The 219,220-nt window shown below is 43.8% G+C and overlaps 1 protein-coding gene across 10 annotated transcripts; it reads left to right on the top strand.

Annotated features, from left to right (window-relative positions):
• The first annotated feature begins 2,006 nt into the window (after positions 1 to 2,006).
• Positions 2,007 to 160,558, top strand: YTHDF3 (YTH N6-methyladenosine RNA binding protein 3). Of its 10 annotated transcripts, none has more exons than XM_033933430.1 (6): positions 29,052 to 29,186; positions 29,797 to 29,821; positions 35,427 to 35,537; positions 60,301 to 60,386; positions 78,976 to 80,556; positions 89,117 to 89,246. In XM_033933430.1, exons 4-6 carry the CDS (start codon positions 60,321 to 60,323, stop codon positions 89,174 to 89,176), a joined length of 1,707 nt encoding a protein of 568 aa, XP_033789321.1. In that variant the 5' UTR covers positions 29,052 to 29,186; positions 29,797 to 29,821; positions 35,427 to 35,537; positions 60,301 to 60,320; the 3' UTR covers positions 89,177 to 89,246. The 10 variants fall into 10 exon arrangements, with proteins under 10 accessions (XP_033789312.1, XP_033789313.1, XP_033789314.1 ...); XM_033933431.1 differs by lacking the exon at positions 29,052 to 29,186 and adding an exon at positions 29,251 to 29,352; XM_033933422.1 differs by lacking the exons at positions 29,052 to 29,186; positions 29,797 to 29,821; positions 35,427 to 35,537; positions 89,117 to 89,246 and adding exons at positions 2,009 to 2,310; positions 102,143 to 102,240; positions 157,325 to 160,558.
• The last annotated feature ends 58,662 nt before the right edge of the window (positions 160,559 to 219,220 follow it).

The raw sequence follows: 219,220 nt of genomic DNA, 5'->3' as shown, positions 1-219,220 counted from the left end.
GTCATTGTTTTTGAAGTTTGCTTTTCCTCCTTTGCACTGCAATCTTCATACTGTATAGATACTGTATAATTCTGGTGGCATACCTACAATAGCGTATGTGACATTTTTTAAACACCCTCCTTCTTTATATTAAAAGTAATTGTAAAAGGAGCCCTTAACTTTTTTGAAGATATGTGTTAGTAATTGTACAATGCATGTCCCCTTTTTAATTTAATTTTATGTAATTATTAGATATCTCTCTCTTCAGGCTGCTAAATTGAATGGTTGGTTTGGAAAAACTATGCTAGGAGCTTCCTCATATCTTGATTTTAGAAAATTATTGAAGACCCAATTATTTGATAAATTTGTATCCTAATTGTATCCTGTCATCTTTTTAAAATTTTATGCATTTCTTATGTTATTATTATCTGATGTATTTTCCATTTTAAATTGTATTCTTTGCTGTATGATCGGTTTTTATTTGTTGTGAACCGCCTAGAACCATTCCTGGTTAGGCGGTATATAAAAAATAAAATTATTATTATTATTGTATAATAGTCTAGCTTCTTTTAATTGTTAAACATTTAGATGTGTGAGGTGGAAGCTGTTATATTACTTTATAAGCCCTCCAGGAGACAGCAAAATACCATACCAGAATGTAACTTGCATTGAGTTATTACCTAGAAAGGTATTAATTCAGTACCAGGCATACTGTTAATAAATACAAACCTTCACTCATGGCCAACAGAGCAATTTTACCACCATATGCAGTAACTTCTGCCCCCTCTCTCCTTTCCATGCAGCATCTGCCCTTTTTCTCTCTACCCCTTTCATCTAGTGTTTGCCCTCATTATCTGCCCTTCCATTCCATCAAGCATCTTCCCCCTCTCCTTTTTATGCAGCATCTGCTCTTTCTCTCTATTCCTTCCATCCAGTGTCTGCCCTTGGTATGCCACTGCCCCATCTCTTGGTCTGGCATCTCTTTCCTTCCTTTCCATCTCTCCTTCCCTTCTTCCTCCCCTCATGTTCTGGCATCTTTCTCATCTGCTTTCCTTCTTTCCCTCCTAACCCCATCCCATGGTCCTGCATCTGTCTCCTCCCTCCCTTTGTGGTTTGGCATCTCTCTCCTCTGCCTCCATTCCCTCCCTTACCTGTGCTCTGGCATCCCTCTCCTCTCCCTTCCTTGCTCTTCCTTCATTCCTTTGTCCCTCCCAATTTGTCAGCTTTCTCCTTTAACCCTCCCTCCCCCCAGTGGGATGGGTACCTCTCTCTATTTTCTCTTCCAGGCTTGCACTTGCAATCTTTGGGCCACCAACAGAGCTAGTTAACTGAACATGCTGCCTTTGGTGGCCCCAGAAGCTTTCTGCTTCAATTTCCAGTCCCCACAGAGGCAGAACGCTGCAGAGGGAAAGCTTCTTTGCTGTATGATCGGGCATTATCAAAAAAGGTATCACTACCAGAATGAAGGAAGTTATCCTGCCACTGTATCGAGCAATGGTGTGCTCACATCTGGAATACTGCGTCCAATACTGGTCGCCATACCTCAAGAAGGACATGGCAATACTCGAGAGGGTCCAGAGGAGGGCAACGAGGATGATAAAGGGTATGGAGAACCTTTCATATGCCGAACGGTTAGACAGGCTGGGGCTCTTTACCCTGGAGAAGCGGAGACTGAGAGGGGACATGATAGAGACTTATAAAATCATGAAAGGCATAGAGAAGGTGGAGAGGGACAGATTCTTTAGACTAGCAGGGACAACTAAAACAAGAGGTCATTCAGAAAAACAGAGGAGACAGATTCATAACGAATACAAGGAAGTTCTTCACTCAGAGGGTGGTGGACACCTGGAACACGCTTCTCAGAGAGGTGATAAGACAGAGTACAATTCTGGGGTTCAAAAAGGGACTGGATGACTTCCTGGAAGCGAAGGGGATAACAGGGTACAGATAGAGGTTTACCTTACAGGACATTGAGCGAATAGGGTATGGATATTTTAGGTTAGGTAGGGAACACTTTCAGGTCATGGACCTGGGGAGCCGCCGCGGGAGCGGACTGCCGGGCACGATGGACCCCTGGTCTGACCCGGCAGAGGCAATGCTTATGTTCTTATGTTCTGGGCCGCCAAAGGACGTTTGTTCAGCTGACTGATGCTGCCGGCAGCCTGAAAATTGCAGGCTGCAGCATGGGGAAGGGACCAGAGCACCCCCCTATGAACTACACCCGGGATGGACTGCCCCTTGCCACTGGGCCCAGCCAGCTTGTTTCCAAAGTCTTGGCCAATTTGAATGCAAAAATCATGTGCAAAAGAATAGGATATCTGCAGCACAGTGGTAAGTTATCTTAAACTCTTTCCTCAGTCTTTGGTGGTTATGGTCCACCATGTGACTCTGATGTTTATGAAAATATATTTTATTTGGTAGCAGCTCAAGATTAGGTACAGTAAGTATTCTCTGCCTCCAGAGGGCTTACAATCCAAGGGGTCCTTTTACTAAACTGCATTAAGGTGTCAACATGTACCTAACATAGCAAAAAACGCTGAAAGACATGGCAGCCATTTTGACTACAGAGATAGTATGTGAAGTTCTGATTGGGGATGTTTGCTCCTGTCCTTACGAGCCACTAGACCACCATCATGATACTTTAGGCTGGAAAAGACTTACTAGTGATCCCAGGATTGGGGAGTTCTGTGGAGGGAGAAAGTTAAGCTCTTTCAGATCAGGCGTGGGAGAGGGGGAGGGTGGGGTGTTGTTTTTGTTTGAGGTCTGGGGCCGGTTTTACCAAAACCATAAAACAAATTTCTGCTGCCGATTCAGTTTCAGCAACCATCTGTTATACACACATGTGCCAGTATTCAAATTTTGGTATATGCATATTTAGGGTACAAATTACCATGTGCCCTTATGTGCTTACTACCTGTGTTATGTGGTTCTAGTTATTATATATTGACATTCTGTCCTTAGTTTTAGCACTGAGTATCTGTGAACAGCTTCATAAGATATACAAAACAACACTGCTACATCCATGCCTGTCTAAGGTCTACTGTGCTATGGTACCTTTCTTGGAGTGCCACCTAGTGGGGTTCAGATGAAATGCATAATCATTAAACAGAGAAACATAGAGTATGACAGCAGAAAAGGGCCGGCGGCCCAACAAGTCTGTTCACTCAAGAACCCTCTCTCAGCAAATTTGCCTCTCCCATGAGTCCGTTTTTTAAGCATGACTGTAGCAATCCCACTTGTTTGTCCCAGCATCTCTTGAAGTTGAGCACGTTACTAGCCTCGACCACCTGGCGTGGAAGGCCATTCCATCGATCAATCACCCTTTCGGTGAAAAAGTATTTCCTGGTATCCCCATGAAATCTTCCCCCTTTAAGTTTTAGCGGATGCCCTCTTGTCGCCATGGGACACTTAAGAAAAAATATTTCCTCCTCCACTTCAATGCGGCCCGTGATGTATTTAAATGTTTCTATCATATCCCCCCTTTCTCTGCGCTCCTCGAAAGAATATAGGCGCAGTCTGGTTAGACGTTCCTCATAAGGTAGATCCCTAAGTCCCGAGACCATCCTAGTGGCCATTCTCTGGATCGACTCCAGTCTCTTCACATCTTTCCGATAATGCGGCCTCCAAAACTGGACACAATTCTCCAGGTGAGGTCTTACCATGGATCTGTACAATGGCAGTAAGACTTCAGGCTTTCGGCTGATAAAGCTCCTTCTGATGCAACCCAGCATTTGTCTAGCTTTTGCTGAAGCTTTCTCCACTTGATTTGCAGCTTTCATATCGTCCCGGATGAGTACTCCTAAGTCCCTTTCTGTAGTAGTTCTTGTCAAGTTTTCACCGTTCAAGGTGTATGTTCTGCATGGATTACTGCTTCCAAGATGCATTGCTTTACATTTTTTGGCATTAAAGTTTAGTTGCCAAGTACTGGACCATTGTTCCAGCTGAAGTAGGTCCTGCTCCATAGTGTTGGGACTGGTCGCGCTGCCAGGTTCCATTGCCCTGCCCACAACGTTGCAAAGTTTGGCGTCATCGGCAAATAATGTAATTTTGCCACGAAGTCCCTGAGTCAGATCTCTTACGAAGATATTAAACAGCATCGGGCCCAACACCGAGCCCTGTGGCACTCCACTGATCACTCTCGATGTTTTCGAGGGAATACCGTTTACCATTACCCTTTGAAGTCTGCCGCTAAGCCAGTCTTTCACCTATGCTGTCAGTGTTTCTCCTAGACCTAGCGTGTTCATCTTGCTAAATAACCTACGGTGTGGAACACTATCAAAAGCCTTGTCGAATGTTGGTCCTCGAGGGCCGCAGTCCAGTCGGGTTTTCAGGATTTCCCCAATGAATATGCATGAGATCTATGTGCATGCACTGCTTTCAATGCATATTCATTAGGGAAATCCTGAAAACCCGACTGGACTGCGGCCCTCGAGGACCGACATTGGACACCCCTGTCTTAAGGCCTCTGCCTGATCTTATGTCAGCTCACAACCCAGGTTTTCTCACTGGTCCGGTACAACATAACTTTAAGTACACCTTGCTTGCAAATAGGCAATCAAAATCAACTTTTCTTCATAGTATTTATAACAAAAATTAAATCACATTCTTTTCAGCAGTTGAAGTAGCTATGGGGTATTGTTTGCAAACTGACTCTCCCGCCCCCATCCCCCACTGTGCTACCCTATAAGCAAGGGTATAAACATAATTTATTTTCACCCTTAAAATTAGCTATAGCGCAAGTAAGGGTTCCGAGAGGAAAATAGTGTTAAGTTTGCAGCAAATGTTATGGATGTATTTTTGATGACTTAGATAATGTATCCATTATCATTGCATATATGGAGGTTGATATTAATAAAGATATTTTCAAATAAATTAGCTACAGGGATTTAACTTTTCCACTAGCCCTATCCCATTGTGCTACCATAACTGGGGTATTCTCTGTGCCTTTGTTCCTACAAACTATGATACCACATTAGCAGACCTGCCAAGCCTCCCACTTTCAAAAATTGAAATTCAGTGATATGTGTAATGCCAATGATGCCAACAAAATACTGGAACTGGAAACTGAAATGGCAATATCAGAAACATGGTTCTGAGTCTCACGGATTGAATATGGTCATACCTGGTTATAACTTACTCTGCCGTGACAGAGAGGGCAAATCAGGAGGAGGGGTAGCTCTGTACATTAGAGATGACATCAAGGTTACTAAAATCACAGACATCAAGTATACGAGAAAATCCCTCTGGGTGAATCTTGCCAGGGGCAATAACAAATGCCTGTATCTTGGTGTTGTATACAGACCACCAAGACAAAAGGAGGATGCAGACGACAAACTAATGGAAGACATTGAGACCATCACACTGCGAGGAGATACAGTGATGGTGGGAGACTTTAATATGCCCGATGTGGACTGGAATAAACCTTCCGCTACAAACAGCGGCAGCAAAAGGCTACTAGCCTCCATGCAAGGAGCATGCCTCAAGCAGATGGTATTGGAACCCACCAGGGACCAGGCAATCCTGGACCTGTTGCTCACCAGTGGAGACAGTGTCATAGAGGTATCGGTAGGAGAAACCTTGGCATCCAGCAACCACAACATGGTTTGGTTCCATCTCAAGAAAGGATCTACTAGGTCAAACACATCGACTAAGGGCCTAAATTTTAAGGGAACTAACTTTCAGGACATGGGGGACTATGTCTATCAAGTTATGCTAAACCAAAGCACGACGGACAATGTAGAGCAGGGATCTCAAAGTCCCCTCCTTGAGGGCCGCAATCCAGTCGGGTTTTCAGGATTTCCCCAATGAATATGCATTGAAAGCAGTGCATGCACACAGATCTCTTGCATATTCACTGGGGAAATCCTGAAAACCCAACTGGATTGCGGCCCTCAAGGAGGGACTTTGAGACCCCTGATGTAGAGGAACTATGGACGATGCTGAAATCTACCCTACAAGAAGCAACCAACATATACATAAAAACCAAGAGCAAACGACGTAGAAAAAACAGACCGCAGTGGTTCTCCGCGGAGATCTCGGAACTAGTAAAACAAAAACATAAAGCTTTCATTAACTACAAACAATCACAACGACTGGAAACTAAAGAAACCTATCTGGCCAAATCCAGAAAAGTTTAAACTACAGTCAGAGAGGCCAAACTCAGGATGGAGGAAAACATAGCTAGGCAGGTGAAGAAAGGGGAGAAATCCTTTTTCAAATACGTTAGCGACAGAAAGAAGAACACAAGCGGTATTGTACAACTAAAGAAACCTGACGGCAACTTTACTGATTCGGATGCAGACAAAGCAGAACTACTCAATAACTACTTCTGCTCAGTCTTCACCTGCGAAGCACCAGGATCTGGTCCTCAGCCACAGACAAAGGAGACTTCGGAGGACCCCTTCAGGGACATGGTATTTACTGTGAACGAAGTCTACCTTGAATTATCAAAATTAAAAGTAAACAAAGCTATAGGCCCGAACAATCTACACCCCAGAGTACTTCGAGAATTGAGTGATGTCCTGGCAGAGCCGTTAACTGTGCTCTTCAATCTTTCCTTAAGCAAAGGAAAAGTTCCCCTGGACTGGAAAACTTCCAATATTATCCCGCTCCACAAAAGGGGCTGAAAATTATAGACCGGTGAGTCTCACATTAATAGCGAGTAAACTCATGGAAAAGTTGATCAAGAACAGATTGGACACATTTCTGGATGATGAAAGATTAAGGGATCCCCACCAGCAAGGCTTTACAAAGGGAAGGTCTTGTCAATCTAATCTGATAAGCTTCTTTTACTGGGCAACGAAACAACTGGATGGGGGTGAGTCCCTGGACATCGTGTATTTGTCTAAAAAGGCAGTTCTAAAAAGGTGTTGGAGAATTCCCAGAGCAGAGGAGGAAAGCCCTGTACGTAGGGCCAGAGAGGGGCACTCCAGTGGGAGTTAATCATTTACATATGAATATTGTAATATCATATTTATTGTGATAACACACCCCAAATGGGTTAAGCTCTGCTGAAAGAGGCCTGCATCTTGTGTACACGTCACCTCATAGAATTATTCCTTAATATTGTAGCAGATCCCCTCATTCACTAGAGGTCTCTTGCTGATGTTCTAGTCAGACGAGAGAAGTTTTTGAGCAGACTACAAGGTGGAATCTTCACAAAGGTAGATTATCTCTGAAAATTAAAAAAAATTCCTAAAGGGATTTTACTTCTTTGTATTATACCATTTATAATAAACTATATGCTCCTTTTCTCTAGCACAGTGTACCGAAACCTGTGTGCCGTGGCACACTACTGTGCCTTCTGAGATTTTAAGTGTGCCATAGAACGCTGGGCAGGAAGAGAGGCGCCAGCGTCAGCTAACTTGCAACTTCCTACCTTCTGCTGTTGATATGAAGAGGCAAGCAAGAGTATCGGCAGCAGAAGGCAGGAAGTTGCATATTAGCTGACGCCGGCGCCTCTTTTCCTGCCCCTGTACATTCAAAATCAGAGATGAAGAGGAAACAGGAGTCCCAGCAGAAGCAACTTAGTGTGATTTTAACTTAGTCACATAGCTGCTACTAGCATTAGTTTAGACTCAGTTTCTTCAGGTAGCCACGGGGCCTTTGCTAGGCCGGCCGGCCCACTTCGATGTTGCGAGGCCAGCCAGCCTAGCAAAAACCCCGAGGCTGCCTGAAGAAACCACAGCTAAACTAATCCTAGAGGCAGCTGTGTGGCTAAGTTAAAACCACACAATGAGCTGCCGCTAGACTAGAGAGAGGAGAGGTATGCTGGACAGGGATGGAGGGGAGAAAGGGTAATACTGAACATGGGGAACAGGGAAGGGAGAAGTGGTACTGCTGGACAGGGGAGGAGAGAAGGGAGAAGGAGTACTGCTGGACAGGGGAGCAGGGAAGGGAGAAGTAGTACTGCTGGACAGGGCAGAGTGAGATGGTGCATGGGGAGAGAGCATGTTGGGTTGTGGATGGGAAGGAGGGATGCCACTTGAGGGAAGAGGCAAGGAAAGAGAGAGAAAGTGTGCAGGAGGCAGAAAATGTTGGACTCATGGAGAGGGCGAGATGGATGTGGAAGACAGAAAGGAGGGAAGGAGAAATGTTACACTCTGGGGAAGGGGGAGAGGGCAGAGTGAAAAGTTGGACTTATGCAGGGGAGAGAGAGAGATGTTGGTTGGGGAGGAAAGGAGAACCAGAGGAGAAGCATACAGGAGGAAGAGAGAAAAAAATGTTGGACTGGTGGAAAGGAGAGAGAAATGTTGGACTGAGATGGGGGGCAGAAAGGAGGAGGGGAAGGGATATGGACTGCAGGGGGCAGAAAGGAGGAAGGGAAGGAGAAATGTTATACTGGGTGGGGTGGGGGGAGAGATATCTAAAGGAAGGGAGAGATATCAGACCAGGGAATGGAAGGGAAGGAGGGGAGTCCAGTAGCGCTATAGAAAAAATAATAGCAGAGAGAGATGCCAGATTATGGGAAGGAGAGGGGAGATATGCCAGACTGGGAAGGGAGGAAAGGAAGGAGAGAGATGTCAGACCATGGAAATAGGGAGGGAAGGAGAGAGAGATAGGAAGGGAAGGTAAGACATGGAAAAGTAGATTTTGAGAAAAAAGCAGAAAAATGGAAATATTGAATGTTAATACCAAAGATGGATGCAAGGCAGAAAGTGAAGACGGAAAGAAAAACGATCAATGGATAATAAGGCCCTGTAAACATAGTTAAAAGCACAGAAAAATAAAGTCACCAGACAACAAAGGTAGGGAAAATGATTTTATTTTCAATATAATGATTGAAATGTGTCAGTTTTGAGAATTTATATCTGCTGTGTATATTGTGTGTATATAAAAAATGAATGGAAAAAATTGCATTACAATTAGTAAAGGGGGTGGGACCTGGAGAAGAGCTTGGGTGGGTCTAGGGTGGAGCTTGGGAGGTCTGTGGTTTGGGGTAGAGAATGACACGGTGGTTGTTACCCATGGCTAGCTGTGGGTAACCCGCCGAAGCGGTGATAAAAAAAAAAGGTCACCGCGGGGACAGGGCCACTCACTGCCCCGTGGAGCGGTGAATGGTCTTAGTCTCCGCAGTTAAAGGAATGAGCATGCGCGGTGAACGAGCGTGCGGTCCGGCAACCCCTCTCTCCCACCGGCCATCCAACCGTGCATCTCCCTCCCTCCCTTCTCTTTGTGGCGATTTCTATAAATCTGTGAGTTGTATTGCAGCCAGAGCCTTGAAGTCGCGTTGCGTGTGACTGCTGGAAAAGTCTCCTCTGATGCAACTTCCTGTTTCTGGCTGCATTGGAGGAGACATTTCCATCAGCCAACGTGACGCTACTTCAAAGCTCCAGCTGCAATACAAGGCATAGCCTTATAGAAATCACCACGAAGAGAAGGTAAGGGGAAGAGAGGGAGGGAGATGCACGGCTGACCGACGGAAAGGAGCTGCTGGACCACGTGAAGGGTGTTGGGGGGTAGGGGGATAGAGAGGAGAAGACGCTGAAGCCTGAAGGAAACTGGGGAAGAAAGAGAGGGGAGAAGATGCTGGGAACTGGGGAAGAGAGAGTGGGGAGAAGACGCTGGGAAATGGGGAAGAGAGAGTAGGGAGAAGATGCTGGGAAATGGGGAAGAAAGATTGGGGAGAAGACACTGGGAAATGGGGAGCAGAGAGTGGGGAGAAGACATTGGGAAATGGGGAAGAGAGAGTGGGGAGAAGATGCTGGGAAATGGGGAAGAGAGAGTGGGGAGATGCTGAAGGGGAGTGAGGAGACGATGCTGAAGGGGAGTGAGGATGGCAGAGTGGGGAGAAAACGCTTAAGGGAAAGGAGAAGAGAAAGTGGGGAGAAGACACTGGAAGGGAAGAAGACAGAGATGCCAGACTATGGGGGAGCGGAGGGAAGAAGATGGGTGCCATACCAATTGGGGAGGGGGTGGTGGTGAAGGGAGAGGCACAGTAACGGAGCAAATGGAAGGCGCAGAGCGAAGACAGACAGTGGATGGAAGGAATTGAATGAGAAGATGAGGGAAGCAGAAACCAGACAACAAAGGTAGAAAAAAAAATTTATATTTATTTATTTTGCTTTAGGATAAAGTAGTATATTAATTGTGTTTATAAAAATTTATAAATAAAGCCCTGCCAGCTGAACATCTCTTTCTCTAGTTCAGCAGCCAGAACTTTGATTTATAAGGAAGGAATAAGCTAAATAATGCAGTACTGAGGCTTGTATGGATGCTGTGGGGGTGTGGACAAATTTTTTCCCTGTCATTCTCTAGTTGGAGGTACTCAGTTGATATTTGTTAGACTTACCTGCTGGCATGCCCTACTGGCATTTCAGGGCCTGTCTGGGGGGCCTCTATGCATGTGTGGATGTCAGCGTGATGGCATCACGGCGACGTCTGTGCACTTCTGGGTGCCTCGAACTGTGGCCACTACCTTTAGTGTGCTCCGGCTTGAGAAAGTTTGAGACACACTGCTCTAGAATCAATGAGTGAGATAAAGATATTTTCCCTCATTTTATCTGTTTTAAAATTCCAGCCCTTTGTGGGCTAAACTCTGCAATTGCAGCCTTATTGCAAACCCTTTATCCCTATCCAATCCAATTACCACTTTCCTTGTTTTTCATCTCCCACACCCCATCATAGAACCTCACATAGCTCTCCTAGGGCCACTTCATTTGTCCTCCCTAAGCATCAGAATGAGGCATTTATTAGGGTTCACCCAAACAGGAGATTCTACCTCTTCAAGGTAAAACAAAGGAAAACAAAAGAGGAGACCTGTGGTGCTCAATCTTGAGTGAATAAAAAGACTGAACACCACAGGTCTCCGCATTTAATTTACCACATCACTCAAGAAATACTGTGTTTCCCCGAAAATAAGACCTACCCCAAAAATAAGCCCTAGCATAATTATCAGGATACATCTTATTATAAGCCCTAGTTGCCGGCAGCGGCAGCACTTCCCCCACAACCCTTCCATCTCTCCCACCCATCCGAACCCTGACCGCGAGACTGAAATACGGTAGCTTATAACAAACCACATCATCGGCAGCACAGGCCCCATCGCAGCTTTCTCACTCTTGGGCGTTCCTCTGCCGTGTTGCTGCTGATATCATAAACAACGCGGCAGAGGAATGCCCAGGTGTAAGAAAGCCGCGATAGGGCCTGTGCTGCTGACATGCTGTTTGTTATAAGGTACTGTATTTCGGTCTCGTGGTCAGGGTTCGGATGGTTGGGAGAGATGAAAGGATAAGGAGGGAGGGGCACTGTGGCGGTGGGGGGTATGGGAGGGATTAAAAAATACTCCACGGGTGGATGGGAGGGATATAAGCTGCAAGGGTTCTGCTGCACAAGGGATGGGAAGGAGGGAGGGATATAAGCTGCAAGGGTTCTGCTGCACAGGAGGATGGGAGCGAGGGGGGAAGGGATAGAATGATACTTCACAAGGGGATGGGTTAGAGGGGGAGGAAAGATGCTGCACATGTGGGGGAGAGAAAGAAAATAGGAAGAATTGGGGTGGAGGAGAGGGAGAGATAATCATTGTCCATGAAAAAAAAAATAATAAGACCTCCCCGAAAATAAGACCTAGTGCCTTTTTTGGGCCCAAAATTAATGACAGTGTCTTATTTTTGGGAAAACAAGCTAGGAGGACGGATTCAGATATCCGGGTTTTACTTCTATTGAACACAATGGAAGTGAAACACGGATGTCTCAATCTGTCCTCCTTTATCTGGAGCCATACGGTAACCCTAGCATTTATCTGACCATCAAACACTTCTGTTACATCTATACAGTTTATGTATTTCTTTAAACATGCCCTAATCATTTACTGTATTTGTAGTAGTTATACTCATTTTATATGTAGAATTTGATAACTACTAATCCCTTTTCATATAGTAAGTTCTGTAATTTGCATATGGCTGTGACCTTCTGTAGCACACAGAGTTCAGACTTCAGAGTGATGTTTCTAGGGAGAACCAGCAGATACATTTAAACTGTCAGTCTGTCCCAGCACACAAACATCTTACTAAAACTGCTTCACAGAGGGGTCTCATAAATCAAGTGCCAGTATGTAGTTTTAGCACACAACCATGTCCTATTGAAAACTCCTTTATAGAGGGGGTTTCATTGTAGGAAGCAATACTGGGCTTGATGGATCTTTGGATTTGCCCACTATGGCAATTCTTATTATGTACAAAAGTGCACTATTGCTCAATGAGACTGGAAAGCAAATCAGGAAATGAAAGTTAAAAGCCCCTCTCTCCATCAGCAGATGCCTTTAGTCAACACTCCCTCCAATCTCAGTTCAAGAGCATTGGTGTTTTCTGTATGCTGGTCAAGACCCCAATGATATCACTAATAGTCCTTTTCAGTGCCCGTTGAAATTGCAGCACTTTTAAAACAGAAGCGCTTGCAATGAGACTGGGAAGCAAATCTGAAAATGAAAGGTAAAAGCCCCTCTCTCCATCAGTAGATGCCTTCAGTCAACACTCATAGAAACATAGAGTATGACGGCAGAAAAGGTCCGTCGGCCCAACAAGTCTGCCCACTCGAAGAACCCTCCCTCAACAAGAACCCTATTTTTAAGCACTCCCTCCACTATTCTTATGTTTCTTTCACATTTTTGAGGGGCAGGAGTGGGTAAGTTACCACTGGAGTAGTAAAGGGAATCATGCCTTAATTCCTGCAATGATTATTATTTATTCAATATTAAAACAGGTCTAGTCTCAAATGCCCAATTATTGCCCTTGACCTTTTCTACAATGTTCCTTATTGCTGAAGAATGCCCAAATGATAGGCCTGCCCAAAACACCTACATCAAGCCCCCTTGAGATTTAGACACACTGAATACAAACTGCATAGAAAACCATTTTAAAAAATGGGTTTTGAAAATAGTGATTTGATTTAATTTAATTGAACAGATTTACATTCTGCTCTAACCAACAGTTCTGAAAAAAATATTCATCTGCCACTTTTTGGATGTTTTTCTGTTTTGAAAATAAGCTTGATAACCATCCCATCCTACAACAAACTAGGATACTGATAACTTTCCAAGTTTATTTGTTATTTGATATAACACTACTATTAATTATTTCTTTGACGCTACCAGACATATGCAGCGCTGCACAGTCACAAAGAATAAGAAAACAGTCCCTGCTCAAAAGAGCTTACAATCTAAGCAGGCAAAACAGTATTATCTAAATGGTTTACAAAAAGTTTTTTTTTAAAATTTATTTATTTATCAATTTTTAATTACAATCAAGTTAACACTTGTACAGAAAGATAAAGTTAAGCAACAAATAAAGTACAATATAAATTATATCCTACTAACCCAATAGTCCGAGATAACTTAATATAGCTTAACTTTAACTCAAGTCCTCTATAATAGAACCAAAATGTAGAAATCAGCGAGATGATAACAAAGAATTAGAAATGAAGATAAAATAAAGGTTGTTGGCTGAGACAGGAAATCAAAATCTATGAGTGTTTCAAATATCCACTCCTTTTTTCAGGAGAGCGGCTGACAGGAAAGTTGTCAGTTGACTAGGATCAAAAAAACCATATTTTTGCGATGATACAATATCATACATTTACATGGGTGACGAAGAAAATAGGTCGCCCCAAGAGCAATAACCTGGCTTTAACAACAAAAATTCACGTCGATGTTTTTGTGTTATCTCGTGACAGATCTGGATACATTTGTATTTTATACCCTAGAAAGTCTTTCTGTTTATTCTTGAAGAAAAGTCTTAATAGCCAATTCTTGTCTGGTGTTAAAGCAACTGTAAGAAGAAGTGTTCCGGCTTTGCAAGTTCGCTATCTGAAAGTTCCAAAATTGTAGAAATATTAAGTACTCGTTGACCATCTTCTTCCTTTAACTTTTCTTCCCTTTTTATTGGTAAATAATACACTTGGGTAATTGGCAGTAGCAATTCCTCAGAAATTTCCAATATCACCTTCATATAGCGTTTCAACATATCTCTAGGAGTTACTGCCGCTATTCTAGGGAAATTAATTACCGTATTTGCCGGCGTATAAGACGACTTTTCAGTACCTTAAAATCCTCCCCAAAGTCGGGGGTCGTCTTATACGCCGGGTACTGTTTACATGCCCTTACTTTACATTAGAGAGCTGCACGGGGACGCCCCTAGGGTCGCGGGGATCCCGTGGGGACGCCTCCGAGGGTCACGGGGCTCCTGCGGGGCTGGATGTACTCAGTCTTCTGGATGTACGCGGCTCTTCTTCTCCCTACCTTCTCTGCTTGCAGCACAGAGCCGAACGGAAGTCTTCCCGACGTCAGCGCTGACGTCGGAGGGGAGGGAGGGCTTAAACAAAGCTTAAACAAAGCCCTCCCTCCCTCCGACGTCAGCGCTGACGTCGGGAAGACTTCCGTTCGGCTCTGTGCTGCAGGCAGGGCAGATAAGGAGAAGGAGAGTAGCCTCGCGGTTCGAGTGGCTACCAAGGGAGAGGGGCGGCCCGCCCCGCCCCGGTTGCAGCACAGCCGGCCAGGTTCCCTTACTTTTGTGGCACTTCCCCGACCGACCGATAACAGCCCGGGTCCGACAATCCTCCCTGCCCTGTAGCCGCGAATCTAAATTACCTTCTTACAACAGCTGTAAGAAGGTAATTTAGATTCGCGGTTAAGGGCAGGGAGGTTTGTCGGACCGGGGCTGTTGTCGGTCGGTCGGGGAAGTGCCACAAAAGTAAGGGGACCTGGCCGGCTGTGCTGCACCTGGGGCGGTAGAGAAGGAGGGGGGGAGAAGGACGCTGAAAGGCCATGGTGAAGACAGGAGGGGGGGGAAGGACTGAAAGCACTTGAAGACAGAGGAGGGAGAAGGAGGCTGAAAGCACATGGGGGAATACAAAGGGGTGGAGAAGGACGCTGAAAGGCCATGGGAAGGGCGGGGGGGGGGGAAGGACTCTGAAAGCACATGGGGAAGACAAAGAGGTGGAGAAGGACGCTGAAAGGACATGGGGAAGATGGGGGGGAGAAGGACACAAAGGAAATGAGGAAGAGAGAGTAGGGAGAAGACGCTGGCACGGAAGAAGACAGATGCCAGACTATGGGGGGAGCAGAGAGAAGAAGATGGGTGCCAGACCAATTTGGAAGGGGGAAGAAAGGGAGAGGCACAGTAACGGAGCAAATGGAAGATGCAGAAGGAAGAGAGATAGTGGATGGAAGGAATTGAATGAGAACATGAGGAAAGCAGAAACCAGGCAACAAAGGTAGGAAAATAATTCTATTTCTTTTTTTTTTTTTTTTTTGCTTCAGGATAAAGTAGTATATTAGTTGTGTTGATAAAAATTTATAAACATTAGAGGCTCTGGTAGAAACCCGTTTACAAAGTATGTATTCTTCCCAATTAATATTTTCAAATTAATAAAGTCTTTTTGCTTATTTGTAAATGGGTTTCTACCAGAGCCTTTAATTCAGTAGCATAATTAAATGAAATAACTATTTCTGAAGTTTATAGGGACGGGCGGGGATGGAGGGGATTCCTCGCGGGGACGGATGGGGACGGAGGGATTCCTCGCGGGGACGGGTGGGACTTTGGTGGGGACGGGTGGGATTTCTGTCCCCGCGCAACTCTCTACTTTACATGCCCTAACATCTCCTTCCTTACCTCCTTACGGTGCTTACGGTACTAGTAAACCTGCCGGGACATCAGCGGGGCCATGGCGGGACATCAGTGTGACAAGGGTGCCAGCTCCTTCATCCTGCGCAGCGGGAAGCAGCGGCGCTCTGGCCCCACCCCTTTTCTCTTTACTACGTCTCTCGCACATGCGGCCGTGTGTGGAGTCTAGCCCTTAAGGAAGTTGCGGGGGCGAACAGGAGGCTTTTGAAGGCTTTTAAAGGGAAACTGTCATGCCAGCAAACTTGCTAGGGACTTGCCCGGCACTTGCTCTCTCCCTCTATGTGTTATCTTCCTTCTATCATTGACAGTTTCAGTTTGGTTAACAGTTTAGAAAACAAATAGCATGGCAGCTCCCATGGGTTTATTGTTCTATTCAGCTTTAGTGAATTAATTAAAATTGTTGAAATAAATTCTGATGTTCTTTTAAGTTTTATTTGTTGTGCAGAAGGTGTGCGGAAGAAGGGGTAGTCTTATATGGCGAGTATATAACAAACTCTATATTTTAACTGTAAAAGTTGGGGGGTCGTCTTATACGCCCAGTCGTCTTATACGCCGGCAAATACGATAAATGTAACCCCCGCCTTCTCTGACTGAGGTAAAAGGTATCCTTCTTGAAATAAGATTTATTTTGTAGTTGTGAACACCGAGGAATAAAGTGATACCTTTCCCCAGGAGGAGTGAATTACATAAAAAAAATAATATATGTAATAACAAAATGTAATGTAATGGAAATAAAAATGTTAATTAAACCATTAACAAAATAGATATAAAGAAGCACTAAGGACTCTAAATTGAAAATAGAAATAAAATTTAATAAACAAATGCTGTATAACAAGTCTAGACAATGAAATTCTGCTTCCCCTCTACTCAGTTCTTTAAATGTCCAAGTAAAAGCTTTGATTCCATTAATTGTGTTTTACCATCAGCAATTACTATGCAGGATTTTTATAAGTATTATTTATTCTTTAAAAATCCTATATCCAGGGAAAACTACCTGATGGGTCTAAGAACGCTTTATTTAAATAATTTATCTTACAGCCTCCAGCTTCTCCGAATTCTCCTTTTTCCTCAGGTTAGTGTATTGGAAGCTTTCTGTCCTTTCTGTGTAGGGGTATCACGTTGGCACGCTTTTGCTAGTTGATCTCTCTCTCTCCCTAGAACCAACATACTACTCTAACTAAAACCAAATCAATAAGAAAAACCCTATCCTAAATCTAATAACCCCTAAAATACTTTCTAAGCTAGGAAAAAAACAGATAATTGATGTTCCCTATACTATTTCCCTCCCCCAAATTTCCTATATATAATCACAAAACTCATCCTTCCTCTAAACCAGGGGTGTCCAATGTCGGTCCTCGAGGGCCGCAGTCCAGTCGGATTTTCAGGATTTCCCCAATGAATATACATAAGGTCTATTTGCATGCACTGCTTTCATTGAATGCTAATAGATCTCATGCATATTCATTGGGGAAATCCTGAAAACCCGACTGGATGGCGGCCCTCGAGGTCCGACATTGGACACCCCTGCTCTAAACATTTCATGCATATAAATCTTTTCCCAGAATCCCAAAAATCCTTACAGAAATTATTCCCAGAAAAAGATGTCCAAGGCAATTTCACAACTTTGCTTCACTAATAGTCTCTCACAACATTCCACAGAAATCTGTCACAGGACATCTATTAAATTCTCCAGAAATCAGCACCACAGACTTATTACACAGAGGCTGAAAATTTCTTCAGAAATCAGGTTTCAAAAGCAGTTTCACAACTTTGCTTCACCAATATTTCTCTCACAACATTACACAGGAATCTCACACAGGACCTCTCATAAAATCTTCTCCAAAAATCAGCACCACAGATTTGTCACTGAGAGAATCTCTCAAAACACTTCCCAGAAGATTCTCAGACTATTTTTCTAGTATCAAATAGTTTCACAGATAAAACAATTCTTCACATCAGCCAGAAAGAAATGTTTTCGCCCTTGGATAAATACCAGAATCTACATATCTAACCTCAACTTCAACCAAAACCTCCAATTCCTTTTCAAAATTCAATAAAACCAGCTATAATTATCTTCTCACAAGGCACAGAAACCAAATTACCTGCACACAGATCCAAGTCACCCTCCCTCCCAAATCTGACAGAATGTTCAAGCAGATGATGCTGATCTCTGCACTAGGACAGCAAATCTGTGCAGGAAATCAGCAACAGAATGCCAAAATTGCACCAATACAAAAAATACACAAACCATACTTCTGAAAATAGGGAAAAAAAACCCCACAGGTCTTACAGTCCAGATTTTCTTTGTTTTAAAACCCTTTAAAATCTTATTTAAACCCTGGTTTTCTCACTCAGGTAACTTTTAACCCTGGTTACATAAAGACTTCTTTTTTTCCTCAGGAATTTACCAACTTAATTTTTTTTGTTTGTTTTTCAGAAGCATTCATCATTTTGAATACAAATTAGTTTTAATGTTTATGTTTGTTTTATCAGTCCGTTCCAGCAAGATGTTATCTCACTGGTTTACCAAACTTCATTCGATACCATTTAATTATTTTTGGGTCCTCAGAGGGCCACCACGCACTCAATACATCTCATTGTGCGGGGCTTTATGCACCCTTTCGTCACTGGACCATAAGTTTTATATTACGTTTTTCATAAATATTAATTTAAGTATAAATATGCTAAAAGTACTTATTAATATTTATGAAAAACGTAATATAAAACTATGAGTGGTGGCCCTCTGAGGACCCAAAAATAATTAAATGGTATCGAATGAAGTTTGGTAAACCAGTGAGATAACATCTTGCTGGAACGGACTGATATATGATAGTATTCTTCATTCAAATTACCGTATTTGCCGGCGTATAAGACGACTTTTCAGTACCTTAAAATCCTCCCCAAAGTCGGGGGTCGTCTTATACGCCGGGTACTGTTTACATGCCCTTACTTTACATGACCTAACATCTCCTTCCTTACCTCCTTACGGTGCTTACGGTACTAGTAAACCTGCCGGGACATCAGTGGGGCCATGGCGGGACATCAGTGTGACAAGGGTGCCAGCTCCTTCATCCTGCGCAGCGGGAAGCAGCGGCGCTCTGGCCCCACCCCTTTTCTCTTTACTACGTCTCTCGCACATGCGGCCGTGTGTGGAGTCTAGCCCTTAAGGAAGTTGCGGGGGCGAACAGGAGGCTTTTGAAGGCTTTTAAAGGGAAACTGTCATGCCAGCAAACTTGCTAGGGACTTGCCCGGCACTTGCTCTCTCCCTCTATGTGTTATCTTCCTTCTATCATTGACAGTTTCAGTTTGGTTAACAGTTTAGAAAACAAATAGCATGGCAGCTCCCATGGGTTTATTGTTCTATTCAGCTTTAGTGAATTAATTAAAATTGTTGAAATAAATTCTGATGTTCTTTTATTTGTTGTGCAGAAGGTGTGCGGAAGAAGGGGTAGTCTTATATGGCGAGTATATAACAAACTCTATATTTTAACTGTAAAAGTTGGGGGGTCGTCTTATACGCCCAGTCGTCTTATACGCCGGCAAATACGGTAGTCTTAGATTATTATTACGAGAGAAATTTTCTAAAGACTCCAATTTTCTCCTTAAATTAATGTTATCTCTCACAAGTGTTTCTATAATTTGTTTAGAAACTTTCACTTCTTGGGAAGAATTCAAAATTGAATTTTTTAAATCTTGTAAGTCAACTTTAATATTCTTAATTTCCTTTTCTTGAGTATTAACTTTATGTTCTAACAGAGAGCTGAGGACTAACAGATTTAGCCAAATTCACCACTAGATCCCAAATGGCCTCAAGAGTTACCTCTTGGGGTTTTTTTAATGTAGAGAAGAATTTTTTATAAGAAACAATATCCTCACCAACTGAGGTTCCTTCATGGCTGCTGGTCTCATGCTCACAAATCAAATGTGGCGCTGGTAAGTTCCCAGGTAAGTCCCAGGTTCCAAAGGGACATTCTGAAAATGCGGAGAGTCCCACTCCAAGGTCCCCTGCATGTTGCCACCAGCCTCTGCGAAGAGTCCCACATCGACTCCTGATGGTTCCTTGACCTGCGGGGAACTTGCACCCTGTGAAGGAGGGGGAGGCACTCCAGCGTTGGGACTCAGGGTGGTTTCTGGGCCCAAGGAGATCCCTTCTGCCTCGCCCCGGTGCATCTCCAGCAGACGCTCCAGCGATGTCCTGCATTCAACGCAGAAGCCGATCCATACTGCTGAAAGCGGTCGGGTCTGGGCACTGCGAGGCTCCAGCGGCACTATGCTCTCTCCGCTTCTGCATGTAGAGGTAATTTTAATATGGTAATAAAAAATATTGGTATTTTAATATGGTAATAAAAAATATTCTGAACCGAAGTGCTCAGCCAAGCCTTCAATCCGCCATCTTGGTTCCTCCCTGTTTTCAAAAAAAGTTTTATAGAAAAATATAATTTAAAAAGAAATAAGAACAATATAAGATACAATTAAATAAAAAGCTGGGGTTTAAGGACTAACATGAACTAACATGACCAGTAGGAAAAGGACACTGGGGAATGAAATTACATTGAGATAAACGGTCTCGTATAAAGATTAAAAAGCAATGGTGACAAATAATATTCCAGATAGCAAAGGCCTTGGATTTGAAATGTTGGTTCCCACTTTGGTATCATAAGAACATAAGCGTTGCCTCTGCCGGGTCAGACCAGGGGTCCATCGTGCCCGGCAGTCCGCTCCCGCGGCGGCCCCCCAGGTCCATGACCTGAAAGTGTTCCCTACCTAACCTAAAATATCCATACCCTATTCGCTCAATGTCCTGTAAGGTAAACCTCTATCTGTACCCTGTTATTCCCTTTGCTTCCAGGAAATCATCCAGTCCCTTTTTGAACCCCAGAATTGTACTCTGTCCTATCACCTCTCCGGGAAGCGCGTTCCAGGTGTCCACCACCCTCTGAGTGAAGAAGAACCTCCTTGCATTCGTTATGAATCTGTCTCCTTTCAGTTTTTCTGAATGACCTCTTGTTTTAGTTGTCCCTGCTAGTCTAAAGAATCTGTCCCTCTCCACCTTCTCTATGCCTTTCATGATTTTATAAGTTTCTATCATGTCCCCTCTCAGTCTCCGCTTCTCCAGGGTAAAGAGCCCCAGCCTGTCCAACCGTTCGGCATATGAAAGGTTCTCCATACCCTTTATCATCCTCGTTGCCCTCCTCTGGACCCTCTCGAGTATTGCCATGTTCTTCTTGAGGTATGGCGACCAGTATTGGACGCAGTATTCCAGATGTGGACGCACCATTGCTCGATACAGTGGCAGGATAACTTCTTTTGTTCTGGTAGTGATACCTTTTTTGATAATGCCCAACATTCTGTTCGCTTTTTTTGAGGCCGCTGCACATTGTGCCGCCTGCTTCATTGTGTTATCCACCAATACCCCCAGATCTTTTTCTTGGCTGCTTCCCCCGAGTACCCTCCCTCCCATCGTATAGCTGTACATGGAGTTCCCCTTCCCTATGTGCAATACCTTACATTTCTCCACATTGAAGCTCATCTGCCATTTTTTTGCCCACTCACTCAGTTTGTTCAGGTCGCTCTGCAGTTCTTTGCATTCCTCAACAGTTCTGGCCCTGCTGGAGAGTTTTGTGTCATCCGCGAACTTGATAACTTCGCACTTTGTCCCCGTTTCTAGATCATTAATAAATATATTATCTATCTTCTCAAAATGATCTAAACCAGGACATGACAACATAAATTACTCCATTATTAGATAATTATACAAAATTGAATGGTCTATAGTGTTGAAAGCTGCACTCAATGCAATGACACCAAAAGAACATCAGAGCCTTTATCCAGAAACTTACAACAATAATTACATTACAGTACATTTATAGACTGCAAAACCTTCCAGATCGATGCGGTTTACATAAGCAAGAGACTGTACAAAACAGAGAATTATAGAATTTGGACTTAATCATTAATTTCCCCAAAATCTTACAAACAAAGATGTTTTCAATAGTTTTCGTAAGTGCAGAAAGGAGCCTGAGGAAGCAAACAAGGTACGTAACTCGGACTCCTGCTTGGCTGCCTGGAATGCAATCGTTCAATGTAAACATTTCTTGTATAGGCAGCCACGCACTGAAGGAAGTACAAACATTGAAGTAATCTGCAGCAGACATTCTACTTTAAAGAGCATAAATTGATCCAGCAAATAACTGGGAGCTTGACTGTGTAAGGCTTTATAACATAAAATCCCAAATTTAAATAATACCCTGGCCTCAAAAGGCAACTAATGCAGCTCTCTATAAAAGGGAGTAACATGCTCCAATTTTCTCAAATTAAAGATCAGACATACAGCTATGTTTTGAATCTTGTGTAATCTATCTAGATTTGAACGTAGACCTCCAAGATGAACTAAGTTACAATAATCCAATGTATTGAGAACCAGAGACTGAACCAACATTCTAAATGCAAAGGGACTGAAATAAGATCTAATCATACGCAGCCTCCATAAAAGAATGAAGCAGTTATTAACCAAGACATTAGTAAATATTTTCATAGATAAATTCTTATGCAGATGCACACCCAGGATTTTAATTTATGAGTCGATCCTATAAGTCAGGGGTGCCCAAAAGGTTGATCGCAGAGCCCATCCCGTGTTGCCTTTGCGTTCTACCTGCTTCCCCGATGCTGTAAGAGGCCAACAGCGACTGCAGAAGCGCCGTGCACACCAGCCTTCCCAGGAAGTTCCAGGCCAGCCAATCGCTCGTCTGGAACTTCATCTCCCGCGTCACATTGACGTTGGGGGGGGGGGGGGGAGGCTGGTGGGTCCGGCGCTTCTGCAGTCACTGTTGCGGTGTTGGGGAACAGGGAGAACTCGGCAGCGGCTTGGGAGCCTGTTCCCAAACAAAGGCCCTGGCGGTGGCTTGTGGATAAAGAAAGGACAGACAGAGAGAAAGAAAGACAGGGAGACAGAAAGAAAGACACTTAATGCAGTGTCTCACTTCCGGCTCACCACACAATTGCTTCCCACGTACTCACCTTTATAGGACCCCCAGGGACCCCTGAAGAAGACTTTTTGTCAAAACGCGGACCGTGTTGGGTCCTGTATCCCTAGCGGACTAAGTCCTTTAAGGCTCTTATGTGGATGGAATTATTTTATGTGGATGATTTTAGTGTACCTTTGGAACTAGGACTATGGACATCCTTAACTATAGGTCTATTCAGCATATGGTCTATTAATAGCCCAAGTATAATTATAATAGATAGTGGTCAGACCAAGGCACTGGAAGGAGGGCTAATCAAAATGATTTATCTATGTTCATCAACCCACCAAAACAAAAAACTATGTCTGAAATGATGCAAATCGGAACATGCAAGTAGGCCTCTGTCAGATAGAGAGAGGTCCGGCTGAACCGCCAGAATGACAGATCTCGATCCAAGATGGCTGCTGCTAAGACGTGTTGAGAAGCATGCACCTTACTGCTCAGATCTTCTTCTTCTTTTTTTCCTGTTACGGAGACTTTTGCGTTCCGATTCCTTTACCATGCCGAAGAGGAGAGGCAAGAGCGCTTCAGGTGCCTCACAGCACTCTGTTGTGCCGACTCTCGGCAATATTGCAGACCTGTTGCGGCAGATGCAGGGAGCTACTAATCCGACGTCTGAAGCTAGCCCGCTGAGGGCACCGGGGTGAGCGAGACCGAGCTTGCACCTCCTGGGCCGGATACCACCTTGAGTCCAGACGTACGAGCGCTACTCCCACAGCCTCGGATCACCAGTTCTCCAAAGGGCGAGATAACCCCAGAGCTGGGGGCGGACCTTACTCCTGAGGCAGTTTACAGCTTTGTGGAGAGCATGGAGGTAGAACTCCCTGTACAGGAAAAGTCTGCAGAAGATTCGGAGGCTTTGTTAACAACCGGAGGTGGAATAAACCAGATGGAACAAAGCCAGGGAACTTTCCTTCCGGGTGAGCATTTCTACACTCAACAAAAAATTCCTATATGGGAGAAGCCCACTTAGGTAACTCTGGAGTCTTTAAGTGGCTAATTTTGCTAAAACTATTAGCCCCAATTTCCACTATATAGAGAACAAATTGATTCAACATAATAAGGAGCTTAAAGATATATAAGATCAGGCTACTTCAAAAATTTTAGTACAAAAACTTGACCAAGATGTTCTAGCTTCTAAACAATTGCAAGAGGCCCTAATCAAGGATAATGTTAATCTTAGAAAGAAACTGGAAATGCTTGAGAATGCCTCAAGAAATAATAATTTGAGACTTATTAATTTTCCAAGATTGACAACGGTAACTCCTAGGGAGATGCTTAGGAGATATTACAAGTTTCTGAAGAAACACTACCTCCATTTTCTCAAGTTTACTAACTTCCAAATAAAATTAGGCCTCAATTACAGAAAAAACCTGATCAAGCAATTCTAAATGTATCGGAAATCTTGGAGACGTCTGATAAGGACATGGTAACACCTTCCACACTAATATTAACTGTAGCTCTCTCGATTGATAAAGGATGGTTATTGAGGCTTTTCTTTAAAAATAAACAGAAAGAGTTCTTAAGAATTAAAAATTCAAATGTACCCTGATCTTTCAAGAGACTCAAAAACGCCATCGAAAATTTCTTCTTTTGAGACCAGGGGTCACTCTGTTAGGGGCAACTTTTTACCTGAGATATCCTTGTAAGTGTATTATATTCCACCGTTCAGTTAAATATGTTTTTTTTAACCTTATCAGTTAACTGCTTTCTTGGCTATGTCCCGAATAGATGGCGGAACAACAAGTTTAATAAGTATCTCCTACCTCAGCGCTATGTTTAGCATATTTCCTAAGTGATTATTATTTATCTTTTCTCGCTTATATGAATTCTTGGATCTTAAGTTGAGGACTTAAGTTGTGCTAGATGAAATTATTAATGTCTTTTTATTTACTTTTAAGGATAATCAAGGTATAAAGGTTTTTTATACTTTGAGAGAATTGTTCCATCTAACCAGCTTTCAGTACAAGTGTTTGCTTGATATGTAAATGTGGAAACTTATAAATAAATAAAAAAAGAATGACAGATCTCAGGGTCTCCATGCGAAAAGACAGAACTCACAGAGCCCTGTTGACTCCCTTCAGATCCAAGATGGGCCAAAAAGTCCCCTCTTTCTTAGGCACCACAAAGTAAATCAAATACTAGCCGGTGCCACACTCCTGCGGAGGCACGGGCACTACCACTGAGATCTAGCAATCTTTGAAGCGTCTGGCAAAAGGCCCGCTTCTTCCATGCCGCCTGACAAGGAGAAGTGAGAAAGTGATCTGGCAAGGAACAGGAAAACACCAGAGCATAACCATCCCGAATCACCTCCGGGACTGATCCGTTGTGATCTCGGCCCACCCCTGGTAAAAGTCTAGCAACCTTAGAGTCAGTCAAGGGCTGTACCAACTGTCTAGTTCCTCGCCAAACAAGAAAGACCCCTGAAAGGGAAATTTCATAAGTTTTGCCTTCAACGCCACATCCACTGACCAAGCCCGGAGCCACAGGGTATGACGCGCAGCCACACCAAGAGCCATGGACTTGGCCGAAGCCCGCAACAGATCATACATGGCATCCGAGAGATAAGAAGCACCCATCTCAATCTTAGCTAACTCCTGATCCACCAAGGACCAGTCATCAGACTCCTGGTCAAGGACCCACTCGGACCAAGAAAACAAGCCCATGCCATCAAACCGCCACACATCACCGCCTGGACCGCCAGGGCAGTCATATCAAAACTCTGCTTAAGAAGGGACTCCAACCTATGCTCCTCAGAGTCCTGCAGAGCTGAGACACCCTCTACCGGCACCATATGTCATTTTGCGATGGCCGAATCCACCGCATCTACCACGGGCGACTTCAAGCTATCTCTATCTCCCTCCGGAATGGGATACAGACGGGCCATAGACCATGCAAAACGAAAAGACGTTTTCAGCGCCTTCCATTGCACCAGCACAATATCCCGAATATCCTGATGCATAGGAAAAGAGCAGGAGGCTGAGCGGATCCCTTGAAGCAAGGGGTCCATCACACGCGGGTGCTCCTCAAAATGTAAAACTGAGGAAACCTGAAGAATAAGCTCCTAGAGCTTGTCCCACTGAAAAATGCACACCACAGACGACAGCTGGCAGTTCTGAAAAACCCCGCCAGTGGCATCCGTCCCCCCGAGAAGATCCTTGAGATCCATCAAGGGGTTCAAATCCTCCTCCAGCACAAAAGGCTCCCCATATAAAAATCCTTGTCTTAAAGAGACCCTCAGCTGCTTGGATGAAACTGGGGAGATGGGGTCAAAACCGGTGCAGGGGGGGGGCGAACAGGGGTAGACATGTAGGGAGAACCCCCCCAAAAAAACCCCGAGACCCCTGAAGTGGAAGCAGGACCCCCAGCTGCCTGAAGATAAGCCTTACACAAGGCTAAAACAAAATCAGGGGAAAAAAATCCCGGTGGCCCAATGGGGCTTACTGTCAAAGCAGGAGACTCAGCAGAAACTTGCCGCTGTCTCTCCAATACAGGGGGATGGTCACATAAGGCTGCAGACAAGATGGAGGAGCTTCCCATCAAAACTGGCCAAAAATCTCCCCTGAGGCCTGCAGTGGCTGAGAGGCCTGAACCGCCCCAGACGCTAAAGCAGGCAAGCCGGCAGCAGCGGTAAGGGAGTCCCCAGCACTATCAGCGGCAAGGAAACCTTATTTCCCTGACTGTTGGGGGAATCCTTGTGTGGGCAGCGAAGGAAGCCCAGGCTTCCCCACTGCCGGCACGTGAGGCACTCGCAAAGGGGATCCAAAGCAGACGAGGATTCCCCTTCGTGGCGGCCAGCACACCGTGAGCACAGGCCTGCTGCATCGACCTCGCGTCTGGAGCACAATGAGCATTTTTCCCTTTAAAAGTGCTCATTGTGCAGTACGAGAATCAGCTAAAAGAAAAGTGCCGGTTAGCAATAAAAATAAAAATCAATAACAGACAATTGAAGGCTTCTCTTCAGACTGGCACTGCCTCTGAATTTTTTTTTTCTTGAACAGACTCCACTGGCTGTCTAAGCAATATGCCTTGGTATTGGTCTTTCTTTCAGAAATCTCAGGGGTATTATTAATTAGAATACAGTGGAAGCCAGAAAAATGCTTAGATCCAAAAATATATAGACTGACCTCACATTCAGACAGGTAACCCAAACATGGATTGTGGCTTACAATTTGTTGGCCACAATCCATGTTTGGGTTACCTGTCTGAATGTGAGGTCAGTCTATATGTTTGCTGGTATTGGTGGCAAGGTTTACAGCTGATATATCTCTAGAAAAATTGTGGGGAGGTGGAGGAAATGGGGGGAAGGACTCGACTTGTTGAGTGTGACATCCCTGAGGTCGGATGGTCCCCCGAGAGGGTCCCCCCAAGCTCAGTCCGTCACCAGATGGGGACAAGAAGGCCACTACACAACTTCCAACAGCTCTACACTAAACCAGGAAGACTGCAACATCTTACCACACCTGCTGGAGACTGAGAACAGACTGAAGTATTAGGGACTGCACAGCCAATTGTACTACAGCCAAAAGTTTGTCTCAGTCTCCACCTGTTGATTATGGTGAGCGATTACCCATCAGTGAACTGTGCCGGTCTGGAGAGACGCTGAAGAATTGGCATCTGTCTCGCTGCAGGTGGGGGTGTTTGCTGGCGGCATGGGTTTCTTCGCAGCAGGAGAAAATCGGCATTTTGTGGAGTTGTCGCTGTCATTCCGGGGGAGGGGGGAGATGTTCACCAGCAGCATGGTTTCTTTGTAGTGGGAAAGAATCGGCATCTCTTCTGCTGCAGGTGGGGTGTTGCTGTTCCGAGGAGGGGGAGTGTTCATCTCCGTTGCAGGGAAGGGGTGTTGTGATGCAGCAGGAGAAAATGGGCATCTCTCCCGCCACATCACAACACAGGCTTTCTAGCAGTCTCTGATCCTGACCGTCACCCTAACCTGAATGTCGCTTATTTTTTGGCGCCAAAAAGCCAACACCACTTTTAGAAAATGGCTCGGTATTTTTTAAGAAATCCACTGGAGGGCTCATTTGAATGTTGAAGAGCCCATTTGCATGTCATTGTTGGAGACTGCTAGAAAGCTCACTATTGATAGAGATAATCCATTTTGATAAACCGCCGCTAAAATGCGTACAGGCTAAACTGTCGGTAAACAGTTTAGTGACTGTGTTAAAGTTTTGAGAATTTGGACCCGAGTTCTGTGTGATGATTGCTACTGCCCGGGTGGGCACCCACACAGATAGATGTTAGACACACTTTCTCCATTTATGAGCAATAGATCCAGTGTCATTCCTTCCCTCATGGGGTCTGACACATTTGTCTGAGTAGAGCTCTTTGAAGAGCATCCATGATCTCTTTACTTCTTTCTAACTCTGCAGTAGAAACATTCCAATCTGCATAATGAATGGTGAAATATCGTAGTAACACCACCTCCTTTTTCAAATCCATTTTATGGATATCTGCAACCAGAGCTCTGGCCAGCTTCTCTGTTTGCAAAGGAGGCCTGTGTATAAATGGAGGTTCCATCTTCTTTCTTCAAGCTGATTCATAATGCTTCCTCCCAGAGGAAAAAGTGGATCATTAGGGAAGATCCTGTCCCAAGAGAGAAGTGAACCCCCCCCAAAAAGCTGCAATTGGTGCCACCTCTAATAAAGTGTCCTTTTCAGCCCCAACTAATCAGGGGACTCATCTCCAAAAGTCAATCAGTGCCTGAGTCCCTTAAAGTACCTATCTGTATTTTCAGTTTTAAACAGTCTGGGTTGGTAGTGTACATCATTACATAGCTTTTTTCTTTTCTTTTGAATTGTCACTTAATACTTTTCTCAGATATTTTTGCCTTAAGTCATTTATGGAATCAAACATACCATAGCAGGGCTGAGCATAGGTGCTCACAGCCACCAACAGACTTAATGGTAGCCCACGTTAATACCTTTCCCTAAAGATGGGTTATTTTACCATAAGTCATGCAATTTATCACAGGGTCTTCTGCATAAAATGAGATCCTGTGTTAAAATAGTAAGACTTCATGTTTCCTTATTTTAGTAAAAAAATAACCTGTCTTAACAGTAGTCAACTTCTATATTGACATGACAGTTTTAAATGTTACATTAAAGTAATCTTTAAGAGGTAAAATTACCAATAAAAAGTTCTACAAAATAGTAATGTTAAGAGAGCACAATAACAACGCTAATTCAAAGGAGGTAGATTTACGTAAGAGTTCCAACTTCAAAACTGAAACTCGTGCAAAGCCTTTCTAGAATATCACTAGCACGATATGGCAAAACACGCACACCACAGCTCGGTCACTTTCACTCCCTATTCCTTACTTGCTCGATACCCATCCCACAGACATTCCCAAACAGACACGCCGCCTCGCGCGAACCCACTATCACGTGACACGAGGACCAGGACCTGCTATTGACGTCAGGAACGGAAGTAAGGTTACTAGTCTGACAGCTGTAGCAGGAGCGAAAGAAAAGGGTGCGTGTGGGGTGGCAGAGGGAAGGTGGCCCTTGTCTCACGCTGTGCCCTGTTTCCCTGCTGTGGAGGAGCTCGCGCGCGTGCCAGGAAGGGAGTAAGTAGAAGGCCTCCAGCAGCGGATCCCGTGCCGGACAACCGATAGCGCGCGGGCGCGCCCCCGCCCCTTCTCCCCCTCCTCCCCCTGCGCAGGCGCAGACCCGGCCCGAGTCCGAGCTGCGGCGGCGGCTCCGGGAAGAATGTCAGCCACAAGCGTCGACCAGGTAACCGGGAGCAGAGAGCGGGACTGAGAACCAGTCCCCGCCCCTCTCCCCCTCGGGGGACCAGTGCAGCGGAGGAGGCCCCGAGAGCTGCCGCTTGTATGTACAGGCGCGGGGCCTGGGGCCTCTGGCGGCTGCAGCCGCTAGTTATAGGGGAAAGGAGTTGGGAGCCAATCTCTGGGGCCTGATCCCGGAATTAGGGAGCCTGGGATTGACTACGGAGCCTAATGTTTTCGGGATCTTTGGGTGTGTGACCCTCGATGTATGGAAATCTCCCATTTCCCCTGCATACTTATTTCTGTTTCTCTTAGTAAGGAGAAGTGTTGACATCAGATCTCGGGTCTCACACTGGTCTCTTCTCCTCCCTCCCCCCGTGTTCGTAGAATAGAAACAAATGTAATGCATTAGTCTTCCATAGCTTACCTTCTCTCTTTCACGTTCTTGCAGAGACCTAAAGGACAAGGAAATAAAGGTGAGTTTTGTTTGTGCTGTTCGTGAGGTGTGGGTCCTGTGGCAAACAAGACTTGTCACCATACACTTGAGATGTTGCTAAAGTATTTGCTTTGGATCTTTACGAATAGAATTAGGTGGATTCTGGGATAAGGGGGCTTCTTTGGGAGTAAATTTAGTACAGGGATAGAGGATTTCAGCTTCTTAGGCTTGTAAATGTTATAAGTGCATCGGAGTGGAAAGGAAGGTCTAGAATACTTTGAGGGTATTATTGTGTGCAGTTCTGGTTCTCCCATTTCACAAAGCTTGTTGCAGAACTGGACGAGGTTCAGAAAAGGACACCAAAAATGATAAAAGGGAGATTGAACAGGTTAGGGCTCTTGAGCTTGGGAAGAAGGTTGCTGAAATGGGATCTGATAGAATTTATTTATTTTGTTTATGTAGGCTTGATATATTGCTATTTGTGTCCTGGCACAGCAATTTACAGTTTAAAAAGAGAAGAGGGACTGGAGAGTAGTGGGATTTATATTGAAGTTAGAGAGAGGGAGGGGAAAACAGTAGATGAAGCTACTCAAGAGAGGAGCAATGAGCTGAGAGGGGGAAGGAAAGGTAGAAAATATGGTACAATTCAAAGGGAATGGAGGAAGAGAAAAAAGGCAGGAATAAAGTGAGGATAAAGGGGGGGCTAGGGAATCAGGGTGGGGGAAATGATGAGAAGGTCCCTTAGAAGTTTTTGAAATCCTAAATGGTGGTAAGAATGGCACAGGGACAAATTTGTCTCCATCCCCATGGGACGGATCTCAATATCCCTGTCCCTGTGAGTTATGTTCCTGTCCCAATACTGCAAGCTCTGCCTTAACTGCACAAGCTCGAACATTTATGATTTTAAAGTGTTTGAGGCTTGTGCAGATGGGGACAGAGCTCCCATGTCATTCTCTATTATTGAACCTTTTCAAACAAAATCAAGAGCATAATCCATTAAATTTATAACCATCATATTGAAAACAAATGGTAGAAAGAGTATTTTTTTTTTTTTTTAAACATAGAATGTAATTAAGCTGTGAAATCTGTTGCTGGAGGATGTGGTTAAGATGACTAACCTAGTAGGATTCAAAGGAAGTTGGGCAAGTTTCTATTGGAAAAGTCTATGAAAAAAATTAACCAGGTAGACATGTGAAAGCCATTGCTTATCCTTGGAAATGAGCTGTGAGAAGCAGATATGCTGGGTCCTTGTGACTTGAACTGGGTAGAGATAGAGCCTGAGCTTGATGAACCTTGTGAGGGGTAGAGTAGCTTAATGGCTAGTGCAACGGCCTGAGAACCAGGGGAGTTGTGTTCAGTCCCCACTACAGCTTCTTGTGACTCTGGGCAAGCCTTAACCCTCCATTGCCACAGATATAAAATAAGTGCCAATATATAATATATAAACTACTTTGATTGTAGCCTCAGAAAGGCAGTATATCAAGTCACATCCCCTTTCCCCCTTGACTCAGTATGCCTTATACTACGAGGTTATAGTCTGATGTGATAATGATAGTCTAAGAAGTATATCTTCAAATGACTTGTTTATATTCCACCTAAATCTGAGGTGGATTACAATTTAGCATACTTAATCCAAGAATATCAAAAGATAAAAATTATAGCCAAACAAAATTAATACAGATAATGCAAAAAAGACTAGAACCTAGTTGAAGTAAGGTGCTGCTAAGAAATACAATTGACAGCATCCTGCACTTATTACTGTTAACTTGTATAAATCTTATCTCTGCATATCAGATTTAATTTGGTCCATAAACTAATGAAATAAATGACTTTTTAGCTGTCTTTTTAAAGCATTAGTGTCTGCCAGAGTATTGATAGGAGATGGTAAATGATTCTACTGTATATATTCAAATGTAAACAGAGATTTTTGAACCAACAATATGGCACCAAAATGAGGATCTCTGTTTATATTCGAGCCACCACCTGACCACTGGTTCTGCTGTCCTCTCTTCAATCCCCAAAGACCACCACTAGTACTGTAGTCACATACTTACCCCCCACCAAAGAAAACCACCTCCAAAATGACTCTTGCTGTTGCTCTCCATGTTCGCCCCCACCAGTGCTGTAGTTACATGCCGTCCCTCCATGAACAACACTGGCACCGCTATTCTGCAACCCCTAAGATTTGATCCATGCCGTTGCCCTCCATGTTATCCCCCCCTCCAGCTGACATTGCGCTTACCCATCAGCTGTTGAAGAAAAAAGCTGCTGCCACCAATGCTAGGTATTATCTGATGCAGGGCCTTGAGCATCTGCGCATGCTCAAGGCTTGTCAGCTCCCGCCCCCTCTGAGCATCTCAGAGAGGTTGGGAAACAGCAGGCTTTGAGTATGCGGAGATGCTCAAGGCCTTTCTTTGGATCAACACAGAACAATAGCAATGGCAGCTTTTTTCTTCAAGAGCTGATGGGTAAGTGCGATGTCAGCTGGGGGGGGTGCACATGGAGGGCAACTGCATGGGTCATCTTAGGGGCATCAGGATAGCGGTGCTGGTGTTCTTCAGGGAGGGAGTGTGTGTGTGGGGGTGTGCATGGAGGACAACAGTGCTTTTCATTTTGGGGGTGGTAGGATACTGGTACTGGTGCTCTTTGGGGTAGGCATGTTATTACAGCATTGGCGGAGATGTGCATGGAGGGGAACAGAGTGGCTCATTTGTTTTAGATATTGTTTCACAGGAAAGTAAATTAGTAGGTCTTGAATGATTCTGGGACACCTACTCGTTCCTTAGAAAATAGTGAAATAATAAGATCAAGTAATAATGACTGAAAGAAGATGAAAAGTACATGTATAAAAGCATGACAACTTTCTTGGACAAAAAAAGTATATTCAAATCTATATTTTAAATTGGACCAACATTCAGACCCTTCCTCCCATTCTTTACCCTTGTCAATGCAATACATGTTGCTGTATCTGTGGCTCCTCCTGCCATATATACCGTATTTTCACGCATATAACGCGCGTGTTATACACGATTTTTACAAACCGTGCATAACCTTGCGCGTTATACGCGTGAGCGCGTTGTACAAAATTTTTTTTACATAGTTCCCCCCCGACGTCCGATTCACCCCCCCGCAGGACCGCTCGCACCCCCACCCCGAAGGACCGCTCGCACGCACCCGCACCCCGAAGGACCGCTCGCACGCACTCCCACCCGCACCCCCACCCTGAAGGACTGCTCGCACCCCTACAGCCTCCCAACCTCCCCCCATCATGTAGAAGCTCCTACCGGTGTCCTGCTGCTTCCTCTTGGCGGTCCCGGCCCTTCTGTGAGCCCTGCGCTGCTTCCCCTTTCTCTGACGTCAAGCCCTCTTGCCCCGCCGACTCCCCGACACGATCGGGGCAAGAGGGAGCTCAAGCCCTCTTGCCCCAGCCAACCGCGGCACCCCCGACACGATCGGGGCTAGAGGGAGCTCAAGCCCTCTTGCCCCCCCGACTCCCCGACACGATCGGGGCAAAAGGGAGCCCAAGCCCTCTTGCCCCGCCGACTCCCCAACTCCCCGACAATATCGGGCTAGGAGGGAGCCCAAGTCCTCCTGGCCCTGACGACCCCCCCGGCTAGTTGTTCGGGCCAGGAGGGAGCCCAAACCCTCCTGGCCACGGTGACCCCCCTACCCCCACCCCGCACTACATTATGGGCAGGAGGGATCCCAGGCCCTCCTGCCCTCGACGCAAACCCCCCTCCCCCCAACCACCGCCCCCCCCCCCCCAAGATCCTCCGACCGCCCCCCCAGCCGACCCGTGACCCCCCTGGCCGACCCCAACGACACCCCCACCCCCACCCCCCTTCCCCGTACCTTTGTGTAGTTGGCCGGACAGACGGGAGCCAAACCCGCCTGTCCGGCAGGCAGCCAACGACGGAATGAGGCCGGATTGGCCCATCCGTCCCAAAGCTTCGCCTACTGGTGGGGCCTAAGGCGCAGGGCCAATCAGAATAGGCCCTGGAGCCATAGGCCCCTCCTGGGGGCGGGGCCTGAGGCACATGGGCCCAACCCCGACCTAATCTGATTGGCCCAGGTGCCTTAGGCCACATCAGTAGGCGGAGCTTTGGGACGGATGGGCCAATCCGGCCTCATTCCATCGTTGGCTGCCTGCCGAACAGGCGGGTTTGGCTCCTGTCTGTCCGGCCAACTACACAAAGGTACGGGGAAGGGGGTGGGGGTGTCGTGGGCGTCGGCCAGGGGGGTCGCGGGTCGGCTGGGGGGGGGCGGTCGGAGGTTCTTGGGGGGTGCTGTTGTTGGGGGGAGGGGGGTTTGCGTCGAGGGCAGGAGGGCCTGGGATCCCTCCTGCCCGTAATGTGGGGTGGGGGTAGGGGGTCGCCGTGGCCAGGAGGGTTTGGGCTCCCTCCTGGCCCGATATTGTCGGGGAGTTGGGGAGTCGGCGGGGCAAGAGGGCTTGGGCTCCCTTTTGCCCCGATCATGTCGGGGAGTCGGGGGGGCAAGAGGGCTTGAGCTCCCTCTTGCCCCGATCGTGTCGTGGAGTCGGCGGGGCAAGAGGGCTTGACGTCAAAGAAAGGGGAAGCAGCGCAGGGCTCACAGAAGGGCCGGGACCGCCAAGAGGAAGCAGCAGGACACCGGTAGGAGCTTCTACATGATTGGGGGGGGGGGGGTCGGGAGGCTGTGGGGTGCGAGCGGTTCTTCAGGGTGGGGGTGCGGGTGGGAGTGCGTGTGAGCGGTCCTTCAGGGTGGGGGTGCGAGCTGTCCTGCGGGGGGGGGGGGGGGAATCGGACGTCAGGGGGGGCATCAGGCTTTCAGGGTGGGGACAGGACTTCAAGGGGGAGAGGAGAGTCGGGGCGGGCGAAAGGAGAGTCGGGGTGGCCAGACGAGAGTCGGGGCGGGCGAAAGGAGAGTCGGGCGACGACGGGAGTGTCGGGCAGCATGCACGGTATACGGGTGTGCACGGTATACAAAATTTTTTTTACATATATGTCGGTTTCCCGCGCGCTATACCCGTGTGCGCGTTTTACAGGGGTGCGCGTTATCTACGTGAAAATACGGTGCTCAAATATAAACTGAGATTTTGGGGGTCTCGGTTTATATTTGATTATATATGGTATTTTCTAGGTTCATCAGTAGAAAAATGACTTCAGTGGAACTCCATTTACCTATGATTGTTGAGGTCCAAAGTATTAGAATTGTGTATTAAAGAAACCTTAGTGGGAAGCAGAAAGATATTCAGAAATAAACAGCATATGAATTAATTTAAAAAATAAAAATTTTATTTGTAAAATATAAATTCAAGATATTATCTAAAGTTACATTAAAGATCTTCCAAAAATGAACTGTACTAACTGTTATTGAAACAGTGGAGAAAAAGATACAATATATCATCTACCAAACACTATGAATAAAGATGAGTTAAGCATTGATAACCATTTTAAGCAAAATATGAAGTCAGTTTCTGCTGTTTCATTCTAGAAACTTTAGTTTTTTTCTTATGAAGGCAGCTGTGTCAGATGTACAAATAATCTGTATGGATTCAGCTTCATGTTGTTCCATCCATTTGATCACTTCTTCCGTATAGTGTAGACCTGTGACATCAATTATTCTTGGCTCTTCTGCCTTACCATTATTCTCATCATCATCTTTAGCACTTTCCACACCAGAAACTGACTGAGCTTGCTGCAATAACTCCTCTTCAGAGAGATGCTCTGCAGATGGGCATGACTCTTCAAATTCAAGCCATTCTGACAAAAGATCAGGTGAAGTTTCTAGTCTAGCTTCTTTCATTAATTCTTGTAGACTCATCATATTCTCTTAGGCCTATATTATATAAACGGCACCTTAACTTAGGTGCCAGTAGGCGCCTTACCGGTGTCTAAGTCTAAAATGCCGTTTAAAAGTGGACTTTAAAAAAATTCAAGGTGCCTATCAGCTCCTCCGGAGGTGCTTTTCAGTGCCTAATGCCACTGTAGGCATGGCTAATGCCAGAAGTGGCGTTAGGTGTTGTAAAGCGCCTACGTATGCACGATTCATGTCAAAGATAGGCACTGAAAATGTAGGCCTTGAAAACCCTGGCCTACATTTCTGGCTTCTACCTTTGTTGGAGGTGCGATTCTCTAAACTGCGCCATCTCGTGATTAACATGCAATCGGTGACCGTTTTTAAGGCAGCCACTAATAACAGTGCCATTCAGAGCAGTGTTTCTCAACTTCTTCAAGCCAAGTACCCCCTAAGCCTAACAAATAACAACTGAGTACCCCTGCCCCAGACCCTCCCAAGCTCTGCCTAAAACCCACCCCAGACCCACCCAAGCTCCACCCCAGACCCCTATAATAATAGTACTTATTGTAATGCAATTTCTTCCATCCATTTTTCATATACACATAATATAATCTTGTTAATACATAATGGTAACCACAAAATTTTTTAAAAAACAGTGTACACAGAGAAAATGTTAATTATCATTTATATTTGGGGTTTTTTTTCAAAGAGGTCAAGGCAGATGACTTTAAAATATGCAGTGTTACCTCAGTAACAACTATAGAAAAATAGACAAATATAGTGCAAAATATAGACAGCAGATATAAATTCTCAGAACTGACATATTTCGATCACTAAATTGAAAATAAAATCATTTTTCCTATCTTTGTTGTCTGGTGATTTCATGAGTCTCTGGTTGCATTTCCAATATTTATTTATTTCTGCTTCCTGCCCGCTTCCTCTCCACCGGACCCCATTCCCTTCCCCAACCAACATCTCTCTCTCTCTCTGTCCCTCCATGAGTCCAACTTTTCTTCCTCTCTCCTTCGCCCCTGTTGGCAATATGTCTCCCTCTCTCTCTCACTGTCCATCTGTCTTGAGAGATCCAGCTATCTCTCCCACCCATTCTACTGCCACATCCAACATTTCTCCCTCTCTCACCCCCTGGATCATGTGCAGCATTTTTCACCACTGCCCACCAGCCCCATGCCCATTTCTCCTTCTTTCACCCCTCTCCAGCACAATGCTTCATTTCTCCGTCCAACATTCCTCCCCCTTTCAGCTGCCCTCTTCACCACCATATCCAACATTTATCCCTTTCATCCTTCTATTCCCCATGCATCTCTACCTCATTCCTCTCTATGGTCAATTTTGCTTTCTTCCTTTCACCATGTGCACCATCTTTCACTCACACACTCATGCCTATCAATTCTCCCTTTCTATTCCCTCCTTATGTCCCAAGTTAGTGCCCCCATATATCGAGTTTGTGCTTCTCCTTCTCCCCCAAAGCCGACCCGTCCACAGAAGCCACAGGTGCTGCCAGGGATTCCTGCCTGCCCCCCGCTGAAGCAGAAGCCGCTGCTGGTGGGAATGCTTCCCTGTCTGTCCGCCTGCTGCACCACCCCCCATTCTGACGCTGCCACCAAGCCGGAGACGACACGCTCCACACCCCCAGTAGCAACTCCGTGCAGGGACGGGCCACGACAGTGCGTGCAGCTACTCATACTGCACACGGCTGGCTCACAAGCCTTCCCCCTGATGTCAATTCTGGCGTTGGAGAGAAGGTTCCGGGCCAGCCAGGCAGCAATTGGCTGGCCCGGAACCTTCTTTCCGACATTAGAATTGACATCTGGGGGAAGGCTTGTGGGCCGGCAGCGTGTGAGTTGTTGCACGCACTGTGGCCCATGTCTGTGTGGAGTTGCTGCTGAGGGGGATGGAGCATGTCAGCTCCAGTTTGGTGGCAGGTTTGGCTTCGGGGGTAGGGGTGGTGCAGTGGATGTGCAGACAGGGAGGCAGGGAATGATCCCCAACAGCAACGGCGGCTTCACCGGGGGGGAGGGGGGTCAGGCAGGGATCCTTGGTTGGAGGCAGGGGAGGTGGATGTGAGAATATCTTGGGTGTGAGAATATCTGCCTGCTGTCCCTGGATAACACCTGTTATGGTAAGTAACTGCTTTATCCCAGGAGAAGTAGGCAGCATATTCTCGCATGCAGGTGACCTTCAAGCTAACCAGAATGGGATAGTGGGAAATATTTTTTGTAATACTGATTGGCCAAAGTGTCCATCCCGTCTGGAAACAGATTCCAGACAATAATGTGAGGTGACTGTATGAACCGAGGACCAAGTAGCAGCTTTGCAGATTTCATCAATAGGGGTAGAGCTACTGATGCTGCCATAGCTCGAACTTTATGGGCTGTGACCAGACTCTCCAGTTGCAGCCCAGTCTGAGCATAACAGAACGATATGCAGGAAGCCAACCAGTTGGAAATAGTTCTCTTGGAAAGAGGATGCCCCAACTTGTTAGGATCAAAAGAGACAAAAAGTTGAGGAGCTGTTCTAAATGGCTTTGTTCTGTCGAGATAATAGGCCAAAGCCTGCTTGCAATCCAGAGTGTGAAGAGCCGTTTCTCCTGGATGAGAATGAGGCTTGGGAAAAAATACTGGAAGCACAATCAATTGATTGAGATGAAATTCAGTGATGACTTTTGGTAAAAATTTTGGATGGGTGCGAAGCACAACTTTGTCATGGTGGAACACTGTAAAAGGGGAGTCCACCACTAGCACTTCAAGTTCACTCTTCTAGCAGAAGTGAGAGAAATGAGAAAAATCACTTTCTAAGTAAGGTATTTGAGATGAGCCGTAGACATTGGTTCAAATGGAGGCTTCATCAACTTATCAAGAACCACATTGAGATCCCAAACCACTGGAGGTGGTTTCACATTAAACAGTCCTTTCATGAATCTGGAGATCAGAGGATGAGCAGTAAGAGGTTTACCATCCACTGATTGATGAAAGGCAGTGATAGCACTGAGATGGACTCTAATGGATGTAGACTTGAGACCAGAGTCTGATAAATGAAGAACATAATCCAAAACTAATGAAACAGAGATGGATTTCTGGTCCTGGTGATGAAGGAGACCCCAGGAAGAAAAATATGTCCACTTTTGCTGGTAACACTGCTGAGTGACTGGTTTTTTAGAAGTTTTCAAAATGAGTCTGACAGGCTGAGTAAGATGATCATGTGGATTCAGCCCGAGAGATACCAAGCTGTTAGGTGTAAAGACTGAAGGTTGGATGTAGAAGAGAACCTTGACTCTGCGTAAGAAGAGATAGAAAAATCGATAGAGGTATTGGTTCCTTCGGATATTGAGTTGAAGTAGAAGGGAGAACCAAGGCCTGGGCCACCGAGGAGCTATGAGTATCATAGTGGCTGACTCCTGCTTGGCTTTGACATGTGTCTTGAGAATGAGAAGAATGGGTGGAAATGCATAGAGGAACTTGGACATCCAATTCAGTAGAAAACATCCGCCTCCAGACAATGAGAAGAGTAGTCTGGAGCAGAATTGGGGCAACTTGTGGGGAGATGCAAACGGATCCAATTGAGGCATCCCTCGTTGAGAAAAAACGAGATGGAGAGCTATAGAATTGAGCATCTACTCGTGAGGTTGAAGAATTCTTCTGAGTTTGTCTGCCAAGAAATTCTGTTCCCCTTGAATCTAGACTGCTTTGAGAAATATGTTGCGAGCAATCGCCCAAAGCCAGATCTTCTGAGCCTCCCGACAGAGAGAACCTGTGCCTCCTTGTTTGTTTATATAGTACATGGCTACTTGATTGTCTGTGCAAACCAGGAGGACATGGTTGACTATTAAATACTGGAAAGCTTTGAGTGCATAGTAAATCGCCTTGAGTTCCAGGAGATTGATGTGACACTGTTGTTTTCTGGATGACCAATGACCTTGAGTTTGAAGACCATCCAGGTGAGCCCCCCCAAGCATAAGTTGATGCATCTGTGGTTAGAACATTTTGATGATGAGGTGTGTGAAAAAGAAGACCTCTGGACAGATTGGAAGAATTTATCCACCACTGAAGCGATTGTCAGAGAGACAATGTGATAAAAATGTGTTGCGAGAGTGGGTTGATTGCCTGAGACCACTGTGAAGCCAGAGACCATTGAGGCATCCTGAGGTGTGAAGCCTTGCAAAAGGAGTCATGTGGACTGTGGAGTGCATGTGGCCTAAAAGATCCATCATGCTCCTGGCCGAGGTTGACTGGAGCCAGGCCATCTAATGACAAAGCTGAAGTAAAATGTCCTGATGCTCTTGAGGAAGAAATGTCCTCAGCTGAGTGGTATCGAGAAGAGCTCCAAAGAACTGGAGCCTCTGAGATGGATGAAGCTGTGACTTGGGAAAGTTGATTTTGAACCTTAAGTTCTGGAGAAACAGTATGATGCGATTCGTTGCTAGAAGTTCACCTTAAGATGGTCTTTGATGAGCCAGTCATCTAGATAGGGGAAGACTTGAAGACCCTGGGATCTCAAAGCTACTGCCACCATCACCAGGCACTTGGTGAAGACTCTGGGAGAGGATGCCAGGCCGAATAGGAGAATCTTGTATTGATAGTGGTGATGAGCCACTTGAAATCTGAGGTATTTCCTGGAAGCCGGGTGAATTGGGATATGAGTGTAGGCTTCCTTGAAATCCAGAGAGCAAAGCCAATTGTTGTGAAGGGTTGTCGGGTAAGATTTGTGGATGATACCAAAATCTGCAATAGAGTAGACTCGCCAGATGGTGCGAGTAACATGAAGAAAAACCTTGCGAAGCTTGAACAATGGTCTGAAATTTGACAGCTAAAATTTAATGCTAAGAAATGCAAGGTCATGCATTTGGGCTGCAAAAACCAGAGGGAACAGTACAGTTTAGGGGGTGAAGAACTTCTGTGCACGACAGAAGAGCGGGACTTGGGTGTGATTGTATGTGATGATCTTAAGGTGGCCAAACGGGTTGAAAAAGTGACGGCCAATGCTAGAAGGATGCTAGGTTGCATAGGGAGAGGTATGGCTAGTAGGAAAAAGGAGGTATTGATGCCCCTGTATAAAACTTTGGTGGAAGATATAAAAACCATGGAGTCGGTCCAGAGGAAGGCTAATAAAATAGTGTGTGGTCTTTATGATAAGGCGTATGGGGACAGACTTAAAGATCTCAATCTGTATACTTTGGAGGAAAGGCGGGAGAGGGGAGATATGATAAGAGACATTTAAATACCTATGTAATGTAAATGCGCATGAGTCTAGCCTCTTTCATTTGAAAGGAAACTCTGCAATGAGAGGGCATAGGATGAAGTTAAGAGGTGATGGGCTCCGGAGTAATCTAAAGAAATACTTTTTTACAAAAAGGGTGGTAGGTGCATGAAACAGTCTCCAGGAAGAGGTGGTGGAGACAGAGACTGTGTCTGAATTGAAGAGGGCCTGGGATAGGTACGTAGGATCTCTTAGAGAGAGAAAGAGATAATGGTTACTGTGGATGGGCAGACTAGATGGGCCTTTATCTGCCATCATGTTCTGTTTCTAAGAGGGGATATAGAGTGTCTAGAGCAGACTTGGGCAACTCCGGTCCTCGAGGGCCAGAATCCAATCGGGTTTTCAGGATTTCCCAATGAATATGCATGAGATCTATTTGCATGCACTGCTTTCAATGCATATTCATTGGGGAAATCCTGAAAACCCGATTGGATTCTGGCCCTCGAGGACCGGAGTTGCCCATGTCTAGAGACACCATGTGAAACTTCTTATTGACGAGAAACTTGTTAAGGGCTCTGAGATCTAAAAAAAGGTCGGAGACCTCCAGTCTTCTTGGGAATTAGAAAATAGCGGAAGTAAACCCCCGGTTTTGCTGATCCACAGAAACCTTCTCAATGGCATTGAGGAGGAGAAGGGAATTGATTTCCTGAAGAAGAAGGGAGGATTGGTGAGGGTTTAAAGCAGACTCTCTTGGAGGATGATCTGGAGGGACAGTGAGAAAATGAAGAGAGTAACCCTCTCAAATGATCTGTAGAACCCAGAGGTGTGAGGTGATCAATTCCCAACGATGAAAATAGAGTTGGAGATGACCTCCGATTGACTGAGGGAGAGTTCTGCACTGGGATTGCAACTATGCTCTCGAGTAGTCGGTTAAAAAGACTGAGAAGATTTAGCAGGAGCAGATGTCTGAGATTTTTGGAGACACTGCTGTTTGTTTCTTCTGCTGAAAACTTTGTTGAAAAATGCCTCTGATACAAAGAGGATGGCCTGAATGGTTTGATGTGGAAGGCTTGGGCTTAGGTTTAACCAAGGTATCCTATTGGATTTCATGAGCAGTGAGCTTTTGAGTCGCAGTATCTGTGGAATCCCCAAAAAACTCATCCTCCAAACAAGGGACATTTGCCAATCTGTCCTGAAAGTTAACGTCCATATCTGAAGTCCTGAGCCATGCCAATCTTCTCATGGCCACAGACATAGAAGAGGCTCTATAAGTCAGCTCGAAGATATCGTAAGCTGAGCGAACTAAGTATTCAACAAGATGTTGAAAATCTTTCCGTTTATTAAAAGGAAGATATTTTTGAAACCTAGGAAATTGCTTAGCAAGATGTTTCAAATAGCAAGAAAAATATAAGTTGTAATTGATGGCTCGATTTGCTAACAGAGTTTGATAGAGATGTCGACCAAACCTTTCCATAGTCCTTCCCTCTCTACATGGTGGAACTGAAGCATAGACTTTGGATGGAGTAGATTTCTCTTAGATGAACTCCACCACCAAAGATTGATGAGACAGTTGAGGTTTGTCAAAACCTGAGGTGGAAATAATTTGATAGAGTCCAATTTCTTGGGAGCAACAGAGAGAGGAGACTCATAGTTTTTAAAGACGATTTCTCTCAAGATTCTATGCAAAGGAAGTTTAAGAAGCTCCTTAGGAGGCTGATCATAGTCCAGACTTTCCAAAAATTCAGCACTCTAATTGGAATCTGCCTCCAGCTTCACAAAGAAATCCTTTCCCTGCTGTCTAATAAAGCATGTAAAGAAAAGTTTCTCAATAGGAGAAGACGCTCTAGTTGGAAGAGTGCCTAGGAGACTTTGATGCAGGAAAATCTTCTGCTTCGGTAGTTGAAGGAGAAGGGTCCGGATTTGAGTCATCCTGTAGGTAACAGTCAACAAGGACAGAAGGAGAACAATGCTTCCAACAGGTGCTGAACCGGTGTCAAAGGTTCCTTAGAATGTTTACGCTTGTGTGAAATATGCTTGAACTTGGAGGACCTCCTACTAGACTGTCTCGAAGAAGAAGAATGATGCTTTGAGGATGTGGAACGGTGTCTTGAGGAACGCTGATTTGATTTAGGACTAGATGGATGAGATTAGCAGTGTCGAGATCTATGGTGTTGCATTGATGGAACATCGGCGATACCATAGATGTTGGGGTAAAAGACTGAAACTTATCCCCACATTTCTCACAAAACAGAGCATCGAGCTTCTGTTGAAAAGTAAGCACCGGTACCTTTGGCTTTGTTGCTGGTACCAATGGGGCTGCGACTCGTTCCGAAGAGGATGACGATGCACCCCTCGATGTTGGAACAAGTCAAGGGGTTTTTGCTTGGTTGGCATGAATGAACTCGATGCCTTAGTGACCTGCGACCCCGTCTGTGAAGCTGTTGGCTTTTTAGCTGGCTTACCAGATGGAGCGATGACCTGCGACACAGAGTTGATGGTGGTGCATCGGGTGGTGTCAGTGTCTTCATCATTGTGGCCTTCGATGTAGATCAGGAGTCTCAAAGTTCCTTGAGGGCCACAATCCAGTCAGGTTTTCAAGATTTCCCCAATGAATATGCATTGAAAGCAGTGCATGAACATAGATCTCATGCATATGCATTTGGGAAATCCCTAAAACCCGACTGGATTGTGGCCCTCAAGGAGGGACTTTGAGATCCCTGATGTAGATGGTGTCGAAGACAAATCTCCCTCCATGTCAACACCGAACAACTTTTCTTGTAGTAAAATGCAGCTCCTAATGGTTCGCTTTTGAAGAGTTGAACAGCGCACGTAGGATTGAACCCGATGTTCTGGACACAGACATTGTAAACACCAACTCACCAACTGTGAGGGTGTGTGATGGAAATAGTATGAGAACATCGGCCGCACTTTTTAAAACCCGTTGCCCGGCAGGACATCGATGGGAACACTGACTCAGTCAAATTAAACTCGATGGCTGAAGCACGAAAAAGGCCCTGCCGGTCAACCTGCCTGACTGCTGACGAAGGGAAGAAAATGAAACTCCCGAAAAGGTTTATAATTTCTTTAAAAACCAAGGGAGAAATAAACTAAAATAAAAAAGAATAAAAAGGAAACGCGTAAGTGGGAAGGCAAGGCACAAAATGAAGAATGTTAAGAAAAAGCGACTTAGCTCCGCGGAAAACTAAGAACTGTGGAGCCATGCGCCTAAATTGGGCAGGAAGGCAATTGCGCATGCGTGGTGCGGGCTGTCACAAACTTTCTAAATTTCTTAAAGTGGACATGCACTTTTAAAGTGTCCTTACATCACCCACATGTGAGAATATGTTGCCTGCTTGTCCTGGGCTAAAACAATTCTGTCCTGTGTATTCATGTTATACACTGCTAAAATGTAGGTATTTTATACATTAGAGAAACTAAAATGATAGTGGGGCAAATGCTTAACATCTTTGAGTAGCTTTTTACTAAGGCAACCTTGCTCAGTGCAGTTTCTTACATAGAAGCAGAAATTTAAAAAAAATAAATTGTTGATTATTTTGCATTCTACAGTAATGGTGATATGTTAATTGGACAGTGACCTTTAAGTTTCAGGGAGAAGAGCTGAGCTAAAGTTCATTGTCCTGTAGTACAGTGTGTGTTTATATAATGTTTGATGTGTTGAGGAAGTGAGAGACGATATGGGAATGCCTTTTTAAAACTTCACACTAAAAAGAATGTATTTCAGAAAGCTCTGAATTAAACCTAGGAATGTGCACCTTGCATCACTTTTCCCAGTCACCAGCTTTTCTATCTCTCTTTCTTTCTCCCTCTCCCCCCCCCCCCTTTTCTACCATTGCCTCTTTTCACTTTCCCCTTTTCGGTCATGTTGTTCATGTGTGCACTCAGAGGCTGATTTATCTTGCTGTTACTACTGCCTCCTTGCTGCCCTCTTCAGAGCAGTCATTTTTTGATGCTGGCTTTTGCAGGCTGGACTTCAGCCAATAAATTCTATGCTGGCTGCCCTGCTTGCATGCCAGCCCTCATTCTTCTGGAGTTAATGTTCCTGCATGCACAGCACCCCATCTCTTCTCTCGCACCAGCCTCTTTTTTTTTTTTTTTTTCTTCTCATTATCCATCCATCCTTCCTTCTGCTCCCCACCAGCTTGCCTCATTTCTCCCCTGACATCCTCCTTACCTGTTTTCTATTGAACTTCATGCTGGTCTTCACTGGCTGAGCAGATACTTGTTTGCACTGCTGCTGATATGCAAGCACCCATAGGACAATGTTCTTGCCTCTTATTCCTTCCACGTCAGCCCCTGCATGTAAAACCTGTCTTCTGTGCTTGCTACTATCCCTGTTCTTGTTCATGTTGCAGACCTTTTCTGGCTCTTCAGTTCAAAGGTTGGAGTGCCATGCCAGTTTAATGAGAATGCAGCAAACAAACAAAGGCTTTTTTTGTTATAGAAAATTATCTGACAGCCAGGGGTGGCCCTATAGACTCAGGCAGCACTCTTCTGGGATTGGCATCCTGCCACCCGCCAGCCTTCATGCTCATGTTACCTCTACCACAATGCTTCCCCAATATCTCTCCTTACATTCCCTCCTCCTCAGCAGGGATCTCCCCTCTTCATTCCTCAACCCTCCCCCCTCTCCCCCTGATTCTAACTTTAATTGTTCCAAAGGTTGGCGATTCACACACACCTTATCTGTGGTCTCCCGAAACAACAGCCAGTCAGCAGAGACAGCGCTATAAACAGGCTGCTTGTGGCTAGCCCCAGCATGGGCCTTTCCTCTGCCGCATCGGAAGTCCCTATAATTATTTCCTTCTTGGTCTTGTTAGGTTGTCCTTTTTATTTGTTTCAATTTATTTCTTATTAATAAACCAGTTCATTTGTTTGATTATGACACAATTGGCTTTTTTTAAATGTCTTTTCTTAGGTGACAAGTTGCTCATGGAGTGTGATGCTTTCTCATGATTTTTAGGGTATTGGCACAGCAATTCCTAGAATACCTAGATTTATGATACTGATAGTGGGTAAAAAAGAGGAATATGAGAAGAAATTAAGAGTTCCTCAGAGTAAAGAGGAGGATAGTGGTTTTTACCAATAGTTAAACATAGAAATACAGACACATGATGTCAGATAAAGACTAAATAGCCCATCCAGTCTGCCCATCCACAGCATCCACTATTTCCTCCTCTCCCTAAGAGATCCCATGTGCCTGTCCCACGCTTTCTTGAATTCAGACATTCTTTTGTCTCCACCACCTCTACCGGGAGATTATTCCACCCATCTACCACCCTTTCTGTAAAAAAGTATTGTCTTAGATTACTTTCTAGAGCAGTGTTCTTCAACCTTTTGACACCTATGGACCGGTGGAAATAAAATAATTATTTTGTGGACCGGCAGTTGAAGAACACTGGGCTAAGTCGTGGGCCAGACCCCGTCCATCTCCACCCAATCTCCACCCCAGACCCCACTCCCATAATAGTACTAATTGTAACACCATTATTTCCATTCATTTTTCATATACACACACACACAATATAATCGTATTAACAACACATAATGGTTAACCACAAAATTAAACTACACAAAGCACACTGTATGCTTCTCAATGTTCATTCCTACCAGAACAGATAATCCCATGCAAATACGGGAACCAAAAACTAAAAGTACTAATATATACAAACAAACCCTAAGGTGCAAGACTGCATGCAGTACAACCCCAGAGGAAAAGAAACAAATGCATTTCTTCCTGAACAGACAGCAGATGTAAATCAATCACTAAATTAAAAAATAAAATCATTCCCCCTATCGTTGTTATCTCCCTCCCTCCATGCTGTGCCTTGCCTTCTGGCCTGCCCCCCCCCCCCCCCAGGTGTTATCTTCGGGCCATCTCCCTCTTCCTCAGTGCTGCAGTGCATAAAGCTGTGGGCAGCAGCTTTTGGTGCGTCCCATGCCTCATTTGGAAGCCTTCCCTCTGATGTTGAGACGTCAGAGAGAAGGCTTCCGGTTCAGGCACAGGACGTGTATAGGAGCCTCTGTCCGTGGCTTTGTGCACTGCAGCACTGAGGAAGAGGGAGCTGGCCCGAAGACAACGCCACATCAATCGCACTGTGGACCGGCGGCTGAAAAGCACTCTGGGGCGTGATGCACGTGCTACCCTGTGGACCGGCAGGAAATTTCTGCAGACCGGCACCAGTCCACGGACCGGCAGTTGAAGAACACTGCTGTAGAGCCTATCATCTCTTAACTTCATCCTATACCCTCTCATACCAGAGCTTCCTTTCAAATGAAAGAGATTTGCTTCATGTACATTTATGCCACATAGGCATTTAAATGTCTACCATATCTCCCCTCTCCCACCTTTCCTTCAAAGTATACATATTGAAATCTTTGTTTGTTCCCATACACCTAATGACAAAAACCACCAACCATTTTAGTGTCCCTCCTCTGGACTGATTCCATCCTGTTTATATCTTTTAGAAGGTGAGGTTTCCAAAATTGTACACAATATTCTAAATGAGGTCTCGCCAGAGTCTTATACAGGGGCATTTATACCTTCTTTTTCCTACTGGCCATTGCTCTCACTATGCATGCTAGCATCCTAGCTTTTGCCATTGCCTTTTCAGCCTGTTTGGCCACCTTTAGGTCATCACACACCTAAGTCCCGCTCCTCTTTCATGCACAAAAGTTCTTCATCCCTTATACTGTACTGTTTCCTTGGGGTTTTGTAGCCCAAATGCATGACTTGCATTTCTTAGCATTAAATAGAAATAGAATCAAATAGAAATTAATGTCACTCGTGGAGAGCAATTTTCGATAGTGTGTCTAAGTCTGATTTGGACTTCTTGAGAAGCACATCCAAAAATCGGAAGGTAAAAACATCCATTTTTGAAACTACTAGAAGTCTATCTTTAAAAAAAAAAAATTTGACTTATTTAGATATTTTGGCCCTTAGGACATCTAACTTTTAAGGCCACTTCCAAACACAAAAACATCCAAGTTAAAACCATCCAAAACCAAACTACAGTGGTACCTTGGATTATAAGCATAATCCGTTCCAGGAGCATGCTCGTAATCCAAAATGCTCGTTTATCAAAGTGAGTTTCCCCATAGGAAATAATGAAAACTCGCTTTGATACGTTCCCACCCCCCGAAGACCAGCGGCGCTGCTCTATACCCCTCCCCACGAGAACCGGCATTGCTCCCCTCGAAGGCCCCCTCTGCGATCCGGCACCCTCCCCCCCCCCCCCCCGCGATCCCCTCCCCCGCGATTCGGCATCCCCCGCCGCTTCTTACTGTCATCTGGACCTGGGCACCGGCATGCTCGGAGAGAACGTGAACTCGCAGGCCTTGAGCATGCGCAGATGCTCAAGGCCCAGCAAGAATAGGAGGCCAATCTTCGGGCACCGGCACCAACGCACAGGAGGTGCTGGTGCCGGTGCCCAGATGACAGTAAGAAGCGAGGGGGGGGGGAGGTGCGCCCAATCGTGGCAGGAGGGTGCCGGATCGCGGGGGGGGCGCCGCTCGCAAATCGAGGCACGCTCGGTTTCCGAGGCATCAATTTTGCAAATGTTTTGCTCGTCTTGCAAAACACTCGCAAACCGGTGCACTCTTAAACCGAGGTACCACTGTATTTGGATGTAGGAGGGGCCACCATTTATATTAGACTGTCCACACACAGACATGCCAGCAGAGCAGTAGGGCACCTTACAGGACACTACTGTGAATTTCACATAAAGGGTATCGGGTACACAACTCACCAGAATCCCCATACATTATATGGTGAGCTCTCCAAAACTCCCCCCGAACCTACTTGTACCCATCTGTCTACCATCCCAATAGCCCTTATACTCGCAGGTATCACCTATATGACAGTACAATAGGGTTTTGGTGGGCTCACGCTTTCTACCATAAATATAGTGTTTAGAATGGAATATGGGCCTTGGTCCCCATTTCTGTGGTTCACTACACTCACCACCAGGCTATTATCCCAGGACAAGCAGGCAGCATATTCTTGACTGATGGGTGACGGCACCGACAATTTTAGAGTGATTGCACTCTAAGAACCTAGAAAGTTCTAGGTAGGCCGCACCGTGCGTGCGCGAGTGCCTTCCCGCCCGACGGAGGCACACGGTCCCCAGTTTCTTAGTTTCCGCGGAGCTAAGAAGACGCGTGTTTTCCAATGGCTGTTGGATAATCTCTTTTCGCCTTCCCGCTCGCGTTTTTTTCTTCGTGAAACTCTTCACATTTTCTTTTTATTCAAATTTTTAAAAAAAAAGAGTCCAATTTTTTTTGACTTTTTTCGGTCGGCCCCGGCAGGGCCTGTTGGCACCATCTTGCTACTGCCGTTTTTCCCTTCATGCCCCCTTCACCGGGTTTTAAAAAGTGTCAGCGGTGTGCATACCCTATTTCTTTATCCGACCTGCACAAGTGGTGCCTTCAGTGTTTGGGTCCGGACCATAGGGCTGAGACGTGCACCCGCTGTAGTTCTCTTCAAAAGAGAACTCTGAAGAATCGCCAAATTCAACAGCAGATTCTTTTCGGTGCCGCTATGGAAGTTCCACCGGCATCGACCCCGGCATCGGCAACTTCCTCCAAGTCGGCACCAGTGGTTTCAACACCGCCAGATGCATCGTCGGTGTCGCACCCCACAGGTAAGCAGGCTAAGAAGCCATCCCCTACAGTTCTTGGCCCGCCAGTCGAACATGCAGTAAGCCAAGTCCTGCAGACTGCGCGCCGGCCCCGCAAACGCTCCGCTCCCATAGAAGTGACTGCCTCTTCATCGGCATCGACTTCACCTGAGCGTCGAGCTGCACCGCAGGTACCGAGCTAGAAAAAAGCGGTACCGGTGCCATCGGGACCGTCTCTGGATGAGCGCATAGCATCCATCCTCCAGGTCCAGCTTAAGAGCAATTACAACACCTGCTCCTGGCTCTGCTAACTCCGAACCTTCCAGTGTCGGTACCTACTGAGCCTACGGTACCGATCGTCGACCAGCCCATTTTGTCGGCGTCGACCTTATCGGCACCGCTTAAATCTGCCTCTTCTATATCTATGCCTATTTTATCGGCAGAGCCAAAGTCTCTTTGTCGAGCTGCTCATGCTGTCTCTGATCCGGTACCGCTCTCCGACACCCTTACCGCTTTACAGTCGCCAGGTACGGTGTCGATGTGTTCCGGCAAATAGGTACGCAAGACCAGGCATACCTCTACTCTACTCCTCTATCTCAGGGCCGTCTTCCATCGGTGCGTGACCCTGATTTATGGGATGACTCTGATGATCTCCTCGGTACCGAGGAGGATTTTTCATCGGACGAGGCTGACCCATCAGTGCAGGATCCTGCTACTAAGCCAGAGCACTCTTCCTTCACTAAATTTCTTAGGGAGATGTCAGACACCCTTTCTCTCCCCTTGGAGTCTGATTCTAAGAAGTCTAAAGCATTCCTGGATGCTTTGGACTTTGACCAACCTCCCAAGGAATTTTTAAAATTACCCCTTCACGATATTTTAAGGGAAACTTTTTACAAAAATCTGGAAACTCCTCTCACCATCCCAGGAGCTCCGAGGAAATTGGAATAACTTTATAAAGTGATCCCTATTCCAGGGTTTGACAAACCTCAGCTTCCACACGAATCTTTGCTAGTGGAATCAACCCTGAAAAAATCTGCAGGCTCAAGTGCATATGCTTCTGTCCCTCCTGGCAGAGAGGGCAAGGCTATGGACAAATTTGGTAAACGACTTTACCAGAATGCTATGTTGGCCAACCGTTCAGGTAACTATGCATTCCACTTCTCCTTTTACCTGAAACATCTTATCCAGCAGATGGCCACTTTTCAGAAATATATTCCTGACCGCAAGCTTTCTGCTTTTCAGCAATGCACTGCCAGTCTCTTGCAGCTCAGGAAGTTTATGGTCCGTTCCATCTATGACACTTTTGAACTGACATCCCGAGCTACTGCTATGTCTGTAGCGATGAGACGATTGGCATGGCTTCGCGTCTCAGAACTTGATGTGAACCACCAGGACCGCCTTGCCAATGCTCCCTGCCTGGGTGATGATCTGTTTGGAGAATCTCTGGATACCACCACCCAGAAACTTTCGGCTCATGAGACGAGGTGGGATACCTTATTGAAAAATAAAAAGAAACCTCCTCCTCCTCGTCCTTTTAGGCAGCAGACGTCCTACAAGCGCCGTTTTTCTGCTGGCCAGTTCAGCCTCATCCTCCTCAGCCTCGGAGACAGCGGCAGCAACAGCACCAACAGGCTCGCCAACAACAGATGCCTGCAATAAAGCATGTTGTTCAGCCTAAACCAACTCAGCCCTTTTGATTCTCTTCTCCAGGGCATACCCAGTCTTCCTCCCTCATGTCCTCTTCCACAACCTATCGGAAGTCGACTCAAGACTTTTCTGGCCTGGTGGGAGGTAATTACCACCGATCAGTGGGTGCTCTCTATCATCGCCCACGGCTACTCCCTCAATTTTCAGACTCCTCCACCGTTAAGCCTGCCAAAAGAGTCTGCTTCCAACAGGTCTCAGTCCCTCCTTCTCACTCAAGAGGTTCAGTCCCTCCTTCTTCTCAATGCCATCGAAGAAGTTTCTCCAGATCAATGAGGTCAGGGATTTTACTCCCGGTACTTTCTAGTTCCCAAAAAGACCGGAGACCTCAGACCTATATTAGATCTCAGAGATCTCAACAAGTGCTTGGTCAAGGAGAAGTTCAAAATGCTCTCTCTTGCCACGCTCTACCCTCTTCTGATTCAGAACGACTGGCTATGCTCCCTCGATCTCAAGGAGGCCTACATACATATTCCTATCCATCTAGCATCCAGGCAATACCTACGATTTCTCATCAATCACACTCACTACCAGTACAAGGTGCTACCCTTTGGTCTGGCCTCCTCTCCCAGGGTGTTCACCAAATGTCTGATTGTGGTAGCAGCCTATCCCCGCTCTCACAATTTTCAAGTCTTCCCTTATCTGGACGACTGGTTGATCAAGGCTCATTCCCCTCAGGCGGTGCTTCTGGCCACCAACCAGACCATTCGATTTCTTCAACTGTTAGGGTTCAAAATCAATCTCCCCAAGTCGCATCTCATTCCAACCCAGCGACTTCAATTCATTGGCGCCATTCTGGACACGGTTCTTATGAGGGCGTTTCTTCCACCCAACCGCCTTCAGACCATCCTTCAACTTTGTCTACAGGTGTCTCAACAGGTAACCATCTCGGCAAATCACATGATGGTGCTCCTGGGGCATATGGCATCGACGGTGCATGTCACCCCCTTTGCACGTCTTCACCTGCGCACTCCGCAATGGACCCTAGCGACTCAATGGTCACAAGCGACATATCCTTGCTCACAACACATATCTGTGACATCGTCTCTTCGACAGTCGCTACGCTGGTGGTTGACATCTGCAAATCTATCCAGAGGTCTACTGTTCAATCTACCTCCTCATCAACTAGTCATCACCACAGATTCCTCCCCCTATGCCTGGGGAGCTCACTTGAACGAATTCCAAACTCAGGGGTTTTGGACTGCCCAGGAAAAGAAACATCACATCAATTTCCTGGAGCTCCGAGCGATGTTTTACGCCCTCAAGGCATTCCAACATCTCCTCTTTCCTCAAGTACTACTCATTTGCACAGACAATCAAGTGGCCATGTACTACATCAACAAACAGGGTGGAATGGGCTCTCGCCTGTTATGTCAGGAAGCCCAACGGATTTGGTCTTGGGCGACAGCTCGTCATCTATTCCTGAAAGCTGTCTACATTCAAGGGGAGCAGAATTCCTTAGCAGACAATCTCAGCAGAATTCTCCAACCTCATGAATGGACTCTCGATCCCATGACTCTCCAGTCCATTTTCAATCAATGGGGCACTCCTCAGGTGGACCTTTTTGCAGCTCCTCACAATCATCATTTGCCCCTGTTTTGCTCCAGACTTTACTCCCCTCACCATCTGGCACCCGATTATGCATTTCCTCCTCTCCCTCTCATGCTGCGGACACTGTTCAAGCTCAAGAAAGAACAGACCACAATGATTCTCATCGCTCCACGGTGGCCAAGGCAACATTGGTTTTCCCTTCTACTTCATCTCAGTACCAGGGAGCCCATACTTCTTCCACTGTTTCCTACTCTGCTTACTCAGCATCAGCAGTCCCTACTACATCCCAACTTGCAGTCTCTACACCTGACAGCTTGGTATCTCTCGGGCTAACTGCGGCTCATTCTCTTCTTTCTCAGCCTGTCCGTTCGATCATTGATGCTTCCAGGAAACCGACCACCCTTCAATGTTATCAGCAGAAGTGGACTCGGTTTTCTTCCTGGTGCCTCTTACATCAACATCATCCCACGTCTCTAGCAGTGGAGCTGGTGTTGGACTATCTTCTTTCCTTGTCTGATTCTGGTCTTAAATCTACCTCGATCAGAGTTCATCTCAGTGCCATTGCTGCTTTTCATGAGCCAATTCATGGAAAACCTCTTTCGGCCCATCCTTTGGTTTCAAGATTCATGCGGGGCCTGTTCAACATAAAACCACCTCTCAAGCCCCCTCCTGTGGTCTGGGATCTCAATGTAGTTCTTTCTGCCTTAATGAAGCCTCCTTTTGAACCTTTGGCCACAGTACAGTTCAAATTTCTCACTTGGAAAGTGCTCTTCCTTATTGCTCTCACCTCTGCCAGGAGGGTCAGTGAGTTACATGCATTGGTGGCAGATCCACCTTTCACTGTTTTTCACCATGCTAAGGTGGTTCTGCGTATCCATCCAAAGTTTCTCCCTAAGGTTGTGTCTGAATTTCACCTTAACCAGTCCATTGTCTTACCTGTTTTTTTCCCAAAGCCTCATTCTCATCCAGGTGAACAGGCTTTGCATACTTTGGACTGTAAACGTGCTTTGGCTTACTATCTCGAACGCACTAAGCCCCACAGATCCTCTCCTCAACTTTTTTTGTCTTTTGACCCTAACAAGATGGGTCATCCTGTTTCTAAACGCACTTTATCCAATTGGCTTGCTGCGTGCGTTTCATTCTGTTATGCACAGTCGGGCCTGACACTGGAAGGTTCTGTCACGGGCCACAAAGTTAGAGCTATGGCAGCGTCTGTAGCTTTCCTCCGCTCCACTTCCATTGAGGAAATCTGCAAGGCTGCTACTTGGTCCTCAGTTCATACTTTTACATCTCACTATTGTCTGGATTCATTCTCCAGACGGGATGGACACTTCGGCCAATCTGTTTTACAAAATCTATTTTCCTAATGGCCAACCTTCCCTCCATCCCTCTTTTTGTTAACTTGGAGGTCACCCATTAGTCAAGAATATGCTGCCTGCTTGTCCTGGGATAAAGCACAGTTACTTACCGTATCAGGTGTTATCCAGGGACAGCAGGCAGATATTCTTGCGTCCCACCCACCTCCCCGGGTTGGCTTCTTAGTGGCTTATCTTAACTGGGGACCGCGCGCCTCCGTCGGGCGGGAAGGCATTCGCGCACGCGCGGTGCGGCCTAGCTAGAACTTTCTAGGTTCTTAGAGTGCAATCACTCTAAAATTGTCCGTACCGGGGCTCCGTCGGTGCCATCACCCATCAGTCAAGAATATCTGCCTGCTGTCCCTGGATAACACCTGTTACGGTAAGTAACTGTGCTTTCCGGACATCTGCTTGCTGCTCTGCTATGATTTCCTCTACCTCTATTATTTCTTGTCCTTCAGCTGCAGGAAAAAGTGTTTCTTGTGAGTTTTTCTCACATTATGGCATTATACCAAATGAGTTCTTGTTTTCTGCAACATTTATGGATATGAAAATAATTAACAGCTGACCCTTGCTTCTCAACATGGGAAAGGCATGCCAACATTTTAAGAGTGGTTGTAAACAATGTGAACCTTATAATGGGTAGTAAAGGTTGACCATCCTTTTCTAAGTACCCTTCTGCTTTGAAGCTTGTAACTCACTAGAACACAAATTTAAAATGAAGTTCATGAATCATAAGTTCCTCAATCTACATTCTCATGGAACTTATCCCATATTCCTCCTGAGCAGTTCTCAGAATAAACTGTTAACCTTGTTTTGTTTATTGGTTATCTGTTGGTGGATGTTAAACACTTTCTTTTACAGTTAGTTTATTTGATATACTGCATTTTTAAAGAAATGTAGTCAAATCAAAGCGGTTAACAAAGTTAAAAACAATGGGTTAAAAAATAAAAACAAGAACAGACACTTAAAGCATTTAAGAATACATCCAGGTACCTGGGTTAATCTGACATAGTCTATGCATTGGATCCAGTGACAATTCTAATTGATTATGCATTGGGAGAATAGAAATTGTAGAAGAGAGGAATGCTCTTAGTATCATTTGTTATCCAGGTACATGCATTTATTTATTTATTTCTCTATTGCTGGTGATTAGGGCCATCTCTTGTTTATTGAAATTATATGGAAATCACTGGATCATTCTTAGAGTTTTCTCTTGTAGCAGGATATGGTTTAAGAAACTGAAGCCCTGCCAGTCAGGCTGGTTCTTTGGCTAGATTTTTTGCTGTTTTTATTATTCAATTGCAATCTACTTTAACAAATCTTTTTTAGTTAGCTGCCTGTTTGCTGAGGGATTATCATATAACAGTGTTTCTCAACTTCTTCAAGCCAAGTACAGTATAATCTCGTTATAATGGATATCAAGGGACCTGCATTTTTAAAAAACTTTATTTAGCTCAATTTGAAACAACGTACAATCAATGAACAGTCACTGCACAACCATATCAGCAACATCAATAACAAAACGACAGCAAAACATTGGTATGGCACGAAATGATTGCAAAACCAGACCGCTAAAAGATGTTCTAAAGCAGGGGTGTCTAACCTTTTGGCTTCCCTGGGTCGCATTGGCGGGAAAAAAAAAATTTCTGGGGCCGCACAAACACTAACACTAGCTGTTGAGCAAAAAAAAAGTTGAGCAGGTCCCAAATTTGCAATCACTAATATAGAACATGTACGTATCTAATAATAAACCTTCATTAAAGGGACACTGTGGAGAGGAACCCAAAAAAGCAGTAATACTTACCCTGACTGAGTGATCCTCCACGTACACCGCTGACAGTGGGAGCAGCCACAGGCTTCCGCATCCCCATTCTGATGAGCAGGGATGCGTGCTCCTGGTTCTCCCATTCACTTCTATTACAGCTACAGTGAGCCTCATCAGAGCGGGGATGCTGAATCAGCTGTCAGCAGCGCATGTGGAGGATTGTTTAATCAGGATAAATATTACTGCTTTTTTGGGCCTCCCACTTTGAGCTTAGACTCTCTCAAAATGAATATCTCCCCTGCTGTAGCTAGTAGAGATGCCCAAGCCTCACCAGCTGACAGCCACCTCCTCCCCCTCCAACTTCCCAAGTTCTGCAGCTGGCAGCAATATTGCAGAACTGTTGCCTTCCCTCCTCCCTGCCCCCTCCCACCTTGGCTTTCATGCATGCATGAAAGCAGGGGCAGCTTGAGGATATTGCCATTGGTTGCAAAGCTTGGAGATTTTGAGTTGCCAAACTAGAGGAAGATGTCTTCAGTTGGCAGGGCTTGGGAATCCCCACTAGCTCAAGTATTTATAAATTGCACTCAGGCAGGGAGAAACTTTGGTGCCCATCCACTAATTTTGGGCTCCAGTCCCTCCCACAAATCAGCTGTATATGACTACGCTACTGAATACAAAAATAATTGTGATGCACATATCCCAAAGCTAACATATTCCAGTTAATAAATTCAAAATAAAACAATTTTTTCTACCTTGTTGTCTGGATGTTTTGTTTTTCCATCTTCTTGCTCCCAGTTTCTCTATCTTCAACTAATTCTCTTTCCAGTGTCTGCTGTCCATTTTTTTCTCCTTTTCTCTCATTCCATTTCCTTCTTATGCCTGTCTCCAATGTATTGATTTTTCCCTTTCAGCTTTCTTAACTTTTTCTTTTCTGCCTCTGTCCACTCAAATCTTGCTTTCTTTCTCACCCTTCGTCTTTTAAAATGTTCAGCTACCTCTCAATTCTCCATCTTCTCTCAATCCCTAGCTCTCCCATTTCCCATCTCACTCCTTTCCCAGCCTCATATTCCCTTCTATCTACTCCCCATTACCACATTTATACCACTGTACTCACTGCTCTCTCACTCATCTTGTCATCTTCCTTTTGACCTCATCCATATGGCTCACTACTTTCAGAATTCCCCCTCCCTCTCTCCACTGGTCAGGCTATAACTTTCCATCCCCTAGCATCATCTTATCCCAGCTCTTTTCCCTCCTGCCCTTCCATGGTTCCATCTCTCCTCCTCTATCTCCATGGTCCAACATTTTGCTCCCTCTGTTTTCTGGTTTTCTTCTTCTTCCCTCCCCCCTTGATGCTGAACAATGAAATGGAGGGAAAAAAAAGAGAGATGCTGCATCTCTCTGCCTTCCGTCCACAGGCCTAACATTGCTCCCTCCCTCCCATCCCCAGATCCAACTTCTCTCCCTTTCTCTTCCCAACTGCCCTCCATCCCATCTCTCCTCCTGCCTGCCTCCCTTCCTAAGGTCCACCTTCTTTCTCCCTTCAAATAACTCTTCTTCCTCCACACCACCCCAAGTCCAACTTCTCTCCCTTCAGACCACTGTCCACCATCTCTCTCTCTCTGTCCTCTGTTTCTGGTCCCATAAGCTGTCCCCCAACACCCAATCTGGCACTTCTTTTAATACCCTCCCCCTCAAAAAAAAGTCCAGGAGGCTTCCTCGGCCCAGCATGTTCTCCCCCTTCTCTCTGCGCCCATGCATCTCTATCTCACTCCTCTCCCACCACCGTGTCCAATATTTCTCTCTCTGTCCCTCCTCTCTGCCCAACAGTTCTCTTCTTTCTTTATCTCCCCAATTGCACCATCTCTTTCCCTCTCTCAAACACCCAATTCTCCCTTTCTATTATCTCCCTCACCTCTGCATCTCTTTCCCTCACTCCCTCCATTCTTCCATCTTATGGCTCATGCTCCCCTCTATCTTTCCCTTCATTCTGTGTCCTAAGTTCATGCCCCTCCCTCCTTCCTTCCATCATTTTTCCTAAGTTTGTGCTCCCTCGCTCTCAAGTCCTCAAGTCTCACACCCTTCTCCCTCCCTCCCTTCTGTGCCCCGGGTGTTCACCTTCAGGCTGGCTCCCTCCTCACTGCTAGTCATTTTTTTTGCTGAAATCCGTGACGTCAGAGGGAACACTTCCAGGTCAGCCATAAGAGGCACATAGGATCCACTGCCCATGGCTTTGAGCAAACGCTGCAGCAAGACGGAGGAGGGAGCCGGCAAGATGGTAAACACCCGGGGGTGACAGAGGAAAACACTACATCGTCTTCAACCCTTGAGCGGGGCCGCACAAAATACTTCACAGGGCTGCGGATTGGACACCCCTGTTCTAAAGCATTATGTCGTACTGTACTAGAAAGAAAAATACTCTTGTCATTTTCTTCTGGGCTGCATTTTGATACTGTATCACTGGCACGTCACGCGCTTTGTAGGCGAAGCCTGCATGTCCATTATAGCCAAACAAAACTACAGCTAAAAGCGGCTCTGGGAACCAAACTGGTTGTCCATTATATCCGAAAGTCCGTTATATGCGAGTCTGCTATATGCGATGATTTTCTGTATGTTTATAAAGGTGCAAAGCCGGGACCAGCAGACCTTGTCCGCTATAGGTGAGGTTCCGTTATAAGCAAATCCGTCATAACGAGATTATACTGTACTTCCTAAGTCTAACAAATATCAACTGAGTACCCCAGCCCAAGCTCCACCCCAAACCCAGCTAAGCTCCGCCCCGGGCCTGCCCAAGCTCTTACTCTGACTCCATCCCTATAAAAATAGTACTAATTATAATGCAATTTCTGCTATTCATTTTCATATACACACAATATAATCTTATTAATACATAATGGTAACCACAAAATTTAAAAAACAAAGTATACACAGATAAAATGTTAATTATCATTTATATTTGGGTTTTTTTTTTCAAAGAGGTCAAGGCAGATGACTTTAAATATGCAATGTTTCCTCAGTAACAACTACTGTATAGAAAAATAGACAAATATAGTGCAAAATATAGACAGCAGATATAAATTCTCAGAACTGACACATTTCGATCACTAAATTGAAAATAAAATCATTTTTCATACCTTTGTTGTCTGATGATTTCATGAGTCTCTGGTTGCACTTCCTTCTGACTGCATCCAATATTTATTTATTTCTGCTTCCTGCATGCTTCCTTTCCTCTGGACCTCATTACCTTCCCCAACCAACATCTCTCTCTTTTCCTCTGAGTCCAACTTTTTTTCCTCTCTCCTCTACCCCCGTTGGGAACATGTCTCTCTCTCACTGTTCATCTGTCTTTCTCTCATTCCCTTTCTTGCTGCATTAGGAGTGGGGAAAGAAAGAGAGATTTATGGTGCATCTCTCCCACCCCATCTACTGCCACATCCAACATGTCTCCCTCTCTCATGCTCCGGATCATGTGCAGCATTTTTCATCATTGCCCACCAGCGCCATGCCCATTTCTCCTTATTTCACCCCTCACCAGCACCATGCCACCTCTCTCCCTCCATCACTATGTCCAACATTCCTCCCCCTTGCATCCCTTTCAATCTGTCCCTCTGTTCCCTCTCCACCACCATAGCCAACATTTCTCCCTTCCATCCTTCTCTTCCCCATTCATCTCTACCTCAGTCCTCTATGCTCAACAATTTTCCTCTTCTTCCTTTCCCAATGTGCACCATCTCTTTCCCTCTCACTCACACACTCATGCCCAACAATTCTCCCAAGTTAATGCTTCCTTCCTCCCTCCCTTCTGTGTCACATGTTCATGCCCCATCCCTTACTTCTGTGTCCTGAGATCGTGCCCCTTTCCCACCTTCCAACCTTTGTCCCAAATTCCCCCCTTTCTTCCTTTGTCCCACAAATTTCCCCCCCCCTTTCTTCCTTTGTCTCACTGTCTCACTGCCTTACTTGCTACAAGTGCTCGCTCCCTTCATAGCTGTCCAGTTGGGCTACTCCTTCCTGCCTTCAGCAACACAGGGACGCGTCGCAGGCAGCGGCTCTTATATGCTGTACATGGTTGACCCAGAAACCTTCCCTCTGATGTCAGCTCTGACATCGAAGAGAAGGTTTCCAGGTCAGCCATGTGCAGTGTGCAAAAGCCGCTGCCCGCAACATGTCCCTATGTGGCTGAAGGTTGGAAGGAGCAGCCCTGAAGGAAGTAACTGGAATCTCCCACTGACCCGGAAGACTTCCCTCTTACATCAACGGGAAGCCTTTTCGGGATTCAGCAGAGGGGGAATGCAGAAAGGAGGGCATGGAAATCCCACCGGTGGCAGTGCTTCGGCAGAAGGAGTGGGTAGGAATCTCTGGCAGCAGCAATTAAGGAAGGAGGGGGGTGGGAGACCCGCGCAGTGACGCAGACACCCAACAAGCGGCTCGTGTAACGTGTGTTGAGAAACTCTGTAATATAGTAATATGCTGATTAGTTTTTATGTATGTAATATTCTGTTTTGTTCTTCAGTTTCAGTTCAGAACGGTTCAATGCATCAGAAGGATGCAGTGAATGACGATGATTTTGAGCCATATTTGAGTAGCCAGACAAATCAGGTAAGTTGAAACAGTTCAGGGATTGATTTTTAATTGTGTTATTAAAAGAGATCAATATTCAGCCATCATGGTCACCACATTAAAATTTAAAACACTGGACTTTAATACATGTGTTTTCCTTCTCTTTAGGAAGTGACACAAAATATGTGTAGCATAGTGTGTGCACCAGCATTATTTGCCTACTGTAGGCCTGCTGATTTGTCCTTTGTCAGTAGCCATGGTTTGCTATATCAGGTGTAGAGTGGCCAAGGGGAATTATGCCATTATAGATCTACAGTGGTGCCTCGCACAACGAACTTAATTGGTTTCAGGAGCAAGTTTGTTATGCGAAAAGTTCGTTATGTGAAACGCGTTTTCCCATAACAATACATGTTAAAAAAAATAATTCGTTCTGTAGCATAAAATATGCTAAGATGACATAAAAAAAGATAAATTTATCTTGTTAGAGCTGGTGTTAGACACAACTGGGGACTGCAAAGTCCAGGCAGAGGCTTACGGCTCTCTTTGACCAGGGGGGACAGTTGCCCTAGTTGCACTACCCTAACCCTATTCCTGCTATGTGTGACTGTGGTATTCTGTTAGCATGATATTTCTGTGTAGCATTCTATAATAATTTGGCTTATTCAATTTTCTTGATAGTAGAGGGGATATATGTGAAGGGGAGGGGAGACAGGGGTTTTGTTGATCCTTGCTGTGTATTATAATCACCCCCCACATACTCCCCAGTACCTTTTTAATCATCCCCCCTCGGTACCTTTTTTAATTCCTCCCATCTTTCCCAGCCAGTGGCGTACAGGTTGCACTTCCTTCTTCTGACTGTAAATCCAATATTTATTTATTTCTGCCACTTCCCTTTTCTTTCTGTCTCTCTTTCTCTCTCTCTCCCCCCTGACTGCCTGTTTCTCTCTCCCCCTGCCCCCTCTTTATTTCTGCCTTTCTTTCTCTCTCCCCCTGTCCCCCCCAAGCCATCATGCCGATTTATCCACTTCCCCCATTCTTTCTCTACCCCCTTAGCCACCACGCCGATTTCTCCCTGCTGCTTCCCTGAGCTAGACCAGGCATGTACAAGTGCCGGACTCACAAGACTTTACCTCTGACGTCAATTCTAAAATCGGAGAGGAAATTCCAGGCCAGCCAGGCAGCGATTGGCTGGCCCAGAACTACCTCAATGACGTCAGAATTGACGTCAGAGGTGAAGTCTTGTGAGTCTGGCGCCTGGCTGGCTCGGGGAGGCAGGAAGAAAAAGATTGCAAAGGCAAAGCAATCGACTCACATTGCCTTTGTGATCTACTGGTTGATCGCGATCGACCATTTGGGCACCCCTGCTGTTATGGTATCCTGTCCTGACCTGAGGAAAGGGGTTTAGTCCCAAAAAAACTGCCTTTTTTCAATTTCCTATTTATAAACTTTAATTAATACAGTTACAATACTACTTGATTCTACGTAAAGCAACAACAAAAAAAATTTTTTCTACCTTTTGTCGTTTCTGCTTTAATTATCTTTTCTTCAGCGTTTATCCTCGCTCCCTTCCATGCAACATCTGTCCTCTCTTTGCCCCTTCCACCCAGCCTCTGCCCTCTCTCTCTCTACCCCTTCCATCTACTGTCCACCCTCTCTCTGCACCTTGCATTCTCTGTCCACCCTCTCTGCCCTTTCCATCCAGTGTCCGCCCTTTTTCTGTTCTATATGGCATCTTCCCTCTTTCTATGTCCCTTCAATAAACTGTATATCCTGTGCCCTTTCTCTCCTTTGTACACGATTCATTTCAGTTTCACTCCTCCCCTATGCTCTGGCATCTCTCTCTTCTCTTTTCCTTCCTTCCTTCCCACTCCACCCCATGGTCTGGCATCTCTATCTCCTTCCCTTCTCTTCCCCATGCCATAGCATCTCCCTCCTCCCCCATATGCGCTGACATCTCTCCCCCCCCATGGTCTGGTAGCTCCTTTCCTTTCCCTCCCTCCCTCCCATGGTCTTGGCATCTCTTGCCTCTCCTCTCCCTTCCCTAGTCTTCCTTCTCCCCTCTCTCTCCCCAATTAGGTGCTGCTGCAGCAGCACTTCTCATCCCCCTCCCCCTCCCCAATTGGGTGCTGCTGCAGCACTTCTCTTCCCCTCCCCCTCCCCAATTGAGTGCTGCTGCTGCACTTTTCTTCCCCTCCCCAATTGGGTGCAGCACCAGCTTTTCTCTTCCCCCTCCCCCCCAAAAAAAATTGGGTGCAGCAGCAACATTTATCTACCCTTCCCCCCAAAATGGGTGCAGCAGCAGAATATTTTTCTTCCCCCTCCCCTCCCCTATTCGGTGCAGCAACAGCATTTCTCTTCCCATCCTTCCCAGCTCACAAACCCAGTAGTCGCTAGGCAAGTTGTAAGCTTCCCTCCATCGCTGACCTATCTTTCATAGATCAGCGATGGAGGGAAGCTTACAACTTGCTGCTTTTACTTGCTTCGGGCCTTCCTCTTTGCCGGGTCCTGCCTACTTTCTGTTTCCGGGGCTCTGTGTGCGTGCTGGCTTCCCTTCTCTCCGAAACCGGAAGTTGCATCCCGTGGGGGGGAGGGAAGAGAAGGGAAGCCGGCATGCACACAGAGCCCCGGAGGGAAGCTTACAACTTACTGCTTTTACTTGCTTCGGGCCTTCCTCGCTGCCAGGTCCTGCCTTCACAGAAACAGAAATTAGGCAGGACCCGGCAACAGGAAGGCCCGAAGCAAGTAAAAGCATGCTGGCAAAAAAAAAACCAAAACAACAAACGGCAGGTGTCAAACAAAATTTTTGGCAGCGAGTCAGCCCGGGAAGGAGCATCGGCGGCAGCAGCAGCAGGATTAGCTGGGCGGTCATCTAAATCAGCCGGGCGCAGCGCCCGGCTGTAAGGCCCTGGGGAGAACACTGCTCTCACCATCTTGTCGATATCAACCCCTTTTTCCACCTCAATCTCACTGCTTTCCCTCCTTTGAAGTCCATTCCATCCATCTGTTCACTCCTCTGTCTCTCCGAGTAGCAGTCATTTCCCAACCCTGTGACAAGTCCTTCTCCTTTCCTCACTGACTGACTCCTGGCTCTCCTGTCTTCAGCATCTATGCTGATGACCGATTCCTCTGACTCCTATACTTCCAGGTTTCTCGTGTTAACATCTTTTTACAGTCTCCAGCTGTGCTCCACCACCCTTATGCACCAAAATGGCACTGCCTTGACCTTGTCTTCTCCAACTGCTCTACCACAAAAATTCTGCACCTCAACTCTTCCCTTCTCTGACCTTTATCTGTTAACCTTCACAACTCCTCCTCCTCCCCCCTCTAGACAATCACTACTTATACATTTAGTACCCTTCAGGCAATTGACCCCGACACCCTCTCAACCACTGTCTCATCCCTCCCTTCAACTAAAATGTCACACAGGTCTGTCAATGAAGCAGTCTCCTTTAACACCATTCTCTCCTCTGCTCTAGATACTCTCGCTCCTCCTATTTCATGTCCTGCAAGGCACACCAAACCCCAGCCCTGGCTGACCCCCAACTTCTGCTACCTGTGTTTCTGTGCCTGATCTGCTGAATGTCTCTGGCTTAAATCCCACACATGTGCTGACTTCATACACTTCAAATTCCTGCTGACATCCTTTCAGTCTGCTTTCTTGCTTGCCAAATAAGAATAGTACGCCCATTTAACTAACTCTTTTAGCTCTAACTCTCGCTGTCTCTTTTCACACTCAACTCTCTACTGAAAGTGCCCCCACCTCCATTTCCCTCTTCACTTCCCCCCCAAACGATGGCAGAGTTCTTCCATGGTAAGATTCACAAAATTCATCTTGAGTTCTCAACCAGGTCAGCTCCCCTTCCATCTGTCCGCTCTGCCAATATCCCCTCACCCCTGTCTCCTTTTCCTTCTTTTCTAAAATCACTAAAGAGGAAACTGCACATCTTCTCTCCTCCTCCAAACCCACTACCTGCTCCTCTGATCTGATTCCCACCTACCTACTCGATGCTTTCTCTCTCACTGTCATCCCTCATATTTGTCACATCCTCAACCTATGCAACTGTTCCTGATGTTTCAAGTTTAAGTTTCAAGTTTAATAATTTTCTTTGATTAATCGCTTAATCATACTTCTAAGCGATGTACAGTTTAAAATTACATTTGTTGGGTGACAATATAATAAATAGGAATACTTTAAACATGCCGTAGTCACAACTTTCCTCAAAAAAACCCTCACTAGACTCCACATCCCCCTTCAACTATTGCCCCATCTACCTTCTCCAAACTACTTGAACGTGTTTTTACCACTGTTGCTTGGACTTCCTTTCATCTCAAGCTATTCTTCATCCACTTCAATTGGGCTTTTGCCACTCCATGCCATGGAAAGTGCCCCTGCTAAAGTCTCTAATGACCTGTTCCTAGCCAGTTCCTTGATCTATCTACTCCTTTGATACTGTTGATTGCCACCTATTCCTCAATATACTCTCCTTGCTGGGATTCCAGGGTTCTGTTCTCTCCTGGTTTTCTTCCTATCTCTCCATTCGCACTGTCAATGGTGCGATGGTGGATCCTCCTCCACTGCTATCCCACTGTCAATTGATATATCTCAAGGCTCTGTCTTGAGCCCTTTCCTTTTCTCCATATACTGTGTACCTGCTCCCTCGGTGCACTGATCTCGAGACTACGGCGGGAGCTCACGGCAGCCATTTCCTATTGGCAATCTACAAGGGGCAGGAGCGTAGGAAGATCTTTCCTGCCCCGAAAGCCCGCTAGACCACCAGGTAAGGCCGGGATGCCAGGGGGAAGGCAAAAAATCTGGGGTGTTTTTTCCCCCTCCCCCCAAAATCATGATAGTGTGAAATCGTGAGTGCGGAAACCGCGAATGGGGAGGGGGAAGTGTACTCACAAGGTTCTTTATAGTGGAGAGCCTTTTTACTTCTCCTCTATTATTATTCCTTATAACCCTACACAAAATTTGTATTCCTCTAACAGCATCCTACTGTCAGTTCTTTCTCTTAGAAAAGTATCCATTAGTTTGTTCCATGATGCAGCCTTCTGCTGCTTGGTGCCATCTCTTTGGGATCAGTTTCCCTTAGATCTCCATGCTAAACTGTTTCCAAAGAAATTCAGGACTGCCTTTAAAACTTGGTTCTACAATTTAGCCTTTCTGCACATTTTCTCATAGATGGCTCTTTTCCAAACCTAAATATGACTTTTGACCAGATACCGCTTGTACCCTTTCATATGTGTTGTGTTAACATTTTCTATGGGAAATATTATTGTTCTACATCAGTGCCCTATCCTCTGTATTGACTGGCCGTATGCCTTTTAAATAATATGAATGTTATGAATATGTGTAACCAAAATGCCTGCCTCTCTCTGTACACCGAGTCTAAAATCAGATGAACTAAAGCTTCACAAAAAACAGCAACAGAAAAAAGTAACAGTAGAGATGACTCAAAAAAGGGGTGCATAAAACAATTTATTAATACTTTTAGCTTCTTGTTGACTTAACACTGGCCTGTGTTTCGGCTCTAAAGTCTACATCAGAAGTTAAGAGAGTACATCAAACATCCACAAGGTGAACATAAACCACAATGTCAACAGGTTGTAAATCTTTAATTCACATAGTGTCTTCTCAACTCATACATCATAAGTACATAAACCAGACAACTCAGAAGCAAATCCAAAGAAAACTCTGTGAATTGAAGATTTGCGACCTGTGGACATTGTGGTATATGTTCACCACATGGATGTTTGATATACTCTCATAAAGTTTCTAAAGACTTTCAGTGCGGGCTTTTGAGCCAAAACACAGGCCCGTGTCAAGTTAGTAAGAAACTACAAGCATTAATTGTTTTTTGCGTTCCTTTTTTGAGTTATCTCCACTGGGGTTTTTTTCTGTTTCTCTTTCAGTACACCTCCTTGATAGTATCCTAATGAGTGGTATATTAAATGACTTAAATAAATTCTTGGTGTCTTGTCACCAGTGGCTAAGGACTGATCCTGGAGACAGTAATGTCAGTTAGGCAGAGACTTGGACATCTGTAGAGCATTTTTGAATGATTCTGAGGAAGCACCAAAAGTCTCAGATGGGGTTCCCAGTCTGCCTTTCAGTCTCCTCTCCACCTTTATAAGATAAAGATTGCTCATGATGTTCTATTTAAGTGCTTGTTCATAGAATCCTGAAGTATGTATACCACCTTTTTGTAGTTACACAAACACACTCAAAGCAGTTTACATATACAGTATACAGGTACTGTATTTATTTTGTATCTGGAGCAATGGAGGATTAGGTGACTTGCTCAGTCACAAAGAACAGCCCTGGGATTCAGTCCCACAACCTCTGGATGCAGAGGTAGCAGTTCTACCACTAGGCCACTCCTCACCTTCATGTTCTGTCTCTCGTGTTTTGTTTATTTTTATCGATTTTGGCACAAATTTGTGACTGCGGCCATCTTGGATTTTAAAAACAAACTTTTTTTTCTAACTTTTATTTCTGCCTCAAAAACCCCTCGATTTGATTCAAAATCATTTTGGATGGACTCCCCCGCTCCTAATCTGTTGAATGTGGACATTGATTGCGTCGGATTGGCACCAGATCAGCGCTTGTGTACCGCATGCAGTACCGCGCTAAGGGAGGAGGGTGGGAGTTTTGGACTTCACCTTCTCCTAGTAATCTTGGGCTGGGGAACTGGCCTGGATCCATGCCTTCCGAAGAAAATCTTGCCCAGAGGCTGTCCTGTAGTCTGGCGCAAAACTCCTGCGTTCCAAGTCTGGACTCTTTTGGCATGGCACATGTACCTCAACAGAGCCCTGCCATGGTTGCAGGGTGGACCTTTTCACCAGATTTTATTTGGCTCCTCTGAAAGGCGTATTCTTCAGACCCCGTTTGTTTGTCACAGCCAGCGGGTGCGTAGAATCTTTTTTGTTCTGTTGCGCCTGTGGCAAATATTCCTGTTCAGGAGCCCTCTCATCTGCTTGTGGCAGAACTTGATTGCAATAGTTGCCATGCAGATATTATGACTCTTCTGTCTCCTGCCACTGTTTTTATTTTGGATCCAGCTGATGCCTTTGCTGGGCCCGGTCACCTCGGCTGCCCTGAGTGTCTGGATTTGTGCGCAGACCCTTCTTCGCAGATTTTTAAGCAGAATTATGTCCGCCTCTTTACTCCATTTAGAGTCTTCACCTTTCACTTCTCAAGTTTTGGTCCTGGACTGTTCTCCTGTAGCAGGGTATCCAAGTCACCCCTTTTTTCCATTCATTCCACAGGTCCTTGGTCTGGTTTCAGAACAATGTGATACCCCCAGAAAGCTCTTTCTGACCTTTTAAAGCTATGTCTAAGCTTTACCACCTGGATCCTGATTACGGCAGGTGTGAACAGCCTGAGGTGGGTTCTGCCGTGGCACAGGTTATCAAGCGTGAATCCCTCCCTAGTGAAGGGGAAATGAGGTTTAAGGACTCTCAGGATCACAGAGTGGATATTATGTTACAAAATATTCTTTTTTTAGCGGAACCTTTAGTATCCAAGTGGCAGTGGCTGCTTCCTACATGGCACATGCATGTCATTCTGGCCTGCGCAATGCGTTTTCTGTGCAGTTGCATGCTTGTCCTCCGCAGGTGTGGATTAGGTGTTGGATAACCTTTATAATCTCATTCGAGTTCTTAGTACATTCTCTGCTGGTACAGAGTCTGCACGCCGGACTGTTTGGACGGATCCACGTTTTGAGCTGGGAACGCTTCTTCAAGGGTCTCTTTAAGCAGATGTTCTTTTAAGGGCCAGCTTCTTGTTGGTACAGGTCTGGATGACCTCTACACAGGTGTTGCCGAATGCCTCCGTAAGTTTTTCCCTATGATCCAGTTTTGTCAGATGTCGGAAGTGGGTCATAGTGCTCTTCGTTCCTCCCACAGGTGTCATCTGGGATCTACAGGTTTTCCTCCCAAGAGACATTCCCTGCGTTACAACAGTTCCAAGTCCAGACGCCAAACTGTGCAATATAGTAGGTGAAAGCGATCTCACGGATGGTATGGCGCAGGATCTGATCAAGTTGGAAAACTGGTCCTCGACATGGCAGCTGGGCTTCAACACAAAGAAGTGTAAGGTGATGCATCTCGGCAGCAGAAATCCATGCAGAACATACACCTTGAATGGAGAAACACTAGCTACAACCTCAGAAGAACGGGACTTGGGAGTAATCATCAGTGCAGATATGAAGGCTGCCAAACAAGTAGAGAAGGCCTCATCCAAGGCAAGGCGGATGATGGGATGTATCAATAGAAGCTTCGTCAGCCGTAAACCTGAAGTCATAATGCCACTGTACAGAACCATGGTGAGACCTCATCTGGAGTACTGTGAGCAATTCTGGAGGCCACATTACCGTAAAGATGTACTTCGAGCTGAGTCGGTCCAGCGAATGGCCACTAGGATGGTCTCCGGACTCAAGGGTCTCTCATACGAGGAAAGACTGGGCAAGTTGCAGCTCTACTCTCTAGAGGAGCGCTTGGAGAGGGGTGACATGATTGAGACATTTAAGTACGTCACAGGTCGTGTCGAGGTGGAAAACGACATATTCTTTCCTAAGGGACCTTCAGTCACAAGGGGGCACCCGCTCAAACTCAGAGGAGGGAGATTTGGTGGTGACACCAGGAAGTATTTCTTTACAGAAAGGGTGGTGGATCACTGGAACAAACTACCGGTGCAGGTGATCAAGGCCACTAGCGTGCTTGACTTTAAGAATAAATGGGACATCCACGTGGGATCTCTACGTGGGTCGAGCAGCACTCTGACTTAATGGGGTGGGACAGTGGAGTGGGCAGACTTGATGGGCTATAGCCCTTTTCTGCCGTCATCTTTCTATGTTTCTATGTCCTCAGGCCTCAGGTTCCTATGAAGTGGCTGTGCCTAAAAAGCCCCGATGATATCAGGGGTACAAGTGAATCAACTAGGGGACACTCAATGAAGTTACAGGGAAATACTTTTAAAACCAATAGGAGAAAATATTTTTTACTTAGAGAATAGTTAAGCTCTGGAATGCATTGCCAGAAGATGTGGTACCAGCGGTTAATGTAGATGGGTTAAAAAAAAAAAGTTTGGACAAGTTCCTGGAAGAAAAGTTCATAGATTGCTATTTTTTGTTTTGTATTCTTTATTCAATTTTTAAACTACAGAAGTGCACAATAATTAACACTTACATATAATATTAAAATTAAAGCACATAAAACTTACATTAATTTATAAAAAGGAAAATTATTTCCCCCCCACCCTTCTACCTATTAAACAATAAATAAAAACCTTCAAGAACAATCAATACATACCCTTTAAAACAAATCCAAAACATACCCCCCTCCCCCACCCTCCCACCCTGGTTATGTATGTTTAAAGGTACATCTAAAGAGATCAATCCTTACAGTATTTAATTAACGGTTCCCAAACATCTATAAATATCTTGTAATTTCCCTGCTAAATGGCCATAAATTGCTCCATTTTAAAAATCTAACAAAGGGATTACCACTAGAATGTGTAATTTAGTCTATCCCAATTTTTCCAATTTTTTAAAATAAGCTGCATGGCAACCCCTGTCATAATAAAGAGAAGTTTGTTACTTCTCACAGATAGTTGACTCTTCACTCTCATAAATGTACCAAATAAAATGATGATATATGATAGTGCCACTGGATTCTCCAATAAATTATTAACTTGAACCCAAATAGATCTCCAAAATTTCAGTATCAAGGGACAATAGTAAACAAATGATCCAACGTCCCAGGTTCGAGATGACAGTGCCAGCATCTATTAGATTTGGAACTATCCACTTTATGTAAACGAACTGGGGGTCCAAAAATCTCTATGTAATAAGAAAAACCATGATTGTCTCATAGATGCAGATAGCGTACATTTCATCCTCCAAGTCCAAATTTGTGGCCGTTGAGATGCAGTAATCTGTTGCTTTATCTCAATGCTCCAAATGTCGTGAAGACCAGTCTTTGGTTTCTTATTCAAAAATCCTGATATTAATTTTTATCCCAGGACAAGCAGGCAGCATATTCCCACATATGGGTGACGTCACCGACGGAGCCCCGCAGCGGACAGCCTCGAAAGCAAACTTGCTTGAAGATCTCGAACTTTCGAGTGCTGCACCGCGCCTGCGCGCGTGCCTTCCCGCCCGAACTAGGGGGCGCATCTCCTGAGAGGATCCTCAGTTCGTTTATTTCCGCGGAGACAAGAAGACACGTTTTCTTTCTCTGCAGCATTGCCTTCTCATCACCGCGGCTGTTTCTTTTAATTTAAAGTCGGTCGCTGTGTTAATTTTATCTTTCTTCTTTTCTTTCTCGTGTTAAAAAAAAAAAAAAAAAAAAGTATATTCTTTTTTCCTTTTCAGTTCGGCCGTCGAGCTTTGGGCCTAGGCCTAGGCTCCTTCGTTCGACACGGACTTTGTTTTTTCCATGTCCCGGCCTCTTACCGGGTTTAAACGTTGTCGACAGTGTAATCGGGTGATTTCGGTCACCGATCCCCACTGCCGCTGTTTACAGTGCCTGGGTTCCTCTCATTCCCCAGAAGATTGTCATCGCTGCTTTACCCTCACTCCACGAGCTTTTCGGCGGCGTTGTGCTCAATTTTTTCAACTTTTCGGTATGGAGCAATCTTCGGAGCCGGCCTCGACCGTGGCGGCTGCACCGGTCTCGAAGGCCTCGACTCCGACGACCTCGACACCTGTGGTCTCGAAGGCCTCGACCCAGACTCCGGCTGGAGTTTCGGTCTCGAAGGCCTCGACCTCTTCTACTTCGGTTGCCTCGAAGACGACGTCTTCCACGAAGCCTTCTACGGGGGGTAAGTCTCCGAGTTCCCTTTCAGGTGCCGTATCCAAGAAGCCACCAGAGTCCTCGGCGCGACCACTTTCAAAGCGTACCTCCAAGATAAGGGAATACTCACCTTCAAGGTCGCCCTCTTCGGAGCGTACTGCTGCACATACGAGGTCAGAATCTTCTGTCTCGGTGCCGATGCTGGAGGACATGTTAAAATCTATCCTCACCACTCAGATTAATTCTTTAGTGGCTCAACTGGTCCCGTCCTCGACCTTGCCTCGGGCTGACCAGCCTGTTACTCAACCGGAGCTTCCAGTCTCCCGAAGCCGATCCCGGACACCGAAAAACATTTCTTCATCGGAGTCGTCTCCGGGCTCACCTCCTCCGAAGCATCGGTCGAAGCATTCGAGACATGTTGCCTCCAAGCTTCGGAGGGAGTCTTCGACGTTGGATACCGAGGCTTCTTTGTCTCGTTCTTCGAAGACGAAGCAGGGATCTCGACATCGAGCCTCCACTCGAAGCCCTTCTCGATCCAGAACCCCATCGAAGCCAGTTCGTCGAGACAGTTCTCCACACACCTCGACTCATTCTGTACCACGTACACCGGGTACTTCTCCATCCAGGAGTCTGAAGAGGAAACATTCTCTTACTCCACTTCACAGTACAGCTTCTTCTCCTACTATGCGTATGGAATCGGACATTTCCACATACTCTAGAGAAAATTCTCCATCCTACTCAGTACAACATAAATCTCGCAGTGGCTCTCCTGAAGAATCATCTGACCCAAAATCAGTTTCTTTTGCCAAATTTATTTTTGATATGGGCCAAGCTCTCAAGCTAGACCTTCATTCAGACTCTAAATATACTCCTGAGTACTTGGCGGATATGGAGCTTCCCCATCCTCCTAAAGAGTCACTCAGATTGCCTATGACTCCTGTTCTCCAGCAGACCTTCACTCGCAATATGGAGACTCCTTATTCTATCACTGCCATCCCATCTAAATTGGAGTCTCGTTACAGAACGGTTCCATCTAAAGGATATGAAAAGTCTCAACTTTCTCATCAATCTCTAGTGGTAGAGTCATCATTAAAGAAAGCACATCCCTCCAAAATTTATGCTTCAGTTCCTCCTGGTAGGGAAGGCCGTACCATGGATAAATTTGGTCGACGTTTATACCAGAATTCTATGATGGCAAATAGAGTTCTGAATTATAATTACATTTTTACGTCCTATTTCAATCATTTTTTAAAGATTTTGTCTTCCTTTTACCCGGATATCTCTACCAATCGTCTATCAGAATTTAAAAATATCCTTAAGACTCTTTCTCAATTGAGACTATTCATGCTACAAGCTTCCTATGATGCCTTTGAACTCTCGTCTAGAGTCTCGGCATTTGCAGTAGCCATGCGTAGATTAGCATGGTTACGGATAGTGGACATGGATCCTAACCTTCAGGATAGATTGGCTAATCTTCCTTGTCAAGGAAATGAATTATTTGATGACTCTATTGAGGCAGCTACAAAGCGTCTTTCAGAACATGAGCGCTCTTTTGCTTCCCTCATCCGTCCAAAACCTAAACCTGTACCAACTAGAGGTTTCAAACAAACTCCACGTCGCTATCCACAGAAAACAACTCCTGCTTTTTCTAGACCTCCTGCTCGTCGGCCTCCTCCACAACAACGACAACAGAAGTCACAGACCCCTGCTAACACTAAGCCTGCTCAGTCTTTTTGACAATCTCAACTTGAGCATTCAAATTTCTCTGTTTCCAAATTCTCCCCTCCCCATAGGGGGTCGCCTGTCCAATTTTTATCATCAATGGGAGCTCATAACATCAGATCTCTGGGTACTTACCATTATCAGAGAGGGATACTCTCTTCGACTCCTTCAGGTGCCTCCAGATCGCCATCCAAGAGAGTGTCTTTCAAATCAGTCGCATCTTCCTCTTCTTCTTCAAGAAGCTCGGGCTCTTCTTCTCCTGCGAGCAGTGGAGGAAGTTCCTCTCTCCCAAAGGAATTCGGGATTCTACTCCCGTTATTTTCTAGTTCCCAAAAAGACGGGGGATTTGCGACCGATTTTGGATCTCAGAGCTCTCAACAAATTTCTAGTCAAAGAGAAATTTCGAATGCTCACTCTGCCAACTCTATATTCCTTGATGGATCAAGGGGATTGGATGTGCTCCCTCGATCTCAAAGAGGCCTATACTCATATCCCCATTCATCCAGCTTTTCGCAAGTACCTCAGATTCCAAGTAGGAAATCTTCATCTTCAGTACAGAGTTCTCCCCTTCGGACTGGCTTCTTCCCCCAGAGTTTTCACAAAATGCCTTGTGGTTGTAGCTGCAGCTCTTCGCAACCAGGGTCTCCAAGTATTTCCATACCTAGACGACTGGCTCATCAAGGCTCCATCTCTTTCAGGGGTTATTGTAGCGACCCAACAGACTATTCTCTTTCTTCAAAGTCTGGGATTTCACATCAATTTTCCCAAATCTCAACTGACTCCTTCTCAGTCTCTCCAGTTCATAGGAGCGACTCTGGACACTATCAATCTGAGAGCATACCTTCCTCAACCACGTCAGGATGCACTCCTTCAGATTTCTCAACAATTCTTCCAACTTTCCACTATTCCAGCAAGGAAAATGATGGTTCTGCTCGGTCACATGGCCTCTACAGTTCATGTGGTTCCTTTTGCCAGGCTTCATCTTCGCATTCCTCAATGGACACTGGCATCTCAATGGCAACAATCAGTGGATCCACCAACTCGACTAATTTCCATCACTCCTTCATTAAAAAAGTCTCTCCGTTGGTGGATGCTCTCTTTGAATCTTTCAAGAGGTTTAATGTTTTACCCTCTTCCTCATCAGAAGGTCCTCACAACCGACTCGTCAATGTATGCATGGGGAGCCCATGTGGACGGTCTTTGCACTCAAGGGCTCTGGACCCAAGCAGACCGGAGGTGTCCTATAAATCTGTTGGAACTCAGAGCGATATTTTATGCTCTCAAAGCTTTTCAGCATCTTCTTCACGACATGGTGATTCTTGTACGTACCGACAACCAAGTAGCCATGTATTATGTCAACAAACAGGGAGGGACGGGATCTCACTCCCTCTGTCAAGAGGCTCTGAAATTGTGGCAGTGGGCGATTCTCCACAACATCTTCCTCAGAGCAGTTTACATTTAGGGTCAACACAACTGTTTGGCGGACAAATTGAGTCGTCTTCTACAACCTCACGAATGGACACTCAATTCTCCTACTCTTCGCCAAATTTTTGCTCGTTGGGGGACTCCGCAGATAGATCTGTTTGCGTCACCTCTCAACTTCAAACTGCCTCAATTTTGCTCCCGCATCTTTACTCCTCAACGTCTCGAAGCGGATGCGTTTCTACTGGACTGGAGGAATCAGTTCCTTTATGCTTTTCCTCCGTTTCCTCTGATTCTCAAGACTCTAGTCAAGTTGAAGTCAGACCATGCCACCATGATTCTGATAGCTCCTCGGTGGCCCAGGCAACCTTGGGTCTCCCTTCTACTTCAACTCAGCACCAAGGAGCCTCTACTTCTACCAATATTTCCTTCTCTACTCACGCAGAATCAAGGATCTTTGCTTCATCCCAATCTACAGTCTCTACATTTGACAGCTTGGTACCTTTCTCTTTAACAGACTTTTCTCAATTCTCTCCGTCTGTACAAGATATTTTACTTGCTTCCAGAAAACCATCCACTAGACAATGTTATGGTCAAAAGTGGACAAGATTCTCTGCTTGGTGTTCTACACATAATTTACCACCCAGATCTGCTTCATTGACATCAGTTCTGGACTATTTACTTCATTTATCACAATCTGGACTTCAGACTACATCTATCCGAGTCCATCTTAGTGCTATAGCTGCTTTTCATCAGCCTTTGGATGGAAAATCCCTTTCTGCACATCCTATGATTTCTCGTTTTATGAAAGGACTTCTCAATCTCCATCCTCCTCTTAAACCACCTCCTGTGGTTTGGGATCTCAATGTTGTTTTAGCTCAACTTATGAAATCTCCTTTTGAACCACTTGACAAAGCTCATCTCAAGTATCTCACTTGGAAAGCTGTGTTCCTGATTGCCCTCACTTCTGCTCGTCGTGTCAGTGAGTTACAAGCGCTAGTGGCTGATCCACCTTTTACAGTTTTTCACCATGACAAGGTTGTTCTCCGTACTCATCCTAAATTCTTGCCTAAAGTCGTTTCAGAATTTCACATCAATCAGTCTATTGTTCTGCCTGTATTTTTTCCAAAGCCTCACTCTCACCCAGGAGAGGCGGCTCTTCATACCTTGGACTGTAAACGTGCTTTGGCTTTCTATCTGCAACGCACTCAGATTCACAGAACGTCTCCTCAACTTTTCATATCCTTTGATCTAAACAGGTTGGGTCGTCCTATATCGAAGCGTACCATCTCCAACTGGATGGCTGCTTGCATTTCTTTTTGTTATGCTCAGGCTGGTCTTCCTCTACAAGGTCGAGTGACGGGCCATAAAGTTAGAGCTATGGCGGCATCTGTAGCTTTCCTCCGATCAACTCCTATTGAGGAAATCTGCAAGGCTGCCACTTGGTCCTCGGTTCATACTTTCACCTCTCATTATTGTCTGGATACTTTATCCAGGAGGGATGGCCATTTTGGCCAATCTGTTTTGCAAAATCTTTTTTCGCAAATTGCCAACTTCCCTCCATCCCTTTTTTACTTAGCTTGGAGGTCACCCATATGTGGGAATATGCTGCCTGCTTGTCCTGGGATAAAGCACAGTTACTTACCGTAACAGTTGTTATCCAGGGACAGCAGGCAGATATTCCCACAACCCTCCCACCTCCCCTGGTTGGCTTCTTGGCTAGGTATCTGAACTGAGGATCCTCTCAGGAGATGCGCCCCCTAGTTCGGGCGGGAAGGCACGCGCGCAGGCGCGGTGCAGCACTCGAAAGTTCGAGATCTTCAAGCAAGTTTGCTTTCGAGGCTGTCCGCTGCGGGGCTCCGTCGGTGACGTCACCCATATGTGGGAATATCTGCCTGCTGTCCCTGGATAACAACTGTTACGGTAAGTAACTGTGCTATACCACTGAGCAGCCTGGTGACCCAGAAAATCTGCCTGGAAGCACAGGAAAGGCAAACTATACTGATTTTTAAAATTTTTCCAATCAGGGAACTCCTCCTGAATGGCCTGCTTCAACTGCAATCATCTATAACTTTGAGTTTTAGCTGTGGAGCTATGACATCAGCTGTCACTTCAATTTTGGCACAAAGTCAGCCACTATAGAAAGCACTGTGGCTTTTAGTTTCAGCTTCCATTAGTCGCATGTGTATGGAAACTATTTGCTTACAGGTAAAATACGGCCCTTCATTATTTAAATTATATTCTGGCTTGAATACTGTGGGTACAGCAGAGGGATGCAGACTGCAAACTCTGACAATCCCCAGTTTGATATAATAACTGAAACCGAAATTCGTTCAGCCTCCAATTTTTATAAAGGTTTTTAATTGACAGTGATCATAAGACACTGGTTTTCCTATTGCTGCAGAAAGCTTTGCCTGCAGTAGTGCACATGAGATAATTTGTTAAATAATCTTTGTAGTTCTTTTTGTTATACAAACTGGGCTTCAAAGTTGTTTTATTTTCACAGTAATGGTTTTCTAAAGGGTACTTTTGTACCTGGATCTTAGGTCCTCTTTTGTTCTTTCACATTCTCTGTCACATGTAGGCTAATTGTTGCAGTGATTTCCTTTAGGATACAGAGAAGATCACAGATCTCTTAGATGATGCTTTCTGTGCTGCTCTTTGGCCTTTTACCCAGTTTCACTTAGATATGAAATTTGGTATAATAGACTCTCAATTTTTGTTATTACCCACTTTTCTCTGTTGTAAGGAAAAAGTTGAGTGAAGGAGTTATGGCCAACTTTCCTTTTCCTGTAAGTTAAGAATTAACTTGAGCAACATTGTAGAATTTGAGAGCTACAGAGGGAAATGGAACCTGACCTTGGGTATAAATGGAGCTGGTTTTGAGACTAGATTTTCCTAATGTAACATAAGAATAGCCATATTGGGTCGACCATTGGTCCATCTAGCCCAGTATCCTGTTTCTTACAGTAACTGATGCCTGGTCACAAATACCTGGCAGAAACCCAAATAGTAGCAAAACTCTATGCTACCAATCCCAGGGTAAGCAGTAGCTTCCCCCATATCTGTCTCAATAGCAGAATATGGACTTTTCCTCCAGGATCTTGTCCAAACCTTTTTAAACCCAGCTATGATAACTGCTGTTGCCACATCTTCCAGCAATGAGTTCCAAAGCTTACCATATATATTTGAACATAAACTGACCCAAATATAAACCGAGACAACCTTTTTTTTTCTCTTTTTTGACTTGACTATAAACCTGGGTGGGGGAGGGGTTTTTTTAAGTACCTTGCCCAACCTTCCTTTCCTCCCTCCCTCCTTCCTTTCCTTCCTACCCAGCCCCCAATGTTCACTTCAGGTCTGCCTGAAGCCATGGTGGTCTAGCGGTGAGTTGGGATAGGAACGATCCTTTCTGCATCCGATCCTGGTTGACTCTAAACCACCCTCCTCCAGCCCTTATCTTTAAAGCCCTGGAGGTCTAGCAGTGAAGTGGGGCAAGAGTGATCTTCCTATGCTCCTGTCACATGAGAGCTGTGATCAAAAATGCCTTTCATAATAATTCCCAGCATCCTGTATGTGTTTTTGGCTGCCGCATATTGAGTGCATAGTTTCAGCATATTGCCTACAATGACACCTAGATCTTTGTTGGGTGCTGACCCCTAAGGTGGACTTTAGCATCCAGTAACTGATTTGGATCATTCTTTTCAATGTGCATCACTTTGCATTTGGCCCTATTAAATTTCATCTGCCACTTGGATGTCCAGTTTTCCAATTTCCTAATGTCTTCCTGCAGTTTTTCACAGTTTGCATGTGTTTTAATAACTATGAAGTGTTTAGTATCATCTGCAATTAATCGCCTTGCTTATCATTCCAACTGCCAGATCATTTATAAATGTAAAATAGCACTGGTCCTAGTACCCATTATTCACCCTCCTCCATTGAGAAAAATGACAGTTTAGCTCTACCCTCTGTTTTCTGTCCAATAACCAATTCCTAGTCCACAATAGAACATTGCCTTCTATCCCATGACTCTTTAATTTTCTCAGAAATTTCTCATCAGGAGCTTTCTAGAAAGCTTTCTGAAAATCTAGATACACTACATCAACCAGCTCACCTTTATTCACATGTTTATTCTCACCTTCAGAGAAATGAACAAGTTGGTAAGGCAAGACTTCCCTTAGTTGAACACATGCTGACTCTGACCCATTAAGACAATGTTTGTCTATGTTTTCCTTAATTTTATTCTTTATAATAGTTTCCACTATCTTGCCTGGAACTCTGGGCTTACTAGTCTGTAAATTCCCAGATCACCCCAGAACCCTTTTAAAAAGTCAGTGTTATGTTGGCCACCCTCCAATCTTGAAGTACTATGGATGATTTTAATAGGCTACAGATCTATTTTTATTTCTTGTTAACCATAATATCTGAAATATTTATCTCATAAGACACGGCAATATTAAAGGTGTGTTTTTATTTCCTTGTTTTTGAAGAAAGGAATTGTAGTGTTGGTCTCCTTATATAACTTGAGTTTTCATACAGGATGTAATTTGACTATTGGTGAAAAGAAGCAAAACATAGTATGTGTGAATATTGTGAGCAGATACCAAGAATATCTTGTGATCTACTTGTTTGAATATATTTCTGTATGTAGAAAATTAGCATTATTGACTTTTATATTGTCTTGCAGAGTAACAGCTATCCACCAATGTCAGACCCATACATGCCTAGTTATTATGCTCCATCTCTTGGATTTCCATACTCCCTTGGGGAAGCAGCATGGTCCACAGCAGGAGACCCACCAATGCCATACTTGACACCCTATGGACAGATGAGCAATGGTGAGCACCACTACATACCAGATGGTGTGTTCAGTCAACCTGGAGCTCTTGGAAACACTCCACCGTTCCTCAATCAACATGGATTTAATTTTTTTCATGGGAATGCAGATTTCTCCACATGGAGTACCAGTGGATCTCAGGGACAGTCAACACAGAGCTCCGCTTATAGCAGCAGCTATGGCTATCCACCTAGTTCTCTAGGTAGAGCCATAGCTGATGGACAGGCTGGATTTGGTAGTGATAATTTGAGCAAGGTGCCTGGCATTAGCAGCATTGAGCAAGGCATGACTGGATTAAAACTTGGTGGGGATATGACAGCTGCTGTGACAAAAACTGTAGGTTCTGTTTTGAACAGTGCAGGTATGACCAGCATTGCAACTAATGTGCCGCCAATTAATAACTCAGCACCTAAGCCAACTTCATGGGCTGCCATTGCTCGGAAACCTGCTAAACCTCAGCCAAAACTTAAACCTAAAGGTAACATAGGACTTGGAGGTTCTACTGTACCACCACCTCCTATAAAACATAATATGAATATTGGAACTTGGGATGAAAAGGGGGCAGTGGTAAAAACCTCTCCTACCCAACCAGTTTTGTCTCCTCACCCTGTAATCCAGCAGCCTCAGCCATTAATACAGCCACCACCAATAGTGCAAAGCCAACTTTCTCAACAGCCACCTCAGCTACTACAACAACAAGGACCTCAGCATCAAGCTCTGCCTCACCAGGTGCAACAGCAACAATTGCAAAGTCGCTGGGTGGCTCCTCGGAACAGAGGAGTGGGTTTCAGTCAGAACAATGGAGCTGGCAATGAGAACTTTAGTTTAGGTGTTGTCCCTGTGAACTCATCACCTTCTAGTACCGAAGTGCATCCAGTCCTAGAAAAACTAAAGGCCATAAACAACTATAATCCCAAAGACTTTGATTGGAATGTGAAGAATGGACGTGTGTTTATAATTAAAAGCTACTCTGAGGACGATATACACCGCTCTATTAAGTACTCCATCTGGTGTAGTACTGAACATGGTAACAAACGCTTGGATGCTGCTTACCGTTCTCTGAACGCTAAAGGCCCTCTCTATTTACTCTTCAGTGTGAACGGAAGTGGACATTTTTGTGGTGTGGCTGAGATGAAGTCTGTGGTGGACTATAATGCATATGCTGGTGTCTGGTCTCAGGATAAGTGGAAGGGCAAATTTGACATTAAGTGGATTTTTGTCAAAGATGTTCCTAATAACCAACTGCGGCACATTCGTTTGGAAAACAATGACAACAAGCCTGTTACCAATTCACGAGACACTCAAGAAGTCCCTCTAGAAAAAGCCAAGCAAGTGCTTAAAATAATTGCTACTTTCAAGCATACCACCTCAATCTTTGATGACTTTGCACATTATGAAAAACGTCAGGAGGAGGAGGAAGCCATGCGTAGGGTAAGTATATCATTTTTTAAGTGATAACATTAGTTTGTCTTGTAATAAATATACATTGTTCACATTGTGTTTTTGGATCTCCTTGTAATGCAAAATATTGCTTCAGTAAGTTCTGTGTTGACTATTAATTTGTTTTTATTTCACTTTCTGAAATGCCTCACCAAATTAGTGTGTCAGCTAATGTACAATACATATAAAGAGATGCATATAACGCCAATACAAACAATCACATCATAACGTAAAAATATTAGGACCAGCCGATTAACAATATGAACATAATTGATTTTTTAAAAAATTATATTTAAAGGCCTCACTAAAGAGCTAGGTCTTATAAGTTATGCAGACAGCAGGTAATCTATATGCAACCTCCGTTTCTGGAGGAGTTTTAAGTCCATAAACAAAGGACATAATATGAATAGACTCTTTGATGTCTCCATATGCTTAATTATTTGATGCAGCTGGTAGGGATAGGCCAGTGGTCTCCATCCTTTTTCATGTAAAGGGCTGGAGTGTGAATATGAGAAAGCTCTTGAGTGTCACCAAAAGGTTTTGTAAATTGCCTTGATCTGCTTGTTCATACTGGGTATTAAACATTAAAAATTCTACAGCACTTCAAGGATATATTTTCAAAACTCACTTTATTTTGAATTGTCGCAGCAAATTCCATAAATGAACACTTGAGTAACACACTTGAGATTGCTTGCAGTTACTGTATCAAATGGGCAAGATTGAAATTAACGCATTTACAGGATTTGAAGAGCATTTCAGCCAACTGATTGAGGGCCGCAACAGAGGACTTCAGGGGCCACATGCAGCCCTGGGGGTCATGCATTGGAGACCACTGGGCTATGATGACTTCAAGGTCCACTGAGGCTCATAATGAAGCAGTCTCTCCTTTTACATAGAGGGGAGCCACCTTAAAAATACTAGGATCGATATTCAAAGTGATTTAAATGGCTGGGGAGCCTTCTGCCCAATTAAATTGCTTTGCTTGCGTATTGTCAGTGCTTAACTAGACATTGGTGCTGAATATCAGCAGTAACCGACCCTGCACTGTCTTTAGTATTGGGGGGGGGTGTCTTTGGGCGGAGCATGGGCAGAGCTGGTGCTTACCAGTTAGTAGTGATATTTAGTCAGTTTACCAACTAAATAATCTGATAGTACAGCAAAAAGTCTATGCTAACTTTATTCGCTGAGCTAACCAGGCACTGGTCAGAAGTATCGACTGGTGCCTGGCTAACTTCCTGGTGACTGCACATACCTAGTTATTCAGTCCTGGAGCCCCATAGTTGTGACCTGGATTGTCCACTGTGGAAACAGAATATTGGGCTAGATGAACCATTGGTCTGATCCAGGATGGCTATTCTCATGTTCTTATGGCCTGACATCGAATATCCAGGCTCAGTTCTGCCTGCAGTGGTCAGTAGCTTTAAAACTGCTGACTGCCACAGGCTGAATATTACTCCCACTGCGAACAAAACCAGAGCTATTAACCATTTCAAAATACAGTAAAACCTTGGTTTGCAAGAATAATTTGTTCCGAAAACATGCTTGTTGTAATCCAAACACTTGTATATCAGAGAATTTCGCCATAAGAATTAATGGAAACTCCACAACCCAAAAACTTTAATACAAAATATTGTATGTGCTTGTATTGCAAGACCTTGCTTGTTTAGAACAGTCACTACACTCCTGCAGTGTCAGAGAGAGAGAGAGATGTGATGTGATGTGTGCATACTGTATATACTTGTATTGCAAGTCCTTGCTTGTATATCAAGTTAAAATTTAATAAAATGTTTTCTTGTCTTGCAAAACACTTGCATACCAAGTTACTTGCAATCCAAGGTTTTACTGTATCTGGGTTTGGTTCAGCAGCAGAGACAACCTCTTCCCCCCCCCCCCAATTCCAATCATCTCCATCACACACAAACTTTCACATATTTGGAGCACAGAATAAATTAGCATTTTTCACAGGGTACATAAAGTTCAAATCATAATGGTGTCAAATACATGTTTGTTTAGTTCAAACAACTTACTGAAACTGCTATGGGAGACTTGCGTGCTTTTTAAAATTCAAATGGAGCATTTACACTATCAAATTCTGGGTCAGATTTACCCATTAGAATTTCTGTTCTGGCAAAGTACTAGAATATCTTTCTAGGGCCATGCTACATATTTTAATTCAGGGTATGAAATTTCAAATGGCTTCAGATGCCCACTGATGGCACATAGCTGTAAATTTTTACCTGTCAAGCAGAAGAGCACGTGGCCACGTTTCTTCAGTGATGATCCTGCCTTAATAATGAGGCTACATTATGTATTTTTAACTTTTCTGAAATGGTATTGTATGGAAGTCGATATGGTACCTAGCTCCCTCTTATTTCCTGGGTGAAAAGCAAGCATACTAAAGCAGCATTAATGCTCAAGTAATTACCCATACTTTCAAGTTGATCCTGTTTCTAGGTGTGTGGGTTTGTGGGATTTTTTTTTCTTTTTTGTAGTTTGGCAAAACTAAGCTAAACTAATCTAATTGTTGCCCTTGGATCTGCAGCAACAGACGTGTCTCTCTTGGTTTGGGAGGAAGCTTTCTTACCACTGTGAAGTCTCAGCTTTCATGTTGTTCTATTTTTAAATTGATGTATTAGCCCTCACTGTAGTTTAGCTGTAGCGTACATCCACTGTATAAGGTTCCATCTAGTTAAGGAAACACCAGTGGAAGAAAAATTAAAGTCGTCCTTCCTGGTGATCCTTAAAGGTTTACCTTTCTGCCTATGTACAAATGAGCCGATGAAAAGGCACACACAGCAACTACACTAACACTGGGGGGAAACCCCCCCCAGGTGTGTAGCACCATTTCAAACAGAATTGTTTCAGGTTCCTTAGAACAAAGCAACAAACCTATTTAAGTTTATATAGTTTATTGATTTTTAACAGGAACATAAATACTGTACTCAGAAAAGGAACGTCTGTTATAGTTATAAGAAGAATCAGGGCATCAATTAAAGTGCTCTGGTGCTATAGTGAATACTGTAGAATCTCAGTTAACTGGCTCTTGGTTAACTGGCACTCTCACCCAACTGGCAAAAAAATCACTGGTGAAAAAGAAAAGTCCCCCATAGCGGCAGCGGTTTTGAGCTGCAAAATCCCCTCCCTCCCTCAAGCCCTGAAGAACTTGAAGCGGCGGGACTCATGCTTCCTCCATCCTTCCTCTGAAGCGCAGCCAGTCATCAGGAGGTAGCCTCAAAACAGGCTGCTCGTGGCCAGGCCCAGCAGGGTGTCAACATGTTGGAGGAAAGGCCCTATCGGAGCTGGCCATAAGCAGCCTGTTTTGAGGCTGCCTCCTGCTGACCGACTGCACTTCTGGTAAGGATGAGAGAGAGGGAAGGGGGAGGGAGTGAGGGGGTTCGCGGCTCAGGACTGCCGCCTGCTTCTTCTACTTTGTGGCTTGAGGGAGGGAGGAGGGCTTTGCGGCTAGGGACCACTAACGTGCTGGTGCTTTGGGGTGGGTGGGGATTGAGATCTGCGTTTAACACAGCACTCTCAATCAACCGGGAAAACAGTTATCCGGCATCTACCAATCTCTGTGGGTGCCGGATAGCTGAGATTCTGCTTTATATGTACGCTTGCAACATCTTTAGAAGTAGATCTCTTGCTGTTTGCATGTGGAAAATGTAGATCGCAGCAAACTTATTTCTTATCTAATTGTATTGTAATTGCTTAGGATTGCTTACACTGGTGCAGTGTTGTCTGTAATAAAAGGGCACATGTCTACAAATGTCACTAGTATGCATTTTGGTCAATATAGTGTATTAAATATGCTGTCTGTCAGCATGTACAATGAGAGCAATGTTTCATAAATACTAGTGAAATTTATAATAGTTTAGGTCTTATTCAGAAACTTTTGGGCAGCTCCTTCTTTTTTCTCCCCTTTTGGCTTTTATTTTTCTTTATGCCATTGCAGTCTGCTGTCTTAGAGAGGGCTTAAAACTTTGGCACATAATTTTAATTCTGATTTTATTTACCAGCCTCTTTTACAAAACCGTGCTAGCGGCTGCGCTGTGCTAATGGCCCTGAAACCCATAGAGATTTAAAGGGCTTCGGGGCTGTTGCTGCACGGCAGCTGCTAGCGCGGCTTTGTAAATGAGGCTGTAAGTGTAGGTGTACTTGGTTTGAGGTCTGCTCATTTCACTTTCCCTATCCCATTAATACTCAGTGTTCTCCCCAGAAATTTTTTCCAGCTGGGTGCCATGAAAAAGTAGCTGGGTGGGGAGGGGCAGGACGGGGAAATTTGGTGGTTGGGAAGATTAAATGTGTACTATTTTTATTAGTTAATTATTATTATTTTCCAATGCTCAATATGACTTCCTTTAAGGTTTGACACTTGTGCCAGAATATTTTTACTAAATTTAAGAAGTATCCAATTCTAGAAGTGAATAATTAGATATTTGCCCTCTTTGAAATGGTATAGAGCAGTGGTTCCCAACCCTGTCCTGGAGGACCACCAGGCCAGTCGAGTTTTTGGGATAGCCATTTTTGGGATAGCCCTAATGAATATGCATGGGGCCGATTTGCATGCCTGTCACCTCCATTATATGCAAATCTCTCTCATGCATATTCATTAGGGCTATCCCAAAAACTCGATTGGCTTGGTGGTCCTCCAGGACAGGGTTGGGAACTACTGGTATAGAGGTTTAAAAAAGGGAAATGCGTTAATGAAGTCATTAGGTTCAATCTAGCCATTTATTTCTGCATGAATTTAAACAACAACAACAAAAAAGATAAATATAGCTCATCCAGTCATACAAGAAACGGCTCTACAGCATCTCTAATAATGTTTTGATCACTAGATTCCTTCCTGAGGTCTCACTGAGAATTTGAAATATATGCAATCCCCACTTCCAGACCTCTTCCACATAATTTATGGAGAGGTGTTACTGAGCCTTGATGGAGACCTGTGTGATTGCACTACAGCAAAATAAAAAAGTAGCAGATAAAGATCAAAGTGAGAGCTAGGGCAAAACAGTTTAGGTAAAGATGCAGATAATAATAAGCAATGTATTAAAAGTATTTCATTTTTTATTTGCTTATAATGTCATTTGAAAGCTGCTTGATGTTAATACAACTTTAATTTAATTCTTTATAGTGTGTGTGTGGGAACAACACCTATGTCAACAATAAACTTAGAATAGGGTCATTAAATCCAGTGGTGTACCCAGTATATATGACAGCCAGTGCTGATCATTTTTTAACAACCCGCTCCTCTATATAAAAAAGTTATTTTTAGTAATAATCCATGAGTCACACAACAAGGGTGCACCTAGGAAAAGGCAGCATTTTAAACACTGCAGTGAGCACTAGAACACCAACACATGCATTGTAAAACTCAGACAAGCCAGATCTTGCACAGTTAATTGATTTTGTACAGTCATTGCTAACAGAAAACCATGTCCTTTTAATATACACAGAATAATCACAAACTAAAAACAGAAATATGTAGACAAAAGTTCAATTGAACCAAGAAACCAGACTCTGCATACAATGCAACACCACAGAAAAAGTGACACGTCCCCTAATACTGTGCAAAATATAAAGACAGTAGATGTAAATTTGAAAAAACTGCTACATAACAATTACCACTTTATAAATAGAAATAAAAAAAATAATGGGAAATAAGAAAATACCATTTTATTGGACTTATCCATTTTTCAATTAGCTTGCAGAGGCCAAATCTTTCTTCATGGCATCTTCCCTCTTTCTCTGTCCCTTTAATAAACTGTATATCCTGTGGCTTTTCTCTCCTTTGTACATGATTCATTTCAGCTTAACCCCCCTCTCCATTTTTTTGTCTCCACCCCCTCCCCTATGCTCTGGCATCTCTCTCTTCTCCTTTCCCACTCCACCCCATGGTCTGGCATCTCTACCTCCTTCTCTATCCCCTTCTCTCCCCCATGCCCTGGCATCTCTCTCCTCTCCTATCTCTCCCTCTCCCTCCTTCTCTGGCACCTCCTCCTTTCTTTCCTTCTGGTCTGGCATTTTATGTCTTCTTAGTTTCCCTTCCCTCCCCTCCCCCATGCCTAGCATCTCTCTCCTCTCCTTCCATCTCCCCCTCCCACTCCATTATCTGGCATCTCTTCTGCTTCCTTTCTCTCCTTCCTTCTTTTCACCTGGTCTGGCATCCGTCTCCTCCCCCTCTTCCATATTCCCTGACATCTCTCTCTCCCCCCCTCCATGGTCCCATAGCTCCTTTCCCTCCCTCCCATGGTCTTGGCATCTTTTTCCTCTCCTTTCCCTGGTCTTCCTTCTCTCTTCCCCCCCCAATTGGGTGCAGCAGCAGCATTTCTCTTCCCTCTCCCCCCAAAAAAAAATTAGGTGCAGCAACATTTCTATTCACCCTCCCCCCAACTCAGTTCTTGCGGGAAGCGGCGCGGGACCAAGCAGGCAGCCTGATGCACCGCTATGCCGCGAGAGAACTGAAGAGGAGGCAGCTGCGGTAGTTCATGAATAATGAAACGTTGAGTCTGTAGAAAAATAGAAGTTAGATTCCAGCAGTACACATTGCGCCTCAAAACCTGGAAAGTGAACAGTAGATCTTATTGGGAAAATAGGGTTAGGTTCCTGCCACAGGACAGCACTTGAAGTATCTGGGTGCCATATCTGGAAGCAAAGTCTGACCGTAAAGTGAAAGTGAAAGCAAAAAACCCCTTTATTTAAGGCCAGTCTGCAAATACACAAACTCAATAGCACAAATAGGGAATTTGGTTGCAATTGATGCAACTGTGGATAGGCAAAATCACGCATCGTGAATGCATGAATAACAAGAACGGACCATAGCACTATCGGGTGTATGCAGCATTTTCTGGACATGTATATCTTTGGTAGTGTATAATGATTGTTCCTCATGATGTAACATGTTGCTCTGAAAAGCTCATTTTTTCACTAAAAACTATGAAAAACTAGCAAAAGGCTGACATGTCCATAGCATCATAAAGTATACACTAAAGGAAAAGAGGGATAGGAGTCAACTTTGAAGCAATGGCAGGAAATACTTTTTCACAGTAAGGGTGGATCGCATCAGAGGGAACGTGCCGCTGAGGATGACGGCAGCTGCAGGGATCAATATAACACCGGCGATCCTGCAGGCTGCTTTATTAGCTTAAGGTAAAAGCAGTGAAGCTGTGGGAACATGCAGGCTTGCGGGGGGAGCAGGCCTTTGTGGCAGGGGGAGCAAGCCTTCGCAGGGGGGGGAGGGCAGCATAACACATTTGCTATACTTGTATGTGAAGTGAGAGATGCCTGCCAGGCCTGTGCAGTGGGAGGAGGAGGAAGGGGCAAGAGAGAGAGTAAGAGAGGGGAGGGGAGATGCCAGACCTGGGGTGAAGTGAAGGGAAGACAGAGTCCAAACCAAAAAGAGGGGGAAGAAAGCAGAGGAGAGGTGCTGGACTAATAGAGAGAGGGAGAGAGAAATGCAAGACCACAGGGGGAAGGGGAAGGGTACAAGAGGGATAGATATTGCTCCAAAGTAGATGGGCACGGTGCAGGATGGCAGGAGAGATAGTAGGAGAAAGCCTGTAGCTGGGGAAGGGGATACAGGAGGTAAGATAGAAGCTGGATATGGGGAGAGACATGAAACAGAAAAGATGCTGGGCATGGAGGGACAAGGATAGAGAAGAGAGATGCTGGGTATGATAGATAAGGGATTCAGAGGGCAGATGGATGGTGGACAGGGGAAGCTGGGGGAACAATCAGGCCTTTGGGGGGGGGGGGAGCGGGAAGGGTGCTGGGTGCAGAGCCTAACAGGGGAGGGGAGGATGAAAGGGTGCTGGACGCAGAGCCTGATAGGGGTGGGGAGGAAAGAAGTGGGCTGGGTGCAGAGCCTGACGGGGCAGGACACATGAGTATTAAGCTGCCCGACTTATATTCAAGTCAACCATTTTTCCTCCTTTTTGGGAGGGGGAAGGGGGTCTTGACTTATATTCGACTATATACGGTACTTCTGAGCTAGAATGAACTTTCCTTATTAGCCACTGGTTTTTTCCTTTTTTTTTCCCATAAGGGTTTCATGAACTGTTTAAAATAGACATACTTTTTACATAAGTAAATATACTGTAGGCTCCATCTTCTATTGGTAATGCAGTAATAGGCCAGCCTGTAGAACATAAGATATTATTTTTCTCTAGTAATACATTTCTGCAGTACAAGTGATGCCATTAGGCTTCTACAGTGAGTATATTTCTCTTCATGGTTGTACAAGTACATACATGTTAACTTTGGAAAGGAAATCCGTGTTGCGCTTGGGTAACTTCTTATTTCCCAGGGAATTATGTACTAAATAAAATATAAATTATGCAGAATTTAAATGTTATGGGGTTTTAACAATATTTGTGCATCCCTAGAAATATATTCAGATTCTTAGCACATTATATTGTTTTCGCCTTCCTTCAAGCCAGATTTATCTGTCAATCCCCAGTAGTGGCTTAAGTGGAAGGAGTATTAGCAGAAAAGAATGAAAACATGCTAGCTTATTTTGATAAGAGCTTCCTTCTTTTTTTTTAAATTTTAGATGGTGTTTTGCTACCAAAGGAGCCCTGAAAAGTTGAACTTTTATTTACTTTGCTGCTGAGTCCTTTTTAATACAAGGCCAGACCAGCAATCACACAGACATGCTTTCTTTTACAGTTCACTTCACAAAATAATAAAAATAAATGACTTTCATCTTCTACTACTTTTCATCATTTGTAGCCTAGCTGTCTGAAAGGATCCCTAGAATCAGGGGATTTGTATTATGTTTCATGCTTTGGGCATTGGGCTTTTAACATCTCTACTTCAGGAATCAGGCAAAAGCTTAACTTTTCAACCAGGCTTTTAATGAAAGAAGTAACTAACTTGCTAGTCACAAACCCACGAAGTGACACTGGCTACACATATTATAGCAGGATATATTGTTTATCCACGCTTTGATTGGCCGAGGCGCCTAAGACTCCTCTAATAAGAGGGTTCTTAGGCACCTGGGCCAATCAGGGCCTTAAAGGAAGGCCTGCCATTTTGAAGAGGCGGGCTTGCCAACGGTATTCTAAAAAACATACTAGGGAGGATCTGAGGGGGTATGGCCTACTAGACCACGAGGTTTGTGTGGTGGGGGGCTATGGGAAGCTGTCGGAGGGGGGAGCTTGCTGCAGGGGGCGGGGGGGGGGGTCAGAGGGGAGATGGTTCACTAGACCACCAGACTTGAGGTTGTCAGGGGAGGGGAACTTGTTTTCAGGGAGGTCCCTGATCCTGCAGTAGGAGCGATTGGGCATCTCTCCTGCCAATCTTCTGCATGGGAAGTGGGGGCACTAGACCACCAGGCTTTTTTGGGCACCATTTAAGAGAAATCAGGGCCATTAGTGGTGGTGGGCCCAAGAGCTACTTTATTTTCCTGTCAGTGCCTGAGCCAGTCAGTGCTCAGGCACTGACTAGAAAGTACTGTATTTTTCGCTCTATAAGACACTTAATGTTGGTGCAACTTATGCAGCGAAGATGACCCGATGACACCCCCCCGCCCACTCTTTTAAAACATTGCCTGCCCTTTTAAAACACCCCCCGCCCCGTAGTACCTTTTTAAATGCCCCTTAAACCTGGTGGTCCAGCGGTGTATGGGCCGGCAGGAGCGTACTTTCTGCATCCCTTCCTGGGCCCACACCGCTTTGTGAATGGCTGCTGTCAGTTCTCGTGGGACTTGCGAGAACTGACAACAGACATTCACAAAGCGGCATAGGCCCAGTCAGGAATGCAGAAAGTACGCTCCTGCCGCCCAATACACCGCTGGCCCACCAGGCATAAGGGTAGGTGGTCGGGCGGGGATGTTTTAAAAAGGTATGGGGGGAGGAGGAAAAAATTGTTAGTTGGCTGGAATGGATCCCTCCTGTCTCAGCCTACCACTAGAGGTGGGGAGGGTGCAGGTTACAGGTCAGGGCAGTGGGCAAGGAGTGTGGGGTTGGGTACAGAGCCTGGCAAGGAGTGAGGGGGGCTGGGTGCACAATTTGGTTCAGAATGTGGTTTTTTTTCTTGTTTTCCTCTAAACCTAAGGTCTTAAGGTCAGGTGCATCTTATAGAGCGAAAAATACAGTAAGTCTATGACAACTCGGACCCTGCCGGTAAATATCGGCCCCAATTTCCCCTAAATGGAGGTGTATTCCTTTTGAGAATTGGCCAGATAGGTCATTTTAATATTAATGGCCTTGTTATACTAAAGTTTTAATATTAATTGCCTCATTATACTATATTTGCATTGTACATTGTACAATCTGAGGCTGCTAGAAAGCACGGAAAAATACATTAATTTAATGATAGTTTAGCGCCATTGTTAAATGCACGGTAACTTTAGAGAATCTGGCTCTTAGTGGTTTAAGGCAAGTTACATTTAGATGCAGTAACTGTCCTTGGATGGTTTATAATCCAAGTTTGTATCTGCCCAAGATCATAAGAAGCAGCAGTAGGATTTGGTTCTCAGCCCACTGGTCTAACAATTAATATAAATACCGTCTTTTAGAGAAGACAGGCACATCCTCTGGCTTCCCAAACATTTTCTCTTTCCCCTCCAGTTTGTCTCTGAGGAGGTGCCCAGCCTATGTTGTATGTAGTACTTACAAAACGCGAACCCAAAAAAAATATATAGGGAGGAAAAAATATAACTATAGCAAAAACCTCAATGGCTGCAGTTTAAATCGGAGGCGTTCTCCTCCGTTAAGTGCCATTTTCTGCCTCACTTTCCAAGCTACGTCGAAGGAATCACCAGTCTTAATACAGTCCAGTTGTTCCTGAAGAAGGGGGTGTACACCCCCGAAACGGAGTCCCGTTGGACGGATGATGTCTCACATCGGCTGGCTGTGCTATTGTTCAGAGAAGCTAAGTACTTCCATTTATTGACTGGCTTGGTTCAGATTTGGACAGATTTGGACACTTTCCTTCCTTGTTTGGCCCCCCTGACAAGGAGTAGAGACAAGAGTTTTCTCGACTATTTATATTGTGTGTTTTTTTGATTTACTAATCTTTTTTCACACGTAGCACTTTTTGGGGGTGCACTTGATTGATTTTCATAAATTAACAGGAAAAACCCGGGGATGTTTCACAGTTTACACTCTTTCTGAGTGTCAGCCGGTGACAGCCTTTCCCCAAGTGGGTGGCTGTGTTACTGAGGGTTTTCCTGTTTCACATTGTATCAATTGTAGGTTAATTCAGGTCGTGGTCAGAGTTCTCTTGTCTCTCCCCCTTGTCGGTTGTTTTTCTTGGGGTTGGGGAGGTTTTTGCATGTAGTACTTGGCATGCAAAATTCAAAAGTGATTACCGCAGGTTACAGTAAATCATAGCGTTAGAAGTATTGAGCAGTGGAAATAGAGGGGGTGATTGAGCAACTGAGGTATGAAAAGGATTACCGTATTTTCACGCATATAACGCACGCGTTATACGCGTTTTTACCTACCGCGCATACCCCTCGCGCGTTATATGCGTGAGCGCGGTATACAAAAGTTTTAAAACATAGTTCCCACCCCGCCCGACGCCCGATTCACCCCCCCAGCAGGACCGCTCGCACCCCCACCCCGAACGACCGCTCGCACGCGCTCCCACCCGCACCCGCATCCACGATCGGAGCAAGAGGGAGCCCAAGCCCTCTTGCCCGGCCGACTCCCCGACGTCCGATACATCCCCCCCCCCCCGGCAGGACCACTCGCACCCCCACCCCGAAGGACCGCCGACTTCCCGACAATATCGGGCCAGAAGGGAGCCCAAACCCTCCTGGCCACGGCGACCCCCTAACCCCACCCCGCACTACATTACGGGCAGGAGGGATCCCAGGCCCTCCTGCCCTCGACGCAACCCCCCCTCCCCCCCAACGACCGCCCCCCCCCAAGAACCTCCGACCGCCCCCCAGCCAACCCGCGATCCCCCTGGCGACCCCCACGACCCCCCCACCCCCCTTCCCCGTACCTTTGGTAGTTGGCCGGACAGACGGGAGCCAAACCCGCCTGTCCGGCAGGCCTCCAACGAAGGAATGAGGCCGGATTGGCCCATCCATCCTAAAGCTCCGCCTACTGGTGGGGCCTAAGGCGCGTGGGCCAATCAGAATAGGCCCTGGAGCCTTAGGTCCCACCTGGGGGCGCGGCCTGAGGCACATGGGCCCAACCCGACCATGTGCCTCAGGCCGCGCCCCCAGGTGGGACCTAAGGCTCCAGGGCCTATTCTGATTGGCCCACGCGCCTTAGGCCCCACCAGTAGGCGGAGCTTTAGGATGGATGGGCCAATCCGGCCTCATTCCTTCGTTGGCTGCCTGCCGGACAGGCGGGTTTGGCTCCCGTCTGTCCGGCCAACTAACAAAGGTACGGGGAAGGGGGGTGTGGGGGTCGCCAGGGGGGTCGCGGGTCGGCTGGGGGGGCGGTCGGAGGTTCTTGGGGGGGGCGGTCGTGGGGGGGGGGGGGGGGGTTTGCGTCGAGGGCAGGAGGGCCTGGGATCCCTCCTGCCCGTAATGTAGTGCGGGGTGGGGTTAGGGGGTCGCCGTGGCCAGGAGGGTTTGGGCTCCCTTCTGGCCCAACTACCAAAGGTACGGGGAAGGGGGGTGGGGGGGTCGTGGGGGTCGCCAGGGGGGTCGCGGGTCGGCTGGGGGGGCGGTCGGAGGTTCTTGGGGGGGGCGGTCGTTGGGGGGAGGGGGGTTTGCGTCGAGGGCAGGAGGGCCTGGGATCCCTCCTGCCCGTAATGTAGTGCGGGGTGGGGTTAGGGGGTCGCCGTGGCCAGGAGGATTTGGGCTCCCTCCTGGCCCGATATTGTTGGGGAGTCGGCGGTCCTTCGGGGGGAGGGATGTATCGGACGTCGGGGGGGGCATCAGGCTTTCAGGATGGGGACAGACCTTCAAGGGGGGACAGTGCACGGAAGTCAGGGGGGGTGAACGGAGAGTCGGGACAGCGCACGGAAAGTCAGGGCGGGCGAAAGGAGCGTCGGGCAGCATGCGCGGTATACCCGTGAGCGCGGTATACCAAAGTTTTTGTACATATCATCGTGATTTCTGCGCGCTATACCCGTGTGCGCGTTTTATACGGGTGCGCGTTATTTGCGTGAAAATACGGTAAAGACTAGAGGGTTCAAAATGAAAGAGAGATGGAAAAAAGTAGAGAAACAAGTTGGGGCAGAAACTAGGAAAGACTGCTAGGGTTAAAAAATATTTAAAAGCTTTAACATGCCATTTTCTCTACTTTTCCTTGTCCCCTTGGCTTGTTTTTAAAGTTTTGGTTGCAGCTCCTTTCAAGACAGTTAAGGAGTTTAGTAAGATGAGTATGTGGGATATAAATGAAATGAAAATAGTTTAAGTTTAAAGTCCATATGAGCAGTTGGAAGCTAGGCACTAGAAAGTGACAAGGGGACAAAGTTTGTCCCGGTCGCCACAAGCTCTGACCCCATCTTCACAAGCCTCTAGAAAGTGTAATTATCCATTTATATGGGATATTCCCAGACCAACCAATAAAACTCTTACAGCAACAGATGCAGAGCAACTGTAGAATGTTTTCACTTTATACGCTGTTATATGAAATTGCCTTTATAAACTTATCTTCTTAATAAATCTTGGAGTGTAACTGATAAACTTTCCTGTGATAATGCTTAAGTGCTCAACCAACACAATTCAGTACTTGATCTCATAGCCACCTTCCTCACAAAAACAATTAAAAAGACATAAATTATAGTGATAAGTGCTCAGACCCACAACCAAAGTGCTCTAATAGTGATATTAAGCAGAGGTTGTACCAGGGACCGTCATAGCTTCTTATCAGTCCCTGACCACTCCTATTGTTCTTAATAATGATAATGGAATTAAAAACAATTTCACTTATCTGTACAGTGGAGCGGGTATTCCTTCATATGCAATTCTCTGCTTCGCCAGTTCCAACAAATATTATGTTACCACTTGTGCATCTCTATAAGCATTGCATTCCCTCTACTTGAGTTTCACAAAAAAGACACTTCCTCAGGAGGGATACAACTAGAATGAAAAAACACATATCAGCTCATATATTACTGCATCCGATCCAAACACATACTCATTCAAAAACTATACCCATTACTAACCCCCAAATTTCTTAAACCCTTCTAATACATATAAAATAAAATATAATTCAAAAGCCTCACCAGTTGCATGGCTACAAGACCGCTCATATACAGAGACACCAGTATCAAACCCCTTTCACTCAGATGCTGAGCTATTTGAACTGAACAGAGTCAAGCCTCAGTTTCACAACGAGGCTTTAAACACAAATCACACCTCAGACTGCCCAATTAGCAGAAGAGCCACGGAACTGGAAGCATGTTGTTTCTAATAATTAACACACACACACCCTAGTTCAACTAGATTAGCGTCACTATAATTTATGTATTTTTAATTGTTTATGTGAGGAAGGTGGCTATGAAACCAAGTCCTGAATGAGTGTATCCTGTGTTGGTTGAGCACTTTATAAACCTATGCCTTGACAATTCACAATCCATAAGTTAACAAACTATAATGGACTAATCAAGATCTATAAAGCTCACAAAACGTATCAAGAAATTTTTGTGGACTCATTTCAAGAATGTGAGCTCATTTCAAATTATATTGTATGAATCACTCACTCCACTCTTCATTGGTCCATTTTTTTCAGACTTTCTTACTGACATCCAAACAGTTAAAAACAATTTTTTTTATATATCCTTAGACTTAGATAGTCTAAGAGCTGTTGTTCAGCTCATTCTTCCATATTTATAAATGCAATTCTATCTTCCTGCAATACCCCAACATATTTCCACGTTTTGCGATTGATTGCAACGGTGAGTTTTTTAATTCTATAATGACAGAGATTTTTTTTTTTTTTAATATTATCTATCAAACAAAAGATAAGTCTACATTTCACCAAATATCTTCAGGACTTACTCAGAAACCAATCCAAACATTTCACACAGCTTCTCATTCATTCAAAATGGCCGCTGCGTTTGTTAATTCCCTTATAAGCTATTCATGTGAGAAGGACTCTCCAGTCAGATTTAGCCAGGGGCTTCCAATCAAATTTCAGTTGGTATAGAACAGAAGCGTCCAACCTTGGCCCTCGCCAGGTCAGGTTTTCAGGATTTCCCAAATGAATATGCACAAGATCTATTTGCATACATGCAAATTGATCTCATGCAAATTCATTGGGGAAATCCTGAAAACCCGACTGGATTGCGGCCCTTGAGGACCAAGGTTACACAACCCTAGTATAGAAACTACTTTACCCATAAAGCTTCTTTAATGCAACAGGATATATTCAGTTAGACAGCCAGTCCAGCTCTTCATTCAGACCTCCCGGTGAAACAGTTTTTAACCTGAAAATCTACTATTGTTGTTTATAATTTAATATCTTTTTCCAGTTGCCATCCTCCCACCTACAGTTCACTTTATATATATAACATGCTATCGTATATCAGAAAGTTGATGATTTTATTGAATCCAGTGTAATACAAGTGGCACTAGCTTATGTTTGTTCTTAATTTTAGATTTAGGCTCATTAAGATGTATGCAAACTGACCTCATTGTTATCCCAGGACAAGCAGGCAGCATATTCTCACACATGGGTGACGTCACCGACGGAGCCCCGCAGCGGACAGCCTCGAAAGCAAACTTGCTTGAAGATCTCGAGCTTTCGAGTGCTGCACCGCGCATGCGCGCGTGCTTTCCTGCCCGAACTAGGGGGCGCATCTCCTGTGAGGATCCTCAGTTCATTGTTTTCCGCGGAGCTGAGAAGACTTGTGCTTCTGGCTCTGCAGCAATTTGCCTTCTCTTCACTGCGGCTGCTATTGTTCGGTCGCTGTACTCAGGGTTTATTCCCTTGTTTATTTTCTTGTTTTTAAAAGTACAAAAAAAAAAAAAGTTTGTTTCTTTTTTTGTTTTCCGAGTCCGCGGGCTTGGGCCTAGGCCCTCTTCCCTTCTTTTTGACGGACTTTATTTTTTCTATGTCCCGGCCTGTGACCGGGTTTAAACGTTGCTACCAGTGCGGCAGGACGATTTCTATCACCGACCCTCATAGTCGGTGTATGGTCTGTTTGGGTCGCACTCATCGTCCAGAAGATTGTGATCGCTGTCTGACCCTTCAGCCTTGTGCTTTTTGCCGCCGCTGCGACAGATTCATTCATCTATTCAACATGGAGCCTGAAAAAACCTCGGCCTCGACTGTCTCGACCTCTTCGGGACCTAAGGCCTCGACATCGGGGGCGACCTCGGGCGGTAAGGCATCGCCCTCGACACCTGCTTCGGCCTCAGCCTCAAAGACCTCAGGGTCCTCGGCCTCGAAGGCCTCCTTGATCCCGTCCTCGAAGTCTGCGTCTGGGGATAAGTCTCCTGCTTCCTTTTCAGGTACCATGCCCAAGAAGCCTCCAGAATCTCTTTCCATGCTACCCGAGACTCCGGGTGTGCCTCTGTCCTCGAGGCCTTCGGCAAAACGTGCCTCCAAGCCTCGGGAATACTCTAAATCGAGGTCGCCCTCCTTGGAGCGCACGGGAGCACCTTTGACGCCAAATCCTTTGGTCTCGGTGCCAATGTTTGAAGATATGCTCAAGTCTATTTTGACTACTCAAATTTCTTCCATTGTGGCTCATTTAGTCCCGTCCTCGACTTTGCTTCGGGTGGACCAGCCTGAGCAGCAGCCTGAGACCCTGATCCAGCATCCACGGGGCAGGTCTCGCAAGAGATTTTCTTCTTCAGACTACACGTCGGATATCATCTCGAGATCCTCTTTGCCTCGTCCGAAGCATCGCTCGAGGCCGTTGAAACACCTTGCTTCGAAGAGCTCGGGGCATGTGGAAACTTCCTCGAAGAAACGTTCTCGTTCTGAGTCGAAGGTCGCCGCTTCTTCTTTATCTTCGAGGCATTCGAGGTCGAGGACTCCTCCCTCGAGATCTTTGCGTCGGGATCTCTCTCCTCCGGTTTCGAGGCATTCTACCCCTTGAACTCCGAGGACATCCCCTTCGAGGGGTCTGAAGAGGAAGCATTCCTTCACTCCACCACAAACTGGGAGTGGGGCTTCTTCAGTGACAGTGAGAGTGGAGTCGGAACCGCTGTCTCAGTACTCACGTGAGGCTTCCATGGCTCCTCGTTCCAGGTCTGCCTCCCCTGAGGAACCTCCTTCTTCCAAGTCTTACTCTTTTGCCAAGTTTGTCTATGATATGGGTCAAGCTCTTCATTTGGACTTGCATTCAGATTCCAAATATACACCAGAATACTTGGCTGACATGGAGCTCGCTCATCCTCCCAAGGAGACCTTGCGGTTGCCCATGACACCGGTGCTTAAACAGACCTTCATCCGTAATATGGAGACACCTTATTCAGTCACGGCTATTCCATCAAAGCTGGAGTCACGTTATCGCACTGTTCCCTGTAAAGGTTTTGAGAAGTCACAACTCTCTCACCAATCCTTAGTAGTGGAGTCCTCCCTCAAGAAAGCTCATCCATCTAAAATTTCTGCAACTATCCCTCCTGGTCGTGAAGGTCGCACTATGGACAAGTTTGGGCGTCGATTTTACCAAAATTCTATGATGGCGAACAGAATTTTGAATTACAATTATGTCTTTACATCATACTTCAACCATTTTTTTGAAGCTGTTGCCATCCTTTTTTCCAGACTTGTCTAAACACAGTCTGTCTGAATTTAAACAGATCCTTCAGACTCTTTCTCAGTTGAGGCTTTTTATGTTGCAGGCATCTTATGATGCTTTTGAGCTTTCTTCCCGGATGTCGGCTTTTGCAGTTGCCATGCGCTGCCTTGCCTGGCTCCGCATAGTCGACATGGACCCAAATTTGCAGGACCATCTTGCCAACTTACTCTCAGGGGACTGAGTTGTTCGATGACTCCATTGAAACTGCCATCAAGAGGCTGTCTGAGCATGAGCGCTTTTTTGCTTCCCTGCTCAGGTCTAAATCCAAGCCGTCTACTGCCCGGGCATATAAACCTCCACCTCGTCGATATCCCATGAAAACGACTCCTGCATTTTCTAGGCCTCCTCCTCGATGTCCTCAGCAGCAGCAACGCCCTCAGAAACCTCAGGCGCCTGCTGCCACCAAACCGGCTCTGTTTTTTTTGACGTTCCGGTCCTGAGCATTCCATCCTCCCTGCAAAATTCTCTTCTGCCCATTGGAGGTCGCCTTTCCCTTTTTTCATCACGTTGGGAAAGTATTACATCGGACCTCTGGGTGCTGACAACGATCCGCGAGGGATACTCTCTGCGCCTGCTTCAGGTACCCCCAGATCATCCGCCAAGAGAGTGTTATTCCAGTTCCTCGCAACTCCTCCTTCTTCTTCAAGAAGCTCGGGCGCTTCTTCGCCTTCGAGCGGTGGAGGAGATTCCTCCTTCCCAACACAATCTAGGGTTCTACTCCAGGTACCCAAAAAGACGGGGGATTTGCGACCCATTCTGGATTTTCGAGCCCTCAACAAATTTCTTGTCAAAGAGATGTTTTGCATGCTCTCGCTCCCGACGTTGTACTCCCTCATGGATCAGGGGGATTGGATGTGCTCACTGGATCTCAAAGAGGCTTATACTCATATCCCTGTTCATCCAACTTTTCGCAAATATCTCAGATTCAAGGTGGAGAATCTTAATCTCCAATACAGAGTTCTACCTTTCGGCCTAGCAGCCTCCCCCAGAGTGTTCACCAAATGTCTGGTAGTGGTGGCCTCGGCCCTATGCTCTCGAGGGCTTCAGCTGTTTCCTTACCTCGACGATTGGCTTATCAAAGCCCCTTCTCTCCAGGGGGTTATTGCAGCGACCCATCAGACTATTTATTTTCTTCAAAGTCTAGGGTTTCACGTCAATTTTCCAAAATCTCAGTTAGTTCCAGCCAAGTCTCTTCAGTTTATTGGCGCGACTCTGGATTCTGTCAGCATGAGGGCGTTCCTTCCACTAAATCGTCAACAGACCCTCTTTCGACTCTGCCGGCAAGTGTCTTCCCTTTCGACCCTTTCTGCCCGTCAGATGATGGTGCTGCTCGGTCACATGGCATCCACGGTTCATGTGACCCCCCCTGGCCAGACTTCATCTTCGCATCCCTCAGTGGACTCTGGCATCGCAATGGCAGCAAGCACTGGAGCCGCTTTCACGCCATATAATAGTGACTCCTTTGTTAAAGAAGTCTCTCCGCTGGTGGATGCTCTCTTCCAATCTTTCAAGAGGTTTGCGTTTTCACGATCTACCTTATCAAAAAGTCCTCACGATAGATTCGTCCACCTACGCGTGGGGGGCCCACGTAGATGGTCTCCGTACGCAAGGGTTGTGGACCTCCGCAGACCGGCGTTGTCATATCAATCTGTTGGAACTCAGAGCGATTTTCCTTGCCCTAAAAGCATTTCTTCATATTCTTCACGACCAAGTGGTGCTTGTTCGGACAGACAATCAAGTGGCCATGTATTATGTCAACAAACAGGGAGGGACGGGATCTCACTCCCTTTGTCAGGAAGCTCTCAGGTTGTGGCAATGGGCGATTTCTCACAACATCTTCCTCAGAGCTGTCTACATACAGGGTCAACAGAACTGTCTGGCAGACAAATTGAGTCGTTTGCTGCAGCCTCATGAATGGGCACTCAATTCCCCCACGCTTCGTCAGGTGTTTGTTCGCTGGGGTACCCCTCAGATAGACCTGTTTGCGTCGCCCAGCAACTTCAAATTCCCTCTGTTTTGCTCCCGCATTTTCTCGCCTCGTCGTCTCGAGGCGGATGCCTTTCTTCTGGACTGGAGGAATTAGTTTCTCTATGCTTTCCCTCCATTTCCTCTGATTCTCAAGACTCTTGTCAAGCTGAAGTCGGAACATGCCACCATGATTCTGATAGCTCCTCGGTGGCCCAGACAACCGTGGTATTCCCTTCTACTTCAACTCAGTATCAGAGAGCCTCTACTTCTACCTGTTTTTCCTTCTCTACTCACTCAGAGTCAAGGGTCCTTGCTTCATCCCAATCTGTAGTCTCTACGCTTGACAGCTTGGTACCTTTCTGCGTAACAGACTCTTCTCAATTCTCTCGGTCTGTTCAAGATGTTTTTCTTGCTTCAAGGAAGCCGTCCACTTGTCAATGTTATGGCCAGAAGTGGACTAGGTTTTCTTCTTGGTGTTCCACTCGTCAGCTTCTTCCAAGATTTTCCTCTTTAGCATCAGTGTTGGACTATTTGCTTCACTTGTCCCAATCAGGCCTTCACTCTACATCTATTCGAGTCCATCTCAGTGCTTTTGCTGCTTTTCATCAGCCTCTGGATGGGAAACCTCTCTCTGCGCATCCCTTGGTTTCCCGATTTATGAAGCGGCTTTTTAATCTTCATCCACCTCTTAAACCGCCTCCTGTGGTTTGGGATCTTAATGTTGTTTTGGCTCAACTGATGAAACCTCCTTTTCAACCTCTTGACAAGGCTCATCTCAAGTATCTCACTTGGAAAGCTGTGTTCTTGATTGCCCTCACTTCTGCTCGACGAGTTAGTGAGCTGCAAGCTTTGGTTTCGGACCCACCTTTCACGATTTTTCACCATGATAAGGTGGTTCTTCGTACGCATCCCAAATTCTTACCTAAGGTAGGCAGTCTTTTTTCCTAAGCCGCATTCTCATCCTGGAGAGGCGGCACTTTTTGGACTACAAACGTGCCTTGGCGTTCTATCTCCAACTCACTCAACCTCATCGCACCTCTCCTCAACTCTTCATCTCTTTTGATCCGAATAGATTGGGACACCCTATCTCGAAGCGTACCATCTCCAACTGGATGGCTGCTTGCATCTCTTTCAGCTATGCTCAGGCTGGTCTTCCTCTGCAAGGTCGAGTGACGGGCCACAAAGTTCGCGCTATGGCGGCGTCTGTAGCATTCCTCAGATCAACTCCTATTGAGGAAATCTGCAAGGCTGCCACTTGGTCGTCGGTTCATACGTTCACCTCTCATTACTGTCTGGATACTTTATCCCGGAGGGATGGCCATTTTGGCCAATCTGTTTTGCAAAATCTTTTTTCTTAATTGCGAACTCTGCCTCCATCCCTTTATACTTAGCTTGGAGGTCACCCATGTGTGAAAATATGCTGCCTGATTGTCCTGGGATAAAGCACAGTTACTTACCGTAACAGTTGTTATCCAGGGACAGCAGGCAGATATTCTCACAACCCTCCCACCTCCCCTGGTTGGCTTCTTGGCTTGGTATCTGAACTGAGGATCCTCACAGGAGATGCGCCCCCTAGTTCGGGCGGGAAGGCACGCGCGCATGTGCGGTGCAGCACTCGAAAGCTCGAGATCTTCAAGCAAGTTTGCTTTCGAGGCTGTCCGCTGCGGGGCTCCGTTGGTGATGTTCCTCCATGTGTGAGAATATCTGCCTGCTGTCCCTGGATAACAACTGTTACGGTAAGTAACTGCTTTCTCCCTACATATAACATTTTGCAGGGGCATATAATTATATGTACTACATATGAAGATGCACAATTGTTCTGATGTTTATCTATGACTGAAATCGCTGTGCCTAAATCATGCCATACTTCACCCTCCAAGGTATATTCACTCCATTGTCATGAACCGCACTTTTTATGTGCCTTATTCTTCTTTTGTTCTAGAAATCCATATCGTCGTTTCATAAAAAATTCTCCCAAATTTTATTGCGATGATAAACTATCAGAGGGAATTCCAATTTCTCATCCAACAGACTCATGAGGTACCAATGATTTCTCAGAATGTTAACTAAACTTGATGACATTATTAAAAAAGGACACAAGTCAGTCTTTCAGTTTTCTCCCAATGCTGGTAATGTAATAGTTCACATTGGGCATATCGAGTCTGAAGGTAAGCCTTCTTATAATATTCTGAGGGTATCTGCGTTGGATTCAACAAAATAATCAACTTTCTGATATATGATGGTATGTTATAGACAAAGTGAACTGTGAGTAGGAGGGTGATAACTGGGAAAGACTATTAAATTATAATGAACAATACTGGATTTTCAGGTTAAAAACTGTTTCACCAGCAAGTCTGAATAAATAGCTGGACTGGATGTTTTAATTTATTTGAAAATATCCTGTTGACTCTTGTCTCTTCTCCCCTTTCCCTAGCATCTATTGCTTTTGCCATACCCTCTGCCTACTCCCCTTTTCCAGTATCCACCCATGTACTTCCTTTTCCAATAGTCAATTATCCTGTCTTTTCTCCTCCTTACCAGAGAATCCATCCCTCTGTACCTTCTCCTCCTCATACCCTAGTTGCCACTTCCCTAGCTCCAGCATCATCCTCAGTCCCTCTCCAATGGTTGGAGAGGAGGGGAAGGGCAGAAAGAGGAAGCACATAGATAGAAGGGAAGGGAAGACATGGAAAAATAAATAGATTTGAGAAGGAAGCATAACAATTGAAGAAAGTTGAATATTAATGTCAAAGATAGATGTAGGACAGAAAGTGAAGAAGGAGAGAAAAACAGCAATTGGATAAGAAGGCCCTGGAAACATAGTTAAGAGCACAGACAGAAGAAGGAAATACAACCAGAGACTGGGAAAAGATGATTGGAAGAATAAAATCACCAAACAACAAAGGTTTTATTTTCAATTTAGTGATTGTAATGTGTCAGTTTTGAGAATTTATATCTGCTGTCTATATTTTGCACTATTCAGGAAGAAATACATTTGTTTCTATTTCGCTGGTGTTGCATTTCATGCAGATTCTGGCATCTTAGTGTTTCATTTGTATATATTAGGACTTTTAGATTGTGGTCTTGTATTGCATTGGGTTTATCTGTGTTCTGCATGTGTGACCAAAGCTAGGTGTTCTACTAAGAATGAATGCCCAAGAAACATTATTGGTGCCATGGCCCCAAGTAGGTAAGATATTTTGTTGGTTACTCTTCAGCCCTTTTGGATATAACATGACCCTCACTTAAAAATTAGCAAAGACTAATGATTTAGAGCAGGGATCTCAAAGTCCCTCCTTGAGGGTCGCAATACAGTTTTCAGGATTTCCCCAATGAATATGCATGAGATCTCTGTGCATGCACTGCTTTCAATGCATATTCATTGGGGAAATCCTGAGAACCCGACTGGATTGCGGCCCTCAAGGAGGGACTTTGAGATCCCTGGTCTAGAGCAGTGTATCGCAAACTATGTGCCGTGGCACACTACCGTATTTTCACGCAGATAACGCGCACCCGTGTAAAACGCGCACATGGGTATAGCGCGCAGAAACCACGATTTTATGTACAAAATCTTTTGTATACCGCGCATGCAGCCTGACTGTCCTTTCGCCCGCCCCGACTCTCCTCTGGCCACCCCGACTCTCCTTTCGCCCTCCCCGACTCTCCGTGCGCTGTCCCGACTATCCGTTCACCCTCCCTGACTTTCCGTGCACTGCCCCGCCTCTCCGTGCGCGGCCTGAGGCACATGGTCGGGTTGGGCCCATGTGCCTCAGGCCGTGCCCCCAGGTGGGACCTAAGGCTCCAGGGCCTATTCTGATTGGCCCACGCGCCTTAGGCCCCACCAGTAGGCGGAGCTTTGGGACGGATGGGCCAATCCGGCCTCATTCCGTCGTTGGCTGCCTGCCGGACAACTACCAAAGGTACGGGGAAGGGGGGTGGGGGTGTCGTGGGGGTCGGCCAGGGGGGTCGCGGGTCGGCTGGGGGGGCGGTCGGAGGTTCTTGGGGGGGGCGGTCGTTGGAGGGTGGGGGGTTTGCGTCGAGGGCAGGAGGGCCTGGGATCCCTCCTGCCCGTAATGTAGTGCGGGGTGGGGGTAGGGGGTCGCCGTGGCCAGGAGGGTTTGGGCTCCCTCCTGGCTCGATATTGTCGGGGAGTTGGGGAGTCGGCCGGGCAAGAGGGCTTGGGCTCCCTCTTGCTGCGATCGTGGATGCGGGTGCGGGTGGGAGCGCGTGCGAGCGGTCGTTCGGGGTGGGGGTGCGAGCGGTCCTGCTGGGGGGGGGGGGTGAATCGGGCGTCGGGCGGGGTGGGAACTATGTAAAAAAAAATTTGTATACCGCGCTCACGCGTATAACGCGCGGTAGGTAAAAACGTGTATAACGCGCGCGTTATATGTGTGAAAATACGGTAGTGTGCCTACAGAGATTTCAAGTGTTCCACAGTACACTGTGCAGAAAGAGAGGCTCCGGTGCGGGCTTCAGCTGACTTGCATCTTCCTGCCTTCTGCTGCCGATACACTGCAGGGACTCCTGCTTTCCTCTTCTTCTCTCCCCACCCTCGGACCAGCAACGGCAGCTCAGTGTGATTTTAACTTAGCCACACAGCTGCCGCTAGCATTAGTTTACACATGGTTTCATCAGGCAACCTCGGGGCCTTTGTTAGGCTGGCCCATTTCTATGACTGCAGCTAAACTACTGCTAGCGGCAGCTGTGTGGCTAAGTTAAAAGCACACAGTGAGCTGCCGCTAGGCTAGAGAAAGGAGGGGTATTGCTGAGGAGGGAAGAGAGAAGGGGTACTGCTGGACATGGAGAGAGGAAGAGGTGCTGCTGGATAGGGGGGAAGGAAAAGGAAAGGAGGAGAGTTACTGCTGGACAAGGGAGTGGTACTGCTGGATGGGGGAGAAGGGGTAGTGCTGGACAGGGGATAGGAGAAAAGGGAGAAGGGGTACTGCTGGATAGGGGGAGGAAGGAAGGGGTACTGCAGGATAGGGGGGAGGTAAAAGGAAGGTAGAAGAGGTGCTGCTAGACATGCCAGAAAGGGAGGAAAAGGAAAGGTGCTACACACTGAAGAGGAAGGTGAGATGGTGCATGGGGAGAGAGCATGTTCATTTAGAAGGTGGGAAGGAGGGATGCCACTTGAGGGAAGAGGCAAGGACAGAGAGAGAAAGCATGCAGGAGGCAGAAAGTATTGGTCTCATAGAGAGGGTGAGATGGATGGGGAGAGGGCAGAGAATGAAAAGTTCGACTCTGGTTGGGGGAGGGAAGGAGGACTAGAGAGAAAAAGATGTTGGACTGGTGGAAAGGAGGGAGAAATGTTGGACTGGGAGGGGAGCCAGAAAGGAGGAAGGGAAGGGAGATGGACTGCAGAGGGAAGAAAGGAGGAAGGGAAAGAGAAATGTTACACTGGGGGGGGGGGAAGAGATGACTAATGGAAGGGAGAAAAATCAGACCAGGGAAGGGAAGGAGGGGAGTTCAGTAGTGCTATAGAAATAATAATAATAGTAGTAGTAGTAGAGATGCCAGATTATGGGAAGGAGAGAAAAATGCTAGACTGGGAAGGGGGGAAAGGAAGGAGAGAGATGTCAGACCACTGGGGGGAAGGAGGGAAAGAGATGATGTTTGACCATAGAAATAGGGAGGGAAGGTAACATGAAAAAGTAGATTTTGAAAAGAAAGCAGAAAAATTGAATGTTACATTAATGCCAAAGATGGATGCAAGGCAGAAAGTAAAGACTGAGAGAAAAATAGTCATTGGATAAGAAGGCCCTGGAAACATAGTTCAAAGCACAGAAAAATAAAGTCACCAGACAACAAGGTAGGGAAAATGATTTTATTTTCAATATAGTGATTGAAATGTGTCAGTTTTGAGAATTTATATCTGCTGGGTATATTGTGTGTATATAAAAAATGAATGAAAAAAATTGCCTTACTATTAGTAAAGGGGGTGGGATCTAGGAAAGAGCTTGGGTGGATCTAGGGTAGAGCTTGGGAGGTCTGTGGTTGGGAGTACTCAGTTGATATTTGTTAGACTTCCCTGCTGGCATGCCCTACTGGCATTTCAGGGCCTGTCTGGGGGGCCTCTATGCATGCGTGATTGCACAAATTCACAAAGTTCTTGTAGTTTTTATATTGTGCAGCTGAGCCGTCACTGAAGTAGTATATTTTGGTAATGTTTGTTTGAGTTACCAAAAATTCGATCAACTTTTGAATAAACACGTGTACAGATATCGTATCATGTTGCATATGATCAGAAATAATGCAACAGTTTACAACTTGCAATGTGCCCACTTCATTGAGGTAATATGCAACAAAAGGATGTACCGTAGCTTGTGAATTTTCCCAGTGAAAGCCTTGGGCGGCATCCTGTACAACAAATGAGTAATTTTCAGCTAAATCCATCAAAACGATCATTTCCGTTTCTTTTAAGCCTGTCTTCAACATCTTCAAATATTCACTTTGATGTTTTGAAATGAAATGGTGGCTTGTCAACTTCCAAATCTTGCTTGCAAGTCTTTCAATAAAGTTGTCCATGGTTAGTACGCTTGTTTCTAATGTTTCACGGTCAGCGTGAACCCATTGCTTAAATTCTATTGATTCTTCTGGATCTAAATCCTTCCAGGTATGCTGTTATCCCAGGACAAGCAGGCAGCATATTCTTAACGTATGGGTGACGTCACCGACGGAGCCCCGGTACGGACCTTTTTAACTAGAAAGTTCTAGTTGGCCGCACCGCGCATGCGCGGGTGCCTTCCCGCCCGACGGAGGAGTGCGTGGTCTCCAGTTTCTTCGTTTCCGCGGAGCGAAGAAGACGCATGTGCTTTTCAACGGCCGTTGAAAACTCTCAATTTGCCTTCCCGCTCGCGATTTTTGATCCAATTTTGGTTCTATTTTTGTCTTTCGATTCATTCTTCTAAAAAAAAAAAAAAAAAAAATTCTTTTCGTGTCTTTTTCCTTATTTTTGCAGCCGGCCCCGGCGGGGCCTGTTGTAATCATCCAAGCCTCCGGGTTTGATTTCGCGGAGGCCGTGTTTCCCTTCATGCCCCCTCAACCGGGCTTCAAGAAGTGCCAGCGGTGTGCACGCCCGATCTCTTTAACTGACCCACACAACTGGTGCCTTCAGTGTTTGGGTCCAGAGCATCGGGCTGACACCTGCACCCGCTGTGCTACTCTCAAGAAACGCACTCTTAAGAACCGGCAAATACAGCAAAATATTCTTTTCGGTACCGGTTCTACCATGGATCAGGCCCCGACGTCGACGGCACCGCCTAAATCGGCACCGACCACATCGACACCGCCTGATCCTCCTTCGGGGTCGATAGCGCCAGGTAAGCCGGCTAAGAAGCCTTCCACTTCCCTTGAGCGACCTCCAGCTACAGCGGTGACCCCGGTTCTTCCGACGTCCCGCCGCTCCCGTAAACGCTCCGCTCCGATCACGGTGAGTGCCTCGTCATCGGCCTCCTCATCGCCGGAGCGTCGAGCAGCACCTATGGTACCGAAGAAATCTAAAGCGGTACCGGTGCCCCCATTGGAGGACCGTATCTCGGCCATCCTCCAGGACAAGCTTCAGGAGCAGCTACAGAAGCAACTCCAACAGCTCCTTCCAACCTTACTGGCACCGCTCCTTCCGGTACCGGTCCAGCCCGAGCTTTGTGCCGCTCCACCGGTATCCACCCCCTCGGTACCGTTGAACACATCCATGCCGGTCTTATCTGCTCAACCTGCACTTCAGACTTGCTCGGCAGAGGACCCTTCCCAGGCCCCAGATCGACGCCGGTCGTCTCGGGATCGGGATCGGCACCATTCCTCCAGGGACAGAGATCGACGCCGGTCTTCATCCCCCGGCACCGTATCCATGCGATCTGGCAAGTCCCTTTCTAAAACCCGCCATACTGAACCGGCTGTCAGGGACCCAGACCTATGGGAACAATCCCCACTCGGTACCGAGGAGGATGCCTCTTCTACAGATGAGGAACCCTCCATGGCTGAAACCACTTCTAAGCCCGAGCAATCCTCCTTCACGAAGTTCCTTCGGGAGATGTCAGCGGCTCTCTCCATCCCCCTTGAGTCCGACTCTAAGAAGTCCCAGGCCTTTTTAGAAGCTTTGGACTTCCACCAACCTCCCAAGGAGTTTCTTAAACTTCCTGTACATGATATCCTCCGGGAAACATTTTATAAAAATTTGGAGACTCCATTGACTGTTCCAGGTGCCCCTAAAAAACTGGACAGCTTATACCGGGTCATCCCTATTCCGGGATTTGACAAACCCCAATTGCCCCATGAGAGCCTCCTTGTAGAGTCCACTCTCAAAAAATCTCAAGGCTCCAGCGTTTATGCCTCCACCCCTCCTGGCAGAGAGGGAAAGACAATGGACAAATTTGGAAAGCGCCTGTACCAGAATGCCATGCTGGCTAACAGAGCCAACAATTACACCTTTCATTTTTCATTTTATATGAAACACCTGGTCCAACAACTTTCTGCTCTAGAAAAATATATACCTGAGCGTAAGGTCCCACTCTTCCAACAGCAGATTTCCAACCTCCTTCAGCTCAGAAAGTTTATGGTGCGCTCGATTTACGACTCCTTCGAGCTTACTTCACGAGCCTCCGCACTGGCTGTGGCCATGCGACGCCTAGCCTGGCTGAGGGTGTCTGACCTTGATGTAAACCACCAGGACCGTCTCGCCAACGCGCCCTGTCTTGGTGACGAACTTTTTGGGGAGTCTCTTGATACCACAACACAAAAACTTTCGGCTCATGAGACCAGATGGGACACCCTCATTAAACCCAAAAAGAAAACTCCACCGGCACGACCATACAGGCCTCAGTCCTCTTATCAACGTCGATTCTCTGCCAGGCCGCTGAATCCTCCTCAGCAGCAATCTCGCCGTCCTCGCCAACAACAGCACACTCAGGCTCGCTCTCAGTCTCACCAGGCAACCAAGCCTCTCCCTCAGACTAAGCCTCCTCAGCCCTTTTGACTCCTTTCTCCAGGGCATAGCCAGTCTCCACCCTTCGATGCCTCTTCCTCAACCTATCGGAGGCCGCCTCACCATCTTTCTCCAACGCTGGGAGGCCATCACATCAGACCTGTGGGTTCTCAACATCATCCGCCACGGATACTCACTAAGGTTCCAGACTCTTCCCATAGATCATCCTCCCGTAGAGTCTGCTTCTCACTCCTCCCAAACTCCTCTCCTCCTCAGGGAGGTCCAATCCCTCCTCCTCCTCAATGCCATCGAAGAAGTTCCTCCAGACCAAAGGGGTCAGGGATTTTACTCCCGCTACTTCCTGGTACCCAAGAAAACGGGAGATCTTCGTCCCATATTAGACCTCAGGAACCTCAACAAGTGTTTGGTCAAAGAAAAGTTCAGAATGCTCTCCCTGGCCACGCTTTATCCTCTTCTATCTCAACACGACTGGCTATGTTCCCTGGACCTCAAGGAGGCCTACACTCACATCCCAATCCATCAGGCTTCGCGTCGCTACCTCCGATTCCAGAAACAAAATCACCACTATCAGTACAAGGTGCTGCCCTTTGGTCTCGCATCATCACCCAGGGTGTTCACCAAGTGCCTGATTGTGGTAGCGGCTTTTCTCAGGTCCCACAACCTACAAGTGTTCCCATACTTGGACGATTGGTTGGTGAAAGCACCTACATCTCCGCTTGTGCTGCAAGCCACTCATCAAACCATCTCTTTCCTCCATCTCTTGGGGTTCGAGATCAATTATCCCAAGTCACATCTGCTTCCTACGCAGCGCCTGCAGTTCATCGGAGCAGTTCTCGATACCAATCAGATGAGGGCGTTCCTTCCTGCCGACCGGCACCGGACACTACTTCACCTTTGCCGGCAGGTGCTCCTTCATCCATCCATCCCTGCTCGCCAGATGATGGTCCTTCTAGGCCACATGGCCTCAACAGTCCATGTGACTCCTCTGGCACGACTCCACCTCAGGATACCTCAATGGACCCTTGCCAACCAATGGTCACAGACCACGAATCTTCTTTCTCATCCCATCTCTGTGACATCGTCTCTTCAGCAATCTCTTCAATGGTGGTTGAACTCCTCAAATCTCTCCAGGGGACTTCTCTTCCATCCGCCTCCTCATTCCATGGTCATAACCACGGATGCTTCCCCCTATGCATGGGGGGCCCACTTGGGCGATCTCCGCACCCAGGGACTTTGGAACCCTCAGGAGCGTCAACATCACATCAACTTCCTGGAGCTCAGAGCCATGTTTTATGCTCTCAAGGCTTTCCAGCATCTCCTCTACCCTCAGGTTCTTCTCCTGTGCACGGACAACCAAGTCGCCATGTACTACATCAACAAGCAAGGCGGCACCGGATCTCGTCCCCTTTGTCAGGAGGCCCTCCGAATCTGGACCTGGGCCATAGCACACAATCTGTCCCTCAGGGCTGTCTATATCCAGGGCGATCAGAACTCCCTGGCCGACCAGCTCAGCCGCATCCTGCAACCTCACGAGTGGACCCTGGACCCTCCTACTCTCCGCTCCATCTTTGCTCGCTGGGGCACCCCGCAAGTGGACCTATTTGCAGCTCCTCACAACCATCAGCTGCCCCAGTTCTGTTCCAGACTCTTCTCTCCGCATCGTCTGACTCCAGATGCATTCCTACTCGACTGGACGGATCGGTTCCTCTATGCCTTTCCTCCACTCCCTCTGATGTCGCGGACCTTGTTCAAGCTCCGCAAGGACAGGGCCACCATGATTCTCATCGCCCCCCGGTGGCCCCGACAGCACTGGTTCTCCCTCCTGCTCCAGCTCAGCTCCAGGGAGCCCATTCCTCTTCCTGTGTTTCCTACTCTGCTTACACAGCAGCATCAGTCTCTACTGCACCCCAATCTGTCTTCCCTCCACCTGACTGCTTGGTTTCTCTCGGGCTGACCTCTCCAGATACCCTGTCTCAGCCTGTCCGTCGCATTCTGGATGCCTCCAGGAAACCCTCCACGCTCCAATGTTACCATCAGAAGTGGACCCGGTTTTCCTCTTGGTGCCTCCTGCATCATCACAATCCCACCTCATTGGCGGTAGAGACCATTCTGGACTATCTGCTCTCTCTGTCCGATGCTGGTCTCAAGTCTACCTCAATCAGAGTCCACCTCAGTGCCATCACTGCGTTTCATGAGCCTATCCTCGGAAAACCTCTCACGGCTCACCCTCTGGTTTCCCGCTTCATGAGAGGCCTCTTCAACATCAAACCACCTCTACAGCCTCCTCCTGTCGTCTGGGACCTAAATGTGGTTTTGTCAGCCCTCATGAAACCTCCTTTTGAGCCTCTTGCTACTACTTCGCTCAAACTTCTCACATGGAAGGTGCTTTTCCTCATTGCCATCACCTCTGCCAGGAGGGTCAGTGAGCTGCATGCACTGGTCGCCGATCCACCGTTCACTGTTTTTCACCATGACAAGGTGGTTCTGCGTACCCATCCTAAATTCCTTCCCAAGGTGGTTTCGGCTTTTCACCTCAACCAATCTATTGTATTGCCTGTCTTCTTCCCGAAACCCCATTCTCATCCTGGAGAACAGGCGTTACACACACTGGATTGTAAACGTGCCCTTGCATACTACCTTGACCGTACCAGGGCTCACCGATCCCCTCCTCAACTTTTTCTGACCTTTGATCCCAACCGTCTGGGTCGTCCTGTCTCTAAACGAACGCTGTCCAATTGGCTTGCTGCCTGTATTGCGTTCTGTTATGCTCGGGCCGGCCTGTCACTGGAAGGAGCTGTCACGGCCCACAGGGTCAGAGCTATGGCTGCTTCTGTGGCTTTCCTCCATTCCACGCCTATTGAGGAAATCTGCAAGGCGGCCACTTGGTCTTCAGTTCACACGTTCACTACTCACTACTGTCTGGATACCTTCTCCAGACGGGATTGGCACTTCGGCCAATCTGTGTTACAAAATTTATTTTCCTAATGGCCAACCATCCCCCCTCCCTCTCTGTTAGCTTGGAGGTCACCCATACGTTAAGAATATGCTGCCTGCTTGTCCTGGGATAAAGCACAGTTACTTACCGTAACAGGTGTTATCCAGGGACAGCAGGCAGATATTCTTACGACCCACCCACCTCCCCGGGTTGGCTTCTTAGCTGGCTTATCTTAACTGGAGACCACGCACTCCTCCGTCGGGCGGGAAGGCACCCGCGCATGCGCGGTGCGGCCAACTAGAACTTTCTAGTTAAAAAGGTCCGTACCGGGGCTCCGTCGGTGACGTCACCCATACGTTAAGAATATCTGCCTGCTGTCCCTGGATAACACCTGTTACGGTAAGTAACTGTGCTTTAGTGCTTCTTCACAAGGGCAGTTTTGACATCGTTGTAGCATACAGTCCTTGACATTTAGGTCGCACACAGTTTTTTTCCATAAGAACTTTGTAGTTCTCTTTGACATTGGCGCCTTGTAGCATGAGCTTTACATTTTGATGTATCGTGCAGACACACACGGAGTGTGCACCTGATGCACCAATGGTTACACACCACTTTGGCCTGAGCTCACATAATTTGGAAAAACCAATTTCAGTTCCGTATTTGTTACAGTACGCCACGTACAGCTCTTTTAAATTACACAACAGCAGCCGCTTTTGCTTTTGTACTTTTAAACCATTGAGGCGGACTGAAATGCAATCTTTTTTGCCAGGACATATTCTGCTGAATTCATCGTCTTCGTAAAAATCTTGAACTCTATTTGCAATTTCTTTTGGAAGGGACTTGCCAATTTTTGCATCAGGTATAGAACAAATGCCTTTCTCTTTCTTTACTTTTTGGGCTGTTCTGACCATGCGCTCTGAAATGCCAAACTTCATTGCTGTTTCCTTTATTGACCAACTTTTTGGGGCCATCGTCAATAATTGAACTTTCATTGACCTGTTGGATATTGCAATTTTCGTTTTCATTTCTTCAATGAGGTCAGTGTAATCTTCACATAACTTGCATTCTACAGACTGATGAGACGGCCCAACTTCTTCAGCTGAAACTCCAGCAGCAGATGTAATCTTCTTGGCTATCACATTCTGCACACGTTCAATTTTTCGTATCACATAGCCGGCTTTATCTCTACTAGCTAACCTTCGAATTTTCAATGGAGAGGTTCCTAAAGCAGTCAAGCTTTGATCAACTGCATCGGAGATGCTGATATCAAAATCGTCTGAAGATGAAGATGCTGCAGTAGCTTCACTCATTGAAACGTATTGGGCTTTGCACCTACTGCAAAGTTTCTGACCTGGCTTGATATTTATTTTTGCCACTTTTCTAAAATCATTAGACATGGTAAGATCGACTTTTAACAATCCACTTTGAACAATGATTTTTCTTTTCAAATGGATTACAACACGATGTTTGCTTTAATTCGTATTTGTCGAGATACTTTGCTTTGTGGTGGAGGCAGATTTGGTCTTTATCCATCAGTTCAACTTCAGAGCGCCGAGTGATAAGCAATTTTTCATCGGTTGACAAATTATGTAAAAAAATGAGCCCAAATATTTTAGAATAAAATGTGCCGTCATGACACTTTGACAACAATTTTTGCCCAATGGCACAGTCTGGCAGAAAAGGATTATTATTAGTCGATTCGTTGGCATCCATTTTAAACTGAATTAATAATAATGTGGATCTGAAAAAGAAAACAAGTTGTAATTTGTGATCTGCATGCAACAAAATTATCACCTCAATTTCTAGTTAGGAATAATCATTAATTAAGAACACTATAATTGTACCCAAAGCTTGAGTAAAAATAAACAGGGAAAAACAGTGTGAAAAGTGACATAATTGTAAGTTGAAACGTAGGCCGTTGCCATGGTGACATCTCCCAACTTTGTCCCCCTTTTTCGGGCATTGTTAACCTTCGTTGAAAAATGAAGCCCACTTTTCTAGAGGGTTTGAAATATGCTCTTTCTAATGAGACTGATTTGAAAGAGTTTCTAAAAGGTATTTTTCTGTAAAAGCAGGCTGAAAATACCCTATTTTTGGCCTTTTTACACAAATTAGCAACTTTATACTTAATTTGTAAACTAATGGAAAGAGCTTGGAGGTTGAAATTGTACTTTTGAAAACAACGTTGTACCGAGACATTATGCGCCAAATTTCGCATTTATTACTCAATTATTGTGGGAGCTAAGTAATGTCAAACTTTGACTTTTTTTGGAGCACTAATTTTTTCAGCCAAGTTTACTATAATTCAGCCATTCACTCAGTGCTCGACAAAAATTATTATTGGTAGCACTGAATAGAGCTCTAAAAGTTGTGCAGGGTAGCTAAGTTTCATTTTTTTTGGAAACATAGCTCGTGAGATATTGTGTCTCAAAGTTGTCAGAATGTCACTGTCATACTGTATGTCATTGCAGTATGGGGTCAAACAAATGGCTATATCTCCACGAATATTCCTCAGGCGAAACTAAAACTTTACCAAAGTTCGTTTGATACATGTGGGACTTTGTGCATAAAGTTTTATCAAAATCCGTGATGGTCATGCAGGGAACCCTTGATCACTTGACATGGAATAACAAAACTTACTTGTATCTGTTCTATACCACTTAGGATTTTGTAGACTTCAATCATATCTCCCCTCAGCCATCTCTTTTCCAATCTGAAGAGCCTTGACTAACTTCTTTAGTCTTTCCTCATACGAGAGGAGTTCCATCCCTTTTATCATCTTGGTTGCTGTTCTTTGAACCTTTTGTCTGCTTGCTTTGTTTTTTGTTTCTTTTTTTTTTTTCATTTTCTGTAATGGCAAGAAGAGCAGTGATTCTTTGAGCTTGGGACCACCACAAGAACAGTTGGTATTTGGTAATTTTCCATAGATGTTTTAAACTGTAACACAGTAACTTATCAAATGGCAGATAAATACCAGCATAGCCTGATAAGGTGGCCCAAGTTGTATGTATTGGGCAGAAGATTTCAGTATATTGTTCACAATATCACTCAGATCTTTTCTTGGGTGCTCACTCCTGAGGTGTAACCTAACTCCAGGTAACTGTGATTTAGATTAATTTTCACAATGTGCATAACCTTGCATTGTCCGCATTAAATTTCATTTGCCATTTGGATGCCCAGTCTTCAAATTTTCTAAGGTCTTCCTGCAATTTCTCATCTGCAAACGTTTTAACAAGTTTGAATAGTTTTGTGTCATCTGCAAAGTGAATCACCCCACTTGTCATTTCCATTTCTATCATTTACTGTATAAATATATTAAATAGTACCAGTCCCTGTACAGATACCTGGGATACTCTACTATTCACCCTCCTTCACTGAGTGAAATGGCCATTTAACTCTATCCTCTGTTTTCTGCCGTAAACAAGTTCCTGACCACAGTAGAACATTGGGTAGATTAACTAATCTCGCCGATCGTGTCCCGACCAGTTTGTGAGCGTTCCCTGACCCAATTCACTAACCTTCTGTCTGATCTGATCTGCACTTGCAAATGAGAGGAAATGGCCTGCATAAGTAGGAAGGCATCGATTCACTAAACAGAAGAAGGAACACCGACTGGGCTTACCCATCCAAAAAGCAATGACTGCTGAGGACCAGTCGCTCATGTCCTTGACGAAAGTCCTATTCTCTGCCGCACTGAAATCCCAGCCCTGCAACCATCAAAATAAAACATCTTCCTTGTGCAAAAAGCACCCTGCCTCTCTGTGAGCCCGTGTTTTAATCCGCGGGTTTAAATCGGAGCTGCACTATGGCGTGTTTTAATTGTTCCAGTCTGTGTTAAGGAGAGAGCTGGGACTTGTGAGAAATGATTTCCTTGCCTTGCCCGGGGCGCTTTCAGATCTGTGTGGAGTTAATAAAAATGTCTGCAGTGCAAGGTGCTCTGACTGACTCCATTGAGTCTGAGGAGCTGAGCAGGGCTCAGCGAACCAGTCAGCGTGGCCTGGCCCGCCTTTCGCTTCCATGCCAAATGCTCAGATGCGAGCCTGTGGCTGCGAGTCCAAAATGGTGTGGCCAAGGGGCAGGACATGCCCCTTTGGAGCCCCTTCGGAGCCTGCGAGAAGCAAGCAGCAGAGAACCTTGGGGGGAAAATGGGGAAAAGAAAAGCGAAAATATTCATCTTTCTTGACAGTGGATCCGATGGATCGCCATTTGTGCCCCGTTTCCACTTCAAGTGCAACATCTGACCCTAAGTTTAACTTAGTCTCCATCTGCTTCACTATTCTCAGGTGAACCGTCACCACCTATTCAGCCTGTCTTAAGTTCCCGAGTGAGTGTTGAATCGGCTCCCCAAGGGGAAGAAGAATCACCCTCTCTACAATCAATAGATTTGGATCCATAAATGGAACTTAGGGGAATATCTAGTTTGCAAGTTATTTCTTCAGTTCAAATGCTAAAAAATGCAAAGTGATGCACCTGGGTAAAAGAAATCTGTGCAGGACTTACACGTTAAATGGTGAGACCTTAGTTAGGACCATGGAAGAACGGGATTTAGGAGTAATCATTAGTGATGACATGAAAACTGCCAATCAGGTGGAAAAGGCTTCCTCTAAGGCAAGGCAAATGATGGGTTGTATCCGTAGAGGTTTTATCAGCAGGATGCCAGAGGTCATAATGCCACTGGTGAGACCTCATTTGGAATATTGTGTTCAATTCTGGAGACCACATTACCGGAAAGATGTGCTGAGAATGGAGTCAGTTCAGCGGATGGCCACCAGGATGGTCTCGGGGCTCAAAGATCTTCCGTATGAAGTAAGGCTGAATAAATTGCAGCTGTACTCACTTGAAGAACGAAGAGAGAGAGGGGACATGATCGAGACATTTAAATATATCACGGGTCGTATCGAGGTGGAAGAGGATATCTTCCGTCTTATAGGACCTTCTTCCACCAGAGGGCATCCGCTGAAAATCAGGGGAGGGAAATTTCATGGTGACTCCAGAAAGTATTTCTTCACTGAGAGGGTGGTCGATCATTAGAATGAACTCCCACGGCAGGTTATTGAGGCCAACAGCGTATCAGATTTCAAAAATAAATGGGATATTCATGTGGGATCTCTAATGAGGTAAGGGCAGGGGGTGGTGAGCAAAATCAAAGAGAAGGGTCAATAGAGTGGGCAGACTTGATGGGCTTTGGCCCTTTTCTGCCGTCATTTTTCTATGTTTCTAAATGCCATCAGGGTCAGGTATAAAACCTGTTCCTGATGATAAAACAGTTACCTTACAGGATGTTTGGATGGTAGTAAACCATATTAAAACCTCACTTCAAGGTACTGTATCTAAGCTTTGTCAATTTTCTTCTGAAATTACTGCAAAGGTAACCTGATCATGACTCAGTTGGTTTCAGTGGGAAGCAGAGTAGACAAAGTGGAAATGTCTAACTAATTTGCATGGTTTAGCAACATCGAATATTAAGGATAGTATACTTTTACATTTACAAATGTAGAAGATGGAAAATTTAATGAGATCTAGAAATCTTCAAATTCTAAATTTTCCTATCTTTCATTACTTCGCAGCATTGTAACTCCTAAAGATGTACATATGAGATATTTTACAACATGCTCAGGTAGATTCCTTTACACCTGATAATGTTTATTATGTCCTTAGGAGCTCCAAGATGGTAGCTGAAGATGGAAGTGTAGATCAGATTTGAATGTAACTAATAATGTTGCTTGTTTAGCTATGTAATCCTTAGATGATTCCAAAAATTGGGAAAACTTAAGACTATCAGTTAGTATCTCCCAATTTTTGGAATCATCTAAGGATTATACAGTGGTACCTTGGTTTGCGAGTAACCCGGTTTACGAGTGTTTTGCAAAACACTCAGCAAACTTTTGACTCGCAAACCGAGCACTGCCCCGATCAACGAACACTTACAGGGGATTCCTCTTCTGTCTTCTGGCCAGCCTTCTACATCGGGTGCCTTCCGCAGGTTGCAGGACCTCTGTCTGAGCCTGCGCGGCCGGGTGCTGTCCCGCCTGCACGTTGCGTGTGATGCGCATAGCGTCAATCATCGGCATTGTGTGTGTCATGTGCGGCGTGCGGGTGGGGCGGCGCTCGGGTGGGGGCTCTCCAGCATGCGAGGGGCATCCGACGTGGAGGGCTGCCCGGCGGCTGGCACCCCCCCCCCAAAGCGGCACTGCGTGGTTCTCCGGCGGCTGGCATCCTCCCCCCCGAAGCGGCACTGTGGGGTTCTTCTTCAGATGACCCACGGAGGAGGCAGACGGAGGAGATGGCGCTGCAGCACCTGGCACCTGACAGGTATAGACCCCGGATTCTAGAACGAATCATCTGAGTTTCCATTATCCCCAATGGGGAACTTTGTTTTGGTAAACGAGTATTTTGGATTACGAGAATGCTCCTGGAACGGATTATGCTCGTAATCCAAGATACCACTGTATAGCTAAACAAGCAACATTATTAGCTACATTCAAATCTGAAATTGAAAACCAAGTTATTTTGAAACTCTATTTTTCAAAGAAACAGTCCTTGTTTTGTGGACAATTACTAAAAGTGTTTCCAGATGTCGCCAAAAAAACACAATGTAGGAGAACACAATTCCTATTGCTTAAGCCTAAAGCTTTGGCAGTGAAAACTACCTTTTTTCTTAAATTCCCATGCAAATGTTTGATTTCATATGGCAATAATAAGTTTGTATTTTTGGACCCAACTCAATTGGGAAATTTTTCTTCAAGATAAAAACTTATTAGAAAATGTTTTAAATACCAATTCAGAGGTTGATGATAATAAGTGACTTTAGATAGATTTTTGCTTGTTTGTTGAAAATAAATAATTTCTTTGGGATGTTTTCCTGGTCTTTTTGGTAAATTCAACCCCAATAATGTACACTATAATTTTAATGCTAATTTTCCTTTCTTTTTATATATACTTTGGGCTCCTTTTACAAAGGCGAACTAACGGTTTAATGCTCGTAATACCACGCGCTAAACCGCCGGCTGCGCTAACCGCTATCACCTCCTCTTGAGCAGGCGGTAGTTTTTAGGCCAGCACGGGGGTTAGCGCGTGATGAAAAATCGCGCGCGTTAACTCTGCTAGCGTGGCTTAATAAAAGGAGCCCTTTGTATTTGCTGGATATTGTTATGTGATGTAACAAATATAATTAATTTTTTTAAAAAGGATTTTAAAAATAAAAGCACTTAAGTGTGTTTGTGTTTTAACTCTTTAAATTATGTATTTATCTTCCTCATCAAATGGTTTTTCGATTTACAAATTACTAAAATTTTTTAAATTAAGGCTGTGGGGTGGTGGTGTTTGTTTTTTTTTTGTTTTGTTTTTTTGCAAAATCTAAACAAAATATACATTTCTAAGTACAGTGGAACCTTGGTTTACGAGCATAATTCGTTCCAGAAGCATGCTCGTAAACCAAATTGCTCGTATATCAAAGCAAGTTTCCCCATAGGAAGTAAGGGAAACTGCTTTGATTGGTTCCACCTCCTCCCCCCCCCCCAACGAAGCTACAGGCGCTGCTCCATTTCCCCCCCCCTTGATGAATCCGACGCTGTTCCAAACCCCTCCCCGCGATCCAGCTTCCCCCCCTGAGAACCGGCATCCCCCCACCCCCCCCGCTTGCATTGCCCCCCCTCCACTGCAATCCTACTTTCCCCCCTCCCGAGCAGTCAATGACACCCTTTACCCGACTTGGCACCAGTGCCGGTGCCCGAAGATCCTCCCTCTTCTGGCGCGGCTGGGCGGTGCGTCGGAGATCCTCCTTCTTCTGGGCTGGGCTGGACTGGCTTTGAGCATTTGCACATGCTCAAAGCCTTCTGGTCTCGCTCTCTCCGAGATTGAGAGCGAGACCAGAAGGCTTTGAGCATGCGCAAATGCTCAAAGCCAGTCCAGCCCAGCCCAGACCAGAAGAAGGAGGATCTCCGATGCACCGCCCAGCCCAGGCCGTGCCAGAAGAGGGAGGATCTTCGGGCACCGGCACTGGTGCCAAGTGGGGTAAAGGGTGTCATTGACTGTTCAGGGGGGGGCAACGCGAGCGGGGGGAGGGATGCCGGATCGCTGGGGGGATGCTGGATCGCGGGGGGGGCGCTCGTACAGCGAGGCAAGCTCGGTTTACGAGGCACCAAGTTTGCTAATGTTTTGCTCGTCTTGCAAAACACTCGCAAACTGGTGCACTCGTAAACTGAGGTACCACTGTACTAGGATGACTAAGCATATCTTCTTATGCACAGTGTCCTACAGACGTAAATGATCCTTCATGACTCTGAGATAGGTTATGATGATTGAAGTAGCCCTTGCAAATGTTTTCAATTCAGAAGTCCAATTTTTGTAACATCAGTGTCATAAATATTAGCTAATCAGTATGATCAGCTAAACAGATATATTAATGAAGTACCGTATTTTTTGCTCCATAAGATGCACTTTCTCCACCCCTAAAAAGTAGGTGGAAATAAGGGTGCGTCTTAAGGAGTGAATGTTAAAAAAAAAAACCCAAACAAGACCTGTACCTCCTTTTGGCGTCGCTTTCTGCGCTCCTGCCTGGGTTCCGCTGCTCTCTTCCGGCATCAGCAGCGGTGCAGGAGGCAGGCACATGCTTTTTCCGTGTCTGCTTGGTCCCTCCCTGTGCTCTGAATGGCTGCCTGTCAGTTTTCACGGAACGAGAACTGACAGGCAGCCATTTGGAGCACAGGGAAGGACCAAGCAGGCACGTAAAAAGCAAGTGCCTGCCTCCTGTGCTGCTGACGCTGCCGGAAGAGAGCAGCAGAACCCCAGGCAGGAGTACGGGAAGCGCGCTGGAGCGCCAGGATGCCAAAAAAAAGGTATGGGGGGAGAGTGCCTGCCTGCCTTTGCCTTTGAGCTGGCTGGCTTGGGACTGGCTGGCCGGGTTAAACTGGGCCTGGCTGGCTGGGTTGACTGGAGGTTGGCTAGTTACTTTTGGGCTGGCTGGCTGGCCTGGGACTGGCTGGCTGGCTGGGTTGACTGAGGGCTTGGCTGGCTTGGGGTGGGTTGGCTGGTTGCCTTTAGGCTGGCTGGCTGGCTTGGGACTGGCTGACTTGCCAGGTTGACTGGGGGATGGCTGGCTTAGGGCTGGCTGGCTGGCTTGGCACTGGCTGAGGGTTTGGGAGCTGGCTGGCTGCCACTAGACGTGCCTACCATTAGACATGCCCACCACTAGATGTGCCCTGTACCCTGTCCCAGCCTACTACTAGACTACCAGAGAGGGAGGTACAGGGTACAGGGCACACCATTTGGTTCAGAATTTTTTTTCTTGATTTTTCCTCTAGAGGTGGGTGTGTCTTAAGATCAGGTGTGTCTTATGGAGCGAAAAATACGGTATATGTCTAGAAGACTCCCAGTAATTTCATTTGTATTGAGTATTAAGAAAATTACTACTACTATTTATCATTTCCATTGCACTGAAAGAACTGACTAAGACAAAGAAATGTAATCTTTTGGGATGCTATCATCAACCATTAACAATGTTATTAGGTGGTTTGAATTAAGACCCTTGCACCATTTGTTCTGCAAACATTTTCTGAGCATACCTTCTCTAGAGATAGAATGTGAACATAAAGCAAAACTCAATGAATTGCTGTGTTGGTTTTGTTTGTTTTTTTGTATTTTTCAAATATATAAATACATGCGTGAGGACAAGAAATCATCAAATGAGAGAGCTTCACAGCCAATTTTTATGCATTCTTGTAGTAGTGATGAAGAACTCTCTAAAGGGAGAAGCGTATCTTTGTGTGTTTAAATCTGCCAGCTATGAAATAGCACAGGCATATGGAGTTACACACAACTCTGGTGGCAGAGATGGAAGAATGCAGATACTGGTGCAAAGAACAGCTGTTCTGCTCTCAAAAATGCATTTGGACTTGTTTCCAAAAATATTATAACTTGAGAGAATGAACAGACTATAGGATGCATCATCCTATATAATAAAACCGTAGCCGCGCATGCACATTCAACTGCGTGCTTCCGTGATCTCTGATCTGTGAGATGTATGTCCGTGGCTGCAGGAGTGCGCATGCGCGAGTCCCCAGCCTTACTGCTTCCCAGCCGCCAGCGTTGGACTCCCTGCTCTCCACATCGCGGTGTCAGCTCCTCTCATGAGCCGCACCAGCGTCGGAGAAGGCTTCCGACTCTGGCGGGGATCGAGAGGAGCCGCTGCGACACTCGCCTGGAGCAGGCCAGACCACGGGCCGGGCAGGGAAGCGCCAAAAGAGACTCCAGCCGCGAGGGAGGGAAACTGAAACAAAAAAGGGTACGTGCCTGCGGGAAAAACGATAAGGGAAGGGGGGGGCCCTTGGAGAACGCTACACCGCGGGAGGGAAGGGGAGGGGCCAAAAGGAGCAGGCCACATCGTGCTAACAGTAGGGAAGGGGAGTGGGGTAAAATGCTGATACTGCTGCACAGGGACCTAGAGGGGAAGGGAAATACCTGCTGCTGCACAGGGAAATGGAGGGGGAGGGAAATGCTGTTGCAGCTGCATAGGGAAATGCAGGGAATAAATGACAGACAGACAGCAGGAGGGAGGGAGACAGAAAGAAAGGAGGAAAGACACAGGGGTAGAGAGCTGCACGGGAACGGGGACGACGGGAATCCCGCGGGACCCGCGGGCATCCCGCGGATTCCCCCTTTGGGTCACGGGGATCCCGTGGGGATGCCCCCTAGGGTCGCGGGGATCCCGTGGGGACGCCCCCTAGGGTCGCGGGGATCCCGTGGGGACGCCTCCGAGGGTCGCGGGGTTCCTGCGGGGCTGGATGTACTCAGTCACGCGGCTCTTCTCCCTACCTTCTTTGCTTGCAGCACAGAGCCAAACGGAAGTCTTCCCGACGTCAGCGCTGACGTCGGAGGGGAGGGAGGGCTTAAACAAAGCCCTCCCTCCTTCCGACGTCAGCGCTGACGTCGGGAAGACTTCCGTTTGGCTCTGTGCTGCAGGCAGTGCAGGTAAGGAGGAGAGTAGCCTAGCGGTTCGAGTAGCTACCAAGGGAGGGGGCGGTCCGCCCCGCCACACCCCGCCCCGGTTGCAGCACAGCCGGCCAGGTCCCCTTACTTTTGTGGCACTTTCCGACCGACCGACAACAGCCCCGGTCCGACAATCCTCCCTGCCCTGTAGCCGCGAATCTAAATTATCTTCTTACAGCAGCTGTAATAAGGTAATTTAGATTCGCAGTTAAGGGCAGGGAGGTTTGTCGGACCGGGGCTGTTGTCAGTCGGTCGGGGAAGTGCCACAAAAGTAAGGGGACCTGGCCGGCTGTGCTGCACCCGGGGCGGTAGAGAAGGAGTGGGGAGAAGGACGCTGAAAGGCCATGGGGAAGACGGGAGGGGGGGGGAAGGACTCTGAAAGCACTTGAAGACAGAGGAGGGAGAAGGACGCTGAAAGCACATGGGGAATACAAAGGGGTGGAGAAGGACGCTGAAAGGCCATGGGAAGGGCGGGGCGGGGGGGGGAGGACTCTGAAAGCACTTGTGGAAGACAGAGGGGGAGAAGGATGCTGAAAGCACATGGGGAAGACAAAGGGGTGGAGAAGGACGCTGAAAGGACATGGGGAAGACGGGGGGTGGGGGTGGAGAAGGACGCTGAAAGGCCATGGGGAAGACAGAGGGGGGAGAAGGACGCTGACAGGACATGGGGAAGATGGGGGGAGGACGCTGAAAGGAAATGGGGAAGAGAGAGTAGGGAGAAGACGCTGGCAGGGAAGAAGACAGATGCCAGACTATGGGGGGAGCGGAGAGAAGAAGATGGGTGCCAGACCAATTTGGAAGGGGGAAGAAAGGGAGAGGCACAGTAACAGAGCAAATGGAAGATGCAGAAGGAAGAGAGACAGTGGATGGAAGGAATTGAATGAGAACATGAGGAAAGCAGAAACCAGGCAACAAAGGTAGAAAAAGAATTATATTTCTTTTTTTTTATTTTGCTTCAGGATAAAGTAGTATATTAGTTGTGTTGATAAAAATTTATAAACATTAGAGGCTCTGGTAGAAACCCATTTGCAAAGTATGTATTCTTCCCAATTAATATTTTCAAATTAATAAAGTCTTTTTGCTTATTTGTAAATGGGTTTCTACCAGAGCCTTTAATTCAGTAGCATAATTAAATGAAATAACTATTTCTGAAGTTTATAGGGACGGGCGGGGACGGAGGGGATTCCTCGCGGGGACGAGTGGGGACGGAGGGGATTCCTCGCGGGGACGGGTGGGGACGGAGGGAATCCTCACGGGGACGGGTGGGGACGGGTGGGATTCCTCACGGGGACGGGTGGGGACGGGTGGGACTTTGGCGGGGACGGGTGGGGACGGGTGGGATTTCTGTCCCCGCGCAACTCTCTACACAGGGGCAGGGAGAGGGACAGAAAGACAGAGAAAGGGGGCCAGAGAGAGACAGTGGGAGGGAGAGAGACAGAAAGACAGACAGACATAAATTCTAGCACCCATTAATGTAACGGGCTTAATGACTAGTTATTAAAATATATGAAGACCTGAAATTATTTGCTTTATAGACTGACAGCATAGATGTAATATGAGATTTGAGCAAAATATCCTCTTCTTGCAAAAGGATATGGTTTTAATGACTAATTTTTTATGATGTAATGTTGATCAAATTTAACAATAAATAATCTTTCATATTCAGCATTAAAATATTTTTGAAATAATAAGCAATTCATAATAAACTATTAAAGCAATTTAATATAAATGAAACAGGATTAAACAATTACTCCCACTACCAGCACTAAATCCTGCGCTATGCATTTAAAAGAGAGGTTATATTTTATTGCTTGAATGTAGAACAAATCTCCAATCTGACTTTAATCTAGGAACAGGAATCCTCAAGCCTATATTCATTTGGAAACATATTCCAAAGACTGAAATCAAAGTAAAAGACATACAATGGGTTCCTATCATCTTTAAGAATAAGTTGATAAATGTTAATATATTATTCTACAACAATTGTAAAGGTCGAAAGGAAACATATACACGTATGATGATTTTAAGTAGTTTGGAACACCAATTTTGCAGTGGGCTATCATAAGAACCACAAAATAGAGAATGACATGGGGACAAATTTTTCCCTGTCCCCTCATGAAATCGTTTTTCTGTCTCCATCTCGGTGAGTATTTTTCCTGTCCCTGCCCCATTCCTGCAAGCTCCACCCTCATCTGCACAAGCCTCAAATACTTTAATATCATAAGTGTTTGAGGCATGTGCAGTTAAAGCAGAGCTTACAGCAATGGGACAGTGACAAAACTCAGGGGACGGGATGGGATAATTGGAGTTCCTGAGGGGACGGGGACAAATTTCTCCCAGTGTCATTCTCTACCACAAAGTTAAAATCATTGGACAAATATAAAAGAGTTAAAGAAGTCATGCAGTATGTACTATTAACTTATATTTTAGCAGCAATCTTTAAGAAGCAGAAAGTTTTGATTGGGTAGGATGAAATAATGGTATTTAAACTTTGTAATAAAAACTAGATGGGGTGGTTTGGTGATCTCATTTGAAAGGCTATTAAAAATAAAAAGATTTTTAAGAAAGAGATAACTGAAGATCTTAAGTCAGAATTATAAGAAACACTAATTGTAAATGGCTTTTGTGCTCAGCTGCAGAATTCCCTAAAGAACCTAAATCCAGTTTCTTCACCAATGAGTGCAACTGAATCTGGAAGTGTGCCCAAATAAAATTGTTAGCGTAAGCTTGCTGTAACATAGTCAAGAGTAAGACCTTAAACAGCATTTTATTTAGTTGTTGTTAGGATTTTTTGATCTTGTGACAAGTTTAAAACAGGGAAGTGAATAGAATCTCTTCTGGTTAGGAATTAGGCCAGATATCAGAAAGGTTAAAACAACTGACTACCACTTATGTACATAATTTACATGATAATGTAAGTTATCCCAGGACAAGCAGGCAACATATTCTCACATGTGGGTGACATCATCCAAGGAGCCCCGATGCAGACTTGCTTGTAAAACTTTTAGAAAGTTTGTGACTGCCGCACCGCGCATGCACAAGTGCCTTCCCGCCCGATGTAGGGCGCACGTGTCTTCAGCATCTCCTCAGTTCTCTGTTTTCTGCAGAGCTGACAAGCCACTCATTTCGATGCTCTGCGCTAGACTTAGTTCTACTCGTGCATTCTCTCACCACGGTTCATGTATTTTCTTTGCAGGGTCGCTGTGTTTATTTGCGCATTTCATTTAAAAAAAAATTTTTCATAAGTTTCCTTTTCTTCATGTCACGGCGCGGCCTACCCCGCGGGCTTTGATTTAGCCGTGGCTGTTTTCCATTCTATGTTATGACCGGTTACAGGCTTTAAGAAGTGTAGCCAGTGCCAGCACGCAATATCCCTCACTGATCCACACAAGTGGTGTGTACAGTGTTTAGGACGTGACCATTGTCCGGAGTAATGTGTCTGCTGTGCTACCCTTCAGCCTCGAGCCATGAAACGTCGTCGAATTCAGGTAGACAAGCTCTTTGGTGGCATGGATAAGGCCTTGACCTCGATTCCAGCCCTGGCCTCGACCTCTACTCCGAACTCAGTGAAGTCTTTTATGGGCATATCGCTTTTCACCTCGACCTCACCCATAATCAAACCTTCCTCGTTTGCAAAATCCTCGTCTTCAGGGAAATCATCTAAATCTTCTCCTGAGGAGCTGTTATCCTCACTGTCTCCTTCAGGTAAGGTAGCTAAGCCACTTCCTTCAGATATGCCACCCTTAGAACCGGTGGTTTTGAAGCTGCCTAAGAAACATGTCTCAAAACCCAGACATCTTTCATCTTCGAGGTCATCTTCCTTGGAGATTATAGCCGCACCAAATGTACCAGATCCAGTGGTCTCGGTGCCGCTTTTGCAGAATATGATAGAGGCTATTCTGCACCAGGAGTTTGGTAACATCCTTGCCAAATTCACTCCTGTTTTTGATTCTGCTTCCTGCAGTCCAGCCTGAGCACTCAGCAGTATTACAAGGAGCCAAGTCCTTGGCAGTGCCTCGAGCTCAACCTAGTCACTCTGTACAAGGAGTCTAGTCCTTTACAGTGCCTTGAGATACCTCGTTACAAGGAGCTGAGTCCTTTTTGCTATCTTGTCCTCGAACTCCGTCTACCAGTCCTTCCTCTTCACATAATGTATTGCCCTTTTTGAGGCATAGGACGAGGACTCCTCGACATTCATCTTCCAGACTGGATCTGACTCAATCATGGGACCGTGATTTGAGACATCCTTCTCCACATCATCTGTCGAGGCATTCATCGAGACCTAGGTCTTCTTCTTGAGATAGGTCTCATTTATCCAGACATTGAGACTCATCGAGACCTCATACTCCTTTGTCAGATGCAGAGCCTCACCACTTTCACCAGTTGAGTTCTTCTGCGAGGTTCTCTTCACATTCCAGAAGTGGGTCATTTTTGCCTCTGGACTCGGATATCGGGTATAAATACTCCAGAGAAACTTCACCTTCGTTCTCTGCTATGAGGGGCCTCGAGGGGTTCTCGATCACCTTCTCAACGAGGTCATTCCTCTTCAGACCCAGTATCCTTTACTAAGTTTCTCTATAAAATGAGTAAAGATCTTAACATATCTTTAGAATCTGACTCAAAGTACTCTAAGGAGTACCTGGAAGAGCTGGGAATGCCTCATCCTAGAGAGTCTCTCAAATTACCCGTCAATGGCATTCTTTTTCAAACTTTCAAGAGAAATCTTGATACACCATATTCCGTTCCTGCTGTGCCAGCAAAGTTGGAATCTCGATATCGGATGGTTCACTGTAAGGGATTTGACATGTCTCAATTATCTCACCAGTCTCTTCTTGTGAAATCTTTAAAAAGAACCAATCCTGCCAAAGTTTATGCCACCGTCACGCCTGGAAGAGAGGGCAGGACTATGGACAAGTTTAGTCGTCGCCTGTATCAAATCTCACTCATGGTGACCTGAGTTTTGAACTACAACTTTGTCTTCACATCTTATCTCAAGCTCTTGGTTAACACCATGCCTGATTTCTTCAAATATCTTCCTCAACATAGACTTCCAGAGTGTCAATAACTTCACAATACTCTGGGGCAACTTCGCATGCATCTAGTTCAATCTTCATATGATGCGTTTGAACTGTCCTCTAGAGTCACTGCTTTTTTGGTGGCCATGCGTCATCTTGGCTTCGCACCGTGAACATGGACCCAAATCTCCAAGATCGCCTGGCTAATATCCCATGCTAAGGCGATGAATTGTTTAATGACTCTAATGAAGCAGCTACCAAGCGTTTATCTGAACATGAAAAGTCCTATGCTTCCATCATCAGACCAAAGCCAAAGCCTTCCACTGCCAAGGGTTTTAGGCCTATTCCATCCTACCAGAGGCGATTTTCTCAGAAGGTGGCTCCTTTTTCAAGGCCACCACTTAAGAAACAGCAGCGGCTGCATAAACCTTAGACCCCTGCTGCACCCAAGGCTTCTCAGTCTTTTTGACCTTCTAACACAGAGCATAACCTCAGTCGTTCTGCCTCTGTCCTCTCCCCATTGGTGGTCGTCTCCATCATTTTTACCAACGATAGAAACTAATTACATCCGACCTCTGGGTTCTCACAATAAACAGGGAGGGTTACTCTCTTCACTTCCTTCAGGTTCCACAAGATCTTCCCCCAAGAGAGTATCCTTCCAATCCGTCACAGAACAGCCTTCTTTTTCAGGAAGCTCAAGCTGTGCTTCGTCTCAGTGCCATCGAGGAAGTTCCTCTGGAACAGCAGAGCACGGGTTTTACTCCTGTTACTTCCTTGTCTCAAAGAAGACGGGGGATCTGCGACCTATTTTGGTTCTCAGAGCTCTCAACAAATTTCTTGTCAAAGATAAATTTTGGATACTGTCTTTAGTATCCTTGTATCCCCTTCTCGATCACAATGATTGGTTATGCTCTTTGGATCTCAAAGAGGCTTACACTCACATTCCCATTCATCCAGCCTCACAAATTTCTCAGATTACAGGTGGGAAATAATAATTTTCAATACAGAGTGCTACCCTTCGGCCTGGCATCATCTCCCAGAGTAGAGTGTTCACCAAGTGCCTACTAGTAGTAGCAGCAGCTCTGCGCAACCATGGTCTTCAGGTTTTCCCGTACCTGGATGACTGGCTCATCAAAGATGCAACATCTCAGGGGGTTATTGTAGCGATCCAATGGACTATTTGGTTCCTCCAAAGTTTGGGGTTCAAATCAACTTTCCAAAATCCCAACTACAGCCCTCTCAGACTCTACAGTTCATTGGAGCTGAACTGGACACTTTGCAACTCAGAGCATTCCTTCCTCAGCAACATCAGGATGTTCTCATTCAACTTTGTCAAAAAGTTTCACCCCTCACTTCGCTCTCGGCGAGACACATGATGGTTTTTCTAGGTCACATGGCCTCTACAGTTCACGTGACTCCTTTTGCCAGATTTTACCTCAGAATCCCTCAGTGGACCTTGGCATCCCAGTGGGTGCAGGCTTTCGACCCACTCTCTCAACACATTACAGTCACTCCTTCTTTGAGAAAGTCTCTCCACTGGTGGATGCACTCTTCCAATCTCTCCAGAGGTTTGCTGTTTCAAATGCCTCCTCATCAAAAGGTCCTCAGACAGATTCCTCGATCTATGCTTGGGGGCTAATCTCGATGATTTCCGTACTCAAGGGCATTGGTCCAGCACAGATCATCAGTGTCACATAAATCTGTTGGAACTCAGAGAGATATTCAATGCTCTCAAAGCTCTTCAGCATCTTCTTCACGATCAAATAGTCCTCGTTCGTACAGACAATCAAGTCTCCATGTACTATGTCAACAAGCAGGGAGGAACAGGATCTCTTCCCCTTTGCCAGGAGGCTCAGAAGATTTGGAATTGGGTAATTCTTCACAATATCTTTCTGACAGCCATCTACATTCAAGGAGAAAATAACTTTTTAGCGGACAAATTGAATCGTGTTCTACAGCCTCATGAATGGACACTCAATTCATCGCCTCTCCATCACATTTTTTTCTCAGTGGGGAACTCCTCAAATAGATCTCTTTGCATCTCCCCACAACAAAAAGCTGCCTCAGTTTTGCTCCAGGATATACTCTCCTCATCGCCTCGAGGCAGATGCTTTTCTTCTGGAATAGACAAACCAGTTCTGTATGCATTTCCTCTCATTCTCAAGGCACTCGTTAAACTCAAACACGGACATGCCACCATGATTCTCATAGCTCCTTGGTGGCCCAGACAACCTTGGTTCTCCCTCTGCTTCATCTCAGCAACAGGGAGCCACTACTTCTACCAGTTTTTACGTCTCTGCTTACACAGATTCTGCTTCATCTCAACCTGCAATCTCTGCACCTGACAGCTTGGTACCTTTCAACATAACTGCCAATTTCCAGTTCTCTCAATCTGTCAAGGACATTCTAGAAGCTTCCAGGAAGTCTACCACTAGGCAATGTTACAACCAGAAATGGGCTAGGTTTCTGCTTGGTGCACCCTTCATCACAAGGAGCGTCAATCTACCTCCTTATCTTCAGTTCTGGATTACCTGTTGCATTTATCTCAATCAGGTCTCAAATCAACATCCATTAGAGTCCATCTCAGTGCAATTGCTGCTTTCCATCAACCACTAGAGGGGAAACCCTTATCTGCTCATCCTATGATTTCCAGATTTATGAAAGGAATTTCAGTGTCAAGCCACCTCTCAAACCACCTCCTGTGGTTTGGAATCTCAGTGTTGTTCTTGCTCTGTTGATGAAGCCTCCATTTGAATCAATGTCTATGGCTCATCTCAAATATCTCACTTGGAAAGTGATCTTCCTTAATGCTCTCACGTCTGCTTGCAGAGTCAGCTACAAGCTTTAGTAGCAGACCCACCTTTTACAGTATTTCATCATGACAAGGTGGTCCTCTGTACTCATCCTAAACTCTTTACCAAAAGTAGCTTCAGAATTTTATCTCAATCAATCCATTGTACTTCCAGTGTTTTTTTCCAAAGCCTCATTCTTATCCTGGAGAAACAGCTCTTCATACTCTGGACTGCAAGCGTGCTTTGGCCTTCTACTTACAAAGGACTAAGCAACAAAGATCTTCTACTCAACATGTTGTCTCCTTCGATCCAAAAAATTGGGACATCCATTTTCCAAGAGAACCATCTCCAACTGGTTGGCTGCTTGCATTTTTTTCTGCTATGCTCAGGCTGGACTGAATCTAGACGGTCAAGTCACAGCCCATAAAGTTAGAGCCATGGCAGCATCTGTAGCTTTCCTTAGATCTACTTCTATTGAAGAAATCTGCAAAGCTGCCATTTGATCCTCGGTTCATACTTTCACCTCTCATTATTGTCTAGATTTTTTTTCCAGACGAGATGGCCACTTTGGCCAGCCAGTATTACAAAATTTATTCTCCTGAATTGCCAACACTCCCACCATCCCATTCTGGTTAGCTTGGAGGTCACCCATATGTTGAGAATATGCTGCCTTCTTGTCCTGGGATAAAGCAGAGTTACTTACCTTAACAGGTGTTATCCAGGTACAGCAGGCAGATATTCTCACAACCCACCCACCTCCCCTGGTTGGCTTCTTAGTTAGCTATCTGAACTGAGGAGACACACGCCCTACGTCGGGCAGCAAGGCACTTGCGCAGTGCGGCAGTCGCAAACTTTCTAAAGGTTCTTCAAGCAAGTCTTCTTGTGAAGCTGTCTACATCAGGGCTCCGTGGATGATGTCACCCATATGTTGAGAATATCTGCCTGCTATCTCTGGAAAACACCTGTTACGCTGTGCGGTATATCTGCACTATATAGGCCTTCAGTAAAAGGTCACAATGATGTTAGGTAATACTGTACTAATATCTTAATCTGTTCAAACTTTAGCCATATAAGTACTACACAGAACATGCATATATTATATTATCTAATCACAGTAGGCTCAAGTTCCAGGCCTCATAATTAATTTCTCTCAGTGTCCAAATTGCTGTTTGAGCTGTATAATATAGTGAGTCAATGAGGTTGGTAATGATTATAATACCAATTGTGCCATTATTCTCAATCCTAAAAATCTAGAATGTCCCTCTAAATCTTTTTCCAAAACCTTTAAAACTTCTCTTTAGGGAAGAAGTAAGATATTACTTAATCTTATAGAATTCTGTATTGATACTCTAATAATAATAATAATAACAGTTTATATACCGCAGGACTGTGAAGTTCTATGCGGTTTACAATTTTTAGAAATGTTACAGATTAGAAATGTTACAGATTAAATGGAATAAACAAAGTACAGACTTAATTATTGATAGTTCTAGCGATCATTTGTTGAGGATTGAGATTGTATAGGTTGGTTTCCTAAGTATTTCAGGAACAGATGTGTTTTTAGGCGATTCCTGAATTCCACATAGTGGGCACAAGCAATTGTTTGAGGTCTTTACCCCATAATGCTGCTTGATGTGCGAGAAGATGTTGATAATGACTTTTAAATTTACAACCTCTGGACTGGTGGAGAGACAAAGTTCAGATGTGAGCTTCGTTTGTGTCTGTTGGTTGTGAAGGAGAAAAGGTCTGTTATGTATTTAAGGGCTAGTGACACTCTGCTTTGTTCTTTTATCTCTTTCAGGTAGCAGGTTTCCAAGGGAGTGTTTACTACCTTTATGTCTGTCTTCTAATTTGTCTTTGGCTGTGAAGATAGCTTCCATCCTCTTTATCTATTTTTTCAAGTATTGGGTTATGTTTACCAGGTGTTATCACAGTTTTGGTATGATGATGATTATTTCATTCATCCCCTGCTTGCTCAAAATGTATCACCATCTCATCTATACAAAAACCAAATAGTTTATTTGAACACAGGAAAGGATCTGCCAAACTAGTGAAATTTTTCTTCTTAAGGCGCATTATTATTCTATGGTGTGGCATCTTATTTAACATACTATTATAGCAAATGATGTCAGATAAAGACCTGAATGGTCTATCCAGTCTGCCCAGTAGTTACACTCATCAATCATGATTAAACCAGCAATGAATGTGATATAAAATTCTTAATCATGTCCTTCCATTGACATTTCTTGAAGTCCACCTTGAAGTCCACTTTGAAGGCACTGTCCTTGCATTCCAACTTCTGGAGTTGCCATTGAAGCCCAGTCCGTCCTATCCAAATCTGTCTTGTCATTTGTTGGACACAAACTGTAAAACTCTTGCCCAGCCATATAGCGGTGCACAGTGAGAGATCATTGATTTGGTTGCAGAGTAAATCAATGAAGTTCTCAGTAGACTCTTCTCTTGTGAATATTACTGTGTGGCCTCACTGCTTGAATGGGATTTCATCGCCTTCCAAGTCAAAGCACATCAACTTGAAGTAGATAACTGTGGAGAGCTGTTTTGCCTGGACAATTCTGGCACTGATAAATCTCGTGGTTCTATATAACATACGACTAAAGATAAATCATAGTCTTGTAATTCTATATCACATGCGATTAAAGACATCAATAATGTATAATCTACTTTTGCTTCACTGATGGCTGACAACAGTAGTTTGGCATTGTGGTGAATCTGACAAACACACACTGAATGAGCTCCTTTAGCATCGAAAGTAATGCACCAAGGTGGTGCAATTCACCGAATTTAGAAATTCCAGTCTTGTTCTTTCCATTCTTCTTCTGTTTAAATATTTTATATAGTCCACGAAGCTTGGCTAGGAGCAATTTTTTCTGCTTATTGATGTGCTCACCATTAATCTTCACAGAGACAAAGTATTTCTTTCCAGGGCAGATTCGGGAAATATCTTCTTCATAAAATTTGGCCACTGTAGACAACACTTCAGTTGACAGTTCTTTACCTTTACTATATTCAGGCTCAGCCTGTAACTTTTGAGCTTTCTTGACTATATGTGTTTAAATGCCACATTTTTTCAGCAGTTTCCTCTATTTTCCAGCTTTTGAAGTACCATTGTCAGTATCTGAATCTTTCTGGTTTTAGAAGGCTTGGCAACTGTATCCTTCATGTTTTTAATTATTTCATCCAGATCAGAACATTTTGTGCAGTTTTGTATTGACTCTGGTTGTAAATACTCTGTTTCAGCTTCCAGTGTGAGATCAAATTTTGTCTTCAGTTTCTTTTGTTCACTCATTTATTTTATTTTTATTTTTTGCTGTGCCCAGCACAGTTTCTTCTGCTTACTTTACTAGGTTTCATTGGATTGTACCCAAGTACACATACTTGTGTTAATATCATTCTCTTTAAATTTACTCAAAATTCTCTTTCATTTTCTTTTACAATACCCCTGGCACCCAGATAGCTTACTGCAGAAGCTGATGTTAAACACCTGGGGCAAAGTTTCTGGCCAGGTTTAATTTCTTGGTTGACATCTACTGCAACATCCATGGATATTGCTCTCAGAGTGCCCTTTATTGCAGTAGCATGAACTGAAAATGGATCAGCACATGATTTCTGTCTGAATTCATCCATGTCCCAAGAAAATGTTTTTTGTGATAATAGCATATTATAGCATCTGAAGATGAAACTGTGTGTGCCTTCTAGCCAACTGATTCTTTCAAATAGTAGATCCTTCTCATTCTTAGTTAAAGATGACAGATTAAATTAGGGGTATCAAACTCAATCACATAAGGGGCTGAAATCTAAACATAGGCTAAGTTGCGGGCCAAATTTTTTATTATGATACTTACTCCCCTCTTTTACAAAGCCGCACTGCAACAGTCCCGAAGCTGTTTAAATCTCTATGGGCTTCGGGGCCATTACCGCAGGGGCCCACGCTAAACAGCTTTGTAGTCTTAGTATAGATCCTTCCTCGCCCTGAGACACCATTCCAGCGATTCACCTGGTTATTTTCACCTCATAGATATTACCATACTTAATACTTTTTTGTTTGGGGGACCCCGAAAGCTCTGCCCCAGACCCTTCCCAAGCTCTGCTTCAGACCCTGCCCCAATAATAGTACTAATTGTAATACCATTTTTTCCATTCATTTTTTTATATATACACACACAATATAATCTTATTAATACACTTAATGGTTAACCACAAAATTAAACTGCACAAAGCACACTGAAGAACATAAGAATTGCTACAGCTGGGTCAGACCAGTGGTCCATCGTGCCCTGCAGTTCACTCCCAGGGCGGGCCTTAGGTCAAAGACCAGTGCCCTAACTGAGACTAGCCTTACCTGTGTATGTTCTGGTTCAGCAGGAACTTGTCTAACTTTGTCTTGAATCCCTGGAGGGTGTTTTCCCCTATAAAAGCCTCCGGAAGAGCGTTCAGGTTTTCTACCACTCTCTGGGTGAAGAACAACTTCCTTACGTTTGTATGGAATCTATCCCCTTTTAACTTTAGAGAGTGCCCTCTCATTCCCTCTACCTTGGAGAGGGTGAACAAACTGTCTTTATCTACTAAGTCTATTCTCTTCATTATCTTGAATGTTTCGATCATGTCCCCTCTCAGTCTCTTCTTTTCAAGGGAGAAGAGGCCCAGTTTCTTTAATCTCTCACTGTACGGTAACTCCTCTAGCCCCTTAATCATTTTAGTCGCTCTTCTCTGGACCCTTTCGAGTAGTACTGTGTCCTTCTTCATGTACAGTGACCAGTGCTGGATGTAGTATTCCAGGTGGGGGCGTACCATGACCCGGTACAGCAGCATGATAACCTTCTCCGATCTGTTCGTGATCCCCTTTTTAATCATTCCTAGCATTCTGTTTGCCTTTTTGCAGCCGCCGCGCATTGCGCGGACGGCGTCATCGACTTGTCAACCAGTACTTCCAAGTCTCTTTCCTGGAGGGGTCTCTCCGAGTACCGCACCAGACATCCTGTATTCGTGTATAAGATTTTTTGTTACCAACATGTATCACCTTACACATACAGAACACAGATAACCCCTATGCAAATACAGGACGTCGGGGAGTCGGCCGGGCAAGAGGGCTTGGGCTCCCTCTTGCTCCGATCGTGGATGCGGGTGCGGGCGGGAGCGCGTGCGAGCGGGTCGTTCGGGGTGGGGATGCGAGTGGTCCTGCCGGGGGGGGGATGTATCGGACGTCGGGGAGTCGGCCGGGCAAGAGGGCTTGGCTCCCTCTTGCTCCGATCGTGGATGCGGGTGGGAGCGCGTGCGAGTGGTCGTTCGGGGTGGGGGTGCGAGTGGTCCTGCTGGGAGGGGTGAATCGGGCGTCGGGGGGGGGGGGAACTATGTTTTAAAACTTTTGTATACCGCGCTCACGCATATAACGCGCGAGGGGTATGCGCGGTAGGTAAAAACGCGTATAACGCGCGCGTTATATGCGTGAAAATACGGTAATGGATTCTATGCAGATTCTTAGTGTTGGGTGTTGGTGTGATGGCATTAGGTAAACAGATAGGTTTTCACTGCCTTCCTGAAGTTTAGTAGTGAGTCCAGTGATCGGATCGATTGTGGGGTTTTGTTCGACAGTTTGGGTATAAAATGTGAGTATGAGTTTCTGCTAGTTTTTTCATGTGACAGTGAGTGGCCAGGTGGGACCATCAGGAAACTTTCTATTAAAACATGCCATGCTACCAGCCAAGGCAAGCAGTGACTTCCTAATCAAAACCAAAACCATTTACCTGTTAGAACTTATATCGCTCACAAAAAAGAACTGGAAAAAATATACAGTCATGTGAAAAAAATTAGGGCACCCCCATGAAATATTCAGTTCTTTTTAAAGAAATGTTCACATATCAATGTTGAATCTTTTTTTTTATTTATTTCTGGAAAAGAATGTGATGTAATTGCAGGTAAACATCAAACTTCCTTGATTTACTCATGAAACAAAAGATGTCCACAAAAATGTGTATTTTAACTAAGGAATAAATTGGGATGCCCTACAACCTAATAGCCAGTGTTACCCCCTTTGCTGAAATAACTGCAGTGAGACACTTTTTGTAGCCATCTACCAGTCTCTGACATTGGTCTGAGGAAAGTGTGGTCCACTCCTCATTGCAGAATTCTTTCAGCTGTGAGATGTTTAAGGGATTTCTTGCATGTATAGCCCGTTTCAAATCACCCCACAGCATCTCAATGGGATTAAGATCAGGGCTTTGACTCGGCCACTCCAGGACTTTCCATTTCTTATTTTTCAGGCAGTACTTGGTGAATTTACTGGTATGTTTTGGGTCATTGTCGTGTTGCAGGGTCCAGATCCACTTCAGCTTTAATTTTCTTACAGATGGTCTCACATGTTCCTCAAGCACCCTCTTATAAACGGTAGAATTCATGGTGAATTCTATGATGGTGAGATGGCCAGGTCCTGCTGCAGCAAAGCATCCCCAAACCCATGACACTTCCACCTCCTTGCTTCACAGTTGGTATGAGGTTCTTTTCTTGGAATGCTGTATTTGTGTATGCCAAACATGTCCTCTTTTCTGGTGTCCAAATAATTCAATTTTAGACTCATCTGTCCATAGAACACTATTCCAGAAGTCCTGGTATTTGTCTACATTCTCTCTGGCAAACTTCAGTCAGGCCTTGATGTTTCTCTTAGAGAGCAAAGGTTTCCTCCTTGCACATCTCCCATGCAAGTTACATTTGTGCAGCCTCTCTGATTGTAGAGGTATGCACTTTCACATCAACAGTAGCAAGAGCTTGCTGTAGGTCCCGTGATAACATTTTAGATTTTTGGAGACTTCTTTTAGCATCTTGCAGTCTGCTTTAGGGGTCAACTTGCTTGGATGGCCAGACCAGGGCATGTTAGCAGTTGTTTGGAAAGTTATCCACTTGTACATTCTTTTCCGGACTGTGGAATGGCTAATGTCAAATTCTTTCAAGATCTTTTAAAATCCCTTACCAGACTTATAAGCTGCTACAATCTTCTTTCTGAAGACCTCATACAGCTCTTTTGATCTCACCATGGTGTTCACTCTCACCACAGCAGTCATGAGTATTTAGGGATGGAACACAACGAACACACACACACACACAGGATGAGCACACTAAACTAAATGTCTGAGGTTTAAGTAGGGTAAACCTCCTTCAAAATGCTGAGTAACGATGTTCTAATCATGTGCACCTGATGCGATACACCTGTATGTGATTTGCGCCACTTTAAGTGAGAGGATATGTGGGGGTGTCCTAATTTATTCCTCAGTTAGAATACACATTTTTGAGGATATCTTCTGTTTCATGAGTAAATCAAGGAAAATTTTGTTATTTACCTGCAATTACAGAGATAAATAAATTAAAAAAAAAGATTTGACATTGATATGTGAACATTTCTTAAGAAAGAACTGAATATTTCATGGGGTGTACTTATTTTTTTCACATGATTTAGAACCAAACAGGCAACACATAAACAATTGTTCAAGGAAGAAAAGCCTCGGATCTCTTTGGGGAGACCCTCTTTCAAATTGAGAGGGATAGATAACGTCATGGGCATTGTGGGAATTGAAGCCTGCATAGAGCAACAGACAAGTCTCCTGGCACATAGCTTACACAGAGCCACAGATATGTTTTTGCTGTTGCATTGTTACAATGTTGCAAATCATTAACTAGAAACAGTGGATTAGGAAACAGCATCAAGTGATCTGAATATTTGAACAGCACTTCAAAAGTATTTCAATGAGCACTTTAGATTTTTTTTTGACTGCAGTAATGTATGCAGCACTTTAAATTTAGCAGCTGTACACAGGTGGAAAGGAGGTTTTTGCCAGTGGCGTTATCTATCCCTCTCAATATGAAAGAGGGTCTCCCCAAAGGGGTCTGAGACTTTTCCTCCTTGAGCGACCGTTTATGTGTTGCCTGTTTTGGTTCTAATATATATATTTTTTCCAGTTCTTTTTGGTTTGTCAAGCAGTGGCTTCCCCCATTTCTCGCAATAGCAAACTATGGACTTTTTCTCCAGGAACTTGTCCAAACGTTTTTTAAAACCAGCTATGTTAACTGATCTTACCACATCCTCTGACAATGTGTTCTAGAGCTTAACTATTTTCTTAGTGAAAAAATGTTTCCTCCTATTGGTTTTAAAAGTATCTCCCTGTAACTTCCATTGTCCCCTAGTCTTTGTAATTTTTGATGTAATAAACTCATTCCACTTATACCCATTCTACACCACTCAGGAATTTGTAGACTTCAATCATATAATAATAATAATAATACAGTGGTGCCTCGCATAACGGACGCCTCGCACAGCGAACGCTGCGCACAACGAACTTCAGGTCTTGCTTCCTACAACGAACTTCGTTTCACACAACGAAGTCGCCCGAGCTGCATCGCTTAACTGCCCTCTCTCCGCCTGGCTCCCTGTGCAGTGGCGCTACATATTTTAAACCCCCTGCCGCCGCTGCTGCATATTTTTAAGCCTCTGCCGCCACCGCATATTTTTAAACCTCCCCCCGCCGCCACATATTTTTTTTAAAAAGCCACCACTGCTGCAACTTTAATCTCACCCGCTCACTCGTAACTGGTGGTCTAGCAAATTTCCCAGCCAGAAGCGCAGAGATCAAGAGCAAGCCTTCTGTGCTACTGCCTGGGCCTGCGCTGATCTCTGAATGGCTGCAGTCAGCTCTCGCGGGACTCACAAGAACTAACTGCAGCCATTCGGAGATTGGCATGGGCCCACACAGGCGTGCAGAGGAATTGCTCCTGATCTCTGCGCTTCTGGCCTGTACGCCACTGGCTGGGAAAGATGGGAGGAATTAAAAAAGGTACCGAGGGGGGATGATTAAAAAGGTACTGGGGAGTATGTGGGGGGTGATTATAATACACAGCAAGGATCAACAAAACCCCTGTCTCCCCTCCCCTTCACATATATCCCCTCTACTATCAAGAAAATTGAATAAGCCAAATTATTATAGAATGCTACACAGAAATATCATGCTAACAGAATACCACAGTCACACATAGCAGGAATAGGGTTAGGGTAGTGCAACTAGGGCAACTGTCCCCCCTGGTCAAAGAGCCGTAAGCCTCTGCCTGGACTTTGCAGTCCCCAGTTGTGTCTAACACCAGCTCTAACAAGATAAATTTATCTTTTTTTATGTCATCTTAGCATATTTATGCTACAGAAACGAATTATTTTTTTTTTAACATGTATTGTTATGGAAAACGCGTTCACATAACGAACTTTTCGCATAACAAACTTGCTCCTGGAACGAATTAAGTTCGCTTGTGTGAGGCACCACTGTAATTTATTTTTGTATACCGCCATATCTCCCCCTCAACCGGTCTCTTCCAAGCTAAGAGGTCCTAACCTCCTCAATCGTTCCTTATATGAGAAGTCCATTCCCCTTTATCATCTTGGTCGCTCTTTGAACCTCTTCTAAAGTAGTTCTGCTATATCTTGTTTTGAGATAGAGGTGACCAAATGTGAATGCAATACTCAAGCTGAGATCGCATCCATGGAGTGAGACAGAGGCATTATAATATTCTTAGTCCTGTTTCTCTTAGGCTTCCACAACTGGTGTCATGATTGTTGCAGTTGTCTGGGTCTCGCCGTGTCTAGGTATATAGACTCGACGTTTCAATCATCATGCTGTGACTATCTTCAGGGTATGCTGCAGTTTGTCTTTATATATAATGGGTTCTTTAACCTGATGACTGGGTTTGAGGTGATTGAGGCTGGAAAGTCTGTTGGCTATGAATTTTGAGGAAAAGTTAGCTGGTCACAAATTTAAAATTGGCGGGGAAAGTTTGTTGGTCACAAATTTGAATTGTGGAGGGAAAAATCCATTGGTAACAAATTTGAATTTTTGGCAGGATTGTTCTTTGGTGCACAAATTTGAATTGTGATGGGAAAGTCCATTGGACACAATTTTAAACTCTGGCAGGACAGTCTAATCACATTGTTAAATTCTGTCAGAAAAGAAGCTGGAAAACTTTGAGGTGGGAGGGAGAAGGTGTTTGTCCTCGACCCAGTTCTTTTTGCGCTAAACTTCTTTTGGATGAGGGTTGCCATGCTTTGTTTATGGAAAACCCTTTATCTCCATTGAAGTTATTGGGGTGTCTCTGCCATCTCTGTTGCCTCTTTGAGTCTTCTCAGCCACCAGCGGTCTTCTTTCTCCAGGACTTTTGTGTTTTTAAATCTAATTGTATGACCAGGTTCCATGGCATGGAGGGGTCACAGCTGAATTCTCTTTCATCATTTCCTCTATGGTATGTCCCATTTCACTTGTGCATGATTGGCCACAATCTGCATGGATTTTGTGCACTCCATGGATTTGGAGCAGAGGCAATTGGTCTTTCACTTGTGTGGGTGCACTGTAGGCTGTGTGATTTTTTTTATAATTAAAACTTTTATTGAAAAATGTGCACAAGAAGAACAAAGCAAGAATAAAAATTCCAACAATCCAACAAGGAAATAGAATTCCAGCATTGTTCATGTCCCCCTAGAACAAGCACAAAGAGGCCAAGCCAAAGGAAATCCAGCATACCAGGAGAGACATAAGCCTACAATAACAGTACCATAACTAAGTAACACCCCCCCTCCATCCCCCCCCCCGAGTGACAAATCATGAATCCACAATCCCAAGATAGACAGAAGGGCTGAAGTAGCATGTGTCAGAGGCACCTACCCATAAGCTCTCCCAAAGACACTCCCAAGCCCAGAAAGCCCAATCCCCTCAACAAGCCAACCAAAAGAATTAACCAAAAAATTCCGCCAGATGTGGGCATAACTATGATGGCAACCATGCTGAGCATATAAGTCGATACATGAGCTGCCACTGTGCAACTTCCGTTCCACCAACTGCCAAGAGGGGGCACCGGCTGATTCCACTTTGAGGCCAAAACCAAGCGGGCTGCCATGAGCACCAAAGTACAAAAGGAGGATTCCTCCCGCTCCAAGTCCAGATCATGCCAAAACAGCAAGGCATGACACCATTTAGCCAGTACCCTCCGTCTCAGAATGCGAGAAATTTGACTAAAGACCCTGGTCCAAAAGCCCTGCACAGGACCACCACATATGTAAATAGGTACCCACCTCCCACAACCCTGCCAGCACAAACCCCCCCTTCCCCTCCCCCTCATGTTAGCTAATAGTATAGGGGTATAATACCACTGAAGCATTACCTTAAATCCATTTTCAACTATCAAAGCAGCAATGCCAGAAGACACCTCCCTGGGAATAGCAGACCCCCAATCACCCTCCCAAGCTTTCATGTAAGGCAACACAGATATGCACCCAGCATTGAGGCACTTATAAATCACTGACAGGGCCCCCTTTCTAAGAACCGGACCCAATAAGAGCTCAAATGCCATTTTACCCTCCAGCATCTCCCCCCAAGAAGCCCGATGTTTGTACATAATGTATCACCTGTAGATAGGGAAAGATATCTCTAGGCACAGGCGATAACGAGTCGGACCCTCTTGAGACCAAGTCACAAAACTGTCCCATATAGACCAATCCCTGAGCCTCCCACCTCACGAACACCCCTGCCCGAGCAAACTCAGTTATAATGTAATGGAGTAAACCACGAATAACATCTCCCCTGAAGCAATACCCACCTCACCGCTCCCTCATACCTTCAATAAGGTCTGAACAGATGATAACCCCCCACCCCTACCCCCACCTGCCCCTGTACCCATGGATCATGCAATAACGGTACCCCGCCCTCCAAAGCCTGCTCTATATCCACCCATAGCTTCGGGTCCTGGGTCTGCCACTCCAATAGAGCTCGCAGCTGAGCCGCCTGATAATATTTCAGCACATTAGGGATCGCCAACTCCCCCTCTCTTTTACTCAAATAAAGAACCCATTGACACACCCGCTGACGACAACCAGCCATATAAAACAAAAAATACTACGCTGTACCCCATCCAACACCTTCCGAGAGAACCACACCAGGAGAGCCTGAAAGAAAAAGAGGAGGCGGGGCAAAACCATCATTTTAACTACCTCCGTTCTCCCCAGCCAAGAAAAGTACTTACTCCCCCTTCCCTCCAAATCCAACCTAATGCGATGAAGCAAGGAAACGTAATTAAGATCATACAAACTCGATCCCGGCGGCCCAAAATACACCCCTAAATACCGCAGAGAATGCTTAACCCACCAAAAAGAAAACTGCTGTTGGACCGCCACCACTCTGACCTCCGATAAATTCACATTCAACACTTCTGATTTCCCTACATTGACCCGAAAACCCGAAACCTCCCCGAACCTCTCCAACTCCGCCATCACCAGTTGCAGAGAGCTTTCCGGGTCTTCTACCATAAAAAGTATATCATCCGCAAACAGATTCACTTTATTTCATTTATTCATTTTTCTATATCGTTCTCCCAGGAGAGCTCAGAACGGTTTACATGGGTTTATTCAGGTACTCAAGCATTTTTCCCCTGTCTGTCCCGGTGGGTTCACAATCTATCTAATGTACATGGAGCAATGGGAGGATTAAGTGACTGAGTTCAAAGAAGTGTGGGATGAACAGAAAGGATCTAGAAATCAGAAAAAATAAGATTAAATATTGAACTAAGGCCAGTACTGGGCAGACTTGCACGGTCTGTGTCTGTATATGGCCGTTTGGTGGAGGATGGGCTGGGAGGGCTTCAATGGCTGGGAGGGTGTAGATGGGCTGGAGTAAGTCTTAACAGAGATTTTGGCAGTTGGAATCCAAGCACAGTACTGGGTAAAGCTAAGAAGAAAAAAATAAAAAAATTTAAATTGAATCAGGTTGGGCAGACTGGATGGACCATTTGGGTCTTTATCTGCCATCATCTACTATGTTACTATGTTATGTTACTATGCCCAGGGTCATAAGGTGCAACGTGGGTTTGAACCCACAACCCAGGGTGCTGAGGCTGTAGCTTTAACCACTGCACCATACTTTATATTCCCCAGTAGGCGTACGAATACCCTGGATGGTGGGGTTACTACAAACCCGCTGTGCAAGGAGTTCCACCACCAGTGCAAACAAGATAGGGAAAGAGGGCACCCCTGCCGTGTACCCCGAGATAAGGGAAAGAAAGCAGAATACCCCCCATTCACCTTCACTGTAGGCTGTTTTGATGATATTTTTCTTTTTTTTTTTCCCAAAATATTATTTATTTATCATTTTAATACATCCTAAAATACAAGATGTTTAAAGGAAATACAGATAATATAATACTCTCTTAGTCATAATACAAACCAAGAACTGAAATTTAAACATCCATAATAAATCAACTAATACAGTCCACAACCTGGGAGACGGAGACAAGATGAAAAATAAAAACCCCTCGGGAAAGGGGAAATATACAAAGAAATAAAGATATTAAGAAATAGAGCAGCTAGTTCTTATCCTATCCAAAATAGTAATACCACATAATTAACCTGTATCATTCGGGCTGTGTAGAGATTCCTTTACCTTCAAGGAAAAAACCTAATTGGGCAGGTTCAAAGAAAATATATTTACTCCCCTGATAGGAGACAAAACACTTACAAGGAAATCGCAACTGAAAACTTGCCCCCAAAGCAATCACCTTTGATCTATATAACAGAAATTCTTTCCTCCTAGATTGCGTCCACCTTGAAACATCAGGAAATATGTATACCCTTTCCCCCAAATAGGTAATCTGCTTTAAATTGAAATATAATTTCAGCAACATCTCTTTATCTTGAAGAAATACCAACGAGACCAATAAAGTTGCTCTTCCCAAAATTTCAATATTTTGAAAGACTGCAGTATAGCGGAAATATCTAATTGAGCATTTTCCTCTACTAAAGCTTTTTCTTTCTGCATTTGTTTTAAATAATAAGTTCTTTGTATCGGGGGAAGGCTTGCTTCTGGTACGTTTAGAACATTCAACATAAAGTTTCTTAAACAGTTCTTGAGGTGACATAAACTTGGCAACCGGAAAAATTAAGAATCCTCAAGTTCAAATTCTTCTGCTGGTTTTCCAAGTTTTCAATCTTTCTCAAAATTTATCTGTTGTTTGTTTGGTAATTAAGTTCTTAGTCTCTGTTGTTACTTTTTCTAAGTTTTTTAAGTCCACTTGGTGTTGCTGGGTAATAGACTCTAAAGAGCTTATCCTGGAAGTAGAATTCTGAGTTATAGTAACAAAGTTAGAACATACCAGGTGAAGATTCTCAATCACAGACCAATAGAGTCCAGGGGTACAGCCTGTGGTTTCACCAACGGTCCAAGGAGGGAGATACCAGCCGTCTTTGGTACGGCTCCTGCTCCAGGAATGATAATTCTGGGCTCCTGCAACCTCCCCCACCGCTGTCTACCGACGGCTCCTCTCCCCCAGAACGCTGCTTCTCCAACATCGAGGTCAGCGTGTCTGTTGTATGTTTCACTTCCGGGTTCGCTTCGGAGAGAAAGCAAGCCTCCCCCCACACACCGGGGGAGCCCTCTAGCCAAGTCTGCTGCTGCGAAGATTCTCCAGGATTGGGAGGGGTGTGCGGTCCTCGTGGGCTCAGCGAGAGAGACATCTCGCAGCCCAAGCTGTGGAGTTCCCGCTCCCCAGCAACGGAGACGCCCGATATGGAAGGAGGGACTGTAAAAGCTATTATTACAGTCTGCCTCGGCGTCGAGGAGCCCGAGGTAGGTAGGAGGATACTCCTCGTTTTTCCTCTCGTTTAGGCATGGAAATAGCGTTTTTTAAGAATGAAATAAAGAAAATTTTCCCCTAGAAGAGAGAAGTGCTCCTCTCAGCGTCCTGCTCCCGATGATATTTTTCTTAACAGTTTCCCTATGCTATCGGTTACTCCTTGGATATAGGGGAGCACTACCATTTTTTCATTTTTTTGTTCTGTCACAACGTTGTCCTCTGATTGTTGGCCATTGTTGATTTCATGGTTTGTGTTGTCCATGACTTTTAGGGATGAAAGGTAGCCCTTCTGTTGTAGCCATTAGCAAGAAATGTGTCCTGGAGTGTGTCCTTTTCTTTCTGAAGACTGCCTGGACACTACTCTTTCTCATGCTCTTGACAAATTATAGATTAGAAATTGGCTGAAAATTAACTAGTTGTGGATCAGCATTATGTAACTCTTCTTTAGTACTGTGTAATCACTCCTGTCTTCAATTGAGTTGGAATCAATCCCTCCAGCAGAGATATATTAATGACCTGAGTTATTAAAGGAGCAATAATCATGACTAAAAGTTGTAGTATCCAACAGGGTACACCATCTAACTATACTGAGGAGGATTGATACTAACATCACTTTTACATCTTCCAAATTTTATGCTGTTCTAGTTGTGAAAACAAAAGAAAAGTCCAATAAGTCTGCAGTGATTGTCGAACAACAAAACACCAAAAGTGACTGCAGAAAGCGATGTACAAGATGTTAGAGTTTTATTGAAGTCAATAGAATGTTGTAGTATAAAGAATGGTTCACTTGTATTAGAAACCTGGACCCGAACGGTCCCGTGTTTTAAAAAAACACTTCTTCCTCAGGGGTCCAAGATCTTAAAGGTTGGAACCAAATGGGGTGCAACAAAGTGAGGAGGGTTTCGGGCATGTGAACCGCTAAAAATGTCCAATGGAAAATCCGTCTCTGTTTAACTATTAGACAGAGACAGATTCTCCACTGGACATTTTTGGCAGTTCACATGCCCGAAACCTCCTTACTTTGTTGCACCCCATTTAGTTCTAGCCTTTGAGATCATGGACCCCTGGGGAAGAAGTGTTTTTTAAAACACGGACCGTTAGGGTCCAGGTTTCTAATACAAATGAACCATTCTTTAGACTACAACATTCTATTGACTTCAATAAAGTTCTGACATCTTATACATCGCTTCTGCAGTCTTTTTTGGTGTTTTGCTATTCCAGTTGTCACCATCAATTTCTCTTACATACTATTCAACAGGAAACAATTCTTTCCATCTACTCCTAAACGGCATGAACCTCATCAAATAGATGGAAAATTCAGTGTGGCTGGTAAGTATTTCATTAGCATTTTCTGCTTTTTTCAGATTTACCAGCCCTCAATATTTAGCAGCCTGGAATAATGGTCTAGAATTTGTTTCTTCCCAAGTCTTAAATCCAAGTAATTATTTTCTTTTCCTTCACAGTGAGATCTATAATTAAGTTTTTTTGCCTTCATGGCAGGTGTTAGTATGAATAAACTATGACCCACACAGAGTAGCAGATGTGGCTTTGGCTGCCTTGTTGGACTGACTGGATGGATCATGCAGGTCTTTATCTGCTGTTATTTATTGTTACTGTTTATCAGTGTTTCAGGATCACATTTTTTGTCACCTATGCTCCAAAATGTCAACATTTTTGGTGTAATAACTCCCCATGATACTAACCCCCTGTTTTACGAAGCTGCGCTAGCGGCTCCCACGTGGCAACGGCCCCGAAGCCGTTACTGCAACACAGCCGCTAGCGTGACTTCGTAAAACAGGCCTTAAGTCTTATTTTTATATCCAAGTCACTTCCCTCTTCTTCATAAACTGAGTTCACTTCATACTACTTCTTGGACCACTTTATAGTTGCACAACCACTATTGTTAGGAGTTCAAATTCTTACAAAATCCTATATAAAATATCCAAATTGTATTAGGAAATGTTTCAATTTATTATCTGCAACTTTGTATCAAAATAATAAATTTAATCCATTGTGTGTGAAGTGTTTCAGAGACTATCATCATATTCTCACGTCCCCATCACTGTCTAAATATGGTATAAATATCAATAATAAGTAAGAACCAGGCACTTACCTGGAAAGCTGACGGCTAAAAAAACTAACGCCTGCTCAATGCAGGCGCTAGCGGCTAGCTCGACAAGCGGTTTAAACGCTCGTTAAACCTCTACCGCAGCTTGATAAAAGGACCCCAATGCCTTGGAAAAGAGCTGGATAAGAGGAGCCGTGGAGTTTCCGTAAGATATCAAAATTTGAAATATGTATTTTTTGAACCTTCTCACCTAACTGCTTTTCTATCCATGAAAATGCCTTTAAGGAGTATGACATTTTGAGCTCTTAAGGTTGATATTCTCTGGGAACCAGGCATCAGATGATGTAATTTGCTTTGTTTTCTAGATAAATCTAGTAGTACTGTATTATTCTGCTCTATGTAATCTTGGATCTAAGAATAGTTGAGAATGATTAGTCTAAAATGTTTATATATTTTGTATTCCTGATAAGTATTAGACTGTATCAATCATTTCTGTACAAGTTTTATGCTTGATAAGATAATTGAAACTTGATAAATAAATAAATAAGAATATAAGAGCAAAAGGCTTGCTGAAATGGGTCAGACCAACCAAGTGTGGCAAATTCAAGTCGCAAGAATCTGGCAAGATCCCAAAGCATAGCCAGATTTCCTGCTACTGACCCCAGGGATAAGTAGTGACTTTCACCATGTCTTCTTTAAAAAGCAGTTTATGGACTTTTCCTCCAGTATCATGTCCAAACCTTTTTTTAAATCAACATTCTAACTGCTTTAACACATTCTCTGGCATTGAATTTGAGTTTTTGTTAAGTGGGAAAAAAGTTCTGTTTGTTTAAAAAGTATTTCCATGTTATATCCTCAAGAGAAATGTTTAAAAAATGAAGACAGAATAAATTAAGTGGAATGAATGTTAACTTGTAACCCGTCCTGAGCTTTCTGGGAGGACGGGATAAAAATCGAAATAAATAAATGAAATGTCAAATATCTTTTGAATGATTTGTCAAAATTCTGACCAGAAAGGCTGAATATCAGAGTAGAATAGAATATCATCTAAGTGTTAATCTCGGCCTTACAGAACAGAAATTAGTGATTATTTTATCCAACTTATGGTGTTTAACCAGGGTCTATAATGCATGGTATGCCAGAAAATATGTTCTGTTAATGAGGCAGAGGGGTATTCTTGCACAACATGTTCCCAGAAAGAAGAACAGCTGGCATCAGTTAAGACATTTTTATTTATTACTCCCAGACTTTCTGTACACTATTGGCACTACTTGCTTTTTAAGATTATGAAGAGTGAACTCTGACTGGCCCTCAAGTATTATTTGGCATACATCCATGGTGCTAGCAGTATTGTTAAAATCCTGAAATTAGTGTTCGAAGACAACATGCCAGTTGAAGCCATTTAAAAAATGTTGAACATATTTTATTAAAATATAAAAAGAAACAATATTCTATACAATTGTCATTTTATAAATACAAATAATACAGGGCAAAGATCAACAAAACCCGTCTCCCCTCCCCTTCACATATATCCCCTCTACTATCAAAAAAACTGAATAAGCCAAATTATTACAGAATGCTACACAAATATCATGTAACAGAATACCACATTTTTCTTCTATTACCCCTCTCCAACACTGTGCCACATCTCTCCCTCTATCACTTTGCCCAACATTCCTCCCCCTTTGCCCAACATTCCTTCAGTCTATTCCTCTCTTCCCTCTCCACCACCATATCCAACATTCATCCTTCTCTTCCCCATGCATCTCTACCTCACTCCGCTCTATGCCCAATTTTCCTCTTCCTTTCCCCATGTGCACCATCTCTTTCCCTCTCACTCACACTCTCAAACCCAACAATTGTCCCTTTCTGTTCTCTCCCTTCCTCCCTCCTTCCTTCCTGTGTCCCAAGTTAGGTCCCCCTTCCTCCTTCCTATGTCCCAAGTTCGTGCCCAGAAGGGGAGATCCTCATTGCCTTCCAGCCTTTGTCCTTCCTCCCTCCCTCCCTGCAGCGCCAAAGCCTGTGCTTCGGTACGGCAGGGAGGGAGGAAGGGCAAAGGCTGGAAGACAGGGAGGGCCTCCCCTTCTGGCACTAACTCAGGACATAGGCAGTGTGGGCCACTGATTTCTAGTCCGCCGCTGTACCCGCCATCCCGCATTTAATTATCCCTGCCATAACTCCGGGAAGGGAAGGCCAGGCGGCCCACAAGCCTTCCCCCCGACGTCAGCGATTGGCTGGCCCGGACCTTATCTCCAACGTCAAGATTGACGTCAGGGGAAGGATTGTGGGCCGCCTGGCCCTTCCCGGAGTTGCGGCAGGGAATAATTAAATAGAGTGGCAGGCGGAGATAATAAATGGAGCTGGTGGACAGCCCGCGTACCCTAGGTTGAGAAACCCTGGGGTACAGTATTCTGCTCTAAAGGCTTCACTTTAATTTTTACTGCTTGCCCCTCCCTCCTCACACTTAGCTCCTTGTGCAGATATATAAACTGAGCACTTAAGAGGTAAGAGCTTGATTCTTTTTACAAGGAACAATGGGGCCAAGGTCTTTATCCTTTACTCTACTGTAAACACAAATTCACAGTTTTGAGAAATGCTAAACCAAGCATCTGTGATAATATCTTCTAGATAGAAAAATTGCTCGTGATATTATGAATGTATTAGTGGAGTTGTTTACCAAAAAATGTAAATATTGCACGAATATACAGCTACATGCTACAAAAACAAATCCTTATTTCATGAGTAATTTTTGGATTATAATATGTACCTTAAATATGGTGACCCTCATTGTTTTTCTGGATTTTTTTTCTGTTTCTCTACCCCTCTACCCAGGCTCAGGATGGAAAGGGAAAAGTAGAAGGGAAAGAGTGGTTGTTGAAGATAAGGCATATCTCAATAGACAAAAAAGAATGCATTTGGAATGTTGTCAACTGTTGATAGTACACCCCAATGAAGTTTGAAGGTGGGCTTTGGGGATGGATGTCATTGACACACAGTAGGCAGCAGTGACATGGCTCCACATGGGAAAATGCTTTCCTTCATCTCATTAGAGTCCAAAGTGGCCCCAGCTTAAAAATTAATGAAGATCACTGCTTTAAGAAATGATTGAAGGGGAGGAGATGGTGGTAGATAGTGTCATGAAAGAAGAACCCTGCCTTGCTCTTATGTCCTCCATATTTAATGGGTTTGTAGTTGCTGGGTAAGTAGTTCTGTAGTAGTTTTGGCATCTTTTGCAGATGTCACATTCGTTTCCATTAGTTCATCTAAGATAACCTGGACTTCATAGACTTCACATTTGCTTGTTTCTGTTGGAGGCTTCATCTACACCAATGGTCTCAAACTCTCGGCCCGGGGGCCACATGCGGCCCGCCAGGTACTATTTTGAGGCCCTCTGTATGTTTATCGTAATCACAAAAGTAAAATAAAACAGTTTCTTGATCATATGTCTCTTTAGCTATTAATTACAATATTATTATTAAGACTTGGCCAAAAGGAAAGATTTATAAACTATAAAGAGTTTTACCTCATGCACAATTGTCATTTCTTTAATAAGACATAAACTTTTTTTTTTCTGAGGCCCTTCAAGTACCGACAAATCCAAAATGTGGCCCTCCAAAGGGTTTGAGTTTGAGACCACTGATCTACACCGAGTCAGTCCTCCTTGACATCATTGATGAAAGCTGGTCAATACTGGATAAAGGTAATGACGCACTACTGATCCTACTGGACCTTAGTGCCGCCTATGACAATATTGACCAGCAACTCCTCCTGGACAGGCTCGCTGGATTAGGAATCAGAGACTCAGCCCTTCAATGGTTCACTTCCTTTCTACATCAGAGAACACAATCTGTGCTACTAGGCCAGGACAAATCTAGTCCCAAACCCATTAAATATGGAGTGCCCCGGAGCGTTCTGCTCTTCCCACTCCTCTTTAACCTGTACATCAAGCCTGTCATAGACATTGCCCACAAATATCCACTCCTATGCCGACGACTTACAACTGTTGATCCCACTAAGTAAAGACTGATCCACCCAACTCACTAACCTCCGTCACTGTCTTGATGACATGAAGAATTGGATGACGGACAATAAACTCCAACTAAACACTTCAAAGACTGAACTCCTCTGGATCAGAAAAACGAATACCAACTTCACTCGACCAACACTGTTCTGGGAATTCACCTCCCTAACAGCAAAAGACCAGGTTCGCAGCCTCTGAGTGATACTAGACGGCCACCTATCCCTCTCAGCCACATCTCTCAAGTGGTCTCTACTTCTTACTACTACCTTCACCAGCTCTAAAAAATCAAATCCTGCCTTTCAAAATCAGATCTGGCCCAGCTCCTCTATGCCTTTGTGTTCTCAAGGATGGACTACTACAACGCTATCTTCAACGGACTCACCTGGAAAGATCTGAAATGCCTTCATGGATACAAATCTCAGCAATCCACCTCCTATACAATCTCAACTTCCGTGACCCCATTACTCTAGCGCTGCGGGATGCTCGCTGATTATCTACCAGTCAACAAACATGCCTTCAAAGCCCTAGTAATAGCACATAAAAGTTTCCAATACAAAACTCCAACCTACATAGCAGCTAAACTACAACCATACTTTCCCAATCGCTCCCTCCGCTCTGACTTGAAGAGATGACTGTATCCCCGCAGGAAGATCTCTCAGACTAGAAACAGCAAGCAAACGCTCATACAGCCACTTTATCTCTTGCCTGTGGAACCAGCCACCTCTCAGATCAGGTCATCGCTAATGGTCTTTCGGAGAGCAACAAAGACTTTCCTTAATACCAAAGATACAGGCTCTTGTAAACTGACCCCTTTGAAAGTTATCTGCATCCCCTCACCCCGTATAGTTAGAAAACTGTCTCCTTGTATGCTTCCATCAATATCCCCTCTTCCTTTTTTTAATACTTTTGCCCTCTGTAGTCCCTGTCTTTAAACTTCATGTCCTCCTCCTGTGACTGTGAATGTCATTTTGTAACCCGTCCTGAGCTGTTGGGAGGACAGGCTAGAAATATAAATAAATACATCTTACTGCTAGTGGATGTTGTCTTCTCATTTTTGGTGGTTCATTTGTATCTTGATGCTGTTGGCTTTGAGAGGGAAGGGGGTTGTTTTGTTTTTCATATCAATCCTAGGTTGTTTTGTTGTTCCTGAAGTTCAGCAAGTTTTGCCTTATTCATTGCTTAACTTTTTCGTTTTCAACCCTGCTTCAACAATTTGTCTACAGATACTCAGTTTATTGCGGCTTGATATACTGCTTTAATTTCCAAAGCGGTTTACAACATACAATTTTTTTTAAAGTATCATTTAAAAAACTGGGGTAGTGACTTAACATACTAAAAGTTTCTATTGCCTAGACTTGGTATTAGAGGAAAAATGGTAGGGTTATAACATTTAAAATGAGATGGTGAGGGGAAAAAAACATTAGGGATGTTGGCCAAGTGGTCTTGAAGATTAATGTTCATAGCCAAGCAAGACATCTCATAGCAATCAACATGGTCAATGCTCTGGATGACATTTCAAAAGCATCACATGCCATCCTTGTCATATATTTCCTGGTTTGCAGGAGACTCAGTTCTTATGCCCTCCTTTTTTTGTTTTTTAACAGTATTTGGGATGTTCTCTACTAACTTGTCCTTTGACAAGCTTCTTTGTTCTTTATTAGAGATGCTGCTCTACTCTTAAGAAATTAGAACTTTTTTCCAGAACTACTGAAAAGGCAAGAACAAAATCCAAATTTAAAAAAGAAATCCTTATTCTTGTGCTGATGATCATGGTGCTTCCTTTATTTAATTTCAGCCCTTACTGTTTTTATTTTATTTGAAATTGTACTCTTTATTTGATACTTATTTACCAGTTCTTGATAGACGGTATATCAAATAACAAATAAACTAACTTGCTAGTAACTGTTCATATCTATGAACTGCTCCTTGAAACATTTACAGTGGACTTTGGACTCTGACAAGTTTTTACATATACATTACTAACCCCCTCCCCCCCCTTTTTTATTTATTTTTTTTTTTTTTACTAAGCCATGATAGAGGTTTCTACTGTGGCCTGGAATGTTAAATGCTCCAGCGCTGCTCCCATGATCTTAGTATTCCTATGATCGTGGGAGCAGTGTTGAAGCATTTAGCGCTCCGGGCTGCAGTAGAAACTAGTGCTGCCCGATTCAGGAAAAAAAATTGATTTGATTCAATTCAGCCTACTGAATTGTTTTTTCGATTCTATTTTCCTGCCCAATTGGGTGTTGTTTTTCAAACATCCTGGTGGGTTTATTTTATAGCCTCTTCACCCCCTTTGCCTTCTCCTAACTGCACTGACGCTGTGGTGTAAACAAAATTAACAAACAAAAAACACTTTTCCTCTCTCTCTTAAATCCTAGCTCACGTTTGTGGTCTAACACCAGCTCTGACAGGATACACATTTCAAATCTGACATATTGTAATCACAAAATGGAAAATAAAATTAGTTTTTCTACTTTTTGTTGTCTGGTCATTATTCAAATCTTGTTGGTCCCTGGCTCTGGTTGTCTTCTGATAACTTTTTTGCCAGGGTCTCCTTCTTTCTTCTTTCTCCATTCTAACCATCCATCTTCCATCTCTGTCCCTCCCCTTCTGTTTCCCTTCCCTCCCCCGGAGGTCTGGCATCTTTCTTTTTTTTCGTCTCCATCCATAGATCCACCTTTCTTAACTACCCTTTCATCCAGCATCTCTCCCTCCTTCCCCACCACCCCAGGGTCCACCATCTTTCCCTTTCTTTTCCCAACTACCCTCCTATCCAGTATCTCTATCCCCCCTTCACATCATCCCTTGTGTCCAACTTCTCTCCCTTTCTGTTCCTTCCCTCCCTAAATCCCATTGTCCATCATATCTCTCCCTTTCCTCTATTTTTAGACCCATTATTTCTTCCCCCCCCCAAAGTCCGGCAATATGCACGTCTCTTTGAACCCCCCTTCCCTCCCTCCGTGTACATCTACACCAGGGGCACCCCCCCCTTTAAGGTCTGTTCCCCCCTGAAGGCCTGCACCTCCCCCCTGAAGGACTGTCCTTCCCTTGAAGGCTTGCCTGTCCCCCTGAAGGCCTATGCCCACCATCCCTGGCCTGTCCCCCTTTGAAGACCTTGTCCCCCCTTGAAAGTCTGTCCCCCCTTGGAAGGCTTGTGCCCCCCTTAAAGACCTGTCCCGCCCTGATAAGCCTCTGCCACCATTCCCTAGCCTGTCCCCCCTTTGAAGGCCTGCCTGTCCCCCCTGAAGGCCTATGCCGACCATCCCTAGCCTGTCCCCCCCCCCCTTTGAAGGCCTGTCCCACTCCCTGAAGGCCTATGCCACCATCCCTGGCCTGTCTCCCCTTAAAGGTCTGCACCCCCCCTTAAAGGCTGTCCCACCCCCTGAAGGACTGCTCTCCCCCCCCAAAGGACTGCGGACAACCCCCCTCCCAGGAAGGCCTCCCTGCACCGTTTACCTTAAAGCTTCAGCCTGCAGCGAAGATTGCGATTACAGCGTCTTTGCAAAATGCTTTGAGCTGTTTCCTCTGCTGTGGTCCCGCTCCTCCTCTGACGTCAGAGGCAGGATCACGGTGGAGGAAACAGCTTAAAGCACTTTGCAAAGACACTGTAACCGCGATCTTCGCTGCAGGCTGAAGCTATAAGGTAAACGGTGCGGGGAGGCCAGGGGGAACACAGAGGCGTTCCCGGGGAGGGGATGCGCAGTCCTTTGGGGAGGCCAGAGGGGAAGTCGACAGCAGCACTTCCTGACTGACCCTCCCTCCTCGCCCTCTAAAGCATATGCGGCAGCAGCCGGCCAGCAAGAGCAGCGCTGCTGCTCCTGCTTTTATGGGGACGAAGGGGGAGGGTCCGAATTGGGAAGGACGATTTTTAAAAATTTAAATCGATTCCAATCGATTCACCCGAAGTGAATCGGTGAACCGATTTGAATCGTGAATCGGGCAGCACTAGTAGAAATCTCTACCAATAGCTTAGTAGAAGGGGAGATAAATTTGTTAAATGGAAAAAAAACACCTTTTTTTTTAGTTCAAATGTTCATCTTATTGGGTGCTTCCATTTTTCATGGAAATCAGAGTTGCTGTGTAGGGCTTCCAAAAGCACTCTCAGAAGCCAAATCAAAAATGCAAATGGGTCCCAGGCCAAAGGCTTGGTAGCACGTCTAAGGCCTTCAGGATGGATGTTCTCTTAAGTAAGATGGGCCTTCAGCTAAGGACATGCATGCTTTTTGATTTAAATTTTTGGAATGCCTCAACAGGAAACTTGAAAGCCCATTTAGGGGGGTTTATTGACTGGGAATTAATTCTGGAATTGATATAATGTGAAACCACAGCAAGTTCATTTGGCTTTGTCCTGGGGTGATGTGGGGGGCACAGCAAAGATTGTTGGCCTTTTTTTGTGTTCCCTGATATCATAAGCCTGCAGAATGGTGCTATTCACCATTCTCACTTCTTGTATTTTTAAAAAAAATTACGCTTGTAGGGGTTAAGTAAGTACTCAGCATGTAAACTAGAAGTATTCAGTGTGTCATTGGATATAATTCTGTATACAGGATTACTTGTATGCATGTTCGTGCTTCTTGTGCTATGTTTAATGCAGTGTTGTTTCCTAATTAGTACTAAAATCCTTGTCACATGGAAGGAAGTAACCCACTACACTAAGCGATTTTGTCAGGCTGATGTAATACTTTCTCTGTACAGAGAAACACTTATTATTTTTGATGCTGGTAGAGGAAAATATTGCTTTCAAGATTAAAATACCGAGTAATGATTATATTTCAGGAGGCCAGAACTTACCCCCTCTTTTACTAAGTTGCGCTAACCGATTAACGCGTCCCTAGACTAGCATTTAGCGCACCTTAGTAAAAGAGGGCCTTAGTTTCCTACCCCCATTTAGGTTGGTAATTTTTGATACTGCTCAGAAAATAGAGAACTTGGTTTGCAAGTGTTTGCAAGACAAGCAAAACATTTTATTAAATTTTAACTTGATATACAAGCAATGTCTTGCAATACAAGTACATACAGTGTACACACATCACAACTAAGCCGATGATTCTTCTCTCTCTGGCACTGCAAGAGTATAGTGACTGTTCTAAATGAGCGAGGTCTTGCAATACAAGTATGTATAGTACTTTGTATAAAGTTTTGGGGTTGTGGAACCAATCTTCTGAGTCTCCATTATTTCTTATGGAGAAATTCGCTTTGATATACGAACAATTGCTTTGGATTACAAGCATGCTTCTGGAACAAATTATGCTCGCAAACCAAGGTTTGACTGTATTCCTAAACATTTCCACACAGGAAGAAAGTGAAAAATCACATGGCAGCAAACTACTAAAGCTGATATGATTAACAATAAACTTCTTTCTCTATTTTCTGAGCAGTATCAAAAATTACTATACTCTTGCAGTGCCAGAGAGAGAAGAATCATCGGCTCAGTTGTGATGTGTGTACACTGTATGTACTTGTATTGCAAGACATTGCTTGTATATCAAATTAAAATTTAATCAAATGTTTTGCTTGTCTTGCAAAACACTTGCAAACTAAGTTACTTGCAATCCAAGGTTTTACTGTACATATATTCCTCCAGCTTCTTGACTATAATGTGGGGTTTAGTGACACTATAGCATTGCTAATTCAAGTGTTTTAGAACTGTCTTCTGAAATACTTGCCTCATGTGATTTGTAATTTTTTCTTTTTTCATTCTGCAGGAGAAAAATAGAAGCAAACAGTAATTGGATGGAAATATTCTGCTAGAATTAAAACACTAATGACGTACAGCCTGGAAATGCCTAATATGTCGAAGATGACGTTAAAGCTTTTTTTCCCCTGCTTAAAGTGACATCTTTGAAGACTTTTAAACATAACAATGGACTTTTCTTGTAATGGTCCTCATTTGTGCATCTGCTCTTTTATGCTCATCAAACACACTTGAGGATTGAAATTTTATCAAGCACTTTCTTGTCCTGAAACTTTTACCAGTGTCTGCTCTCTTTTGTAAAATTATGCATTCTAGCTATGGCACAGGAGACAGGACAAATGCAAGGATTCATTTAACTCTTTTGAGTTATAACTACTAACAAATAACCGTTAAAAACATGATGCAATGTTGACTTAAACATTGCTTTTCAATCTGATTTTTCTTTGTGTTTTTTTTTGTTGGCAATTTAATTTTAGCAATTTAATAGATTGAAATGAATATACCAAATCATGCCATACTTAGCTCTGGATTTAAAAGTCTGAATGTTCATGTAATATTTTATTGTAGTAAATTTATGAGAATCCACCTTCAAATGCAGCTTAGCCATATCAGAAGCAACATGCTATACTTTGCAGATTACATCTGGATAATATTTTTCCTTCTTTCTAACTTTTTGGTTAAGAAGCTACTAATTTCCAGGTTAGTGAGCCTTAACCAATTCACTGCACACCTGCTTTATTTTATTTTTTTTTCTGTAATCTGTATACTGAAAAAGTGCATTTGTCTGAGGAATCTTTTAATACCACTCAATGAAATCTGTGTTTTCAGTAAATGTACCTCAGTCTAATACAGACATTTAAGGACCTTTATAGCAACATTTTGAAAAAAAAATCCTCAGTTCATACTTCTGGGTTTTTGCAAGCCTGATAGATTGCTATCATGGAAAAGTGAAAATGTACTTGGGCAATTTCACTAGCTAAATAAACATAATTCTTGTTTAGCAAGCCTTTACCTCCATGTTTTTATAACTTTTTCCCCACATTTCATTTTGGATTAAAACTCCTACTTAGATTTGTACCCTGATCATTGATAAAAATGTCTTTTATAAATGTCATGTGTTCTGATTAATCACAATTATAAATGTGTTTGAGGCAGCATTTGTGTTTGGATTATTCATATACTAAAAGTGTTAAGCAAGTTACTTAAGGTATTTCTGTGCAATTGAACAGTCAAGTAAAGAAGTTCTGCTTATTTAGGGAGACATTTGTACAATCAAAAATGTCAACAAGCTGTGTTAACTCATTTGACTGCTTAATATGCTGAACGTTCTGTGCTAGCTTCAGGGATAGCTTTCTCTTTTTAGAACAGCAATGAAGGAGATGATATGTGAAATGCTTAAAATAGATTTAGAATGTTAGAATGTATGTGCAGCCCCTAAACACTTTGCAAAAATGTTCATATCTTGTTTGGTGACCTATTTTTAACAGTGTTTAATATTCACCAAATTTATTCATAAAATAAGTGCAGTACATTTTTGGAGGAAGGATATTCAATGATTTTTGAAATTATTTTAGGCAATCCAGCAGTGTGCATGGAGTTCATATTTTTCTTATATTAACATGCATGAACTGTTTTACTATACAGCATACCTTTTACATTAAATGGGCTTTATTATTTTTTTCTGGGATTTTAATAACTATTTTTAGCATTTAAAATGTAGTGTGAAGACAGGTATAGACTTATTTTCATAATTTGGGGGTTTACTATATTTTTCTGTTTAAAGTATAGAGTTTCTCCACTGCTAGTTTGATTTCCTTGTGTGAGACAGAGGAAAGCATGTGACAGGTTTGTTCACTAAAAGTGGCTGTCATTGATATGGTGTACCACACAAAGCACATACTTTTAACACATACTGAAGTTTTGATATTGGTGTTACCAGCAGGACTGCATTTTTTTTTTTTTAAATTTACTCTCTTTCAGTGATTTATCTGGCGGTGTTATAATTGAGTGAAAATCCATATATTCTGAATTATATAAATCTGAAAACTCAGGAATTTTGGAGTGAAGAGTTTCAAAAATTGAAAAGGAGGGGGCACACTTATTTATCTGCATGTCTAAAGCAAAGACCTTATACTTGTAATAGAGATTTATTCCTGTAAGTATATGAGGAAAAATAGGTTTCAAGCATTCATCCCCTTATGACTACATTTGTGGAAGAGATCTTTGTGCTAGTTATGGAATGTGTGTCATTCATTTAGGTGTTATGTGTATATCAGGTATATGCCAGCTTTTTATTTTATTAAAAGTAACATCATATTTCTACAAGATCTTTTCAGTGTCAGCTGGGGTTACTTTATCAGTGACTGAGTTACAAATGTGTCTCTTCTATTAAAGAGAGTGGATTTCAAGAAGAGAGTGGATTCCTATATACAACTGCCCTCCTTTTAATTAACATGAGCAAACCAAGAGACAGACCTTTAGAAATATTGTTGTGTGCATCTCATCTATTTACACAGAATCAGATGTATTATAATGAACCCATTGCTGTTGTGGGAGTTATTTATAGTTCAGCTCCCATATATGTGTAACCTTTAATGAGGGAACAATCAATATGTAGCACCTTATACAGTATAATGTATTATTTCTTATATTTGCTGATGAAATGGGCAATGAATGTAAATCCTAGTAGGTTGGTATCTATCCCCATTCTGCAGTTTATAGCAGGCAGCATCAGTTTTTTGGCCGAGGGGGGACTGAAGCAAACATTTTATGTAAGTTTTAATCTGTTGTGCATACCCATCAAAATAGTACAACTTTACAGCCTAGATTGGATGCTTTAAGTGACCTGATTATTTAAAATTGTGCATTCCCTCCTGTTAAAAAAAAAAAGAAAAATTGCTTACTCTGGTCTTTTATTCCTGATGTAGTTTCTTAATTTGATTTTTGTTTGCCAACTAGCCTAATATCCTGAAGTATATTTAGAAAATCAAGGAAAACCTTTATTTCCCTTTATTTGTATTCAGAATTATGCCTTGTAAAATTCCATAGTCAAAGGAATGAATAAAATTGCTTGTCTTTCCTCATTACAAAAGTTTGAGGCTATTCAGATTATGCTGGTGGTGGTTTACATGATAGCAGATTCAATTGATAGGTAGAGCCTTTTTTGTAACAAACGACAGGCCTTGCCATTGGTGCTTTGCTATCCCTTATGAATATTTCAATAAAATGTTAACATTTCAAACTATTGATGTTTCATTTTAAATTATCTGTTTAATGCATGCAACCATTTATTTACACACTTGGGCCTGATTCTACATAGAACACTGTTCTCGGTGGCTGCCTAAGGAGTGCTGAGTAATAGGTACTAGTGTCCTATGCAGATTGTAACTGCCCAGACACCTCACCCCTCCCTCCCTCGATCTCTACCAGCACCCATGTCGCCGGTTATGCAGATTGTAACTGCCCAGATACCTCACCCCTCCCTCCCTCGATTCTCTAACCAGCACCCAGTCGCCGGTGGCTGGTTAAAGAATCGCACCTTAGCCTGATCACTAAGATAAGTGGCTCAGCTGCCTATCTTTGCTGAGGGATCCCTTGCCATCAGCTGATTGCGGAAAGGGAATCCTAATCAGCTGAAACCAGCAGGACTTCCCGAAGTTGCACTTCGGAGAGTCCTGCTGGGCAGCTGATCAGGGGGAAAATGCACCTGCCACAATCACCTGAGCCGGCTGTGGCAGATGACTCTCCACCCCCACCCCCACCCCCAGCGGCTGGCAGCAGGAAGGAGTGGGCATCTCTTCTGCCAATCCACCATGGGGGTGTGGGAATTGAGGGCCGGCAGCAGAAAAGAGTGGGCATCCCTCCTGCCTGTCTCTGAATGAGGGGATGTCAAAGGGTTCAGGCTGCCAGTGGGCAGGAGGGAGTGGGCATCCCTCCTGATTTGTGGATGAATGTGGGGGTGGTGGGGGGGTGGGGGTCCTCTGCCGCAGCAGGTTGAACCGATCACAGTAGGGGTATTTTCCTCTGATCAGCCCCTTGGTAAATAGTCTAGTGAACATCCATATTGGGTAAGATCCTCTGTATATTGGACAGCTAATAAAATGTAATGCAGAGTTTTTAAGAACATGTAGTGGTCAAGCTCAATACATTGCATGGCAGCAGCATCAGGATTCTGTGGGTGCCATTCTGAATTACCTGTTGAGAACTTTTTCCATGAAAACTAGGTTATAGAAGGTTAGAATGAGCATTTTTGGGCAAGGGAATTCATTGGTAGCCACAAAAGCCAATTGTGTTTTAGCTTCAAAACCCTTTTTACTAATGGCATTCTTTTTCCTGGCATGGCTTTCACCCATCTATGATGCTAAAAACCTGCATTTTTGGCTGTTGGACAATGTATTCAGGCAATTGTGCCTGACTCTAAAGAGTCCTGCAGCCTTGGATATCAGATCAGAAATTTTTAAAGGAAAACTATGGTTGCAATGAATTAACTAATTTTTATAATTTATTTTTTGTTGTTGCATTTAAAGTATTATTTATACATTTTATATTCTGCTCAAAACCCCCACAAATACCGTATATAAACTATATCACTATACACTGAACACAGAATAAAATAAACTAATTAAAACATAATGATGTACCTAAAACACATTGACATAAAAAGCTTGTAGAAAAAACCTGTAGTCTCAAATAAAAGAAGCTGTTAACTTTTCCCCTAAAAGCCAACAGATTCTTCACTGGTGTAATGCAGGTTCCTCAATTTTGGGCCTGTTGCATAAAAAGCACAAAAACATGTTTTTATACATTAAAAATATTCTAAGCAAAAAAAAACCTGTAAATTATTCATTTACCAACCATAGTGTGTGATACAATAAATGGGCAGGCTAAAATAATTTTTGAACTTCTTTTAAGGTTATACAAGCCAGTTCTATAAAACGGGCTCTTAAAGGAACATGCTACTTATGCATATCAAATGCCCCACTAATTGACATAATGTATGGCTTTGCCTAGAAACAACGTCACACCTCCAGACATTGAACCACAGGTAAAATCCCCTGAGTCAGGAATTCAGGATGAGAATATATCACTAGGTTCTGAAAAAGCTGAAATTAAGCAGGTTGATGAATTCATGGACTTTAGTGAAAGCAGTGCAAATTAATTCTCCCACTGAAAAGCATGATAGAAGTGGACACTGTTTAAAGGGCAGTGCATGGTTATGCTGTAGAAAGATTAGCTGTTAAAAATCCCTGATGCAGCTGTTTATCAGTGAAACAAGGCCTTTGTTGGAGAGAATAAAACATGGACATTGAGCTGATGTAGACAGTCTCATTAAGATCGCTTCTGATGCCAAGGAAGAGTTAAGTGAGTGATACATCGCATTGGCGTCAGACCTGCATCGAGCCATGTGACTGAGCTAAGTGGAAGCTTTTTTCTTTTTTGGTTGCATTCCGTGTGCACAGTGGTGGGTGTTTATCCTTGTGAGAATTTCCATTTTTGTTGTGGAGCTTTTTATGCCAATGAGAATATAACAAGCAGCTTAAAATCGTTGATTGCTGCTGTATATTAAGGCTTTCTCCACTTTTGAGTTAAATGTATCTCTCTGGGGAATAACCTACCTCTGGTGAGTAACATTTGGTTTTTGAATTTTTAGGATAAGAAATATATGCCATACCAATCCTCCTACAGTGATTATAAGCAAAATGAAAAAGCTTGAATGGGATATGTTTGGGTGGGATCATTATCGCTGATCATTAAGGGTGGTTGATTACAGCCCATTGAGTTTGGCTCCTTGGAAAATTCAATGGTGATTTTCAGATGCTAACTGCATGAACTGTAAAGCATGTAATGAAGATATTAATTTGCTTTGCCTTAGATGAAATGTTCTAGTCTTAAGCAGCTGGCGTAGGTCAGGCCAAAGCCTGCCTGATGGCAGGAATGTGATTGAAAAGAAGAATGGTTATTTTTGTTTTCTGTTTGAATTAAGACTAAGCATGAGTCTATGAACTGAACGAAGGCTACTGGCCTAGAATTCTACAGGATAGAAGATACCGTGAATTTGATTTGGTATGATGTTTTGGTGAAGTTTTGAACTGCTTAAAGGAAAAGATAAAATGTAATAAAACATTTAGTTCAAAGAAAACTTGGAACTACTCAGTTTTTATTCAGTATCTAGTTTACTACCAACTCCATAATTACACTCGGTCAGGTTTTGGGGCCTAGGCAGTTGCAAGTTTAGTCTCTAGTAGCAAACCCATGCCCAGCCACAACATACCCAACATACAAGCAAACGGTGCATACTGGGGTGACCTCTAAATATTGTCTGATCAAACTGAAATTTGACACTAGTAAGACAGTTGGTAATTATTCACATCGACTCTTCATTCCAGCACAATGCCACACCCCTCCCGCTGAAGCAGCGATTATCTATTGCAAAATAGGATCTCTGTTGGGTGATGATTTGGATCCACAGTGCTGGTCTACATTTGGTTACTTCAGCTAGAAAGGATAAATGATTTTGAACATCCCTTTTTAAATGGGGCTTGGAATTGAATTTAAAACATTGATATATGAACACTGTGAATTTTTTTTTTTTTTATATGGACTTGGCAATTCTATCATCATTTATTGATGAATTAAGCAATTTTATACAAGTTATTTATTTATATTGAATTGATTGAGTGGATTTTTTTTGCCAGTGATTGAGGGTGAGCTGGGTCTGCATTCTACGTTAGACCCATGCTCTGGTTACCACTGAGGCTTTTTTTCGCCACTTTTCTAAACCTTGTGTGGAGTTGCTTATATTGCTTGAACATTAGACTGATTGGGTGTATAATTACTAGTTCAAGTGACACTTAGTTTATATAGGTAGTTGAAATCACCCATAATTATTATACCCAATTTGTTTGCCTCCCTAATTTCTGATAACATTGTAGCATCTCTTTGTTCATCCTGGATAGGTGGATGGTAGTATACTTCTATCACTATCCTTTTCCCCCCTTACACATGAATTTCTACCCATAGGGATTCCAAGGTGAGTTTCTGCTCCTGTAGAATTTTTGGTCCATTCAATTCAAGGCCCCTCCTTAAAATATAATGCTATGCCTCTGTTTGCTCTAAAATAAGTACAGAACAGGCTCAGCTCTTCTATCTCTAGAGGAGGCCAAGGAAAAACCTACCAGACAAAGTGTAGTTTAAATATTCAATGCCTTGGGAGCTCTTGGCATCCTACTAACTGGTAGGGAAACAACCAAGAATCTCCCTGAATTACAAGTGACTGACCATTTTATTGGGCTAATGACATCAATTAATTAATTATTAAACATACATGGTTAATACAATCTCCAATCAAATTACAAGCGCAAAGATATCCAATTACAAATTGCATACTTCAGCAATCTCATAGTTATGCGCCCTCTAGTGGAGCGGGAGGCACACACATGCGTGGTACAGCACCAGCAAACTTGAAATCTTCAATCAAGTTTGCTTGAAAAGCTGTCCACGTTGGGGCTTCGTGGATAACGTCACCCACATGTAGAGAATATCTGCCTGCTGTCCCTGGATAACACCTGTTACAGTAAGTAACTGTGCTTTATGTCTTTTGTATTTCCTTCAGATAGGGATCATGTTCTGACACTTGTTCATAAGAACTATATACCCCAAAAAAAGAGGGGAGGCAAGAATCCACAAATAATATATTATTATACACAACAGTGGAAATATTGTGACCCCAATTGTCTTGTTATGTTATTCAATAAATGTTTCTTATGGAGGAAAATAACCTCAGCAGAGAGGGACAAACTGCAATACTGGTAATTCAGCGGTATTACTGTAAGTTTCTTTTCTATTCAAGATGTAATTCTTGATGTATAATTGTTTAAAGTGTACAAATAAAATTAAAGAACAACAAATGACTAGGCCTGATTAGGTTTATCCCAGACTTCTGAAAGAGCTCAAATGTGAAATCGCTAGTCAGTTTTTAGCCATCTGTAGAATATCATTTAAAACAGCAGTGATAGCTATATGGCAGGGTCTTCTCAAAATGGCCAAGCACTGCTGAACTCGCTAAGTTAGGTTGGCACATTTCTGAGGCTTCCATTCAGTTAACTCCTCTGTAACCTTAATGTTATCAGCCAGACATTTTTGAACAACTTTCTATATAACTTTATAACTTCTATATCACAATTTGATGATTTCAAGGCAGTCCAACTTTATTACAGAATCTTCTCACTCTACCAGCACATCTTATCCAAGGGAAGTGTCCACACACCTTGTTGGGAATAACACTGTGCTCCAAACTTAGATACTGAACCTAAGCTGTATTGAGCTAGCGGAAATAAAGGGTGAAAACCTGGTTAGAGGACATTAGATCCAAGTTTTAATGCAGCCATGTTGTCTCACAAAATGGATACTGTTCTCTCCCAGAAGCTATAGAAGGGCAGGCAATAGCTGTCTGGTTGCAGCAAAGCATTTTGGTGATTCGAGCCCATAGAACACACACAGACTACACTTCCCAGAACAAACACATATACTTGTCCTATACAAGAAACTGAGAAACTGTCCACATGAAATGGTAGAGAATGACACGAAGAAAACTTTATCACCGCTCCTGCCCCGTCCCCGTGAGCTCATCTCCATTTCTGTCCCATCCCCTCGAGCTCAGTCCACGTCCCTGCCCTCTCCCCATGAGCTCAGTCCCCATCCCCACCCCGCAAGTTCGGTCCCTGCCCCCACCCTGCAAACTGTTAAATCCCATCTGCACAAGCCACGAATAGTTATGGTTTTATACTGAACTTATTAAAGTATAAAAAGAGACAATATTCTGTGTAATTGTCATTTTATAAATACCAATAATACAAAGCAAGGATCAACAAAACTCCTGTCTACCCTCCCTTTCACAAATATCCCCTCTACTATTGTGAAAACTGAACAAACCAAATTACTACATAGAAAACTGAACAAACCAAATTACTACATAGAAAAATCAAGCTAATAGAATACTTCAATCACACATGGCAGGAATGGTGTTAGGGGAGGGCAACTGCCCCCCTGGTCAGAGAAAGAGCCCTAAGCCAGCTGGAAGCTAAAGAAGCATAGCTTGGGCTTTGTGGTCCCCAGTTATGTCTAATACCAACTCTAGCAGGATACATATTTCAAAACTGAAATATTCTAATCACAAAATATATAATAAATTTATTTTTTTTCTACCTTTTGTTGTCTGGTAATTTTATTCTTCAAATCACATTGGTCTCAGGCTTTGGTTTTGGGTTCCTTCTGTCTTCATCGTGGCATGGCTGACTCCTGAAGGTAAAATAGGCACAAGAGGAACTGGGGAGGAGATGCCGAGTCTGACATGGGCGCAATTTTTTTACCACAGGAGCAAGACTTTTCACCACTCCCACAGGGCGGTAAAAGGTCTTGTTCCCATTCCTGCTGTAAACCAGTTGCAAATGTCTCTATTCCTGCGGATTTATTGCGGTGACCACAGTTTACCGCGGTAAACAATCGTGTCATTCTCTACTACATGGTGTTCAGTGTAATGCCAGTCTTTATCAAAGATTTCCTGGGGTGATCTATGGAACTAGAAACTAATTGTATCATAAAATAGTTGAAAGTACACTAAAAACAAATGTGGCTTAATGTGAGTGAGTGAGTCAGCTTGAATTCATTATAGGTAAGAATTGCTATACTAACACAGTAAGTGATAGAAATAAGAACCAGCCTGGTCGATCCAGTCTTTCTATAAAAGGTACTGTGTATGTGTGTATGTTTCGGAAGATGTAAACAAACAAGTGGATAAAAGTGTGCCATTTGATATAGCATCTTTGGATTTATAGGTGTATGACAACAACAAAATTAGGATCCTATGATAAGTGACAATGCCCTGTATTGCATTGGAAACTGGCTAAAAGAAAGGACATAGAGAATAGGATTAAAGTAAGGCCAAGGCCAGGCAGAGTTCTAGATCTGTGTCCCCAAAATAGCAAGGACAGATCAAGAGCAAGTATGTGTATTTTATATTGTATTCATATCATATACTACATGTATCTCAGAGGGGAAGGGGAAGACTCATTAAGGTTGATAGCAAGTACAATGTTAATTTGCAAAATTGTTGGTTTAATCAAGTATTGACACTATGTTGTTCTCTATGGAGTGGGTGTGGTTAGGGGGTAGTTCTTTGAAGAGTTTTAGTGACCTTGGAAAATAATGGAGATCCTGTTCATATATTCTTGTGTATTATGTATATGGGCCTTGAAGATCAGAAATAGATCTTATGTAGGAATAGTGTCATATGATCGCATCACTTAAAAAGTAGTCTATAACTAGGCACCCACATTTAAGCACTTAAGCATTTAAGTGTATAAATGTACAGAATGCCAGCAGTTTTGTAAGTGGCAACAAATCACCTAAGCAGTACTCCTTGTGACTCTGGGCCAAGTCACTCAATCCTCCATAGCCCCAGGTACGTTAGATAGATTGTGAGCCCACCACGACAGATAGTGAAAATGCTTGAGTACCTGAATGTAAAAAACCGCTTAGATAACCTTTGATAGCGGTATATAAAAGCCTAATGAAACTTGATTATATAAGGGTGCATTTAAGTGGCATAGAGCATAAATGCAAGCGGGTGTTCGCATGGGAGGAGCATGAAAGGGGCATGGGTGGTGCTGTGATTACATGCACCTCCTTGCCACGTTTAGGCACCTGCAGTTACATCAGGTCTAAGGCTAGTATAATTTTTAGGGGCCTCTATACTGGTATTCTATAATGGAATCCAGGTACCCATGTACCTTATAGAATAGGCTCTTAGGCCCATATTCTATAAACAGCGTTGTGTTTTTAGGTGCTCTACTGGCACCTAAGCTAAGTGGAAAAACACCGTAGTATTGCTTGGCAATACTGGCAGTGTGTCATGAACAGAAATAATTAAACATTCAGCAAGTGACTGCGCGCCCTGGGCGTCAAAGTGGTCCAAAAAGGTTCCCAACATGAACAATACGCTCGCCCTCTAGGAGTGTCCAAGGAAGGCGCTCTAAGGCGTTCCATGGATGCCAATTCGATCATCAGAGTGCGCCAATGTGCTAAAGTCGGAGAGTCAGATGATATCCAACAATGAAGAATCACTTTCTTGCCCAGTAGTATTGCTTGGCAAACGTTTTAAGGTGGCTGCCGATCACAGCACCATTTAGAGAGTACAGGCCTTACTGTTTAGCACTGGAATACCTCAAAGCAGGTTCCTACATATAGAATTGCAGCCTTGTCAGTCTTGATGTGGAATTCCAAATCACTTGAAGCTGGTACAAACCCAGACTAATGCAAAATTATTGCAGTAATTGACTTGTTGAAGTATGGAGAGAGGGATCAAAGTTATTTCACAATAGAGACAGCACCTGAAGGTTGCTTGAATTTGGAGAATCAGTGTAAGAGTTGAATGTAGCTCTACCCAATGTATTTGATTGCATTTGCTCTCTTTTTTTTTTTAAGTTCAATCAGTTTTATTAGCATTTTGTTATAGAATATACAAACACAGACCTCATGATCATAATATGTCGTTACAGAATGTAAATACAGGCGGTCCATGACATATAAACAAAAACAGTATACAAAAATTTTTAATAAGGAAGTAATGGCATTGCTTGGTTTTGTTTAATTTCTAGCAACTTCACATTTAATAAAGCAAGAAAGTCTTCTGTTAACACATGCAATGTACATACTGAAAAAATGTTTGTTTACCTCTTTTTTTTTATTTCGCCTCACAATAGAACCAGCCCATACAGTTTTTTTCATTTATCCCACTTTGGAGCTCATTATCAAAAAACTAAAATGTCCCAAAAAAAAGGCTATGTCAGCACTTGGACTTCCTAATTGCTGGAACGTCCAAATGCCAAAAATCAAAACAATTTTCCTGGATGTCTAGCAAGACATTACATCTGCTGTGTATCCAGCATGTTTGGAGGCATGCTATGGGCAGGCTTTGGGTATGCTTAACTTGGACATCTTGCAGTGATAATCAAACCTTTCCAAAATATTGTGGACGGAACTTAGATATTCTGAGCTAGACCTGTTTTAGAAGCTTCTAAGTACCACAAAGGTACCTAAATTGACTAGAAGACAATTGGCTACATTAAGGTATGCCCCCCCCCAATACTTACCCACTACTCAAGAACCCTCTCCCACTCCCCCCAAAAAAAATTTGAATGAAAGAGTACATACCTGCATCTAGAACAACAGCCCTTAGTATGGGAAAGCCTAGTAGAGTTTCACACAGGTGACTTAAGTAGCCTGGTGGATGGGCTAATGGACCATAAAGAGGAGGACCCAGGCTTATAAGCCACTCTAACCATTACATTTATGGTTTTAAGTATGAGCCCACCAAAATCCATCAAAACCCTACTCATCTGCCATATAGGTGCTACCTGCAGCCATGAGGATTATTGGGATGGTAGGTAGGTCTAATAGGTTTTAGGGAGAGATTTGGAGGGCTCACCATAAATTATAATGGGTATATGGTGAGATAAGCTCTTGGCACTCTGTATGTGAAGTTCACAGCAGCGCCCTCTAAGGCATTTCACTTCCATGTTGGCATGTCTGTGTGTCCAGTCTATCACAATGATAGCCACTCCCATGTCCAAATGGTCTGAATTTGGATGACTTCTATTTATTTAAACAATGTTTACTCATTTTCAAAGCTTTAGAACACAAAACTCCTGCCTTTATATTTAGACTTTTAATACCCTATACTACCTCTAGATCTCTTAGATCTCAAGACCAGCTAAAAGTTATTAACACAAGGCGTAACACTATTTTTTCCATAACAGCCCCTCAATCTTGGAACAATCTTCCATTGTACCTAAGACAGGAAAAAAACTTAACAAAATTTAAGTCAGAACTTAAAAGTTTTTTATATATTGACGCCTTTAATAACTAATTCTTCCTTTTTTCTCTCCGCATCCATAACTTAAAAGGTCAATTGTCCTTGTCCCCCTTCCTATTGTTTTTTTCCCTGAATTTAATTAAATATTTAAATTCGAATTAGTGATTGTATTATCGAATGTAACCATTAAATAATTTTTCCTTATGTTTCACTATAACCTATTTAAATTACCTTTAAATGTAATGTTATATGTGTTATTTGTATTTTAGATAATTGTTTGTTTAATTTAATAATTGCAAGTGTGTTACCAACTATTTTATTTGTACATCGCCTTGAATTTTGAATAGGCGATAAATCAAAAATACCTAATAAACTTGGAAACTTGGATTTAGACGTTTCTTTGGTTAAAAATGGGGTTTAAAGTTAGGCATCCGAAGGATTGGACATCCTGTTGACCTAGATGTTCAAGTAGGCAATTTTTAAAAAAAAATTATTTATGGACATCTAGCAATTCAGCTTTTGAAATGGACATTTCTGTGCTTCTGATTTTGGACATTTAGCAGGAAATGTCCAAATTGAATTTAGACACACTTTTCGAAAATGACCCTCCACAGATATATATATCTTTCTGTGAATCATTTGTTCTAAGATAGAATTGTCATCACCCTGCAATTGGGTGTGTGTTTTTTCAACTGCATTGATTATTTTTGTTCTGTGTTCACGGCTGAAGATCCGGGAGTACGACCGCAGAAGACAAATGCGAATAGGGATGGTGGAGTGGTAAACCCCGATCGATTTTCAGAGGGTTGTGTTCATGATGAGCTAGCTAAATTAAAGGTAGATAAAGCGATGGGGCCGGATGATGTACATCTGAGGATGCTGAAGGAACTTAGGTAAGTTCTGATGGCCCTTCTGACTGACCTTTTCAATGCTTCTCTAAAGTCAGGAGTGGTACCAGGGACTGGAGAAGGGTGGATGTTGTCCCTCTACACAAAAGTGGAAGTAAAGAAGAAGTAGAGAATTACAGGCCTGTAATTCTGTGGTAAAAAAAAAAAAAAATAATGGAAATACTTCTAAAACAGAGAATGGTGAAGTTTCTGGATTCCTGTGGATAACAGGACCAGAGGCAACATGGATTCACTAGAGGTAGGTCTTGTCAGACAAATCTGATCAATTTCTTTGACTGGGTGACCAGAGAATTGGGTAGAGGGAGTTTACTAGATGTGGTGTATTTTTTTTTTTGTAAAGTCTTTATTCATTATTAAAACTTTCAACAAGTGTAACATAAGATACAATCATTTTATACTTTAACATCACTTAATATACCATCAAAGTTTAATTCACATCAAATATCCCTCCCCCCTTCCCACCCTGGACATGGATGAGCAAAGGGAGAAAATTATATTCATTCTGTACAATATTTTGTTAATGGCTCCCAAACATTCTTAAATTTCTTAAAATGCTCTTGCTGTATGGCAATTACCCATTCCATTTTAAAGATTTGGCATAACGAATTCCACCAAAAATTATAATTCAGCCGATTCCAATTTTTCCAATTTTACATAATTTGCTGTATGGCAACCCCTGTCATGATGAGCAAACGTTTATTATTATTAGAAGAGATTTGACTCTTGGCTCTCATGGAAATACCAAATAACACAGTGTGATATGATAATGCCACCGGATTTTGCAGTAGATTATTCACTTGGCCCCCAAATGGATTTCCAAAAACTAAGTATCAATGGACAATAGAATAGTAAATGGTCTAATGTCCCAGCTTCGAGATGACAGTGCCAGCATCTATTAGACTTAGAGCTATCTAATTTCTGTAAATGAACTGGGGTCCAAACTGCTCTATGGGGTCCAAACAAAAAAAACTGGGGTTCAAACAAAAAAAAAAAAAAAAAACAAGTTTGTCTCATAAATGCCAACGCCGTACATCTCATCCTCCAAGCCCAAATTCGTGGCCATTGAGACGCAGTAATTTGATGCTTTATCTCAATGCTCCAAATTTCATGCAGAACAGTCTTTGGTTTCTTATTAAAAAATCCACAAATTTGTACCACTGAGCGGCCTGGTGTCCCAGGAAGTCCACCTGAAAACATAAGACCAGCAGACTATGCTGATTAGTTATATTTTTCCATTCAGTGAACCCCTCCTGAATGGGCTGCTTCAACTTCAACCATCTATAATTTTGTGATTTAAGACCAAATTTGTGTTGCAATCATGAAAAGTCAAGCAGCTAACCATCTGATATAAAATCATCCAAAGTATGTATACCTGCCTTCATCCAGTGTTTCCAGATGATCTTAAACCCGCCAATTTGAATCTTGGAGTTCAGCCAGATGGTCTGACACGTGGATCTATGGACTGGAATAGGTGTTAAATTATTGATAGATTTTAAAGTTTGCCACGTGTCTAATAAAATTCTATTGTCCTTCTACAGTCTAGGCAACTTGATACTTAGAACATGACTTAAACGCAGTGGAGACATGAGTTGCCATTCCAACCATAACCAGTCTGGGAGATTTTCCATGAGCTCAGGGAGGATCCAGTACATACCCTGATGCATAATATAGGCTTGATGGTACCTATAAAAATTTGGGAAATTTACCCCACTCTCCATAATTGGCTTTTGTAAAGATACTAAGGCAATTCTTGCAGCTTTCCCCAGCCAAATAAATTTTGTCAGAATACTATTTAATTTTTTGTAAAAGGACCCCTAAAAATAAACCACAACTTACCCATTTGGTAACAAACCACAGGCAGAATCATTATAGGTCTAGGTCTTGCCTGGTCATGAGGTCTCCTTCCCGGGATCCTATGTGCCCTCTCTATTTCAAGTGGCACTTTTAAGTTGAGGGGAAGTATTTTTGGAATAACTTCCTCCAGAAAAGAGGACATATTTCTTCCTTCCGCCCCTTCCTTTAAACCCAGGATTCTTACATTATTTCTTCTTGCCTGGTTTTCATAGTCTGTCATCCGTTTTTCCATTTTATGATCTTATGATCCATTTTAGATTGCTGCTGCTCTTGTTCCACTTTTTCCACTCTGGTCTCCATCTGATCCATTCTGATGTTAACCATATCCATTTTGTTACCCAGATTTGCAACTTCTTCCTTCATCCCAGCCATCTGTTCTATGATTTCCTTCAAAGCTTGGAGAGAAACAAGCACGTGGAGAGCGGTGAGCAGAGAGAGCGGGTACTTGTAAGGCTGGGGCTGAGATAGCTGAGAGGAGAGGAAAAAGCAGTCGGGAGGCGGAGCAAGCTGCACAAGGGGAGCAGAGAGGAGAGAAAGGCAGTTGGGAGGCAGAGATCGCTGGAAAGGGGAGAAGAGAGGTGTACAGCGATCTGTAGCAGGAGAGTGGGAGGCGATTGAGACTCGGAGAGGGGAAGTGGCAGGCAGTAGCTCCGCCCACCCCCCGACGTCACACACCCGATCTCCCCCCATAAAAGGGTGCGAGCCAACGGCGCACAGCCGTTCGGCGCGCGGCAAAGGCGCTCGCCTTAGCGAGAGCGCCTTTGCGAAGAGCCTTAAGAAGAGCCAGAGGGCAGACTACAGGACACCTTAGGGCAGAAAGAGGTCCCGTCTTACCCACTAACAAGCAGGTTAAACACACTAACAAGCAAGCTAAACACACTCACAAGCAGGCTCACTCTCAAGCAGGCTAAAACACTAACAAGCAGGATCATTTAGAAGCAGGCAACACACACTCACAAGCAGGTTCACTTACAAGCAGGCAAAAATACTCTGACAAACAGGCAGCCCTCTCTAACTATATAGAAGGCAGCCCAACACAGTCACTCTCACACTGACCTTAGGCAGACTTTTCTACTTTCTCTTTTTATTTATCCAATGAATAGGCAGATCTCGCTTGCAACTTGGAAATGGCAGGGAGAACAAGAAGCGTTAAGACTACCATCAAGAACAGCATTCCTGTCACCGAGGGGTTGAAGGGGGTGGCCACGGCCTGCGCTCAGACAGAGGAGGACCCGAGATGGTGGACAGAGGTCGCTGTGCAGACCGAGGCCTTCCCCCAGCAGTACACCACAGTCTCTACGCAGACAGAGGAGGTGGAACAGCTGGACGGTGACATCTCGCAGGAACTATGGAACCTGAGGGAGGAGGTGAAACACTTGAGAAGCATCCGAGAGGATGAGGCATTCATCGATGAGGTCGTCCAGGAGCTGTCCCACATCACCGTGCAGGCGCACGACAAGTCCATCCTCGAGACGCCCAAACCTTCAGCTTTGAGACCAACGATTGGGGTACAGGAGATGGCTGGAGACGATGACTCCTGGCAGCTAGTAACCTCCTCCACAGGCAAGCGCAGAAGATCCCCCCCCCCCTTATTTAGTTTCATCTTCTTCTCTTTCTCGTACACAGGGTAGCTTCACATCAACCCCACAACTCACCCTGAGGAACAGATTCCAGATCTTACAGGAAGAAACAGCCGACGAGAATCAGGAAGACGCCCATCACATGACTCCAGTTCCGGGGACATCTGATCGACATCCCCAAAAGAAGCGCAGAGTAATAGTCATCGGGGAATCCATGTTGAGGGGCACCGAGGGACCAATATGCAGACCAGATATGCAGTCAAGGGAGGTCTGCTGTCTGCCTGGAGCCAGAATACGAGATGTGACAGCCTGTCTTGATAGGCTTCTCAGGCCCAAGGACCACTTCCCAATGCTGCTCATCCACGTCGGAATGAATGACACTGCCAAGAACACTCTGGAGGGCATAGCTAGAGACTTTGGAGCTCTGGGGGAGAGGCTGAAGCAGACAGGAGCACAGGTAGTATTCTCTTCAATTCTTCCTGTTAGGGGCAAGGGAAGAGACAGGGACAAACGTATTCTGAAGACAAATGAGTGGCTACAACGATGGTGCCGGGAAATGAACTTCGGATTCCTGAATCACGGGGAGGCACTACAGGGACTACAGGGATCAGACGGACTCCACCTGACCAACAGAGGTAAGAACGTCTTCGGACACCGAGTAGCCCGCCTGCTTCGAAGGGCTTTAAACTAGGTAAGTTGGGGGAGGGTACCCATTTATATACCGGAGCAGTAAGTAACAATCCTGATGAGGTGAACCAAAACTCCATTTCTAAGTCAGAGGTAAGTACCCATGCTGCAAAAGATTCGCTAGGAGACACTCTAACTCAGATGGGTAACTCTCTAAAGAAGTTTAGTAGACACAAAGAGTGGAGAGCTATGTATGTAAATGCACACAGCCTAGGGAATAAATTTCTAGAACTAGAAACAAAAATAGTAAATGCAGACCTAGACGTGGTAGCAATATCCGAAACATGGTTCACAGACTCTCATGGGTGGGATATAGCTATACCAGGATACAACCTGCTTCGCCAAGATAGAGAGGGTAAGTTGGGAGGTGGGGTAGCACTTTACATCAAAGAGAACATCAAGAAGACTAGGATCACAGATGTCAAGTACACTGGAGAATCCATCTGGGTAAACCTGGCCAAAGGCGGAGAGAAATGCCTATACCTTGGTGTGGTATACAGACCTCCAAGACAATCGGAGGACAAGGACACAGAATTCATTGAAGACATTGAGAATATCACCTTACGGGGGGACGTTGTCCTGCTAGGGGACTTCAACATGCCTGATGTAGACTGGAACACATTCTCAGCAACAACTTGGAGTAGCAGGAGGATATTAACGTCCATGAAGGGAGTACAGCTCAAACAAATGGTACTAGAGCCCACTAGGGTCCAGGCCATCCTGGACCTGGTACTTACGAACGGGGAAAGCGTCACGGAAGTCTCGGTGGAAGAAACACTGGCAACCAGTGACCATAACATGGTATGGTTCAACCTTAGAAAGGGCTTCCCTAGATCACAAACAAAAACGAGGGTACTCAATTTCTGGGGCACTGACTTCGCAAGCATGGGTGATTTCGTCCACCAGACGCTGCAGGCTCAAGAAACAATGGATGATGTGGAAGCTATGTGGTCAACACTGAAAATGACACTACACGAAGCAACTATCCGCTACATAAAATCGGTAAATAAACAACAAAGAAAGAAGAAACCCCTTTGGTTCACTGATGAGGTCTCACACCTAGTCAAGGACAAGAAAAGAGCATTTCTTTCATACAAACGCACCGGGGAGAAAGAAGCTAACTTTGAATACAAGACAAGGTCTGCAGCGGTCAAAACAGCAGTCAGGGAGGCCAAACTTCGAGTGGAAGAAACTCTAGCAAAGAACATTAAGAAAGGGGACAAATCCTTCTTCAGGTATATTAGTGACAGGCAGACGAACACAAACGGGATAGTACGCCTTAGAACAGCAGACGGGAATTATGTGGAAACAGATTCCGAAAAAGCCAAACTACTGAACGATTACTTCTGCTCAGTCTTTACCTGCGAGGCACCTGGACACGGGCCACAGCTGGAAGCAAAGGCAAGCAAGGAAGACCCATTTCAGAATTTTGAGTTCTCACCAGCTGATGTTTACAGCGAACTGTCGAGACTCAAGGTGAGCAAAGCCATGGGACCAGACAAATTGCACCCAAGAGTGCTCAGAGAGCTGTGCGATGTCCTGGCGGAACCATTAGCCATGCTCTTCAATCTCTCCCTAAGTATGTGGAGAGTCCCCCTGGACTGGAAAACAGCTAACGTCGTTCCTCTGCACAAAAAGGGCTGCAGAGCGGAGGCTGCGAATTACAGACCAGTGAGTCTCACATCAATAGTGTGTAAACTCATGGAAACACTATTTAAATGTAAATTAGACACGATTTTGGATGAGGGGAATCTAAGGGATCCTAGTCAACATGGATTCACTAGGGGTAGGTCATGCCAATCCAATCTTATCAGCTTCTTTGATTGGGTAACAGGAAAGCTAGACTTGGGAGAGTCTCTGGACATAGTGTACTTGGATTTCAGTAAGGCTTTCGACAGCGTCCCACACCGTAGACTATTAAACAAGATGAAATCGATGGGGTTAGGTGAGACACTAATTGCATGGGTCAATGATTGGCTGAGTGGAAGACGTCAGAGGGTGGTGGTCAACGGCACCCTCTCTGAGACATCGGAGGTGACCAGCAGAGTGCCACAGGGCTCGGTCCTGGGTCCACTCCTTTTTAACATATTCATAAGGGACTTGACCCGAGGGCTTCAGGGTAAAGTAACACTATTTGCTGATGACGCCAAACTATGTAATATAGTAAGTGAAAGCAATCTGCAGTATAGTATGACGCAGGATCTGCTTACGTTGGAAAACTGGTCCTCGACATGGCAGCTGGGCTTCAACGCTAAGAAATGTAAGGTTATGCATCTCGGTAGCAGAAATCCATGCAAACCTTACACCTTAAATGGAGAAACACTAGCTAGGACTTCAGAAGAAAGAGACTTGGGAGTAATCATCAGTGCAGACATGAAGTCCGCCAAACAAGTGGAGAAGGCCTCATCCAAAGCAAGACAAATTATGGGATGTATCAATATAAGCTTCGTTAGCCGCAAATCTGAAGTCATAATGCCACTGTACAGAACCATGGTGAGACCTCATCTGGAGTACTGTGTGCAATTCTGGAGGCCACATTACCGTAAAGACGTGCTTAGAGTTGAATCGGTTCAGCGGATGGCCACTAGGATGATCTCGGGGCTCAAGGGTCTCTCGTACGAAGAAAGACTAAACAAATTGCAGCTCTACACTCTAGAGGAATGCAGGGAGAGGGGGGACATGATTGAGACATTTAAATACATCACGGGATGTGTCGAGGTGGAAGAAGACATCTTCTTTCTCAAAGGACTCTCGGTCACAAGGGGGCATCCGCTCAAACTCAGAGGAGGGAAATTCAATAGTGACGTAAGGAAGTATTTCTTCACAGAAAGGGTTGTAGATCACTGGAACAAGCTTCCAGAGCAGGTGATCAAGGCCACCAGCGTGCTTGACTTTAAGAATAAATGGGATGCCCTAGTCTGATCCTTACGAGGGTCGAGTTAAGGAACTAGGTCATGAGCAGGATAATTGCACACATGCGTACTTATAGCTTTCTAGGGTTGTAGAATGAAAATGAGAAAATAATGATGCAAAATATTTTCATAAAATCCAAAATCTTATTTTTTATTAGATATCAATATTAGGTCATAAGAGTACGCAATTAATTTTATTAGCAAATCAATTGAGTATCTTTTGCATCAGAGAATTATTACAGAAGCCAAAAGCTGGCCTTTCTCATAAAAAATTCCAATTTTTTTACCAGTTACATTCTATTATATAACTTTTGGTTTAGTGACATCATCAAGTTTGACGACCAATAACATTTCTATGGGTGGTCTCAAAGTTTAGACAAAGAAACATTCCTCCATGTTTAAAAGTTATACAAAGTTTTCAGAAAATTACTTTTGATTTCTGAATTAACATTCAAGAGAATCTATAATTATTAACATGGTGCTGAGAAATTCTCAGCCGTAAAGGAAAAAACTCTTCCTAAGCTGACAGATTCAAATTGCATGGCCTTACACAGAAATCTTACTCTGGAGGAAGGGGGGGTAAATCCCCCTCTCCTCTTCCTGAAGCGTGGGCTTCCAATGCCCCCCTTCTCCCTATTCTTGAGACTGACTCTAATTACTTCCAGATGTTGTGCTCAGGATTTTTCCTTAGTGTTTCTTCTTATAAACCATTTATATCACCACATATCACATTCATGGGCCCCAAACATTCATAATTTCATTCATATCTTGGCCATTCATACTTCATACATTTTATATCTCAGTTTGGAATATGGAGTCTAATATGCTTTTCCTAACTGGCCTAAGCACATCTGTTATCAATTAGAACCACGAGGCTAAAGGCGGGAAGCTGAACAAAGAACAGAAACTATTCACTGGCACAAGATGGGGCTGAAGACAGGACAGTTATAGTACACACAAAGAACCTAAACTGGACTCCATGTAATCATGTAATCATGATTTCCACCATGATTTAGCTCAACAGCAAAGTACACAAGAAAACACCATTCTTTTCCTTATATTAATCTTTAGTGTGTTTTTCTTCTGGCCTTAGCTACATTATATTTAAATGTTTTATTCACCTATTTTTCGTACACTTCTATTTGGGCGCGGTCCTTAACTAACACAGATGTTTGTCTAACTAGAATTACCCAGAATCATACGAAAAACTGGCGCTACAAAAATACTGCACTATCATGCTTCTGACATCCATTCCAATATCGTCCCATAAACAGCGCTAGCCACGAGCCACGAGCCACAACAGTCATTAGTACTCAGACTTAATGGGGAGGGTCAGTAGAGTGGGCAGACTTGATGGGCTATAGCCCTTTTCTGCCGTCATCTTTCTATCTTTTTTTCTATGTTTCCATGATATTTCTCAGCTCCTCCAATAATTCAATCATGTCTAAGGCATCTACAGGCAGAGGAGTCTTGTCAAGGATGAGTGGGTCTTCTTTTAGCCTTTTTGCCTTCCCAAAAGATTTTGCAGCACTTTCAGGCTTAGATTGTTTATTGGAAGCCATTAGGGTATAAAATAAATTGGAGCAAATCAGAGGTTCTTCTACTAAATGTATATTGTACAAAAGGATTATTTGATACATTCCCTGTCCTTTGGAAGGAAGAGGGTATAAAATACTTAGGTATTTGGATAAAAAGTACACTGGAAGAAACTATGAAAGTAAATGAAAAATCTTTATTGCTGAAGGTACTCTCCCATGCTACTAAAGTCCATACGTTTGAAATTGAGTTTGAGTTTTGTGTTGCCATTCTCTACTACGGCTGCTATATCGAACTAAACCGTATGATGATCGCTACTTCCCTGGTGGGCCCTCACTCAGACATCAGACACTTTCTCCATTTATGAGTACCAGATCCAGGATCACTTTTTCCTTGTGGGTTCTGTCACCATTTGTCTGAGCAGTACCCCTTGAAAGGCATCCCAAATCTCCTTACCCCTTTTACAAAATCGCGGTGCACTGAATACTCTGTGCTGCTCTGATGGTCATAGAGTTCCTATGAGTGTCAGAGCAGCGAAGAGCATTCAAGCACACCAGCCAGCACAAAACACCTCTTGCGCGGTTTTGTAAATGGTGGGGTTATTATTGATTTTAAAATTGTAGTCCTGGATATTGTTTCCATGTCCTATTGATGTTAAACACAATGAACTTTGTTGAGGTATTTGCAGTATATAAATAAATGTATTGTATTATATTATATCTCTCTTATTTGAATTTCAGTGTTGTCAAAAAGTATATTTGTGAAACTGTTTCATGATAGTCCTATTGAAAAGAGGAGACTGAGAGGGGACATGATCGAAACATTCAAGATAATGAAGGGAATAGACTTAGTAGATAAAGACAGGTTGTTCACCCTCTCCAAAGTAGGGAGAACGAGAGGGCACTCTCTAAAGTTAAAAGGGGCTAGATTCCGTACAAACATAAGGAAGCTCTTCTTCACTCAGAGAGTGGTGGAAAACTGGAAAGCTTTTCCAGAGTCTGTCATAGGGATAAACACCCTCCAGGGATTCAAGACGAAGTTAGACAAGTTCTTGCTGAACCAGAACGTACACAGGTAAGGCTAGACTCAGTTAGGGCACTGGTCTTTGACCTAAGAGCCGCCGCGGGAGCGGACAGCTGGGCACGATGGATAACTGGTCTGACCCAGCAGCGGCAATTCTTATGTTCTTACTGATTTTGACTTTAGCTCATTCATTGTATTTATTCCCCTCTTTTACTAAAGCCGTAAGCTGGGCTGGTACAGTAAATACTCCGACGCTCATAGGAATTGATTGGGTGTCGGAGTATTTGCTGAACATAAGAATTGCCGCTACTGGGTCAGACCAGTGGTCCATTGTGCCCAGCAGTCGGCTCACACGGCGGTCCTCTGGTCAAAGACCAGTGCCCTAACTGAGACTAGCCCTACCTGCGTACGTTCTGGTTCAGTAGGAACTTGTCTAACTTTGTCTTGAATCCCTGGGGGGGGGGGGGGTTCCCCTATGACAGACTCCGGAAAAGCGTTCCAGTTTTCTACCATTCTCTGAGTGAAGAAGAACTTCCTGCATGATTTTATAAAAAGGAGTCTATATTTGGTCTTTTTAATACTGTTAGGCTGTTAACAAAATTGTAAGTTCTACGTTCACTTGTACTTGCTGTATACCACTTTGGGTGAATCTCATCATAAAGGCGGTTAATAAATCCCGATAAATAAAATAAATAATAATGCCCTTTTATACAAAGGCGCACTAAGCATTTTAGTGTGGATTTAGCACATGTTAAATCAACACATGCACTAACAGCTAACACATCCAAAGGATAACATGCACGCGTTAGCATTTAGTGCACCTTTGTTAAAGAGGGGGTAAATGTTTGGAGGAAGAGAGTAGGCATGACAAGCGCAAATCAGTTAGTGCAGCTACATCACTATACACAAACTGATTAGTGTGTTATCATGGGAGCCCTTACCACCTAGAAAATAGATTTTGGGAAGGGCTTCCATGCTAACGGCCACACACTAATCGGGAAATTAGCATATGGCTATTAATTGAGGAAATTAACAGTCATGTGCTAGTTATAGCACAGGCCACCTTTTGACATAACATAATAAAAGGGCCTGCTAGATTTTAATTTGTCCAAGGAGACAAAAATGCCTACTCTACCTGAATGTAAATCACCCTGACCCAGATCTGAAGAAGATGTGAGTTAAGTCTAAATTCCTTCCACAAAGTCCAGTGTGGTGGATGTGGAGTACTTAAAATGTTTGATTTTTTAAAAATTTTTATCCAAAGGTACAGGCTTAAAATATAAAATGTCAGATATGGTAGTAGAGTTGAAAAAAATATGGTAAAGTAAATTCAGTTAGAGATGCTTGCTTTGTTTCAGCCAGTTGTTTCAGGTGCAAATCTGAAAAGAATATTTTGTCCTATAGAAGTAAAATTCTGAAAAGGCAACAGCAGAGGGAGCCTTTGAGATTTGATTTTGATCAAATGCTTTCTTTTCCTACCATTGGTTGTATTACAAATAAAAAGTTATAGTTATTAAAATAATTACTGTATTATCTCTTAGCTCTAAGTAAGGTCTACTTAGAGATATTTTCTGTTGTCTTTTCTAATGCCCGTGTCTCATACAGAATAGAATTTTGACCACAATACCTTGCCAACAATGTTTTTGCCTTTATAAATGTGTATTCGGTTTTGTTTTTTCTTTTATAACATGGTACATTGTGCTACAATATTAAAAGAATTTGCTTTATTTATACTGGCTTTTAAAAAGCTGCGATAGAGGTTTTTACCATGGGCCAGCAAGGTAAACGCTTCAACCCTCATAGAATTCCTATAAGCATCAGAGCATTTACCTTGCCAGCTCGCAGTAGAAACCTCCACCATGGTATTGTAAAAAGAGCCCTTAATCTCATTTGTATTGTGCTGTTAAAACAGTTTCCAGTATGGTGTAGTGGTTAGTGCTACAGCCTCAGTACCCTGAGGTTGTGGGTTCAAACTCTATGCTCCTCCTTGTGACCCTAGGCAAGGCACTTAATCCTCCAAGCAAGGTAGAAAATGGCCATTACCTTGCTTTCCAAGCTGTGTCGGAGGAATCGAGAGACTCGGCGCAGTCCAGTTGTTCCTGAGGAAGGGGGTGTGCACCCCCGAAACGGAGTCCCGTTGGACGAAGTTATCATCTGCTGGCTGTTTGTCACACGGAGAAGCTAAGTACTTCCAGATTGTGTTTGGCTTGGTTAGATTTGGACACTTGTTTTACCTTTTGGCCCCCTGGATAAGGGATAGAGACAAATTCAAATTAAGTTACAAGAGTGTGTTTTTTTGATTCACTTATATATTTTTTCACACTTTGCACGTTTGGGGTGCACTTTATTTATTCACCTGTATGGAGAGAGCCCGGGGATGTTTCACAGTTAACACTCTTTTGGGTGTAAGCCAGTGACAGCCTTTCCTCTGGGAATTCCCAGTAGGTGGCTCTGTGACTGAGGGCTCTCCCGTTCTAATAGATTTCGGTTAAAGTTAGCTGAGGCCTTCGTTTGCCTTTGTCTCTCCCCCTTATCCATTTTTTATTCTTGGGGTTTGGGAGGTTTTTTCTTGTTTTGTGGCTATGACCCAACATTGATGTCCCGCCACTAACCAGTAGTGCTGCCCAATTTGAATCGATTCATCGATTCACTTCGGGTGAATCGATTCAAATCGATTTACCCCACCAAAAAATCGGCCTCCCGATTCATTGACTGACCCTCCCCCCTCGCCCCTAAAGCAGGAGCGGCAGCGCTGCCTCTTGCTAGCCTGCCACTCCTGCTTTAGAGAGCGAGTGGGGAGGGTCAGAGAGGAAGTGGCTTACCTGCTAGTGTCCGGCTTCCTGCAGCAATTTACTGAAATTCAGCAGCCTGCCCTGCAGAAGAAGATCGCTGGCTCTAGCGATCTTTGAAAGCTGCCATAGGTTGTCCGAGTTGTCTTCTCTCTGCCGCGGTCCCGCCCCTTCTCTGATGTGCTTGAATCTGTAGTTATTCCAAGTGCAGAGGCCATTGTTGAATTGTCTACATGTTTTTCTTTTTCCTGTGAGTCTGCCCTGCCTGAAAGTACTCCCAAATCCAATGAAACTCCCCTTTGCCCTCCATAAGGGGTAATCTGCCTCTCTCCTTGCTACTGAAACAGGGTTCAGAATCAATCTGGCTGAAAGGACCTATGCATAGACATCTCATCTAGCCACAGGTCAACAATTCTGTGCTTCGATGTAATTGACCTGTTCTCAGCCATGCTCTTCCTAAATTTTATATCGTAATTAAGCCAAGCCCACCCCCCATACCACTTATAATTATAGTGTCTGAGTACTTAATCAGGTAAGGGCTCATTTTAGGTTTTCTTTTGACTACTATGCTCATTAAAAAAACATGGAATGCTGATATCCAATTACTAACTGACCTGTACACTTTGGGCTTTCTTTTCCTTTCTATCCAAATGAAAATCCTGTCTGCCTCGATGCACTGGTCCTCTTCCTATTCTTACAACAATAGGAAAAATATGTCTATCTACTCTTTTTTCCCCATATTTTCTCCAATACTCTTGTTATGTTCCTGGCCAGCTTGGTGACCCCATGTGACATCCTCCTTGTCTCCCAAATTCCAGGATCCGGGAGTGGTCTCACCCTGACCTAAGCTGCTGTCACGAGTGCTGGCCAGAGCCCAATTTCTTTCAAATGAAGAAAGTGCATCCCTGATCATTTGCACTAAGGCTAAACCACTGTCCGTGGTCCACCCATCACCAGGCTGAAACTCCCCCGTACAAGGGTTCACATTTTGCACAACCCCAACCTGCACTACAAATCAGCCTTTAACTACGGGCTCTTTTTACGAAGGTGCACTAGCGTTTTTAGCGCACGCTATAGCACGCGCTAGCCAAAAATCTACCACCTGCTCAAAAGGAGGTGGTAGCAGCTAGTGTGCATGGCAATTTAGAACGCGTTAGGGCCCTAGCGCATCTTTGTAAAAGGAACCCTGGTAGGTGACTTGGAGTAGATGCCTACCAAGTTAGGCACCTAATAGCTAAATAAATTTTTAAAATTATTTTACAATTATTTTAAGGGTGCTTCAACTAATGGCATCAATTAAGCCAAGTAAAAAAATGAAGTTAGGTACCTAGATCGATTAGAAACATAGAACATAGAAACATGATGACAGATAAAGGCCAAATAGCCTATTCACTCTACCCATCCGCAGTAACCATTATCTCTTCCTCTCTCTAAGAGATCCCATGTGCCTATCCCATGCTTTCTTGAATGCAGACACAGTCTCTGTCTTCACCACTTCTGAGAGACTGTTCCACGTATCTACCACCCTTTCTGTAAAAAAGTATTTCCTTAGATTACACACACGGAACAATCACGGAATCACAGAGGAGATTGAGAGGGGACATAATTTAAACATTCAAGGTACTGAAGGGAATAGACTTGGTGGAAAAGGACAGGTTGCTCACTCTCTCCAAGGTAGGGAGAATGAGAGGGCACTCTAAAGTTGAAAGGGGATAGCTTCTGTACGAACGTAAGGAAGTTCTTCTTCACCCAGAGAGTGGTGGAAAACTGGAACGCTCTTCCGGAATCTATCATAGGGGAAAACAACCTCCAGGGATTCAAGACCAAGTTCCTACTGAACTGGAACATACACAGGTAGGGCTAGTCTCAGAGCGCTGGGCTTTGACCAGAGGGCCGCCGCAGAAGCAGACTGTTGGGCATGCATTGTTTATTAATAAATGCAGTAACATATACAACCTTATAGCCAACCAAGGGACCCAACACGGTCCGTGTTTTGGATAATATGCCTTCCTCAGGGGTCCATGGTGGTTAAAGTATAAAGCAAACTGCATATAAGATAACAAACACACGCCAATCACGATCAAATGAGATCAAGCAAGTCGTGATTGGCGTGTGTTTGTTATCTTTTATGCAGTTTGCTTTATACCTTATCCACCATGGACCCCTGAGAAAGGCGTGTTATCCGAAACACGGACCGTGTCGGGTCCCTTGGTTGGCTATAAGGTTGTATATGTTACTGCATTTATTAATAAACAACGCCTGCATCTTGTACATTATCTGCAGTCTGTTCGTTGTTTGCTTGACATTGATTATTGAACCATATCCTCATCATTCCCTTCTTGGTTGGACTGAAAACTTTTCAGCAACCCCCTCGTATATACTACCCTGACTCATTCCAAAAGCTGACATGTTGTATGAAACATGCTTTCTAAACCAGAAATAAAAGGTGAGAAACAAAATTTTAGCTCTAATTGCTTTGGTCGACAAACCACATGCAAATGCTGACAAAACATTTTAAAGTGTTCTAGAACATTTCAACCACTGTGACTCTAGCACAATGGGTGCTTCCAGAGAGTGAATGAGAGTAGAACTATCAGTATTAATATACTGTACATTTTTAAGACCACACTTTTCTATATTTTCTTACTTTTAAGTGCTATATCTATTGTGCACCAACAGATGGCAACATTAGAAGGTAATACTGCTCAAAGTGGCAAAGATATTACATACTGTATTTGATTGCTCTCTAACGAGATTGCTAGAGGCCACATTAAAGCTTTTGACTTCAAAATACTGTTGAAATAATCAAGATATTTACTTGTTCTAAGGAACAAATGCAACCAAAGTATGTAATATTATATTCATTTTTTGCATTTATATTTTCAGCATAACATTTATATTTTAGCTCTTTTTAAATAATCAGGTAAGCTTGAATTAACTGATTTTATCTTCCCCACTAAACTGATGACCCCAGATTTTTAGAAAGAATCTGGGGGTTTATTTCTAATTTTGTTGTGCAGAATTCCCCCCTTATACAAAGACTGGTTTGAAATGCAGTTTCCCTCCTCAAGATCCAGCTTCTCCACTTATCTCTTAGCTTCTATCCCTTCCCCTGGTAAGTTCACTCCCTGGCTTTCTCAACCTCTTCTCCAGGGTGAATACCTCCAGTTTTTTGCCTCCTTTTTGGTTCATCTGTTTTTCCCCTCTAGCAGCATTCTGCCTTCTAAAGTGCTCTCTCCCCATCCATTCGCTTTCACTGTCCTCCGTATGCTCTACCCCTAACTCCCAGCAAAATCTCTGTTTTGTCCACCTTACTCTTCTTTGCCTCATTCCCCATGGCGCACACACATCATTCACCTCTTTACAGCCCCCCCCCCCAAATAACACTAACACACTTTTCTCTAGCCCCCAACCCATGACACAGACCACCTTGTTTCAGCCCCCACCCAATGGTATACACACACCTCAAAAGGGCTTGGGATAGACGTGGGATTTCTTGGCGAGAGAGAGAGATAATGGATACTGTGGATGGGCAGACTAGATGGGCCATTTGGCCTTTATCTGCCATCATGTTTCTACATTTTTATTTATTTAATTCATTCTCTATCCCGTTGTCCCCAAAGAGCTCAGAATGGGTTACAGGTTTAACATACATAATTTCGGAACAAGTTTACGATACAAGTTTTTATCCTAACCTGATACATACTAGTATCTAATAATAGTATACATAATATACAGTTTATTGGTTACAATTTGCTATAGTTATCCTTATGGTGCAAGGTTTTCAGTACAAGTTATATCCTAATTTGGCACACAGAAAGTTAGAGCGTATGATAAAAGTTATCTTTGTGTGACACATACTGATTCTGGTACCAAGATATATTTCTTTGTAGTCTAGTTAATCTACTGCTTTCACCTTTTTCTAGCCTCTACCATACTCCATCCACATTTTTTAGGCACCCCTCCCTCCCTGCTTGCCTACGAATACACAACACTCCAGCGCAGCGTGAAGAGGAACTGCACAACCCAAAGGCATTCTTGGCTGGGTGGGAACCCGGGGCGGAGGAACAGGAAGTAGAAGTCAGAGTGGGCGGGGCCAGCAGACCGAAGACCCATGACCAATCCAGTACCCTCAAGCTCCCAGCATCCAAAGCGGATCAACCCCTGCCCTGCCTTTGGTATGCATACCCCTGATGAAGTGGGTATGCATACCCACCCCCCAGCGACTTCCTAGGCAGAGGAAGGAGGAAGTTTCTGCCATCTTGTCCCTCCTTCCTCCGCCCGACGCCGTTCAAGCAGGAGGACTCTGCTCTCTCTTAGAGCCCCTGCTTCTCCAGCCACCGGGGATCACTGACGCAGCCCGACTTTTGAGTCGGATTTCTTTCTTCAGCCCTTGAGGGCCACCGAAAGCCTCTCCCCCCAGCGACTTCCTAGGCAGAGGAAGGAGGAAGTTTCTGCCATCTTGTCCCTCCTTCCTCTGCCCGACGCCGTTCAAGCAGGAGGACTCTGCTCTCTCTTAGAGCCCCTGCTTCTCCAGCCACCGGGGATCGCCGACGCAGCCCGACTTTTGAGTCGGATTTCTTTCTTCAGCCCTTGAGGGCCACCGAAAGCCTCTCCCCCCAGCGACTTCCTAGGCAGAGGAAGGAGGAAGTTTATGCCATCTTGTCCCTCCTTCCTCCGCCCGACGCCGTTCAAGCAGGAGGACTCTGCTCTCTCTTAGAGCCCCTGCTTCCTCCAGTCACCGGGGATCGCTGAAAGCCTCCTGCCAGTGCAGGTTACTTACCTGACTGCCTCTGCCCAACTTTTACTGGGTTTTGTGACCCAGTTCTGCCCCCCCCCCCCAGATCACTGAAACTACGCGGATCTCAACCAGAGAAAGGCTACTGGCCGGTTTTCAACCGCCCTCAGTCCCAGCTCTCCCACAGCTCTCTTCTTTTGCTCCTGCATTGAACCTTTCAGTCACTCTCTAGCCGCTAACCAACAACATGTCATCCCCCACTACCAAACTCCTATGCACACTATTACTTCTCTCCCTACTCACAACAAACTGGAGAACAGCTGGCCACCACTTTTCACCAATACCAATAGTGACAACAACACACAGGCAGACACAATCACCCAAGAACCTTCACCAGACAAGAAACCTAATAGAATACACAACAGCCTCACAAGAAAGCATCCCACCCACATGGGGACGAAAACCACCCCCTAACACAAAGAAGTCGGGTCACAAACTCCCCCATTCACCCAAGAACCTCCTTCACCCACAGATTAGCCCCAGCTACCACAAACATCTTTTCTCAATCCCCTGTGCATACATGAACATAAGATCAATCAGCCCAAAGGCAGACCTAATAAAAGACTGGATAGTTAATGAACAACTAGGCTGCCTTTTCCTATCCGAAACCTGGCTATCCTCCTACTCGGACCCAAGCATTACAGAATTTTGCCCCAAGGGATACAAACTTGAATTAGTCTGCCGAGAAAAAAAGCGAGGGGGCGGTTTGGCCATCCTAGTAAAAAACAACCTTACCATCACTGTCCTAGACAAACACTCCACCCAACAATCAGACCTGCTAGCCGTCCAACTTTCCAGTAACTCACTCAAAGACACCCTTACCTGCATCCTCTGCTACATAGCTCCAGGAAAATGGAACACCACAAAACACGATCTTGAAGATTTCATCTTCCGGAACTCATTAACCTCAACACACAACCTGCTCCTCGGAGATATAAATCTCCACCTAGAAGACACCTCCTCCAAACAAGCTTCTGGCATAATTTCATACCTCAACGCACTCTCTTACCAAATTCTACATCCTCAACCCACACATGAAAAAGGCCACCAACTTGATATTGCAGCCTACATGTCACAACACCCCCACGCACCGAACATTCATATCTCCAATGGGGCCTGGCACCCTTCCCTCTGGTCTGACCACTTCAAATTCACCTTCAACATCAACTGGACTCAAAGCACAAACAAGCACGAAACCCACAAAACCTCCTTCAAAACCCGACCAAAAATCGACCCTTCTACATTCTGGACCACAGTAGACCCATTAATCGTCTCCATAGACCATGATGTATTCATTCACCAGTGGCGCTCTCTGAGCGAAACAACCCTGAATGGTCTAGCCCCAGAAAAAACAAAACACAAACTCTGCAGATATTCAGACAAATGGTTTGACACAGAACTTCTTCAACTAAAGAGACACTGCAGACAACTCGAAAGAGCATGGCAAAAAAAGAACCAAGAACCAACCAAAGTAGCTTGGAGAAACCTAATAAAACAATACAAGATCAAACTTAAGGAAAAACGAAGAGCTTATTACTCCAAACTAATAGGCACAGAATCCTTAGACACAAATAAACTCTTCCAACTTGTGAAGAACCTCACCGACACTCAACCATTCCTAACCACTCAAGGAATCCACCCTCCAACGGCCACCCAACTAGCGGACCATTTCAAGAATAAGATCGCCAATATTAGAGCCTCCTTCAACAACTCACCGTCCCTCCTAGACGAGATCATAATAAACCCTACAACAGATGAAGCCACTGCAGCTGACAGGCACTGGTCCAACTTTACAAAGGTGCAATGGCTGGACATGAACCGACTCTACAGAAAATACAGTCGAGCGTCATGCAACCTGAACAACTGCCCGTCATATCTACTGACAAACGCATCCCCCAAATTTAGAGCTTGCCTCTTGCAATGGATCCAAACAACTCTCACGGAAGGCCAATTCCCACAAGACCTAGGGGAAATCATAATCACCCCAATACTGAAAGATCCCAAAGGACCAATAGACACCCCCTCCAACTACAGACCCATCGCCTCAATTCCATTATATGTTAAACTAATAGAAGGTCTGGTTGCCAAATACCTCACCAACTACCTTGAAGACCACAACCTACTCCACCCAACTCAATCGGGGTTCAGATCTAACCACAGCACCGAGACACTGCTAGCTTCCCTTCTAGATATAGCCAGACAGCACCTTAGCAAAGGAAGAAGGCTGCTGATAATTCAACTCGACCTCTCTGCCGCATTCGACCTGGTCGACCACACCAAACTTCTTCAGATATTAGAAGCAATAGGGATCTCAGGCGAAGTATACAACTGGTTTCAAGGATTCCTTAAAACAAGAACATACAGAGTAAAAACAAAGGATCTTATATCGGAGCCTTGGACCAACCCCTGCGGAGTACCCCAAGGTTCCCCACTGTCACCCATGCTCTTCAATCTTTAAGTTTCAAGTTTCAAGTTTATTTAGCTCTTGATGTATCGCCTATTTTGAATTTTCTAAGCGATGTACATAATATAATAAAACAATTATAAACATAAAAACATCAAATTCCAGTAATAACTAACATGAAAACGAGGAAAGGGGGTAAAGTTACAATAAGGGCATAGGAAAAAAGGGAAAAACAAAAGGTTGGGTAAATAATTTCAAGGCACTCTTTGTGGATGTTAATTAAAACAAAATAGATAATTTTAGAATTTTTAAAGGTCATAAGCATCCTTAAACAGATAAGTTTTTAAGAAATTTTTAAAGGCTGAGAAATCTTGTTCTATTCTAATGTACTGGGGAAGGGAGTTCCACCATTGTGGACCTGCGACAGTGAAAATATCTGCTCTTCTCGTTCCGATGATTTTTAGAGAAGGGATAGATAGTAAGTTTAATTCAGATGAACGTAAAGATCGTTGGGGTTTGTATGGGATCAGTGATTTTGATATGAATTGTGGTTCACTAGATATTAGAGTCTTGAAGATTAAAAACATTAGTTTGTACATTATCCTATGGTTAATTGGTAACCAATGCGCGTCTATCATCAGTGGGGATACATGGTCAAATTTTTTGGCATTGTAGATAAGTTTTATAGCCGTGTTTTGGACAATTTGGAGTCTCCTTCTTTCCTTTTGAGTGATGTTTAAAAATAGGGCATTACAGTAGTCGATTTTTGCGATGATGAATGAATGTATTAGGATTTTTAAAGAGGAAGGATTAAGAAATTTGGAAATGGCTCTTATCTGGCGTAGTTTGAAGAAACAGTTTTTGACGATAGAAGAGACATGTTCGTGATATGATAAGTTATCATCAAATATTACCCCGAGAATTTTAATTGAAGCTTCTGTACAGATAGGAAAGTTATTAAGAAATTTCCTCCCTCGGTACCCTGTTAGACAAACTCAAAGTAACTTCATTCAGCTATGCAGACAATATCACCATACTCCTCCCCTTTGACACATAAGACCCCACCAAATCAGGCATCCTGGAAAAAACTCTAGAAGCAGTGGAAAAATGGATGACAGAACATAAACTGAAGCTCAACCCAGATAAAACTAAATTTCTACTGCTTGAAAAGGACAAAACCCCTTCTATAACAGAGCTAGAAATAAAAACCATCAAATATCCCCTACAACCCACTCTCAAACTCCTTGGAGTAACAGTAGACAGAGGTTGCACTCTTCAGGTGCAAATCAACAAAATCACACAAAAAGCTTTCTTCACCATGCACAACCTTTGCAAAATCAGAAAATTCTTTGAAAAAGAACAATTCAGACTCATAGTTCAATACCTAGTCCTAAGTCTATTGGATTACTGCAATATCATCTACCTTTCTTGTCCTACCTACCTAATAAAACAACTACAGACCGTGCAGAACACTGCCCTCAGAATGATCTATTCCCTTGGAAAATTTGACCACATCACCAACGCCTTCCTAGACTCACACTGGCTTCCAATACAAGCCCGCATCCAATTCAAACTATACTATATGTTATTCAAAACCTTAAACGGAACGGCACCCACCCACCTAAACAACCGTCTAAACAGGAACCTCTCAACCAGACAGAGGAGAACCCAATCCCCTTTCTCCTTCCCCCCTTTTAAAGGAACTAAACACAAAAAGATGTATGACAACTTACTTGCAACACATGCAGCTAAATTGGACCCCTCCATCACCAACCTACTGACAGCATCAACTGACCTCAAGGCTTTCCGCAAAGAAATCAAGACCCTACTATTCAAGAAATTCACCCAAACGTCCTAATCCCTTCCTTTCCCCCTCTCTCCCCCTCTTAGAACCCACTCATCAAAATTGCTTTAGACCTTACGCTTTAATTGTAATTTGTATTTCTCTTCCTGGAAATGTCCAGTTATCGTTCTGATGTAATCCGCCTAGAACTGAAAGGTACAGGCGGAATATAAGCCAGTAATGTAATGTAATGTAATAACATGAGGAAGGAACTAGCGAAGCTTGCAAAATGGGTCTGGAAATTGGCAGCTAAGATTTAATGGAAAGAAATGCAAGATCATGCTTTTGGGCTACAAAAACCAAAGGAAACAGTAGAGTTTAGGGGATGAAGAACTTTTGTGCACAAAGGAGGACTGGGTCTTGGGTGTGGTAGTTTGTGATGAACTTAAGGTGACCAAACAGGTTGGAAAGGCAATGGCAAAAACCTAGAAGGATGCTTGGGTGCACAGGGAGAGGAATGGTCAGTAGGAAAAAGGCATTATTTAGGCCCCTATCTAAGATTCTGGTTAGACCTCATTTAGAATATTGTGCACAATTCTACAGGACCAAAAATTGAAAGAACAAAGCCTCGAAATGCTGTGAGAAAAAGTATTGGATGATATATTGTAAGCAGCGTGAGAAAGCGAATGAATGAAATGTAGTTGTTAAGGCACTTCCCCTGTCCTGAGGAAGATACGAAACGTGTTGGTGGGGGGCGTAGTGTAACAGTGACATTGCTCTAACAAAGCTAAGTTATCTAGGGGATAAGAAATGTTCAGTATATTACTTGAAAACGAATCAGAAAGTATGATATATTTATTGAAATGACTAAGAAATCATATGGAAGAGATAAAAATTCAATGAACTGAGATTCTGGAAATGACTTTAAAGATATTAGCATATTTATTTATTTATTAAAGAGCACAGAAACAGTATGAAAAATTAGAATTAGAAACAGTGTGAAGAACATAAAAAAGAAAAAAAGAGATTAGAATAGAATAGAGGACACATTTGGGTGAGCCTGTGGCGAGTGCTGCCACATTGTATTGCAGGAACCAACAAGCAGACAAGTGGCATTCTGAGATTCCCCTTGTGTCTTTTAAAAGTATTATAAGCTGCTTCATAAAGCATGATCTAAATTTAAACAATATTGTGAGAAAAAGTAGCAAGAAGAGGCACTGGAGACATCACAACCCACGTGGGAGCTAAAGTCTTTTTCGTGAAATGAAATGTTAAAACACCTTCAACCTGGACATACTGCAGCCATAATCAAAGCTTTCCTAGAGGGAACTTAGACGCTGGCAGTTAACCTGTTTGAGTTGCGTCCAAGTTCCACAAAGGTGCCGAAACTGACAAGAAGACCACTGGAGGATTTAAGACATGATCCTCCCCCCTTACTCCCCCAGTGATCACCACTGAGAGAGGTTCCGCAGCAGATGAGCTTCTGCCGATACAGGCCAGCTTTGAGGATTCATTCCCCTCCGATGATACTTTATCAGCGATTCTTAAGACTCTCCAAAAATTGGATACAAGGGCATTATAACATTTTAATCTTTGTTTTCCCATTCCTTTCCTGATAGTCAGCAACATGGTCTGGCATTAAATATCTGTGAATAATGCTGGTGGGGGCTAATAAAATGCCCCAAAGAGTCCAACAGGAGGAAGGCCCACAAATGAAGTACAAGCAAGGAAAACAATGGAGCAGGACAAAAAGCTTTCCACCAGAGCCAGCTGAATAAAATCAATGAGGTTTTCTTTCAGTCCCAAAAACATACAGTGAATGTAGATCTGAAACAGCACTGTGTTTCGGCGTATCATTCTGCCTGCAACAGAGGTCACTGATATAAAACAAAACATAAATAAAACACTTAAACCATAAAGATAACTATATCAAACAAAACAAATGGAAGAGTATCATATAGCTAATCTGTAAACTTAATATTGCTGTAAATGACATAATTCCTTAAAACAAGGTAAAAGCATCAATAAAAAAAAAAAAATGGGGGGGGGAAGCAATATATAAAATGTGTACAAAAGGCAACAAACCATGTTAATAAACAATGGAAAAAAATCTCTACACTTCTCCCTCGGTATTCGTGGGGGTTAGGTGCAGAGCCGGACCGCAAAGTGTGAAAAATCGCGAATAACTTCTTGGCCGGCTCTGACCCACCCCCGCCTCCCTCCTGCATCCCCGGAACCTTACCTGGTGGTCTAGTGGTGAAGCGGGGCAGGAGCGATCTTCCTATGCTCCTGCCCCGTGCAGAACCATCATCGGAATGGCTGACGGAAGTTCCCGTTGTAGCCTTACCTGGTTTTCAGGTATAAGCGATCTTCCCACGCTCCTGCCCTGTGCAGATCGCTCACAGGAAATGGCTCGAGAGACTATGGGAGCTCAAGGCAGCGAGCTGCACGAGGCAGGAGCGTGGGAAGATCGCTCCTGCCTGAAAACCCACTAGACCACCAGGTAAGGCTTAAGGGGGGGGGGGGCTTACAGAGCTAAAAATAGCTGGGGGAAGCCGGGGATAAGGGCAGAACCGGCCCAAATATTATTCGCAGTTTTTCTATATTCGCGGGCCGGCTCTGCCCTTAACCCCCGCGAATATGGAGGGGGAAGTGCATATAAAAAAGAAAAATAGTAGCATAAAGTGGCATGTAGATATAGCGTAATGTTACATTTAGTGACATCAAAAGAACACAGCAGTGAGCCAATCATTCGGGTATTTCATAAAAAATGGGGGAAGTGAAGGACCTCTGTATATTAATTACAGTTGAAATAGGAAAAACAAAATGGTCTACAAAACTAATTATATGCAAGTATTAGATAAGAGGAAAAAGCAATCAAGCATAACTGATTGGACGACACATCTGGATATGACTGCAAAAAAGGTTTCAAAGAATGACTAAATACCAGGTATTCTAAGAGTTTACGCAGGGCATCGGGTGTGTCTTACAAAAAGACTTCAAACAAATGGCTGAATACCTGGTGTGCTAAGAGTTTACACAGCACATCGTCACTTATGAATGTCCACAGAGTGAAACACATGCAGTGATATATGCGAGCGGTAACATAACAAGAACACAACAACATTGGAATGCCTCCACGTGACAAAGTATTTGAAGGCTATTTTTTTTGAAAAAACTTAAACAAAATGACACTCTTAAAAAGCATATGTAATGTACGCAAATAATATGAGGAACCAAAAAGAGCTACGATATGAAAAAACGCTCTGGTGGAAAGCTTTTTGTCCTGTCCCACTGTTTTCCTTGGTGCCTAATAAAATGCCATCACTGGCTGAATATCTATCCCTATAGGTATAACATTTGAGCGTCAACACTATTGAGGATAGATTTTGGTTGCCCACCCTTGTTTCTGCCTTCCTCTTCCTCACACAGAGATTGGAGGGCAGAGTTGGATTGAGGGAGAGTGCTAGACAGTGTACTTACAATTCAACAGAGCCTTTGAGATGATTTATTTATTTATATCAGTATTTATATACTGCCTATCAAGGTTATCTAAGCAGGTACTCAAGCATTTTCCCTATCTGTCCCGGTGGGCTCACATCTATCTAACGTACCTGAGACAATAGAGGATTAAGAGACTTGCCCAGAGTCACAAAGAGCAGCACAGGATTTGAACTCGGAACCTCAGGTGCTGAGGCTGTAGCTCTAACCACTACTACTACTATTAATTATTTCTATAGTGCTATCAGATGTACGCAGTACTGTACAGAATCACAAAGAAGACAATTCATGCTTGAAAGATCTTACAATCTAAACAGACAAGACAGAGAAACAGGATGTTATGAATACAATTAAGGGGAACAGTTAATCTGCTGGCTAGGTTGGTGGGCAGTGGGGAGTAGCGCTATGAAGGCTATATCAAAAAGGTGGGTATATAGTCTGCTTTTAAACAAAGGAAGGGGCGTGACGGATGAACTCAAGTAGTTTATCCCAGGTAGGTAGGGGGTAGCTAGATGAAAGGAACGAAGTCTGGAATTGTCAGTGGAGGAGAAAGGTACAACTAAGAGCCAATAGACCACTCCTTTCTGCTAGGTGACTTATAAATAAACTGATCACCCTTTGTAAGGGCCCTAAAGAGTGACTGGGATAGAAAACAGTTGAGTGGAAGGTGAAAGATAGTAGTGAATGGAATCCATTCTGAGAAAAGATGTTACCAGTGGTGTGCCACAGGGATCAGTTCCTGCCTTGGTTACTTTTAACATTTTTATGAGCAATCTTACCAAAAAGCTATATGGTAAATTTTGCTCCTTAGTACATGATACAAAAATCTGCAATAGGGTAGAAACCTCATATAGTGTGGATAACATGACAAGGGACCTAGAAAAGCTTGAAGCTTAGTTCAGAGGGCAGCTACTAGATTGTTCAATGGTCTTCATCATAAAGATTATAGAGACAGACTTAAAAATCTCAATATGTATATTTTGGAAGAAAAGTGGGAGAGGAAAGATATGATTGATATTTAAATAACTACCCCCCCCCCCCCCAGCTTTTACAAAATCACGATAGCGGTTTTTTGCGCAGGCCAGTGCGTTGAATTGTCTGCGCTGCTCCTGAGCTCTAAAGTGAGCCACCCCCATCTTGCAAAAAACTCTGAGTAAGATGGTGGACATAATGGCTCTGGTAAGCACTGAAGGGTATGTTAAGGTGGAAGGTATTAGGAGTTTGGGTTGAGTTTGTTTAGTAAGATATAAAGTACTGAAAGCTTTTTTTAATATTTTACAGGGGGATCCTTGATAAAGCAAATTGTTGCGAAACATGTCGGATCATGTAACCCAGTAGCATACTAAGCGAAGTATACAATTTATTTGAATATGTTTAAATAGAATAATCTCAAGGAAACTTCTAAAACTTCTAAAAAGATTATGGTGCATAAAAAAGTTAAAAAGTTTTAAAAAAAAGTTTACCTAAATAACTACAATAAAAAAATGTGGGCCAATGAAGAATAAAAACACTGGTATCCCTACCTCTATTGAACATTACCAAGGGTGGAGGAGGTGTACCTGAGGCCACATTTTGCCAGATTTGAAATATATGAGAGCATGTGGAACAACTTTTAATTTTGTGGAGAGGGATGCAAAATATTCTATAAACAGAATTTAGCTCACCTTGTCAGTTGTAGTTTGTGTTCTTAGCCCTTCTTGATTCTATGGTGTCTTTGTGCTGCTCTGTTTTGGAATACTCTTGCCTGCTGGGAAGTTTTAGGCAGGTTAGATAAAAAATAAGTGTAAAACTCCACTATTAAGGTTAAATTCTATATGTCTCCTTCCTCTGGAGTTAGGCACGGTTTATAGAATCACACATAGCGCCTGTCAGTGTGACTAACATTTAGGTGCAAGCTTTTATGCAAATGAAAACCAGGCCTAAATACCTGTGCCTAATTATATGCAGATCATCAGAACGTAAGAATTGGCATACTGGAACAGACCGCAGGTCCATCAAGCCTATGATCCTGTTTCCAACAGTGGCCAACCCAGGTCATGGGTACCTGGGCATATTCTTTTTTTAGTGTGCCTAACTTTGAGGAATGCCAACACCTATCAAGGCTCCTTTCCTGGACATTCCCCTTTTTGAGATCTGCACACTAGAATTTACAAGCACCGCTTTATAGAATGCACTTAGGAAGTTGTGTACTTAAATTCTAATTGGTGACGATTGCTTGTTAATTGGCAATTATCGGCACTGATTGCTTTGTAAAAAAATTAAGTTAAATGTGCAAATCTGCAATTATTATTATAATTATATTTATTTATTTATTGAACTAATAACTTCAATAACAAGCGTGCAATACTTAAATACAGATTCATTTGAAAATCACAATATCTTTTACAGTGAACAAAGTCACCAAACAATAGAAAATTTGATTATTTAGTTCTCAATTTTACAGAGACTGAGAAAAAGAAAAGTAATAGAAAATAAATTTATATATTACCGAGAACATATTACAAAAGGGAATTATAATGGCAAAAAAGGTGATAATAATAACACTGCTTTAATTAATCACCCATCCACAATCTGTAAATCTCTTTATATATAAAAAATAACAACCACACGGTAAGATACATGCTTAATAGTGAACGCTCAGACCCACAACTATATCCCAGTGAAATATCATGGAGAAGCTGTGTAAAGAGACCATCATTGCTTCTCCGTGATATTTCACTGGGATATAGTTGTGGGTCTGAGCGTGGTTATTATTTTATATATATAAAGAGATTTACAGACTGTGGATGGGTGATTACTGAGAAGACAGCATTGGACAAACAAAGGGCTAGATGCACTAAAGATACCAACTCGATCACTGTTGGCCAACTCTCTGACCAATTCTCCAACAGCGATCGATGAGCTATGAAGTTTGCATGCAAATGATTTCTACGGAGGTGCAAATCATTTGCATTCAAATGCAACCGATCAATCGCTCAGTGAGCGACTGACACATGCACAGAGCCCTAACAGTAGTGACAGGGGAAGCAGCCTCCTTTCATTGCTGTTAGGGCTTCTTTTTTTAATAGCACAGATGTGTGTGTTACACATGCAAAATCTGTCCCATAAAATAAAAAAGCTCCCCCCACGCCAGGTACCCCTCAGCCACCGTCCCTCCCAAAAAATGGCAGCAGCAGAGGGGACCCACAAGAAGATGAGTCCGGTGCAAGCCAATGCCAGAATGAGAGAAAATGGATGGGAACGAAGGACACGGACCTAAGGCTGGAGAGATGGACATACACCAGGGACATGGACCTGCAGCTGGAGAATCAAGAGAAGATAGAAAGGACAGTAATTGTCATGGGGGACTCCATCATCAGACAAGTCGACAGCCACCTATTTCCAATTACGTCAAATACGCTCAGTCTCAAAACTCTTAGAATCCAAATCACTCAACATACTAATACATTCCCTGGTAATCTCCAAGATTGATTACTGTAACACACTATTTAAAGGAATTACTCTAAAGGAAATAAGTCACTTACAAATTATCCAAAATGCATCCATCAAATTTATTATGAAAGCAAAAAAATTTGATCATTGTTCACCACATCTAAAGAAATCTCACTGGCTTCCCATTGCACATTGGATAACTTATAAAATTTGTTTATTAACTTTCAAGACTCTCCTTTCTAATGCCCCAGAGTTCATCGATAGACTCCTTATTCCGTATACTTCAGCAAGAATACTCCAATCCAATGACCAACATTTATTAACAGTTCCCTCACTACAAATAATTAACACATGCCGGCAAAACATCTTCTCAGTCACGGCACCACAAACATGGAACTCTCTTCCTATCCACCTAAGAGAAGAATGCTTCCAGGCGGCAGATTTTTGGCTAGCGCGCACTATAACGTGCGCTAATTTGGTGCGTGCGTTAAAAATGCTAGCGCACCTTTGGAAAAGGAGCCCTTAGATGTACTATTGAAAATGCCTCTCCACATGTGTAGTGCTATTGAATATACAAATACTTTTAAATGTCTAGATTAGAATTTTCAGTGTATTCCCTAGATGCCCTGCTGATAGTTGGACTCCATATATTTAGTAAGACTTTAACTTTTATTTACTGTAGAAACTCGTATTTTTGCTCCCAGTGCAGGTAGAAACAGTTTGTTGTTCTTGATATAATTGAACATATGCTACCTACTGTATATGCCTTCTGTTGTTTATGAACCAAATCCTGTGCTATAAATTTATGTTAGCTTTGTATAAGTACCGTGGATTTCTCCCTACAGATAGAATCTACATCAAAGGCAAGCAAAATACAGGCCATGAATCAGACCCAGCCTGCTTGTGCCACAGTTTTGGCACAGCCTACAATGCTAGTTTTCCATCTCATGTCACCCACTGAAACTACCTATTGCATGATTTGTTAATGTCATTACCTGGAGCCCTGCATGTCTGCTTTTAATGATGCATGAATATCAGTACATCAAAAAGGAGGACATTCATGGTTCAGCCAGATGATAACAGCATGACTTATCCTTGTTTGTGTCTTTGTGCAGCAGCACCAGCCCTTAAAAGACAATGTTGAGTTTGTTTGGTTCCGTGCACATATGTGAATAGACATTTTCTACAATAATCACCTGAGATCAGGTTTGAACACAAACATCTTGGCCACACACTGTGAGTTGCAAACAGAAATCTAAAACCTGGCATCACCAAGGTATTGAAGTCCGAGTCTCAGCTGTACATCTCACATTAAACATTACACCCACTGCTCAGCCCTTGAATCCCACCAGAGTCAAGCTAGTTTTTCTCTGCTCTTGAAACTACACTGGTCTCTTCGACCCAATCATGTCTTCCGGTATGGTTCTGAAGCTAAAATATTCTCCCACCTTGATCTACATAGTAAGTAAAACAATAATAAGCATTTTTCTCTCCTGTAATCCCTACTTCACCTCTGGAATATCTTCTGAATGGGGCGCTGCATTTAAATTGAGATTCTTTGTTAAAATTTAAGATAATTATTCATTAGGATATATTTATCATCTTTTTGAAGGAATTCACACAAGGAGGTGTACAGCAAGAATAAGTCAAACATAAGTACTAAAGATAAAACAATGGGATGTGGATGTTCTGAAAGATGATTTTTATTCGCTCTTCACAATAACAGTACAAATAAAAGTCTGAAATAGTAATACACGTATGATTGTCCTGACGGATCCTACGTGGTCCATGTTTCGGTGAGACCGCCTTCCTCGGGGGTCCGGATGATGTAGGGTACAAATATGATAAAATATGAGCAAAACAAAAATATGAGCAAAACAATGTACGTGTCTTTGAGCATAAAACCTGGCTTGAAACAAGCAGAGTATGGTATAGTATGCTACATTGCAATATTTTTATTTATTTATTTTTTTATTAAAAAATTTTATAGCCCACTGCATCCACAGTTCTGAGCGGGTTACATAACAACATTCATAATAACTAATGGCAAACAAATATTCGACATACAAATAAAGCATACTAAAATGTGCACTTTTTCTTGTATTTACTATAAATACAGAAACTTATTGGAAAAAAAACAAAAAACAGGCCTGCCTACTAAGTCAAGAAAAATTAATTTTTATTTGCTCTCAAATAACATAGGGCTCCTTTTATGAAGGTGCGCTAGGGCCTTAACGCACAGAATAGCGCGCACTAAATTGCCGTGTGTGATAGCCGCTACCGCCTCCTTTTGAGCAGGCAGTAGATTTTCGGCTAGCGTGCGCTATAGTGCATGCTAATCTGGTGCGTGCGCTAAAACCTTGGTAAAAGGAGCCCATAGTTTTTATGCGTTTTCTAAATTGCATCATATCTGAAGACTGCTTAATTTCAACTGGTAACAAATTCCATAATGCTGCTTCTTGTATTGACAGCATAGAGTGATGGATTTTTGTTGATCTTACCACATTCAATGACAGAGGAAGTGCTGAAAAGTTCTCAGCCCAACCAACTTCCCAAGTTCTAAGTGTTATTTTATTTTGCAAAATGCCAATTTGCAGAATCATAATGCTTGATTGAATCATGTCAACGAAAAGTGTGGAATTTTCAAGTGTAGAATTCAGCCATCACAAAGCTCATGTTCTTACAGAAGAAAACTCCAAAGGAAATTCATGAATGTATGATACAAACATTGAGTGATAAATGTCCATCATACTCCACAGTGATGAAGTGGTGTGCAGACGTTGAGCTTGGAGATTTCAAGACCAAAGATGCAACAAGGTCTTGGAGGTCTCAAACAGTGTTGACTTCTGAATTGTTGACCATGTCCATGACCTGATTTTGGCAGATTGACAAATATCAGCTAAAACAATTGCTGTGATACTACAGATATCCAGGAATGTGTTGTGTGTAATAGTCCACAAGCAATTGGGTATACAGAAGCTCTCAGTCAAATGGGTGTTTGAATTCTGATGAGAAATGAAGTCGAGTGGACACTTCCAAGTTGATTTTGCAGTATTTTGAGCAAATTGGTGCCGTTTTGAAATGACTAGTTACTTTTGATGAAATATGGTTATACCACTATACTCCTGAGACAAAATAGCAATCCAGGCAATGGTGGCACCCAGGTTCTCCAAGGCCAAGGAAGTTCAAGACCAAAAGTGAGCAGGAAAGGTCATGGCCACAGTGTTTTGGGATCAGGATGGTGTTGTAATGACTGACTATCTTCCAAGGGGCCAAACAGTTAATACAGAATACTACTATTAACTTGCTGTGCTAATTAAAGGAGGCTTTGAAAGAAAAAAGGAGAGGGAAGCTGTGAAAAAATTTCTCTTTTTGCAAGACAATGCACCCGCTCAAGGCTGACAAAATGATGGTTGTTTTGATGCAGCTGGGGTTTCAGTGCATAGGCCATGCACCCTACTCACCAGATCTTGCTCCATGGTAACTGTTTCCAAACCCTAAAAAGAGTTTGAAATAATGACAGTTTATGATTCGGAGGTGGTTATAGCAGTGGAGCATTATTTCAATGACCAGATATTTTTCTGGAAGGGTTACAGAAACTTCAGACCTAATGTGCCAAGTGTGTTGAACTTAGGGGTGAATATGTGGAAGAACTTGTAAGTTTCATGGCTCCACGTCATTCCCTTCTTGGTTGGGCAGAGAACTCTTCAGCACCCCTTGTAGGTACCTCCTTATAAATTTACTCTCAAAGAGATGAATCTTTCTGAAGATGCTAGGACAGCGGTTTACAACTTTGTCATGTAAAGGGCCACATTAGGAATACAAGAAAGCTCCAAGGGCCACCAAAAGATTTCAAGCTTTCAACTACTAATTTTGCAAACCACCTTGACCTGCTTATTCAGGCTGGGTATTAAGCATTAAAACTTAATACTAATATTGATTCCACAGCACTTTAGGTTTTAGGTGGGCTATACGTTTTTATAAATGAATGAATGAATAAATAAATATGTTTTAAAAACTCAGTTTATTTTGGATTGTCAGCAGTAGCAAATTCCATAAATGAGGCACCTGAGTAATATACTTAAGAAATTGTTTGCAGTTACTATATCAAGCGAGCAAGACTGAAAGTGACGCATTTCCAATATTTGGAAGAGCATTTCATCCATGGAGGACTTCAGGAACCACTGTGTTAGGATATTAAAAAAAAAAAAAATGACTGCTGAAAGTTTGCAAACTATGTAGTGTTGCAGGGTTTCTTCAGTGTTATGTTTTGTGGAAGGTAATGCAGCCTTGAAAAAAATCTAAAAATATCCAGATGTCCCTAATCTAATTGGACAATATGAACAAAGATGTAAAGAGATGGGTAGCTCCTGTTCATTCCTACAGGCTGCAAGGATCTCAGAGTGCCACAACATTGCACTGATTTTGCCATTACATCTGAATCTGCAGTCTGTGTCACCTGCTCCATGCGTTATTGGTTTATACATCAGCTGTCTACTTTTTGCACATGCTTGGAATTAGTATAACTGAACTGACATACCTAGTCAGATGCAAAGAAAGACCTGTAAATGCAATTACACTAGTGTCATCCAGGCACTGGGTGTACAAACTATAGATTTATGCAAGTAATTAATAGCGGCTTGCCAAGAGAGTCAGTACTCTTTTCAAAGGAATCTCTCTTTGTGTCTTTTGATATTTAAAGAGCTATAATTACAATGGCAAGCTTTGAATTCTTTGTTTTTCCCCTGTTCTCTTCTACACACTAATTTATAGACCAATCCAACATTACAGACAAGCTAATGAAAGAACCTTACGCTCGCTTTATAATTTTTTTTTTTTTTTTTTTTACAGTTTCACTTGTGTGGATGGATGAATGTAAAGTAGTTAATTCTATAAATAAGTATAATGATGTATCCCTCCTCTCAATTGCTAGTTGTTGATGCTGCAACCCCACATAATAGAGGAAGAATAGAACTGAATTTAAATCTTTCCCATTTCTCTCTCATGCACAGGCTTGCTCACTTCCTCCTGGGTTTCATGTTTTTTCTGCAGCTGTACTGAATTAACTCTTCTAGCTGAAGTGCAGAAGGAGAGCATCTAGTGATCCCAAGAACATGTGTCTTTAAAACAGTTGCTAGCCTTAGATTTTAAGCTTTCCTTTTCAGCTTATCCCCTTTCACTGTTGGTGATCTTTTAATAAATTGTAATTTAACATTTTTAATTTAATCCAAACTTATATCCTACATCATACCATGCCATAGGGATTTGAATGGTAAACACAGGACAATATAAATGTAATAATCATACAAAACTTCAGTCAAAATAGCAAATAGAACACTACATTTATACATAAAAAATAATAACAGCAAATTCAATTCACCCACAGTTTTAAAGCAACATGTCTTCACAGCCTAGTCTGTTTCTCTCCCACCGGTCTAATTATTATAAAATAAATTCAACAGTTCATTAAGCAATCGAATGTTCAACTTGTCCCTAAAACGAGAATAAGATGACTTCATCTTAGGGGGACGTGATCAACATGAGCTACAGTTAAAAAGGGTTATTTTACTGTTCACTCCAATCATTAATAAATAGGTCTCATGGTATAAAATAGGAAATCTGTACTAAAACAGCATAGATTTGTGGCAAAATAACATGTCTTAACAGTGGCCCATCTTGATAACTACACCTCTTAATGGCTATAATTAGTTTTTAGAAACATGACAGCAGATAAAGGCCAAATGGCCCATCCAGTCTGCCCATCCACAGCATCCACTATCTCCTTAGAAACATAGAAACACGATGGCAGATAAAGGCCAAATGGCCCATCTAGTCTGCCCATCTGCAGTAACTATTATCTCTTCCTCTCTCTAAGAGATCCCACATGCCTTTCCTACACCTTCTTGAATTCAGACACAGTCTCTGTCTCCACTACCTCTTCTGGGAGACTGTTCCACGCATCTACTACCCTTTCTGTAAAAATGTATTTCTTTACATTATTCCTGAGCTTATCACCTCTTAACTTCATCCTACGCCCTCTCATTCCAGAGCTTCCCTTCAAATGAGACTCAGCTCATGTGTATTTACACCACGTCGGTATTTTAAACAACTCTATCATATCACCACTCTCCCACATTTCCTCTATTGAGATCTTTAAGTCTGTCCCCATATGCCTTATGATGAAGACCATGCACCATTTTAGTAGCCTTCCTCTGGACCAACTCTATCCTTTTTATATCTTTTTGAAGGTGCAGTCTCCAGAATTGCACACAATATTCTAAATGAGGTCTCACTAAAGTCTTATACAGGGGCAAAAATGCCTCCTTTTTCCTATTGGCAATATCTCTCCCTACGCACCCTAGCATCCTTCTAGTTTTTGCTGTCACCTTTTCAACTTGTTTGGCCAAGTTCCTCTCATCTGTCGTGCACATACATTCTTCACCCCCTAAACTGTACCGTTCCTTTGGGTTTTTGCAGCCCAAATGCATGACCTTGCATTTCTTAGCATTAAATTTTAGCTGCCAAATTTCAGACCATTCTTCAAGCTTCGTGAGGTCTTTCTTCATGTTATTCATACCATCCTGGGTGTCTACTCCACTGCAGATTTTGGTATCGTCCGTAAAGATGCAAATCTAACTCAACAGCCCTTCAGCAATATCGTTTATAATAATGTGGACAAATGCAAGGTGATGAACATTAGGAAGAATAATCCAAATCATAGTTACTGGATGCTAGGGTCCACCTTGGGGGTCAGTGCCCAACAAAAAGATCAAGGTGTCATCATAGACAATATGCTGAAATCTTCCACCCAATGTGTGGCAGCAAATAAGATGCTAGAAATTATTAGAGCAAAGATGGTAAATAAGACTAAGAATATTATAATGCTGTATTTCTCCATGTTGTGACCTCACCTTGAGTATTGTGTTCAATTTCACCGTATCTCAAAAAAGATATAGCGGAATTAGAAAAGGTTCAGAGAAGAGGGACGAAGATGATAAAGGGGATGGAACTCCTCTCATATGAGGAAAGACTAAAGAAGTTAGGGCAGCGTGAATGGCAGACAAGTGCAGGCAGCGGGGGGGGGGGGGGGCGCTAGGCATTAGGGAAGGGATGGGCGAACAAGTTAGACATGGGGGGCGGGTCTAGGGGGTCCGGATTTTCTGATTGGAAAATCTGGCAATCCTACCTATAGGAGTTCATGTTTTACATGTGGACATCCCTGAAGCCTGGGTTATCAACATAGTGAGTCCTAAGACACAAAGGAGGAGGGAGGAAGTTACTTTCATGATACATCCTCCTCCTCAGGCAGCAGGTAAGAGGGTAAGAAAAATCAGTGGCACCTACCCCATAGATTAGCTCTGCAGGAGTCCCACTTCATTTCTATTGTGACAACAAGTAATGGTTATGTGGGCTATATGGTACCTTGTCTTACATGTGCATTTACGGTAAGTGTCTATGCCTCCCATACCAGCCGGTATTCTGGACCCAACTATAACCAATCTCTCTTTCTCACTCTAGGATGGTGAGGGCAAGGTCATGGTCAGGTCCCTCTCCTGCTTGTCCTGGATTCTCCTATGCATCTGCCACCACTTTTTCTTCAAGTACTCCACCTCACAATTGCGATGGTGAATAGAATTGATCCTGTCACAGATCCGGTGCCAGATAGCAAGCTCTACATCAGTACCCCAGTTTTGCTTTTGTTTTGGACCCATGTTGCTGAACACATGCAACAATCAGCCCCAAATATGTAATGCATTTTGGTGCAAAATAGCATCAGCACAGATTTAGTTTAAATAGCATTTAGTGCAGGTGAGTTTTGTCTTTAGGACTCCCAGAGTGTGTTGGTGTTTCTGGTGATTCTTGGTGATTCTTTGGTGATATTTTGTGATTTTGGTGTGTGCTCTGACCTGACTCCATATCTTTATCCTTCACTTACTGTCCCTGCTATTCCTGCTTAGTCCCTTCTCACCTTTACTACCTGTACTTCTGCCTATTTATCCTATTACCCTTCTGTCTTTGTCCCCTCTCCCTTTTTTTTATCCAATCCGGTGTGCAAGTTGCCGACTTTGTGGCTAGGTATGTTGGTCTGTCTGTGCGTGTGGAGCTGCAGTCATCTGGGTGTCTGTTGGCATCTGTTGATGTTGGTGAAAGGGATGGCTGAGCTCATTTGTTTGTTGGTGCATATAGAGGGCCATAGGATATTGAAGAGAGGAAGAGGCCTAGGCTAGGTGCCCAGGGTCTGTTCATAGGCTCAGGGTCATCTTCCTTGACTTGACAGATGAGTAGTGTATAGGTCTCTTATTTTAGAGTAAAGTTTGTTTTATTGGAAACAGAACACATCAAACACATTATAAACAATGAAGTACAACCCTTCCAGTTAACAACACCTGCAAAGCAACACAGCCAACAAAGATACAAAACTATATATACCACTCACACGCAAATACAGTTGTAAGCATATCCAACCTTAAGACTCATAAGGAGTAACATGCTATTAAGTAAATAAAACAAAACCACGATTTTCACCAAGAGAACTATCCCCCCCACATACGGCCTTACCCCAGAAGAACCTTCCTAAAAAAGACCTCTATCCCCCAATCCCGCATCCCACCCAATGCCCACCTTATGAGACCTAGACCCCCCCAGCCCCTTACCCACCCTCTCATTCCCCCCACCCAATCCCTCCATTATACCTCCCAAAGGATCGTAGTTCAACTATATAACTCACAAATTCAAGGTGTTCAAGACAAAGCTGTGGGATCTTGCTAGATAAGGCTTCCAGGTCATCCAAAAACGATTTTGCTGCTTATATGAAGGGGTGGTCGCATGAGCCTCTAGAACATAATTCATCTGTGCATACAACTGCAGGAGGGCCTGGAGCCTACCACTTGGAGGGGACAGGCCCTTCCTGTTCATGTGTGTGTCACCGCAGACCTAGCATTCCTGGCCACTGGAACATTCCAAAGGCCTTTGGGAGCTGCAGCTGGCATCAGCCAGCCATCTGCCTCAAGCATCATTTCTAACTTTCTTGATGTCTTTCTGAGATTCATCTTCATGTGCATTCATTTCCCAATGTGTGAGGCAGACCAGCACCTGACAATGAGGGTTTTTATGAGCTAGCCCTCTTTCCCTCAGTCCTGGGAGCTATTAATTGCACACACGTGGTCCTCAGACCACCTGCACATATGGAGGATGCCATTCTGCAACTGCCGAGCCTATCACTCCCTCAATATGCGGGTAGTTTGTAATGCCTCCATGGAGATCACAGACGGGTGTGCCAATTTTCCAGGATCCTGCTATGATGCCTAAATTCTAGCACATTTGGGCATCCGTAAGCAGAACATGCTGTTATTGGTTGTTTGCTATTAGCAAGATTTGATGAGACTATGTTGTCTGTATGTTATGTCAGTATGTATTTGAATATGTGTGTTTTTTGTAATCCGCTTAGGTACCCTCCAACACCAGAGAGTATGCACCTCTCACCAGTCATTAACATGGCAGCAGAATCATGTATGGAAAATGCTAGAGATCATCTCTAAGGAACCTTTTTTTTTTTGTCTGTGTGTTTTTGTAATGTACCTTTTCTAATGGATTGCAACATATTTTCAAATTAGCACAAGTTTGGTTTTGAACTGCTTGAGAATGTTATGCAGAAAAGTTTGAAGCACATTTGACCATCTGTGTCGAAAGTACTTTTAAAACTCAAAGACTTGGCAAATTAGCTTAGTGGGTGTTATAATCCCAGGCTTTGAAAAGCATAAGGTTTCACCCCACCCACATGTACCAGTAGTGACTGAAACAAAATGTGTTCAAGTTTCAAAAGAAATATTACATATTGATAGCTGTTTTTTTTTTAATTGCTGAAAAAGTAATTTTTGCAAAATATCCTTTAATTTATCATCATGCATTGCAGGGCTATAGTTCTTTAGCTTGTTTTACCTACCGTTCTTGGAGCTGGTATATTGATATGAGTGATGACAGTTCGAGAAACCGCTCACTAATATCGACAGACAGAATCCTATACATGGCAGGATTAACTCTTTGGTGGACCCTAGGCAAGTGCGTTGAGTCACCTATCATAATAGAAATATACTTTAGCACTCCCACAAACCAGGCTCCACATTGTTCTGAGGATAATGAGCAGAGGAGGATGTGCCAGGGAAGAAACCCTGTTTGTTAACTCCTTTTGCTGATTAAAGTGTAGTTTGTAAAGGGTGGAAAGAATAAACAAACTTTTGTGGACAACAGTGGCCTTGGGTCCCCTTCCTCCTTCTTTTCCCCTTATTCTTTTTTCTGCCAGCAGCTGACTTATCAGAGGAACAAAAAAATCTGCCTCGGGGGCAGTTGAACATCTAAGAGATCCCTTCCCAAACATTGAAGGGGAGCTTGTATTTCCCTTCCAGCAATGTCAGCAGAGGGGAGACTCCCTTATTGCCATCTTTACCTCCTAGATTGCCTGACATATTAGGGTTAAAAGAGGACGGATTGAGACATCCGGGTTTTACTTCCATTGCTTTCTTTTTTTTTTTTTTTTTTTAAATATCTTTATTCATTTTAAAGCCAAAAATAAGTGCAACATATTATACAGACATTTTACTCTTTAACAGCACTTAAATTCTATCAAATTATATTTTATGACAAATACATATCAATGAAAGTAAAACCCAGATGTCTCAATCCGTCCTCCTTTCTCTGGAGCCATATGGTAACCCTATATTTACTTTACCTGATGGCTTTGCAGTTGACTCTATTAGACATTTGGATTTTTTTTGGGATTCAAGGGGATACACTGCCGAGGAATGCTGTTGATTCATCATTCAATAGAAAACCAGTGAAACTTAGGGCTCCTTTTACTAAGCTGCGATAGCGTTTTTAGCACACGCTAAACCCACACTACGTGGCTAGAACTAACGCCCGCTCAATGCTGGCGTTAAGGTCTAGCGCGTGCAGCAATTCAACGCGCACTAAAACCGCTATCGCAGCTTAGTGAAAGGAGCCCTTAATCAAAACAAGAGTAATCCCCCAGATTTTATATATGGCACTTTGAATTACATGCACAATTTAATTGAATAATGAGCCAATCAGCACTCATAATTAGGTATTATCAATTGATTAACATCACTGATTGGCAATAATTGTAATTTATCCAATCATCTTTTTTGGCATGATTTATAAAGAGGTGCGAATAAATTCAAGTGTGTGAATTTGTGAAGAAGGTGTGGCCTTGGAAGGTTTATGGTGGGTCATGAGAATTCCAACATTTTGTGCACACTGTTGCAGAATACACGTGATCTGTGTCCAAGTTAGATGGGGGAAATTGCACCAGGTTTCAGTTGGTGTAAATCCCTACACCTAAAACTGTGCTGCAAATCCTGCTGCTAAGCATATTCTATAAATGGCACCCAACTCGGATCGCCATGTATAGAAAAGCACTTAGCATGCATTTTGCTCAGCACTGATTTTTCAATGTGATTACATGAACAGTAGCATTTTGAGCTACCTGAAGGGATCTCAACAAGTTTTTTTTGGTAAACCCAATAAAAGACTGTTAGAGTAATCAAAAAAAGGAGTTATAAGATATTGAACTACACTTCTAAAATTAGATGGATTCAAATAGTTTTTCAAGCAAGACTTCTATGGTCTTTGTCCTGTAAATGGCAAAAGACTGAAGAAGATTTGTCAAATCCAACCTAGGGGGAACTGAGTCTGATGCTGGACAGACCGGTAAGCCTGACTTCAGTACCGAGCAAAATGGTGAAAACAATTATAAAAAATAAAATTGTGAAACTTGTAGACATGCATGATTTAATGAGACAGAGTCAGCGTGGGTTCAGCTGAGGGAGATCTACCTCACCAATTTGTTTGCCTTTTTTGAAAGTGTGAATAAACATGTGGATAAAGGTGAGTCAGTTGATGTAGTCTATCTAGATTTTCAGAAAGCTTTTGACAAAGTTCCTCGTGAGAGGCTCCTGAGAAAATTAAGTCATGGGATAGGTGGCAAAGTTCAGTTGTGGATTAGGAATCGGTTACTACGATTAGGTCACGTTCTAAGTATCAAGTTACCTAGATTGTATAAGGACAATAGAATTTTAATAGACACATGGCAAACTAAAATTTATCAATAATTTAACACCTATTCCAATCCATAAATCCACGTGTCAGTCCCTCTGGCGGAATTCCAAGATTCAAATTGGCGGGTTTAAGGTCATCTGGAAACACTGGATGAAGGCAGGTTATAGTACTTTGGATGATGTTATATTTGATGGTAAGCTGCTTGACTTTTCACGATTGCAACATAAATTTGGTCTTAACAAATCACAAAATTATAGATGGTTGCAGTTGAAGCAGGCCATTCAGGAATGGTATATTTACAGTATAAAAAAATGAGAATGGGGGAGAGAGACAAGATGGTGGCAGGGATAGACGTGCTGTAAGAGGTTCCCCTTCTCACGGCGTCTTTTTACAATTCCTTGGAGATTTTTTACCTGGTTCTGCAACGGAGAAAATGCCGAAACGCAGGGGGAAACAGAGGAGCGATCTCCTGGCTTCCTCTGCCTCTTCGGTTACTCGCCAGACAGCAATAACAGCTTTTGCTGTACCTTTTGGATTGGGCGAATCTGATCTCCGAGGGGGGCAGACCTAGGAGTTAGACAGTGATTTTTCACTCTGCCCACATGGTCCTGTGATCCCCCCCATCCCGGGATAATGTCAGGCAGTCCAGCGAGTCAACAGGAGACGTCGGGGAAAGAGTCTCCATCGGAGCCGATGGTTCTGCCTTTGACCCCGGAGGTGGTTTGAGCTATGCCGGGTTACCAACAAACGGCAGGGGGAGGAGGAGGCGTTCAGGGAGCGACGAGTGTAGAAAATTGAGTTTTTTTTCCAATTCAGCCTCTGAAACCCCTGATTAAGCCAGCAGTGGTTGATATGGAGGCGTTGGGGGAGCCATGGAGAGCCTTCATCAGGTATGCTCCCAATTTATTTCCTCAACTCAACAAACTGCAGTTCAAATTAAAAATTGTGAATTCAACAACAATCAAATAGATTGGATCATATAGAGAAAACTGTCTCTGAATTAAAAGTTGCATCGAATTCTCAAATGAAAGATAAAAACTTACTAATCAGGAAAATTGAAAATTTAGAAAATGTTAATAGAAATTTGAACTTGAGACTTCTCAATTTTCCTGTATCCAGAATACTATCTCCTAGAGAACTTTTTCATTCCTTTCTGACTTCAGTTCTAAAATTTCCAGAGACTAATATGCCTCCTTTACAAAAGTTATACTATCTTAACATAGTGGAAGAGGAAAAGGATAAGTCAACTATACACCCCGGAGAATTGGATCTTACCGGGATGTTGGAATCCTCGCGGATTGAAATTTCTGCGAGAGCTACTTTGTTAGTGACTTTTGTTTTCTTGCAAGATAAAGAAGCTCTTCTTCGTCTTTTCTATAGAACTGAAAGAGTTGAATTTTACAATCACAAAATTGCAATTTTTCCTGATGTTTCAAAGTGGACGCAGCTTAGACGTAAGAAATTTTTGACATTTCGTCAGTCAGTTTTGGCTTTGGGAGCGACCTATCAACTTAGATATCCTTGTAAATGCTGTATTACTTACCAGGCGAACAAATATATTTTTTATGAACCAGAACAATTGCAATTTTTTTGGGAAGGAAAGGCTGCCATTAAGGCTCCAGACCCCTCTGTAATTCCAACCACTCAGGCCTAAATGTAATTAACCAAAAGAACCCTGTATTTTTGAAGGACATATGTTAATATGACCATGTATGATTTCCTTTATTCAACTCCCCTTTATTGTGTATGGCTTTACTCTCTCCTAATGTGGACTATGATCATTGTATTAGGATCAGGAGTATCTTTTTACTCCTTAATTTGTGTTTTTGATGATAATTTCTTTGAGTATTGTTAATTTCCTTTATCAAAGTATGTTTGATCTTTGATGTGAAAATGAATAAATAATAATAATAAAAAAATGAGACCATGTCACTCCTTTCTACCTGAAACTACACTGGTTGCTAGTGGAGCTTAGAGTGTTGTTCTTTTTTTTTTAATATTCTTTATTCATTTTCAAAATTACATTAAGTGTTAAATATATACATTCACATTGACAATAAATACATCACTTACAAACAATCGTTGGTACATTACATAAATTCTTATCCCTTCCCCTTTCCCATCCCTCCCACCCATATATTCCATTATCATATAAAACATATAATAATAATAATCCCCCCTCCCTACACCTTAAATTGATAAATATAAGGGAAACAATTTCAATTAATCTTTACAATATTTTGTTAATGGTTTCCACACATCCTGAAATTTCTTAAAATATCCCCATTGTAATGCAATAAAACCTTTCCATTTTATAGATATGGCATAAAGAGTTCCACCAAAAGTTATAATTTAATCTCCTCCAATCCTTCCAATTATATGTAATTTGCTGAATGGCAACACCATTTTACTAGATAACCCAGTGGCATTATCCTATGATACTGTGATATTTGGTATAGAAATGAGAGCAAAAAGTCAGATTTCTGCGAACAACAATAAATTATTACTTATAATGACTGGTGTTGCCATTCAGCTTAGAGTGTTGTTCAAGTTTTCATGCATCTGTTAAAAAGTATCGTTCGGTCTGTCACCAGGTTACTTACTTTCTCACTTTTCTTGGAGTCATTCTAATAAAAACACACGGAGAGTGCAGTTATTTACATATCCCTCTATAAAATTTTGCCATTATAAGAAGTTCCTTGATAGAACCTTTTCTTTTCAGGCCACCAAACTGAATACATGGCTCGGTAAAATGATGTTAGAAGCTTCTTCTTATTTAGATTTTAGGAAATTGTTAAAAACTTATTTATTTAATAAGTTGATATCTTAACATTTTTCTCTTAACTTCATTATGTTTTTATTACTTTTTATTTTTTTATCACTTGCATTTCTATCTATATGACATGCCTTTTATTCTGATGTATTATTGAAATGTATATAGCTCCTTGTCGTATTTCACCTGGATATTTTGATGGAATTGTATGTATTGTTTCCTGTGTTGTGAGCCGCTTAGAACCTCTACAGTATGGTGGCATACAAATAAATTATTATTATTATTATTATTATTATTAATAATCAGCATAGTTTGCCGTTCTTATGTTTTTAGGTGGACTTCCTGAGACACCAGGCCGCTCAGTGGTATAAATTAATATCTGGATTTTTGAATAAGACATTTGGAGCATTGAGATAAAGCATCAAATTACTGTGTCTCAATGGCCACGAATTTGGGCTTGGAGGATGAGATGTATGATGTCGGCATCTATGAGAAAAACTTAGGTTTTTTTGTTACATAGAGCAATTTGGACCCCAGTTCGTTTACAGAAATTAGATAGCTCTAAGTCTAATAGATGCTGGCACTGTCATCTCGAAGCTGGGACATTAGATCATTTACTATTCTATTGTCCATTGATACTTCGCTTTTGGAACACCATTTGGGGTCAAATGAATAATTTACTGGAGAATCCGGTGGCATTATCCTATGATGCGGTATTATTTGGTACATCAATGAGAGCTAAGAGCCAAGTTTCTGCATATAATAATAAACTTTTGCTCATTATGACAGGGGTTGCCATACAACAAATTATGTAAAATTTGAAAAATTGGGATCGGCTGAATTATAATTTATGGTGGAATTCGTTATGCCATATCTTTAAAATGAAGTGGGTACTAGCCATACAGCAGGGGCATTTTAAGAAATTTAGGGATGTTTGAGAGCCATTAACAAAATATTGTACAGAATAAGTATTATTTTTTCCCTATGTTCATACATGTCCAGGGTGGGGAGGGGGTGGGGGTGGGGAAAGTTTTAAAAATGAATAAATAATAATAATAAAAAAAAGGAATTGGTTATTTGATAGAAAACAGAAGGTAGGGTTAAATGGTCATTTTTCTCAATGGAGGAGAGTAAACAGTTGAGTGCCGCAGGGACCGGTGCTATTTAACTTATTTATAAATGAACTGGAAATTGGAACGACGAGTGAGCTGTTTAAATTTGCAGATGACACTAAACTGTTCAAAGTTGTTAAAAGGCATTTAGATTGTGAAAAATTGCAGGCAGACCTTAGAAAATTGGAAGACTGGGCATCCTAGTGGCAGATGAAATTTAATGTGGACAAATGCAAAGTGATGCACATTGGGAAGAATAACCCAAATCACTGTTACCAGATGCTAGGGTCCATCTTGGGGGTTAGCGCCCAAGAAAAGGATCTGTGTGTCATTGTAGACAATACGATGAAACCTTCCGTCCAATGTGTGGTGGCAGTCCTAAAAGCAAACAAGGTGCTAGGAATTATTAAAAAAGGGATGGTTAACAAGACTAAGAATGTTATGCCACCTCTGTATTGCTTCATGGTGTGACCTCACCTGGAGTTTTGTGTTCCTTTCTGGTCTCCTTATCTCAAGAAATATATAGCAGCAATAGAAAAGGTTCAAAGAAGAGCAACCAAGGTGATAAAAGGAATGGAACTCCTCTCATATGAGGAAAGACTAAAATGGTTAGGGCTTTTCAGCTTGGAAAAGAGACAGCTGAGGGGGAGATATGATTGAAGTCTACAAAATCCTGAGTGGAGTAGAACAGGTACAAGTGGATCGATTTTTCACTCCATCAAAAATTACAAAGACTAGGGGACACCCCATGAAGTTACAGGGAAATACTTTTAAAGCCAAAAGGAGGTAATATTTTTCCACTCAGAGAATAGTTAAGCTCTGGAATTCATTGCCAGAGGTTCTGGTAAGAGTGGATAGATAGTGTAGCTGGTTTTAAGAAAGGTTTGGACAATTTCCTGGAGGAAAAGTCCATAGTCTGTTATTGAGAAAGACAAGGGGGAAGCCACTTCTTGCCCGGGATCGGTAGCATGGAATGTTGCTACTCTTTGGGTTTTTGCCAGGTACTAGTGACCTGGATTGGCCCCCGTGAGAATGGGCTACTGGGCTTGATGGACCATTGGTCTGACTCAGTAAGGCTATTCTTATGTTCATGTTCCACAAATAGCAAAAGACAGATAAAGCTTTGGCAACTCCAGTGTTGTAGATCACTTTATTGTGCTGTAGGTGAGGGTATTGTGCAGGGGAAGACATCTTGACTGGTAAATTGAATACTGTCAGCAATAGTTGGGAAAAGTATATGGTTAATAACCAAGATTCCCATCATGTTTGACTATATTGGCACCAGCTAGCTGAAAATGCTGCAAAATCAACTTGGAAGTGTCCACTCAACGTCGTTTCTCATCAGAATTCAAACATTTAGGCACCTACTTGGCTGGCAGCTTATGCATACCCAGCTGCTCATGGATTATACACCTGCATATCTGTAGTGAATTATATACCTGGATATCTGTACTGTCTCAGCAATTGTTTTAGCTAATATTTACTGATCTACCAAAATCATATCATAGACAATCAACAATTTCAGGAGTTGACACCGTTTGAGGCCTCTCAAACCTTGCTGCCTCTTTGGTCTCAATCTCCACACCTGGCAGAAACTCAAATAGTACTAATATTCCATACTACTGTTCCAGAGCAAACAGTGAGACAAAACAACAGTCTATGCAATGACAGTACTCAGGTTCTCCAAGGCCAAGAAAATTCAAGACCCAAAAGTCATCAGGAAAGGTCATGGCCACAGTGATTTGGGATCAGGAAGGTGTTGAAATGATTAACTATCTTCCAAGGGGTCAAACAGTTAATGCAGAATATTACTGTAACTTGCTGTGCCGATTAAAGGAGGCAATGACAGAAAAAAGGAGAGGGAAGCTGCAGAAAGGAGTTCTCTTTCTGCAAGACAATGCACCTGCTCACAAGACTGGCTAAACAATGGATGTTTTGATGCAGTTGGGGTTTCAGTGCATAGACCATCCATCCTACTCACCAGATCCTTCTCCATCTGACTATTTTCTGTTTCCAAACCTTAAAAAGAGTTTGAAGGCAATTATTTTTTGAGTGATTTTGAAGTGATTGCAGCAGCAGAGCAGTATTTCAGTGACCAGACATCAGAGTACTTTTTGGAAGGGCTTTAGACACTTCAGACATGGTGTGCCAAGTGTGTTGAACTTAGGGGTGAATATGTGAAATAACTTGTAAGTTTCAAGGTTCCACGTCATTCCCTTTTTGGTTGGGCTAAAAACTTTTCAGCACCACCTCCTCGTAACGTAACAAGGTCTTGAGATTCTAGGCTGATGGATATATGACAGTAGTGCTTTTGTATGGTCTCAAACCACCCCCCCTCCCCAGCCATCCTCTCTGTTTTGTATTATTATTATTATTACTATCTACTTCCTCCTTTCTGAGATCCTTCTTGGTTGAGAGCTTTTTTTCTGTTAGTTTTTCTTTGAAGATGTACTGGATGGAAGCTTTGTTTTCTTAAAGATTTCTAATTGTGAATTTGAACTATTTGAAAATGACAAAAAAATGATCTGTGGACTGGTGTTTTTTTCAACATTTCCACTAACATATGCCAGTAATTTTACAAGAGGATGAAAAGTCCAAGAAGGCACCTATTTTAAGCCTATTTATAAAGGCAACATAGGCACCTATGTGCCTTTGTAAAATAGGCATCCAGAGCCATCATCCAAAGCATGCAAACATACAGATTTACATCTGCCCCCAAGATGGTGTACATTGTGCATATATTCTATACATGTACTTGTGTATTTTAGAAAACAGATGTGAGCAAGTGTTTGGTTATATTCTTGATATACTGCCTTTCTTTAGTACACCAAAGCAGTTTGCATATTAGGTTCAGGTACTTTTTCTGTCCCTTGCGGGCATTGATCTGTTTTGAACGGTACACTGTCAGTAGCTCGCAGGACAATTGTGCACTGACAATTCTGTTCCGTTAAATGCGTACGCCGATAAGTGCACGTATGAAGGGAGTGGGATTTTGGGGCCGTAATTGTAAGTGTAGTGGGGGTGGGGTGTGTGGGGGGTTGTTGCAGCAATCTTAAAATTGAGGCCGTGTCAGCATCCCCAAACAAGAGCATGATTGTAGTGGGGGGTTTTCCCGCCCCCCCCCCACACCCCCTCAGAGTGGAAGAACTGGGCTTAGAGAGTAGAGCACGAGTTGTAAGTGTACTGGGGGGATTCCCCCCAGACCCCTTTCAACGGGAGTGTGAGGAAATGTAGTGGGGTTCCCCCCCACACACACACCCTTGGAGCACAAACAGGAAGGCATGAAGCAGCGGCATGCATTTGTCCTGCGCGTAACTGTCGGGGTGTGACAGTCGGTGCACCAATGTCCAGCACGCTTTTGACAGGTCATTGATTTGAACTTGGTGCAATGGAGAGTTAAATTATTACAAGGAGCCACAGTGAGAATCAAACCTGGCTCCAAGCTCACTATATTAATCTTTAGGCTATTCCTCCATTTATAGCAGCTTTGTATCTGGGTTGCCCAATTTAGTGTATACTCATTTATTCATAGTAACATAGTAAATGACGGCAGATAAAGACCTGAACGGTCCATCCAGTCTGCCCATAAATTATACTCATTAAAAAATACATGATGAGATTAACTTGTCTCTTCTTTGATATTTCTGGGCCGTAGACTGTAAAGTCTGGTATTGTCCTAGGTTCCAAATGCTGAAGTTGCCGTCCAAGCTCACTCCGGCCTATCCAACCATCCCGTTGTTTGCAGGACATCTACCGTAAAGTCTGGCCAGTAGCATCCTCCAGTTCCAAATTAGTGGAGTTCACATTGATGCCCACCCCAGCCCATCCTACACCGAATCACCATATATGGAACATTGACCTTGCAGGTCTG

The sequence above is a fragment of the Geotrypetes seraphini genome, chromosome 2 (genome assembly GCF_902459505.1).
Source record: "Geotrypetes seraphini chromosome 2, aGeoSer1.1, whole genome shotgun sequence".
Lineage (NCBI taxonomy): Eukaryota > Metazoa > Chordata > Amphibia > Gymnophiona > Dermophiidae > Geotrypetes > Geotrypetes seraphini.
This window is presented reverse-complemented; position numbering and strand designations above follow the sequence as displayed.

What these genes read in the sequence shown, in the direction of transcription:
- YTHDF3 (XM_033933421.1), top strand. Translation starts at nt 2,163, where the DNA reads ATGGGGAAGGGACCAGAGCACCCCCCTATGAACTACACCCGGGATGGA. An exon ending in AGGATATCTGCAGCACAGTG is followed by an intron (nt 2,311 to 60,300) that starts GTAAGTTATCTT and finishes TTTGTTCTTCAG; the next exon opens with TTTCAGTTCAGAACGGTTCA. An exon ending in AGGAGGAAGCCATGCGTAGG is followed by an intron (nt 80,557 to 89,116) that starts GTAAGTATATCA and finishes TTTAAATTTTAG; the next exon opens with ATGGTGTTTTGCTACCAAAG.